Source organism: Amphiprion ocellaris, chromosome 20, assembly GCF_022539595.1.
Source record: "Amphiprion ocellaris isolate individual 3 ecotype Okinawa chromosome 20, ASM2253959v1, whole genome shotgun sequence".
Classification (NCBI taxonomy): domain Eukaryota; kingdom Metazoa; phylum Chordata; class Actinopteri; family Pomacentridae; genus Amphiprion; species Amphiprion ocellaris.
Window position 1 is genome coordinate 30,043,923 of NC_072785.1, and position 252,519 is coordinate 30,296,441.

Here is a 252,519-nt window from a genome sequence, read left to right on the forward strand (position 1 = left end):
GCAGGATCGTCGTCCTCCTCGCTGGGATTTTACTTTGCTGCTGTCATTACCGTTATTCTGCTGGAAATAAAGGCTCCGGAGTCTCGGTTCTGCTTTGTGAAGCCCAGAAACAGCTTTTTAGGGTTTTTTTCCTCCACCTGGATGAAGCTCGGCGGCTTTAGAGACGAGCAAAGTGCTGTTATTTTGTGCATTTTAAAGTTTTTCTTTATTATTCTGCTGCAGAGAAACACACGAGTCTTCTGTTGGCTTTTATTACTTTGTGTTTTATCAGTTTTCTCTCTATAAAAAAGCGTTTTAAATACCAAACAAGCAACAATCTGTAATCAGTAAGGTGAAAAATTCAACCATGCTTCTTGATTTAATTAATCTCTTCAGCAAAATCTGGAAGTAAACTGATTAAAACTGGTTTAGTTTATTTAAAAGTCTAAGTTACTCTTTGCTTTTATGCATTAAAACACCAAAAACTCAACTTTACATGCAAAATCAGTGGAATTCGCCTTTTAATTTAACTATAATACATTTTTTTTAAATGATCTTTGCTGCTAAAAATGCAACCAGAAGACTTTAAACTGGAACAGATTTAAACAAATACTGACTCTGGTGCAATCTGCAGAAAAAAACACTAAATCTGGACAAATTCGTCAAAAAATCAGCCTTTAAAGCCGTTTCCGCCGATGCATGCAGCTGTTTTCCTGATGTTTTAACTCAAACCAGTCTGCTAATTCAGTGTTTTTTTCATAATACTAAACATGTGCTGCAGTTTTAAGTTTAGAAACCAGAATTCTACTCGTGTGGGACATTTAGCTGTTTTAAATCAGCTTGTAAACATGCAGTAAAACGACATTTATATATTCTGTAAATGCAAACCACTGCTGAACATCTGCACTAAATTTTGCAGACAAGAAAATGTGTAAAGTTTGCAGAAATAGAAGGAACAAATTAGCTTTTTCCACATTTCCTCAAGAAGTTTTTGCATTTTTTGAAGTCGCCTTAGTACACAAGAATTAATCATAATGACTTGCATGTTAAAATAAAGGTTAAATACATAAAATAATACTAAAATGTTGAGTTTGCATCAACTGAGAAGGACTTTAGCATCCCGATTCCTGATCTCCTGAAGAAACTCTTGCTAGACAGCATCACATTTAGTCTTAATCATTGAATTTAAGGTTATTTTTAACATCGAGAAATAGAAAAAGACTGAATTAATACAGCTTAGATTCAGTTTTATTACTAAATGATAAACATTAATGAAGCAACTCTGGAGAAACTTGTTTTTTTTGTTGTTTTTTTTAGCAAAGCTAGAAATTTGTCTACAAAAAGTTGTCTAGTGGACTTCATGCTTCGTACAAAAAGCTGCTCGAACATCTTCATAATCCTAAAATCTACATTTATCTCGACCCACCTGCTGCTCGGCCAGCTTCCTCTGGATCTCGTCGCTGTGGCAGACGTTGTAAACCACCGGTTTGGCGAGTTCAGCCTCGATCCGAGACAGCCAGGTCCTCAGGTTGCTCATGTTCTTGTCCAGCTGCTGAACCGTCACCAGAGTCTCCTTCAGCTTCCTCACCCTGAAGACCAACAAACAGAACATCAGAAAAACTCAGCTATCATCTAAACATGTCGTTTTATTAATCCCTGCAGTCTTTTCTACATTTTTCTGGTTGGAAATGAATCCAAAACACCAAAACTTCAGTTATTCTGCAGACATAAACAGGAAGTCTCTGCAGGAAACTGTGCTTTCATTTGGGACTATTTTCAGCGGCGGATGAATCTCTATTTGGGTCTCTAGAGAATATTTGGTACATAGATTTGTTTTTAATAGTTTTTTGTGGCACAGAAGGATTCACATACAACAATCAATAAAAAATATTTAGAACTAAGATCTAAACCTGCATTAAAGCAGATGTTTGAATCAACAGTTGAGCTAAAAACTGGCTACAGCAGCTAATGCTAACATTGCAGCTGCTAATCATAGCAGTCAAACAAATACCTTAATTTTTCAGAACCAACGTGAAAATTGTTCAACAATAACATCTGTAAATAAAGCTTATTTGTGGTTCTCTACATTATTTTGTCTCATATTAAGAGTCTCAGCACCGATAAATAAACACTGAATTTGCTCAAAATCTCATAAAATTTGTCCAGTTTGCCCCAAATGTCTAATAAAAACTCCAGCATGAACACATCTGCATGTCAATATAGAATCACAGGACAGTGTTGATAAAGTGTTGATAGAAGAGAAAGAAATAGAAGGCTGAATTACAACAAATGCTTTTGCTCTACAGATAATTTAGTGTCAGATACGATTATTGCTACTTGCAGCTTTAATTATTGCTGCAAATTCAATATTTTTTGCTACTAAATGGCGAAAAGTTTCTCAACTCCTACAGATTCTGATTCCATTCTTCAAAATAAATCATTTGTTTTAATAATCTCATTTAGGGGGCGCGCTATGGAGTAGACGTGCGAACCACGAGGTCCCAACATTCTCGCTCAAAAATACTGATTAATCCGCATAACTTCTTTTAAGAACACTACACTCGACCTGCGAAGGGTAAGGGACAACATTACTCCTAATCAAAATGCCCCCAAAGGCTTCAAAAACAGCGCAACCTACTCTTCCTGAACTCGAGGCTAGCAGAGCTACAGCTGCCGCAGCTAACAAGGTAGCTATCGATGCTAGCACTTTGCAAACCTTCCGGGACATCGTCAGAGAAGTGATTAAGGAAGAGAATGACAATCTGAGAGACGAAATTAAACGATGTATTGATCCCATTTCAATGGGGCTGATTGAATGTCGGGAGAAGTTAGGTGAACATGAGAACGAACTTAACAACCAGGATGCTCGTTTGGTGACTATGGAGGCGAGCTACACGGAGCTACACAACAAATACGACAAACTACTGCTGAAAGTTGACGATCTGGAGAATAGCAGCAGACGATGTAACATGTATGAAAAACACTCCAGAAAGGTTTTCTGTGAAAAAAAAATCATCATGAATTTTGCCGCAAAAAAAACGCCTTACTATACTATGTCGAAAAAAAAATGCAATTTTTAAACATGTTGTAAAAACGTGCCATATGATAAAATAATGCAAAGGAAGCCGTGAAAAACACTCCAGAAAGGTTTTCTGTGAAAAAAAAATCATCATGAATTTTGCCGCAAAAAAAACGCCTTACTATACTATGTCGAAAAAAAAATGCGATTTTTCAACATGTTGTAAAAACGTGCCATATGATGAAATAAAACATCACAAAAACGTTATAGTTTACTATGCTGTCAACAAAGTGACAAAAAAGTAATAGCTTATTATGTTGTCCAAAATTTGAAAAAAAGTCAGTTTATTATGTCGTCCAAAATTTGAAAAAAGTCAGTTTAGTACGTCATTCGAAATTTGAAAAAAAAGTCATTTTTTAGCATGTCGTCCGAAATTTGACCAAAACATCATAGTTTAGCATTTCGTCCGAAATTTGCAAAAACATCATAGTTCAGTATGTCTTCAAAAATGGTCTAAAAAACATCGTATTGTCGTACAAATGGAGCCTTCCTTACTTTGAGCTTCCTGATGTTGACCTCGATGTCTCGGATGCTGGTGGATGGCGCGATCCTCTGCAGCCTCTCCAGCTCCGGCAGCACTCGGCCCAGCCAGGAAGTGACATCACATAGGTCTGAGTTCAACTTCTGCCACTGGTCCAGGTCCAGCTTCACGTCCGGCTGGTTGGAGAACTTCTGGGCTTGTAGCAGCTCCCAGCGCTCAATCACAGCTGAGGAAACATGATGGACATGAACACCACTGAATAAAGTCTCACTTGAAGTATATTAGTGGGTGAACTTACATTAGTTAACCAATATAGTTTCCAAGCATGTTGACCCTCTGAACCCAAAGAAGGCCAATAGGTTTGAAAAGCAAGTGATATTTGACAAAAACAATTGCCAAAATAGCACTGTTTCTAAGAGCCAGGAGCTCTAAAAACACAAAAACGTTTGGATTTTCAACTTTCTGACGGTCCTTGAACTACTCCTATGTGACGCACTTATGTCGGGAAAAATTTAATTGTGATATTTATTTAAAATTAGCAAATAAAGAAACCATTTGCATCAAATCCTGTGAAAACTGGAAAAAAAAATGTGGTCCTTGACCTACTTCCTGTTGGAAAAAATTAACCAAATCTAACCTTTAAATCAAAATCCCTTCATTTCATTCAAAAATTCACCAAAAATAAAGTGTTTGACTCAACTGGATCATGTAAAAAACAAAAAATTCTGCATTCTTTGGTGCAACTGTAAAGTCATGACTGATTCATCTGTGATCAATAGTGATGTTACTAAAATTCAGAGAGTTTCTAGGTTGAACTGCAGGCAGTGTTTCCACAGGTAGGGCACTATAGGTCTATAAATATTTTAAAAAGTTGAACTTTTCTCTCGTCTTCATGGTTGTTCTGTTTCCGTAGAGCTGCAGGACTTTATATTGCAATGAATTTAAAGGTGATCCTCGAGTGTTGTTCTGTTTCTACCTGTGCTGGTCTGTTTGTTGGCCGTGCTGCTGGTCAGACCTCCATCCTCCAACTCCTCATCATCGTTCAGGATCAGTTTGATTCTTTTAACGCTGTCGATGCTGCCGCTGCACTCCGACATCAGCTTCACCTGGAAACAGACACATTTACTGTTAACCTAAAGATATTTAACGTCCAAACTTCAGCGTTTTTCCAGTTATTAGCATTTTTAGCTGAGGTCTGATGAATTAATTCAAATTAAAAATTTGTTGTTTTTGACTCTGGTTCAGCGAGTGAACACTGAAGGATGAATGTTTCAAAGTTTTCTTCTATTTAACATGTAAAACAGAAACAAAGAAGGTGTTTTCATGTAGTTTTGTGTTGGTTGTGTTTTTCTCAGTTTTAATACCAACATTTTCATTTTTTCTACAAATATCCATTGATTCAAAGTGTTCTATCTTCATAACCAATCGTTTTTTATCGATATCCACCCTGAAAAACTACATTTTAACCTTTTAATTGGAGTATTTGTGTTTTTCTCAGTTTTTGCACCAACATTCTCCCTTTTTTTCTGCAGATATCCATTGATTCCAAGTGTTCTACCTTCATTTTCAGTTGTTTTTCATTGATATCCGCCCTGAAAAATTAAGTTTCGACCCTTTGAGTATTTATTTGTTCTTACGTAGCCCTGCTGGTTGAACGGAGTGCTAGTGTGTGCCGGGGATGAATTAAGGCCTCGGATGATTTCTCTCGGAACCCGTTTCCTCTCCAGAGAACCCGGTTGGTGCCAGTTGGGCGGGTCGGTGACCGACTTCACTGAGGAGACAGAAAATATAAAACAAATGTAAAAAATACAGGGAAATAACAAGCAAAGATCAAAAACTGAGCAAAAATGGACAGACAAGCTGAAGTGTCTTCTGGAAACCACTGGACTCATGCCAAAAAATAAAGAATTTGTCAATAACATGCAAAAACAACGTAAACCAAGGGTGTCAAACATGAGGCCCATGGGCCAAACCCGGCCCACCAGAGGGTCCAATCCAGCCCGACTTTGTAGAGAGTAAAATTTTCAGACAACAAACCGTAAATTTGTAAAACTATAAATGTAAAATAATTTCTAGACCATGACAAGTTGTTTTGATCATCAAGTAAAATATTAGATTGTCCATTGTTTTCTTTGTCATTTTGTTTCTCGTTTTTGTAAATTTATTTTTTTTGTTATTTTTTGTCATTTGTCTCATGTTTTTTTGTCATTTTGTTTCTCACTTTTGTCATTTTTTGTCTCATTTGTGTAAGTTTTGTCTCATATTTGTCCATTTTTTTGTCACTAACTATTTTGTCGATTTTTTTGTTTCTGTTTTGATTTGTTTTGTGTTGGTCTCATTTTTTGTCATTTTATTTTGTGGTTTTGGTTTTTTTTGTCTAACTTTTGTAATGTTATCTTGTTTTTTGTCTTTTTTTTGTCTGACTTTTGAAATTTGCCTCATGTTTTTGTTGTTTTGTTTCTTGCTTTTGTATTTTTTCTGTTTCCTTTTTGTCTTGTTTGTGTTTGTCTTATGTTTTGTCATTTTCCGTTTTGCTTTATTCATTGTTTTGTGTAGCATTTTTTTCGTTTTGGTTTTTTTTGTCACGCTTGTGTTGTTCGTCTACTTTTTTGTTGCTTTGTTTCTCACTTTTGTCATTTTTTGTCTTGTTTTTGTTGTTTGGGCATTTTTTTGTTGCTTTCTAACTTTTTTTGTTTTGTTTCCTGTCGTTTATCAAATTTTTTGTCGTTTTGTGTCTCTTTGTCATTTTTTCTCGTTTTTTTGTCTTTTTTGTCTGACTTTTGTCGTTTCGATCATAAAGTAAAATACTATATTATTCAGTTCCTTTGTAATGTGTAAATGATAAACTGAGGCATAATGTTGTTGAAACTGAATTTATTTTCTTTAAGAAATTTCAGGTTGTTCATAATTTTTTGTAAAAAGATAATTCATTAAATGTGAATTTTTTCAAAATGTATTCATCTATATATATCTATATATATATATAGTATATTAGTATAGTATATATATAATATATATATATATCATACATACTACCAATATCTACATATATCATAATATATATATATAAATATATATATAAATATATATTTTTTTTTAATTTATTTATTTACTTATTTTATTTATTTTTTTTTTAAAAACATTTATTTATTTTTTTTAAATAGGCTATTATGCTGTGAATTTACTGGTCCGGTCCACTTAAGATCAAATTGGGCTGAATGTGGAACCTGAATGAACCATGATGGTGCCACCATCACTGAATAACCAGCAGTGAACAGAGAGTCTAAGTTACCTGACAGAGCGCTGAAGAAGGTGGCGTCCTCATCGTCCTCATGCGATGAAGATCCTCCCACATCCACCGTATGATCCCACTCCAGAGGGATGGAGTCCACGCTGACCGGCGTCTCTCGGCCTGACCGCTCCAGGGGCGGAGCCAACAGGTGGCACATGACCTGCCGACTCGCCGAGACTCCGCCCACCGCCACCAGAGCTTCATCTTCCTCTTTCTTCCTCCTAGTCTCCGTCCAGGAAGCACCATTGGTCAGATCCGGAGAGTCGTCCAGGTCGGTGTCTCGGTCCGACATCTCCCGGTCCTCCTCCAGAACCTGAGGGAGGAAGATATTAGTAAGTATTTTAGGATTTTGTTAAGCTTAGTAAGTTTCTTGTCCCTGTTTACAGCTTCTTCTCAGCATGATTTGATTAATTAAACCCAACTAGCCTGCACCGTTTGAACCTGTACTGGTTCTACCTACCGGTTGCCTGTTGACCAGCCGGTGGTGGAATCGAGCCACCCGTCCAAACACCTCCTGGCAGTACGAGTGGAGCTCCTCCAGTTCATCCTCGATCAGGACGGCGTCCAGAGGAGAGCTCTTCTGGATCAGGTTCTCCCCGAACACGATCAGGGCGTCGATCTTGTTGGTGTTGAGGGTGATTTCCTGCTGGAAACCCTGCAGGACGAAGAGAAACCGGACGGATGTAAACAGGTGGGAACTTTAGAACTTTCTCTTTCAAGAAGGTTTAAAACTCACGTTGAGCTGCCTCATCTTGTCCTCGATGTCGCTCTCTGAGAAATGCTCCACGTTGGTGAGCTGAAGGTCCATCTCCGTTAACCAGACCAGGATCGCTTCACGAGTTCCCTCAAAGTCTTCTCTCTGGGAGGTGAAGTGCTGAAGAGGACAGAGAAAGAGCACGGTGAAACGTCTTTCTAGACTAGTGGGAAAACAGTGAGTTTGTAAAAATATAGTTAAATATTTATGGCAAGTGTATGTATCTACAGATATATAGATATATATATAGATAGATATAGATATATCAGAAAATTCCTCAAAATAAATGGTGTCAAACTTAAACCTGGTGTAATATTCTAACATTTAACAGTACAGCGATAAAAAATAAATAATTCAAAACTGCTGTAAAATAACTTTGTACAGAATTTAGATTTTTTAGTTTTTTGTGGATTTAGATACAATTAAATTTTCCATTTGTTGTGTAGTTTTTTTGACTCAATATTATCTATAAGTTAAGAAAATGAGGAAAATATCTAAAATAACAGTTGAAAAATTAGTATTTTTCAGTAAATTTTTTTTTATTTTTTAGTTAATATACATAATTTTTCTTTAAAATAATGGCAAAAATCTGCAAAATAATGTATATATATATATATTTTTTTTTTGCAAGTGTAAATACTAAAACTGTATAATTCTATCAAATGATGCAAAAGAAGAAAATATTGATTTTTTATGTTCACATTCTTATTATTTCTTGTGTTAACATGGATTTCATAGTATTTTTCCGTATGATTTTACAAGCTATGACCTGTAATTAACAAAATTGTGAAATTGGTAAAATGACAGGAAATCACAGTTGAATACAATAACAAAAAGGTTCCCTCATGTGAATTTCTGTTTTCCACTCGTAGGTTAAGCTGCTGCTCAGCTCTATTTACCCACATTGTGAGTTTGTTTTCTGGGAGGTCAACCAGCAGCCAGTTCTTTGATTACATTCCACCGCTACAGACCACCATTCTCCATCTGCTCGCCGCCACATGTCACAATAAAAACCTCCCTCTGAAAACGTGATGCTTCGTCACCGTCTGAGAGGCGACCTAAATCCTGACGGCTTAAAGTGGAGCTCAGAGCGGCGAGATAACGAACAGATCGGCTGAAAGATTCACTCTGATGTTTGATTTATGGTTTCTGTCTCCATGCATAAAAGAACATCACCGCCTCCATCATTTGCAGCTTTAAATGTCCTTATTTTATTCTACTGTCTTGAACAGTAGACCAAAAGTGTTCACCCACCTTGGAACTTTTCCCCTTTTATTGCTTTTCAAAAGTCAAAATAGTTTGGCTTTTCTGATGAGAATTTACAATAAAAAAGACTCGTTCATGTCAAAGTGAAAACTGGATTCTACAAAATAATGTCACTTAATTAACAATATAAAAGTTAAAATAAGAGACTGCATAAGTATCATAGTACATCATGATACTGCCACCACCATGCCTAACATACATCGTGATGCCGCCACCACCATGCTTCCCATCATGCTGCTGCCACCACCATGCTTCACGATGGTGTTGTTGCAATGATGTGCAGTGTTTGGTATCTAGTCTGAAGGACAAAAAGCTCCATTCTGGTCTCCTCAGACCAAAGAACTTTCTTCCAGTTGTCTTCAGAGTCTCCACATGTCTTCTGGTGAACTCTAGTCCAGATTTAATTTGAACTTTTTCCAACAGAATCTCTCTTTGTCTCCATAAAGCTTTGACTGATCAACTCAACCTTGTATTTCCTTCAGAGGAACCATAGCTGTCTTGTTGGTCCATGTTGGAAAACTTCCAATGGGTGTCTATACTTTCGACAGATAAACCTTCATTCTCACCTTGAGTCTCCGTAGAACCGCCGCCACCCTCCTCTGCAGACTGTCCCACCGCTGGTTCCCTTCGTGCACCATGACTTTCAGTTTGCTGGCAGTGTCGGTTCGGTTCTCTCGGGCCAGACGGCGGTACTGTTTGTTGACCAGCTCCAGCTGAGTGAGACGTTCATGGACCTGCCGCTGGAACGCCTGAGAGGAGATGAATGGAAGAGTTACTCAAAATGATTCAAGAAAGACCAGTGTCTTTACGTAAGGTGTTGAATTATACGCAGGAAAGACATTAAGAGAACAAACAAGAATAAATGAACACAGCAGTCCTACACTGATGCATTGAAAGAGGCTTAAAACTGGGCATGTTCAGCAGAAGACAGTACGTTTTTTACACATTTTTACATCTTCTACGGTTATGTTCTTTGTTTGTTTGAGGTTATTCAACATCTTTTTGTGGTCATACTTTGTCTTTTTATGTATTTATGGTCATTTTACATCTCTCTACTTTCATTTAGTATCTGTTTGTGGTCATTTTGTATCTCTTTAAAGTCACTTTTTTCTCCTTGTGATTATTTTGCAACTCTTTAATGTTGTTTTGTGTCTCTTTGACGTAATTTTTTTTGTCTCTTTCATGTAATTTTGTGTCGACTTGGGGTCATTTTGTCTCTTTGTGCCTGTTCTGTCTTGAATTTTGTTTTGTGTCTCTTTAATGTCATTTTTTTTGTCCGTTTAAGGTTATTCCGTGTCTTTTTGTGGTCTAGTTGTATTGAGGGAACCTTGGACAGTTACAATGATCCTGTCTAACATTCATAAACTGTCTTTAACCTCCAGTCCAACATGTTGGATTTGCCCTCAACACACAACAAACCTCCACTAGTGCTTCTCAGGGAGGATTAACAGTCATTTCCAGTCTCTTTATGAATCTTTCCAATGATTCCTCTCCCACAGCTTCCATTACAGCCAGTATAAAACACCACATATAGGTCACTGCTATCTAAAGGGCAGCACTATTTACTCCCTGTTGCTGTATGGATGAAGGCAGAGTCCAGATTAACCAACACTAATCTGGGTTTCTAATCCACGGTGACACATCAAAGGTTGCTGCTGAGTCCTAACACAAGACACCTGGACCTGCACCTGTAGCAGCACTCAGAGATGTTTCTGTTGAGAGTCTGACGGGTTAAAAACATCTCAGGAGGCTGATATTTGAAGCAGAACCAAGTAAAAGACAACCAAGAAGCAAAAAGAAGAACTCAAACCTCGACTTCATCGTTGGTTCCAGATGTTCATATTGATCTTTAGAGCAATTTTCAATGACTTTCTTTGCATTTGCAGCAGATATTAATGCTCCTCACAGTCAGAATTAGTTCTACGGAGCTTCAGAAACATGGTTGCACCTTCAGTTGGCATGTGAAATTTAAATACAACTTTAAAAATGGACATTTTTAAGGACTACTTAGTAAATTTAGGTTTTTCTTCTTTATAAGTCAGTTTAAAGGAGAAAATTGCAGATTTTTAGATATTTAAGGCAAACTGCTTCATAAATTTACATTTTTCACCTTTACGCTGGCTTGGAAAGGAGGAAAATGTAAATTTATTGAGCAGTTTCCTTTAAAAATGGCAATTTTTAAGGAAAACTGCTTAGTAAATCTAGTTTTTTTCTTTTTTATAAGTCAGTGTAGGGGAGAAAAATGTAGCTTTTTTAGATATTTAAGGCAAATTTACATTTTTCCTCCTTTACACTGACTTGGAAAGGAGAAAAATGTAAATTTAATGAGTGGTTTACTTTGAAAATTGCATGTTTTTAAAAAACAACTTGGTAAAATTTGTTTTTTCTTTTTTATAAGTCAGTGAAAAGGACAAAAATTCAATATTACTACGCAGTTCGCCTGAAACAGCGTTTACACTCCACAGAGAATCAACTTGTTACCAGTTTGGATGCTTAGTTTTCCTCTAAATATCAACTTTAGTAAAAACCTGCAGAGCACACACCTAAAAACTCCTGATCTGGTCTTGCCTGCAGCACTTTGATTCGAATAAACCTCATATTTTAAGATAAGACACTAAACAGACTCGGACTAAGTTTCCAACCTCAAACTTCTTGAGTTCCTCCTTGGCGCAGGTGTACAGGACATCGGCCGAGACGGGATTAGCAGCAGTGAGTTCAGCCGACTTCAGCCAGTCTTCAAACCGAGAGTAGTCGTCCAGGAACTTACACCAGAGACGCCACGTTTCCTCGATCCTGACAAGACAGGAAATGGCACTTTTTATCAATTTGTCATGATTAAAGTTGACTGAGAAACCTGGAAAACCTTTCTCTAGATGAAAAACGCTCCAGGGAATGAGGGTTTTTAGGTAGATTTTTGTTAAAATGAAGCCGTCCTGCGCTCACCTCATCCTCCTCTCCATGGACATGGCGCAGATGTTTCTCCAGCGTCGGTCCAGACTTCTGGTCGTCTGTTGGATCGAGTCGTCCTCCGAGTCGCTGCCGCAGGCGTCGGCATCGTGAAGCAGGACGTCGCACAACGTCAACACCGATGCTACGCTCTGAGTGTGCTGCTCAATGTCCCGCTGAAGGTCCTGAAACGGCAAAGAAACACTTTAATCACATCTAGAGTTGGTTGGTTTTACCCCGATTACTCCCCCCATGTATTAATGAGCACAGAGAGCAGGAGAGAAGCTAACATCAGCTGAATTTACCTTGAACTGAAGCAAAACAAGCAACATGAAAACACAGTAATCCACCCAGTCCTTGGTTTATGGGTTTAAATTAAAGTTTCCACAGGGATCGGACCATCAGAGCTGATGTTAGCCACATTAGCAGCACAACATGCTAACACTAGTATTTTTCTGCTGATGTGGTGAATTTAACATCAATAATAAAAGTAATCTACTGGGCGTTCAGTTCCTCAAATGCTGCCAGTGCATGAAAACTCTTGTGTTCAGTCTTGCGGCTGCTTGTAGAGTCATTCTGGACAAATTTTCTACAAAGCTTTGGACAACTTGGAGTAGTTTTTTTTTGTCATTTTGGACACATTTTGAATAACTTTCGACAAATCTGAAATATTTTGGACAAATTTTTAGTCATTTTTGACATCTTTCAATTAATTTTGAACTAGTTTTAACTCATTTTAGACATTTTTAAGTTATTTTGAACAGATTTAAGTGCATGAAGACTCTTGTGTTCAGTCTCGCAGCCAACAGCAGAACATTTAGTGAGTTTTGTTCATGGTTCAGACAATTTAGACTTTTCAAGTCAATCTGGACAAATTCTGGGTCCTATTGGACAAATTTTCAACTAATTTTAGATGGATTTTCATCATTTTAGACATGTTTTGAGTCATAGTTGACAAGTTTCAAGTCATTTTGGACACATTTTGAGCAATTTTAGACTAATTTACAAGGTTTTGTCATCTTTTAATAATTTCCAGTCAATCTGGGCAAGTTTCAAATATTTTGGATTTTTTAATTAATTGCTGACAATTTTAAGCTCATTTTGGACTTGCTTTTCTCATTATGGATCAAATCTGAATCCTTTTTAAACACATTTTAATTAATGTTGTTCTAGTTTTGAGTCATTCTGGACAATTTTCAAGACTACACAAAAAGTCAGAATTCATGCAAAAACAATATAAACTTTTAGTGTGACTTTGAGAAGAAGAATTAAAGTCAGACCTACAGAATGATATTGGATTTATTTTGCGTTTTTTCTTTTTTTTTTAAATAAAACACGTAGGATGAAGTGATTTGGTGAAATATCACCATTTAAAGCTCAAACTGATGGTGAAAAAATTCAGATTTGTGTTTCTTAAACTCTACAAATTACTTGTAGACAAGGATTTCTTTTCTTTCAGACAAAGAAAGTGCTAAAATTACACAAAAAGTTGGAATTCATGGAAAAACTGTGTTAAATTTTGTTGCTTTTTTACTTGATTTAGTTCAAGTTGCAAATAAGTAAAGTTACAGCTACAGATCAACCTTGGAAAAGAGTCAAATTAAGGATTAAATTTTAATAAAAACATGTCTCTCTAAAAAGTTTGAGCATCAATAATAATATAATACATCAATGTGACATTTCTTGGTCATATATGTTGATTTATTTCATATTGTGCAAAAATATCCAGTGCAAAGGCTGAGATTCTATTAGTTTTATGCGTTAGATGTCTGTTTTAGGAGCTTTTATTTTGGAAACAGAAGAACTTTGAGCTGCAGTTACTAAATAAAAACCAAACATCTCAATAATCGACTCTGTTTTTTTTCCTGTCTCTAAGCGTTCACAGCTCTGGTTTTTTTTTTCTTTTCGTCGCCTCTCGTCTCGTTCGAAGTCGCCCCTCTCCGTGGGGTTGCCATGGCGACTGGTGAAAGCTTATAAAGAGCCCATCCAGCGGGAGTCATTTGGTCCTCTAATGGAGGAACAGGAGAAGTCCCGACTCTTTCAGCCCAGAAACTCTCCACATCTATCTGTCATCTGTCTCTATTTCCTCCTTTGTGCCTGGAAGCATTTCTCTCATCACGCCGAAGCTTTTTTCCCTTCAAACGGCGTCGCGTCCAAAACCAGACAGCAGCTCACCGACAATTTGGTTTGCACATTTAAAGCCTAGTTTTCCTGCCACTGTGAAATTTGTCAGAGTCTGAATAGAGGAAAATTATTAGAAAGAAATATTTAACATTTTCACAAACGAAAAACCTCCTCAAGAGCTGAAAGATGAGGAAAGCATGGGAAGAACAGCAACAATTTGCTGGAATCTAAGACTTTTTTCTTTAAAAGAAAACAACTAATTATTTAAAAAATTCAGCAAATTATTTAAAATTTTACAATTTTTAAATTATTTTATGTCCTCAGACTCGATGCAACGTTCATTTTAAAATCACGTTCAGGATCACCTAAAAAAAAATGTAAAATAAAGTTCAACCAACAAACTACAGTTGAGGAAAAGCTATTAACCCACTATGAAAATGTAACTTTGTTTACAAATATTTCCCAAATGCTGGAAGGAATGTTTATATTTAAAACAATATATTTTTTAACTTTTAGAACATTTAAATTTATTTAGAAAATTTTACATGTATTTAATTTTCAAAAATGCAAAACTATTCTATTGTTACAATTATTATTATTATTATTATTACAAGCATTATTATTATTATTATTATTGTTATTTAAAACTAAATAAATAATAATCTAATACTAAATAAATAAGAATAAATAACCTATTATTTGTTGTAAAATAATAACACTTAATATTTTTATTAAATGCATAAACAAGAAAAAAATAACAAAATAAATCAATAACAACAGTAATAATAATGCAATATTATTAAATAGCAATGTAATCTTAAATAAACAAAAGTGAATAATAAAATGAATCAAATATTATTAGCAATAATAATAATAACAATAATAATAATGTTGTATTATTGCTATTATTATTATTATTATTATTATTATTATTATTATTATTATTATTATTATTATTATTATTATTATTAATTGATTGATTGATTATTCAAAAAAAAGAAAATAATAATAATATTTTTTTATCTTTATTTATTTAAGAACACACTTTTGTTGATCCACAGCAGAAACTATTGTTGTCCTTTAACTTAACAAAGCTCTAAACTTGTGAAATTTATTTAAAACTGAATTATTTTTGTTCAACAAAAAGTTCAGTTCTTGAATAAATAAGTTGAATTCAACACAACTCATCAAAAATAATGTTTGTAACACTAAAGGTTTAATATAAATCAGTAAATTTGAAGTTTTCGCTTGCAAACATGCATTTAATTAACTTGTTCATTGGTTTACTGGATTTGAGTGCCGTTTATTCACTCCAAAGCAGCAAATTTCTGATTTGAGTTCAAAAGTTTGCTTTAAATTTGAAGGTATAAAGTTTCAAATCAACATAATAAATATTTTAGTTTTTAGCCGTAAACGCTGGACTCAGATTTCTGCTAAAAGCCGAGACAGAAAACATCAAACTGAGTCTGAACCGGCTTCATGTTCTGGTGAATATTTTCCTCCAAACCAGGACGTTTTTCTCTAAATGGACGACAGGCTGGAGCCTCTCTGGACCTCCTCATGAGTTCTGCTTCTCAGTACATTTAGCTTCCTTAAACCCAGCAGGATCGTCGTCCTCCTCGCTGGGATTTTACTTTGCTGCTGTCATTACCGTTATTCTGCTGGAAATAAAGGCTCCGGAGTCTCGGTTCTGCTTTGTGAAGCCCAGAAACAGCTTTTTAGGGTTTTTTTCCTCCACCTGGATGAAGCTCGGCGGCTTTAGAGACGAGCAAAGTGCTGTTATTTTGTGCATTTTAAAGTTTTTCTTTATTATTCTGCTGCAGAGAAACACACGAGTCTTCTGTTGGCTTTTATTACTTTGTGTTTTATCAGTTTTCTCTCTATAAAAAAGCGTTTTAAATACCAAACAAGCAACAATCTGTAATCAGTAAGGTGAAAAATTCAACCATGCTTCTTGATTTAATTAATCTCTTCAGCAAAATCTGGAAGTAAACTGATTAAAACTGGTTTAGTTTATTTAAAAGTCTAAGTTACTCTTTGCTTTTATGCATTAAAACACCAAAAACTCAACTTTACATGCAAAATCAGTGGAATTCGCCTTTTAATTTAACTATAATACATTTTTTTTAAATGATCTTTGCTGCTAAAAATGCAACCAGAAGACTTTAAACTGGAACAGATTTAAACAAATACTGACTCTGGTGCAATCTGCAGAAAAAAACACTAAATCTGGACAAATTCGTCAAAAAATCAGCCTTTAAAGCCGTTTCCGCCGATGCATGCAGCTGTTTTCCTGATGTTTTAACTCAAACCAGTCTGCTAATTCAGTGTTTTTTTCATAATACTAAACATGTGCTGCAGTTTTAAGTTTAGAAACCAGAATTCTACTCGTGTGGGACATTTAGCTGTTTTAAATCAGCTTGTAAACATGCAGTAAAACGACATTTATATATTCTGTAAATGCAAACCACTGCTGAACATCTGCACTAAATTTTGCAGACAAGAAAATGTGTAAAGTTTGCAGAAATAGAAGGAACAAATTAGCTTTTTCCACATTTCCTCAAGAAGTTTTTGCATTTTTTGAAGTCGCCTTAGTACACAAGAATTAATCATAATGACTTGCATGTTAAAATAAAGGTTAAATACATAAAATAATACTAAAATGTTGAGTTTGCATCAACTGAGAAGGACTTTAGCATCCCGATTCCTGATCTCCTGAAGAAACTCTTGCTAGACAGCATCACATTTAGTCTTAATCATTGAATTTAAGGTTATTTTTAACATCGAGAAATAGAAAAAGACTGAATTAATACAGCTTAGATTCAGTTTTATTACTAAATGATAAACATTAATGAAGCAACTCTGGAGAAACTTGTTTTTTTTGTTGTTTTTTTTAGCAAAGCTAGAAATTTGTCTACAAAAAGTTGTCTAGTGGACTTCATGCTTCGTACAAAAAGCTGCTCGAACATCTTCATAATCCTAAAATCTACATTTATCTCGACCCACCTGCTGCTCGGCCAGCTTCCTCTGGATCTCGTCGCTGTGGCAGATGTTGTAAACCACCGGTTTGGCGAGTTCAGCCTCGATCCGAGACAGCCAGGTCCTCAGGTTGCTCATGTTCTTGTCCAGCTGCTGAACCGTCACCAGAGTCTCCTTCAGCTTCCTCACCCTGAAGACCAACAAGCAGAACATCAGAAAAACTCAGCTATCATCTAAACATGTCGTTTTATTAATCCCTGCAGTCTTTTCTACATTTTTCTGGTTGGAAATGAATCCAAAACACCAAAACTTCAGTTATTCTGCAGACATAAACAGGAAGTCTCTGCAGGAAACTGTGCTTTCATTTGGGACTATTTTCAGCGGCGGATGAATCTCTATTTGGGTCTCTAGAGAATATTTGGTACATAGATTTGTTTTTAATAGTTTTTTGTGGCACAGAAGGATTCACATACAACAATCAATAAAAAATATTTAGAACTAAGATCTAAACCTGCATTAAAGCAGATGTTTGAATCAACAGTTGAGCTAAAAACTGGCTACAGCAGCTAATGCTAACATTGCAGCTGCTAATCATAGCAGTCAAACAAATACCTTAATTTTTCAGAACCAACGTGAAAATTGTTCAACAATAACATCTGTAAATAAAGCTTATTTGTGGTTCTCTACATTATTTTGTCTCATATTAAGAGTCTCAGCACCGATAAATAAACACTGAATTTGCTCAAAATCTCATAAAATTTGTCCAGTTTGCCCCAAATGTCGAATAAAAACTCCAGCATGAACACATCTGCATGTCAATATAGAATCACAGGACAGTGTTGATAAAGTGTTGATAGAAGAGAAAGAAATAGAAGGCTGAATTACAACAAATGCTTTTGCTCTACAGATAATTTAGTGTCAGATACGATTATTGCTACTTGCAGCTTTAATTATTGCTGCAAATTCAATATTTTTTGCTACTAAATGGCGAAAAGTTTCTCAACTCCTACAGATTCTGATTCCATTCTTCAAAATAAATCATTTGTTTTAATAATCTCATTTAGGGGGCGCGCTATGGAGTAGACGTGCGAACCACGAGGTCCCAACATTCTCGCTCAAAAATACTGATTAATCCGCATAACTTCTTTTAAGAACACTACACTCGACCTGCGAAGGGTAAGGGACAACATTACTCCTAATCAAAATGCCCCCAAAGGCTTCAAAAACAGCGCAACCTACTCTTCCTGAACTCGAGGCTAGCAGAGCTACAGCTGCCGCAGCTAACAAGGTAGCTATCGATGCTAGCACTTTGCAAACCTTCCGGGACATCGTCAGAGAAGTGATTAAGGAAGAGAATGACAATCTGAGAGACGAAATTAAACGATGTATTGATCCCATTTCAATGGGGCTGATTGAATGTCGGGAGAAGTTAGGTGAACATGAGAACGAACTTAACAACCAGGATGCTCGTTTGGTGACTATGGAGGCGAGCTACACGGAGCTACACAACAAATACGACAAACTACTGCTGAAAGTTGACGATCTGGAGAATAGCAGCAGACGATGTAACCTCCGCTTACTGGGGATACCGGAGGGCTTGGAGCGGGGGAACCCGACGAGATTTATTGCTGAGCTACTACATGAAGTCCTCGGCGGTCCCAATGGCCTTGAAAAACCCCCACTCCTTGACAGAGCGCATCGGATGGCTGGCGCCGCTCCGACCGCAGCGGAGGGGAGACGGCCGCGGCCGTTCATCGTATGCGTTCATTACTTCCATGAGAAGGAGCTTATACAGCGGCTTGCCAGAGAGAAGGGCCGTTTGGAGTTTCGAGGAAAGCGGATTTTCATTTTCCCGGACTACAGCGCTGACCTGAGTAGACGTCGTGCAGCCTTTAACGAGGTGAAGAAGGCGCTCCGGGAAAAGGGGATCCGCTACAGGCTGCTCTATCCGGCTCGGCTCCAGGTGACCATCAACGGAGAAAAGAAGGTTTTTGACTCCCCCTCAGATGCAAGGGCCTTCACTATCTCCAATTTTGGGGATGACTAGTAATATTACACCAGGCATGTGGACTTTTTTTGCTTGTTTGGTCTCCCCTGACCTCAGGTGAAAGGAAATAAGGACAATTGGACAATATTTTGTTTCTTTCTTTTCTCCTATTTTTTATTTCTCTTTGCACTATATTGGTGAGTATATATAGAACAGTCAGTGTAAATTACAAACTGTTCGAGTTTACAGTGTTCCTACATGTTCATAATTCATGGGACAGTTTTGTTTCAGAATTCTTCCTTCCACAACGAAAACATAACAGGAAGTTGGTTTGGTTTTATTTATCCCTTCCCTGGGATCTTTTGTTAATTGAATATGTATGTGTTCTTATATAATATTTCTTATTAATATTATGCAGGTTAGAGATGCGGATTATTACTACCTTCAGTATTACCTTCATAGTTATGGGCCTCCGTAAAGGTGAATGGTACTCCTTGAGGAAGTAGAGAAGCTTACTTGGGGACAACACAAGGGTTGTTTTTTTTTTTTTTTTTTTTTTTGGGGGGGGGGGGGTATCTATGTGTCTATTGTGTCTTTTTTTTGTTTTGTTTTTTTTGGTTTTTTTTGTGTTTGTTTTTTTTTGTTTTTGAGTTTTTTCTTTTTTTTTTTTGCTATTCCTTTACCTATATTTTTGCACAAAGCAGTTACTTTTTATATTGTTTACATTATGACTTTACCAGGGATGAGAATGACAAATGGAAAAAAAAAACTCGGAAAATGTCTGCCGAACCCCCCCCCCCAAAATGCGCGTTGCAAAGCGCGTTGCAGAAAGATGTCGGCGGCGGCGCTTGTGATGGCCATCACAAGCCTCAGCTCGCGACGCGTCGGCCGGCCAGCCGCTTGCCTACCCCCCCACAATTTTCTCAACGGATTTACACAATTCACAAAAACTATACTTTCGGCGGAAAAAAACTCGGAATTCCGCGGATCCGCGGAAAATTCTCATCCCTGCTTTACTGTGGCCTGTAATACTTGTTTTTGAATCTCATAATGGTGACTGCTGCATCCAATAATTTTTCATCTTTTGTAAATAATGGTTGCCAGGTTAATCTCATCAGCTGGAATGTAAGAGGAATGAATCATCCGATAAAATGCAATAAGATACTTTCTCATCTCCATCATCTTAAGGGAAATGTAGTGTTTCTACAAGAAACACACCTTAAAAATTCAGATCAACAGCGTTTGAAGAGAAGCTGGGTTGGACAAATTTTTCATTCTAAATTTAATTCAAGGGCTCGAGGCACAGCAATTCTCATTGATAAAAATACTCCTTTCATTGTCTCTAACACAATCGCTGATTCTAATGGCCGATATATAATTGTGACTGGCTCTCTTTATAATACTCCACTTATTCTGGCAAATATATATGCCCCCAGTTGGGACAATCATAAATTTTATTCTGACTTACTTAATTTACTACCCCAGGTTGATAGTCACTATTTAATACTTGGAGGGGATATGAATATGGTTATGAACCCTGTGCTGGATCGATCTTCCAATAAGCCTGTTTCAATTTCAAGATCTGCACAAGTCTTACATTCTTATCTAAAGACTTATGGGGCTGTTGATATTTGGCAATTTTTAAATCCCTCAACTAAACAATATTCCTTCTTCTTAAGTGTACACCTAACTTACTCTCGCATCGATTACTTCTTTGTTGTTCAAAAAATTCTTCAAAAAGTTAAAACATGTAATTACAGTAGCATTGTTATATCTGATCATAGTCCACTTATTTTAGAACTTGTGTTACCAGAAGAACCCCGTGTATACACTTGGCGACTTAACCCTCTCCTCTTATCTGAAAATTCATTTGTTGAGTACATTTCCAAACAAATTGATGTCTTTCTGGAAACTAATATGACCCCTGATGTGACTCGTAGTACTATTTGGGAAAGTTTGAAAGCTTTCTTACGAGGTCATATTATATCATATTGTTCCCACAGCAAGAGACAGAAACAAAAACGCTTAACTGAATTGACTGCTTTAATTAAACAGTTAGATGATCAGCACTCCATTAATCCATCCCCAGATCTATTTAAACAAAGAATGGTTCTACAAACTGAATTTAATCTGATTTCTACACAGCACGTGGAGCGGATGATTTTCAAGTCCAGAAGGTTGTGGTATGAGCATGGGGAAAGGGCATCTAAGATTTTGGCACACCAATTGCGTAAATCAGAAGCTACACAATTTATATTAAAAATTAGAACTCAAGGTGATGTTACTACTGATTCTAAAAAAATTAATGAGACCTTTCAGGCATTCTATTCAAAACTTTACCAATCTGAATCTTTACATTCATCCCAGTTATTTGATCATTTTTTTGACTATTTATCTCTACCAACTTTAAATCAAGCTTTTAGGGACCAGTTGGATGAGAGCATCTCTATTGAAGAAATCAAGTCAGTAATTACCTCGATGCAGGGAGGGAAGTCGCCAGGACCCGATGGATTCCCGGTAGAATTTTTTAAGACTTTTAAGGATAGCCTTGCTCCCTTACCAAGAGACATGTTTACAGAATCTCTTAATGCTGGATGCCTTCCCCCCACGCTACGACATGCAAATATAGCGGTTATACTAAAACCAAACAAGGATCCATTAGATTGCTCTTCGTATCGTCCTATATCATTGTTAAATGTAGATTTTAAAATTTTGGCAAAAACTCTTGCTCTACGACTTGAAAGGCATTTACCTTCCTTGATTGCTTCTGATCAAACTGGGTTCATTAAGGGCAGGCATGGTTTATTTAACTTGCGCCGCTTTTTTAACCTACTATACACACAATCAACCCCGGTTCCAGAAATAGCTTTATCACTTGACGCTGAAAAGGCGTTTGATCGGGTGGAGTGGGACTACTTGTTCTATAGTCTCAATAGATTCGGTTTTGGACCCAAATTCATTTCTTGGGTGCAACTACTCTATTCTTCTCCCTTAGCTCGAATTAGGACAAATTCTCTTTATTCTCCTTATTTCCCACTCCACCGTGGTACAAGACAGGGATGCCCCCTTTCCCCCCTTCTTTTTGCTTTATCTATAGAGCCTCTAGCTATTAAGTTAAGGACAGATAAAAATGTTAAAGGCATAATTAGAGCGGGCTTTGAGCATAAACTCACTGTATGCCGATGACCTCTTGATGTATGTGTCTGATCCACTTGCCTCTCTTCCTCATGCCCTTGCCACTTTTGATAACTTTGGAAGGATATTGGGTTATAAGATAAACATGCCTAAGAGTGAGTTGCTTAAGATAAACACCAAGGCAAAGAGTATTTCATTTACTAACTTTCAATTTAAAGTCAAATCCGATAATTTAACCTACTTGGGTATCAAAGTAACTAGTCGATATAAATTACTCTATGAGGAAAACTTTGCACCTCTTTTTGAAAAAACAAAAACAGATTTGGACAGATGGAATAATCTCCCACTGTCGCTGATTGGCTGAATCAATTCTGTAAAAATGAATATATTACCAAAGTACTTATATTTGTTCCAATGTATTCCACTGTACTTACCAAAAAGGTTCTTTACTGCTGTGGATAAACTTATTTCAACATTCATTTGGAATGGTAAATCTCCCCATATACGTAAAGGTTTTATGCAAAGACTTAGACCAGTAGGCGGATTAGCTTTACCAAGCTTTCAACTTTATTATTGGGCAGCCAACATTCGCAATATGCTCTACTGGACCGGTGGTTTAACATTCGAGGCTCCCTCTTGGGTACATATAGAATCATCTAATTGTGGAAGGTCATCTTTGCCCGCATTGTTGTGCTCAGCGCTTCCTTTAGACTTGAACCCTTATAAATGTAACCTGGTTCTTTGTAATTCTTTAAAAATCTGGGTGCAATGTAGAAAGAAATTTGGTTTACAAACCATATCTAGAAAAGCTCCTTTGTGCTCAAATCACATGTTTCCACCCTCTTTAACTGATTCATCATTTAGGATTTGGAGTAACAATGGATTACGCACTTTAAAATACTTATTTATTGATGGTGTTTTTGCTTCATTCTCCCAATTAACTGAACAGTTTAATATACCCCGTACACATTTCTTCCGTTATGTGCAAATACATCATCTTATAAATAGTAGATTTAATACCTTTCCCAACTTACCAGAAACAACAACTTTGGATAATATTTTGGATATTGATGTAAACAAGAAAGGGGTGATTAGGGATATATATAGTTTATTGTTAGATTCTCAATCTCCTTCAATGTCCATATTAAAATCACACTGGGAGGAAGATTTAGAAATCATTATATCAGATGACCTCTGGACTTCGATGCTGCACAGAGTACATTCATCCTCCATTTGTACTAGACATGGACTCATCCAATTTAAGGTTCTCCATCGCTTACACAATTCCAAGGAAAAATTATCCAAATTTTACTCAAATGTTGACCCAACGTGTAATCGCTGCAAATCAGATATAGGTTCACTTCTGCACACCTTCTGGACATGTTCAAGTCTCAACAATTACTGGACATCTATCTTTAATACTTTATCCATTGTATTTAAAATTACTCTTCCTCGATCCACCCTGACTGCACTTTTTGGAGTCATACCCCCTGACATCTCTATGTCTAAAGTCCACTCAAGTGCAATTGCCTTCACTTCTTTACTTGCGCGACGCCTTATACTCTTGAGGTGGAAACAGGAAAGTCCTCCAACCCATGACCAGTGGATTAGTGATGTTATGAGGTTTTTACATCTAGAGAAAATGAGATGCACGCTGAGTGGTTCATTAACCAAGTTTAACAAAACATGGCAACCTTTTTTCAACTACATTGATACTTATAAAATGTACACCATTCCATAGTACTTTCATCCAACCACAGCTCTAAGTGTCATTACTTAACTGCTGAAAAACAAACCGACTTAAGTTTTTTTTTTGTTTTTTTTGTATGCGTGTTTCTGTTTGTACCATGTTCTTTAAGATGTTATATTTTTACATATTTGTTCGTGTACCTGTCTTAAATGTTGGGGACTGAAAATGTGCAGCTGTAAACATTTTGCATTTTGTATTGATCTAATTTCACATGCTGTCAAAATTCATAAATAAAGTTCTAAAGGGAAAAAAAAATCTCATTTAGGATGGTGTTAATAAAAGTGTCTCCGCAGTTTTTTTTGCATCAAATCTCATCTAATTGTAACTCCATTGTGATATCTAGCCTGCTAACTGCTACTTGCAGCTTACTTTTAATTCGCAATTATCATTGCAAATTAGAAGTTTTTTAATATAAAATGGCAAAAAAAAGTTTCTCAAGTCTCAAATATTCTGATTTCAATGTTCAAAATAAATCATTTCCAAGAAGATCACATCTCAGAAGTGTCTCAGTGCAGCTGTTTGCATCAAATCTCATCTAACTGGACTCTGTTGTGACTGCCAGCCTGCTAATTGCTACTTGCAGCTTTAATTATCGTTGTAAATGTTTTGGCTATAAAATGGCAAAAACGTTTCTCAAGTCTCACATATTTTGATTTTAGTGCTTAGATAAATAATTTCTCAGAACGTCACGTCTCAGCAGTGTTGACTAAAGCGTCTCAGTGCAGTTTTTTTTTTTTTTGCTGCTTTTCATCTGATTACTATTCAGAAACGTCCAGCTTCAGCCTCCTCCCTGCCATCATTAACTCTCAGCTCCTCCCCTGAGATTAAATCTGCAGCAGGTTTGCTCTTCTGTCTGGGAATCTGCCTTCGTTCTCACGTGTGAGCCTCGGCCGACCTACATCTGACCGTCATCCACATTCCAGTTCAGCTCTCTGACCTACATCAGCTCATTCCTCTGCACACAACAACACAATGCAGCAGCAGAGGCGTGACACGACACGTGTGACTGAAACACTTCACACCGGCTCAAGGTTTTGTACAGTTTGTGCTCTGAAAAAAGGTTGTGTCATTCAGATTATGGTCTAAACTTGTCATATTACTTAATAGCTCAGTGTAATCACCAGCATTACTGTTTTTTGCTCTGTTATTTTAGCTACTTCTTTTATTTATTTTTATTATTATCCCTTATTAATCCCACGAGGGGAAATTCTGATTTGGGGGAGTCAGAGCGACAGATCAGCCACAGTACAGCGCCCCCTGGAGCAGGAAGGGTTAAGGGTCTTGCTCAAGGGCCCAACAGTGGCTGCATCGGGGCTTGAACCTCTGACCTTCTGATCAGTAGTCCAGAGACTTAACCGTTGCGCCACCACTGCCCCTTATTTATGTCCTTATATCTTATTAGTTGTAATGCATGTTTTTTTTCCTTATACTTTCTTTAAATTTGCACACACATCAGGATCAGCAAAAAATATGATATTTTTAGGGGGATACACACATATGAGGCAAAACGTCTCATTAGCGCCCCCTGCAATATTCTGAAAATTCAGTCCCGAACCACGTTTCACCTACAGCTACAAAATTAGGCACACATCTGTAACACATCAGGACGCACAAGAAAGCCTCCTGCACACATACCCAAAACCCAACAGGAAGTCGGCCATTTTGAATTATGTGTCATATTTTGGACGATTTTGGACCAATTTTTGGGTCATTTTTGGACATTTTCAAAAGCTATAAACTCAAACAGAGTAACCCCAACAGAGTTCAAATTTGTCCGGGATGTACAACAGGCATGGGTGAATAAAAGTTACATGCTCCACAAACTTCTGAGGGTGTGGCCATGGTGACCAATGAAATTTCAGCATTTCGCCATAAAACAGAAAGTGATGTGTAACTGGCCTGAACATGCTCCAGTCTGACTGAAACTTTACATGTATGATCAGACTCCAGCCCTGATGAATGTTTGATGAGAAAAGAGGCACCTGGAAATAATAATATAACATTTTGTGATCTGACAGGCTGCAGAATTCACAGATTTTAGATCTATTTTGCTGCTGAATCCTTCATTAACTGGACACATTACCTGAAAAATCTAATATTCACCAGAGAATCCTCAAACAGTCAATATTTTTAACTATAGTTTGCTGAATTTATGGTGAATTTGTTCATCATTTCATTCACAGACTCCCTTTTTACACCCAAAACATTTAATTTTTAGATTTCATTGTCCTCACATTCATTATTTATAAAGACGTTTTGTAACCGACTGTCAATAGGAATAAAAATGCAGATAAATATTTTGCTCTTTGTCCATCAAGATGACCTTCTGCAGTTTCTAAATTAGAAGCAGTGTTATAGTACAGTATAGAACATCAATGCTTTCTTTAATCCATGTTTCAGCTGCACGTTTTGCAAATAATGCACATTATTGGCTGTTTTATCTCCTGTGTGGTGCAGCGGAACCAGTGTTTCAGCAGACATTCATGCATTTTAAAGGTAAAAAGTGATCACATTCTTTATTTCTAAAGACATTTTGTAACCAACTGGAAACAGGAATAAAAATGCAGATAAATGTTTAGTTTTTTTCCATCAAGATGATCTCCTGCTGCTTCTTATTATAGGCAGTGTTGAAGTTCATAATTCCTGACTCTACAATGCTTGAGTTTGCTGCTGTTTGACGAAGCTACAACATGATCCTCTGTGGAAAACATGCAGAAAACACGCAACTATGACTTCTGTTGGTAAAATCTGCAGCTCTGAGGGGCAAAAAACACCAGATTTCAGATGTATCTTCATGCAAAGTCATGTTTTTCTCTGACATTCAACAGCTAACAGCTATAACAGTGTAGCGGCTCTAGGCTAGCTCCAACACTATCCGGTATCTCTGCTGTCCACGTCAGCCAACATGGCTTCATGATGAGATAAAAGCAGCAACAAGCTTCCTTCATTCCACCACTAACTTGCATGTTTTGCAGCAGCAGACATGCAGGAGGAGGCAGGATTACTGCATCTGTTTGTCTGCAGCTGAGAGCTAAAGGACGTTTCTGCAGAGTGGAAGTAAAATAATGTAGCTTAAAGAAGCACCAACAGAGAAGCAGCTGCAGCAGCAGCAGCAATAAGACACCAGAGCTGAAGGAAACCTGCAGAAAGAGGCGCTGTGTGCTGCCTGAAAGCTCCGACAGAAAGCCTGACCATCCCCCCCGTCTCCCCCTCCGTCCTCCTCCCTCCTCGTTACCACAACAAAAACAAGCAACCTGCCTCCCTCTTAGTCTGACGCCGGGCGGGATGGAGGCTCCGGTCGGGTCCGGCGGTACTTACAGGCTCCACGGTGACGGTTGCTACCGCTACAGCCAGATCCTCACCTCCATCCTCCCCTCCCTAACTCCCCTCCTACGCAGACCTCCCCCATCCATCCAGCCTCCACAAACAGCTGGATGGATGCACACACAGGTTCACTCCAGGATGCAGGATTTCTGAAATATTCAGCCTGATAAATCACCGAAACAGCTAAAATCAATGCTAACTCTCCACTGTGGCATTAAAATATAATAATATATGACATAAAACACTCTAAAATGAAACAAAATGCAAAATAGTCCACATAAAATACTATAAAAATAAAATTTATTGATAGTGGATCTAGAAAAATGTTGGATTTTTTTGTATATTTTTATTAAGTCTAAAATATATCTCTAAATTAGTGACAATAATCTCAATAATTAATGAAAATGTTAAGTCTTAATATTTATATTAGTTAGGTGAAGGTCTGGAATTCATAGCTATATAATTGCATTACTTATGTTTATCTCCATTATTAACAATAATGCCTTAATATGTATTAAAGCCAGGTTAATTATTAGTAAAATAATCATATTTTTAACTCATTCACACCCTAAATAACACTAGAGGCTCTTAAACTAAATATTTACTATTTACTAGAAACCTTTAGGAAATCATCTTGAATGCGTCAAAAAAATAAGTATTTATATTTTTTTTTCTTTTCTTGACTTCTTGTAGCTGTTTGTTTTGCTTATATTGCTTGTTTTGGCAAACAAGCAATAAAAGGGAAATTAAAAAAGGGAATAAATTAAAGGGAGAGTTAGGAATTATTATTATTATTATTATTATTATTATTATTATTATTATTATTATTATTATTATTATTATTATTATTATTATTATTATTATTATAAACTGGGAAAATCTGCCTTTGCATACTATAGCTATTTATCTGTTTACATTTTTCTCTGCTCATCATCTATAGACAGATGTTTCACCATGCTGAATGTATTTTCCAACAACTTGCTCCTCTGTTCACTGTTTCTCGGACGTGCTGTATTTATTTATTCATGCAGTAGCTTTGATTTTTAACTCTAGTCTAAAGTTTAAGCTAAAACTGTCCAAAATTACTTGAAGCTTGTCCACAGTGAATAAAAATTTGATCAAAATGACAACTTTTTGAGAGATTTTGGACAATTTTGAATCCAATTTTGATTGGAGATTCAAGAGTGTACTAAAAATTGTCCAAAATGATTCAAATTGTCCATTAGGGCTCAAAAATTGTCCTGTTGAAGCAGTTCTGGTGTAATTTTGACCAAGTTTCGAGTAATTTTCAATAGTTTCAGTAGTTTTTGACATTTTTGTGTTACTTTGGACCAATTTTGAGTCAATTTGGACAATTTTATGTTACTTTGGGAGAGACTGACAGGAAAATCCAACCTACTGGATCAACAAATAAATGCAGCATGGCTCAGAAACAGTGAACAGAGGAGCAAGTTGGAGATACATTCAGCATGGTGTTGGGCTTCAGAGGATTAAAAAAAAAAATACAAAATTGCACCCATTACATGTTTGAAACCCAGAAATCCAGACAAAGCAGAGACAGAATCCCAGTAAATTTAGTTCAGGAGCAGATTCCAGGTGCTGGTTTTAGATCCAAACCTCGAACATGAACCGCTGACTGGGCGACACAAACAAACCCAGCAGGAGATCAGACTGGAAAACCTCCATCTGCCGCCTCCTCAGGTCGTATTTTACAGGTCTGAATGATGACCAGAGGAGACGACAACAGCTGGAGACAGAAATGTAAATCCGCCAGCGTCTTCTGTTTGCTGAAACGATGGTTTTCTGGGTCTGTTATGTAAATGCTTAATCAGAAAAGAGGCACCTGGTGCACGAAAAGAAACATTTAAGACAAAGAATAAGCTAAGAAACAATAATATAAAGGAAGACAAGTGTTTTCTGATTCCACCGGTTGCAGAGCTCATGGATTTTGGATTTATTTTCCTGCAGAATCCTGAATTAATTGGACAAAAAAAAACTACGGTGACTTTGTGGTGAGTTTTAAACAAATTTCAAGTGATTTTCCAGTTTTTCATTCATTTTTGACATTTTTTGTTATATTGGACCAATGTTGTGTAAATTTGGGCAATTTTATGTTACTTTGGGAGACACTGAGAGGAAAACAAAACCTACTGGATAAATAAAATAAATGCAGCATGGCTCAGAAACAGTGAACAGAGGAGCAAGTTCTTGGAAGATACATTCAGCATGGTGAAACATCTTTCTACACATGATGAGCAGAGACTCACAATTGTCCAAAAAGACTTAAAACTTGCCTTCTTAAACAAAAATTAACTAACGGTAAACTACTTTATCTTAATTTACAACAGGTTTCAAGTTATTTTGGACAATTCTTCAGTCAGTTTGGACATTTTTTTGCTTAATTTGGAGAAATTTCAAGTTATTTTAGACAAATTTCAAGTTATTTTAGACTGATAAGACAATAAAAACCTACTTAATCAATAAAATAAATGCAGAAAAAGTTACTAAACTTTACTAAACTTTATTTGAGTTGCAGCTCATTTACTACTTCCTGTGTAATAAAAACCACTTTATCAGCAGCAGGCGGTGATTTCTGCAGGTGTAGAGGAGCAACACCCTCCTAAACGCATTAATCCTATTTGCTGGTTTATTAAGATACATTAACTCCCACACAAGTCCACCTTTGGTCTCCCAATCCCTTGTTCAAACTTGACAAATCGCCGCCGCATCACCATGGCGACCAGAAATACAACCTCTTGGAGTCAATGGGTCGTAAAATCTCTGTTTTCTTTCTTGTTTTCTAAACAAATGCAACAGTAAATAACACTGCACTCGTTATTAACAGCAGGATCTGTGCAGGTGTGAGGAGTTTTAAAGACGCCCATCCAGACAATGACGGGGCGGATGGTGGCCCTCCGGTGGCCCCCGAAGCCGAGGACTCGTCCCCACAAAGGCTCGTGTCAGCAGACGGCAGCTGCTGGGTGACGATGGAGCAGCCGGTTTGTTTTGGAGGACAAAGACGAGCAGCGAGCAGAGTCAACGCTTCTAATCCCTCCGCGAGGCCGACCTCAGCGGTCGTCTGCTGGAAGCTACCGAGGCGAGATGCAGACAAAAGCAGGGAGGAGGCATCATCATGCACTCGGAACCAGCTGCTGTAACAACAAGTGACTCAGTGCAGCAGCAGCAATCTGAGTCAGTGGAGCGCCGAGAAGCAAAATGATGAGCAACAGCAGAGTGCAGGGTGGATTTCTGTCCTTGAACTCTGGGTTTTTTCCTTCCTGTTATGTTTTTCACAACAATACAAAGTCCTGACCCTCCTAAATGTGTTTATTGTGCAGTGACACAGTTATAAAGCCATAAATCAGATAAAAAGTAAAATAAAAGTTGAATTTCTTTGATTGTTTATGTGACAAAAAATGCCAACAGGTGCATTCGTCTTGTTGTTTTGCCTCATTTGTCTTGTTTTCAGTCTCATTTTTAGGGCTTTGTGTCTTGCTTGTGTTTGGAGTCTTATTTCTGTTGTTTTGTTATTTCTCAGTTTGTTTTGTTGTCGTTTTACCTTCATTTTTAGTTGTTTGTGTCTCAGTTGTGTCTTTTCTTGTCATTTCGAGTCTCATCTTTGTGGTTTTTCATCTCGTTTGGGTCATTTTGTGTCTTGTTTTGTCTAGTTTTTTGCTCTTTGTTGTCTCAGTTTGGTCATTTTGCATCTCATTTTTGTGGTTTTGTGTCTCGTGTCATCTGGCTTGTTTTTTTTGTTGTTATTTGTCTCAGTTGTGTCTTTTTTTGTCATTTTGAGTCTCATTTTTGTTGCCTTCTCTCTACTCTTTACATCATCAGTAGAAAGATGTTTCACCATGCTGAATGCATCTTCCAACAACTTCCTCCTCTGTTCACTGTTTCTGAGCCATGCTGCATTTATTTATTGAACCAGTAGGTTTAATTTTTTTTTTTTTTTTTGCACAGGATCTTGTGCAAACAATTTTTTGGCGAATTTTTCCACGAAACCTGTGAAATAAAGTGATTTTGATGAAACGTCAAAATGTTCAGACAGAACAGTGGCTTGGCTTTGAGAAAGGTTGAATATTGTTCCTAGTTGGGTGGAAGTTTAAAATTCAAAGCTTATTTTGGTGTTTCATCCATTTCTCAGAAGGTTTAATTACTTTGCTTAAACATGACATTTTTTTGCACCTAGTGGCCATTAGTGGTACTGTAGCTTTAGATATGTCAGATTTAGATTTTAATAGTGATGCTTTGGTGGTACAAAGGTTTAATATTTACTTTAAATCAGACCTGTGTTTGTAAAATATGCAGCTTAATTCTAATAATTTGGTCACAGGAGTGTTGCCTGTCGGTGAACAGAGTGTAACTGGATTAGCAAACAGGAGGTTAAGTGAGGCTGAAGCCCACTGATCTACAAAGCTACTTTCAGCCCACCGACACAAGCTTCCTCTCACATACAGACACAGTTTCCTTTTTAAAATATTGCTAATAAATTAGTCATCATTACTAAACTTCCAGCTTGGAGTAAATCGGTGTTTCCACCTGTTTCCTGCTTCATAAACCTCTCTGTTATGGTTCAGGTATGAACAGGTGGCGTCATATTAAAGTTAAAGTGTCTCCTGATCATGTTAAGCTGCTTGAACTGACCAATGGAAAGACTTTTACCAGCTTAGAAGCTTTTTACCCCCAGTTCAGCCTGCAGGAGGCAACCTGAGCCTCAAATCCTACAAACATGATGAGTCTACACTTTCATATCAGACTCATTCCATGGTTTACTGTCAGTCTGTCACGTTTAATATAAAGACACTCCAACGGTGCAACGACTGGCTTTCAGAAAGTTGTGAATCCAGTGGTTCTTTGTGTTTTTATAAATAGTATAATTAGTTTGGTTCTTTAGGGTGCAGCAGAAGTGATATTGGAATAAACACATGACTGATTGTTAAAATGCTAGCTTCCATTAATTCTCACTTTTTCGGAAACATGAGCACAATAGAAGTAAAAACACAAAAGAAGCAGACTGTGTATTTACAAGAAAATGCTAAAATATCACCAAATGCCTCAGACAGAGGACTTTTTCTCCAGAACTTTAAGTCTCAAGATATGAATTATGAGCTCAAAAACAACCACAAAACATATTTAAATCTACATTCATCCCATTATATTCTAAACTGTCACCTGTCTTTTTCCCTTCACATAAACATGGACCATAAAATGACACAGAAAAGGAGCAAATTGATGCACAAAAACCAGGACCATCGTAAAAATATTCTATTCACAGTAAACCTTTGTCCATGTTGGGAAGTATAAGAACCTGCGAACCCAAAGCTTTAAGGAAAGTTCAGCTTAAGACTTCATCACAGAATCTCTCTAATGGACTCTGATGGTCTTTAATGTGTAATTAAAGCTTGAAACTGAGAGAATAAGTTGGTTTATTCCAATAAATTATCATATTTATTGTATGGTAGAGGGACTAAACTCCAAACTGGAGCATCTGAACCCACATGGGATCAACGTTGTGGTCGAGACTGAGGGTCTTTATCATGACTGGCAGCTTGTTACAATAGAAGAATCTGGATCTCCTCAGACAACAACAAGGATAATCTGTTAATGAGCTGCTGCTGAGGCACGAAGCTGTGAAGGAATCTGCTGCTGTCGCCCTCCAACATTAATATTACTAAACCACAGGAGCAGAAAATAAGTTTCTGATTGGTTTAAAGGCACACTGAGTCAAAAAGATCCTGTACAGATCAATTCTTCCACACCAAACTGGGAAAATCAACTTAAAATCGCCAAAATCGCATCATTTATCAGCCAGAAATTGTAAAAACAACAAAAAGAACCACTAAACTTCCAACTTCCTGACTGTCCTTGAACTCATCATGTGTGAAATCCACTTACGATGGAAAAAACAAAACTAATCAAGGCTTAAAATGCTAATATTTCCTCAAAATCACTTCATTCTACAGGTCTTCCTAATAAATTTGCTTTAAAAAACACATTTGTGCAAGATCTCATAAAGAACTGTTTTTAGATTGAACTGCAGGCAGTGGAGACGACAAAAGACTCAAAATTGTCCAAAATGCCAAAAAAAAAGTCCATTATGACTCAAAAATTGTCATTTTTAACAATTTTCGAGTCAATTTTAACAAGTTTTAGGTAATTTTGAACAATCTGAGTTATTTTAGACAAAGTTAGAGTCAGTTCAGATAAGATTTTATTACTTTAGACATGTTTTAAATAATTTTGGACAACGCAGCATGGTTCAGAAACAGTGAACAGAGGAGCAAGTTGTTGGAGATACATTCAGCATGGTGAAACATCTTTCGACAGCAGAGATTCAAAACTGTCCATAATGACTCGGATATTGCCATTTTGAACAAATTTTGGACCATTTTGAACACGTTTCAAGTCATTTCACAACAGTTTTCAGTCACTTTGGACTTTTGTTTGTTACTTTGGACCGATTTTGTGTTTGGTAAATTTTCTGTTACTTTGGGCAGGTTTCAAGCTAATTTTAGAGGAAAACAATATCTACAGGATCAATAAATAAATGCAGCATGGCTCAAAAACAGTGAACAGAGGAGCGAGTTGTTGGAGATACATTCAGCATGGTGAAACATCTTTCTACAGATGATGATTAGAGTAGAGGGAAAAAGTTGGTAGAGACTGGAAACATGAAAATAGTTAAATATCTGTAGTATAGTGTGGGCACTTTTTCAGTTTTTGTCAAATAAATAATCAAAGAAATTCAGCTTTTGTTTCTGTTTTATACAATTTATGACATTCTAACGGTGCCATATTCCATAAAATACATTTTCTGAGTTACTTTTGACTTCTATCCGTGGTTGTTCTGTTTCCATAGAGGTGCAGGATTTCAAATTGCAGTGAAAAATGAGACAGGAGCAAATAAAAAGGCCAAATTGGTTTGTAGTTCAGGGGGTTACATGTGAATTTTCTCTGAACAAACATCCTGGTGGCAACATGTGGTGAAGTTTAAACATCATTTGGGTCACAACATTGTCTACTTTCTCCACTCGACTACATCGAAATACTTCAAATTAAATAGAGAAAAAGCAGCTTTTCAAGAGCTTCCAAAGAAAAATGAAGCAACATCTATTATAGAAGCACTTCAGAATATATTGCTGTAGAGGCAAAATAAGAAAATATCTGTGTTGGTGAGCAGAGATAGGGCAGCTGGAGGTTAAATTATCGTTTATGTAATCAGAAATTCAGATATTTATGAAGAAGAAGTTAAAGTTAGACTCTGTGACAGACCGACAGATCAGTAACCGGCCACCATATGGCAGATCGAAGCCACCTCCCACGCTGCTTTAACCCATCTGTGTCCGGAAGAAAAGCCAGACTCGGGTCACCGAGGAGTTTACGAACCTGCCTGAGATTCCCACTGAACAGACGATTATCAGAAACAGAATTCAGACGTCGGTTTAAACTCTCCATCCTGTAATTACGATGCACTCTGCTGCAATAATTACTGCACTGTTTGACAATAGGAGAGCAAAGAGGACAAGAAGAAACCTCAACTAATGTACAACGCTTGCTCCTGAGATCAACCTTGTTAGCGGAAGAACACATAATTATCCAGAAAACCAAGTCAGAACCTTCAGACTGAAGCTGGAAGTCGCACTAATAGAAGGATTTAAAGTGAAAATCTACAACCTTTACGTCTGTTTTCTGTTACTTATACCATCAAAACAACTTTCTTCTTTGTAAAAACTCCAATGTGGTGGAAAACAATCACATTTTTGGTCAAATAATTTGCGTATGCAGAACGATAATGAAGATATAATGACTGATTATGTAATTCACACATTGGTCACTTTAACATTGTAACAAAAAAAACATTTATAGATCAATAAATAAATGCAGCATGGCTCAGAAACAGTGAACAGAGGAGCAAGTTGTTGGAGATACATTCAGCATGGAGAAACATCTTTCTACTGATGATGGGGAGAGATTTAAAATTGTCCATAATGACTTGAATATTGCTGTTTTGAACAAATATTGGGCATTTTGAAGAGTTTACTAATCATTTTGGTCAATTTTTAGCCCAGTTTTGAGTCTCTGCACTGAAAATCATCCAAAATGACTTAGAAAAAGTCTTAGAAAAATGACTTTAAAAAAGTAATTTTGAACAAAATATGAGTCATTTTAAATGACACAGTAATTTAAGACAGATTCCAACCTGTTTCGGACAATTCTACAGTCAATTTAGAATTTTTTTCCTGTTACTTTGGAGAAATTCGAAGTGATTTTAGACGATTTAGACTTTCAAGTTATCTTGGAAAACTTTAGACTGAAAGGACACTAAAAACTAGAGTACAATGAAAAACGTGTTTATAACACCCTTGTGACTCAAAATGGCAAAAATGTGTCCACGATGACTATAAAAATTGGCATTTTTAACTATTTTTGAGTCATTTTGAACAAGTTTAAAGTAATTTTGTACAGTTTTCAAGTTATTGTGGTCAATTCTTTACTTTTACTCCAAAGTTTGGAGTCAGCAGCTTCATTCAGACATGCGATATTTGTCATGGATTGAACAGTTAATTAACAAAAAGTAAAACACTAATAAATAGTTTAGACTATTAAACCAATAAATACTTTGTAAGTTTAAATTTCCATGAGTTTTTGAGCATGTTTAGGCCTCAAAAATACAATGCTTTTGAGCAAAAAATAATTCCTAGCTCAGTGCTGGGGCCCTAAATATCCCACCAGCTACGATGGAGTTCATGACATTGATGACGACCTCTACTTAACTAATAATTTACCTGTAGCTAATAAACTGCTGTTAGATCCTGACAAATCATATCTGCCTGGCAAGGATATTTTTATTAATAAATAATTAAATTGCTGCTGTTAGATGCTGCAGATGTTTAATAAACTCAAATAGTCCTAAACAACTGGAAGCAACGAACTAAGCTTCAGCTAGTGTTCATTAAAACCTGAATTGTTAGATATTGGTGAGTCTCATTAATCAGACGTCTCTTAATCATGGTAAAGTTTGATTTTTAGGGACATTTCAGTTTGTAATAGCTGCAAAGTTCACGAGAAAGGTGTTTTGTGACCTTCAAATTGTGTCTTCTGAGATGATTTTTAAAGAATATTGGTGCTTAAATGTGGATAAAGTCTTCAGGTTACTTCATGATGGTGCAGTTTAGATTTAAAGTGTCTCTGGAAAGCATTAAATACGAAGTAAAAATGGCAAAAAATGAATATAATAGTGACAAGTTTGCAATGAGTTAATGTTCATTGGAAGGAAGTTTTAAACAGAGCTGACATGATTGTGTGATTGTCGAGGAAAAACACAATTTAGATGCAACTCGACGAAAATCAATATTATTTCACGCAGCAGGAATATTACTTTTTCTAAAATCACCTCTCAGATTTATCGCGCCGTCACAGTTCAGTGATTGTTGTCGTGTTCAGAGGTGTGAAAGCTTCTTTTTTTCTTCTGTCATTCAACTACAGCATCATTTTTTGAGCATAAAAACGGCCTAAAAGCAAAAGTATTTTCAGCCTTGACGTTATAAATTGCAGAGATGGAAGCTTTCAGTGAGACATGGAGGCTGAGGAAGGTTTTAACTCAACCTTTAGGTGAATAAATAGATTTAACCTTCACATGAGGGTAAAATAACTGGTTTGTTTGATGTAAAGTCACCACTTTACTCCCTATTGAGTTGCACAATGCCGCTCTGCCGTGTATCAGCAGTAAAGTGGCGCTAAGCCTCAACGTTTCAGCGGCTCATCTCTCTGATGGATTTGCATTCACGGATTAATAATAATATCAGTCTATCCTCTGAGCTTTAATCTGCAGCTACAACAGATGAGCTCTGATCGGCTGCACATGTTTCAGAAAAGCAGAAAAAATAGACTGGTTCCAGCTCCGAGGCCTTACATTTGACAAACAGTTAAATAACAGCCACAAAAATTAACTTCCAGCAGCAGATTGACTGAAAAAAGGTTAGAAAAAGCATCAAAACGTGACGTCTTACCCAACATGCTGCACCAACTACACAATATAATCCAGAGCTGCTTTAACAGTGTTGGACCAAAGCAGAATAACATCAACATGCTGTAGAACTGAAAGAAGCAGTAAAAGTCCAAAGTACCCGACTAAAGATATCATCAGGTCACGTCTCAGAGGATTATTCTAGCAGTTATTGATCAACAGAGTAACATGAGCCACAGTTTAAACGGACGTCAAATAAGAGGACAGATAATGACTAAAAATTAGTAAAAAGGCAACAAAAAAAGATTTAGCCTCCGTTTAAGACATCTCAGTCTTGGACTCAGCTGTGCTTTTTGGGTAAAATGCTAATGTTTTAATGCTAAATGCTACCCAACCCTGTTAATAGCTTCAGTGATGCATGCTAACCACATCAGCTAACTGCTATAAATCAAATCATGTCTTCATGTTGAAAGATCATGAGGTTAATTTTATCACTGAGCACACAAAAACACACAAACATTCCATGTGTATCGTTACGCATACTAGCATGTTTACAAAACATACTGAATACTCGTCTGTGTAAGCAATTTAGCATGCTAATAATAGCTAACAAAAGCAGGGATGAAGTCAACAACAAAACAAAAGTCTGTCTGCTAAATACAAACTACGACATCTCAGTCACACTCAACTGTTTTTCATGTAAATGCTAATGTTGCTACCCAACTCTGTTAATAGCTTTAGTAATGCATGCTAATAACATCAGCTAACTGCTATTATTGTTGACAAAACATGTGGTTACTTTTATCCTTAAGTACATATTAACATTCAGATATTTAGCATGTATTGTTATGCATGTTAGCATGCTAGCAAAACCTATTGAATCCTTGTCTGTGTAAGCCATTCAGCATGCTAATATTAGCTGACAAAAGCAGCTATAGAGCCAACAACAAAGACTAAAGGCTGTCTGCTAAATACAACCTGTAGGACATCTCAGTCTTAGACTCGACTGTGGTTTCCAGGTAAATGCTAATGTTGTTATGCTAAATGCTACCATACCCTGTTAATAGCTGCAGTAATACATGCAAGCCACATTAGCCAACTGCTAAAGATTGCTGACAGAACATGAGGTTATTTTTATCCTTCTGATAAAAATTGAATCTTTGTCTGTGTAAGCAATTTAATATGCTAATATTAGCCAACAAAAGCAGGGACAAAGCCAACAACAAAGACTAAAATCTGTCCACCAAACACAACCAGGTAAATGCTAATGCTGTTTTGCTAAATGCTATTCAACCCTGTTAACAGCTGCAGTAATGCATGCTAACCACATCAGCTAGCAGCTAAAGATCAAATCATGTCTTCATGTTGAAAGAACATGAGGTTAACTTTATCACTGTGCGCACAATAACACACAAACATTTAGCATGTATTGTTGCACATGTTAGCATGCTAACAAAACCTACTGAATCCTTGTCTGTTTAAGCAATTTAGCATGCTAATATTAGCTAACAAAAGCAGCCAACACATCCTGGAGCGAAGGTCTTGAAAGGATCTTTACTCAGAAAACTGGAGTTTCAACCAGTAACTAATATTTTTGCAGAATGATTTCTCTACAACCGTTGTTCCACCACAAATGAAATCTAACAACAAAACTAACCCAATTAAATCTGACCAACCAGAAAATGTTCACATTATTGCCACAGAACACTGTATAGGCTGTGTAAGAAGCATCTGCTTTTCTAAGCAAATAAAGAATCAGTTTGTTTTTCTATGAGTAAAAGTGTGATTTAGCAGTGGATACAATGATGCCAGACTGAAGCAGAACCCCAGCATAACGTCTGTATCTTGTTTTATTTAGTCTTTCTTCCTACCTGGCCTCGATGTGGTCGAACAGATGCTGCCAGCGGTCGTTGACGTCCTTCAGCTTGTCGTTTATTTCCGTCTCCTTGGTCTTGTTGCTGGCTGTGATGAGCTGCTCTCCAAGCTGCTTCAGGTGAGTTTTATTCTCACTGAACAGGTTGATCTCCTCCATGCAGTCCTGATGAGGAACAAACACAAAGAATGGAAAAGGACTGAATTAAAGATAATAAAAAAGATTTAACATTTAGGAACAACTATGAAGCAAAACCAACTATGTTTTTATGTCACATGGAAAGTTTGTTATTCAAAACTTAAAATTCTGAGACAACTTACAACATCTGTACAACACAGGAAATATGTACTATATTATTTTCATACACAATATATCAATGTATTGTACAAAAAGATGACATTTTTCTGGTGTAATATCCAAATGTGTCAACTCAATGTGCAATATGTACATTTTTCCTGATGCAAAACTTAAATTTTATGAGTAAAATTTTAATAAATGTTCAATATTTCATTTATCTGGTACAAAAATGTATTATTCTGGTGCAAAAATTACAATTTCATGTGTAATATTGCTATTCAATACACAATATTGAATTTTTCTGGTGTAAAATTTAATTTTTTTGCTGAACATTCCAATTTTATGTGTAAAATTTCAGTTTAATGTGCAACATTTTTATTTTCATGGCACGCCATTCAAACTTTATGTGTAGTATTTTAATTTAAGGAGCAATATTACATTTTTTCTTGATGCAATATTTCAATTCCATGTGTAATATTCTAACTCAATATGTAATATTTTATTTTTCTGGTGCAATTTTCTAATTTCATGTAATATTTCAATTTAATCTGCAGTATTTAATTTTTCTGGCACAATATTCCTATTTTATGTTTGACATCTCAATGCAATATTCCAATATTTAATTTTTCTGGCATAAAATTTCATTTTTTTTGCTGCAACATTAGAATTTTACATGTAATATTTTAATTAGGGGCTGCACAGTGGCGTAGTGGTTAGCACTTTCACCTTGCAGCTAGAAGATCCCTGGTTCGCGTCCCGGCTTTCCCGGGATCTTTCTGCATGGAGTTTGCATGTTCTCCCTGTGCATGCGTGGGTTTTCTCCGGGTACTCCAGCTTCCTCCCACAGTCCAAAAATATGCTGAGGTTAATTGATCATTCTAAATTGCCCGTAGGTGTGAATGTGAGAGTGATTGTTTGTCTCTGTATGTAGCCCTGTGACAGACTGGTGACCTGTCCAGGGTGTCCCCTGCCTTCACCTGAGTCAGCTGGGATAGACTCCAGCCCCCCCATGACCCTAGTGAGGATTAAGCGGTGTATAGATAATGGATGGATGGATATTTTAATTAACTGTGTAATATTTTTGTATTTTTACGGCGTGCCATTCAAGATTCATGACTATTATTTAATTTAAGGTGCAATATTTCATTTTTCTGGAGCACTAAAGCATTTTTTTGCTCCAACGCTTCTTTATCATGTGTGATATTTTATTACCTCAGTATGTTTGTACAGCATTACTTGCTTTATCTTAATGTTTTCTACTAGTATTTCTGTGATTTTATTTTCTGAGCAACAGCTGGCAAACATATTTCCTTTGGGATTAATAAAGTTTTATCTCATTTCACCACAAAAAAAACTCTTAATCTTTACTTTAAATGTGATTTGCTCCCACGCACTGGTTTAAAATCTACTTTTAGGCTAAAAATCACAACAGCTTCTGCTTTTGGATGTTTGCCAGAGAAGGAAACAAGAGTCAGTGTGTTGGTCAGAGCACTAAATTTAAAGCTCAGGGGACTATAAAGGTTTAAAACCCCCCGCCGGGGCAATAAGTTTGGGTTTTCCTGCCCTCCAGCCTCCTCAGTCCCTCCCCTGGAGGCGGAACAAATGAAGGCCGAGAGTTCAGCACTAAACAAACCGCCGTCGTCCTGCTGGGAACAAACAGCTGTCGACTCGTTAACAATCACAGCTTTTAGAGACGACCAGACGTCTGACGCAGCAGGAAAACTAACTTTCACATTTCTCAGTCCTGAGGTTTGCAGCGGTCAAAGCTTCTGCTGCTTGTAGTGAACCTATGAGGAGTTCAACAGTTTGGATGGACATAAAGACAGAACTTCAGCTACTCCCACACAAGTAGATCTGCATTTTAAGAACACATAAATTCTCCAACGTTTACATCTGCCGTCTGGACTGATCTGGAGTTTTAGGACACCAAAAACCTCACACTGAGACTTCCAGGAACAATAAATTGGACTCCCATGTCCACTTCCTGATTGGATCTAAATCTGCAGCGTGTTGTTTCTTCATTCTCCGATCACGACTGTCTCGACTATTCAACACACATTAATAAACTACAGTTGTTTCTGACCTTGTCGTCTTTGCCAGCAGATGATCTTCATCCGTAGCATTTTCTACTAACAACTAACAAGCCATCTATCTGCCTCACGTTTACACCCTCAGGTCTAATATGCATGAATGGTCATGTGATATGTGCTGTTGGGTGTGTTAGTTTGCAGAGATTGTATCTAAGAGGGAGATAAAAGACTCGTCTGCATGGAAAATATAAAACATTTTAGTGTGGATGAAGCCTTAGACGGTACCTGGTACAACATCTTTGTGTTATTAACTACATAAAGTGAGTTTCAGTAAAACACATCCAATCAAAGTGATATTCAACTCCGCTAACAACGAACTAAAGGTTGAGATTTTGCCGTTGAGGAATCTCATTTTACAATAAAAAGTTTCAATAAATTAATAAACGGAAGAAATATGAAACATGAATAGATCTCAGTAAAAGAAGGAGACTAGTTAGGGAGGCCACCAAGACCCCCATGACTCCTCTAGAGGAGTTACAAATATGAAAGTAGTAAAAGAGGCCACCAAGACACCTATGAGTCCTCAGATGGAGCTACAAGAAAGAGACTAGCGAGGGAGGCCACCAAGACACTTATGACTCCTCTGAAGGAGGTTAAAAAAGAGACTATTGAGGGAGGTCAGCAAAACACCTGTGAGTCATCTAAAGGAGTTAGAAGAAGATGACTAGTGAGGAAGGCCACCAAGACACTCATGACTCCTTCTGAAGGAGTTACAAGAAAGAGACTACTTAGGGAGGCCACCAAGACACCTATGACTCCTCTGAAGAATCAGGATAAGCTAAAACTTTATTAATCCAGAAGGAAATTCTTGAGTAAATTTTTATCGTAGCTCCTTCAGGGGGGTCATAGGTGTCTTGGTGGCCTCCCTCCATCACAGTGAGCCATGTCATTACCTTTTTGAGCTTCTCCACCATCTCCTCGATGTTCAGGTCCGAGTTGTGGGCCACCTTGTTCTCCATCTGCGTCAGCCATTCACACAGCTCCTTGTTCTTCTCGTTGAAGATGATCCAGGCGTTGAGTCGGTCGGCGATCTCCTGTTTACGCAGAGACACCTGACGGGAAGAGGACGGACGGTAGATCAGATCCATGACTCTAAGGTGCTTAGAAACTTCTAATCTGTCTTATTGCTGTGGATGAACAGCAGCTGGTGCAGCAGTTTAATGTCCCTCTAATCTGATTGATGGTGAATAGATGGAGCATAATGGAGATAAATTTAAGTCAGACTGCTGCAGATTAGAACCACATCACACTCAACACGGACTGGACTGGCTATGAAACGTCAGCATCAACAGTTAGTTGGTTCAGAGTAGAACATTGTTTAGAGCTGCTTCCTCTTTAATAGAATAATATAAAACTTTTTTGAGTTTTTCCTCAATAGTCAATCAACGTATCAACTAATTAATAATAATTTCATGTATACAGCTCAAAAAAGCTCAAAATTGATCAAAAATTCCTCTAAAATGCCTTAAAAATAGTTTAAAGTGACTCAAAAACTGTTCGAAATGCTTCAAATTTGTCCAAACATAATACACAAATAAATAAATAACTAAATGTAATGTGTCAGCATCAACAAACTGAAATATCAATGATGAAACAATGAAATCTTACTAAGAAATAAAAAGTCTAAGAGGAAGAAAGAAGACAATACTGGGGGGAAAAACAAATCTACAACTTCAGGTTAATGGTTACTGTAATTTTCTTTTATTATTTATATATGACAAAAACATGTAAATGGTTTATTCAGTCATCTAATTTCCACGGCACTGTTGTGTTAATAACAATACAATGAAGACTCAGTAGAAGAAGAAGGAGGAGAAGGAAAAGAAGGAGAAGGACGAAGAGAAGATGATGATGATGATGATGATGATGATGAAGAAGGAGAAAAAGAAAAACGGAAAAGAAGAAGACTAAAAGAAGAAGGAGGAGAAGAGGAAGAAGACTAAAAGAAAGATGAAGAAGAAGGTGAAAAGGATGAGGAGAGGAAGAAGAAGAAAGAGAAGAGCAGAAGAAGATGACATATAAGGAGGAGGAAAACAAAGAGAAGAAGAAAAAGACTTAGACGAAGAAGAAGAGATCGAAGGAGAAGGAAGAGTAGAAGAAGAACATTTAGAAGAAGGAAAAGACTTTGAAGGAGAAGAAGAAGAAGAAGAGCCTATTTGTCAGAAGAACACTGGACGTTAAATCTAAAAACACAGAATAATTCACTGTATGTCATAAAACTGTTCCTCTGAACCACAGAATCTGGATTTAACTTCAACCTTTGATTGTTTCTTGAGTTCTCAGAAGTTATCAGGAGGATCATCACACATGGAGACATATCCTACTGACAATAAACTCAGCTGCTGCTGGTTTGGATTTAGTTTTTAGTTTATTGTTTTAGCGATGTCATGTATCTTTTGTCTGAAATTAGTTTATTTTGTTCTACATTTACAACAAAACACCCTGGAACTAAAACTCAGGAGAACATTTCCTCTCTATCTGCTCCTGAAAGCCTCTAACTCTGATGTAAAAACCCCCAAACCTCCTCTCAGACAGTAGAAAGTGAAAGTTATCACCTCCCCTCCCCCTCTAGAAAACTCATTTTCATACAAAAGCTCCTCTCAGCTCATTACTGCATTTCTATCCATCTGTCCCGTTTCCCACAATGCCCCTCTCCTCCCCCTCAGAGACCCTCTAAAGATTTACCGACTAACTCCTCGTTAATGGATTAGAATTTAACAGAGACACCCAGTCAGCTGACGTTAGATTCAATAAAGAAAATCAAGTTAGAGCTTCATTCTGGAGCATTTAAAGAGTCTTTCTGCAACAACAACAACAACAAAAACAGAGTGAGGAAGAGCTTGTCTTTAATCGTTAACAGAAAGATCATCTGGACTCGACAGGAAGTGTCTAAAAAAAACTACAAAAAGGTGTGATTTCTGTCTCTCTGTGGTGTTTACATCAAGTCTTTTAGATTTCAAGACATAATTATGAAGCCAGAATGTCTCATTGCAGCAGCGAAAGACTTCCTGTGTTGATTTTATTAGTTTTACACATTTTAAGCAAAAACTGGAGGTTATATTTAGCCGTAAAATTATGAAAAAGCAACTAGACATACGTTTACCATGAATTACATGATGAAGGAACCACTTCCTGTCATGTGTGAGCAGATTTTAGGTATCTGCCATCACTAAAAAGACCAAAATGAAGGATTAAACTGGTCAAGATGCACCAAAATGAACACATTACTGCAAAAAGGACATGCAGAATGAGGAGATTTTAATGGAACATCACAGGTTTAGGCCTAGATTTTGGGTATTTTTCCTAAGGTTATTTGTTCATAGATTGTCAGAAAGTACAAAATCTGATGATTTCTTCTGATTTTACAGTTTCTGGATCTGATAAATAGTGTTACTTTGAGGATTTTTTAAAAGACAACATGCCTTTAGGGTTCAGACACATTAAAAGTTCAGGTGTTCACAGCCCTGTTTATTACTGTGTTACATCGTCAAGAAAGCTGATACATTTTGGAGAAAAAAAATGTCCAGACCAGAACCAGAGCTGCTTAAGAGTCAAATATATTTTAGAAAAAATGGTAAAACCTTTTATAATTCATTTTACCGGCCTGAAAGTACACCAGAGGTAATGTGTTCATAGTCAAAGTTTATTTTATAAAGTTTATTTTGGGCAATTTTGATTGAAAATTACAGTTTTAAGCTCAAATTTGGTATTAAATTAATATATTTAAGAGAAAATAAATGTCCAAAACAAAGTCAGAGTCAGAAATAATCCTTCTAACTGGAATAAAACTCAAAGAACCAGTGATTAAAATACTGATTTTGGGGTTCAGAGGGTAAAAAAGTCCAGATATTCTCAGGTTTTTTCAGTATAAACACAGAATAATGTCAACAAGAACAGTTTTAAGTTTAAACGTGGTTATTTTTCCTAAATTAACTTTATGCCACAGATGATACATTCATGGACCGTTAGAAAGATAAAAATCCTAATTTTTTTTCAGTTTTTACAGTTTGTGGTTGTGATAAATGTCGTTATTTTGGTGATTTTTTTAAAATCCTGCCTGCCAGTGGTTAAAAAGTGCAGTTAATCTCAGTTTTTTCAATGATAAATGAGTAAATTCCTCAAGAGTTCCACGTCCTGTTAAAATGAATATATTTAAGTGGAAAAAAATGTCCAAAACAAAGTCAAAGTTGCTTCACAGGCAAAAACAATCATTTTAATTGGAGCAAAACTCAAAGAACCAGTGATTAAAACTCTGATTTTGGGCTTAAAAAAAGTCCAGATATTCTCAGTTTGTTTTCAGTACAAACACGGAATAATGTGAACAAGAACAGTTTTAAGTTTAAATTTGGTTATTTTTCCTAAATGAACTGTAGGTCACAGATGATATGTTCACAGACCGTCAGAAAGTAGAAAATCCTATATTATTTTCAGATTTTACAGTTTGTGGTTCTGATAAATGCTGTAATTTTGGTGATTTTTTTTTTTAACATTCCTGCCAACCAGTGGGTTAAAAAGTCCAGATGTTCTAAGCTTTTTTTTAAAATGAAAACTGATAAATTCCTCATGAATTCCCACATCCCATTAAAGCTAAGAGGAAAAAAAATATCCAAAATAAGTCAGTCAGAAATAATCCTTCTAACTGGAGTAAAACTCAAAGAACCAGTGATTAAAATCCTGATTTTGGGCTTCAGAGGGTAAAAAAGTCCAGATATTCTCAGGTTTTTTTCCAATGAAAACTGATAAATTCTTCATGAATTCCCACGTTCCATCAACGTTAATATATTTTACTGAACCAAAGTGTTCAAAACAAAGTCAGAGTTCCTTAGGAGGCAGAAATAATCCTTCTGACTGGAGTAAATCTCAAAGAATCAGTGATTAAATTAAATGAAGTGTAAAAGAGACGCTGGATGTAGGATGTAGCTCTAAATAATAAACAATAATAAGTGTGTTGTGTTTGTGGCCCACCTTCAGACACAGTTCCTCCCACTGACAGTGCAGATGCTCCACTTGCTCCTGCAGCAGCAGGACGTCATCAGCGATGATGTACTGACTCAGGTCCGTCTTCATGGCGCTCAGCTCCGTCAGGCTCTCAGCCCAGTCCTCCAGGACGTCCTCGTTCTCCTGCATACCACAACTCACCGTCAAACACTGAGTCCACCAGCTGCTTTCTCTTTCTGTCCCCGTCCCTCCCTCCCTCCGCCCAGCACAGGATTAGAGGCCCGAGGCAGCAGGACGGCTGGGGGAGGGGACAAGGCCTGGAGGGGGAGGGGACCAGGGGGGACGGGAGGGGACTAGAGGAGACAGGAGGGACTAGAGAGGACTACAGGGACTAGAGGGGATGGGAGGGGACACGGGGGATGGGAGGGACTAGAGGGACTAGAGGGGACCAGAAGGACTAGAGAGACCCGAGGGGACAAGACTTGGAGGGGTAGGGGTCAGCAGGGGACAGGAGGGGATGGGGGGGACTAGAGGGGACAGGAGGGGACTAGAGGGGGCCAAAGGGATCAGAGGGGACGGAAAAGATAGGAGGGGACAGGAGGAACCTGAGGGACCAGAGGGGGCAAGAGGGGACAGGAGGGGATGGGAGGGACTAGATGGACTAGAGGGGGCAAGAGGGACCACAGGGACTACTACATTATTACATTGATTATTACATTATATATTGTTCATATTATTCTCTTTTACCATTTATTTATTTCATTATTTTATTTACTTATTATCCATCCATTATCTATACACCTCTTAATCCTCACTAGGGTCATGGGGGGCTGGAGTCTATCCCAGCTGACTCAGGTGAAGGCAGGGGACACCCTAGACAGGTCACCAGTCTGTCACAGGGCTACATACAAAGACAAACAATCACTCTCACATTCACACCTACAGGCAATTTAGAATGATCAATTAACCTCAGCATATTTTTGGACTGTGGGAGGAAGCCGGAGTACCCGGAGAAAACCCACGCATGCACAGGGAGAACATGCAAACTCCATGCAGAAAGATCCCGGGAAAGCCGGGACGCGAACCAGGGACCTTCTTGCTGCAAGGAGAAAGTACTAACCACTACGCCACTGTGCAGCCCTTACTTATTATTATATTAGAATTATTTAAAAAATAATTACCAAAATTAATTAAAACACATTATTATTATTATTATTATTATTATTATATTAATAATATAAAATAATAAGAAAAATAAAAATAAATAATTATGCTGTGTTATTATTATTATTATTATTATTATTATTATTATTATTATTATTATTATTATTATTATTATTATTAATAATAATAATAATAATAATAATAATAACATAATATTTTATCTGTTGTATGATTTTGAAAACCTTTTTCTTCTTATCTTTAAAAATATATACTATCATCATTATTAGGATTACATTCATGCTTCTTTGCACAGCCAAGTTTACACAATACACAATAATTTTGCACAATCTCATCCAAATAATTTGCACATTTCTGTGAAGATTTTTATTATTATTCCTTTATTCATTCATTTATTTATTTTCTACAGATTTCTGTAGTTTATTTGTAATTTTTCCATCGTTTCCTCACATATGGAGCCAATTTTTCATTTAAAAGACCCATACATTTAGCCCTATTTAAGTGTTATTTATTGTATTTATTTTACTAGTATAATTATTTATAGTAATTATACATAAATATATTTTTTTATTTTTATTTTTCTACTTATGTCTCAGTCTTCAGGCAGTTTAATTCTTGCAATTTATTGTTTATTTGTTTCCTCATGTTTGGAGCTTTTGAAGATATTTGTGAAATTTTAGGTTGACGTATCAAATACTCAGAGGTAACTCAACCCACTTCCAACAGATGTTTTCACACATTGAAATCTGCCTGAGGAGCAGACTTTTAAAGACTTTGATGCAAAAAGTTTGTTTTCGGTAACTTTTAGACACGTAGAGTGAAGAGATTTTGATGAAAAATAAGTTTTGAGCTAAAATTTGATTATTTTTCCTGACTGAACCATACGTCACAGATGATCTTTTATATATATATATATATATATATATATATATATATATATATATATATATATATATATATTTTCTCTTACCCTTTATTAATTCAATTTAATCTAATTGAATTTAATTTGATTTTAGGCAACTTTTTAGACGCGTAAAGCGATTTTGATGAAAAATAACCACTTTAAGCTCAAATTTGATTATTATTCCTGACTGAACTGCACATTGCAGATGATACATTCAAAGACCATTAGAAAGTTGAAAATTTGATAATTTTTTTAGATTTTAAAGTTTCTTGTTCTGACAAATGGCATGATTTTGGTGATTTTTTTTTAATAACATGACTTCATGAAGGTCAGAAGGTCAAAAAGTTGAAGCATAATTCTTCATAATTTATTACTGATAAATTGATGAGTAAATTCATTAAAGTTCCTTTTTTAAAGATAAATAAATAAATAAACCAGAGTCAGAAGTGTTTAGGAGGCAGTAATAATCCTTCTAACTGGGGTTAATCTAAAAGCAGCACCTCTGAAGGATCCACGGTCAAAATGATTCAGCAGAAAATCAGTGTTTGACTCCACAGACTGACATTAGATCACTGAGGCCTCCAGAGAGGTTTAGTTTAACCCTCGTGTCGTCCTGCGGGTCAAAACTGACTTGTTTTCAAGTTTGAAAATGTGGGAAAAATAATATATTTTCACTGAAACTTCTGATGTCCACATTTTCAACATTTTTGGGAAATCTTTGAACATTTTTTGGTGGAAGAAAAGAAATGTTAAAAATATTTCTTAAGAACATTCACAAAAAAATCAACCAAAATCCAGCGAAATTCACTGGATTTTGGTTGATTTTTTTGTGAATGTTCTTACAGAAAATATTACAAGTTTTACTGATATATATGGAATCACTTTAGATATTTTTAGGATTTTTTTTGGAAGATTTTTACGCTTTACTTTTTGAAAATATTTACAAGAATTTTTTGTTTGTTTGTTTGTTTTAAATAAAACTTTTAAGGAATTATTGGAATTTTCTTCCTGAAGGTTTTGCAAATTTTCAGAAATTTGGGGAATTTTTTTGCTGAATTTTTGGCTTTTTTTCAGACAAGGAAATATTATTTTTTGGTGCCTGTAAATGAGGACAACAGGAGGGTTAACTCATTCATTCTGCTTTAATGCTCCGTACGTTAGGAACATCTCTGAGTGTTTTCAGACTCTTCACCTGGTTGAACTTCTCGGCGCTCTGCAGCTCGTCATCGCTCTCTGGCATCGACTGGTTCAGTCTGGTCTTCATGTCCTTCAGCTGCATCATGCTGTCGGCCAGGCCGGCCTCACAGCGCTCCCAGTTCTGGAACCAAACAAAACCCATCAGTCACTCAGATCAGAGAGACGGCAGCTTAGCCAGCTGATTGGCTTAGAGGGAGGCCAATCAGAGCCCTCCGTCCTCCACTTCCTGAACGTGTCATTAATTAGATGAGATTGGATTAACGAGGAGACAGATGGAGGATCCGAACTCAACCATCACATCCAGAAACACTGGAGAGAAGTCAGTCAAATCAGCTCTGGTTGATTTCATGCAAATATAGGATTTTTAAACTCATTTCTAGTTAAATGAGCTCAAAATGTCTTATTATTTTATTTTCAGACCATTTTACAACTTAAAAACACGAGTGAAAAAACAGCTTCGTTGCAATTGAAACTTGTTATTTTTTGCAGTTTCAGACAACAGAAATGATGAAAACTTTCTGTGTCTTTAAGTTAAACAATGATTGTTTGTTTTCCTAATAATCAAAACACCACTAAAGTTAAAGCTGAATTAAGTCTCTAAACCTGCAGATTTTACATTTATCTCAGTGTATTTGTACTGATTCTAGTCAAAAAATGGCTTTGAAATCTGAAGCTGTAACTTAAAGTTAATTCTTTTTTTTTTTAAAAGTTATTTTTTTGGCCTTTTTCAAAAGGTGCAGTGACAGAGAGACAGGAAACAGGGGAGAAGAGTCAGAAGAAGACATGCAGCAAAGGGCCGAGAGCAGGAATCGAACCCGGGCCGCTGCGTCGGAGACCAGCCTGCTTAACCTGTTGAGCTATACGGGTACCCCAGGCAAAGTTATTTTTTTAAATTTAGACGACAAATCAGTGAAACCAGTCAATTCAACTTAACAATAACTAATCATATCAGACGAAAACAGATCAAATCTAACATGCTGGTCACATTTTCTGGATTGTAACAGAACCTCAGAGTGAAATTTTCAGTTTTCAGTCCCGCAGGTTGTCAACTTCTTCAATCATTGTCTGACCCTGAGACGGAGAAGATAAAGTTCCTAAAATCATTGATTTTGTGCCTCCAGTGGAACCTGACCCTCTGGTTCCAGCGACCGAACCTCCAGCAGCTCAGCGACAACAATTCACAGGTCAAATCTATCCAAAACTTTATCTTCTACAACAGTTAAAGCCTGAAAATCACACCTGAGATAGAAAAAAATACAATAAATAACCAGAGCGTATGAAGGTCTTAGTCATTTTAACAGAATAATCTGCAAAAAAAGATGCTTCAGGTAAGTTAAAAATGGTGTCATAAGTTAGTTTTGTCAAACATTGCGGCGCTAACTCCTCTTTTTTTGATACTGGATGTATTTTACTGTTTTAAAGTCAATAAAAATTACTTCAACCCTTAGATATTACAATATAACTAAATTTGTTTGGGAATTTATATACAGAATATTAAAAAATACATAAATATCTAAAGTTCTTTAAAATTTATTTACTTATTTTATTTAATTGCAACAACACAAATATTTTTCTTACTAGTTTATTTGTAGTTTTTCCACTGTTTCCTCGTGTTTAAAAAGAACAAATATACATTTTTCTTCATTAATGTGTATTTATTTACTTATTATTTACTACTACTACAAATAATAATAATAATGACAATAATAATAAGTAAATAAAATAAGTAGATAATACATTAATAATAATGATAACAATAATAACTATTATCATTATTATTATTATTATTGAGTAAATAAAATAAGAAAATACATACATAATTAATAATATCTTTGCTATTATATTCATTTATTTTATTTACTTAATAACAAGAATAATAAGAATAAAACAAGTAAATAAATACATAGAAAAGACATTAATTATAATAACTATTATAATTATTATTCTAATTATTATTCTTATTAATAATAACCAAATAATACGAATTTCTATATTTTATTATTATTATTATTATTATTATTATTATTATTATTAGTGTTATTATTAAGAAGAATAGTATATAAATACATAAATATTTTATTTATTCTTTACTTTTTATCATTGATGTCTGAATTGAACTTGCTGAAGGCAGATTATTTATTTGTTTTTCCACTGATTCCTCTTGTTCGGAGCTATTTTAGGTTGACATATTAAATACTTTCAGAGGTACCTTAACTCAACATCAACAGATTTATTTCACACACTAAAATTTGATTGAGGAGCTGCACATTTTTAGATTTTATTTATTTAATTTAATTTAATTAATTAATTAATTTTTTTTTTTTTTTTGTTATCCCTTATTAATCCCACGAGGGGAAATTCTGATTTTCGCATATCTCCCCAATTGGTGGAGTCAGAGCAACGGGTTAGCTTTGGTACAGCGCCCCCTGGAGCAGAAAGGGTTAAGGGTCTTGCTCAAGGGCCAACAGTGGCCACATCAGGGCTTCTGATCAGTAGTCCAGAGACTTAACCGTTGCGCCACCACTGCCCCATTAATCCGTAGAGAACTCCCTTACGCTGATGTAGCAGAGGATGGTTTCGATCCATCGACCTCTGGGTTATGGGCCCAGCACGCTTCCGCTGCGCCACTCTGCTGTCAACAAACGTTCATTTGACTTTTTAGCCAATAAAAATCAGTTTCAGCCCCAAAAAGCCACGGTTCACACAACAATAAAATGCAGCTTTAATGCAGAACAGATCTTCAACACTGTGCTATTTCATATTTTATATGTTTTTATTGCGGTTTCTGGCTAAAATCAAACATAGGAAACCTTTATATTAGTTGTTTTTGCAGTGAAAAGATGGAATTTATAATGTTAAAAATGCCAAAGCTTAAAATTAATTAAATGAATAAAACAAAAATGCAGCAAAAATCCCCTGAATCTTCTCTGTAGGCTGCTATTAGGGCTGCAACTGCTAATTATTTTCATTACAGATTAACCTCTTAATTATCTCTCTGCTTAAACAATGAGTTTAACGTTTAGAGTTACAGTAAAACATCAGAAACTAGAGAGAAGTGCTCTTCACTGTCTCCCAAAACTCTCAGAAACTCTTTAAATTGTTCTTTTAATACCAACCAAAAGGCCAAAACAGGCAAGAAATATCAAATATGTTGAAGTTTCCATGGTATAAAACACAGAAAGGCTCAGTAAATATCTACAAAATGTTCCAGAAACATCATTTCAGCCGCTATAAACCCGTGTGCTTACCTTGATGATGGCCTCAGTCAGGTCCATCCTCCGACCCAGCAGACTGTGGAGGTTCTCCCACTCCTCCTGCAGGGTTCCCAGCTCCGTCTGCAGCTGGGTCTGGGTCTCCTCATCGCCCATGGAGAAGAGCTGCCGGCCGACCTCCAGGGTGTGGATGAAGCTGCTCTGATACCTCTGGAACAGCAGCTCGGTGTGCTGAGGACGGAATAAAGAAAACCGGCTGATTAGTTCTGCTGTTTTATAGTTTAACTGGAGGTGATCGATGGGTCTTCACACCTTCAGAGTAAATCTCTTCACTCTGCTTTGACGGGAATAAAAGGCTGAAGAGTGTCTGAGTGGAGGAAGTTTCTGACCTTTTGTTTGACATTAATACAATCAGCAGCACTTTAAACCATTTATCTGAGGAGTAAAGATGATCAGACCAAACTATTATTCTACTTTTAAAGTTTTCTCTACGTACACATTAAAATTATGATCATTTCTTGGTCTGTAAATGTCTAGAAATGTGTAGTTTTGACTTTAAAACACACAATTTGACTATTATTGTTGGTTTTTCATCTCAGAGACTCTCAGGTCTGTACTTTCAGTTTCACCAGTCAGACTAAAGTCCTTCATCAGATGCAGGAAGTGTTTGTGAAAATTTAAAAAGTGCTAAATGCCAGATTTTAAACATAAATACAACATTAGTGTAGCAGCAAACAACAACTGCATGTTGATGGATGTGGATTTTAGTGCATGTTGGTGCATTCTGATGGATGAAACTGTAGGTGTTATATGTTGGTGGATGTTGGTAGAGTTTGGTGGGTGTTGGTGGATGTTAGCATGTTAGTGGATGCTAACATGTTGGTGGATGTTAGCATGTTAGTGGATGCTAACATGTTGGTGGATGTTAGCATGTTAGTGGATGCTAACATGTTGGTGGATGTTAGCATGTTAGTGGATGCTAACATGTTGGTGGATGTTAGCATGTTAGTGGATGCTAACATGTTGGTGGATGTTAGCATGTTGGTGGATGTTAGCATGTTAGTGGATGTTGGTGGATGCTAGCATGTTGGTAGATGTTAGCATGTTAGTGGATGTTGGTGGATGCTAACATGTTGGTGGATGTTAGCATGTTAGTGGATGTTGGTGGATGTTAGCATGTTGGTGGACGTTAGCATGTTAGTGGATGTTGGTGGATGCTAGCATGTTGGTAGATGTTAGCATGTTAGTGGATGTTGGTGGATGCTAACATGTTGGTGGATGTTAGCATGTTAGTGGATGTTGGTGGATGTTAGCATGTTGGTGGACGTTAGCATGTTAGTGGATGTTGGTGGATGCTAACATGTTGGTGGATGTTAGCATGTTAGTGGATGTTGGTGGATGCTAACATGTTGGTGGATGTTAGCATGTTAGTGGATGTTGGTGGATGCTAACATGTTGGTGGATGTTAGCATGTTAGTGGATGTTGGTGGATGCTAGCATGTTGGTAGATGTTAGCATGTTAGTGGATGTTGGTGGATGCTAACATGTTGGTGGATGTTAGCATGTTAGTGGATGTTGGTGGATGCTAACATGTTGGTGGATGTTAGCGTGTTCATGATGGGTAAAATCTGCCCATTTGTTTCAGCTGAGATGCTACTGTTGTACCAACATGTGCTGGTTCTAAATGTTAGACAGAAATCCTTTAAGTCAGTGTCCTGTTCCTGTAAACTGCTGTCATTATAACCTCTCTGATCTTAGAAAACCTAAAGGTTCCATACGTCCACCCTGACAGTCCCAGTCCCACCTGGAGGTCCTGCAGCGACCGTCTCAGCTGCTGCAGGCTGCATCGGACCGGTCCGGCTGGAGGAAGGAGGTTCTGGGTGTCCGACAGGAACCTCTGCAGCTTCCTGAGGCTGCGGTTGTACAGATGCCAGTGTTTCACCAAACCCTCCACCAGCGAGTGCCGCTGGTCGGCCCGCTGCACCGCCCCCTGCCAGTGCTCCCGGAGCTGGGCCAGCTTCAGGATGAAGTCACTCCTGGATAGAACAGAACATTGGAACGGCATTAGATTACAACAGGAAGTACTGGACTTTTATAAAAATTTTAAACTAAATGACTAAAATATGTACCAACCACCAACAATCTACCAACAAGCACCAAAATCTACCAACAAGCACCAAAATCTACCAACATGGACCAAAGTCTACCAACAAGCACCAAAATCTACCAACAAGCACCAAAATCTACCAACAAGCACCAAAATCTACCAACATGCACTGAAATCTACCAACATGCACCAAAATCTACCAACATGGACCAAAATCTACCAACAAGCACCAAAATCTACCAACATGGACCAAAATCTACCAACATGGACCAAAATCTACTGTTGAGCTGAATCTCAGGACATGGGGCGTAAAAAACTACACTTCCCAGAATGCACTGGTAGCAGCAAGGAGGTACCTGACACCTGGTGCTTGACACCTGATCAGTGAGCACTGATATAGAGCACCTGGGAAGGACTGGGGGAAGCTCAGCCAGTCTGGCAAACAATCTTCAGAAGAGAGACACGAGGAAAGAACAAAGAAGATCCAAGTCCACTCATGGATTCAGTCCAAAGACGCCAATGGTTGGTGAAATGTTTATTTGCTTTCTTGGTGATTTGAAATGTTTCTTGATATGGCCAAGTTTATGTTAACTGCTCACTGTATGATTGGTTAATTTAAATGGTTAAATGACTAATATGTCAACTTTTTGGTTCTGTGTTTGATGGTATGAACGTTGTTTCTCTGCCTTTAAAGGTTTACAACCTATTGAAATACTTTGATCAACCAACTAGAAGGAAAATAAAAGTTTGAGTTGGAAATTTAAATTGAGTTGTCCTCGCGTCCTTTGGAGGGAAAGAGAGGTGGACTTGACATCTACCAACATGGACCAAAATCTACCAACAAGCACCAAAATCTACCAACAAGCACCAAAATCTGCCAACAAGCACCAAAATCTACCAACATGGACCAAAATCTACCAAAATGGACCAAAATCTACCAACACGGACCAAAATCTACCAACACGGACCAAAATCTACCAACACGCACCAAAATCTACCAACAAGCACCAAAATCTACCAACACGCACCAAAATCTACCAACAAGCACCAAAATCTACCAACAAGCACCAAAATCTGCCAACAAGCACCAAAATCTACCAACAAGCACTGAAATCTACCAACACGGACCAAAATCTACCAACACGCACCAAAATCTACCAACAAGCACCAAAATCTACCAACAAGCACCAAAATCTACCAAAATGGACCAAAATCTACCAACACGGACCAAAATCTACCAACACGGACCAAAATCTACCAACACGGACCAAAATCTACCAACAAGCACCAAAATCTGCCAACAAGCACCAAAATCTACCAACAAGCACCAAAATCTACCAACAAGCACCAAAATCTGCCAACAAGCACCAAAATCTGCCAACAAGCACCAAAATCTGCCAACAAGCACCAAAATCTACCAACATGGACCAAAATCTGCCAACAAGCACCAAAATCTGCCAACAAGCACCAAAATCTACCAACAAGCACCAAAATCTACCAAAATGGACCAAAATCTACCAACACGGACCAAAATCTACCAACAAGCACCAAAATCTACCAAAATGCACCAACTACCGCCATCTTTTACCATTTTTCCCCAATGTCCACTATCATCCACACACCACTTTTAAATTGACCATTTGTACTGAATAACTGGAGCTCTTAGGCAACAAAAATATTATTTTTTGTCTTTAAACTGGAGCTGCAAAAGTACAATGTCACCTTCATGTAACTAGAATCAAAATACAAATTAATTTTAATGGTGAAAAGAAAAAACTTTATTAAAAAAGGCTAAACACTAAAACCTACTGGCAGGTTTGGAAGGCTTGTTATCTTTAAAAAGCACTAATCAGAGACAGAAACCGTGAAATAATGTCAGAAAACACACCCAGAAAAAGTTTAGATTTAACCTGAATTCTACGGTTTCAGTGCATTTGGCAAGAAATTCAGTAAATTCTGTGCTGGAATCTGAAGAACTGTGAGATGATCACCAAAGTTTGTGAACCTCTTGGAAACAAGAACATCTGAACCAAATTTCACTATAATACTTTAAGATTTGACCAGGTGTTGAATGAAGTCTGTTTTATTAGAATCCTGATTGTTGCGTCTTCCTACCTGTCCTCCACTTCTCCTCTCTGCAGCAGATGAAGAGCTTCAGTGATGACTGAATGAAGGATCTGGTGTCCGATGGAGAGTTCGGCCTGGAACCTCTAGAAACCAGGAAACATCAGGGTTACATCGGTGTGTTTGGAGGGTTTGTCTCCAGTCAGGATGTTAATAACGTTTCCTACTTTATGAGTGCAGAGCTGCTGTCTGAGGCCGATATAAGATCCGGCTACGTCCACCGTCAGTCCGTCCTCCATCCTCTGGAGAAACGACATCCAGCTCTCACACTTCTGCTCGAAGCTCTGCAGCCTCAGCGCCTCCGTCTGCAGTTCACTGAGCACAAAGACAACAAATAAACAAACACAGCTCCTTCATTTTACATTTAATACAACAGAAAGCCTGTAATGTTCTGCTTTAAAGTGCAAGAGAGGCTCCTGGGAGCTGGTTTTGATGAATGATTCACTGCTAACAATGTGATCACATCCTGAATTCTGTGAATTATTTCACTAAAACCGGAGGTTTTCAACTCTTTAGTGTGTTTTTATTGGTTAATCTGAGTCAAATCAGGCAGAATCCAGGTAATATGTAGCTGCATCAGCTCAGATTCTGATTGTACTTTCTCAGTTTGGGACCATTTTGAGAATTTCATATTTTTTCCCACACCTGGGGAATTCTCTGTTTTAATTTTAAAAGGATATTTTAGCCAAGAAAGCATATTAAGAGTTCAATATCTGCAGTAATTTAACTCCAACATCCATGAAATTTCTTGAAGATAAAGACAGAATAGTTTCCAGTTGATCATAATCATTAAATGGATCCAACAGAGGACAAAATTTTAATTATTAGCCTTTGAAAATGGGGAAAAAGTCTTCAAATTTTCAATCAAAGGTGGTATTTTGTCCTCAGAAAGTTCCTGTAAGTGTAGATATCTGTGGATGGATCCATATTTCTACAGTCTTTGGTCGACATTTCACCAACTGCTGAGGAACATCAGTAGAATTTTACACGAGGTTCCAGTTTGTAGATATTTTGACTTAAAATTGGTCCAAAATCACTCAAATTATTCCAAAATGACAAAGTATTGACCCTTGAAAGTGGAATAAAATGCAAAATTTACAATCAAAAGTGGTATTTTCACCCCAGAAAGTTTACTACGTGTATATATCTGTGGATGTATCCATATTTCTCCTAAAATACATTCTTTGGTCGACATTTCACCAACTGTTGAGGCTCCAACATCAGTAGAATTTTACGTACGGCAAGTTTGTTACAGTTTTTAGGGATTTTGACTTGAAATTAGTTGGAAATCACCCAAACTTTGTCCAAAAACAAAGCTTTAACTGTCTTTTAATGCTCTTAGCGCTTGAGAATTTTCACATTTAAGAAGCTAAAATGAGAGAAACTAGACTGTTTTTTCATTAAAAAATTACTTAAATTGGCTAATTAATTTAAAAAAAATGGGAACTAATGTAATAGTTGACAATAAATCAATTAATTATTGCACTTAGTGAGGAATTGTCTGTAAAACTGCTGCAAAAATGAAGAATGTGAATAAAGATGTAAGTTTTTAAGTGATATGTAGCATTAAAACAACAGAAATTCAACCAGAAAACAGACCTTTCCATTAGATTTTCAGTGTTATCAGTTTACTTTTGATGCTTGTGCAGAGATACAGAGTGGGTAAACTTTATACGGTAATAAAAACCGAAGCTGCACATGAAATCAAGCAGAGCTCCAGATGAATTTCCCTGCGACTGACCGACCTGCAGGCCTCCTCGGCTCTGGCTGCAGCGTCGCTCCAGCTCCGGTCGGTTCTCTGCAGACGTCCAGCTGCAGCGTCGCCCAGCGTCAGGCAGCGACTCAGATCCTGGAGGACGTCCAGGTCAGCAGACAGACCGCTGAGCTGCAGGAGGCCACACTGCACATATGGAGGACACACACATGACTCCACGCTACACATGCTGCAGGCGTGTTCTACCACTTCCTGTCCTCATTCAGTCTGAAGCTCTTCTGGTTTGTTTAGAGAAACAATCAGCTGCACTTTAAACTGGAACGTTTAACCGTCTAGGACAAATAATTTAACTAAAATAAAACTAAATGTGCAACAAGTCTGCTGGTTCTGTGAAAACATATAAATATAAAATAACCAAAATAAATTAACTTTAAAGCTTTTAATGTGATTTTATTTTAGGGAATCTAAAGAACACTCTGGATTTATTGGATTTATCTATTTAAAATTTGCATGATAAAGTTTTGTTTTGTTTTGTTGTTTTTAAAAAAGAAGCAAATAAATAAATTAAATAATACATATAAATAAAACTAAATATTAAATGTTTAACATTTAAGTACACAACACAGATTTGTTAAAGTGGTTGAAAAGTGAAATTTTATCTACAATTTAACTAAAACTCTTCTTGCTAAACTGAGATCGTGAAGCTCCAATGACAAATTACATCTTGTGATGAAATAGTTTTGAAGAAATTAAGCTTTAGAACACAAATATGAGGTGAAATAAGACAGAAAATCTGCTTCAATCGTGAAAAAAAATGACATTTGTGTCTGGAAAAATCAAGACAAATTCTAAGAAAACACATCTAGCTTCAAATTAGATCTTGTGATGAAATTATTTTGGATAATTTTAAAGAAATTAAGCTTTAGAACATAGATATGAGACAAAATAGGAGATAGAAGCTGCTTAAATCGTGAAAAAGTGACAATTGTTTTGGGAAAAATCATAAATAATTTAAAGAAAACATTCCTATTTACAGATTGAGACCTTGTGATGAAATAATTGTGGCTAATTTTTCAAAAATTTAAATTTAGAATGTTGATACGCAACAAAATAAGAGATAAAAGCGGCTGAAATCAAGACTGTATGACACTATTTTTGGGAAAACCGTGAATAGTTTAAAGAAACCACTTCCAGCTACAGGTCAGACCTTATAATTAGATTGTTTCGGCTAATTTTAAAGAAATTAAGTTTTAGAGCACCAATATTCAGGCAAAAAAACGATACCAAAGCTGATTTAAAGCAAGAAAAAACGACATTTGTTTTGGGAAAAATTATAAATAGTGATGCTAGCTACAAATTACATCATGTGGTGAAATAATTGTGGCTAATTTTAAAGACATTAAGTTTCAGAACATTAATACGAGGCGAAATAAGACACATTAGCTGCTAAAATCACGAAAAAGTGACCCTTGTTTCAAGAACAGTTGAAAGAAAACACATCCACCTACAAATTACAGCTTCTAATTAAATTATTTTGGCTAATTTTGGAGAAATTAAGCTTCAGAACGTTAATATGAGTCAAATGTGTCGCAAAAGTTCATAAATCATGATAAAGTGACATTTTATTTGTCGAAAAATCATGAATAGTTTAAAGAAAACAATTCTCGCTACAAATTAGTCCTTGTAATGAAATAGTTTTGACTAATTTTAAAGAAATTAAGTTTCAGAACTTTAATACGAGGCAAAATAAGACAAAGTAGCTGCTAAAATCATGAAAAAGTTACACTAAATTCAGGAAAAATTATGACTAGTTTGAAGAAAACATTTCTAGCTACAAAATACATCTCGTAATTCAACTATTTTGGCTAATTTTAAAGGAATTCAGCCTTAGAATGTCAATATGAGACAAAGTAAGAGACAAAAGCTGCTTAAATTATGAAAAAATTACACTAAATTCAAGAAAAATCCTAAATACTTTAAAGCAAAAAAATCCAGCTACAAATTACAGCTTGTAATTAAACTGAAATTAAGCTTCAGAACATCAGTATGAGCCTAAATATGACATAAGAGCTGCTTAATTCAAGAAAAGTGACACTTGTTTCAAGAATAGTTTAAAGAAAACACTTCTACCTACAAATGAAGACTTTGAATTAAATTATTTTAGCCAGTTTTAAAGAAATTAAGTTTTAGAACATAAAAACGAGACAAAATAAGGTAACACTAGCTGCTTAAATCATGAAAAAGTGACACTTGTTTCAGGTAAAATCCTGAAAACACGTCCAGCTACAACACATTTAACACAAAGTTAAAGTTTCCTGTTTGGTGGATTTCTGAGCAGAAGAAGCAGCTCCTCATTGATCCACTGACTGATTGATAAACTGACTGATTGATCCAGTGACTGACTGATAAACTGACTGATTGATCCAGTGACTGACTGATAAACTGACTGATTGATCCACTGACTGATTGATAAACTGACTGATTGATCCAGTGACTGACTGATAAACTGACTGATTGATCCAGTGACTGACTGATAAACTGACTGATTGATCCAGTGACTGACTGATAAACTGACTGATTGATCCAGTGACTGACTGATAAACTGACTGATTGATCCAGTGACTGACTGATAAACTGACTGATTGATCCAGTGACTGACTGATAAACTGACTGATTGATCCACTGACCTGGTCGTCCGTCTGAGCTGCAGACTCCAGACGCTGCTGCCAAACCTCCAGACTTCCCTCCAGTGACTCCAGATCTTCCTCAAACTGCTGCAGCTTCTTAAGCTCCTCCTGCAGAAAACAAACAACCATCTGGGAGTTAATTTATAGGTCAGTGTGGCGCCACGCTGTCAGATTACACCATCACCAGCTCCAGAAATAGCCTCACTTCTAGGTTTCAATCAACACTTCCTGCTGTGGAGCAAGTTTAGCTCAAAGGACTGGAATCTAAATGTCAAATTTAGTCTTTTAATGTCTCAAATATTGAATTATTTCACTTTAAAAGTCCAGTTTAAACCCACAACCCCCTGGTTCATTCATGAAATCGTACCTGCAGCTGACCCAGCTTCCCTGTCAGCCTTGCACTGAGCTGCAGGACGCCACGTGACAACAAGCGGCTCTCTGATTGGACCAGAGCGGCAGCTGAGGGCTCCAGGTGGCCAATCAGGTTCTTGTTGGCTTCCAGCAGCTCCTCCAGGTCCGACTGCAGGGAGGAGGTTCTGTCCAGGAGGTTCTGCAGCAGAAACCAGCACAACGTTAAACAGGAGGACAGTTTCTGCACCTGGAAGGCCTCGATTTATTAATTTATTCAGTGTTTGTCAGCGGAAGTAGAAGAAATAGTGAGAAAAATTGAAATAATAGAAACAAAACTCTAAATGTAGGAACTGAATTTAAATCCTGAACTCTGTTAACCAACATACAAGGTTTTATCATCTCTAACAACAAGAAAATGAGCTAAATGTGTTAAAAAAAGTCATAAAATAAACATTAGTGCCAACACCATGTTTCACATCATGATGCTGCCAAAAATAAATAATATTAGTGCTGCAACTGACGATTATTTTCATTGTCCATTAGTTGTTTGGTCTCTAAAATATCATAAAGGAGGGAAGAAACAAGAAAATATTCACATTTAAGATGCTAAAATTAGAGAAACTAGATTTTTTGTCACTGAAACATGACTTTAATTGATTAATTCATTACCAAAAATAGTGATTAATTTATTAATTGACAATTAATTCATTAATTGCTGCAGTATTATCCAATAATTTGATAGAAAAAACTGAACTCAAGGTCGATTTACCAGCTTTAACTGTCTTTTAATGCTCTTAGCTAAATCTGTTCACTGAGGAAGTCCATGAAATGTGGTTGAGAGCCCTAAAAAATCCCAGTAAGAGACCTCTGAGTTAGAACATTTCTGTCAAACTGCTGCAAAAATGAAGAATGCACATGAAAATGTAAGTATTTAAGAGATATGTAAAGATAGTTAAGTGGAGATTCAGTATAAAAACAACTAAAATTGTAGCATAAACACCAAAATTGGACTCTTAATTTGTAATCTGATAATATAAAGTCGTCTTTTCATCGGTTTGGATTTTATTTTCAGTGTTATCAGCATTATTTTGTGTTTGTCAAGAGCAAAAAAGTTGGAAAAACATTATATTATAACAAAAACTGAATATGATCCATGTGTTTTATATCTGAGCTGCAGGACGTCTAACGGGACTCAGATTTTAAGGTGAGATTTACAGCAACGCTTTGACTTGAAAACACTAAAAAATGAGACATGAATGTGTCTGACAGCTGTAAAAGTCTTCAAAGAGAGAAGAATAGATGAGTCCCTGGAGGTAGATAAGGATTTTCACCTTCTCTGAATTTAAAATCCTGTTTTCCCACCTTCAACATAGAGACTCTTTTATATGAAAATAAAACCTCTACATGAATAAATGCTTCAAAAAAAGGTTGAGAAAGATCGATTTTGGTGCATTTTAAGACAGAAATCTGCACAAGCTTCAGCAAAAAATGACTAGTTTATTCTCTAAAACATAAAAATGCAGCTTGTATACAAATAGGTTTCATTAATGCCACTTAAATATACAGAACATGTGCAGCTTCTCTGCCTCTCTGAGGAGAATATAAAGAAATCTAAGGACTTTATTTTGAAAAATCACTATGTTTACTAACAATACACAAATATATGTCCTAAATGTGCAGAAGTTAGATATTAAAGTCCGAGATTTTCTAAATAAAATGTAAAACTTTATTAGCTTATTATTGAGAAGGTGCCATATGCACATTTAAGGAAGTTACTGCTTCAAAAAACAACACAAAACAAGTGAAAATAATTAAGATGCCACCACCGTGCTTCACATCATGATGCTGCCAAGTCGGCATAATAGATGTACAATGATGTGAATACATGAGTAAAGTTGATGTACAAGAAGTCAGTATTCCGAGAACCTTTCTGCATTATATTCTACAGTATTTTGAATTGTGGTTCCTGAATTTTGTGTTGTTTTTGTCGATATAAATAAAGACATATCCACTATAAATCCATAACTTGATGCAGAAATGTTCACCAGATTACAGATTTTGATGCTGTGACTGCTTCTCTTTGTTATTGTTGAGTTTTTTGCTTATTTCCTCACCTGAACGTTGTGTATCTTCACAGTAACCTGCTCCACGGTGTTGTCTTGTCCAGGTGAGTCGCTCAGCTCAGATTTAGCTTCGTTTTCCAACTTCTGTAGTCGTTCAGAGAAAAATCTGGCTTGTCGACCGTAAACCTCCCAAACTTGTAGGATCTGTTGACGCTTCTGTAGCTGCTGATTCAGAACTCCGAACACTTCAGTCCAACTGAAAAACAGAAAACAAATGTTTGAAAGTTTATATGAGGATTTACAGCAAGTATAGAAAGTATTCACCACCTTGGAAGTTGGTTTTACATATAATGATGCCACCACCGTGCTTCACATCATGATGCTGCCACCACCGTGCTTCACATCATGATGCTGCCACCACCATGCTTCACGTCATGATGCTGCCACCACCATGCTTCACGTCATGATGCTGCCACCACCATGCTTCACGTCATGATGCTGCCACCACCATGCTTCACATCATGATGCTGCCACCTCCATGCTTTAAATCATGATGCTGCAATGTCTCCATTAAAGCTTTGACTGGTGAAAAGTGTGAATACTTATAGGTATCCAGGTGTGTCTCACCTGTCCTTCTGTCTGTCCAGCCTCTCAGTGATGATAACAGCAGCAGCAGGACTGATGGTTTCCTTTAGTGAGACGACGGTTTGACTCAGTTCCTCCCATTCAACCTCTGAAGCTTTGGTCTCCTCATGAAGAAGCTGCAACAAACAGTCAGTGTAGGTGTAAATCCAAACAAGAATTCAACATTAGTACTGCTCTACATTATAATATCCAATAATAACACCTCTAACGACGTCAAAAGAAGCAGGTATGAGTGAAATACCTGCAGTTTTTCATGTTGACATCTATGAGCCTGCAGAGAAAATGAACAGCTTCTGTAATAATCCAAAGTCTGAGATGTTCTTGCTGTTTTCAGCATCAGATGATTCTGTTTCTTCTCCACATCGTCCCAAAGCTGCTGAGCCTCAGTCAGCTTCTGTTTAACTGATTCATTCTGTAGAAGACAAGAAGATGGAAGAACTACATCATGATCTGTAGTTGAGACTTCAGTTGTTAACTGAACCGTCATTGGTTTTAAAGATAAACAAATCTGCAACTTTGAGCAACTCTTAGCTCATTGATTTTCTTGATAATATTTTCTGAACCACATGCAGCTTCAGGTCACAATATTACCAAACTAAACACTCAGAACACTTTTAATATGAAATACTTGATAACAAAAATGAAAAAAGTCATTTTCGTTTAAAAATGAAATAGTGCTACTAGATATTATCTGCAATTTAACAAGTGGAATTTGTGAAATAACATAAAATTACTGACCACGTTTCAATATTTTTTATATTTTTTCTTTAAAATAACAGTAAATATCTGTAAAACTATACAAACTTTTAGTTGATTCAAACATAATAAAACTGTATTTTTTTACAGTCAAGCACTGTAAAAGAATAAATTATTATTTTTAAAAATAAATTATTATTTGCATTATTTTTTTATGCAGACATTATTTACAGCTTTTTAATTAATTCATTTATAAATTAAAATAAATTTAATTAATTAAAATGTAATTTTAAAAAAAGGGGAAATCTGTAAAATATCCAATAAAAGAATCATTTGCCATTTTTTAATCATTAATATACATAATTTTTCCTTCATGTAACGGTAAATATCTGTAAAATATTCTGCCAAACATTGTAAAAGAACTAACTGGTATTTGTTATGATGTGGACATCAACTTGTAAATTAATATTTTTTATCTGAAATTTTACAAAACAAAGAAAAATCTGGAAAAATAACAACCAATTGTTAAATAAAATTACAGTTAAAAACATTCCTTTCTCAAAGTATGAGTCTTATGATTGACTGTGAATAAAAATATGTGATGACCTGTTAAAAAAAATACATATATATGTGTGTGTGTGTGTGTGTGTGTGTGTAGATATTTACATAAAAGACTATTAAGAGCCAGAAGAAGATTAGAAAATTCCCATTTGTAGGAACAGAACAGTCCTACAACACATTAAACTTGTGTTTCTTACCTTCAGTGTGAGAGCTGAACAGGCCTGAGTGGATTTTTCTGTCCGAGAGATAAAATCACTGCTGCTGGTTTCTCTGTTTCCTCCACAAACTTTATCTTTTAACTCCTGAAGAGCTTCAGACTTCAGCCTGATCTTCTCCTCCAGCCCCTGACACAAAAACAAGATTTAAACCTACTTTTATGACCACTTCCAGACTCAAAAATGAATCATAATTTACTGTATTTATTAGGAAAAGCCTTCTAGACTGATACAGATGTTGTTCCAGATGTGATTACTGACCTGACAGCTGCTGATGCTCCTCTGTAGCTCCGTCCAGCTGCTGGTTCTCTGGTCCGAGTCCATCCAGATGTTCTGCTCTGTGATCCAGCTGTTGATGTGCTGCAGTATGGTGTCCTGCTCCGCTCTGCTCCTCAGCTCCTGCAGCAGCTGCTGGACCTGGACGCCACAAACACCAAATATTAACATTACAACTGCACAATCCAACTACTGCCTCAGTCATGCTACATTCATTTTATTGATCATGTAAGCTGTTTTCCCCCCTTTCGTTTCTAAAATCATCCAAAATTATTCGAAACTTATCCAAAATACATTCAGGTCTCAAAATGACTCATAAATTAAAAATATGCATAAAATGACAAAAATGTGTCACCTTTTATTCAAAATGGGTCCAAAATTGCTCAAATTCTGTCTAAATTTATACAAAATTTGTCAATATTTACTTAAAATCTGGTCAAAATGATTTAAAGTCTCTCCAGAATAACTTGGAAATTTCAAAACAAAATCTAAATTTGTTCAAAATGACAATTGTTGAATCTTATAGTAACTTTTCATGGTGCATAGCTGTTACCAACACTGGAAAATAATTGGACGCTCTACATAGATATTTAACTATTTCCATCCTCTACAAACTTTTCCTCTCTACTATGTTCATCATCCATAGGAAGATGTTTCACTATGCTGAATGTCTCTCCAACAACTTCCTCCTCTGTTCACTGTTTCTGAGCCGTGCTGCATTTATTTATTGATCCAGTAGCTTTGGTTTTGTGGAAACACTGCCTGCAGTTCAACCAGATAGTCTCAGAGCTTCACAGATGCAAAGACAAATACAGAATTCTTTGCTTTGTCTACGGAAATTTGACCTGATGCAGACTATCTGATGTGTCAGAAAGCTCTGGAAAAAAAAATTTACAAGCGGACATTGAGTTTTTTTTCCAATTTTTCTACCATTAAGGCTGAGTATTGACGCTTTATGTTCACCTGATAGTTGAGGCTTTCCTTCAGACTGAGCCACCGGTGGTTGAGTCGACCCTGCTCCTCTGAATACTGGTTGTGTTCATAGCGCCTCCTCTGGTCATCATCAGAACTGCAGGTCTGTAGCGGCTGATTCACAAAGTCCAGAGTGGTCTGATGAGCCGACAGCTCCGTCTGACACTCCTGAGGGAAATAAATATACAGATATACGAGTAAACAGACAAACTTACTGTTCTTTACTGCAGAACTGAAGTTAATATAATGAGTTGGGGGTTTTTTTGGTAACAAATTGGACACTGTGAAAATATGTCTTCAGGAACAAACACAAAACATCCTAAAATCATGTTTTTGCAGACACTATTGACATGAGGCGAGCTAAAGGTGGCTATGCTAGCTCGAAAAACACATTTAAGTGAAATTATACTTGATCTCATTGAGTAATTTGATTTCTTGTAAGTTGATTCTTTGTCATTTTCATACATAATCACATCCAGTTTCCAAAATAAACTGGAATGAAGTGATGAAATTGTCAGAACAGCTTCCTTTCCAGCTGTGTACAAGCACTTTTTTTAAAAGTTATTTTATGTTTCCTTTGAAAATTGCAAAGCTTAACTGTCCCAATATGTTGCATTTTAACCGTCTAAAAACGTCCCACTGAGGACATTTAATTAGCGTCCATCTTTAGGTCCATCTGTACCTTGCAGTATCTCAGCAGCTGCATCAGGTCGGTGCTGCTGCAGAGGTTCTGCTTGATTCTGCTCAGATGTTCCTCGGCAGCTCCAACATGAACCTGGAGCTCCGTCAGCGCCACCTGCTGGCTCAACGTCTGCATCCACCGCTAAGAAGGAGGAGGAAATCACATCAAACATTACAGATTTACTCAATCCTACAACTGTATTTCACTCAATTTAGAGTTTAATGAACCTGTCAATGCTGTTAATGTGAAATTTATTGATCTGAGGTGAGTTTTAATGATAAATTCTACCTGGAAAGGAGGGAAAAGACAAGATGAGAAACCTAAAAACCACACTAAACCTGAAGTGATGACACAAGAGAAGGGAAAAAACCAAAAGGTGCAGGAAGAAGATGAGAGGGAATGAAGAAGATGGAGGAGGAGCTGAGGGGATAAATGGTAGAAAGGCAGGAAGAGAGGAAGAAATAAGCGAATCGATGGACGGAGGTGAGAAGAGAAGAGTCCTCGAGCTGCTCTGTGCTGCACAGGGAGAAGTTTAACGCTAATTGGTGGCAGGAACACGATTGTAGAAACTGAAACTGAACACGAGGGCTGGATTTATGGAAAAAATCTGATATTTAGAAACCTTCACAGAAAAAAAGCGCTGGTGAAGTAGATAACATCGATAATTTGCAATGAAATCTCGTCACTGCAACAATAAAACTGCTTTGAAATGACTCGAGGAACAGGACCAAGAGCTCATGGTCATGAGCTCTTGGTGCTTTAAATTGCACCAGAACAAGTCTGGTTTTAAAGTTGTGGCTAATCTTTGTATTGTTTAAGTTATTTTAGTTCATGGAGATGAAGAAACCTGGAATATTTGTTTGTGAACTGGTTCAGATTTGACAATTTTGAGCGGCTCAAATACCGTCCATACTGTTTGTGCTGGTAATAAATGTGCATTTATCCATCTTTAATTGGTTATCTACAACTATTACACTGTATTTATATACTTAGTGTGTTCATACCTCAATCTTATTAAGTCCTCAAATGACAAAACATCCTTTATAAAATGTTCCTGTAATGTTCTGGGAATTAATTGGGGATTGCTATTCCAACAAAGTTCCATGGTGTTTTATGATAAAACATATTATTATGTTCTCAGCATAATATTCAGTTTTGAGAATATTTAGGGTTTAACGAAACCCTAAATATTTAGGGTTTAACGAAACTGAATCTTATGGTTCATATTTACTCTATGTAAATCTCAGTCTACCAGTTTAACCTCCTCACCTTCTGTAGATCTTGTTGGACGGCAGGAACCTCAGTCAGCAGAACGTTCCAGCTCTGTTCTATCAGTCTGAGCCGAGAATCAATGGACGTCTGAAGCTCTTTGTCCTCCAGATCTCCATCAGCCTCCATCAGCTGCACCAGCTGAGTAGCAGAACTGACCAGCGCCACCTTCAGGTCAGATTTAACCTCCAACTCTTTGGTCAGAGCCTGAAATATGAAGTTATATTCTGGTCACTGATTAACCACAACTAGATTAAACCTGACCTAGAACCAAAATATCTGGTGGTTTCTTAAGACTTTTCACCTTATAGAGACAAATTTTTGTAAATAACTGATTTATATTAACAGAAAAGTGGTCCAGAAGTATTTAAATGAGGGCATCCTGACTACTAGCATGAATATTAAATGTCCTAAATCTATTTAATTCAATATGGACAAACATCTTTAACCTGAATATAAAACTGTACAGCATTTATCATTGCATTGTGACACATGATTTGCTTGAAATTGCTGTCATTTTGTGCCAAACAACAAATAAAAACCTTGTGCAGGGACACATCTGGTACTTAATAATCTTTATTTGGAAGATTGTCAAATATATGAAATGTGTAGAAATCTGTGCTAGTTAAAAATGCTTTTTCCTTTTTTTGTTTTTATCTTCAACTCACCACAGACTGGAGGAAGTTGTCTCGCCTTTGTTCAACATCTGTTTCCTGATTGGCTGAAACAGTCACCTGACTCCATTTATCAATAAGGTCTCTGGCTTTGGACATCCAATCAGAAAGAACCGTGGAGTCACGAAGAAACCTGATTATTGGACAAAAATTGAATATTTTGAAAATTGGTTAAAGCATCTGCCAAAGTAAAACAGTTTTATTTTAAGAAAATTGAAAAAGACATATGTACGTAAGGATAACATTCAAGAATTAATTTCAGAAATTTCTTATTCTGTCTAGCACAAAGCATAAGGAGTCTTTACCGTCTAAACTTAGAACAAGCTCTTATTTTGAAAGGCTATGATCTTATTTTTTCTGTCTCTCACCTGTTCTTCAGTTTCCTTTTTCTCTCACAGCTGGTTTGTTCGTGTCCCAGCCTCCTATTTAAAGTTCTCCGTCGAGCCTCCAGTTTACAGGTAAACTCTTCGACTCCTCGACATCCTGAACTCTGCAGTCGCCAGCCGGCTTCCAGCATCCGATCAAACCGAGACTTGTTGGAATCCAGGATGTGATGAAGCTCCTGTTGGATGAACATGAACGTTATACCGCTGAAATAAATAAGCAGATCTGGAAAGTAGTTCTTGCAATGGGTCAAGTTCAATCAGAGCTGAGAACTAATAAGTCTTTGTAGATTCTTAGTCATCCAGGTCATGGCAATCGTAGGAACTTCAGTAGAAATCAACTGGACTACTCTGGTAGCTACCAGAGAAGTCCGTTCCCCTGGTGAAACCTGAAACGTCTTAATGAGAAGTCCATTTGAAATCAAGGATGTACTCCTGGACTTCTCTTGTAGGTTTTTGAAGATGTCTCACCTGGTGAAATGTCTTCAAGAACCTACCAGAGAAATCCAGTTGATTTCTACTGAAGTTCCTACGATCACAAACCTAGTAGAAAACTTGTGCTAGTTTAATGCTCAAAAAAGATACTAAAACCAGTCTGAGATGTTGGATCCTCAACTTCTAACTCCAAACTCAGAGGAGCAGAAGCTAGTTTATCAGCTCAACTCAACCTCATTAAACTAAACTTAATCTTTTGACCCCATCTATAACGGAGATGTTTTAAGAAGAAGAAAAACAAACTCAGAATCCTCTATAAAAATCTAGAACATGCGAAAAAATAGTCTGGTTTAAGATCGTCCAACCAGGAAACTTCAAGCAAACTGAATCTCCTTTCTTTTTCAACACTGTGGGAACATTTTCTAGAAGAACATCCCCAAAACATTCGTAGGACCTCGCAGCCAGAATGTTCCACCTTTCCTAATAAATCCCGTTACTTGAATTAAAAGATGTTCCGTCATCTAAGGCCTTGATAAAATGTGGAGAACTACTTTAGAAGTGTTGGTTTGATAATGTCTTCCTTTGTAATTATAAGAATGGTTTTATAGAAGACTGTTCTACAATATGTTCCCTCAACAACAACCCAACCCCAAAGCATCCTTAAAACATTGCAGGTAGAACGTTCCATTTTTGTTAATATATCACATTAAAGGAACTTTTTTATACAAAAACATCTGGAAAACCTTCTTTGACTGTTAGTTTGAGAAAATTCTTATCTGTGTTCCTGACATCTTCTAATGTTGACATCAAAACATTAGATTAACTTCACTATTTTCTACCTAGTAGAAAATGTAGGTAATGCTAGATAATGTTGTGGGAAAGTTCTCTAAAAGTCATGAGAGAAACAGTGAATTCTGGTTCTGGATTAACTTCAGTAACATTGGACCTAGTCTATGCTTCTGGAACACTCGATTTTATTTGAATATTTTCACCATATTTACACAAAACAGCTGTAAAAGCAGAAACAGTGTATTTTAAACAGCGTTTGATGATAACGTATTAACTTTAGCTTTAGAGTTTGACCAAACACTTTGGAAACCACTAGTTGAGCTAAAATATCTTCCATTTTAATCGAGCAGAACATGAGGAAACAAGAAGCTAAAATGAGATTTATCTGCAGGTCTCCTCTCGGCTCATGAAAGCAGAAGAACACCGTGTTCCTCTGCAGAAAAACAACCTGTTTGGCTGCAGCTAATTGAGCCAATTAGCGTCTGAGTGGAATAACCGCAGTGGAGAGAGTCCAAATGAGCCGAGTGGAGCGCCGCAGAATCTGCTTTACCCTCTAAATGAGCTGGTTAGAAAGAGCTCATTTATAAATAAAAACTTACCTCATAGACCGAGAGCTTCTCCGATACCTGCTGCTCAGAGTCGGACCACTGATGCATCCTGGGAAATGAAGTCTCAACATCTTTCAGCAGAGAATCGGACCAGGAACTATCCTCCTCCCACTGAGACCAAAGCTGAGGCAGAAGAGGAGGATATTATGGTCAATACAGATCATTTTAGAAGGTTTCTTGTCATTTTCGATGCTTTAAATGACCTCAACTTGTTGAATAATTAGGTTTCACGTCTGTGAATTTAAAAGTTATCTCATAAAGCTGCAGAAGAATTTGGAAAGTCTCTATTTTTAGGGTAATTTCACCATCTTCATAGCTATTGTCTTGACTATTATATGGTTTAGCCAAACATTCTGTATCTTGTTTTCTTCAGAATAGTCTAAACTACCCAGATCATCCATCATTTTATATAATAATACTTGCATTTTTTAATATTAGCCTGTATATCAAGGCAAAACAGTATTTTTTATTATGAAATTATTTTTACATGTATCTCACCATAAAGTAGCAGTAGAGATTTATTTTCATAAATGTGTAGTAGAGATTGTCTGGAATCTAGAAATATCAGAACCATGATGGTAGGAAACTGAATGACATAGAAACTGGGGAAAAATATGTGTTTAAACTGAAATAACTACATTATTAAATAACTAAATCATTATTTGTACAGGTGGGAAGACGGAAAGTTTCAATAAAAAAAGTCTTAAGCTGCTTTATAAAGGCATCAAATCACAGGTGGATATCGTCAGCATAGAAGCGGTTGGTAACAGCCATAAAGTTGTTTATAATGTGACTTAATTGGAGCAAAAATAAAGCAAATGAAACTTGGCCCAAGATGGAGCCCTGTGGAACACCACAGAACTCAGGATTTGGATTTAAATGTCTCATTTAAGCTTTTTCTGATGATCTCCTGAAATAAAACCTGAATCTAAAACTTGTTTTATTCATTTTTATTGCTTTTTTAAAAATTTTTACTTTACTAATAATCTGTATTTAATGCCCTACCTGTAGTGTTTCCTGCATCCTGACACCTTTATCCAATCCTCGTTGCTGCAGTCGGACCACCTCCTCCTCCAGGTTCTTCACTACTTCCTCCCACCTCTGGGAGACGACTTCTGGACCTCTGCTGGTCAGGAGCTGCAGGATGTGAAAATGATGGCCGAGGAACTGGAAGAACTTCTGAAAAAGGAAAAGTATATTGTTAATAACATGATAAAGTCTTTTTGTAAAGGCAAAATATGATGTTTTTAGATTCTTACACGGACCGTATGTCTGCTGAGCTGCTGTTGGAGATGATTCCTGCTCTGGAGCTCCATATCAGGCAGGTGTTGGAGGCGTTTGGAGCCCAGACAGACCAGCTCCTCCAGGTTGAGGACCAGACCTTCATAAAGCTGCTGTACATCCATTCTGCTCCTCAGATCCTCACAGCCAGAACCAACAGAACCGAGTGCCGAGTCCAGCTCACCCTTTACACAGGAATTAAACTAAAATTCAGTATTTACAATTATGTTATTATGTTTGACAAGCTTTAATATTTGACCTTATAGGGTGGGATTTCCATAAATACCTTCTGTTGTTTCGTCTTTAATTGAAATACCTCTAGGGGTGAGTAAGCAAGCCCCTCACGATACATATCACGATGTATAGCTATATCCCGATATTGCGATATTCACCATAGTTAACTTGAAAATTTAAAAGAGATGAAAACACATGTTGCTGTACATGTATATCAGATTATATTGATCAGTGTACAAATTGAGTCCAAACTGTTTGATTCAAAATATTAGCATTTTATGTATTTATGTACTCTTTTCCATGCCTCCTGCCAGCCCTTACCTTACCAGCTGCACCAACTGGGTAAAAATACGAGTATATGTTGGATGATTTGCAACACAATACATACATTTATAGGCAATAAAACTAAAATTTTATTTGGTGTTGTTGAACAGTAACTACAGCAAAATATACAGCACAAAGCAAGTTGTTTAAACTACATTGGACATGAAGTAAGCACAAATCTCTGTTTCTATAGAAGTAAGGCACATTTTAAAGACAAAAGTACCATTAGTTCTTATAAAAGCAACATCCGTCAATCATAGTTTTAAAATATGTTAAAAGTTCAAGTAAAATGAGGTCTAAGCTTTGAGCTCTGAATTGATAAAGAATTGTAACATGTTCAGCGTTAAAACACTATCACACTTTTTGTTTTGTGGTCTGAAACACTGACAATGTATATGCAGATGTTTTTTCAGCTTTGTGTAGAGCCCATTTCATGAGTCAATAAATACAGCAATATGTATAAACCATACTTTTCCGTATAAAAATATCTTAAAAAACAATGAGGATTGATACAGTGATAGATGATCACATTTAACCTCTCAGAAAACAAGACGTTCCTTCCACCAGTTCAGTGGATTGGATCCTTTGATAACTAGCATCGGAACAGTGTCCTTGAATCTTGCCATCTTCTCCTGTTCCTGGTTAGTGTCACTAAAATTAGCAACCTCTGAAAAAGCGTTGCTCTGCTTAGTGAGGCCCAAATATTCAACTGAACAGAAGTAAAACTAATTTGTGACATTTAAATTTCCTCCACTGACCTGAAGCATATGTTCAGCGACGTTTTCACCGCTTTCTTCACCTGGTCGTACATCTTGGCAACAGCTGTATCCACAATGTGGAGGCGCTGCGGGATCTTGGAGTATCCAGCATCCACCTGAAGCCGGTGTTTTCAACCCACTGTACGGCGCAAATCTTTACAAATAAAATGCACAACTGATTCTGTGATGCGCTGAGCCCGAGGTGTGGTAAATGGCAGAAAGTTATCCAGTCTGGTTTGGTTCCGGACTCTTCGGCAGCTGTTTCTGTGCCAGTTCCTCAGCATGGTTTCTTGCTAGGTGACTTCTCAAGTTCGTCGTGTTCCCAGTATTTCACGGCAGCGAGACAAAGCTTGCAAACGGCGTTTTCTTTGTCTAACTCGTTGTTTTCACTTCCATGTACAACTTTGAAGCCAAAGTGCTTCAAACGTCGGCTTTACACTGTGAGGGCGTCGTGATGTTGTTTGCCATATTTCCGTTTACTTTAGCCACTAAGCGCGCCTAAACTGCAGGATGCCGCTACGCCGCACAGACGTTCTGCAGCGCCACCTACCGGAGTGGAGATGCGGAAGTCTCACTGTATTTACAAGCCGTCGGAAACACATCATTATTTTCATTAAAAATCGATAATAGGAGCTGAAAAATCTATATGGCATGGTGTGACATAGTATCGCAATATATCGCCATATGGATATTTTTTGGCTCCCCTAAATACTGCACTTTTATTTACATTACTATAATTACCAGATTTAAATTCTTCAAATAAAACATACATTTCAACCAGAAATTATTTAGACTGAGTCCCAATTTTTGATCTGTAGTGACTTTTTATCATTCAGAAATCACCAAAATGACACAAAATAGGAGCCAGGAATTATAAAAAGAGAAGGGAATTTCAATAACTAAAGGCAGTTCTGTTGGTAAAATTAACCAAATCTAAAATTAAACATCTGATATCTATTGTATTCATGTCACTATATTTTACATGTCTCATTGAAAAATTGACCAAAAATAAACCATTTGCACCAGATTCTGTTGGAAGAAACATTCAGCAAGGTGAAACATCTTTCTACAGATGGTGAGCAGAGACTCAAAATTGTCCGAAATGATTCAAATTGTCTGTTAGAACTCAAATATTGTCATTTTGAACACATTTCGGGATAATTTCAATAATATTTCAGGTACTTTGCAACAATTTCTCAGTCATTTTTGACATTTTTTGTAACTTGGGACCGATTTTGAGTACATTTAGGCAAATTTCAAGTTATTTTTGTCAATTTTAGGCTGAAAGGAAACTCAAACCTACTGGATCAATAAATAAATCCAACATGGCTCATAAACGGTGAACAGAGGAACAAGTTGTTGGAAGATACATTCAGAATGGTGAAACATGATGTGTAGAGACTCACAATTGTCCAGAATTATTCAAATTGTCCATAATAATTCAAATATTATAAATTTGAACAAGTTTTGGAGTAATTTAAACACATTTTAAGTAATTTTGAACAGTTTTTCAGTCAATTTTGACATTTCTTTGTAACTTTGGACCGATTTTGTGCAAATCCGGGCAAGTTTCAAGTGTTTTTTTTGGACAATCTTATACTTGGAGGAAAATCAAACCCACTGGATCAATAAAACAAATGCAATAAATTCAATTTTTGTTTTTATTTTTCTATGATTTCTGTCATTCTACCTGTAATTTCTTCATTCTCTCTCTTTCATGGTTATTCTGTTTCCATAGAGGTTCATGACTTTATATTGCAGTGAAAAATGAGCCCACGCTGAGTAAAAATGTTAGAAAATGATTCAACCAGTGAACCTACCTGCAGCTGTGTTGCCTGCTGGATGACGGACGTCGGCAGGTTTTGTTTGTCGGCTTCTTCCAGCAGAGAATTGACCTGTTGGACCTGCTGCTGCAGAGATTCCTGCATCTGGACACCGACCTGGAACAATAAAAACATATAAATATAGAGAACTTTACGGTGTTGATCTTTGTTATTTTTGTGTTTCTGGATACTTCTAATGTTGTTTAGTCGCTTAGATCTGGTAAAAACCCATAAAATTGTACAGTTAGTACATTATATCCGACAGAGTAAGAAGACTTTCACAATTTTAAGAAGATTTTTATCATTATTAACTGAAGTCACACATCTCAGAATGTATAGAAACAACCAATTAAACACTTACATTAAAGCACAAGACGTAAAATACACAGAAAACACCAACAGTCAGTCAGTCCTGTTATTAATCCTCAGTGTTTACCCATTTTTACCAGTTCTACAGTGTAAGTGTTGGATATCTCCATGGAAACGGTACCTGCAGCTGCTCGTTTAGGCCCAGATCGCCTCTGAACTCGTTAGTGATTGGGTGAACAGTCGACTGGTTAGAGGTGAAGGCTGCATGCAACTCGTTTAGCTGTTTCTGTGGACAAAACACACTGTGATCTACAGTAAACAGAACTTTAACACAGTGAGGAGGTGAGATACAGACAGGAAACAGCATGCAGACATCAAAACCAACCACAGAAGCAGAAATATTTACTCATAAATCAGGTTTGGAGGTGAAATCCGACCTGTTTTTGTGCAGTTTGGTCCTGCAGGTTCCTGAGCTGCTTCTCCTTGTTGCTCAGCTGATCCTGGACCAGACGGATGATTCTGTTCAGATCATCCAAACATTTCTGGACCGACTCTGAACCCAGAACCAGACCGACCTTGGAGCCCTGAGAGACCAACTCAGAACCCAGAGAGCTCAGTTCAGCCGACAGACTCTGGAAGAAGCACAGGAAGTCCTGGTTAGAGGGAAACTGTGGAGGAACGTTTTAGATGATTGTGTGTCTCTGGAGAGATTTTCCTTCAAACTCTACCAAATTTGTCACTTGGTTAAGATTTAAGATCAGATAAGATAAGGTGAGATAAGCTAAGATATGGAATGATACGCTAAGCTAAGAGAAGCTAATCTAAGCTAAGCTTAATTTGCTAAGATAGGTTAGATTAAGATAAGCTAAGCTAAGCTAAATATGCTAAGCTAAGCTAGATATGCTAAAATAGGCTAGGTAAGCGAAGATAAGCTAAGTTTAGCTAAGCTTACCTAGGATAAGCTATAATACACTAAGCTAAGAAAAGCTAAGCTGTGGTAAGCTAAGCTAGATATGCTAAGATAAGCTAAATTAAGATAAGCTAAGTTAAGGTAAGCAAAGATAAGCTAGATGTGCTAAGATAAGTCAAATTAGGATGGCTAAGATAAAGTAGATATGCTAAGATAAGCTAAGTTAAGATAAGGTATGATACGTTAAACTATGCTAAGGTAAGCTACTTAAGCTAAAATCAGCTAAGGTAAGATAAGGTATGATACGCTAAGTTAAGAGAAACTAAACTAAGATAAGCTAAGTTTAGATAAGCTAAGACAAGCTATGTAATGTAAAGGGGAGAGAAGCTTAGCTAAGATAAGTGAAGCTACGCATGCTAAGGTAAGCTAGATATGCTAAGATAAGCTAAGTTAAGATAACTTAAGCTATGCTAAGTTAAGATAAGCTAAGAGAAGCTAAGCCAAGGTAACCTAAGCTATATATGTTAAGATAAGTTAAGATAAGTTAAGCTAGATATGCTAAGATAAGGTATGATAAGTTAAGCTATGCTTAAGCTAAGATAAGCTAAGTTAAGCTAAGATAAGCAATGATATGTTGAGCTAAAAGAAGCTAACCTAAAATAACCTTAGCTAAGCTAGATATGCTCAGATAAGCTAAGTTAAGATAAGTTATGCTCAGCTAAGCTAAGGTAGATAACTTAAGCTAAGCTAAGCTAAAATAAGCTAAGATCAGTTGAGGCTTGTATCTTGGACATGAAGTTGGGGCATGATCAATTTCTAAACCTATTTTTATAAATTTGCTTTTACGTGATGTCTGTTTCATTTGTCTGTTTGAATCATCTGTTTTTATTCTCTTAAAAAAGTTACTCTTGCTTTATTTTTAGACTTTCTTATATGTTTTTTACCTTCTGTATTATTTTGTTCTACTTGTTGTTTTTCTTTAATATGATGTGGCCTTTTTATTGTTGTTTTTTTAGCATTTCTTATTTAATTTGCATCCATCAGTGTTGTGTTGATTTATTTTGTAAATCTTTCGCCGTATTTAACTTTATTTTTTCCAATTTTCTGGTCTTTTTTTCTTACTGTTTAGCCAGAATTACTAAATTGAAATAAAAACGAGCGAGCTAAAATGAGAATTGAAATTCAAGAAGCAATTGTGGTGCTCATGCTGCAGTAGTGAAGGGATATTACACGTGAAATTGAAAGTTTGTTAGCAGAAATGTCAAATTTGGGTCGTAATCGTCTCTAAAATGTCAGAAATAACCGAACTATGATCTGGTTTCACTGATGAGGAATCAGTTTTAAACTTGGTTGAATTAAAGTTTAGTTTTAAACCAAATAAATTAATCCTCTCTTTGTTGTGGATTTTTAAAGTTTTTGGATCTTTTAAATTCACAAAAAAAGACGTAAAAACCAGATTCTGGACTCTTTAAGTGTCTTCATCCAACCTGCAGCTGCAGCAGCTCCAGCCGAGCTTCTTCTTCGTCTGTTTTGTCTGCAGATGTTTGCAGCTGGCTGAGGATGGAGGACAGCGACAGGGAGGCGCTGTGCAGCAAATCAAACAAACCCTCGTCCAGCGTCTGACGGGAATCCTGCAGATTAACGGACAGAAAAGTGAAAGACAAGCTGCAGGATTTCAGTCAGAAATGTTGTTTTTTAAATCAGAGTTTATTCATCCGGAGACGACGGGAATGAAGAGGATGAGGAGGAGGGATGGCACCTCTTCATCCTCCAGCATCGCTCCTCTTTCATGTTTGTTGTTTCTTTCCTTTCAGATGAAGTGTGATGTCGAGTTGTGTGTCCAGCGGAGCGACGAAGGATGAAAAAACAACATCTGAGCTTTGAAATCTGATCCACAAAGAGCAGAATGAGACGTGTCGCTTTGATGTTGGATGATTTTTATTTCCTCAACTTTTTGGACGATCACAGAAACATGTGAGGCTGAGTTTCTACTTTCAGCAAAGACCTTAAGGTTCCTTGAAGTGTGTCACAAAAAGAAATTAAACCACGAAGAATGACCCAATTAAGGATGTTTTTGCCCCCGAACCAATCAGAGTCTCCTTTCCCCTTCTATTGCTTCTCAACATTGAATCATGGTCACTTTAATTAAAAAACATGATGTTGCCACCACCGTGCTTCACAGTGGGGATGGTGTGTTTGTGATAATGTTGACCAAACAAAACGTCTAGTCTGATGGACAAAAAGCTCCATTCTGGTCTCCTCAGACCAAACAACCTTCTTCAGGTGTCTTCAGAGTCTCCACATGTGACTTCTTCTGGTGAACTCTAGTTCAGATTTAATGTGAACTTTTTCCATCAGAGTCTTTCTCTTTGTCTCCATAAAGCTTTGACTGGTGAAGAACAGACAACAGTTGTTGTATGAACAGTCTCTAACATCTCAGCTGCTGAAGCTGGAACTCCTTCAGAGGAGTCATAGGAGTCTTGGTGGCCTGCCTCTCTAGTCTCTTTCTTGTAGCTCCTTCAGAAGGTCTAACTGGAGCAGGACGTCCTCAAAAACCAAGGTGACCAGGCAAGAAAAAGACTAGTGAGGGAGGCCACCAAGACACATATGACTCATCTGAAGGAGTTACTAGGGAGAAACTAGTAAAATGTTGTAAATTGTTGTCAAAAAACCCAAATTCCATTGATGATGCTTCGCTATTTAAAGCGATAAAGAGGAAAACTTTTTGCTCATGAACATCTCATCTATCTATATATCTATATATACATATTTCTACATATAAAGGTAGCATAATATGTAATAACAGGCTGATGATGGAGTGGATTTAGGAGCATTAGTGAGTATTTTTCTGTCTCTCTCGTCCTCACCTGATTCAGGATCCTGGCTGCTGTGTGCCTCAGCTCTCTCAGGCGGCTGATGAAGCTCTGCAGCTCTGTGAGGTTCTTGGTGATAATCATGTGTCCCGCTGCTCCACTGCTTCTCCTCCCAGATGAGTCTGTCACCTTCACAATCACACAAACACGTCCTCTAATCAGACGCTGCAGGACGCCCAGCACCAGGAGGAGGTGATAATCACACGTCTCACAGCTCATAATCACCTGACAGGCAGCCAGCAGCCGGCTCTGGAGGACGGACCACCTCCTGACGACCTGGTCCTGGTCCACAGCAGGGTCAGGACCAGGACCAGGACCAGGACCTGGACCTGCTCCTGGTCCTGGTCCTGGTCCTGGTCCTGGTCCTGGTCCTGGTCCTGGTCCTGGTCCTGGTCCTGGCTCTTGGCTGTAGAGTCTAGCTCTACTTCCCTGCCTGGCGATGGCCTGAGTCAAACCTTTCTGCTCCGACAGCTGCTGCTCCAACTCCTGGACAGAAAATACACAAAAATACACACAAAAAAAACACAAAAAACAGCAAGAAGGAAGTTTATTTACAGGTTAAAGTTGTTGAGACTCAACAAACTTTGCAATTAAATATGAAAAGACACAATAAAAACAATTAGAGCATTTAAGTATTAAATTAGTTGAATGAGATAGAAAGTGGCTCTTTTGTTTTCTCATTGATGCATTTCTCTAAATTTTCTATAAAAACCAGAACAAAATAGAAGATAAAAGTGGAAACAGAAGCAAAAACTACAGATTTTTAATATTAAGAAAATCCTCCTGCATCATTCTGTTCTTATTTGTTACAGAAACAGAAAATTTAAAGATGATTTAAGACTTTATTTCAGAGTTTTTCTCAGTCTGAGATTTTAAAATAATTGAAAATGAAAGGATTTAACAGCGATATTCATCTAAATCTGTGTCTTTTACCTTCTGCTGCTGCAGGCTGCTCTGTCTGAGCAGTTTGTTTCTGGGGGAAGAGAAAATCTCCTGAACGCTGCTGCTGCGCTTCAGTCTGGACTCATGGTGGCGCTCTGACGGAACGACCGACTGCTGAGGACCAAGAGAGGAACAAACAAACAGAAAGACGAAGATCAGAAAGTTCATCATCATTAGTTAATGTTATAGAACATATTTAATCTGTGTGAGTCCTCAGCAGAAACAGATTCAATTAACCAGAGTCTGAAACTAATAAAGAAGAATTTATTGTACATTTAGCAGCATAAATCAATCAGATCCCAAAGACATAATGATCGTTTTACAATTTGATATTTATCTCTACCTTAAAACAGTTTCACAAACATCAAAAAAACCCTGCAATTTTTGGCAAACTTTGGGGAATTTTACTTCTAATTTTACTTAAACTTCTTTCAGTGCTTCAGCTGTTTCAAATAAATTAGATCTGAAGACAACTAAATCTTCAATTCCGAAGTTTTCAGCTGCTTTTCACCTCAGCATTTTTACTTTCACTTCAGCCAACACTTCAGTTCCTTTCAGTGCAGTTTAACTTTCAACAACATCCAAAAAAAATTGCAATTTGCTTAAAAGATTTACATGAAAGTTGTGTTCATTATTGTGGCATCTATAAGGCGTGACAGAATGTCTATAAGATGTCTATAAGGCATCTATATGTATCGATATGGCATCTGTAAGGGGTCGATACAGCATCTACATGCCGTCTATGGGGCGTCTATATAGCATCTATTATTATTATCTATTATTATATCAATATGCAGTATATATCATCTGTACCTGCTGCTGAGGTTCTCTCTGGTTCGTCTTCTCATCCTCCTGATGTTTCTCCTGCAGCAGCTTCTGGAAACAAACCAGGTTCTTCTTCAGAATTTCCAGTTTGGAGGCCAGAAGTTCAGCAGCTTCCTGCTGGGATCCCACAGCTCCCAGTTCATCCTGCTGCTGGTTGAAGGCTGACAGACTGGAAATATTCTGCTCAATCTCCAGAAACATCTCCTGTAGACAAACACTTCAGTTCACTTCATCTGTTAACAAGATCATAAAAACTGTCTTATATTTTATTGTCATTTCACTGTTTTACTTAGTGTTAATTTTAATTAGAATTTACCTTCTATTCAATAATCCATATTCTATTCTACTGACACTTCAGCTCCTTTCAATATTTGCACTTAATCTAACTTTAACTCCTTTGAGTTACATGTTTATTTTTACAGTATCTGGGTTACTTTCAGCAAGGAGACATGTAGAATACAATTATTTCAATGAAATGTCCCAATTTTAAGCTTTTATCCAACATTTATTTGTCTTTCTGTTATTTTGCCTTCTGGGTAAAATGTGTTGTAATTGGAGTGCCCGTATAGCTCAACGCGTTAAGCAGGCGTCCCATGTACAGAGTTGGTCCCTGAGGCAGCGGCCCGGGTTCGATTCCCGCTGGCGGCCCTTTGCTGCATGTCTTCCCCTAACTCTTCTCCCCTGTTTCCTGTCTCTCTCTCACTGTGCCTAAATAAAGCTGAAAAAAAGGCCAAAAAAATAGCTTTTAAAAAAAAAAAAAAATGTTGTAGTTTAGCTGTAGTACCGGGTTGTTCCACCAGGTGGAGCTTCTTACTGTAGAGACCAGAGGAGGCGTCACTCCAACAATTCTTGGTGTCAGTAACAAAAATATATTAAGTTATCTTGACAGTTAATGTTAGTAAGCACAGAGCATTGTGGGAGTTTAGCTGGTAAAGGGGCATCTTGACAAAGACTTTGTGGTGATTAATGACCTCCAACCAGAACTGGAAGTGACTAAAACAGTTCATTTCCTTCCTGTTATCATAAATAATTGTGTGATTTAGTTGCAGCTCAGAAGCTCACATGATGTTTTAATTACAGTTTTAATCAAATAAAAGTTGTTGTTCATTAATTTTCTGTTTTGTACAAAACATTCTTTGTATTATGATGATGCTCCACCTCTTAAACAGCCAGCAGCCAATCATAATTCAGGGTTCAGGCTTTAAATGTTAACTTTTTATCCACCTGTTGCTTCTAGTTTAGTTGTTTTCTATCATATATCTCCTCTACAGCCTCTCTGACCTCATTTCCTGTCTCCGTTGTACCAGAAGCAGCATTTAAAGCTGTGAAGGAAGCTAAACGAGGATCACGACTGAATGAGGCTCGTCAGGAACATTTGAATAAGAGACCAGATCTGATCTGAGCTGTTTGTTTTCCCACAGAGCTTCATTGAAACGTGACGTCTGACTGAGAGCAGTTTAAGCTCTGAAACTTTAATGGAGGTTCAAGTTTCACCGTCGGGTCAAAGAGAGAAAAAAACAGAGAGAAGTTTGAATAAAAACTAAACTGAAGCCTGTCGGGACTCGACTGGAGAGAATGAGAACTGTTGAACCAGAAACTGAACATACAGATCCATAAATAAGAACAAAAGCCAGGATGTCGCCCAGTTTCAGTAGAGGCAGAAATACTAAAGACTGGAAACTTTAAACAGAATTTTGAGACACTACACTGTAAAATACAAACAAACAAACAATAAAAACTCCAAAAAACAGTAAAAATAACAGCAAATGTCTGTAAGTTAATAGCACTTTTATCTAATTTAGAAATAGTAATTTTACAGTCACATGTTGTAAAAGAATAAATTACTTAATTAGTAAAAATACAGATTTTTTTTTTAATGTGGATGATATTTACAGTTCTGGCCAGCTTTTTGTTTTATTTTATTATTTTTTTTATTTTTATTTTTTTAATTCATATTTTTTCTGTGATTTTCAGAGATATTATTTGTAATTTAACATTTAATTATTCATTTATTACCATTTTTCAGTCCTTCATATACATTTTTTTCAGCAAATACAAGAATTTTTAAAAAATATTTTCAGCTGATTTAAATACCGTGACGTGGATGTTATCAACAAGTTAAACCTGTTTTCTTGCAGTTAACATGTTAATACTTTTTCTTCTTTAATTTTATTAGATATTATCTATAATCTAACACAACAGGAAAAATCTCCAAAATAACAGTTTAATAAACCACTTTAAAAACATTAATAAGCATATTTTTCTTTTAAATAATTAAAAATATGTGTAAAATGCTGATTTTCATGCTGATTTAAATACAAGAAAAGAGAATAACTCCACAGTCCAAGATTGATAAAGATCAAATAACTATTTATAAAAATATACATTTTGTGATGTGGACATTATTTATAAAGATATTATCTGGTGTTTAACAAAACAGGAACAATCTGCAAAATAACACCAATTTGATGAATAAACTACTGTAAAAAGAGAGTTTAAAAAAAACATCTGCAATTGTGTAATTTTAATTCCAAACTCAGCTGTAAAATGTTAAAACAGACGTCCTGATCTTTGTTAGTTTGATTTCCAGATATAATGTATTGTTTGTCCAACAGTGAACTTTGAACTCCTGAGTTTTCTATCATATTTTTATGGCTGTAATGAAACTAAATAAGCAGAATTAATGAATATCTGGTGTGTCAATAAGTCCTGTCTGATGTCTGACTATCAGACGTTTGGTTTAATGTTATCTGAGAATCCTTCTTTCATTTTCCTCTCAGAGCTGCTCTGATTGGACGATCACCAGGACACTGTACAGGTAATAAAACCAAAGTAGATGACAGTTAATGAACTCTGATCACAGAATGAAAACACTGAGCTGAAAATAAAGACGGAAACGAAGATAAACAGCAGAATAAAGCTTCTAACAAGAGCTGTTTATGTCACGTATGACATGTTTCAAAAGATATTTTAACCATGAACTTGACAGTAAGAACTTATAAAACGTAAATTTCAAGATATAAAAATACACCTACATTGTTTTGTTGTGGTAGAGAACATTGTGGGGGTTTAGCTAGCAAGTTTCAATGTGTTTTAGTGAGTTAAGATAATTTTGGACAATTTTTGAGTAATCTTGGAGAAGCTTCAATATATTTTGGTGAAGTTTTCTTTTCATTGTTGACATTTTTAAGAATATATGAACAAGTTTTCAGGATTTTGAGTCATTCTAAGCAAGTTTCAAGATGTTATAGTGAAGTTTGTGAGTTTAGCTGTAGTACCTGCTTGTTCCACCAGGTGGAGCCTGTTACTGTTTAGTACTGTAGAGACCAGAGGAGGCGTCACTCAGACTACAGGAAGTTCATGTTGGCAAGCAGAGAGCATTGCAAGTTTCAAGGTGTTTGGGACCATTGTTAAGTAATTTTTGGCAAGTTTTGCACAAAATTTGAGTAATTTTGGAGAAGTTTCAAGATGCTTTGGACAAGTTTTCTTATTTTCTGAGAAACAATGAACAAGTTTTGAGGATTTTTGACACATTTTTGAGTAATTCTGGAAAAGTTTCAAGATTTTTTGGACAAGTTTCAAATCATTTTGGACAGTTTTTTGGTAATCGTGGGCAAGTTTCTAGTCATTTTTACAAAATTTGTGTAATTTTGGAGAGGCTTCAAGATGCTTTGGCTAAGTTTCTTTTAATTTTTGACATTTCGGAGAAAATTTGAACAAGTTTAGTGAGTTTTAGTCAAATTTCGAGTCATTCCAGAGAAGTTTCAGGACGTTTAGGTGAAGTTTTTGAATTTAGTTGTAGTACCTGGTTGTTCCACCAGGTTGAGCCTCTCACTGTTTAATACCGTCTCTACAGAGGAGGCGTCACTCAGACTACACTCCAACAATTATTGTTGTCAATAACAAACTATATTAAGTTTTCTTGATAGTTCATGTTGGTAAGCAATAGCATTGTGTGAGTTTAGCTAGCAACGGGCACCATGACAAAGACTTCTGTGATGCTTAATGACCTTCGACTAGAACTCGTATGTTTCTGAAAAACCAAGAATTGACTTCATCAGTGCCTATTATTATTAAAAAGTGTGATTTAGATGCAGCCCAGCGGCCCATGTCATGTTTTTGATTACTATTTCAATGTGTTATTTAACAACGGGCACCATGACAAAGACTTCTGACACTTAATGACCTCTAACCAGAACTCATTTGTTTACGACAAATTGGGGTTGATTAGGACAGCGTTACTATATGTCAGGGACATACTGCACATACCAGAGACCAAGTTACAGGTCTAAAACTGCAGTAAAATATCAAATAATTGATTACTAATTGATAACAGCTAAATTAGCATCCTTCCTAGAATTGTTTCTCCCTTTATGGTGCCTGTGTGACGGCAGATGTGAAAAAAGAATCAGACTTCTGTGGCGGTTACTGATCTCAAACCAGAGTTTAAGTGTCTAAAACAAACTACAGTGCTTATAGATCTCAATCTATGAAAGAAAAGACATATTTAAAGCCTAAATCATGTGTCTGTTGAGTACGAGCACTGGACAAATGATCGCTGTGGTCAAATCGTTGATTGATTTGCATCCCTGGAGTCACAGTTCCTCTTTACAACACCTGAGTGATGCAGACCCAAACATAAGATAAAGTTGATACCAATCAGTTAAACAGTGGTTTTATCAGATCTAGCTGACATGTAAAGCTCGTTTCAACCCCTGGTAGCTACCTGCATTGGTGGGCGGGGCTTACGGTACCTGGCAGGTGAGTAGCTGCTGCTCCACACTCTCCTGCATGTCGGGTCCAGCGGCTGTCAGGATCTTCTGGGCTTCCTGAAGCCACGACTCCAGCCGGGCGACTCTGTCCAGGCAGACATGGAAGACGTCTCCTGGTCCCTGAAACACAACAAACCCGGCTGAGCCTCGGAGCTCCAGGGCTGCAGGTCCACGGAGGCTCCAGCTCTGGTCTACACTGACATTTCTAAGTGTGCTTCCTCCGTCTGTGTTTCTTTACCTCCTGGCTCCACCCACCTGCAGCTCAAACTACTTCCTGGTTCTCCAGTGACAGAAAGAAAGAAAGAAACTCGGCCTCGGGCTGTAGGGAGGAGCTGAGCGGCAGTAAACACAACACCTTCCTACGCCCTGCTGCCAAATATAAGACAATCCCACCTGACAACACATGATAGATCACTATTTTTGAATTTTACCAGTAGATTCTGGTGTCCTGCTCCTTTAACTCTGTTTTCATCTTTTCTTAATGCATTGAGTGCCTGATCTCTGCAAACAGCTGCAGAAGGATTCACAGAGTCAACAAACCTGCTCTGAATGTCAGAATTAATCCCACGGCTTCACTCTTCACAAAGAATCTTTTGTTAAAGGTTCCCTCAAATTATCAGTTACACTTGTTTTCATGAAGTTGCTGAAAGTATCGCCCTCTTTACAGAATTTTACTCCTGTGTCCGTTTTGCAGGAAGTCCAGGTGTCTGCACTAAAAATATATCAATTTATCTTGTAAACAGAACGAGGGCACAGGTAAATCATTCTACAGGACAATTTTAGCATATTACTGGATTCAAATACTAATTAAAGAGTACAAATGACTCCATTTCTGCATCAAATCACTCATTTATGCAATCTATGCTTTTATTTTTGGACTTTTTGTGAATATAAATTCACAAACATTCTATTTCTATTTCAATTCTAATCTAGTTTAACGTGTAAGACAGCGATTTGGGGGGCATGAATTAAACTGCTTTAAGGGACATTTTTTAGTAATTCACGAGACTAAAATATTGAGTACAAATGACTCAATTTATCAGTTATTTTCACAATCCGTGCGCCTTCTTTTCTACTTTTTTTTTGTGAATATAAATCCCCAAATGCAAACAAAAAATCCATTCAAGATAAATGCATTCAGTGCAATCAATGGAGCAAATTTCACTTCAAACCACAAAGTCATGACATAAAAATCAGTTGACGGTTATTTTCTCAGTTGGTCAAACCTCTGAGGGTCAGAGTTAGCAGGAGGATGGTGCTTTTGGTTTGAATCATGCGGGAAATTCGGTGGTAAATGTGATTTTGTATGTTTTTATGGCTGATTTACTGCTTCTAGAGGACTTTTGGTGGATTTTAGTCCAGATTTTTGCAGAAGTGAGCGTCGAGATGCCTCAGAAAAACAACCAGGTTCCTCACAGCTCCTCTCTGAAAGTTTTAAGTGTATATTTTATGTTTTATGCAGGTATAAATGCAGTATTTATGTGTACTCTGTGTTTAGAAACATCCCCCCTCTGTCCATTCATGAGCTCCTGACACAGAAAAAGAGAGACGGAGGAATGGATCACTGTTGTGGGTTTATTTGTATTTGTGTTTGGTTTCTTTGCAGACAGAATAGAAAGGCAACAAGTGGAACAGTTACATGCCAAGTAATGTAAGACATCAGCGCTGCTTCCAGGAGAAACCTCAAACCTCCCAGAGTGGTAGCTTTTTAGATGCTTCTACTTATTTTAAGTAATCGGTGAATTGTCTGGGCTTTAAAATGTCTTAAAAACGAAAATCGATTGTCTTGTTTGTCCACAATGCAAAGATTTTCACGTTACTGACATAGACGGAAGAAACCAGAAAATATTCATAATATTTGGCAATTAATTCAATATCTGGCAGCTAATGTTACAGGAAATAAAGTTACCACTAAATTGGGAGTTGCATGGTTTCCACCTGTTAACAGCGGCGTGTTAATCAGTGATCAGTCAAAGCAGTGCATTTTCATGGCTCTTAAAAAGGTACTTAAATATAAAACTTGTACTGCGGAAGTGAAAAATGATCGTTCCAAAGCAGGAATCTTTGTCCAGGCAGCGTAGTAATAATTAAAACAACAAACCCCACTTTATTTATATTATTTATAGATATATTTATGTTCAGATTATTGAGAATACAAACAGCAGATGCACAGAAGCGAGCAAACAGGTGTTTATTTCAACAGATGTGCTCTGGATCCAATGACTTTAAACCACCATCCCCTATATGATACATTATTATAAAACATGGCTCACATTAAAGCCTATTCATACACTTTTATAAAAACATCAGAGAAAAAGGTCCATGCAAAAAGCTTAATACAGACTGTTACCAAACGTCCACCCCACATGCTAAATTCCACCAGTCTGCCTTCATTTCCTGGTGAATCAACACTTCTCACTACAAGGTCATCTCCAAAACTCTAAATGACTCTCAGTGAGCTCGGTAATCTTCAATGTAAACACAAACTTGGAAAATCTTTGGCACAAATCTGCTTTGATTTCGTTCTTTCGCTGCATTTTAGTTTTTTTATCGCAGTTAATCGAGAAATGCTGAGATTTCAAATGTAAACAAAAAGCTTTTCGATCCTCCGCCATGTAAATGCACTGAGTGTTTAAAGTGACACGTTTCTAGAGGACGTCTGGAGCTACAATGAATCAGGAGCTCTGGACTTGATTTTCTAGAAGAAAGGAAGGTTCTACAAGAAAGATACCAGTTTGGTCGTATGGAAAAGTGACTCTAGAGAAGTCAGAAGCAATTTCCAGAGGTTGAATTCAGGGCTTGATTCTAGAGGAGGTTGGAGGTTCTAGAAGAAACGGGTGTTCTAGGTTGGTTTCTTAAAAATGGAAGGTTTGGTTTTAGAGATGAGTCTACGGCTAGCTCTAGAAAGTCTAGAAGAATCCCAAGTTTAAGAAGTAGAAGTTCCACGATCTGTTCTAGAAGACTCTTCTTCAAGATTTGTTTAGAAGACTTTTCTAGAAGCCTGGGTTGTAGAGTTAGATCGGATTCTAGATGACAATGAGAGCTTAAAGGATGGATCTAGAAAAAGTTGGATTTCTCATCTAGGCTGTAGAAGACGCAGGTTTCAAGATTTGGTTCTACAAGTTAGGAGGTTTGTTGTAGTAAAACTCTTGGTTCTAGAGTCCAACTAAAAAAAGAACCACAGAGTTTGTGGATTTGTTTGAAGAAGGTAGAACTGAAGATTGACTAGAAACAATTGGAGCTCCAGGATTCAATCTGAAAGATTCCATTTAAATCTCAACTGGAATCTAGAAAAGTTGAATGCCTGATGTAGAAGAAGTTGGAGAAATCGTTGGCAGGTTTGCCTTTAATTCTAGAACCATTGTGAGCCCAAACGTGGTTTCTAGAGCAGGTCGGAAGTTTTAGGACTGATTTCAGACAAGAAATGAGAAGTCTAAGGTTTGTTCTACAGGAAGCAGTTGAATCTAGGCTTCCTTTGGAAGGCATTTGAAGATTTTTGACACAGATCTAGAAGGTTCTAGGTTGAGAGGAAGTGAGAAGCTCTAGATCTAGGAGACTACACATTTCTGCTGGGAGCCAGAGTCGGCTTTGGAGGCCTTTACGGTGGAGGCAGTGTTTACCATACTCTCGGGCAGTGACTGAGTTCTGACTGTGCCCAGGGGTTTTGATAAAGCTTCAGATGAACTTGCTTCAGTGGTGTCAGTGGAGACCTCAACATCCTGAAGAAACATGAGCAGGTTAGAAGATCAGTCAGGTCAGTCCGTTACATACTTCACACAGTTACTCAGCCACACTGTTAAAGAATTACATCACATCATGTTAAACATTTCTGAGTTCTGTTATTCTGAACAAACTGCGATTATTTATCGATTATTTACTATTTTTAACACTGATTTTCTGATGAGTCAATAAAATCTTGTGTTAATGATGTAAAAATAACCAAAACCTACATTTTCCATTACTATTATTGCTACTAGATCACTATTTCGGAGAGTAAGTTAACATGCAGCTCACATTTATAAACCAATCTATACCATAAGTAGCTTATAACGATAAACAAAAGGTCTATGAAACACATAACCAAGGTTAATTAAAAGATAAGTCTGGAAATCTTCTGTATTTAACTTTTTGTGAACAAATGTCATAAAAGATTCAAAACACATATTTTCTACCCAATACATAAACATAGATTTAAGAAAACACGAAGGCCCTTCCTGGTTCAAAGCAGCAGTCATAAGAATCAAAATTTGTCAAACAGCAATGAAATTTAGTCCAACTAATTTATGAAAATTGTAAACGGCAGCTGCATTTGTGATTTTTTTTGTATTTTAAACTGTCTGGCAACCTTCAATTAGTTTGTCTTTCATCTGTTTTAATTAGTGTTAAATATTGTCTTATTGTAATAACTAAAAGCTGTAAATAAAACCTTAATATTTTTTGAAGATCTAAAATGTGGCCGTGCCTTCAAATATGCACAACTTCAAGCCATCATATAATTTAAATGGAAAGTTATACAAAAATTTTGCCACAGTACAATTGTTAGTAATGTGGAAACTAGTTATAGAGATCAAACTTATTTTTTATTCCAGGCTGTAAAATTGTGTATTTGTGCTGTAAAGTTGGACATTTTAACATTGAAATTTATGGGGATTGACTCACTTTTGTAGTTAGCCTCTAGTGGCCATTTAAAGAAGTGCAGCTTTAAAAAAAATGTTTTTGTATAATGAAAAACTGTAAATAAAACTTCAAGAAAAGCAGATATTTTGAAGATCTGAAACACCTCAAGTGTTCATCTGTAACTTCAAAGCAGCCACACCTTTAAATTGCACGACTTCAAGCCTTAATAATATTCACACAAGTGAGTTTAATAAAAATTTACCCCTCATAAAGTTGTCATGACTGTGGAAAATAACTGTAGAGACCAAAACTATTTTTTTGTTCCAGACTGTAAACTTGTTTATTTCTGCTGTAAAGTTGGACATTTTAATGGAGGTCTATGGGGATCGACTCGCTTTTGGAGGCAGCCTCAAGTGGACAGTTGAGGAACTACAGTTTTAAAAAATATGCTAGATTATGAAAAAATGTAAATTAAACTTTAAGAAAAGCGTATATTTTGAAGATCTGAAACAACTGCTGTTCATCTGCAACTTTAAAGCAGCTTCACCTTTAATTTTGCACAACTTTAAGCATTAATAAAATTTAAACGAGTGAATTTAATAAAAAAATCACCTTTTATACAGTTGTCATAAATGTGGAAATTAACTGTAGAAACCAAAAATGTTTTCTTTCCAGGCTGTAAATGTGTTTATTTTTGCTGTGAAGTTGGACATTTTAACATGGATGTCTATGGGGACTCCATTTTTGGGGGCAGCCTCTACTGGACATTTGAGGAATTGCAGTTTTTAAAAATATGTTGTGTAATGAAGAATAGAATCTTAAGAAAATCATATATTTTGAAGATCTGAAACATCTCGTTCTCACCTCTCATTTTAAGCAAACACACCTTTAATCTTGCAAAACTTTAAGCCTTAATAAAATTTAAAGAAATGAATTTAAGAAAAATTTACCCTTTACATAGTTGACATGAATGCGGAAATAAACTGTAGAGACCCAAACTATTTCTTTGTTCCAGACTGTAAACTTGTTTATTTCTGCTGTAAAGTTGGACATTTTAACATGGAGCTGACTTGTTTTTGGAGTCAGCCTCTAGTGGACATTTGAGGAACTGCAGCTTAATTTTTCAGCTTTTGGATACCCAAACAATACTCGTTAGTAGTATCAATTTATTCTCGTCTTTTTGTGAGGAATATTACCAGACTTATCCTAATAAAACAACTCACAAAAGTTCAGTTACCTTGTTTTCTGATGCACTCAGTTCAGTTTTTTGTCCAGCAGCAGCTTCAGCCTCTTCTGAGGCGACAACGGCAGGTTCCTGAAGCCAACAACGACACAAGTTATAGAAAACAACCAAACTAAAATGCTGTAAGCCTAAAAAACACAGCTGGTGAACTAGTGTGAGTTAATGCTACTGCCTCATAGATTCTAAACATAATACTGCCCTCGAGAGGAAGAACAACAAGCAGACACAGGAAAGAGGGAAGTGCAGTGATTGAAGAGATGCATAGAGGTTCAGGAAGGGGTTTAATACGACGAGTAGGGAGGTGGTAGTAGAGGTGAGGAAGGTGATGGGGAGCAGAGTGACCCAGGTCAGAGATTAGTCATTCAATAAATGCTTTAATCGTAACCGGATCAGTAATCGGGTCTCAGGTGTTTCATCGGATGTTCACATAATTTCCTAAAATTTATTATAATTAATCGTGGAAAACGTCCTCCCTGACCTTGGGTTGCAAATTAGGGAAAAGGAGCTGAACGAAAGCAGTGTATGAACAGAGGAAGAAAACGGCTGAAAATGGATTTTCCACGATCTTCTTTACCTCCGGCATAGTGCCCAGGAAAGCATCCCAGAGCCACCAGAAAACACCTCCTCCAAACTCTTCCACTCTCTGCTCGCCTTCAGCAGCTGGATGCTCATGCTGCTGACATGAAAACACGCTCATGTGCAGAGTCAGACAACATCTGGGAGCAAACATCTGGCTCGCTAACTCTGGCCTTGTTTCCATATTGTGTTTTTAACGCACATTTTTGAGGTTTTGCATTAACTTTCTCAGTTAATGGAAATGGCATTAGTAGGTTAGAAGGTGCTTGTAAAGCGTTTACCTCCACCTTTAGCGACACTAAATAACTAAATTCCAATGATTAATCGATTAGTATGTCAGCTGTCAATTACTAAACTGGTACTAATTATGGATTAAACGGTTTTAGCAATTTTATTTTAAGGAAATAGGAAAAATTTTAGGATTCGAGCTTCTTAAAAGTCAATATATGACAGTAAACTGAATATTTTGGGGACTTTGCAAAACACTGTTCAATATTTTTCACCATTTTCTGACATTGTATAGGACAAAGCAACAAACCGGTTAATTGAGAAAATAAAAGACAGGGTCATCGGCAAAGAAAATCATCATTAGTTGCAGCTGCCCCAAAGCAATTAATAAAAATGAGACAAGTCCACATTTTATTTTTAGCATTTTTTTTTTTGTGAAATTCGCGTGACAGTTATTTGGAATCACAGTTCTCTTTTTGAAGCTTCATTAACCTCGACAAGGAGGTTGTTTTTTCGGATGTCAAGGTATTTGTTTCATCAAATGTGGTGTGTTTTTTAGTGAGTTATTTTCACTTATTTCTCTCTCCTGAACTCCCCTAAATTATTCTACTTCATTTAGAGGCAGGAAATCAAAGCTGCAATGCCTCTACTAAATAAAATACTTAAACCTGAGATGTCATATGGCAGCAATATTACATCAAATGGAAATACTTCTAAATATCTTGCAAAAAAATGTTATACAAACCTCCCTCTAAATTCAGATGGAAATACCTGGTACTTTTTGAAAAAGGTTGGGATCTTCTACAGGTTTAAATGAAGCTTGTCGACTGAAAATGTTTTTCTGTTAATTAGTGCAAAGCAAAACTTTAACAGGATTCATGACAAAAACATTTCCAGTAGAGAAATTAGTAGCATTTAGCATGCAGAGGGAAAAAAAAGAAAGTAAAATCACCATCATTTCAAATGCTTTGTTAACGACAAATGGAAGATCGGTCATATGTGCAACACAAAAGACCAAACTGCATTTTTCAGAGCTAGATTCAGGTTTTTTGATCAACTGATGCTTACGTCATGCTTATAAAAGAGGCGAAGGATGAGATTTTCTTACCTGAGTGCTTTCAGGTGTCCAGGACTGTCTTTGTTCAGGTGAGGTTCGTTCTACAGTCAGCAGTGTGGCTCCGGTTCTCCTCAGAACATCTTCTTCAACATGGACGATCCTGATTTGACCCTGTTCCTCCTTCTGAGAGGAAAAAAAAAATGTAGTTCTTGTTAAACTGATTATTTCTTGGTTTGTACACATAATAACTTTGGGGTGGCACATAATGGACGGACGAGGTGCAATCAAAAAGTTGTGGGACTGTTTGTGCACGATCATCGATCATTAAGACTTGTGTTCCAGATGTTTTTGTAATGTTTGTTTGTGCATGTTTGTGATTTCACTGTGGAATTTAAACTTTTTCAGAAAGCAAACCCCACATTTAGTGTCAGATGACGGCTGGATGATCCAACCTTCATGTCAAAGATCATCATGGTGACCAGATAAGGGTTGGCAGCTACCATCAGGAGAAGAAACCGCAGCTTAACAGTGGAAGAGCTGCAATCTCCAAGACCAAGAAAGGAGAGTCGAGTGACGTTTGCTGTTTTCTTCAACATTTATGTGGATGTACATCATGGTTTGCACTAACAATAACGTCCCGAAGTGTCTGAGGAAGAACTTTTGAAGCAACTGACCTCAACTATGACACAACCCACAATAAAATAACACAAATTTCACTCCTTACCTGTTCTACTCTCTAGATTTGTCACTTTGCGACGTCATACTCCCGCAAAAAATGAAATTCTAGTAGAAAGTTTACGGTTCCCGCTATCAAATAACATATTTGTTGCTTCCTACCTGTTCTACCCACTAGATTTTGCATAAATTTCACTCCTTACCTGTTCTACTCTGTAGATTTGCCACAAATGACCTCAACTGTGGCACAATCCACAATAAAATAACACAAATTTCCCTCCTTACCTGGTCTACTCTCTACATTTTGGCTCTTTGCGACTTCGTATTCTTGCAAAAAAATGGAATTCTAGTTGAAGGTTTGAGGTTTGTACTATCAAATAACACAAGTGTCACTTCCAACCCATTCTACTGGCTAGATCAGACTCCTTGCATTTTCTTACATTTGGAAAAAACAACACTCTAGTTGAAGGTTTGCCGTTTTGAGACAGTTTAGGAGATTCAGCGCTCATAACTGGACTTCCAGGGAGCATTGCAAGTGTTACAGGAGCACTGGGAGAAGAGTATCACTGACACTGGCTCAAAACTTGATCACACCTCGTAGAATTCATTGTAAGTCACTGTGGGACACGTTTTCCGACATTTAACAAGTCTTAACTTTCTCCTTTTAAAAATTTTAACAACATTTTAAACATTTCAAACTTCCTTTAATTTGGACCAAACTCACCTCGGCCTCCCCAGAAGTAGATTTCTGCAGCTGAGGCTGAGACGTTGTCTGTTTAGTCGACTGAGCTTTGGCTTGGATCGGAGTCGGAGGCTGTGCGATGAACAGAGCAGGAACCTTCTGCAGAAACATTGAAGGAAAAGGTTCAATAAACTCCACTTCAATTCAATTTTATTTATATAGCGCAAATTACAGGTCACATTGTCTCAAGACGCATTACAGAACTCATATGCCTGGGACTATTCTAGTTAAATTATCTGATTAACTGGTTTAAAGAACTGATTAACTAACCTTCTCCAGTTCCAGCAGCAGAGTCTGGAGCTGATCCACAACACTGAACACAGTCAGAGTCTCTTCAGCCTTTTCTGGAAGACAAAGTCCTGGTTTGCACTTCTGGATCTCAGCTACTGTCCTCCTCATTGACTGGATCCTCTGTTCAACCATCTGTGGAAAAAACATCAAGAAAACCAGAAAACGATGGTTAGTAGTACTTTATTTTGTATTTCTGGCTTGCAACAATAAACAACTTAAAGACAAACTCACCTTGAGGCTGTCCTCTCTGGGGCTCGGTAAAGATTCTGGAGAAGATAGTAAAGTCTTGATCTCACCCACGTCGCTCTCCATCTTCCTGACTTCACTCTCGATGGCCTCCACCTCCTAGAAATCAATCAGTATATTCAAGAAGTTAAAAAAACAGTAAAATAGGTGAGCACATGGCGAACTAGAATGCAAAGACTCACGGCAGCAGCGTGTTCCAGCTGAGACAGAGGAGCTGTGAAACTGTCCTGAACGTCGGCCACCTGGCGGTCGGCTTCCACCAGCTGCTCCTGTAAAGTCGTGACGTCGCAAACCTGCGACATTTCCTTCAGGACGGAGCTGAAGTTCTGCAGAGTGGTTCGGATCTGGGCCGAGTCGTCCAGCACCATCTGTACATCAAGACGAAGAGGAAGCTAGTTTAAAAATGTAAAAAAGCAGTGTGGAAATGTGATGTGGTGCAGTGTACCGACCTGCAGAGCGTGGACGTGGCTGCTCAGACATTTAGCAGTGGTGTAGGTGCAGGGAGCAGCGAGCCACGACTGAGCTTCAGACATCCAACTTTTAGAGCTGTTGATCATCTCCTGATGCTCCTGAAGCCACGTGTGGATCTGAAGAAAAAGATGTACTTTTAATAAAAGCTCCATAAATTTTGATCTCTGCTGTTAAGCTACCAGTTATTAGAAGCACCAAAGCAATTTCTGGTTTTGTTCTCACCGTAGTTCATTTTTTATAAAATCCTGCACCTCTATGGAAACAGAACAACCACGAAGAAGGAATGAGAGCGGTTTTATTTTCCTTAGTCTAAAATTGACCAAAATAACTCGAAAACCATCCAGCATTACTTGAAACTCATCCACACTGACTCAAACTGTGATCAAAATCACAATTTTTTTTGTGAATTTTTGGAAAGATGTTTCACCATGCTGAATGTATCTTCCAATAACTTATTCCTCTGTTCACTGTTTCTGAGCCATGCTGCATTTATTTTATTGATCCGACAGCTCTGATTTTCCTCACAGCCTCTCTGTGGAAACACTGCCTGCAGTTCTTTCTGTTTCTACAGTTTCTGACTTCAACAAATTTTGATTCTTGGTGATTTTTAAAAAGATAACACGCCTTTTAAATCTGACAGAGTTATGCGATTTAGAGGGTTAAAATAAAATAGATCTCAGGCACGTTTCAAGCTGATGTATTTGTCATAAATGTGAGCATTATGACTGTAAATGTGATGCTAACTTTGCACTATTTGCCTTCATTGAAGAGGTTTACAGAAATCATTTGTTTTCAAGTCCGATTGAAAAGAAACTAGCAGCTGGTGAAGGGCATTTTGCAAACTTTTAGCTTTTACTGAACATACTTAGAACTGAATTTGGGAGGTAGAACGATGATTGAATGATGGAAATGCAGTTACAAAAATTACCCTTCTAAGTGGGTAAATTCTGTGTTTCCTTTGGGTTAGATTTAAAAAGCAAATGTTTAAAGTGCTAAACGCTATTCACAAGATGTTCAGTACAGCTAATCATTTCCCTGAATCTCTACAACAAAAGGCATAGAGTGTGAAGTTAGCATGACCGATAGAGTCATATTAGTCACATTAACGGGGAAAATTCTAGATTATAATAAACAAAAATGTCCTTTAAACTCTGGGTAGTAAAAGTATGATGGATAAGAGAGAAAACAGAATATTAACTGTGAAAAGAAATTACAAATCACAACACATACGACCCAAGAAAGTTCTTTTGTGTTGAAAAAATAACTTTTACACTCCTTTATTGAGCTGTGATGTTTCTGAGGAGGTCACTAAATGAATAAACATTAATTAAAAGCACAGAAACAGTCGTTACGTCTTTGTTGTTTGACACCAAACAAACTCAACTTTTCATTATGGCTGAGAAAACCATAAATAAGCAGCATATTAAAGAGAAACAAACATTTAGATATAGAAACTCACCTTGCTGAGTAACGTCGTCCTCTGTTCCGCCTGTTTGGCCAGTAAAGAGTGAAGCTGCTGAACCTCCACCAGCCTCTCCGTCAGGATTAAAGCCCCCTCAGGCTTCTCCAAGTCCTGCAGGTCGACTTCCAGAGCAGCCAGACGGGAATGCCAGATGTCCAGCTCGTCCCAGACACGCTGAGTAGAAATAAAATACACAAGCCAAGATTTATTAGTGATTATTTCATTTATTCAACAACAGAAATGTACTTTGCAGAGACAGGATGGCAGAAAACACTTAAAATATATCACTTTTAACTTTATAAACCGCTGTATACCTTCTGAGTGACCTTTGCTTCGATCACCGTTGGACTTCTCTGTTCCAGTCGGTTCTGAACTGATCTCAGACCAGCCTGGATCTCCGACAGCTTCGCTCCCAGTTTGTGGACCGGACCGCTCCTGGCCACCGCCTCGCCCATCTGACCAACCAATCAGAGACAAGAACAGCTATTCCACTAGGAAACGGTCTTTTTCAATCCTGTCTACATTAAACGTCAATAAATTCTCCTTGTCTGAGAATTAAAGTCTTGTGTACCTTTACTTCGACTTCCTGCAGTGAGTTTGTGACTTCCTGTAGTTGGCTTTCGACCTCTACCGGTACCAGAGTGTACATGTCCGAGTATTTCATATTCAGACTCTCCATGATGCGCTGCAGCAAAGACTTCTGGGTACAGAGCTGGCTGTAGAGGTCCTGAAACCACAGACAAAAAAGATCTTGAAAATGAAAGACACAACCTGAACGTCTCCAACCTGTGGTAGTAACTGTTTCGAGTCAGGAGAGTGTGAGACGCCATATCGTCAACATCAGGACCTTTATTTGACTAGTTTTTGTGACCATTTTCTCCATGGAGTTCAAACTTTTAAAGAGAGAAAACATCACTTTCTACAGCTGGATGATCCAACATGATCATGTGGAGAATCTTCATGGTGACCACATTAGGGTCAGCAGCTACCATCAGGAGAAGAAACAGCAGTTTAACAATGGAAGATCTCCAAACTCCAGGTTTGGATCTAGACGTAACTAGAGACAGATGTCAGTTCAGGAGTATCAGGAGCACGCTGGTTGTTTTTTTTTTTTCAACATTTACAAGGTTGTGCACCTATAATTTGTCCCCCAGAGTTGGACTGTCAACATCCCAAGGCGTCTGAACTAGAACATCCGGAGCAAAAGACATAAAATGTGGTGGTTTGTGGATTTTCTAAAGACTATATTTTTTTAGCCACAACAGCACAGTCGTCGCTCGCTACATGCCAGACGTACCAAATTTCTCTCCCTGCAACTTTTTCCATCTTCCAAAAAACTATGCCAAGTCCAAGGGCTGCGTTTAGTTTTAGGAGATTCAGTTCATCACACATGTTCAGATAACAGGAGTGCCAGAAAGTGTTGCAAGTGTTGCAGGAGCACTGGGAGCAGAGCAGCACTGCACAAGATGACTACTTTGACAATGACGGCAGCCACATTTAAATCAGGTATAGTTTCTGATTTTTATATGCACGGTCTCTGAACTTTTTGATCTTCTCTCATATATTTTGGCCTAAAGTCATTAAGCCTCACAGAAGTCTTTTTCACGGTGCCCATTGGCTAGCTAAAAAAAAACACAATACTCTTTTCTTGCCAACACAGAAGTCACTACTTCCTCTGGTCTCTACAATATATAACAGTAAGATCACCATCTGGTGGAACAACCAGGTACTGCAGCTGATCTACAATACTTAACCCTCAGGAGCCTAGTGACACACCGGTGCGTCAATAGTAATTGAACAAAGCAGGAAGATGAAGCATTGACGAGTCTCCCTTTTAACTTGTGTCGAAAGTGCGGATTTTGAACTTTCTACCAGTTTTTGAATCGTGTTGATCGGCCAAGTAAAACCAGAGTTATGATCAATAATATACGCTACATTTTTTACCGAACTTTACCCGAGCGTATTTCGAGCATCTTTTATGCACGACTAAACATTGAACTTTGGACTCAGTGGAGAGTCCTCTCCCGCCGAAAGTGCTGGCTAGAAAAACAGAAACACAGGGCTGCCAGCTCTCACACTTTGGCCATGAGACAAACACAGTACCTTAGCGTGAGATTTGGTGTAGGACGGTGGAATATTTTAGAAATACACAGAGGAGAGACGGCCAAAGTGTGGATGTGGAACTTTCTATCATTGTTTTAGTCAGGGGACAGTTATAACTCTATGAGAGAGCAGCTCTCAGCTCCACTCAGACAGCAGCACGTCCTTCACTGGCTTTGGACACAGATCACTCTGTCTGCCAGACACAGAGAAGACACAGGATGCACAGAAAATGAAGACTTTGCTTCAGATTAAATAAATAAATAAAATAATAATAATAATAATAATAATAATAATAATAATAATAATAATAATAATAATAATAATAATAATATAATAATATAATAAAATATTCTAGCAATGGAGAACACCAGGACTCCAGATTCTCCTCATGGTCCTAAAGCCCGTTTCCTAGAGACTGTGGTGGACAGAAAAAGTTTTTTGGAGTGGCACAAACTCATTTATGTAAAATTTTATTGTGACTCCTGATGAGTTTGTAAATAGTTGTGCAAAAGCGCCTAAAAATTTCCTACATTTTAGTGCAAATAGTGGTATGTAACTGTGTTGACTGCTAAATTTGCACATTATTTTATGACAAACAATTTATATTTGCTTTCTAAGTTCTGAAAAGGATTCTTTACACGTGTTTATGGTGTCCAAAGTAAAAAGAATCTAACTTTTTCCTACTCGGACTTTGTATTTTTTCTGCATTTTTATGTCAGGTGTGTTCATACATTATATCAAAATGTATAAATAATTGTAGAATCACACAGGTGAGGTTGTGCTGAAAAAAGACACCAAGCAAAGCAAGATCAACAGTTTTTAAGGTGAAATATAAAAGGTAAAATCAGAATTAGTCAAAAACGGACCTCAGTCAAATTGTCCCCTCAGGCCCCTAAGAGTTAAAGTGCATATTATCTAAGGATTGTGTAGAGGCAGATGCTAAATATTACATGATTGATCGGATCGGGAGCAAAAAATAAGTTGATCAGGACATCTTTTGCAACAACAATATTTATATTTATACACTGATTTTCTTGCTAACTTTTCATAGCCAATCGTTTGTTTCATTTAACTCAACATTCCTTTCACCAACATCAGCAAGACTATTTTCAAGAAAAATGTTGAATTCAGTTTTTTAAACAGCAGAAACCTTATTTTCTGGAACAAAACATTAATCTTATCTACACTTTTTACCAAAGAAACTGCTTCTAAACTCTCAGTCCTTTGTTCAGCAGTGAACTCTCCCTCTAGAACCTTCAACTTCAAGCCCCTCATTTACACAATACTTAAAGAGTAAACTCTATTCACCTCATTGAACTCCTACTTTACAATAACAACCTACATCATTTTAAAAAGAAAGACAGAAAATGATGTAAAAAGTGAGAGTTAACACAGACCTGGTTCTGACGGCGTCCGATGCTTTGCTGTACAGGGAGGAGCATCCTGTTATCACCGTGAAACTGAGCTTGTACAAAGGACGGAGGACGACGAGGTTTGTTTGAGAGCTGAGAGCAACTGGTGTGGTCTATTTGTAGCTATATTTGTGAGGACTGGTTCACGGAGAAGCCTTATTAAGCAAATCTGTAATATTTCAGACAGCAAAGATAATGTAGAGTATCCAGACATTGTGCAAAAGATAAGATATAGTTGGAAAATCTGTAGGTTTTTGTAGAGTGAGGATGTTTTTGAAAATCCATGTTAGAATGTTGTTGGGAAGGTCTGTAAGTTTTAGAAAAGTCGGCATATTTACATTTTTGCAGTATAAACTTTCTATGGTCTTCACTTCACTGTGTAAAGTGCTTTGAGACGACACCTGCTGTTTACTGGTGCTACATAAATACAACTAAATTGAACTGAATTTGTCAATTTAATGGTCAACATCCATCTAACCCAGTTCTCATTGGTTGGACAGTGGTGTTATTTCAAAAGAAGAAAAGCTCATCATCAGGATTGATCCACTATTTTTTGGCAGCAAAGGAATGTGTTTTCACAACTTTGAACCAGTCCAACGTCATGGAAACTGTTATGTCTAATTTATTTAATGAACATTTATTGGGAGTCGACTCCAAACTAACTAGAAATATGTCAAAGAAGTCATCGTTTTGGCTGCGCTTTGATAAAATGCATGGTCAAAAGTCAAGTCTAAACTTTCCAAACAGCAGCTAACTTGTCTGTATTATATTATTCACTAGTTCTTGTGCTGAACCACCAGTTGATATAGTTTCAGAAATCAGATGAAAATGTGCAGCTGTTCTGCTTCCAGTGATTTTAGCAGAAAACAACCATTTTACAGTGACTTAAAATGCTGCAGACTTTGGCTTTTTATGTTGATTTAGAATTAATTTAGACTAAAAAGGCTGCAGGTAGAGTGAACTTGGTGCTCTGTGGAACATTTAGTTCATCTACAGATAAACTGAGAAAGTTTTTTTCTCTCAATATGGCCACTCAGTTGGTTTAAGAGTAGGAACAATTTTAGTCTACTGAGTTTTTTTAAGTTGTAGAAAACTGGTGAACAGTACTTAGAAAAACAGAACTTAAAATCAGCATCTTATTGAAGGAAAGATGACTTGGATGGAAATTTATCAGTGTGACCAATGGACTGGTTGAAGAGGAGGATTTCAGTGGTTCACTACAGCTCTAATACACATCATTTAAGAAGAGTTTAATTTGGAGAAAAGTGCTGCATCTCTAAGACAGAAGATGAGACACAAAGTTAATAAAAGTTGTGTATTCATTGCTGATTAAATGCATCTTTTTGCTCAAACAGTTTTTCTTTATTTTTATCATTGTCATGATGTGGATTAAATGCTTGGCGAAATCACGAATGTTGGATGAAAAATAGTTATATTAAAGTGAGATTCAGAAAAGTCTACTTATTGTAACATGGAACTGATTTAATGCCTTTTGTTGCTGAAAATTATGTTCTATATCATCCTTTATATTGTAAACTTTACCATCTTAAAAAAAAAAAAACACGTAAAAGATGTTATTTGAATGGAACAATGACTTAGGATTGTTCCTCGAAAAACGGCATGTTATACAAGAAATGATGATGGAAATTTATTTAAGCCATCCTCACGACCACCTCGTCTGGTTGAAGAGTTTGTATTATTTCAGCCGACCGAGTTCTTCTATATTTGACGACAGCACTGTAACAAGTCTGGAAAGGTCTGGGCATTTATCTTATTTGAAGGTTGAAATGTGGTTTTACAGTAAACGGTTCTGTTAAACACTTCAGTTAGAGCCAAATGGAAGATATATTGTCAACGAGTGTCCTCACAAGTGCAGAAGCAGGAGTGTGTTTGTGTTCGCCCATGAAACTCAGCTACAAAGGCCACCTGAAGATCCACTTACAGACCAGAACAAAAGGTGTCTGGTACCAGTGGAGGGCTGAGTAATGGGGGAGTGATGGGGGGATGTTTGGGGTCTTTCAGGGGAGGTAAAGTCTGGATGAGACGTTGGCTTCTGCTCAGGTTTCAGGACAAAGCGATTCTTGTGGGTCGGTGGGTTCACGAAGGTGAAACCAAACAGTCTCTGGGCCCGAAGCCAAGCAGACGGTTAAATTCAGACCTTTTCATATTTACTGGACACAATTAAACAACAACTGCCTCCGTCTACGTTAACAGAGAAGCTGAAGTTTTGGAACAAGATGAACACAACGAGATCAAGTCTAAAATGGCAAAATGTTTGAACATTTAAAGCTGAGATTGACAGTTTGGAATGAACACCACGGATATCAACAACATTTTAGTTATTCCAGATATCTAGGACATCATTCTGATAAGTCAAAAACAGGAAAATATCTGTAACTCATTATGAATTTGTCAAAATAACAGCTGCAGATATCTCAAATTAGGGCTGGTTGATTATTGGGGCTGATAAAATTCAGTCCATGCGCAAAGATAGTCTAGACGCCCTTTTCTTTTTTTTTTTTAACTTCCTGTACAACCATGTAAAAGTCCTCCAAATCTGTAGTTATATCAGAAACTACAGCGGGTGGGAGCCAGCTTGCTTTTAAAACATACTATTGTCGTGTTAGATCATCTTGAGAAGGAAGTTCTAGTAGGTTTCCACCACAATTCTGTGATGAATGAAGCTCTCCTTTTAGACAAACTCTTCCAGATGAGCTTACATTTTGACCAGCTGTGATTCCAGTTTGAGATTTCTAAAACATGATCTTGACTGGGTCAAACTTAAAAATCTAGAGGACAAGGTACATGTTAGATTGAGGGGAATTCAATTATGAAATAACAAATAATCAGAATTAAGATTCATTTGTGCATATTTGCAGCAGCTAAACTGTAGATATCTGTAATTAGAAACTTCATACACGTGAGAAATGACGATGTGGATCTGAAATGAGCTTTTCAACTAGAAAAAATTCAACTGCAGACAGCAGTTAACCGTTTTAACGTCTGGACCAAACCAAAGCCAAGTATCTTTACAGTGTTTATAAGCTGAAGGCTGAGAACGTCTCTATAAACATAGCAGCAGCGATGACGTTACACCAAGTACAAACACATCATTGTGTTTTCAGCTCAGATAATGAAACTGTCTCGTCTCATTAGAGGCTCATTATTTCAACTCCAACGGTCAGGAGAGACAGAAACTCAAACTGTGAGCTCAATGATGTGGGTTTGGATCCCAGAGTGGAACCTGGAGACACCCAGTGGGGAAATACTTTGATTTAACTAATGCTTCCTGTCCGCTAAGATGACTGGATGTTCATGAGTGGCTGGTTTTATAATACAAGTCTTATTTTCAATCACAAAGAAACGAAAGAAAATAGGTTTCAAGTACATTTCGTGGTACAAAAAGGGACTCAGAATGACCAAACATTAATTTAAAATAACCATAAAGACACTCAAAATAACCAAGCAGCCAATAAGGGATTCAAAATGATCAAGAAGCGAGTCAAAGTGACCAGAAATAGACTCAAAATAAAGAAAAATGAATTCAAAATGACCTAAGAGTGATTTAGAATAACAAAAAAGTGATTCAAAATGACCTGAAAGGCACTCAAAATGGCAAAAAAGGGATTCAAAATAATGACCAAAAATGTATCCAAACTCATCACAAAGGGATTCAAAAGGGCAAAATATGGACTGAAAACAACAAAAAATTGATTAAGAATGACCAATAATGGATTCAAAAACACCAAAAAGCAACTCAAAATAACCTAAAATAGTTTAGACTAACAAAACAGGGTTTCAAAATGACCAGAAAGGGATGCAAAATGGCCAAAATGGAATTAAAATAACCAAAATGGATTCAAATGGCAAAAAAGGGACACAAAATTACCAAAAACTGACTCAAAAACATCAAAATGCAATCTAAAATGATCAAAAAGAGAATAAAAATTACAAAAAGTCTTTAAATTGGCCAAAAATCTTATATAATCTCACTAAAATTGACCTTTTCTGGGAGGAAATGCACCTCTGTTTAGCTGTAAACTTACTATTAAGCCTTAATATTTCCTGTTCAAACTTCAGTAAACCAGCTGCAGGTGTGAGGAGCATTAATCTATAGAAACCCACCTGTAGCTGCTGAGTGCTGCTGCTCTTCTCCATCTCCACCAGAAGACCTTCTGCAGCCTCCGTCCAAACCCGGACGCCCTGAAGCTCCTCTCGGACCTTTTCTCTTTCCTCCAGCTCCATCCTGGTGGCCATTAAACCCTCCATACTCCTCTGCTTCACTCTAATGAACATACAAACACACATTTAAACAGGAACTCCATGACTGAGTTAAACCTGTGGAGTATTTAAACTCTAAACACAACCTACTTTAACTGATTGCTTATCCAGGAGTACCAGGGATTATGGATAGTTGACTTCTTTGTGTCAACAGACTACTTTAATTAGGAGAAGAGTTTATTAATACACTAAAAACAGTAAAAGTTTGCTGAAAAAGTAGCTTTCTTGAATTTCATAATAATGCCTCAAAACTTCAAGTTTTTAAGAATAAAGACTTCAAGAAATGGAAATTTTGGACAAAAATCAAAGTAGATATCCTGAATTAATCACAGTTTGCCTTATTCACTTTTGCTCTTTGGCTTTTGAGAGTTACATACAAAAATCCCAAAAAATCTCAACTGTGTCTGTATCTCTAGAACTACCACAGAAACGAGTACAGGTACAAACACCTGATAACTATAGTAAAAATGTATTCTGATGGGTGACTCTTTATATAATAATAATAATAATAATAATAATAATAATAATCATAATAATCATGTTTATTTCGTTGCCAAGTACACCAATGAAACTATGATCTTGCTTCCAAACTTCTGGCTCGTAGTGTACATTACTGCTAATGTTGTACCAATCCATCACCAATCAGAAGAATGTTCCAAGATATTTAAATTCCTTTGCATGGTGATACAACTCACCTGAACCCAGAGGAAGTGATGTAAATGAACCCTGATGTAACTGTGAGGTGATCAGTTAGAGTTTCAACCAGTCCCAGGTGTTACTTACCTGCCGTATCGTCCCTGCATCTTCTGCAGCTGCTGACACAGTAGGATGGGCGGAGCCTGTTCCAGGTGGGAGGGGACTCCCAGCAGCCGTGCAGCTCGCAGCTCCAGCGCAGACAGAGCTCGGTGTTCACAGTCCAGCCGGTCCTGGTACTGTTCCCAGGACTGCAGCAGGTCCTGCAGCTCCTCAGTGGACGGCTTTGCCGTGGAGGCCTCGGGAAGCTCCGCCTCCACCTGCTCCAGGACAGCAGACGCCTTCTCCACCTGACAGGAAGGAGCCCACACATTTGTTATTTTATAGGAGTAACATTTCCTGGGCTGTAATGGAACAATGAGGCTGTCCCATTTCATTAAGACATGAAGGCTCGACTTTGAAGGATGCATTTGGTGGATCCTTCACAACCCAACAAATCCCAAGTTTCACTGGTGACAGTTCACTCCAATAGCTAACGATACAAATGTTAAAGATGCAGATGCAGCCGTTGCATCCTTCAAAGGATCCATACTATGAAGGACAAGAAAGATCCATACTATAAAGGATGCAAAGGATTCATGCTATGAAAGATGAGAAGGACCCATACTAAGAAGGACCCATACTGCAAAGGATGCAGCCTCTGAATTAGGACATGTCTAATGTCTATTGCCAATGTTATTTATATTTTATAAATACTTTTATTTTATTTTCAATAGTGTATTGTACTTTTATGTTGTTGCTTTTCCACTTTTCAGACACTTCATTTCTTATGTCATTTTGTTTTTACTGAGCAACATCTGGCAAAAGAATTTCCTCCAGGATTATTACAGTTTCATCTTATCTTATCCACATATTTATATATAAAGAGGCTTCAGTAAAAGGAAAAAATACCTTAGATCCCAGACAGGTAAAGCTTGTTTTTATGAATTTACACCTGTTTAACTTACGCTGTTTGTGATATCTTCACATTCTGTGATTCTGTGTTTGCTTCGTATCTTTAACTCCTTAGTGCAGCATCGCAGCCTTGATAATCTCCTCCAGAGGGCGCTAACGACGGCTTCCCGGCCTCCTCTACAGCTCTGCTCCGGACAAAACTCCTTCAGCTCCTGCAGACGCCTCAGCAGAGACTCCATCTCCTCACACAGAGCCTGGACAACAAACATCACATTAACTGTGTAAGTGAAGATGAAAAATATGACTCTCCAGAGCTTTAATATCGTAAACAAGCAGATTTCTACATACTGTGTACTTGGTCTCCTGGTCAGTGCAGTCGGCCAGACAGGTGACCTTCTGAGAAATGAACTGTAGGAGTCGGTTCTCTGCAGTTTTCACATTCAGGATGAGTTCATCTTGGGATTTAATGTAGTTTCTGTGCTGTTCTGCACACCTGAAAGATGAAAAATGTTGATATTTTTAAGAATTTTGTCTTTGGTAAGGTGTATATGCGACAGGTTTCATTAATTTATCATTTTCAGTAATGACTAATAACTGAACTACTGCTGTTAATAGTAACTGTTAATCTGCAGTGCAATTAATAAAGTTTTTTTTTATTAGTGCAACTCTTACTGCATTTTTTAAATTATTTTATTTTTTCAGTGTGTATACAGCAGAAATATGTTTTATTTTTTGTCTTTTTTTTAGCAGAACAGTAAAAATGCAGTTTGGATTTGAACTAATCCGAAGCACGACGCACCGATCACTTTTTGTTTTTTATTTGCACTTGTAAACTCAAACTCACATGTAAAATACTTCTATATAGTGAAGCATGATATTCGATTTTTGCCTAAATCCAATATTTTCTAACTCATTCTGGCCAACGCTGCTTACAACTGTGGACGAATCAGTATAACTGGTGTTGTATTGATTCAATTCTAGTCTTTGTCCTTCTGTTGGGACTGACTGGCCTTTCCTGATTCATTTAAAGCCTGTATAGACTGATATAAATAAAGTGTAGGAGTTTTCATTCATCTCTAACAATATAAAAACAGGAACCAGATTGTGATCCTGGTACCTGCTGAGTCTCTCCAGTCTAACGTGGCCCTTCGCCTGCAGAGTCGACATCCGGACCAGCAGCTGGCTGAGGACGTTCTCCTGCAGCTGCTCCACCTTCTGTGGGGACAGGTAGGGATGCAGAGCCGCCTGGTTCTGGAGCTTCTCCACGTGGGTCTGGAAGTGCTGCTGCAGTGAAGCTAAAGCCTGCTGGGTTCCCTGGAGACTCTGAGAGCAGAATCCAGCAGAACCGTGGGGAGGCAGCAGCTGGACCTCCAGGTCCCTCAGAAACTCCACCGCTTCTCTAACAGTGCTGGTGTAGCTCCTCAGAGACTCTCTGGCCTGAAGGATGCTCTCCTGAAATACAATAAAACACATTTTCCACAGATGATTGAACTCCCACTATTTTTAATTTTACAACTGGAACATTTTCTGTACTGTTTTCAGTACATTTTACTCTATAATCCATTTTTATTATAATTTCACTGCTTCGTTTAGGAAAGTGTGCGCTATGTTTGGCATAATTGTTCAAATTAAACCAGTAAAACATTTTGCAAGTTGCAAGTTTTTGTGTTATGATAAACATGAATGGTGTAATTAACCCCCTGAACCCCAAAACACATTGCAGGTTTGAAAGGCATGTTTTCTTTTAAAAAATATATATATATATAAAGCCAAAATGACACAATTTATCAGAACAAGAAACTGAAAAAACCCTCAAATTTTCAATTTCTTAAACTACTCATCTATGACAAGTTGTTTCATGAAGAAAATGATAAAAACTGCAATATTTTAACAAATTTGCTCTATTCTGCGTCTCATTTAAAACTTCTCTAAATTTAACTGTTTCCACCAAATTCTGTACCAAAAAAGAAAAAAAAAAAATTCTGCTTTGCTCAGCACAACCCTGAAGCCTTTAGTGACTCAGCTGTGACCAACAGTGACGTGACAAAAATTTAACGAGTTTTCGGTGAACAGAGGACCAAGTTGTTGGAAGATACATTCAGCATGGTGAAGCATCTTTCTACAGATGATTAGCAGAGTAAAGGTCTGGACAGGCTGGAAATATCTATAAGTGGAATTCTCCATTTTTTAGAATTGGTAACACCTGTGGGCACCTGGGGACTTGAAATTAGACTTAAATGTGTCCAAAAATACTAAAACTGTGTCTTGAAAATAGTAATTTTTGACAAACTGAGTTATTTCAGGCAAGTTTAAAGTCATTTTGGTCCATTATTAAGGTATGTGGATTGTTCCTGAGTCAAACTGGATTTATGTAACTATAGGTAAGTGTCAAGTCATTGTGGACAAATCTGGAGTCATTTAGAGAAAAAAGTCCATTCTTGTACTGTTAACACAACTGCGACAAAAATAAGATCCAAAATGTTTAGAAAAATAATCAGAATTTATGTCAGGATCTTAGTTTGGTGAAGGACTGAATGTGTTCTTGCTCAGGTTCTGAACTGGTGTCAAACGATTTGAACCTGATCTTTGCAGAAGTTTTCTGGGACCTGGTCTGATCACACTAATAATCCAACATCTAGAAGTTGTCAGAAAGATTTCTTTAGTAAATTAACCTTCAAAAGCTTCTCTGTCATAGCTTAAACTTTTCTTAAAACTTACCATTTGTGAGTCACATTCACCAAGGACTACATTCTTGAACTCCATCAGATGACGAGAGCTTTGTTTCTTTCCCTTCTTCTTCTCTAGAACCTCCACCGTTCTCATCCTGGACTCCACAGCCTTTTTCACAGACAGGATTCTTCGGTATTCTTTGTTAATCGCTGCTTCGTTCGGCTCCATCGTCGGGAAGTTCTTCAGCTCCTGCTGGGACCACCAGAAGAACGTCTGGACGGCTTTCCTCTCCGAGTCCAGGTCCAGGTCCTTCAGCAGGTTCCACTCGATGATGCTGAGGTTGTTGCGGAGCGTCATCTCCCAGGTGTCCAGACTCTCCTCGTTCTGCTTCAGCCTCTGGCGCTCCACAGTCAGCTGTGACGGGTAAAGATCGGCAGAGATCGACTGGAGTTTGGAACTAGCTTCTTCACACAACATCTTCATCAGAGGAAACTGGACCAGGAGGGTCTCACAGGTTTTGTATTTTTTTTCTACATCTCTGCTGTCGTCTTTGGTTTGGAGAACCTGTTCCTGGACGTTCTCCCTTAGATCCTCCACACACTGCCTCAGGTTCAGGTACGTCTCGTGGTCTTTAGCTTTGGTCTGCAGGAGAACCATCTTACTGTGAAGCTCAGAAATAACCGAGTTCAGTTCTCTTGTCTTTTCCTGAGGGATCCAGGGCAGCAGATGGTCGACCTGGGACTTGTGTTCCAGGATCAGGTGTTTGAACGGTTCCAGAGCTTGCAGAGACTCTCTGGTGATGGGGAACCTGTACCTGTTCAGATCCACCAACATCTGCCTCAGGCTTGTCTCCACCGCGACCAGGTTTTTCTTGCTGGAATCTACATTCTGGAGGAGGTCATCCAGCTCCTTCTTGTTGGCCTTCTCGTAGCCGCTGATGGCAGTGATGTCCTCCTGGAGGTTGATCAGCTTGTCAAAGAGTTTGCAGTTTTCTGCAACGCTGAGCTCTGAAGCGATGTCTTTGCTCTTCATTAAAAGAGCCTCGCAGACGGCTGCTTGCTTCTCAGCCTCGTTAAGGGTTTCTTGGATCTGCCGAACTCTGCGATCGAATTCAGCAGGACTCCCGAGTTCGCTGTCGGCGCTTCTGGAAGCTTCTCTCTGGAGATGAGCCACGATCCAGGAGTCTAAATCAGCGATCTGCTCTGACAGCTTCTCCCTGGTCTGAAGTCCTGACTCCATCTCTTTCTCCGCCTTGGACAGCTTATCGGTGGTGGAATGTGAGAGTTTTACCAAACACTCCAGAGACGCATGGATCATGGGAACCTCCTCAGCCTGGTCCAGCTGTGGCAGGAGCTCCGTCACCTCCTCCACCAGAACCTCCAGCTGGCCCTGTTTGGCCATCACCTCAGACTGCAGCTTCTTCAGGTCTCTGAGCTGCCGGTGGACCTCCTCAGGGAGGAGAGCGACCCTCTTCCTCCGTCCCTCGATGTCGCTCTCGGTCTGCTTGGCCCAGGCGAAGCCGTCCCTCATCACCACGATGATCTGCTCCATGATGGGGCTGCTGCTGTTCAGGGTTTGGGAGGAAACCAGCTCCTCTGTGCTGCTCAGTTTGTCTTTGACCTTCTGGAGCTCCTGTTGCATCTCCTTAGCTTCTGTTTCCCACCTTGAAGTGGGGACCAATGCCTCCAAGAGCTGCTCTAAATGGAGGACCTGCTGCTGGGCTGCTTTCACCTCAGCGTTCGCCTCCATCAGCTGCTGAACCTTCTGGCAGTTCCATTCAGAAGGCGACTTCAGGTCTTTGTCGAGTGTTTCCAAATGTTCCCGCAGACTTCTTAACTCCGCCAGAACACCGCTGCTGATCTGAGAATGAGCATTTACCCGATGGAGGTTGTTCTCCACGGTTCTCTCCAGGGTTCTCCACTTGTCTTGCAGGTTCTTGAGCTCAGTTTGTGCCGTTGTTCGTTCAGACCGGCTGAGGAGGGGGATCAGTTTACTGTGGGTCACCAGAAGTTCTCCGAGTAGCGTTCCGTTCTCCTCCATGTTCCTCTGTAAGCAACACAGTCGCTCTGCCTCCTTGGAGCTGCTCTGATCTGGAGACCTGGAAGAAAAACAGTGAAGAAACATCAAATTCAAAGGAGCATTTACTAAACACTGACTTGATAGAGGTGAATATTTATGCAATTACTTATTTAGCATTCCTACTTAATTGCAATTACTTGGTAGAAATCTGTTTTTACTTTGACACGAGTCTTTCTTCAGTTAATTTTAGTGTCTTTGTGTATCTTTCAAGATTTATGTTACGACCAGTAACTTCAAAAAGCTTTAAAACTCTTGTTCTTCTGGTCTTGACTTTCAATCTTTCCCCTAACGTGTGTCAGGCTTGGCTTGATTTTGACCTACAATGCTTCAAATATAACATTATGTTTTAAATGCTATATTCTAGAGATGCTTGGAGCTTCAATAGAAAGCAACTGGACTTCTCTTTTAGGTTCCAAGCCCTAATATTAACCTAAAAGAGAAGTCCAGTTTCTTCCTACTGAGGCTCCTAGGATTACTATGACTTGGACAACTGAGAATCTACAGACATATATTTTAGAGTAAGAAAAATGAAAGTTAATTTTACAGAAACAAGACGAAGAAAAATGAGCAAAGTGACTCTGACTTTTGGACCGACTGGAGCAGGAAAAATCATCATGATAAAATGTTTCATTTCAGTCATTATCGATAATTACTGATAATTTTAAATGACCTATTTTCAATAAAGAGCAGCAGATTAAAGGTTAAATGGAATGCAAGAACTGCAGCTACATGGCTAATAATGTAAATGTTAATCCAACAATGGAAAACACATACAAACAAACATGTTTACAGAGATAAATAAAAATAAATATGGATAAAAAAATGACTACACCTTGATAAACACTAAATAAAGGAGCAAGTAAAATCCAGATGTGGAACTTCTGTTAAAACTAGTCAGGTTAATGTCAATAATTATTAATTCTTTCGAGCCATAGCCTTATATTTAAATTAGTTACATTAATCTCCATAATTTAATAACACTGCACTCAACTTCTTTTATGTGCTACAAGCTGGGAAAGTAGTATTTGGTGGAGTTTTTGTAAGGTTTGAACCAAATTACTCCGGATTAATACTCCAGAACTCTGGATTAATTTGTAGAACCAATTATATTCTTTCTTTTTTATTTTTACTGGAAAACACTTCAGTGCAACAGCATTGCAGTTTGCATCCAGTGGATTTTCGTGAAACTATCAAACACAATTAATCTTGTTTTTGCCCTTAATTAAGCATTTATCACCATTTTATTGTATCACCCCGTCTTACCTTACAGTTCCTTCAAATCTATCTTTAAGTGATGAAAATTAAAAGAAAACTCTGATGGGAACACTTACATTCTCACAGCTTCCAGTTCTGCCATCTGTTTCTCCAACAAGGTCTTCGCTGCCTGGATCTGGTTGCAGTAATCAGTCACCAGTTGAAGCTGAGCCTCTTTATTCTGGATGACAGCAGCAGCATCCTGAGCAGCGGTGGTCCACTGGTCCTCCAGATACTCCAGAGCATCGCTGTTCTCAGAATCAGCTGATCTCACCTGAGACAGCGACAACACCTGAGCCTGGGCTGCTTCTCTGCACTCCTGCGTTCAAAAAACAGCAGAGTGACTCAGAGCTGCTGTTTTTAACGCAAATGTCGTGTTTATTCTGTTTATCTGATTGCTGCGGAGCATTTCTGAGTGCTGTGTTCACATAACTGCAATTACAGGCTTGTTGTATAATTATTTTTGGCAAATGTGGTTGCCACGTTACCACTTTGAGAACAGGCTGGTACACGAATCCACTCACGATGCCCAGCACTGGAGGCACTTGGGCGTTTCTACCGATGTTAAGCCAACCTGCTGCACCTCATCACTGGTATCTACAAATCCAGCTGCTGCTATAAATCACTGATGTTTCTCTGGTGAGTCACGCAGCCTCACCTGAACCTCCTCCAGCTGCCGGGCCATGGCAGCTGGGCTCAGCTCTGCCGGGCAGCTCTTAAAGCTCAGGACTCTGGATACCAGCCGGCTTACATGAACATCTAGATCACTGGTGGGAGAAATCAGAGCCTCCGGAGCGTCTTCCACTGGTTTATTCTGCAGACAAAGAGACACATAACAGACTGAAGATCAAACTGCAGTCAGAAAACCATAACAGAATTCAATATCATCCAAGTTTTAGTACTTTTTGCCCACTGTAGAATATAAATATGTGTGTATTTGTTATTAGATAGAGCAACAGGAAGGAGTTTTTCCTTACTACTGTTGAGATACTGGAGCAATTGTTGGGTTTCTTTGCAACTGTTGGGTAAATAAAAGGATTTTTCTCTATTATAAATGAAATTGGATTGAATTTAGTTTGCGCACAAGAGAGAAAAGCAGACGACAATCATGAAGTAGCTGCTGATCACAGCATTATTTTCAAATCGTTTTTTTTTGTATTTAAACCCTCAGAACCCCCAAACTTTTAGACAAGTCTAAAGTCATTTTGGTTCATTTTTAAGGTATTTGGACTGTTTCTGAGCCACATTGGACACCTTTGTGTTACTTTAGGTTAATTTCACGTTATTGTGGACAAATTCTGAGTCATTTAGAGAAAAAGAGTCTGGAGAGGCTGACAATTTCCCATGTTGCCCTACCAGACCTGTTCTTGTACTGTTGACACATTTCCGACAAAAATAAGATGCAAAACACATTAAAAAATAATCAGAATTTATGTCAGGATCTAGGTTTTGGTCAAGGATTTAATGTGTTACAGCTCCTGTCAAATGATTTGAACCTGATCTTTGCAGAACTTTTCCAAAATTGTGATTTGATAATAGTCATTTTTGATAAATTTTGAGTTATTTTAGACAAGTTTAAAGTCATTTTAGTCAGTTCTTTCAGGTATTTGAACTACTCCTGAGTCAAATTGGACACTTTTACGCGGATAAATTTTGAGTAATTTGGGACAATTTTACACTAAGAGAAAAAATACAACATACTGGATGAATAAAATAAATGCAGCATGGCTCAAAAACAGTGAACAGAGGAGCAAGTTGTTGGAAGATACATCCAGCATGGTGAAACATCTTTACATAGCTGATGTACAGAGTCGAGAGAAAAACACATACTTTGTCAATGTTGTAAAAATATACCAAATAGCAGTAAAATAACTATATTATGCAGAGTCCTCATTTTTCCAGTGTTGGTATCACCTGTGGATACAGATTTTAATTTTTGTAATCAAAGAACTCCCTTTTTTTGTTTGTTTTTAGGATTTATAGAATTAAATCTACACAAAAGACATTTGTGAGTTCTCTCTACTTCTAGCAATGGTTGTTCTGTTTCCATAAAGGTGTAGAACTTTCTATTGTCATCTATATTGTAGAAATGTGACAGAAACTGCTTGGGGTTTAAAGGGTTAGTTTCTACATGTAGGTGTTTCTAACTTGGGTGACTTCTCGTGGCAGCATTAAAAACAAACATTAACGGTGATACCTCTATGAGTTGACTGTTGGGTCCAGTTTCTGCCAGTTGCTGGATCTCTGTGAAGACGTTTCTCATGGCGGATCCGTCCCGCGGCTCTAGAACTATTTTCTCAGACTTTACGACATCTGCTTTCTGTTCCTGAGGTGCCGATCCTTCCACATGGCTTACTTCACCGGGGGTACAGTGAATTGGTGATTTCCGAAGCGCCTGAAGCGACGCTGGCGACGTCCTGTCAGAACCGAACACCTGCTCCTTTTGTGGACAACAAACACCGACATCAACGGCAAAAAAATCTGACAGCTCAAATGTATACAGTTTCAGTTGAGTGAAGAAAAGAACCGCCTGTCTCCGTCTGAAACAGGTTTATCTCATTTGAACTGTAAGCCTGCAGGTGTTACTACCAATGAATTGCCAGATAAAGCTATGATGTATGAGGTCACTCATATTCCTGCCCTGAGGCTCTGAAACCTTCGGAAGCAAAGCTGTAACTGTCTTCACATGTAATCGTCATAAAACATAGAAATGTTTAACACCAACTACTGAGGGTATATCTTCTGAGAACTGTAGGACTTTACATAAAATCTAATGGTAATTTGACAAGTCACCCCTTAGTTTCTAAAGAATGTTTCGCAACGTGTTCCAACAAGTACGTGCAGGAGATCATGCATAATAACGGATGCACATGTGTGATTTCCCTGGAGCAAGAAAAAGGATCTCATTCTGTCTACTGAACATGTGTCTGAATGTGTAACAGCAGCTTCTGCAGGCATTAAGGCATAGTTAGTAATAGAACAAGAACAAAAAAGTTGTCATATTTATGTAGAAACATACTGTAAAACATTGGTCTTCACTTTTGGGACATCGGTTCGTCAAGACTGGATGTGTAAAGCCAAAATTTTGCTTGAAATTATGTTTTGCAGTTGTTTTCTCTGGGACCATGCTTCAGTTACACCAAAAACCAACTAGAAATTTGTCTCGAGATGAGTTTAAAGTTCACTGTTAGGACTTACCTGTGGCACATTCACACTCTGAAGCCTCACATCACTGGTGGTTGTTGTCTTCACCTGCAGTGGTAATTCTACACTGATAGTTTCTCTTTCCTCTTCCTGAATCTTCTCCTTTGGTTGTTGTTCTTTCTCTTTTGTTGCATCTGTGGTCTCTTTGTCTGTTTGGACTTTAAAGCTTCTTTGCACGTCTACTTCAGTTGCACATTTCTCCGGTTGAACATCAGTGAAAATCAGACCTTTACTTTCCTTAACTGTCTCAAACTGAACACTTGATGCAACTTGTGGTTTCTTCTCTGTTGTGACAGTTTTGTATTCTTGTGCACTTGTATCGATTTCTGTCTTTTCGACAGACTTTTCACCCAAGCTCTTAGGTACATCTTGTACGTCAACCGTCAACACTTGTTTTTCTTGAACTTGAGGATCTTTGGTCTCTTTGGGTCTTTCCAGTGCAGTTTTAGATGGGTCTACTGGAGTATCCCTTTGGCTTGGTTCAACCATACCCTGTTGAGATATGATATTCTCTGTCTTTCCTGGCTGAACATTAATAGAAATCAACGTTTCTGTCACTTTTTCTTCTTTGTCAGTCTCTGGTGCCTTTGCTACAGCAACAGATGAGATTTCTTGCTCCTTTGCCGGTTTATCTGATTGCAAAATGGGTACTTCAGCCCCTTTGGGGATTTTCTCCACTGTAACAGACTTTTCTTCTAGACCTTGTGGTGCATCATGGACATCTTTTGTGGAAACTTTAGCATCTTCATCCACGCTGTGATCCTTGGTGTCTTTGGGTTTATCTTCTGTGGTTTTTAGGACATCTGCCTTATTCACAATCTCTGGTTTTACAGCATCTGGCTCAGATGTGCCAAATTCTACAAATGCTTGGTGAACATGTCCCTTGACTTTCTCAGTCTTTTCTGGCTGAACACTACCAGAAGTCAGGTATTGCTGGACGCTTGTTTGATATTTTTCAATCTCTGGTGCCTTCACTATAGCAACAGATGAGATTTCTTGCTCCTTTGCTGGTTTATCTGATTGCAAAATGGGTACTTCAGCTCCTTTGACAATTTTCTCCACTGTAACAGACTTTTCAACCAGGCTTTGAGGTTCATCATGCACATCTTTTGCATCTTCTTCCAGGCTTTGAGCCTTGGCATCTTTGGGTTCATCCTCTGTGGTTTTTGGGACGTCCTGCTTACTCACAGTTTCTGGTTTTGCAGCATCGGTTTGAGCTTTATCAATCTTTGATTTCTTTCTTACAGGAACAGATGGGATTACTTTCTCCTTCACTGGTTTATCTGGTTGCAAAACAGGCACTTCAGCCCCTTTGTGGATTTTCTCCATAGTGACAGACTTTTTATCCAGGTTTTGTGGTGCATCATCCTTGGCCTCCTTTGGTCTATCCTGGGTGGTTTTTAAGACGTCCACCTTCTTCACAGTTTCTGATTTTGCAGCATCTTGCTTAGATTTGCTGATTTCAACTAATTCTTTGTGACCGTGTTCCTCGACATTCTCAGTTTTTTCTGGCTCAGTACTAGCAGAAATCAGTTCTTGGTTTTCTGTCACCTTTCCAGTCTGGATACTTGTTTGATTTTTGTCAAATTTTGGCACTTTTAGTAATGCAATAGATATGATTTCATACTTCTGTACAGTGGCCAGTCTCTGTGGTTCTAAAACAGGAACTTCAGCTCTTTCTTTCACTGTAACAGATTTTTCTTCCTGACTTTTTGGTGCATCATGAACATCTTTTTTAGAGACTGTAACATCTTCTTCCATGCTGCGATCCTTGGTCTCTATAGGTCTATCCTCTGCGGCTTTCAAGACGTCCACTTTCTTCACAGTTTCTGGTTTAACAGCATCTTGCTCAGACAGGCTTATTTCTGCAAACATTTTCTCTGATTTACTTGGCTGCACTGATGCAATAACAGCGGATGCAGCTTGAGCAGAATCACTGAGAGACACTCTTTGTGGCTTTTCGGTGCTGATTTGTTGCACTTCCACTCTTTCTGTCTTCTTGGGGTGAACATCAGCTGTAGTTTTATCTTTGTTTTCTGGTGTGCTCGGTATATCTAGTTGTAAATAAAGCACTTTGGGCTCACTCTCCTCCTGAACAGATTTTACATCCAGGCTCATGGGTACATCATCTACTCCCAGTGCTGGTTTCTCCTCTTGGACCCCTTGTTCCTTGACCCCTGTGGTTTTCAACACCTCCATTTTAGTTTCAGTTTGGCTTGGTCTTACTACATCTTGTCCAGGCAAACTTATTTCTATAACCTTTGTCTCATGTGGTTGCAGTGATTCAGAAACAAGCGAGGTGGGCTGAGCAGAGTCTTTCTGACATTCAGTGATGCTTTCTTGAATAATTATCTTAGTCACCTCAGCCACAGCTTTCTCTAACATGATATCAGTAGTCTTCTTATCTTTTTCTCTTCCAGTCTGGACATTTCCTTCAACAACATCTATCTGTGGCTGTTTTTCTCCTGTGACAGAAGTGTTTCCTTGTTCTTCAGGACTGGTTTGTATATCCAGTTGTAGAATGCATACTTTAGGCTCCATGTGGGGTTCTTCCATGGTAACAGATTTTTCATCTAAGCCTTTAGGTGCACCGTCCATGTCAGGATGCTGTTCTTGGACCACCTTGGGTTTGGCTCCTTGACTCTGAGTTTGGCTCGGCTTTTGCTCATATAAGCTGATTTCTATAAATTCTATTCCAGCCTGAGGTTGAGTTGTTGAAGCAGGAGGGGTGGGTTGAGCAGAGTCTGGTTGAGTCACATTGTCTTGAACTTCAGGTCTACTTTCGCACACACTCTGGACACTTGGTTCGACAATATCTACCGTTGGTTCCTTCGGTACCGTCACATTCTCCTCTATATCTAGTTGCAGAATGCGTATTTCAGGCCCTGTTATTATTTTCTGAACAGTCCATTGGCCCTGGCTCTCTGGGAAATCTTGGATGCCTTGTGTTGACACTTTAGTTTGCTCTTTCTGGACACCATGATCTTTAACCTCTTCAAGTGTTTTCTGTGGTGCTTCCTGTGGAGACAGACTCAGCCGACTCATAATTTCGCTTAGTTTCTTAATTTCTTTATCAGATGGACTTTCTTGTCCCTCATGAGGAGGTTGCGGCGCTGAGGAAACAGCAGAGATAGGCTGAGTAGAATCAATTACAGACAAAATCTTTGCCTCTGGTTGATCTGACTTCATCTCCCATGTCCTGGTGACTCCTACGTCTGGCAGATCGAGGACCAGATATCTCTTCTCAGTCTCATCTGTGTTTTTCCACAATTTGTCGATATAATCCAGTCCATACAGTGTGTCTGTAGTGTCTGAAGAGAGAGGTGCTTGTGTTTGAGGGACTGTGACTAAATGTCTTTCTGTAGACAGTGAAATGGTTTGTTCTGGGGCCTTTTCGGATCTGTCTTTAGGTTCCTCTAATTTGGAAGACGTCACTGAAATAGGCTGAATGACAGACTCAAGACTGACAATGACCACTTTCTTTCCCTGGAGGTCCTGAATGGCATCAGTGCTGTCAACCTGAACAGCAAACTTCGCTAGTTCTTGCTTCTGTTCTGGACACTCAGACTCTTTCTTAGTTTGGTCAGGGTCCATGTGAGCAGTTGTACTTGCAACATCAACCGTCTGTGGAGTTTCAGGAAGCTCTGGACTCTTTGACTTTCTCCTTGTTGGGACTGGTTCAGTTTTCTCCACGGCTGCGGGTTTCACACTGTCAGGTTGTGTTCTGGTGTATTCAGTCTCCACATCTGGAAGCTTCCCAAGGGTAGAGATTGACTCTGGAACTGTAGAAAGTTCAACATCATTTGACTTTCTTCCGGTTTGTACAAGCTTTGTTTCTTCCAAAACAGAAACACTGGTTCGCTCTGAGGAAGGAGACGAGGACCTCTCCTTGTCAAAATCCTTCTTGGTTGGAATCTCATCCTTTTTCACAGGTTCTAGGGAAACTTTTGACCTTTTAGTTGGTGAAAGCTTACCTGATTCTTCAACATCAGTTTTGGTTGGTCCTGTGGCCACTGTTGCACTTACAACCGGCTTTCCAGCTTGAGTTTCTTTCTCAGCTTCTTTAGAGTCCAGAAGAGTCTTTGACTTCCTCCTTGTAAGTGCAAATTCAGGCTTTTCTGAAGTAGTAACTCCAGTTTGCTCTCTGCCATTCATAGATTCACTTTCTTTCTTGTTCTCTGACAAATCTATGCCAGGAAGTTCTGGAGAAGGTTCAAGTCCCTTTGACTTTCTCTTGGTGGGTGACAGTTTCCCTTGTTCCACATCGGTAATCTCAGTTGTCGTTGTGACCACCTTCGGAGTTGAAGATGGCTTCTGACTGTCTGGCTCATCTTTGGTTTTTGCCAACTCCTTTGTAGAAAGTTCTGGGGAAAGTTTAAGATCCTTTGACTTCCTTTTAGTTGGTGACAGCTTTCCTTGTTCCACAGCAGGAATCTCAGTTGTTGCTGTGACCACCTCTGGATGTGAAGGTGACGTCTGAGCATCTGGCTCTTGCTCAGTCTTTGTCATCTCTTTGTTAGTAAGTTCTACGGACAGTTTAAGATCCTTTGACTTTCTCTTGGTTGGTGAAAGCTTTCCCTTTTCAACAACAGTGGTTTCAGTCGTTACTCTGATCACCTCTGGAGTTGAAGGTGGCGTATGAAAGTCCTGCTCATCCTTGATCTTTGTCTGCTCCTTGGCAGTAAGTTCTGGTGAAGGCTTAAGACCCTTTGATTTTCTCTTGGTTGGTGAAAGCTTTCCCGTTTCAGCAACAGCAGCATCAGTCATTGCTCTGATCACCTCTGGAGTTGAAGGTGGCGTATGAAAGTCCTGCTCATCTTTGGTGTTTGTCAGCTCCTTGGTAGTAAGTTCTGGTGAAAGTTCAAGACCTTTTGGCTTTCTCTTGGTTGGTGAAAGCTTTCCTTTTCCTACTGCAGGAGTTTCTGTTGATCCTGTGACCACCTCAGTAGTTGAAGGCACTTTCTGACTTCCAGGGCCTTCTTTTGACTTCCTCCTGGTTGCTACAACCTTAGTCCCTTCTATAACAGCAGCTTCAGGTATCTGATTGTCAGGCTTTTCCTCCATGCAAGAGAGTTCCAGACCCTTTGACTTTGCTTTGGTTGGTGACATTTTACCTTTTTCCACAACAGTACTTTCAGATGTCTGACCAACAGGTTCTTTCTTGTTTTGTTCAGGCTCCACATCTGGTGCTCCAACGTGGGTAACAACTGTCTCAGAAGTTGTAGAAAGGTCACCATTCTTTGACTTTCTTCTGGTGGGTACAAGCTTTGTTTCTTGAGTAACAACAGTTACAGAAGATTTTTGACCTTCTCGATTGTCCTTTATCTGAGGTCCCTCAGGAACTTCTGTACTCTTTGACTTCCTCTTGGGCGGTAGGAAAGGACTTTTTTCAACAACGGTAGTTGCAGCTGGTCCTTTAACAAATTCTGGGGTTACTGAATACGTCTCAGGTTCTTGTTGGGTTTCCTTAGGCTCCCCATCAGGAGCTCTACCAACAGGAGACACTGGCTCTGGGCCTGTGAAAACATCAAGACTCTTGGACTTTGTCCTGGTTAGTACAACTTTAGTTTCTTGTACAAGAATTCTAGTTTCAGTTTCTGTTGGTTTTCTTTCCACTTGTGGAGTTGAAGAAGACTTTAGAGTGTCAGGTTCTTTCTTCTTACCTTCAGGTTCCACATCGGTAGCTTTACTTTGGATAACAACAGGCTGGGATGCGGTAGGCTCACCATTCTTTGACTTTCTTCGTGTTGGTATGAGTTTAATTTCTTCCGTAATGGTACTCTCGGTTTTCTCCTTCAAACTCAAAGTAGACGTTTGACTTCCAGGTTCTTGCTTCATCAGCGCTGCCTGCTGGTCGGGATGTTTCTGAGGAAGTTTTGGGCTCTTTGACTTGCGTCTGGGTGGTAAAACCTCACTTTGTTCCAAAGCAGCAGTTTCTGTTTGCCCTGGTACTAACTCAGGTTCTTTCACCACACTTTTGGTTCCGTCAACAGGTGACTCAGGTTTTGGAGTTGGGAGAGACATGAGATTCTCAGAGTCATCCTTGGTCTGTGCAGTTTTTGCATCAATATCTTTGGTCTCATCTTGCTCAAAAACTGACTTTGCTACAGAGGCTTTCACCGTCTCGTGCACTTTGCTGGTGGGTTCACCTGCAGCAGTGGTTGTTCCTGGGACACCTAGAATAGAAGCTGCTATTTGTGTTGCTTCTTCCACCCCTGTTCCTGATGTTTGAGCAGTAATAGATTCCCCCATTTCAGACTGCACCCTGGTCTGGGGAGGTTCTGTTTTAGTGGCTGAAGTCTTGGACTTTCTCCTGGATGGTACAGGTGTAGTTTCAGTACTAGGAACAGGTGCAGACTGGTCAGCTGGGGCCCCTAGCTTAATGCTTCTGATCTGTGCTTCTTGAGAAGTGCTATAAATTGGTTCTGTAACAGTTTCTGAAGTATACGTTGCACTCTGAGATGTTCTTGTTGCTGGGACAATTGTGGTTTGTTCCACAACAGTACTTGGTTTGTCTTTCATGACTGCTGTCACAACAGGTTTAGCCTCACCTTGCACGGCCTCAATTAAAACCGACAATTCTTCGTCGGTAGAGTCAGACTTTTCTGTGAGGGAAATATTTGGTTGAGATTTTTTCTCGGGTGAGCGTTTGTTCTTTCGTGGTGGTGCCACTACAGAGGTCTTTGTCTTTTCTAGATTTTCTTGAAGGACATCAGAGGACTGAATGTCAGGCAGCTTTTGTTTACTGCGCTGATCAAGTTCCTGGAATTGAAGGAAGAATAAAGTTTAATTTGTTGAAATGTGCTATATAAATAAAGTAACTTTAACTTTAATTACAACAAAGACAAAATAACTGTTCACTAAAGATAAGATAAACTGCAGTTTTTTTAACAAAACAAACTAAATCAAGATAAATACCTTTAAGTTCTGATTTAGAGAAGCTTTCTGTGCATCTGCTTCTTTTAGTGTCTCTGAACCTTCCTTCTCTAATTTCTCAAACATGTCTGGTGTCAGACAGGCTTTCAGAAATTGCTGGTGAGAAAGCGCCTCCTGGAGGCCACTCTGCAGCTTTGCACCTTCTTCTAACTTCACCTAAAACAAGGAGGAAAAACTGTTAAATTTTAATGTAAACTAAAATCTTTCTTGCGTCTGCATTAGGTATAACGTCTGAGCAACCACACATCAAGAAGAAAGGTGTTAATAAATCCGGATATGGAATAAATTAATATCTCTTATTCAGAAATAAAACATTTACTGCAATTTAATAGCAGAAAACGTGATATAGGAGACAACATGTGTGAAGAAGGGTGACAATGAAAAAGTATATTTGCCAGAAAAGAATTAAAAGAAATTAAAACCTGCACAGAAGTAATGGACTCTGATGGTTTTTTGTGGTTCCACTGCTGCAGAGCTCGAAGACAGTCGGTGAGACAGCGAGATGTGTTTGTCGAGCAGCTGTTCTGGTGATCAGTTAGTCTGGATTTTAAGCTGTAGAGAGAATAAAGTCACATTTATTGTAAACACAACAGATTTTCCACCGTGCAACATGTCAAGAACAACATAAAACACATTAAAAACAGTTAATATTACAATAACATGACGTAAAGATTTGTGTTGCGTAGTTCAAGAGACGAAGCGAATCTCTGGACATCTCAAACAGGCTATAAATAAAAGAGAACTCTGTGTTTTTAATGCAGAAGATCAAGAGCAGAGTGACCCTCTGAGGCATGTTGCTGCCACGTAGGAATAATTGAAAAGTAAATTGAAATACAGGCTTGCCAGCTGAGAATTAGCCACAAAACATCTGCTCCAGGAGGCTTACAGTTAAAGATGCATAAGAGTTTGTCGGGTTTCTGCTGAAAAAAAAAACTTTAAACCTCAAATAAAACAATCAATGTGATAAAAACAAAGAGCGGGATACCTGGAGTGCTGCTGGGATAAAGATTCCACTGAGCTGATGATTTCTGCTGGCAGCTCGTTGGACGACGACTTTACTTCCTGGTGAAGATCCTGAACTTTCACTCCCAGATCTTCTAGCGACTTCTCACAGTTCTAATAGAAAAGAACAACATTACAAGAGTTAATTCATCTTCTATCATCAGGTTCCTTCTGCTCGACATTTTTTATCATAAATTATAGATATTCAAAATGGTGTCTGTGTAATTTTTACATTTATTGGCTTTAGTCAACATGATATATGTGAATATTTCATCTCAAATCTCCAATTTTTTTGAATAATTTCGGCTTGACCATCTCTGATTTACCTGGATTTTTAAAATAGAATATAGATACTAATTGGGAAATTAGGGAAATTTAGCTTGACAAATGAAATATTTTCCAAGATAAATGTTTCTTTAAATTTCCCGCCGACCCATTTTTAGCAGGTTTTTTCTCACATTGAAATTTGAAGCTGTTTGAACGACAATACCTCAGAAAATATTAAAGATAAAAACCTGAAATTTTAATGTTTCTCGTCATGTCATTGATTCAAAATCTGCAATATTGTAGATTTTTAAGTTTTCTTTCCAAGTTACTGAGATACTGTTGTTCAAACATAACCAAAAATTCAATGTGCGAAAAAATAGATGGAAAGTGAGTCGGCAAGCAATATTTTAAAAGAATTATCCAGTTAAAATATCACAAATAACTTCATAAATAACCAGATTATAAATAAAAAAATGCAGCTGAATCAGAGACGTTGTAGCAGAAATTGTTCGAAAAAATGTATGATTTGAGAGGTGATAATTGCATGTCTGACGAGGACCGAAGCCAAAAAATTTGCTTTTATTTGGCTATTTTTTTAAAGAAAATTAATTTTCATATCAATGTAACATTTCACAAAAATATCTTCAGAAATATTCATGTTTTATTCTGTAGCAAAAATTTAAGGCAAATCTGAAATGTTTTAGCAGAAATTGCTCTAAAAGTTGGATGATTTGAGATATAATAATTGCATATCTGATGCAAACTGAAGCCCAAAAAATTGCTTACATTTGGTTATTTTTTTTAAAAGAAAATTATATCAATATCAATGTATATATTCATAATTTATTCTATGGAAATTTCAGGCAAATCAGAGTTTGAATGTTCTAAAAATTTGGTGATCTGAGAAAGGAAAATTGCATGTCTGACGTGGACTGAGGCTAAAAATTTTGCTTTTATTTGGCTATTTTTAAAAAAAAAACAAATTCAATTAAACATAAATCTAAAATTTCACATATCTTTCTAAATAACCATATTTTATTCTATAAAAAAAATCTGGCAAATCGGAGAAGTTTTAGAAGAAATTTGATAATTTGGGAGGTGAACTGAAGCCCAAAAAACTTGCATGCATTTGGGTATTTTTTAAAAGAAATTTATTTTGGCTCTAATATTTCACAGATATCTCTATAAATATTTTTTATTTACTCTATATAAATTTCTAACAAATCAGAGATGTTTTTAGCAAAAATTGTTCTAAAAGTTTGATGATTTGAGAGGCGATGATTGCATGTCTGACGTGGATCGAAGCCAAAAAATTGCTTTAATTTGGTTATTATTTTAAGAAAATTCAATTAAACATCAATCTAAAATTTACAGATATGTTCGGAAATAACCACATTTTATTTTACAAAAAAATTCAGGCAAATCAGAGATTTTTTAGGAGAAATTGTTTCAAAAATGTTATGATTTGAGAGGTGATATTTGCATGTCTGCTGTGGACTTAAGTAAATAAAAATTGCTTACATTTGAGTATTTTTTCAAGACAACTGAATTGGAAACAATAATAATAACAATCATAAATAAATAAATAAATAAATAAATCAGGGATGAATAAATCCTGAATTAGTTTCTTTCAGACCAGTCAAGGTGACTACGATTTAGGGCAGCAGAGTTGATTCGAGTTGGGAAGTGCAAATAATCTTTTCTTAAAGTTTATCCTTTAAATCATCCAGAATGAATGAATAACAATTTAAATAATCCTGATATTGTTGACATTTCTTGAATAAACAGTGTAAACTCCACCAGAAACATTCTTGTATAAAAAGTGTGACTGACCTGGAGGCTGTTCCAGCGCTGCTGCAGCTGAGCGATGTTATTTAGCGGCTCGCTGTAGCTCAGCGCCTGGTCCAGAGACCGGAGCTCCCACTGCAGGGCTGCAGCTCGGTCCTTCAGGCCCTGAGCCCTCCTGGCCAGCTGGGCGTCCAGGTCCTCCAGCTGAGCCTCGCAGGCCTCCAGACGGCGCCTCACCTCCTGCTCTGAGCCGGAGCAGAGGTCGTGGAGGTGGCCGACCTCCAGCGTCAGAGCGTCCCGACCTCCAGGAGTGCAGAGACCCAGCAGGACGTCTCTGGCCGAGTCCAGCTCCTTCATCTCCCTCTGCTCCCGGTCCACCGTCTGCAGCAGGGCCTGGAGGACACAAAAACGCTGATTAAAACCCTGACACAGTGCTTTTGATATTTAGGATTAAAAATATGCAAAGTGTTATGACAAAAACGGTGATTAAAACCCTGAGACAGTGTTTTTGATATTTAGGATTAAAAATATGCAAAGTGTTATGACAGAAACTGTGAAATGAGTCATCATTTTAATGGAAATTATAATTTTTGCACTTTGTTTTCACCCAGAGGAGCATAAAAATGACGAAAATGTACCAAAAACGTATGTTTTTTTGTTTTTGTTTTATTACAGATTTCCACAAACTATAAACCAAAATCATCAAAATTAAACCAAAAAAAGGCACGAAATATTTTACTTTTAAAATATAAAATATACAACAGCTTTTGAATTAAACTGACAAAAACCTAAGAAACATGTTAGCTGCATTTTTATTATTTTTAAAAAATACATACAGAATATGTGCAAGTTCACTTTTTGGAATTAAATTAGAAAAAATAACCTTTTACCACAATATTCTATTTTTTTTATCTGCATCTTCATTATGTTTTAATATAAAATATGTGAAAGTTTAACTTTTTAAATTAAATTATAGAAAAAGTTACCCTTTTCATATATTCTTCTTTTTTAACCACACCTTTTTATTCTTTTTAATAAATACAGAAAACATTAAAGTTTCTTTTTTGAATAAAATTATGAAAAAAAAAATTTTTTCATGTTTTTTTTTTTTTGAATTGCACCTTTATTACTTTTAGAATAAATATAGAAAATACTAAAGTTTCCCTTTTTGAATTAAATTACAGAAAAATATATTTTCACGACAATATTCTAAAGCTACACCTTTATTATTTTCAAAAATAAATACAGACTACAGGAAAGTTTACCTTTTGAAATTAAACTAGGAAAAAAATGATTTTTTTTACATATTCAAAAATGCTTTTTTAGCCTTTTATCTTTTTAAAAAAAGTTTACCTTTTTAAATTAAATTACAGAAAAATTTCAGAATTTTTTTTTCATATATTCAAATTATTTAACCTTTTCTCACTTTTTAATACATATACAATATATTAAAAGTTCACATTTTTAAATTAAATTACAGAAAAAAATACCTTTGTCATGATATTCTCATCTCTTGTGCTGCACCTTTATGTTTTATCAAATGTAGAATATACGAAAGTTTCCATTATGGAATTAAATGAGGAAAAAATGAACTTTTTCCCATATTCAAATCATTATTACTATTATTTTTAATTCCCTTTTTTTACTTTTTAATATATATAGAAAATAAAAAAAGTTTTTCATATATTGTAATTTTTTGAGCTGCACTTTTATTATTTTTAAGACAAATATGGAATTTATGAAAGTTTTGTTTTTTGTGTTAAATTACAGAAAAAAGTAACTTTTCTCAAGGTATTCTAATTTTTTGAGCTGCATCTTTATTATGTTTTAATAAATATAGAATATATGAAAGTTTCCATGTTTTTGGTGTGTTTATGTTGTATTTTCTATCCATTTCTGTATATTTATGTTGTCATTCTAACCTTCAGCGTGTTGTGTTTATATCTATCTATTGTGTGTTGTCATTCTAACCTTCAGCGTGTTGACGGCGCTGTACAGACTCCTCCTGTCTGCTGGAGGAGCTTCCAGACCTTTAACTTGTTCCCTCAACCAGTCCTGAGCTGCTTCATGCTGCTCCACCAGCTGGATGCATTGACGCTCCGTCAGGACGCTCTGATCCAGGCTGGTTACTGCATCCTGGAAGTAACCAAAACAGCAGCAGACGGAAGAACTTAGTCCAGTTATTATCACTGTAATACCTGATAAAACACACACATAAAGCAGAGTTCTGCTTTTAAAAGGGAAACTAAAGGATGTCAGAGTGGACAGGAAGAGATGATCTTTGTGTCTGAGGCTGCAAAATGTTTACTAAAGTTCAGTAAAACAGTTAAATAGAGGAAATAAGAGACCAAACTCAGTCTAATAATATAAATTATACTGTTATAAATATATAACTGTCCATAAATAAGGAGTTTGGCAGTAAAATTAAATCATGTTGGGAGAATTTTGCCGTTTTTTTCAACAGAAATCAAAGTTTTAAACAGCGGATCACAAAACCTGTGCAATCGTGTTTAATTATCTTATTAAAGAAAGAAAATATTAATAATAGAAATATTTCTAAAATAGTTTATTTAACCTTTAAAAGACACCAAGACCATTTTACACACTTTAATGTCTTCATATTTTACATGATCATTATTATATTCTTATAATTTTCCTCTCATTGTTATTCTGTATTTAGACTTTTTAATACTGATTTTTAGCACGATTTTGCAGCTTATTTCTTCTGCCAGCATGATTTGCATGTTTATTTGCACATTATTTTTTGTTTATTTGTCCTTTTTTCCCATTTTTTCATGTAAATCTATCATCAACAGTAAAAAGTCATTAATCAACTTCAAATTATTTTCATTTATTTTATGTATTTTATCCCTTTTGCTGCTGTAACACTGAAAATTTCTGCATCGTATCGTATGAAAATGTGTAAAAACGTTACAGACCATTTAATCTTATTTTCTGTTTCTCCGTGAGTGCTGTACATGTTGTTTCTACAGATTTGTAAACTTACAGTCAGCTTTTTAAGCAGAACAGGAATGCATTCTTCTTTAGTTTTCCAGGACGGATCCGACCAGCTTTGGTCCTGAGTGATTTCAAATAGCTCTGCGGCCTTGAAGAAGACGGTAAAACACAGAGAAGACGCTTTAATTCGTACGATATTGGTTTTTAAGAACTGATCAGGAGCAAACACAGGTAGATGTTGACCTGTGTGCGGACGTGTGACAGGACCGGAGCTAGAGCCGTGGTCTGGTCCAGCAGGGTTCTGGCCTGCTCCACCGCCTGCCGTCGCTCTCCTAGACCCGGCCAGGGGAAGACGCTCGGCAGGTAGGACGTCTGCTTCTGGAGCTCAGCCAGACGAGTTTCAGCTTGACTTCGCTGAAACTGACAAGAATCCAGACGACCGACGAGACCCTGCAGCTGTCTGAGGGGAGAAAGACAGGAAGTAAGAAAGCATGAGGATTAACTCAGCAGCAGGAGAAAGAAACGGGTTGATCTGGTTGTAAAAACTGTGATGAAACATCTCTAATGTTGTTAATTATTGCCCTGTTCATGCATTCATTGGGATATAAATAAAGGTTGAATGAATAAACGAACTCTGCTGCGCTCAGTTTGTAATGAACATTATAGTGTTTTACTACACCTTAGCTCGTTTTTTTAGCTTGTTAGTCTTATAAAAGTTCTTCTAGGAGCTGCTGCTCAAGTTAGAACTTGTTATGATATTAATAATCTCTAACAGGAAGTTACAAACAATAATATATTAAACCATCTTTCTGTACCTCTGCGTCTCCTCAGCAGTCTTCAGGACTTTCCTCCACTGGTTCTCAGCGTCTCTGACTGTCTGCTGGACCTCCATCTTCTTGTCCTCCTCCAAGTCCTTCTGGTTACAGAGACTCTGAACTCGTTTCTTCAGCTCCATCACCTGAGTCTCACCGTTGGACCTGGAGCTCAAAATGGCCTGAAAACAAAGATTATTATTGGATACGAATCCAAAGGAAGATATTCACAGTTTGGAAAATAGTTAATTTTTTTTTTTGCTGAAGTTAATAAACCTGATAAGCACATACAGTGTCTATAAAAAGTATTTACATCCTTTCTAAGGTTTTCCTTACAGTTTCAATTTAATTTGTTGCTTTTAACAAAACAAGCTACCTTCTACTTTTACAACCCTTCCAGGACCTGCTGCTGAGAAACATTTTGATGCTGCCACCACCATGCTTCACATCATGATGCTGCCACCTCCATGCTTCACATCATGATGCTGCCACCTCCATGCTTCACATCATGATGCTGCCACCTCCATGCTTCACATCATGATGCTGCCACCTCCATGCTTCACATCATGATGCTGCCACCACCATGCTTCACATCATGATGCTGCCACCACCATGCTTCACATCATGATGCTGCCACCACCATGCTTCACATCATGATGCTGCCACCTCCATGCTTCACATCATGATGCTGCCACCTCCATGCTTCACATCATGATGCTGCCACCACCGTGCTTCACATCATGATGCTGCCACCACCGTGCTTCACATCATGATGCTGCCACCACCGTGCTTCACATCATGATGCTGCCACCACCGTGCTTCACATCATGATGCTGCCACCACCGTGCTTCACATCATGATGCTGCCACCACCGTGCTTCACGTCATGATGCTGCCACCACCGTGCTTCACGTCATGATGCTGCCACCACCGTGCTTCACGTCATGATGCCGCCACTTCCATGCTTCGCATCATGATGCTGCCACCACCATGCTACACATCATGCCACCACCACCATGCTTCACATCATGATGCCGCCACCACCATGCTTCACGTCATGATGCCGCCACTTCCATGCTTCGCGTCATGATGCCACCACCACCATGCTTCACATCATGATGCCGCCACCACCATGCTTCACATCATGATGCCGCCACCACCATGCTACACATCATGATGCTGCCACCACCACGCTTCACGGATGGGGATGGTGTGTTTGCATCTAGTCTGATAACCAAAAAGCTCCATCCTGGTCTCTTCAGACCAAATAACCTTCTTCCAGTTGACTTCAGAGTCTCCATACGTCTTCTGGTGAACTAGCGATTTAATACAAACTTTTTTCAACAGTAGCTTCCTCTTTACCATGAAGTGGTGAATACTTTTTATAGGCACTGTAAGTAGACTAAATGTACTTGCCTAACATTTTGGTATACAACACTTTGTACATGTTTATATACTCTATGTTTTACCTGTGCTGTGTTCAGTCTCCCCTCTATCTGAGCCTTGCTGCCTCGATTTCCACTGCCCTTGGAATCGGCCTGCTTCTGCAGACCTTCCACCCAGGTTTTGGTGCTTCCTGCCTGGGCTCTGAAGGCCTCCAGCTCTCTGGACAGCGAGTACTGGACCTCGGCCTTCTGCAGAGTGTTCTCAGCTGTCTGCAGAACCGTCTTCCACTGTTCCTCCGAGTCTTTCACTGTCTGCTGAGCCTCCCGTCTGGTGTTCTCCTCAAGGTCCTCCTGGTCGGACAGACTCTGGCTTTGCTTCTTCAGCTCTGTTAGCTTGGAGTCTCCCTCGGGTTTACAGCTCAGGACGGTCTGAAAGTAAAATATAAATCTCAGTTATGATGGCAGACACGGTAAATAAAACACGACATTTTCTTACTTTTTCTAAAATATTCATATGAAAAAGACTCACAAAAAACTAATTTATGTAGCTTAACATTCAGGAAAGTATGCAAGTGAGGAGATGCAACATTAAAAACAAAGCAAAAATGACCAAAGCCTGCATATTTAATGTTAATGATGGCTAAATCTTGCAATTTAAATAGCTTTAATGTTATACAGGTGCATCTCACCTAATTAGAATAAGGTAGTATCACAATGTGGAGCATGGTGGTGGCAGCATCATGAGGTAAAGCATGGTGGCAAAAGTAAAAGTTTTCCATCAGACATTGCTCAAAGTGAAAACTGCATATTTTGCAGACTCATTATGCAAAAACTGAAATATTTCAAGCCTTTGTTTGTTCTAACTTTGACGGCTTACAGTTGATGAAACCAATCTCAAATATTAGAATTTTTTATTCAAGGACCTCTAGATACTCCCTCGTAGCCCTGAAAAGAGCAGAGTTTGGATATTTTTGCATTATAAATCTTAATTTTAATGAATCCACTGAAATATTCTAAGATATATTTTGATGGAGTTTGTGAGCTGTATGCTGTTATAGTCAAAGTTAAAACAAAAAAGGCTTGAAATATGTCAGTTCTTTTTTGTCTTTTTCATATTTATATTTTATAAACATTAAGCAAAGTCTGTCGTGTTTTATTTTCCTTACATAGAATAGCTAATTTTGAAAAAATATTGAATTTTTCCCACTATATTCAAATTACATGAGATGCACCTGTAGTAATAAACTTTATTTTTTAACGTTAGACAAGACACATATATATCAGACATATTTGTACATGTCTTTCCTTCCTTTTTCTTCTTCAGACTGACCTGTGCAGTGTTTATTGTCTGTTCTGGGTCCGTCTGACTGTCCAGAGAGTCGAGGCTCTGCTGCTTCTCCTGCAGCCAGGTTCTGGTGTTTTCTTTCAGGACTTCGAAGTCCTTCAGCTGACCGTGCAGAGCGCACTGACGCTCAGCCTGACCCACGGCTTGTTTAGCTTCCTGCAGGATTTTAGCCCACTGCTCCTCGGCGTTCCTCACTTTCTGCTGAAGCTCTTGTCTTTTGTGTTCGTCGAGGTCCTGAGCAGACAAACTCTGGTTTTGTCTCGTGAGCTTCTGGAGTTTGGAGTCTCCTTCAGGCTTGGAGCTCATAATGTTCTAGGGGTGAGATGAAGAAAGTCATCACTTCTGGTAATACTTGGCTGATTGCAGCACAATAAATGCTCCAGAAAGCAGAATTAATTAACTTAATTTTGGCCACCGTGTGACAGAAAAAAAAAATCCACAACAACAGGTTATATCCCACAGATGAACATCTGAGCTGCAATTATTAATGGAGTAGTCGTCAACCAATAAATTATTCAACTATTTTGGTAATTAATTAATCAGTTTGAGTCACTTTTTGGTTAAAAGGGAAATTCTGTGATTGCAGCTTCCTAAATGTGAATAGTTTCTGTTTTCATTCCTTCCCGTGACAGTAAACTGAATATCTTTGCAAAAAACAAGACATTTATCATCTTCAGGGAACACGGATGAACATTTTTTTTGACCATTTTCTTGCTCCTGAAGGAAAAATCTGCTCTTTAGCTGCTAAATGTTCCACTTTCATTGCCATAACGTTGACACCGTTTCTCCTTCACTCTCACTGCTGGCAGTGTCTCAGCTCACCTGTGCAGCTCGTAGTTTGTCTTCAGGTTTGGTTTGGTTTCTCAGAGAGTCCAGTTGTTGTCGGAGGTCCTGAAGCCAACGATCAGTTTCCTGCTGATGGGTATCAAATTCTTTCAGCTGAAAAAACCCCAGGAAAACCACGTCATGAGGTGTTTCAAAGTACAAAATGACAACTATCAGAGAACAGAGTCACAAAGCCATTTTACAGGCACAGCTGACCACTTAGAGGTCACTATACTTGCTGCCTTTATTACATGACCATGACCTTAACTTATAAATGCTAAGATCTAAACACGTTCTCTCACCTCCAACTTCCTCTTCTCGGCCTTCTGGGTGATCTGAGTTCCTGCAGCAGCTTCGATCTGTTTGGCTGTTTGCAGAATCGACCTCCACGTCTCCTCGGTGTCCTTCACCGTCTGCTGAACCTGGACTTTCCTTCCTTCATCAACATCCGGATGGTTGCACAGACTCTGTCCTCGTCTCCTCAGGTTGTTCACCTGACAGTCGCCCTCAGGTCTGGAGGTCAGGACGGTCTTCAAAAACAACAACGTTCATCAGATGAAACAGCTACTGCTGGTTATATACTCAGACTTTTAATTAACCCTCAAGCGACCAAGCTATTTTAGCGACTAAAATGCCCAAGTGGGGTCATTTATGACCCCAGTAAATCTTAATCATCACCCCTGATCTACAGTATTTGTGTTGAAACACACCTGAGCTGTGCTGCTTCTCTCTTCAGGAGTCGCGTTGCCGCCGACAGACTGCAGCTTCTGCTGTCGCTCTCTGATCCAGGATTCGGTGTTTTTGCTCTGAGCGTCGAAGTCGTCCGACAGACTCCGTAGTTCCGCCTGTCTGGCCGCCTGCAGAGCCGCCGTCCACTGAAGCTCGGCGTTTCTCAGCTGCTGCTCCACCTCCGGTTTCCTGATTTCATCCAGCCGATCCATCAGACTCTCAGATCGTCTCTTCAGGTCGAGAAGCTTCGACTCGGCTTTAGGTTTGGAATTTAAAACGGCCTGAAGGCAAAGACGCAGAAAAAGTTGATGATGTGGAAAGTTAGCGCCAACAGCTGCTCTTTACTTTGATTACAAACTTGGGACTGATCCATACTGCAGGATATTTATGGTAAAAAATAAATACATTTTGACGGTTTTTAACTCTCATTTTTGACTGCAATTTTACAGATTTTCTCTGTTTTGGTAAATCACAGATAATTAAGTATTAATTTGCACATTAAATGTAAAAAAAAAAACAGTCACCAAAAATGGAAATGATCACAAAAACATCCAAACTAGTTTGTTCTTTTACAACGTTGAAAAAGGGGGAATAATTTTTAAACCGTTATTTGACAAATTTTTCATTTTCTTAAATTACAGATATTGAGTAAAACCACAGAAAAAAGTATTAATTTACATGTTGATTGTAAAAAAAAAAAAAAAAAAAGGTCAAAACTACAATTAATGTTCACAACTAGATAGTTTGTTTTTATACATTTGACTGTAAAATTATATTATTTCTATTGTGTTTAAATCTGTGAAAATATCTTTATTTTAAGGGCATTTGAAAGAAATTATTACACTGAAAATAGTAAATAATTTTTTAGTGTTACTTTACAGATATTTCCTGTTTTGCTAAATTACAAATCATATTTTGTGAAATCACATCAAAATATTAATTTGAATGTTAAATGAAAAAAAAAATGGCCAAAACGGAAAATAATCAAAAGTTGGCGTTTTTACAAATAGCACATAGGTTTTTGTCGCCCCATTTTTCAGTGTTTAAATCAACAAAAGTATCATTAATTTACAGATATTTGCAGTTATTGGAAAGGAAAGTTGTTTATATAAGGGATTAAAAGATTGTTAAGATTTCTTTTAACAGTCATTTTGCAGATTTTTCCTGTTTTCTTACAAAATACAAATAGTATCCAGTAAAATCACAGAAAAAGACATACATTTAGATTGACTGTAGAAAAACAAGCCAAAACTACAAATATGATATTTTTTTACATGTGGTAATTATATAGTAGTAATTTATTAGTTTTACACTTTAGTTAAAACACAAAAAACTCATTTGTTGGGGATTTGAAAGAAAAAATTATATTAAGCATTCAAAATGGGATAAATATTTTATTTGTTTGGTCGTGACCATAAAATTACTCTATTTTGCTTTATTTAAATCAGTAAAAATAGAATTAATTTACAGATATTTGCAGTTATTGAAAAGAAAATTATTATAACTGTTTTTTAAAATGCTACATTACAAATAATATCCAGTAAAATCACAGAAAAATTGAGAAATTTAGAAAAAACTTCAAAAACTACAAACGTGGATATTATTTACATATGGTCATTATATAGTAGTAATTTATCTGTTGCTTACTGTCGTTAAAACACAAAAAACATCATTTTTCAGCTATTTAAAAGAAAAAAATGTACGTTACAATAAAATGACACTATTTTAATGTATTTAACTTCACTAAAAATACTATTTTGCAGATATTTGCTGTTATTTTCACAGTTTTTATGCAGAGAGCAAAAGAAAAAGATTCATTTTCTAATTTTATTTAACTGCTCAAAGCAAAACTGCAAGGCCATCATTAAATGAATAACCAGAATAAAGAAACGTGATCTCACCTGTGCCGCCTGAAGTCTTTCTTCAAACTGCATGTGACTCCCGAGTCCCAGCAGTTTCTGTTTCTGGTCTCTGATCCACGACTGGACGCTTTCACTTTCTCTTTTAAAAGTGTCAAAGTCTCTCTCGGCTGCAGCTTCGCTCTCCGCCTGCCTCAGGTTCTGCTCGGCCGCCTGCAGGACGTTCCTCCACTGATCTTCTGTGTTCCTGACGGAGTCCTGAAGCTGCTGCCTCCTGGTCTCCTCCAGGTTCTGGTTCTCACACAGGGTCTTAGTTTGCTGCTTCAGGTTCTGGAGCTTCGACTCTGCATCGGGTCTGGAGCTCAGAACCGACTGAAAAGACGAAGATGTGGCTTTAAGATACAGATTTATACTAAAAAAAACAACTTATCGAGCTTCATTAAACTCACCTGAGCAACCTGCAGCTTCTCTTCTACCTGCATGTGGCCTCCAAGAAACCTGAGGTTCTGGTCCTGGTCTCTGATCCAGGACTGGAGGTCCTCGTTCCGGGTTTGGAACTCGTCCAGGTCTTTGTCCACCAGAGCTCGTTTCTCGGCCGTGTTCAGAGTTTCCTCAGCAGCCTGCAGAGTTTCCCTCCACTGGTTCACAGCTTCTCTGACCATCTGCTGGACCTTCAGCTTCCTGGTTTCCTCCAGATCCTCCTGATTGGTCAAACGTTCACTCCGTCTCCTCAGGTCACTCAGTCTGGAGTCTCCATCGGGTTTGGAGCTCAGGACGGCCTGAAGACAAAGAAAAACAGGAGAAAGGGTCTTTTTAATGCAAAATTAAGTCCAAAATCCACATTTAGAGGTTTATTTTATTGTTCTTTTTCTACTCTGAGCCATAAATCTGAAATTCAGCATCACTTTCAAACTTCCCAGTCTTATTTCTGTCAATATTCTGAAGGTCAGAAGCTCAAGACGGCCTGGTGGACAGAAATGTACGAATTTTGAGAGAAAAAAAGGCAAAAGCGTAGTTTATAATGCAACATTAAGTCCAAAATTCACATTTAGATGCTTATTTCATTGAAGTTTAAGCATTTGCATCAGTAAATCTGAGGTTTTTTAAATTTCTTTTCCTACTCTGAGCCAGAAATCTGCACTTCAGCATCACTTCTAAATGTTCCAGTCTTATTCCTGTTTATATGCTTAAGGCTGGAAGCTCAAGACGGCCTGAAGACAAAGAAAAACAGACAAAAGCGCTGTTTTTATTGCAAAATTAAGTCCAAAATTCACATTTAGATGTTTATTTTATTACACTTTGAGTATTTGCATCTGTAAATCAGTTTATTTTCCTGCTCTGAGCCAGAAATCTGCACTTCAGCATCACTTTTAAACTTTCTAGTCTTATTTCTGTCTGCATTCTGAAAGTCAGAAGCTCAGGACAGCCTGAAGACGAGAAAATATTTTTTTGTTGTTGTTGCAGTATTTTCTGACTCATGCTTTGAATAAAATAATAAAAAACAGTAATAGAATAATTTTAAAAAATGGAATAAAACAGCAAAAAAAAATGTAACTTTTTATTCCTAAAAAAATGTAGTTTATTTTTTCTGGCTGTTGACAGTATTTTCTGACTAATGCAATGAATAAAATAATAAAAATAGTAATAAAATAATTTTTAAAAATAGAAATAGAACAGCAATAAAACAAAACATTTTAAATATTCCTTTAAAAAAGGCATTTTTTCCTGGCTGTTGGAAGAATTTCCTGACTAATTCACTGAATAAAATAATAAAATATTTTTAAAAATAATGGAATAAAACAGCAATAAAATAATTTTATTCCTAAAAAAGGTGAAAATAGTTTATTTTTTCTGGCTGTTGACAGCATTTTCTGACTAATGCAGTGAATAAAACACAATTTTTAGACTAATAGAGTGTTAAAAACTGACATCCTCAGTAAAAAACATTTTAGTTTAAAATGTGTACAAAAAAAGAAGATGGTTTTTATCAAATATTCAGGTTTCTGTTTGGGAACTAATGCAAATTGGGGCATTTTTAGGTATAAATGATGTCTATTTTGCATATTTAAATAAAAACAGGGAAAAACGCTGGTTTGTTTTTGGTCATGGTTGGTTAAATTCAGGATTAAAGGTTAATTATTTTTTCCACAAGTTAATATCGACCAGACGAGGTCTAAACTCCGTCCACTAACCACAGCTTTGTCCTTCATGTCCTCCACTCTTCCTGGAGTCTTCAGGGGTTTCATCAGGTCACTGATCCAGGTTCTGGTGCTCTCAGTCTGGACGTTAAACTGATCAAACTCTCCCTCCAGGACGTCCTGAGCTTCGGCTTGTTTCTGCAGTCGAGCCTCCAGGTTTCTGCAGCGCTGGATTAAATTATCTCCGTCCTTCAGGAGAGTTTCTCCTCGGACTCCTTGTTTTCGTACCGAAGCTAGAAGTTCACTGAGGGTTTCAGATCTGCTGCTGTAAAAACAGACAGAAGGTTTAGAAGATAAACACTGAGTTTAGTGAATCAGTGAAGCTCTGAGAATCAACAGTTTGAGGTTTTATTCTGTCCCATTGGAAAGTTTGTTCAACTTGGTTTTGACCAAATACCTCAGCTTTAATCACCTGTACAAACAGGTATTTGCATAATATTTTCTAATAATTCTAATAATTTTTTTACACATTTTGAGTCATTCTGAAGCAATTATAAATCAACTGGACAAATATTAAGTGATTTTAACAAAGTTTGAGCTGTTTGGAAGATTTTTTGCATCATTTTGAAGATTAAACAAAAAAGTCTGGAGTCGTTTTCATTAGATTTTGCATCATTTTGAACAAATTTTGAGCAATTCTGGAGATATTTTTGTCATTTTAAACTAACTTTGAGTCATTCTGTGCAAAATTTTGGATCATTCTGGTCAAGTTTTGAGTCAATCTGAAGATTTTTTTGTCACTAAACACATTTTGAAGATTTGTTTGCTATTTTAAATAAATTCGGAAGATTTTTTAGTCATTATAAACAATTTTGACTGATTTTGAGCAAATTTTGCATCATTCTGGTCAAGTTTTGAGTCAATTTAAAGATTTTTTTGTCATTTTAAACAAATTTTGAGTCATTTCAAGCAAATTTTGCATCATCCTGGTCAAGTTTTGAGTCAATTTTAAGATTTTGTTTTTGTCATTTTCCATTAATTTTGAGTCATTTTGAGTAAATTTTCAATCATTGTGTCAGTCTGTGTGTGAATGCTGAAGATCACCTCTCGTCCTGAAGGTCTTTAAGCAGAGCTTTGATTTTCTCCGACACCAGAGATTGTTTCTCTTTGTTCTGAAGCCATTCGCGAAAGCTGTCGTGCTGCTTCTGCAGACTAAACAACAAAATACAAAAGTCAGAAAACACTTTTTGTGGTTAAAATTACAAGACAAAGGAACTCTTTGCACATTGATTTCATGAGCAAACAGTGTAGGAAAAAGACAAGCTTAAAAAGTTTCAAACAGACGTGCAGTTCTGTCAAGAGAATTACCCAAATTTAAAACAATAAATTTCATTAAAATCATTTTATCCTACATGTCTCATATAAAAATGTGTCTGAACTAAGGGTTTACTGTGAACAGATTCTGTAAAATAACTAAAATTCTGTTCAACTGAGAAGCCGGGATTAACTCAGCTGTGACCAACAGTGTTTTCACATAAAGATTGGAAGGAAAATCAAAGCTACTGGATCAATAAATAAATGCAGCATGGCTCAGAAACAGTGAACAGAGGAGAAGGTTGTTGGAGATACATTCAGCATGGTGAAACATCTTTCTACAGATGATGAGCAGAGTAGAGAGAAAAAGCTTCCAGCCTCTGAAAACAGAAATATTTCTATTCAAAGCCACTTAAAATTTGACAAAAACCTGAATAAAATCATTTTTTAAAAGTGTCAAAATGACTGAATTCATCCAAATTGACATAAACCTACCGAAAATGATTAAAACAATTTCAAAATTACACAAAACCTTTTCAAAATAACATAAATTCCTTCAAAATGTCAAAGTGTCCAAGATCACTCAAAATTGGTCCTAAATAAAATTAAAACTTCTCCAAAATTACAAAAATGTGTCCAGGGTCACCGAAAAATTGTCCTAAATGAAAAAAACTTTTCCAAAATGACAAAAACTTGTGTCAAAAATGTCCAAAATGCAAACAAAACGTGCCTAAAAATGACCCAAAAAAATTAAAATAATTGAGTGAAAATTCATCCAAAATGACAAAAACATGTCTAAGATGAGTCAAAAATGTCCAAAATGTAAAGAAAATTAGCCTAAAATTACTCAATATTTGTCCAAAATGACAGACGCATGTCCAACATGAGTCAAAAATGTCCAAAAATGATAAAAAATAAATGCAGCATGGCTCAGAAACAGTGAACAGAGGAGCAAGTTGTTGAAGATACATTCAGCATGGTGAAACATCTTTCTACAGATGATGATTACCTGTTCAGGTCGTTCAGCAGCGCCTCCATCTGTTCCTGCCGGTTCTGACAGTGGGTTCTGAACGTGGCCACCTCCTCCTGCTGCTCCTTCAGCCAATCACTGAGCTCCGACAGCTGCTGAGCAGGAAGCTGCTGGTTTCCTCTCTGCAGTTGATCCTTCAGCTGATCCAGACGTCGCTCCACATCTTTAGACTTCAGGAAAGCCTGAAGGACACCAAAGGAAAACGTGAAGTTAGATCCATCACAAAACAAGCTACAGCGTCTTTATCCACCTGTCGACTCACTATCAGTCTTTGGACGTATGTTTCCACATCGGCTTTGCTCTCAGGGTTCTCGAAACACTCGTTGACGGCCAGCTGTAAGTCCTGGACCCATCCCTCGAAGGACTGTCTTTCATCTGAGGAAACAACAAGAAACGATTCAAAAATACAACATTACTAAGGTTTTAGCCTCTACAGTGCAACGGTGGATAAATGTGTCTGACATACTACATGTACAACTGTGAACAAAAGTTTACATCCACCTGTAAAGACCATGTAAGTCATGACAGCTTCTACAGATGTTCTGGAGCTATGACAAAATCTGTTGGGTCAAAAATATCCATAAAGAAATGTTAATATTTGGTTAAATTGGTCCATGTTCTCCTCAGTTCAGTTCTTTTGGTTTCCGTGTACAATCTTCTGGTTTATCTTTGACTCTTCTGGACAGAATTGGTTCAGTTCAACTAAATTTGTTGTCTTTCTGACTCAGACTTCTTTCTTCATCAGTCCACAGCTTCTTGATGGGTTTAAGTCAGGACTTTGGGGAGACCAGTCTAGAACCTTCATTCCAGCCTGATTGAACCATTTCTTTACCACGTCTGATGTGTGTTTGGACTCATTGTCTTGTTGAAACATCCAACTGTGTCCAAGATCAACCTTCTGCTGATGGTTTTAGGTTTTTATGATGAATGTGAAGGGAATCCTCCTTCTTCATTATTCCATTTACTTCATGTAAAGCTCCACTTTCACACAGCATGATACTGCCACCACCATGCTTGATGATAGGTTTGGTGTTCTTGTGGTTAAAGGCCTCACCTTCAGCTTTTCTTCCATCTGACCACAGAATTTTCCTCCAGTAAACCTTTTCTTGTCCATGTGATCAGTAGAGCTTTAAGGTTCTGCTTCTAGAGGAAGAACTTCCTTCTTCATGGATCCTCTCAGCTCATGTTGATGTAAAACCCTGTGGACACTGACAGCTGTTTTCCAGCAGCTTCTCATTCATTCAGACCTGCTTTCTGATGATTCTTGGTTGACTCTTGACCATCCTGGCCAATCATCTCTCAGCAGCAGGTGATTGTTTGTGTTTTCTTCCTGATGGTGGCAGTAACACAACTGGACCATGAACTTTAGATGGACAAACAGATGATTTTGGATCTGAAGTTGCTTTGAAACAGCTCCAAGTGACTTTCTGATTCAACTTTCCAACTGTAGTGTTTGAGTCTAATGAGTGGATCTAATGGGTTCTATTCAAATTGGCTCAGAGGAGTCATCAGCTGTCATCAAACGTTATCACTCACAAGAACTTAAGAGGCCATGAAACTAGGAAACTTTGATTAACACAATGGGACCATGAACTTTATACTGACAGATGATTCTGCATATTCATCCAAGAAATGGCATTAAAGTAATGCTGTTTCATCTGCCAAAACGTATATTAGGGTTATGTTTCTGAAAACTCAAAAGTCACTGTTTGGTTTTTTTTTTTTTTAATTTCAACCTTTTTAAAGATCTCTGTGATTGCTTCAGAGACTATTTAGTTTTGAGTTTATATGTTTGATGAAAATTTTATCACAGTCTTAATTTGTTATACCATAATAAAGTCTCTCTTGAAGAAACCTGTTGAGAAAAAGACTGAAAAACATGGTTGTGAAGCAACATTTTTTGGGACGTCCTTATGCACCTTGACTTTTGGTATTTATTTCCCCAAAGCAGACAGATGTAGGAAAACATATGAATAAAACCACTGCATGTTAACATCATAACCTCATTTTGTATCACATCTTCCCACAATATTGGCTTTTTCCAAAGTGTATCATCTTCTGAAACAGGAGATTCAAACGAACCTTTGAGGACCTTGAGTAGACCTTTGTCTCGTTCCTCCCTCTTCAGGTGGATCATGTCTTTGGTTCTGTTGATGGCTTCCCTCAGCCGGCTGCAGTCCACCGACAGAACCTCCAGAACCTGAGGACTGGCCACGCTGGAAACCATCCCCACTTCCTTCAGCACAGCCTCGGCCTGCTCCTCCTGAGACTCCAGATCGTCGCTCAGCTCCTGGACAGTAAATCCGCTACGGTTACCATCATGTCAGTCGGTGGAAGCATCATCACTAAAGGTGAAAGAAGAACCAGCTTCGTACCTGAATCTGGGCTTCAACCTTCGGTCCTGCAGCGTCGATCTTACTGAGGCAGCCCTGGATGTTCTCCACGGCGGACTGGCACTGCTCGATCTTCTCCAACAGATGTTTCTTCACGGCGACGAGCTCCTCGAAGACGTCGGTGCAGTCGGTGAACAGCTCCTTCACCTGCTCCATCCTCTTCCTCAGCTGGGTTTCCATCACCTAGAAGGTCCACAGAGAGGAGAAGAGTCCAGTATTGAAAAAACAGACAAAAATGCTGTAGAATAAAATCTATAAATGTTTTTACTCACCTGCAGTTCCAGTGGAGCCTCCTGACTCTGCAGCATCTCCTGGATCTCTGCAGACTTCTTGTGGAAGTGAGCAATGTTCTCCTCGTTGGCATTGATCTCATCCTACAGAACAACATTTATACCGTAAATATTTAAACTCTCGTGTTCGATACAGATCAAAAAGTGTCACTGGAAAGATTTCTAATTAAATAACACTTAAAATTAGGTTTAAGATGTGAATCTGCCTGTAAATTCTCCAAAAACCCAGTTTGTTTCTTTAAAAGAAGAGAAGAGTATAAGAAAAATGAAAGAGAATAAAGTATATATAAATCCTAAAGAACATCAGCTCTATAAACTGTAAAAACTGGAAACATCACTGCATTTATCATGTGTAACGTGCAGTTCAGTCTGAAAAATTAACCAAGTCTAAGCTTAAAATCAGGACATTTCATCAAAATCATTTTATTCTACTAAAAATGTGCCTAAAATTAACCTTTAACTTTAACCAGTTTCTGTAAAAAAATAAAAAAAAAAAAAAAAAAACCATGATTGACTCAGCTGTGATCAACAGTCAGGTCACAAAAATTCAAAGAGTTTTTGGTTGAATTGCAGGTTGTGTTTTGAGGAAAATCAAAGCTACTGGATCAATAAATAAATGCAGCATGGCTCAGAAACAGTGAACAGAGGAGCAAGTTGTTGGAGATACATTCAGCATGGTGAAACATCTTTCTACAGATGATGAGTAGGGAGTCTCAAAATTGTCCATAATCACTCAAATATTGTCACTTTAAACAAGTTTTGGACCATTCTGAACACATTTCAGGTAATTTTGAACAGTTTACTCATCATTTTAGTGTCATTTTGGTCAAGTTTCTGTTATTTTGGGCAGGTTTCAAGTTATTTTTAGACGAAAACAAAACATATTGGATCAGTAAATAAATGCAGCATGGCTCAGAAGCAGTGAACAGAGAAACAAGTTGTTGGAGATACATTCAGCATGGTGAAACATCTTTCTAGTAGTGAAGCTGTAAAAAGTACCGCAAAAGTAGTAAAATATCTCTTACATGTAAAGTAATCAAAGAAATTACACTTTCAATTTGTCTTTTTTTTATGATTTATTGCATTCTAACTGTGTCATGCTGCAGAGAAGACATTTTACTAGTTCTCTCTACCTCTGGTTAAAGCTGTTGTAGTTGTTTCCACAGAGGTGCAGGACTTTATACTGCAGTGAAAATTGAATCCTACTTCATCGTTTTGTTCTTACCCTCATGGCCAGCACTTGTTGCTCATTGTTGAAGGGGTGACTCTCAGCAAACGTGGCCAGTTTAGCTCGAGCCCAGCTGTCCACCTCCCCACCCAGCATCAGCTGCTTCTCCCACAGCTCCAGACCCACTCTGAGGTTGTCCATGTAGGAGTCCGTCTTCTCCGTTACCTGCAAAAACACCACGAACCAGAAATACTAAGTCAAATTCAGCTAAAACAGTGTTTCAACAAGGGTTTTAAATTAGATTTCAGTGCAAATTTGAGTTTTAATTCCACTATTTTCCACAAACAGAGCTGTAATGTCAGACTGACACAGCACCGAGAACTTTAGCAAGCTTTTGAAGATGTAACTCTTTCAGTCAGAAGCTAAAACTCATTTTTTAAATATGTCCATAAATATATTAACAATGTATTTGGCATGAACATTTATTTAAAATGCAAGATTATGTATTTAGGATATATTGTAAAAAAAAAACATTATGAGAAAATGGTTAGAAGTAGAACTTGTCCCTAAAAGAGCAAAAAGATTAGTGTAAAAAGAGAGTAGAGTGCATAAAACCCAGAAGGTCTGATTTCACTTGAATCTATCTGTAATTAGATACATTCAGCTCTCTTAATCTGCTTTTCTTTTCATTTATTTTTGATTAATTTTACTGAAAATTTGCAGTGAAATTAAGAAATTCTCTTTGTTTTTTGCAGGATGTGAAGATCAGAACAAAAACTAAGCTCCCCAGTTCTGCTGTTCTCATGTAATAATGTAAAAGGTATTTTAGAAAAGCAGCAGTAATAAGGACGTTTTTTATTAAGGTAAACAAAATATGCAATGGAAACCGTAATAACTTGCCTTTTCCAATCTAATAAAAATGAAATAAAACTTTAAAAAAAAGAGTCCAACTGAAAGCTTTTGGAACCATGTGGTATCAGCTTTAATTTAGATGATTTTATTATTATTTATTAGATTTTTTTTTAATTTTCTTTGGGCTCATTTTAACTACATGATCTGATTTTATTTTTGTTCTTATTTCATTTTATTTCAAACTAATTTTCCTCCTTTATTGATATTTTCATGACTTGTAGCTGCTTTTATTGATCTAACATTTCATAAATATTTTGTACTTTATAAACTGATCGTACAATATTTTGCCTTCTTTAATATTTTAAACAATTTAATTTAGTTTTACTATTTGTCCTGAAGTTTGCACATAGTGTTTAGCTTTTTTGCTGCCTGTCTGATAACGTGCAGCAGTTTGGTTTTCAGATTATTTGTCGTAAAGTACTTTCAAACACTATTTAAAAAAGGTGCAACATAAATAAAGTTTATTATTATTTCAACATTATTAGCTTCTTCCTTGGACCTGCTAAACCAATACGTTCAGCTGAATTTTTCGGTTTTTGTGTAATAAACATGAAATAAATAAAAAGCTGCATACGTCCAGCCAGTTGTCCATCAGAGTCTCGGCTTCGGCTTCAAACGGCGTCTCGCTGATGTCTGGAATCTTCTTCAGTTCAGTCTGTAGCTGTTTACAAACTCCTCTAATCTCCTCCATCTGCTCCCCCAGACCTGCCAGCTCTTCTTTGATATCCCCAACCTGAAATAAACACACACAAGTTAACATCCTCTACTCTCAAAGGTACATTTATCTCATGTTTAGATTGATTCTGCTGCTGTGTACTGCACTGGTGAGTTTTTGTATTGAGAATCTGAGAGAAAACGTGACCATTTTTGTGTTTCTGCACCTTTGCGATGCTCCTCTGCAGGTTGTCTTTGCCCATGTACGACGCCTGGTCGCTGATGGTCTGCTCGGCCTTCTGGATGCTGTTGCTCAGGTGACTTCGGCAGGTCTGGAACTTCTTCAGCAGCTCCAACAGAGAGCTGCACTGCTTCTTCCTGCAACAACGACACATCTCCAGTCTCCAGTCCAGGTGAGGACAGTGTTTCTGCTTTCCAGTTGGTATTCTTTTATTTATTTAAGGTCAAAGTGGTTCTTGAACCAACCCTACCTGTCAGAAAAAGCTCTGTGAGTGTCCCTCCACTGAGTTTCCAGCTCCTGCAGGACAGTTTCTCCTCCTCCTTGCTTCTCCTGAAGTTCTCTGAGGTTCTGTAGCTCCGAGTGTTGAGCCTGAATCTGACCTTCTCGATCTGTCAGAGCACGAAGTCTGGAAAACACATTATCGAGACATCATTCTATAAATTTAAGGTGTAATCCTTCAGAAGATACAGTACGAGGTGCGATCAAAAAGTCCTGGGACTGTTCATGGAGAATAGATTGTATTTAAACGTCAGGATTTATGTTGCAGATGTTTTTGCGGGTACACATTTGTGATTTCACCGTGGATCTCCTTCAACCTTCAAGCTACCATCAGGAGAAGAAACAACAATTTTCAGAGGAACAGCTTCAACATTCATGTGGTTTTGCATCATGAATTCCACCTCCGGAGTCAGACTAACAACGCAAAATTCAACTTTAGGCATCTTACGTAGAACATTCAGTGCAAAAATCATGAATTGTCGTACGATTTTTTTGGTCACAGCGACACAATCCTTATTTTCCTTCGGCCCTATTTGCTGGATTAGTCTCTTTGCAACTTCTTCTTGTCCAAAATGAAAATTAAAGTTGAATCAGACAAAATGTTTGACATATTTACATAGTGGGACATACAGGAAGAGTTAAAAGTGCTGCAGGAGCACTGGGAGCAGAGTATCGCTGCACAAGACGACTATTTCTGGCAGTATTTGGTGTTTCTAATCTTTCCAGTCAAAATTTTGATTGATTTGATGGATTTTATTTATTTATTACTCTTCTTGAAAGTAATTTTATTTAGGATTTTGCCATTTTTTCACCTATTCACATATTTTAGCTGATAAAATGTATCAGTTATTTCTTAATTTTTCAGTATTTCCTTTGTTTGTTTTCATGAATTTTGACTTTTATGTTGCCCTTCACATATCTATCTATATCTGTCTTTCAATAATAGATATTTTATTTTATTTATTAATATTTTATGTAATCATAGGTTATTTAATTTAATTTCATCTGGTGTTTCCTCATTGCTTGCATTATTTTGGACAGCGTTTGCTCAAATCTGTGTTTCTGAGTACTTAATTTATATCATGATGTTGGCGGTTGTTTCTATTGTTTTATTCCATTTTTATCCCTTTTAAACTGTAAAGCACTTTGTGTTGCATTTAATTTGTATGAAAAGTGTTTAAATGAATCAAGTTTGCTTGATTAATTGACTGATACTTGGTCAAGAATGGTGACTACTTTAAATCAGGAACGGTTTTGGATTTTATTAGAGCGCATGAAGGTTAGAAAAAAGCACTTTGTGTCACGTTTTAGTTACAGGAAAAGTCTGATTATGTAATTGATTGACTGGTACTTTGGCAGTAATGGCAACTAATTTAAATCAGATACAATTTTTGACTTTTATAGGCAAAATTTCAGAATTTTTGTGCATGAAGTACAGAAAGACTAGATTGTAGTAGAATCTTACAATACATTTTAAAGTGAAGGTTCAATTGAAAACAAAAACAGAGAAGAAAAGAGTGGAGCTATTAGCAGGTTAAGAAAGAATCATAAAAAATCATTTTCTCAATTAAAAAAAAACGTAATTAAAACAGAATCACTAAAATACCAACATAAACTCTCACCTGTGTTGTAGCGCCGGCATGGTGGGCTCCTTCAGTCCTTGACTCTCGATGGTCTCCTGCAGCTTCCTCATCTCCCCCAGCATCGTCCTCATCCTCAGGCCCAGAGATCTGCTCTGCGTCTCCTTCTGGAGGTCTTTCTGCTGGTTGGCCAGTCCACCATCGGCCTCCTCCAGCCTCCTCAGCAGCGCCATCACCATGTCCAGGCAGGAGGCCGGGACTCCCTCCCTGGTCACCGTGAGCCGGGCCCCCTGGAGGAGCAGGTCCAGCTGAGGGGCCTTCTCCTTCAGGCTGTCGATGCTCTGCCGGATCAGAGCCAGCTTGGAGCGGCAGTCCTGCAGCACCACGGCGTCGCTGCAGGGGGCGCCCTGGACCCCCGAGATGTCCTCGTCCACCGTCCGCAGCGACATGAGGAAGCGGTCCAGGGCTCGGGCGGCGGCTTCGCTCTTCCGGACCTGCTGACGGAGCTGGTCCAGGCTGGTTCTGTGGGTCTCCACCTCCCGGCTCAGAGGGAAACACTCTCTGGGGTCCAGGTCACTGGATTCTGGGTCCAGGCGGGACAACTGGTCCAGCTCGCTCTGGATGTTCTCGTCCAGCTCCTTCAGAAAAATCAGATAAAGAGTTCTGGTGTGGTTCCAAGTCCAGCGTGCATTCAGACTGTTTTTATTTACTGCTGTAGAATTTTAGTCTTCATCTATGTAATAAGATCAATTAAATCCACTATTTATACTGTTTATGCCACTATTTATCTCGACCTGTATGTTTAGATTAGACTGTTTATTCTGTTTATACTGTAAATAAAGCACTTTACTGCTGCTTTTGTACTTCTGGTTGGAGGCTAAACTCCATTTTGTTGTGTTAGTAAAATGTTGCGACTATAAAGTTCAATCTAATCTAATCATGTCCAGCAAATTTCTTCAGTTTTCTATCAGGTTTTCTCCCATTTCCTCTACAGTTTTGTGGTTTAACACCAATTTTTTCCTCATTTTTTCATATCTTCTTAAATTGACACACAAATCACTGGCACAAAGAGCAAACTTTTAAGTATAAGTTGATGATTTAGCGAAAAGGTTTTGCATCTTGGCTTTCAAAAAGTGTTTTATCTATGTGATCTGAAGTTTGAAGGGTGAAAACGAAGGAGGTTATATTGCTGTGATTAATTGTTATTGATGTAATTATTAGTTTTTTAACTGTTTGAGCAACAAACTTTAAAATAACCAAACAGAAGCAGCGTTTTCTTTTAACTATGAAGCAAATTTGATGTGGAGTTTTGAAATGTGGCGAGAAAATTTGGAGGGGTTAAAGATAAGAGACAAAACCAGTCTTTTGACATGTACTAAAAAACTTCAATACAAACTAAACTTTCTCTAGTTAGAAGAGAAAATTGGATTGTTTTCAACTGGAAAAGTAGCCACTATTCTTTGTTTTTTTTGAGACAAAAACAACAAAACAAACAAACAACTCATCAGTCATGTGAATTAAATGTTCGTTTTGTCAGAACTTATGCAAAAAAAGGATGTTTTTCCGAATTTTATCATTTCCATGAACTTTTTCCTGATTTTATACTTCAAAAATGAGTATAAAAGTACATTATGGATACAGATGGTGATATTTAGGAGGTAAAAGTTTGTAAAAGTTATCTTATTTTCTATAAACTATTTTCGGACATTTTTTTTCTACTTCTATTTACATTTTCAGGACATATTTTTCTACTTATGTTTATATTTTTAGGACATGTTTTTATATTTATGTTCATATTTTCAAGTCAAATTTTTCTACTTATGTTTACACTTTCACATTGTCAAATACATGAATCTGAAATAAATATAATATAGGATCTAAGCTGCATCAATACCTTATTTATTTGAGTATTTACAGCTTTTGTTGTTGGTTATTTTTATACATCATGTTGTTTTATCTGCATTTGACTTCTAGTAAATCTGAGCCTCAGAACACCTGCACAGGTAACATCTGGGGTAAAAATGAAACTAAATAAATATAAATATGGCCGATAACAGACCTTGATGTCTCTGAGGATGTTGCTGTTGGCCAGACTGAACGCCGTGACGTCTTTGGGCTGCCTCAGGTATCGGTCCAGCCAGTCGGTGAAGTCCACCATGTGGTTCTCGGTGGAGTCGATCTGTCTCAGAGCAGCACCTAGAGAACTTCCTCTCCGCTGGAGGCTGGACTGCTGGAGGCGCCACTGGTCCTGCAGCTCGGCCTTCTCCTGGTCCAGAGACGAGCCTCCACCCAACTGGGAACACTGGTTGGTGTAGTCGGACCACAGACACTCAGTCTCCTGCCTCAAGAACTGCAAAAAAGAAGTTTAACTCAAGATTACTGGCTTGTTGTTCAATTCCAGAGGCCTAACAGTTAATTCATATTCATGTTGTTGTCATAAATGAGAATTTAATTGGAAAACCTGCAGGTGAACAGAGTCAACATGAAACTTTCCCAGTTGATTATTAGCAATAATGTATTAATTTTCCATGTTAAAATGCACTAATTTGCATTAATTTTCAGAAAGCAAATCAAAAAATTCTAAAAGTTCAAGTATTTTAATCTAATTTTGTACACATATTTAACTCTGGGATATTTGTTTTCATCACTCCATTAGTTGTAAAATCATTTTTCATCATGTTTTTAAGAATAAAACATGTCCATACAGTATGTGTAGTGAAATGCAAAGTGACTTTTGTAGGGTGTGCAATAACAATCAGACAATAAAACAGAAAATATTTTTAAAAAACAATAAACAATTAGGTCACAAAACAGTCATAGAAAGTCCTAAATAATAAGGAGGTAGAGATATTAATCCTAAAGTGCAGTTGTATATTGAGTAAAACCTTAATAATATGCTCATAAATAAACTTATATGCAAAAGCTGCTGAAATAAGAGATTTTTAGCTCTGAGTAGAAGAAGAAACTTTAAATAAACGGATCTACAGCTACAAATACACAAAGTTCAGTAGAATAAACTCTTTAATGTGGACAGCGCATGAAAAAACAATACTTCTGCCTTAATATACAAACCTATAAATATATTTTACCTGTATTTCCTGGAGTCTTGTGTGGAGACCTTTCAGAGAAACCGAGTCGGACGGGACCTCCTTGATGCTCTGCTCATTTTTAAGCAGCTGGGTTTGCAGAGTCCTTTTAGAATTCTCATATCTGGAGATTTAAAACAAAAAATGCTGAAATTAGCCACTAAAACAGACAGCTTTTGGTGAATATCTTCTAATAACAAGCCTATTAAAGTCACTCTACCGATCTAAAGCCTCCTTTTTAGCGAGTTCTTCTTCTACAGACGCCTGTTTTTCAACCTCCTTCATCTCTACAGTTACTGTCTTCATCGTCACCTGAAAAACAATAACAGCATATTATAGATAATTATTATTGTTATCAATTTTGTCTTGCTAAAAAGTGTGTTTTATAGGAGTTTAAATGTAGAAAGAGTTTGATTTTAACAGTCGTACCTCAGCAGAGACTTGAGGTTTGTCACTTGGTTTTGTAGCTTCCTTTGGTGCAGCCAGATCCTCTATGAAAGTAACAGGAATCCTAGAAAACCAAAAAAAATATCATCAAAACAGAAAAAAAAACACACACATTTATCAATATCAAACCTCTACATAAACAAGAATTAGTGCAATATCAGTAATTTATCTATACTAGATACACTAGATGAAGAGAAAATCTGTGCAATATCAATAAAAATCTGTGCAAAATAGATAAAAATATGTATATAGATGAAAAAATTTGCAATTTAGATGAAAATTGTGCAATATAGATACAAATTTGCAATATTGCTAAAAATCAGTGTAATCTAGATAAACACCTGTGCAATATAGATAAAAATCTCTGAAATATAGATAAAAATCAGTGCAATTTTGATAAAAATCGTTGCAATATAGATAAAATCTGAGCAATATTAATACTTGTCTCTCAGTATTTCTACTCATAAAAGAATCTATGCAGTACCATTGATATGTGTAATATTTTTATTTCCATATCTAGAAGAATTTTGACAATCTGAACTAGTGCTCATGGATATATTTGTTTATTTTTATTTATTTAGTTTACTATGTTGTGTACTGTATTGTTTATTAACAATGCAATCCTCCCATTGTGAGAACAATAAAAGCTCACTGTATCTGATTTCTTTACACAACAAAAAGACGACTTTGTTTGAATCATGAAGTGCGATGGACCCAAATCTTAAACGACAAACTGCTTCACTAGATAATCAGCAATACGGCAAAAACGACCATTTTCATTCTTGAAATATCTTTTTTTTCTAATGCATTATTAAACCTGACATTCACACTTATTAGTTACTAAAAGAGAACTGGAGTTGCAGTTTAGCTTTATTTCTTCCTTGTGATGTTTAGGACACTATACTCTATTAGAGTAAAATCAGACTCTTTCAGCTGACCTGTCCACTGTTCTTATGTCCTGTACATTTACATTCTTACCTGGAGTCTGCTAGCGGTGCTTCCTGGTCTCCGCTGAACTGCCGGTGGATGGCGGCCAGCCTCTTCTCACACTCCCTGAGCTGAGTCTGGGCCAGGCGGTGGGCGTCCTCGGGGCTCAGGGTGTCACAGAGCTCCTTAAGGGCCTCCAGATGCTGCCCGGCCTCGGCGTAATCCGCAGAGAAACAGGCCTGGTGGAGGTCGACACACGGAGAACAGTCAGAATACAGAATATAGACGATTAATTACCCCAAACTACTTTAACCCAGAATCTTTCTGTGGTTACCCATGAACTCAAGAGTAGAATTTTAACCTTCCTGATCTTCTTATTAGCATCTAACATTTAAAAAATTGCATATTTGTACTTTTTTTGTAAAGATAGCTTGATGAACATAGTGCAACACATAAGTCAACCCCTAGATGGCAGCAGAGAACAGATGTACTGCACCAAAAACAAAAAATCAATAAATTCTTAAAACAGTTTCTATTCGACCATCTCTAATTTGCCTGAAATTTTCAAAGCACAAAATATGGAGATTTTAAAAGATATTTCTTTTTCTTCTCAAGATAAAGAATTTTTTAAACTGCCTGTCGACCCACTTTCAACACGGTTTTTTGCACTTTGAAATTTAAGGCTGTTTTAATGTCAATATCTTATGAAGTATTAAAGATAAAAAACTTAAACTTTTACTGTTATTTTTCATCATATCATTGATTTAGACTCTGTAATATTAGACAAGTAGATAAAATAATCCGTAAATACGGATGAGGTAAACTATCAAAAAAATGAAGTCATCATGCAAAGTCTCATCTTTGACCACATATTAAATTGATAATGTAACAGTCAACTAGCGATATTTTCTGAACCATATTTAGCTGCAAATGACAATAATACAAAATAAAACATGTAAAAACTTGTTAATATACAATAATTAGTTACAAAAACAAACAACAAAAGGAATTTTCATTGCTAATCGAGGAAGTATGACAACTTGTCCCACAAAAACAAAAATACTGGAACAAAATCTGATCCATGTAAACCTGAGATCTGAGTTTCTGAAAAACTTGTTTTTCGTCACTTCGGCCATCACACAAAAGTGGGTCGACCCATTTTTTTAAAAGGATATTTATCTCAGAAAGTATTTGACAAATAAAGCTCAACTTTCACACATAAAACTTTAAATATCCATAGATGATGACAAAAAACTTTCAGGCAAATCAGAGTTGGTCAGGCAGAATTCCCCTGAGATGGAATAACCACAAAGAATGCTGTTTTTATCTTTGAACTGAACATGTGGTGTTGTTCATGTCGTTTAATTGCTGAAGTATGCTTTATTAATGACACAGATAATGATTTTTTTGTCTTTTCCCACATCCGAACAAAAACAGCAGTCTCTCATAAAAGGAAGCCCGAAACCAAAAATCAAAGTTACCGAGTCCCACCAACCGTCTCCTCGAAGGCATTTAAAGAAGAAGAAGGAGGAAGAAGAAGTTAAAGAAGTAGAGCAGATAAACTGGCCCATCCTTTGAAGTGCACCTGCCAAGAGTTTAGCTTGGGTAATTTAGCTACCTGGGTTTGGTTTTCTAAGCCGGAGCTTAAGTGCATCTCACACCGCAGGGCTGCTGCGTTAAAGTCTTTCCTTGTTACTTCAAACCTTATTTGTGGCAAAAAGCCTGAGATCTCGTCTCTCACAGCCTGGGAGATAACATGAAATTAATTTAAAGGACAAAAAACATGATAGAACATAAAAGGATTGTATTATAAATGCTTCATATGTGTGTCAACTCGCAGACATTTAGATCTTTGAAAGGGCTGACGAAGACAGAATGAGTCCATTTGTGGTTTAAAGACATGCACAAGCAATTATTGTAATAATCTGAACCTCAAAGAAATAACAAGTGTGCATGCCTGTCAACAGCAATTATAATCCCACACATTAACACAAACCTCCCACTGTGTCCTGACAGACTGAGTGAAGAACTCCATGTCTCTGAGTTGTGAGGGAGTACAAAAGGCCTCCATACCCTTCGCTGCTCTCAAGAACTCCTCCAGTAACTCCGGGTCAAGGGTCCTCAGAGTCTCCTGAAGAGAGAGGCGAAGATGTAAATACAGGATGCTTGTATGTCTTCCAGTTCATGATGATTCTAAGATCGCCAACAGAAGATAACTTGACCTCTTTTTGGTTCTTGAAATGTTTCACTTCAAATTTCAAAAGGTTTCCTCAGTTGTAACTGAATTCTAGGTATGTATACTCATCCCACGTCTCAAGGTGTTTATGGTGTGGAGGTATCTCAGGACTGAATTATAAGTACCACATAAGTGGTGTGCTTAGACCACATCCTCTATTTAGAGATGCCTTATCTAGTTTGACTAAAAGACTTAAGGATGTCATCTATGAGCAGTTTTATACTACAAGAACTTTGGGGTTATTTTAGGTCAGCCCGAACTTTTGTGCATATCCGACAACAAGAACCGCCCCTTCAGAACCTTTATCAAGCCCATTTTTGAGGGGGAAAAAGCACCTATTCCAAGGTAGATACCTCTGAGCAACCCTGAAGACTGCTGTGAAAGTGTCGACCACGCTTGTTTAGATTGAAGCGACCGTCTCTCAATCGCAGTTGTGTACAATGAAGGGGATTACCAAAGTTGAAATTTATGTTATTGAAAGATGTCTCTGTCTTGCTCTACAGCATTTTTGTCAGGAAACTATGGCAAAAACTAGCAAAGGGCTCAGAGAGTATGAATGACATATTTCTGCCCTCTTGAAGAACAGTAGTGTTCTCTCTAACATCATCTTCATCGCAAAATTCACCATACACGGTAATATCGTAAACCTCCACTGTTGGACTCTACGTGCTCATAGAAGTGTATGGTGCCGGCCGCCACGGTAGCTCAACTGGTTGAGCGAGTGACCCATAAACAGGGGCTATAGTCCCCAACATAGTGGCCATGGGTTCGCATCCGACGTACGGCCATTTGCTGCAAGTGATTCCCCTACTCTTCTCCCCACGTTTCCTGTCTCTCTCCACTGTCCTATATAATAAAGCCTAAAAAAAGCCAAAAAATTACTTAAAAAAAGAACTGTATGGTGCCACTATGGTTTGGGATTTTACATTAAATAGAAACAGAAAAGTTAAAAGAGATGATTCCGGTGACACAAACAGGCCTATAGTCCCCAATGCAGAAAGCCCAATGTTAACCTGGAACAGCCATACCAAAACAGGGGTAGAGGCACCACCTATCAGGTACTTACAATGCAGTCCTGAGATTCCTTTCCAGACAGTTATCACCATTAACACTTTACGTCATGTGAGTACCCGCTTGCTAACAAGATTTGAACCATGCATAGAAACCTCAGACTCTCCACCAGTCACAAAGAATGGATGTAGCTTCTTGGATGAGAGATAAAGCATCTTCAAGAACCAAAAAGAAGCCGAGCTGCCCTCTATTGAAGCACTAAGGAGTGCAGGATGGTTTCTTACAAATCTGTGTACTTCAATGGTGTAATAGTTGAAGAGAAGAGCAAGCTTGTTCATTATGGGACACTTTAGATGAACTAAGACAACTAGCCATGAAATGTTGTCAAACAGACCTCTAATTTCATTAGCAATATTAAATTTAAAATTATTGATTCAGGTTATTCTTTTAATATCACGTGAAAGCACAGAAGGCATTACCAATGATTGCACTTACCTCTTTAACTGACGCTTGCTCAGTTGATAGGCGTTTGTCTTTGAAGACATTGACGGCTTCCAGGATGTGAGCCTGCAGGCAGTCCTTGGCCTCCTCAAAGCCGTTCCTGGCCAAAGCCTGGGCCTTAATGTAGGCCTCTGTGTAGGCCTGGGGAGGTGCTTGGGCCAGAACAGGAGGAACGATGCAGAGGTCTGGTGACTCAGCCTGGGTTTGAGGCAACACACTGACCTGAGAGAGGGCAATGGTCTGGGGCTGTTGAGGTTTGGGTTGGAGAGGAGACTGAGTTTGAGTTTTTGCTTGAGGAACTGGCGGAGTCTGGAGTCTGGCCTGTGGAGGTGACTGAGCCTGGGACTGTGATGTTGTATGGGCTTTGGGTAGTAGTGGTGACTGAGCCTGAAGTTGGGGTTCAGGTTTGGGTTGCGACACTAATTGGGCCTTGGCTTGGGTTGGTGACTGAACTTTGGGTTGAGTTGGTGTTTGAGCCGCAGACTGTGAGGCAGCTTGGGCCTGCACATTGGGTTGTGGTGGTGACTCGACTTTGGTTTGGGCTGGTGACTGAACTTTGGGCTGAATTGGAAGTTGAGCCGCAGGTTGTGATGTAGCTTGAGCCTGTATCTTACGTTGTTGTGGTGATTCAACCTTCGGTATGTTCGGTGATGAAGCCATAGGTTGTGGTGACAACTGGGCTCCTGGGAATGGTTGGGGCAGTTGTTCAGGCTTGGTTTGGGTTGGTGAGCAAACCTGAGGTTGAGGTGGCGATTTAATTTCTGCTTGTGGTGATAATTGGGGCACAGGTTTTGGCTGTGGAGTTGATTCGCCTTTTAGCTGAGCAGGCAATGAAGCCATCGGTTGTGCCTGGAGGTGGGACTGTTGTTTGGATTGTGGAGTGGGTTTCTGGAACTGGAGGCCAGACTGAGGCGGTTGAGTCTTGGCATGGAGTTTTGCTTGGGCCATTGGCTGTGTCTGAGGTTGGGACTGTGAAGGAGACTGAGGATGAGCTTGGTGTAATGGTTGTGACTGCAGAGGCATCTGAGGTTGCACCTGAGGCTGATGCTGAACTTGCATGTATTGCTGGTGATATTGCTGGGACTGTAGTTGTGGGGGTCCCTGAACCCAAGTCTGTTGCTGAACTTGGCCTTGTTGTGTCTGAACTATATTGTAAGCACCCATCTGGGGTAGTTGTTGTTGCATGGGACTCTGGGGCCTCATTTGGGGTTGTGTTTGAGTCCAGGGTTGGGTTTGTGCTTGAGGCGGCATTTGAGGCTGGCCATATGAAGGCCCCATGTGGGAATAGCCATGGGGCCCAATCTGAAAAGCTTGTTGGGCCCATTGTGGCACAGCCTGAACTGCTGGATATGCCTGAGGTGGAGTTTGGCCTTGTTGCTGCGGGTATGGTTGGGGAATGGGTTGTCTGTGCTGGGGACTGCCTTGATTTGGTGGCTCTTGTTTGTCAGTCCACTGCTGGGATGGAGACTGACCCTGGGGGTAACCTTGCTGGTAAAGCTGAGGTTGTGCTGTACCCTGTGGATGCTGGATAGGCATTGGGGATGATGCTCTAACTTGAGACCAAGCCTGCAACTGGCCCTGGGAGATGGGGCCTTGTTGCTGGACTGGTGGTTGAGCATGTATGGGATACTGAGTCATAGGCTGACCTTGTAGCTGGACTATGGTTTGAGCCTGAGTCATAGACTGGGGATGGGATTGAGGGTGGACCATGGACTGAGGGTGGGCTTGAGGGTGGACCATGGACTGAGGGTGGGCTTGAGGGTGGACCATGGACTGAGGTTGGGCTTGAGGGTGGACCATGGACTGGGGATGGGCTTGAGGGTGGACCATGGACTGAGGGTGGGTTTGACCCAGCCCCACTGACTGGGCATGGATTTGAGCGTGTGTCTTTGGCTGAGGCTGGGTTTGAGGTTGAACCATAGGTTTAGCTTGAGTTTGAGCCATGTTAACCGACTGGGCCTGTGTTGGTGGCTTAGGTGAAGGGGGCCTGACAGGGGCCCATGACTGTGGATGACTACGAAGCTGTACATGGGTTGGTGCAGGAGCTTGGATTTGGCCTTGCGGTGGAGGATGCATTGGGGAAGAGGGTCTGACCTGAGCCCATGTCTGAACTTGAGCTACAGATGGGCTATAGGCAGGACCGTGTGGCTTCCCAGATTGCTGAGGTCCAGCTGGGACATATGTTTGGGACTGGGGCTGCAGTTGTGCCTGTGGTTGGGTTGGTGACTGTATCTTCACAGGGCTATGAGACTGTGGAAGAATTTGTGGCTGTTGGCTATCTGAAGCAGTGTGAGTCACAATTGACTGCATTTGCACTTGGATCACCGACTGAACCATAGCGTCGGGTTGTGACTGGTTCTGTGTCTTTGTCTGTGAGTGGGACTGACTCACAATTACTTTCTGGGATTTAGTTTTGACATCTGAAATTGGTTGTGCTTGTCTAACACTTGGCTGTTGTTTTTGAAGTGCAAGTTGCTTTTGCTGTTCCTCTTGTTGTTGCCGCTGCTCATCCAGATTTTTAGGTTGCTGTGTTTGTTTTTGTTGCGGCTTCTTGGTAGTTTTTACATGTGCCTCTGGCTGCGGTCTTGCAGTTGTGGTCTGTTGTGAAACCACCTGAACTGATGCCACTGTTTCTCTGTTTGACTGCATCTGTCTAATCTGAGTTGGATCCTGAGGGGAGTCCTGGTCTGGATGTTGAGGTGGAGCTTTCTGTTCACCCTGGGCTGGTTTCTGAAGCCAGGGCCGGTTCTTCGCAGCCTGAGCCTTTCTGCTTTGAAGCTCCTGGGAACTCAGAGCTGCTTTCTTCACAGCTGGTTGTAGAGGCGAACTCGGGTCGTGGGACTCCGGTGTTTGTTTAACTTGTGTTTCGACTTGTATGTTAGTTACCATGCTCTGCTGGACTTCATATTGCCCTATGTCTACCTGCTGCTGCTCCAGCCATCGTTGTTCCTGCTTGAGCTCCCTGTATTCTTGCTGGTCAAGCTGACTTTCTGTCTGTCTGCTAAGTCCTTGTTGCAGTAGCTGTTGTTGTGGTAGCACTTCTTTTTCCTGCCTGAGTTGGCATGGTTGCGGTTGTGTTGGCACAAACTCCTGTTGTACTTGTACCTGCACTTGTACTTGTGGTAGGTCATGCTTAAGTTCCTGCTGTTCTGGCTGTGTTTCTATCTGTCTGCTAAGTCCTTGTTGCTGTAGCTGTTGTTGTGGTGACACTCTTTGTTCCTGAGTCTCTGGTGGTTTTTGTGCAGCGGTCTCTGGCCAAGCCTGACTCGGGCCTTCTGGTGGTGACTTTGTCCTGGTCCCTGTCACAGCTTGTGCGTAGCTGTATGGCATCGGAGGAGACGGCATCTTTTCTTCTCGGTATTCCTGCACCACTATCTTCGGCACAAAGGTTTCATGACTGTGATGAGAAACTAACTTTGCCTCGGGTTGGTGAGTTTGCTGCTCGGTGTCTGACTGTCGCAGATGTTGAGGCTTTGCTTTGGCCTGAATAAAGACTTTAGACGGAGGTGCTGCTTCTGGAGGGCTCCTGCTTCGGTCTCTTCTGGCACCCAGGCTGCTTAGCATACCAACGGCTTCCTGGAATAGAAATTACACACATAAGAAACCCATGCTGTGTTTTTCTGGCTGTATCCTAGCAGTCAGTTTGCAAAAAGATTACTAACCTGCGCCTGAGCAACGGCAGCTCGCACTCGGTCCTGCATGGCGGTGGCATGGAGGTACTGGATGGGAGAGTTCTTCTGACTTGTCGATATCATCACCTGCAGGTCCTGCTCCTCTGTGACCACCTGACCCTCCAGCTGTAGACCCCGAGAGATGAGGGCCTGCAGAAATACATGGTGTTAGTGAAGGTTTCTTTATGAAAGGATGTAAAGCCAGACGACCTAATCGTACCCGGGCTCTTGGGTCCTGGCTCTGCTGTTTTTTCTGTCGGTCCACGGCCCTCAGCAGCTGGTAGAGCTCCCTGGCCTCAGTTTCCCAGAGCAGGAGTTCGGCTAGTCGACTGTTCAGTCCGGATACACTGTGCTGCAGCTCAGCACACACTTGTTCGGCCTCGAACATGGTCTGCATCACCTGGTTACCATAAATGAATGTTTGGAAATCAACTGATGAACTCAACAATGGGAGGTACAAGTGGTTATTTTGTTGAGAAAAACGTCCCAGAAGGTCTTTTCTACCATCTAACTGTATAACCTCCCTCCCCCCTTTCTTGCAGGTATGAGCAGCTAAAACATCAAAAACTAAATCTGAACAATAACATCAATGACATATGTAAATTGTAAATTACATCTGCATTTTTTCAGTTCAATGAGCAATATGCTGTCAGTAATTTCTTTTAAATCACTTCTGAAAACCCCCTTTTATAGACCTGCTGTTATGTGAAGTTTACTTTTAGCTTTACTTATAGTCTTTTATTCTGTATTATGTCCTGTTTATTTTAGATGTCCTGCTAATCGAGCTAATAATTAATAAAACTTATTACCATTTTTACTACTTATTGTATTTGACTGCTCTGCCTCATCTCCTTATGTCTTGCCTGATTGCCTGCGTTGCATGTTTTGACTGTCAAAGCACCTTGCCAATGCTGTTCTTAAAGGTGCTTATTTTTATATAATATTTAATTTCATGTGCAATATTTCAACTTAATGTGAAATAATTCAATGCTTTTGTGCAGTATTTCATTACCATGTGCAATATTCTGATTTCATGTGTGATAACTGTCATGTGCAATATCTCAATTTCTTGTGTAATATTAAAATTTTGTGTGCAATATTTAATTTCCATATGAAATATTTCAATTTCACGTACAAAATTTCTATTTCCTGTGTAATGTTTAATATTCAAGTGCTGTATTACCTAACTACTTCAGCACCACTGCCAGCAATACTTTTTACTTTTCCAATCTAGTCTTATTTTAGCAACTTATTTCTATTTTTAGTGACGTGTCGTCCTACATCTTATTACGTTTCTACTATTAGACACTGCATTTATACTCGTGTTGTGTAATTTTCTTTCCAAGCAATACCTGGTAAAAGAATTTCCTTCTAGTTTAATAAAGTTCGATCTTTTCTCATCCTAAATCACACCAACTTGAATTCTCATGAATGCAGCTGAGCATTAAAAAGAAGATCAAACATTCATACTTCAGGTATCACCAGCTTCAGTTTCTGTAACTGATCCGCTGTGCATTCAGGGGAAGGATTCAGAGCCTCCAGATCCACTTCTTTTATCTTCCTCATTATGAACTGAGGAGCAGAAACCAAACAGTCAGGTCAAACTTTGTCATTTAGAGTAAACTGACCAACAGAGAAGCGTCTGGCTCATGGTTGTGCTTGTTCTACCTGTAATCGTTTCCTGTAGGTGCGTAGAGGTGCTGCCATCGCCTCTAGAGGCTCTTTGAGAATCAGAGTAGCTTCTCTGATCAGACCTTGGAGGTCCTGCGGCTGCGTCTGGACGTCTGCAACGGCCTCAGCCATGCCTTCCTGCAAAAGAAAAAAAAAAAAAACAAAAACACAAGGAGCTAAGTTTTATTCAATAATGAGGCCTAGCAGCATTTTAATGACTGTCTGCAAACACAACAGTCTGACTTCATCTTTCTCAGATGATTCATTGACATATTTATAACTCTAATGTGAAACTTGAGACACCAATGAACGATAATCATTGTCTCATAATCACCTGCAGACAAAAAGTGAAGGTGGAGCACTAATTTAAAACCTGAAGCCGCTCCTTGGCTTTAATGTGTGGGAGTCATTTTCATAAACGGGACAATTACAGCTTTGATGCTAAAGGCCTGAGACATTAACCCTTAGAGGACTGGGCTACTATCAGTGTAATTTTACCATCTCTACACTTAAGCTCTTTGTCATTATAGCAGCATGTGGTACCTTGTTTTTCTTTTTCAGAACAGTCTTGGCTATCCAGATCTTCCATCATATGATCTGATAATACATGCAGATTTTTCATATTAGCCTTTATATCAAGAAAAAAGTATATTTTGTGTTTGTAAAGCAGGTCCTCGGTTTCCCACGTCCTCAACCTATGACGTTCCGTGGTTATCTCAAGATCTCCCATAAATTTATTAGGAAGGTCTTGTTCCATCATTCCGACATACGGCCTTTGCGACATTAAAACAAACTTCACGTTGAAACTAGCCGGCAGGCGGAGCGGACGAATACGTCGTCACGCTGTACGAGGAAGACGGTTTTGTTTACATTCGTCAGTTGTACGCCACATTGGATTGTGCTACATTCACTTTCTTTCATTTGTGTCGTTTTTTGGAAACTTTTTGCCCTTCATTATGGCTCCTAAGCATAAGTCACACTTCTGATGTTGAAAGAGTCCTAGATTATGATTTTGTCACTGTGCTAGTGTAGGTGAGTGACATAGGTACTTATGTACATATGACAGTTCCGACTTATGGCGAAAATCGCGTTACGTCACGTCGTAGGAATGGAATTCCAACGCAAGTCGAGACCCCCCAGGTAGTTGTGTTTTTACATGTACCTCACCATAAATTGCTGCTGTTATCTTTTCAAATGTGTAGAAAAGATTGAAATCTGGCAAATTTAGAACCATGGTGAAAGAAAAATATGTGGTTAGTGCTGAAATAAATGTCATTATTGACCTAATCACAGCATTTGCATACTGTAGATGACTAGCAGAGGTGGAAATGAGGTACAAAAGAGCTCAAAAGTAGTGAAGTTAACTTGAAATTATCAACTTATCAGCTCTGAGTTGTACTCATCTAGATGTTAACAGATCTATAAAACAACAAAGTTATAAGTAATTTGAAGAAGAATCCCAGGTGTGGAGATGGAAACGCAGCTATGTGCAAGATGTAATTTCAATTAAATTGGTTGTAAATTCAAGATCACTTCTGTCCACCAAGGCGATGAAAATCAGAGGACACCAAAGTAAACCAATCTCAGTTGTCATGGGTGTTGCTTAGCCTGGGATGTAGTGGTGGTGCCCCAACAAAACAAAAGAGGGAATTGTTTTGCATGTATGGAGGCGAGTGCTGATATTAAAATGGCTATTTTTCTGAAACAACCAAGCAGGACTGCTTTACTGCAAGATTCACGTCAAAACTTGGCATTGTTTAGCATGTAGGTTGCTGCTCTTGGGTTTTTTTCCCCCGAAGAGAAGAGAATGTTAAAAATAGTAACAGGGAAATCGCATCAAAACGTCCCATTTTCTGCATGTGCATCTTAAAGACAAGCCATTATTGTACGGAAGGTGAAGCTGTGCTCCAGAAAAATACTCCTTGTCAGAAGTATCTCAAGAGACACGATGTGAATTTGGATACAAGAGTTTAAGGGTTACCGAAATCTTGTCCAACTTAACAGGACAACAAAGTCACTAGCTGATAAAAAAAAAAAACAACCTGGTAGAGTTTTAATCACCGCCTATATAGTGTGATATTGATAATTTTTTATCAAATATTTCATCTGCAGCACTTTTTGTTGGAGAAATGCACTGAATCCACAGGAAATCTGACAGAAGATGCCGTTTCTTCACCCGTGAATCTTGAATTAAAATGCCAGCAGCTTCACACCTTCAACGTTTACAGAACAAATGTCATCGCTCAAACGGCGTCAGGTTTCTCTGGTTTTTCTCGTTCTCCAACTCACAAACGTGTTCCTCTTGACGAACTCGGCCCAGTTCATGTTGAGTCTTCGCAGCTCCTCGGCGAGGCTCCGGCTGGTCTGAGGATCCGTCGACTCGATCAGGTAGTTTCCGACCTCGTTCAGGTGGGCCTGCCGGGAGCCCCACTCGTCCTCCGACTCGGACGTCACCTGAACGAAAACACGAATACAGAGATCTTAAATTTCAGAGATGGGGAACAATGAAGTGTATCTGGAGTCATGAAAAAGGTCCAAGAGGCAAAATCTGGTGAACTTCTACTGATTTTAAAACACAAACTAAGCCTTTTGGAACATTTTGAGATTAGTAGCTAATATGAAAAGAACACAGATTACAGATTTTTGGGAGAATTTTGATTATTTCACCCATAACGTCCACAATGTGGAGGTTGATTGAAACATCAGCTTGGAATTTTAACACATTTGAGGTTCAGCTCACTCTAAAAATGATCGGATTTTAACTCTATAGTCGCATAATTTTCTCATTTTTGAGTTATTTCCAGGAAAAACAAACAAAAATGTGTCTTCCGAGATTAAAGATTCAAGAGTTAGAAATGCAGATGGCTGTTCTTTAAGGCTGTGCAACAAAAACTAGACATTATAAAAGCACACATAAAGAGTCACAACATTAGAGATAAATTTTCTGTCTGTGTCCATAATGATCCACGTTAATGTCACAGTAAGTGTAGAGCAGTAGTTCTATAAACAGTGTGTCTTTAATTAGTCTAAACTATGATCATTTACAGTTAGAATCATATGTATTGACTGGAAATACTTGTTTTCATAACTTTTAATTAATAGTAATTTGGGTGAACAGCCATTTAAATAATCCAGGAGGAACTATATCATTTTTTAAGTGCTTTATGCATGATCAGGATGAGAGATGCATATATCTAGGTCATTTTTAACATTTTTTCTTACTTTTTAGACAAAAAACACACAAAGAAACACAGAAAATTGATCCAGGGATTCTTGAAAACATATATTTACAATTACAAAACATTCAGTGCTTCAGCTTTGGATCCCCAAACCAAACACGACCACAGACTTTCACCACAAATAATGATGTTATTTACCTTTTGTACATTATTCTGAACTAATAAAGAGCTGCATTTTGGCCTCCAAACATGACGAACAACGAACACAAAAGCTTAATGTTTGCTGCATTTTCCCCCTTTCTATTCTCTTAAATAACCTGGTTGATACTTAAATTTTTTCCCCACCTAGTTTGCAGGTAGGAGATACAGTATATCTCAGTAAAATGTGGGAGATTTTTAAATGTTTGCAGAAATATCTTTCCAAATTCAGAGCTGCTCCAGTGAAGATTTATCTTTCTGTCAATGTTGAGTCTTAGCAGGTTAAGCAAAGCCACTATAATTATAATATTCTAAGAGATGAAAGACGAGTGAAACCAGCCACGTGATGAAATGTGTTTGTCGTGCCACAAACAGAGCAGGAAATATTTTTATTTAAATGTCATTTATACCTCTGGCCTGTGTCCATGCCGGTGTGTTGCAGATCCCTGTTCCAGCCAGGCCTGCAGGGAGCTCAGACAGTCGCTGTACGAGTCCCAGGCCGACAGAACTCGACCCATCAAGGTTTTAGACAAGGTCACTTCCCGCAAAACAGCAGCGGTTTCCTCCTCCAATTGGTTCGCCTGCTGGCTGACCTGATGGTAATCTGCAGCTGAGGAGAAAACGCCAGCATCAGTACCTCAAAGTCCACACAAAAGACCTTTTAATCAAGTTAGTATACTTGAATTTAAACTTACCGAGGGCAGATTTGCTAGAATATTTCTCAGAAATCTGCTTCAGCTTTCGAAGAGCCGCTTCCAACAAAGAAGGAAGCTCCTGTGTGTTCACCAGCTCCTGTAGTTAAAAGATTTTAAGTCAACGTTGCATCTCATCACACAGTGCAAACAACATTTTAAATGAACAGCTGCAAGATTAACTTTGTTAATGTGGTGAGAAACATTTATTTTGTTCCATATTTTTCCATAAAGTGACCCCAAATGGAAAATATAAGACATCCAGAGTATGTAACTATGAGATGTTTTGATTACTATAAAAACATGGTACACTTGTACATTTCGGGGTCCTAAACATCTTCAAAAATGATAAATAGTAGCTTTTCTAACCTCTACAATAACCAAATTATGTATATTGCATAATTTTTCTCAAACCAAACATGATAAGACAGAGAAAGTGACGTTTGTCCAGATGTTTAGTGTTTAAAGACTACAATTTCACCATATACAACATCATAAACTCTCCAGCTGAATAGTTAAAGATGAATTCAGACATGGAAATTACAGTATCTTCGAACCTTTACATTATTTGTTTTAAACCTTCCATCACGAACACTGATAAGAGTAGAGCCACAAACAATACAACCTTATTAGCTTAAATTGAATATGTCAAAAATAAAGATTTACTTCAACAGCATGATTTCAGGCAAGCTTTTATTGTTATGTTGCTTTTGAATCTGTCCTCCACTGCCTCCTTCATATCTCACCCATACTGACAAACAACTATGTTCTTTAAGGAGGCTTTTTTGCAGTTGCAGGGACAATAACAATCATCCTGAGCAGCACTTAGCCCAGGATGCAGTGATGGTGCCCCAACACAATAGTGACGGCGAATTACTCCGCACATGGGGACGTTAATATTGATATTAAAATGGCTAATTCACTGGAAAAACCAAGTGGGACTGCCTTACTGCACGATTCATGCCAAAACTTGCCATTTTTTAGCATGTAGGTTGCTACTTGGAGGTTGTTTTTTCAGGTAAATAGTTGAAGGAGAAAAGAAAACATGGTGGAAATGGTAGATTTATACCCAAAGTCTGTGTCCAGAGTGACAAATGATCTTTATAGTAGCATTTGATGAAACTGAAGAGACCACCAAAGCAAACCAATCTCGATTGTCTTGGGCATTGCTTCCCCCAGGAGGTAGTGATGGTGCCCTAACAAAATAGCGACAAGGGAATTGTTTTGCAACTGTGGAGATGAATAATGATATTAAAATGGCTAATTTGCTCAAAGAACCAAGCAGGGCTGCCTTACTGTAAGATTCATGTCAAAACTTGCCATTTTTTAGAATGTAGGTTGCTGCCCGGAGGTTCTTTCTTCAGGTAAATAGTGGAAACACGGTGGAAATGGTAGATTTATACCCAAAGACTGCAACCAATGAGTCTGATAAGCTTTTTAGCTCCACTTGAAGTTTAAATTCACCCTCTGGGATCATGAATTTCTGCATCAAATATCAAGGCAATCCTCCCAGCAGCCCCACGCCAACAAAAAAACGCTATCAAACTATCAAAGACTTTTTTCCAAAATCAAACCATGTCTGAAGCATGAATAAACTACTTCGTTCTGACTGCTCCCAGTTATTAAGGTGTGCTCTGAAGATGCCAAACCTAAACAAGGATTACTCACATGCCATTCCTGTAGCAACACCCTGACAGCCTCTGGGGAGATGTAAGGTCTTTTCCAGACTCGGAGTTTGGTCCTGATCTGCCCCAACAGATCCAGAACTGTGTGCCGGTGCTCACGGTATTCCAGCTTGATGCCGTGGTACTTTGCAGTCACTCTAACACTGGTGAACCTGGTCCACAGAGGGTTAAACGTCAGTATTTAGGCTCATACAGTGCCAAAAAACAAAACTTTATTGGAGAGCATCAATCTCAATCTTATGCACTTTTAAGTGGTGAGTGTGTTGCAGTTAAAGATGCTTTTCTGTGCTTGAGGAATTGTTTAAATTATGAGCAGCTCCAGGTCAGATAAGAAATTAATTCACACCCTGTGGTGCAGTAAATATAATTTTAAAATCCTGCACCTCGTTGGGAAAAGCACAATCATGGCTGGAAGTCAAGTAATTGAAAAAAGTCTTCTGAACAGTGTTACACACTTTGAATTAAAGAAATCAGGAGAATGAAAAAACAACAGTTTGATTTCTTTGTAATACAAAATTGAAAACAAACTCAATCAACATGTCCAACATTTTCAGTGTTATTTTAGGTGTTATTAAAACTGGGGAAAAAAACGGGGGTTCCACTTGGTGTAAGCTGTAGAAAGATGTTTCACCATGCTGAATGTATCTTCCAACAACTTCCTCCTCTGTTCACTGTTTTTGAGCCATGCTGCATTTATTTTATTGGCCCAGTAGCTTTCATTTTCCTCAGTCTCTCTTGTCGTCTCCTCTCTGCTTTGTGGAAACACTGCTTGCAGTTCAGCCGAATATTTGCTGAATATTTGCCAGGTGATTGTTGATCATTGGTAAGTCTGTCATGGTACCTCAGTTGTGCTGATTTTTAGCAAATTTTTTAATTAAACGTGCAGAAAAAAGTGATTTTAATGAAATACTACATCTTTGAGCTTAGATTTGGTGAATTTTCCCGACGAATCCACATAAATGGTTCAAGGAGCGTAAGAAATTTGATTTATGAAGCATGATTCTTTCTGTTTTTATAGCTTCTGGTGGAAAAATGACATTATTATTTTTTTTTTTTTTTTAAACCGGTAACATGTCGCTTAAAGCCAACAAATGACTTGGACAAGTTGTCTACACAGGTCTAAAAGCAGGGCAAGACTTAAGCAAAGTATGTGGTGCAGTAAATACAAAGAGAATGAGAAGAAAAACCGACCTCCTCTTTAGTTCGTCCATCTTGTCTGTAGGAACCATCATGTTTCTTTCTTCATCAGTGTTCTGGAAGGACTGGAAGGTCTTCACCTGCTGAGCCATCTCCTCCAAACAAACCTGCAGAAACATCAGCACAAAAATCTATATTTCAAGCATTTTGTTCAACTTTTTCTCTGAACACATGCATAAGCTGAGGTTATTTTTATCCTAAATGTGGTAAATCTGTTTGAGGAACCCGTTTTTCCTGAAGAATATCATACTTTTAATAGATAAAGGTGGTGAATGTTTACTTTGAGCAGCTCTTGCTTCTCCTTGGCTTCGTCGGCAGCTTGGCCGTGGTCCTGAGGATCTCCTTCATCTTCACCCAAAACTCCTTCTGTTCTCAGCAGCCAGCGAGCCACAGAGTCCAGAGGGGCTGGAAGACTAATATCCAACTCAATCTTATATTCACGGATCTGAATGGAAACACACAGAGAGGAAGTCATTACAAGTAAACTCGTTCAAATCAACATGCAGACAGAAAAAAACCCTGTGGAGAAAAAAATTTATTTTATTACATCTGGAAAAGTCCCAACCTGACCTCCTCAGAATCAGCTGATTTTATTTACACAACAACTTTAGTATATTCAGTGAAGCCATGAAACATTTCACTGTCATACTCTGAATATTACAGGACCAAGAAGTATGTAGAGGTGAAATTTATCACTTTTTATGGCCTCAGAATCTTCATCAGTACAACAGACACATGATGTTTTAGGAGGAAAAACATCTGTCTTCTGGTGAAAACTGACACCAGATCAGTTTTACATCCATCCATGTGCCACAGTCTGAACACTAAATCTGGTTTCTGTTGATTTTTTCTAACTTTGAGCATCAATATTATGGGATGTATCATAGTTTCATATCACAAAAAGACAAAAGACACAGAAGACAACCAAAATGCAACACCAAACAAAAAACATTGAGCAAAAAAGACAAAATTTCCAACTAAATCAGTTTTACATCCATCCAGCTGTCACAATCTAAAAACTAATTCTGTTTCTTTCTTAAACTGTGAGCATCAGTATTATGGGATATATTATAGTTTCATGTCACAAAGAGATGAAACTGTCCCAAAGAAGACATAAAACCATCAAAACATCACACTAAACAACAAATAGAAGACACAAAATGTCATGAAACAAGGGAAATGAAACACAAAATGACAAAAATGACAAAAAAAAGATGTCCACAATGTGAAAAAACTGTCCCAAAGACTCACAAAACAACCCAACATTGACGCAAAATGACCAACTATATCAGTTTTACATCCATCCAGGTGTCACAATCTAAACACTAAATCTGTTTGTTGTTTATTTTCTCTGTAAACAACTTGGAGCATCAGTGTTATGGGATATATCATAGTTACACATCACAAAGAGACAAAACTGTCCCAAAGATATGTAAAACCATCAAACCATCACAATAAATGACAAATACGAGACACAAAGCAAGAAAAACAAGACACAAAATGGCAAAAACGACAAAAAAGATGTCCACAATGAGAAAAAACTGTCCCAAAGACGCGTAAAACAATCAAAACAACACAGTAAACGACAGAAACGAGACCCAAAATGTCACAAAACAAGAGAAATTAAACACAAAATGACAAAAAAAGATGCCCACAACAACAACAAAGAACTGTCCCAAAGACTCACAAAACTTATGCAAAAATAAAGAAAAGAAACCAAAAAAATGACAAATATGAGCACAACACAAGAAAAACGAGACATAAAATCACCAACTACATCAGTTTTACATCCATCCAGGTGTCACAATCTAAAAACTAAATCTGGTTTCTGTTCATTTGCTCTGTAACTAACTTTGAGCACCAACCCATCTGACCCTATTATAGGATGTATAACAGTTTCAACAGTTTAATGTCTATGACAAAGAGTCACAGAAACAATCACTGGTATCCTGGATGTGTTTCTGTTTTCTGATAATTCACCAGAGAAAATTTTAAGAAGTGCATTCTGGGTAAACTTTCAAGACTCTTATCAGCATGTGTGATAGGTGGTTGGTCAGAACAATTATAGACAATGGAAGAAGATACCAGGATCATCTAATAGACATCATAAAAAACAGATTTACCATTTACACTGTGACACCTGGATGGATGTAAAATTGATCTGGTGTCAGTTTTTACCAGAACTCAGACGTGTTTCTCCTCCTAAATGTCATGGTTCTATCTGCTGAACTGATGAAGTTCTAAGGCTCAGAAATGATGGAAAAAGTCCATTAAAAAGTGATAAATCTGGACCCACCTCTATGGACTTCAAGGACCTGGAACTCTGGAAATATTCACAGTATGAAGGCAGAACTCCGATCATTTATAAAGTTACTGTAGATGAAGAACCAGCTGATTCTGAGGAGGTCTGGTTAGAAGGAATGATTGATTTTATTGGAACGTTGGCCGAAGGGACAATTACCATTTTACAGCGTGTCCCAACTTTTTTGACAACAGCATTGTTTCTCGCCTAATTAAAAACTACAACCAAACAAAACCACATCTGTTTGAAACCTATAGCGACATCTAGTATACAGAGTTTAAGTGTACATATGTAAAACTGCACACGAACCACCGTTGTACTAAGGGTAAAGGGATCCAACCTTTTCGGTGAGGGTGTCCCAGGCCTCCCTCAGCACTCGCTGCTCTTCGCTCAGTTTTGGAGTTCGTCTCATGGCTGTTAACAGAGGCATGATGGGTCGTCGCTGTTCATTAAAGGACACCAGGAAGGTCTGAAACACCTGAAGGAAAGACAATATACAGCTCAGGTTGAGTTAAAAAGCAAATAAAGACATTATGACCAGTTCTTTCCAACATACATGGTATCTCTCTGAGTAACTTTCTCCCTCGGTGGAGTCCCATCCCTCCAGCAGCTCGTCGTAGGCCTGAACCAGCCAGCAGGTCACCTCTTGAGCTTTACGATCAGGAGTCACCTGGATATGAGAAAAATTTATTTAAAAAACAGTTACTTACAAATACTGGAAAAAATGGAGGCTCCACGTGTAGATTTTGTATTTATGTGTCTCCAGCATCTCCGGACTTTTTCTCTCTACTCTGCTCATCATCTGTAGAAAGGTGTTTCACTATGCTGAATGGATCTTCGAACAACTTGCTCCTCTGGTCACTCTTTCTGAGCCATGCTGCATTTATTTTATTGATCCAGTAGCTTCTATTTTTCACTAAAAATGTCCCAAATAATTTGAAATTTGTCCATAACAACATAATGATTTCCAAAATGACTCAAAACCCATTGAAAGCAACTCGAATATTGTCCAAAATCTCCAAAAAATTGTAGAAGTTAGTAATTCTTGGTCAATTTTAAGTCTATTTGAGTCCCATCAGTTTAACCAATTTCAGAATAAATGGTGATATATGATGGATATTTAAGTATTTCCATGTTTCCAGCCTCTACAGACTTTTCCTCTCTACTCTGCTCATCATCTGTAGAAAGATGTTTCACCATGCTGAATGTATCTTCCAACAACTTGCTCATCTGTTTACTGTTTCTGAGCCATGCTGCATTTATTTTATTGATCTAGGATGTTTTTTTGTCAAAAAGACAAAAACTTGAACAAAGTAAAATAAAATTGACCAAACTGACACAAAATTGGTCCAAAGTAACAAAAGAAAGTCCAAAATGTTGAGTAAACTGTTTGAAAGGACCTGAAACTTGTTCAAAATGGCTCAAAATTTGTTCAAAATTTGAATCATTATGGACAAAATTGAGCCTCTGCTCAACCTCGGTAGCTTTGATTTTCGTCTCAGTCTCTTTGTGGAAACACCTAAGTTGTGCTGAGGAACCCAGAATTCTAAATTTTTGACAAATGTTTGATAGAATAAAGTGATTTAGATCAAATATCATAGTTATTTAAGCTTAAACTTGGTTAATATTCCTCATGGAAACAACTGATTAGTTCAGGAAACATACGGAAGTTGAGGTGCGACTTCCGATTCTTTGTTTTTATTGTTTCTAGCTGATAAATGATGTCATTTTGCCATTTTTTTTAAAAGAATGCATGTCTCTTAAAGCTCTTAAGCTAAAAAAAAAAGACAAGCATCACAAGTGTACATAGAAAAGATAAAGGCAAAGCAAGGGCAGCAGAAGAGAAGCTGGTTTACTCTTTCCAAGACTGTATTTGCTGCTGAAATACATGTAAACAAGTCTGAATGTCTTGTCTAAAAACACCGTCAACAAAAGGCACCAGTCCAAAAAAGCTGAGCAGAAAGTTTTCCTATGTAAAGAGCTCTTTGTGTTGCAATATTAAGGCTTATTTGTTGCAGTTTTGTTCAATATGTGGAGCGAGAGCCTCTATTTTTAAACATATTTACTCTTGCAGGGCTCCTCAGACCGGATTAAAAAGTGCAGCTCAAACACGGCGATACGTTGTCGGAAACCTGAGCCAACAGCTGCTTTGTTTCTGTCCGATCCGTCACGAGGAGATATTACTTCACCCCATGAGAACTCCGCTGAGAGGAACACGCCCTGGCCGTGGCTTTGGATCTTTTCCCAGAAAACATGGCAAACTAGTTGGTCGCTGCGTGATCGGTCCTGCTTCAAACCACCACGTGATCCGGCCGTAATCTCTGGCTCTGAGCGACTGATAAACAACCTGCCCAACATGTCTTTACCAGACATAAAACGTTGGCGGTGAAAATGCAAAGTTACTCGTGGACGCTGATTTACGCCGTGAGACATGACAGTAATGAGGCGGTGAAGCCAGAGGGGGTTTCAAACGTGCAGAACGAAGGCAGGAAAACATGAGATGCTGTAAATCCATAAAGCAGCGATAGAGGCGTGGGAGTTTTAATGGGAAATTCTTGTTTCTAAAGCATTTCTACCTTAAGTTTTTGCTTCTGTGGCATCACATTTAGGACAAAAAGGCTGCAGCACATTCCAAATACAACCTCTTAAGACTCTTCTTTTTTATTGTTAATACCAGCAATGTTGCACTTTATTTCTTCAACCAGCATGATTTGCACATTAATTGCACAGTTTTTTGTGCATTGGTGTCCTTATTTTTTCTTAAATGTGAGCTACTGGATACTGCTCACCATCTGTAGAAAGACGTTTCACCCTGCTGAATATATCTTCCAACAATCTGCTCCTCTGTTCACTGTTTCTGTTGCTTTTTAAACTGGACAATTCTGAATCCAATTCCAAGTCTCACAAGTGAAGGAAAAGAGGAAGGAGGCTCCACATGCAACAGATTTTTAACAATTTTTCTTTCTTCTTGTTTCCAGCCTCTCTTTCTACTCTGCTCATCAGCTGTAGAAAGATGTTTCATCATGCTGAATGTATCATCCAACAACTTCTGTTCACCGTTTCTAAGCCATGCTGACTTTATTTTGTGGATCAAATTGGTTCTTTTATTCAAGCTCCAAACTGAAATTGTCCAAAATAACTCAAAAAGTGTCCAAAGTTTCATGAAACTTGTCCGCAACAATGCAAAATTCATTTAAAACGACCATCTTTGAAAGATTTTGGACAAGTTTTTAGTTACTTTGCACAATTTTGAATCCAATTTCATGTCACACAAGTAAAGGAAAAGAAGAAGGATGTTCCTCATTATAGATACATCTCCAGACTGTTTCTCTCTACTCTGCTCATCATCTGTAGAAAGATGTTTCTCCATGCTGAATGTTTCTTCCAACAACTTGCTTCTCTGCTCACTTTCTGAGCCATGCTGCATTTATTTTATTGATCTAGGATGTTTTTTTTAAATCTCTAGCTGTCCAAAATGATTTAAAACATGTCCAAAGTAACATCAAATTACCTAAATTGACTCAAGAATTGTCCAAAATTACTTGAAACTGACGCAAAATTTATTCAAAATGACATTTTTTGAGTGACTTTGGACGGTTTTTGTTATTTGGGACCATTTGGAATTCATGTTTGAGTCTCACAAGTACAGGAATCTATCCATCTACCTATTATCTAATTTCACAGGGAGGTTTGTGTTCATGTAAACAATTTTTTCGTCCAACATGTCACTGATTTCTTCACAATTAGTAGGAGGGAGAAAGGTGAAGATTAAAACAGGTGTAGGTTGCAACAGTTTCGTCTACCTGTCGAAGAGGTGAAGCAGAAATAGCAGGAGTGTAGTGAACAGGTAGGTTGATGGGAGAAGGACTCTTAGGAGGAGTCAGGTATTGTGTCTGGGAGGAAAATAGGGAAGAAGAATAGAAGAAAAGCAAAAAGGAAGCGAAGAAGCAAAGAAATGAAGCAAAGATCAAAATGTTGAAGTGAAATCACACGTAGATAGTGCAGAAATACTGGATGACTAAACAATATTGGCGAAAACCGACTTAAATAACTGTATTTTGTCAGAATTAATCATTCTAGAAAGATTGTAATGGAGGATATCTGCATCCGAAATCAAATAAAATTGAAAAAACATGTGGTGCAACTCTGACAAAAGCATTTACAATAGTTTATTAGCCTTTAAACTGGACTGACTTGAATTGTTAAATGATTTATTTCCCCATGTGCTGTCAGAAATTACAAGATGCTGCCAACAGAGAACCTGTTTTTGGTCAACATTATCCTTTTTGTAGGTGAAATATTTCCAATTTTTCCATATAACTGGTTTCTTTATGCAGCCAGATTTTTCTTTTCAATGTTTCCATGCTCCCTTGTGTGCGTTTGTTGATGTCAAGAAACTGTGTTTTTTAAAATAAAGTTATAAACAAAAACTCTGTGGATTAAAGAAGCCTTTTATCACAATAAATGATGCTTTTTCAGACTTTTCTTGCAGATTTGTCACAGAACATGAGAATAGAGTGAAGTTTCATTTGGCAATAAGCCACAAAAAACCCGTAGCGTGACGTTTGAGTTAATTTACTTCACAATTTTGATGCTAAAATGACGTATTGTGCAGCCTTTTATTGACTAAAATTGCATAAAACGTCAATATTTGAACCAAACGGCTTCAAAAATCGCTTAATCTGAGAATTAATCTAAATTCTGCATAGATTTATCTGCATGTGCATGTAGAAAAACAGAAAATAATTACATAATAAACATTTATATAGCAGCCTTCAGTGTTTACATGACAGTTTGCAGCAAAAGGTTTAGAACAATCCCTTAATTGTCTGACTGTAGAACACGCTGCCGCTGGTTTTTATGGTTAGAAACAAGCCGCTGATGACCAGATTTAAAGGATTCCTGCCTGAACACTAGGGTGATTATGTACACAAGGCTCATAAAAACACTGATTCTGGCAACAGTTTAGAATAATAAGTGGAGCAATTCAGAGGAAAAGAACCCACAAAGCTTTGAAGAACATTTAGATATGCATCTTTGTTGAGATACAGAGTTTTTTTTTTATTTCTAGTGTAGATTTGGTCCTTTAAATGACGTCATGTTGCAATATATGTAAACAAAGCATCACATTTTTGATTGTGGGCGACAGCAGAAGTAGTTTTTAAATTCATACTGACCTGCATTTCCTCCTCCGGTACCGGCAGGTCTCTGGAGTACTGCAGGAACTGGGCCACGTAGGTCATGATGGACTTCTCATCCGGGTCTCGAACGTCCACATCTGCATCAACATCACAGTCCTCCATGATCACAAACAGGTTCGAGACTAAGACACGAGCGACAGGCAGGTGGAGTTTTGATAAAGAGGAATCTGAAGAATGGAGGTGTAACTTTGGTGCCTTTAAAACCAAACAGGCAGGGCGGAAAAGGGAAAACAAATGAGGGTTTTATGTGCCGACACCAAGTCAGCAGACCGGGTCGCTTCGTCATTGCTCTCGCCCTCAGGCTCATCGCACAAAGATTCACATTTAGTCCGACTCTAAACACATAAAAGGATCAATAACCACCAAACAGAAGTGTGTTTTACAGCCGCTGACGAAAGGAGGAAGCTATTCAAACATCCTCGTACTCTGAAGGGAATGTTTTTGTTCTCCAAATTCTTCTTCTTACTCCCCTGGAGGACTGAATCAAGAGACCAAAACAAAAATGGTGCGCAATGGTGGTCACCATTTAAAAACCAATGAAGGTGGGACGTTGTGTAAATAAAAACAGAATGTGATGATTTGCAAATCTTTATCAGCCTAAATTCAATCGAATACTCTCCAGAGACAAGATATCTAATGTTCAAAATGAAGCGAAACAGGCTAAAAACTAGATTAAGGCTGCATAATGTTGGAAAAACCAATTTTGCTCTTGAGCAATATGAAAAAATAGAACAATTTTCAACAAATTACTTGAATGACACGATTTGGAAAGAACTACTCATTGTAGGAGTATTTGGAGCAGTGTATATATGCACTGAAAGCAAAAAAAAATATTTTAAAAAAAAGCTGAAAAATCCCTTATAATATGGTCTCAAAGTCATCTTAAATAGTTTTCTTTCCAGATCTGGTTCAATAGTTAAATTGTTTTTGGCTGATATCAATATTTCTGTTGCTGAAGATGAAGTTTTTATGCAAAAGGAAAAAAAGCTCAGAACCTTAATTAGGCAAAATGTACTTATTTTTGGAGTCTGATGTTGTTTTCGTCTAAAAATAAACTAAAACCTGCCCGAAGTAACAGAAAATCAACCGAACTGACACAAAATTGGTCCAAAGTAGCAAAAGAAAACCCAAAATGACTGGAAACCTGTTTGAAATTACCTGCAACGTGTTAAAAATGGCCCAAAATTTGGTAAAAACGGGTTGTTTTGAGTCATTATGGACAATTTTGAGTCTCTGCTCATCAGCTCTACAAAGATGTTTCACCATACTGAATGTATCTCCAACAACTTACTCCTCTGTTCACCATTTCTGAGCCATGCATTTATGCTATTGATCCAGGAGGTTGTGATTATTTCTCTAGTCTACAGTTTAACCTAAAATTGTCCAAAACATTATTTGAAACATGTCCAAATTAACATAAAATTACTTGAGTTGACCGAAGATTGTGCAAAATAACTTGAAATTTGTCCACAAGGACTCAAAACGACCATTATAAGTGATTTTTGACGCCTTTTTTTGTTATGTTGGACAATTTTTAACCCAATTTTGAGTCTCGAAAATAAAAGAAAGTGTCTTTAGTCCAAAGTTTCATCTAAAATTGCCCAAAAAAGTATTTGAAACATGTCGAAAGTAACATAAAATTACCTAAATTGACTGAAGAATTGTCCAAAATAACTGGAAAAATTACTTGAAACTTGTCCAAAGTGACTGAAAACCGTGGTTGCCATGATTTAAAAAAAAAAAAATCCAAGTGGGATTAAAATGCTGTCAAAAAATAAGTAATCTATGCTTTTGAAGCTTGATAAAATATTAAAACTTACTCGACCTCCAAAGACGTCACTTTGGACAAACACCTTAAGGTGAAATTCAGCATATTACATTTATTAGTTATTTTATAGACAGTGTCATCTGCATAGAAGATGATAAATTAGTGGCATGTTTAACCGTAATTACGACAGTTTTCACATGAAATACCAATGAGTTTAAATGTAAAATTAGTTCTTAAACTTCATACTTTCTTGTCTTGAAAGGAGTAAATAGTGTTGACGAGGAAACTCTGCTGCAAACTTGCTTTTCAGTGTTGTGTGTTTTTTTGAGTTTTTATATGTATATTTTGCAGGAAAAACAAATATAAACGCTTAGAAAAGTGATGAGTTTTGCAGCCTTTAAACTGGGCTGTGAAGGGCTGTTTTTTGTTGATGTATAAAGAGCTGCAGGTCGGTTCAACGTCGAGGCGTGGCCCTACTAAACGTACAGCAGACGGGATGGAGCTCTGTTCAGCTGCAGGGTTTTAAAGGAGGTGTGGTTGTGTTTTTATTTGCACTTTAGAAAGTCACCACCGTGAAACAATCGGGAAAGAAAAAAGATTTTATTTCCCTGATTCACTGCTTTGTTCTGCCGCTCCCTCCAGCCATTCACTCTGCTGCAGTCTCATAATTAATGCAATGAGGAGGAGTTGAGTCTGAATGTTGTGTTTACAAACAACAGCCAACTAATCCTGAATGGTGCAGCTTTAAAAGTGCTCTAATTACACACAAACAATAAGCTTTTCCTGATCTGAATTTTTGTTTACGTCATGCTGGTGTTGGAAATTAAAAAAGGCAATTTGTTGCAGGATATGAGGGGTGAAAAGTTTAACGAGCTTTCTAAATCAATAATTAGCAGCGTTATGATCAATAATGGATTAATTCATGACATAAACTGAGCACCAATGGACATCTGTCTTGTGTTTAAATTCCTGTTTTCATCAACAGGCACATGATTTGGGTCACAAACAGTTCAGCGGCATGTTTCACAACTTTACATATATTTCGACAAATATATTTTATTTACCTCTCAACCTGCATTTACCCTTTAATACTACATCTACCTTCTAACACTACATTTACCCTCTACTGCTACATTTACCCTCTAATAATACATTTACCCTCTGATGCTATATTTACCCTCTAATACTACATTTACCCTCTGATGCTACATTTACCTTCTAATACTATATTTACCCTCTAATACTACATTTACCCTCTGATGCTACATTTACCCTCTAATACTACATTTACCCTCTAATACTACATTTACCCTCTGATGCTACATTTACCCTCTGATGCTACATTTACCCTCTAATACTACATTTACCCTCTAATGCTACATTTACCCTCTAATACTACATTTACCCTCTGATGCTACATTTACCCTCTCATGCTACATTTACCCTCTCATACTACATTTACCCTCTGATGCTACATTTACCTTCTAATACTACATTTACCCTCTAATGCTACATTTGCCCTCTAATACTACATTTACCCTCTAATACTACATTTACCCTCTAATACTACATTTACCCTCTGATGCTACATTTACCCTCCAACACTACATTAACCTCTTATGCTACTCAGTCGTCAAGTAAAGTTCATTTCCTCACCATCAGGTTCCAGCAGTTTGGGGATCCTCAGCTCCTTCTCTGCAATATGGAACGCTTCCTCCAGGTTCTGCTTGTTGCTTCTGGTTCTGGCTTTGGACAAATCCACCAGGTCGGGTCGCAGAGAATAAAGGATCGCCAGGAAAATCACTCCGCTCCTCCAGCTCGCCTTGAAGTCTTTGACGTTGATCGTACAGCCGGCTCTGAGGAAAACAAATAATTTTCTTACTGTTGTAATAAATTGAATTCATACTGGTCTGATTGATCTACTGTAGTCTATGATACAAGCGCTGATCAACAAAATTAAGACACTTAGATGCCTTCAGATCAAGAACAGGGAACATGAAACAGTAAAAGTTTAAAAATATAAATGCAACCATAATCAAAAAAAAAAAAAAACAATTAACAGACAACACAACAAATTTTTAGCTAAGTATAAGCTGATTACAGTATTTTCATGAAGTGGAAATTTTATTTAAAACATGTTTTTGTGCAAAAAATGTCACAGCATTTTCTTTAAAGGGAAACTGTAGTGTACCAGCAACAATTTTTTTCGAAGAACTGATCAATATCATGATGCACATAACGGCGTTGTTCACATTTTTGACGGAGTTCCAACCTATGGTGAAAATTGACAGTAGGAATGAAACGCCGACGTAAGTATGGACCTCACGTACCGGTTAATCTTTAAATAACATGAGTGTAGATATTTACAGTAGTGCTACTAGTCTCCCGCTTTGCTTTTAGGTTTATACTCCTTACAGGATTTTGAGACATTTATTCTGGGTCAAAGAGATTGATGAAAAAAAAAATTATGAACAGGGAGTTTTAAGGGAAACTGCAGTGTTGTAGCAACAATTTTATACAAAAAAATACACATAATTTACACTGAGCTGACATGAGGTAGGTAGGAAAAACACCATTTAGAAAAAAAAATATATATGCATAATAACTACTGCGCTAGATTTAAAAAAAAAAAAGTAAGATAAAAGCTGCATACAATATGATAAATACACCAACGTTCAAAAGTTTGGGGTCACTTAGAAATGTCTTTATTTTTCAAAAAAAGCTGCTTTTTTCAATGATGATAACATTAAATGAATGATAAATCCAGTCTAGACATTGTTAATGTGGTAAATGACTATTCAAGCTGGAAATAACTGATTTTTAATGGAATATCTCCATAGGGCTACAGAGGAACATTTCCAGCAACCATCACTCCTGTGTTCTAATGCTACATTGTGTTAGCTAATGGTGTTGAAAGGCTAATTGATGATTATAAAACCCTTGTACAGTTATGTTGGCACATGGAGAAAAGTGGGAGTTTTCATGGAAAACATGGAATTGTCTAGGTGACCCCAAACTTTTGAATGGTAGTTTATGTTGGTCAATGTTTTTATGTAATCTTTATGATGATCTATGGATATTGTTGCTTAAAAAAACTAAACAGGAGAGAATAAATATAGAAATGCAGTAAAATCCTGATCTGGAAATGATTAAAGGCTCTCTTTGTGAGGAAACATCAACTCCTGACGTCATACTAGACGTTTGTCAGTGTTTTGGCAGAAATGTTTAGCTCTAACATTCAGAAATGACCCAACCCAACACATCTAAAGCTCTTACTTGTGGCACTGCTCTCGGACCCAGAGCAGCAGGGCTTTCTTGGCCGACACCCTGAAGCGACTATGAAGCGGTGAGCCTCTGGGAGGAACCGGGCTGCTGCTGGCCGACCGACTGGACAGCGTGGACCGAGTGTCCAGACTGGCCAAAGACTCCATGGAGGACTGACGGGAGTCGAAGGAGAGGCAGCTGGCCAACTCCTCGATCTGAAAAAACCAGACACATGGTTCTGTTTCACATTTCAGGCATTTATACTTAGAAATAATAAGCAAACAGGTAGGGTAAACTGGACAAAGAATAAGGACAAACTGGGAATCCATGAAGCAAGAAGCTGAATTGCACAAATTACATTAGAAACCTGTAGAACAGGAGTGTCAAACATGCGGCCTGTGGGCCAAAATCGGTCCTCCAGAGGGTCCAATCTGGCCCTCAAAGTGTAAAAATTACAGAGAACACATTAACTGCAGATTGTAAATTTGTAAAACTAGAAATCTAAAATAATTTCTAGACCATGACAAGTTTTGATCATAAAGTAAAATACTAGACTGCGCATTGTTCTTTTGTCGTTTTGTGTCTAATTTTTGTAATATTTGTCTTGTTTTTGTTGTATTTTTTCTGACTTTTGTCACTATGCTTCACATCATGATGCTGCCACCACCATGTTTCACATCATGATGCTGCCACCACCATGCTTCGCATAATAATGCTGCCACCACCATGGTTCACGTCATGATGCTGCCACCACCATGCTTCACATCATGATGCTGCCACCACCATGGTTCACATCATGATGCTGCCACCACCATGCTTCACATCATGATGCTGCCACCACCATGCTTCACATCATGATGCTGCCACCACCATGGTTCACGTCATGATGCTGCCACCACCATGCTTCACATCATGATGCTGCCACCACCATGCTTCACATCATGATGCTGCCACCACCATGGTTCACGTCATGATGCTGCCACCATGCTTCACACCATGATGCTGCCACCACCATGCTTCACAGTGAAGAGGGTGTGTTTGTTGTCAAGTGCATCCAGTCTGATGGACAAAAACCTCTATTTTGGTCTCATCAAACTAAAAAACCTTCTTCCAGTTGACTTCGAGTCTCCACATGTCTTCTGATGAACCCTAGTCAAGGTTTTATTCAACAGTGATTCTCATTTTCCATGAAAGAGCCATATTCTAGTAAATTCTTGTCCAAAAGGCTAAGCTTTATTGACCATGATTCAATGTTGATAAGCAGTAAAAGGACAAAAATTTGTGTGTTTTTTAAAGACTCCTCTTTAAAAAAAAAAACACTTCTTCGCGTTTTTTTAAAGACTTTCTAACTTGCTTAAAATCCCCAGATGCAGGAAGCATATGACTTGTAAAATGTCAGATGATTCGTGTCTGAATAATGAGCGCTTTGCATCTGTGAAACCAATTTGTAACTCGTAAATCACAATTTGCAGTGGAAATCAGGGTGTGAATCTCCTCTGATGTTTGTGGATAGTTTTGAAACTGCTCTAAATGTTTTGAAAATTTTCTTTAGATTAAAGGCGTTAATGGTCGCAATTAGTGAAATCACAAACTGTAAACTCACCTGCAACAAATCAGAGTTAGCAAGCTAATCACTAGCATAGCAGCAGCTATTGTCTTGTTTTTTTGTTGTGTTTTTTGTTTTTAAGGAAAGTAAGCTCACGTGATACTGAAGAATGATCGTCCATATGAGGCCCAGGATGATGGACGGTTTTCCATCAATGATGTCAGGAATGTTTATGTTGACTAGTTTGATCTGGAGAGAAAACAGGAAAACAGTTTAGACTTACAAAACCCCTACTGAGACACTATAAAGAAAAGGAACCCTTAAAGAAATTTAATCCTTTGACATTCAAGCAGTCTGGGTGCAGGTTCCACATGCTATAAACAAGCTTTTTGCCCATTTCCATTTTTTCCAGCCTCTACAAACCTTTCCTCTCTACTCTGATCATCTGTACAAAGATGTTTCACCATGCTGAATGTATCTTCCAACAACTTGCTCCTCTGTTCACTGCTTCTGAGCCATGCTACATTTATTTTATTGATCCAGTATTTTTTTTTTTGTTCTTTCAGTCTAAAGTTGTCTAAAATAATTTGAAACTTGTTTGAAATCACTTGAAATTTCTCCAGAGTAACAAAAAAATGTCCATACTACCACAAGAATTGTCCAAAATAACTCGAAAACTGTCCTAAATTTCTCTAAACTAGTTTAAAATAAGTTTAAAAATTGTTTAAAAACGCAATTTTTTTTGTCATTTAGGACAATTTTTAGTCCAGCTTTGAGTCTCTGCTCATCTGTAGAAAGATGTTTCTGTTTTTAAAGTTGCTAGGGTTAATAAAGTCATTATTCTATCTAAAAATTCAACACAACTGCTAAACTCACGTCAAAATCATCTGGTGCAGCAATCACGGTAATTTTGATCCTCAGAAATATCAGTGTTTGTGTAATCTTTTTACTCAGTTAATAATTTCCCAGACTTTTTTCTGGCCTTTCAATGTGCCATTTACCGATTTCTTCTTCAGAAATGACAGCGCTTTCTCGATGTTGCTCCTGTGTTGAAACATTCCTCGGCCTCTTTCCCGACTCTGAAAAACAAAACCGGTCAGTTGGATCAGAGCAACTTCCTGGTTTTTGGTTGGAAAACATGTTATTAAATTGTAAAAAATGAAGTTCAGACTCACGATCCGTTGGCCGCTCATCACCTCCAGCAGGTCCAACAGTTTGGCGCCATCACGAAAATCATTGAACAGATCCACGATCATACATGGCGGCCTCCTCTGTAGCAACACATTTTATTTATTAGACCTTAATGTGTTACTATAATGGAGGAAGCAGCTGAAACCATTTCTGATGTCAGACTTAGGGCTTTAAAAGAATTTGGTGAGAATTTTATGCAAGACGCTACTCAGAAAACGTGATAAAATGTTGTATGAAATCTGTGAGTTTCATATCTTTTGAATCTGCTGATCATTTAACTTGGGCTGGCACTTGGTCCTTGTGATCTAAATCGGTTAATCCAACCTTGATGTGTGATAATGAAGATAAAAGCATGACTGTTGGTTCCTGAGAAGATGACATTTAGAAGAAGGGAAATCTTGTTCACACAGTGATGATTATTGTTGTTTATTTCAGATGACAGACCATAAGTTAAGGAAATGACACCACAAATAACAAACTGAAGACTGCAGAGAATAAAATTAGTTCAATATATACTGTTTAGATTACTGTTGACAGCATGTTTAGTAACACATTTAGCAGCATTGGCAGAGTTTTTGAGTCATTCCTGTAATCTTATGATGATGTAAACCTATTCTGATTCCTATTTAAGTACGAGCACTTAATTTAAAGGATGCACTTTATTTTATTTTAATATGTCAATATTTTTTCACTCATTTTGTCTGGAGAAAATGAGGTTTTTCCTTCAGTGGAATTGACATTGTTATTTTTATGTATAATTTTTTAACTGTAAACTTTTAACTCGACAGGTGTGTTTTTCATGCCTGTAAATGTCCATTTTTGTGAGAATATTTCATTTTAAATCCTAGACGACGATGCCGATATCATCCTGGATCAAAAAGACAACTATAGGCTCTTTACTGAAGTGTTTCTTCACTGCTATGTTTTGCCACTAAACGAATTATTTGCCAATTTGTGCAAGTATTATTACATAATTATAGCTTATGAGTAAAACGCTGTCAGAATACATTTATTAGAACAAAACGTATTCTCACGTGTGTCAAATAATGTCAAATGCTTTGAAAGACAGAGAAAAAGTGTCCTCAGTAGATCAGAAATGAACTAATGACATATATATATATATATATATATATATATATATATATATATATATATATATATATATATATATATATATATATATATATATATATATAACATGTTTGTTATGGATGTTTTGGGTTTATTTTAAAAAAGAATAGTAACTGACAGAGTATTATCTGTTTTTTTGAATCATTTATTTACTTATTTAATCATTAAAGATGCCATAAAAAACTCATTTTCAGTTCTTGTGTTCCATCTAAACTTGACTTAATAGGAAAGTTTAAGATCCTTAAATGACTTAAAAACAATGCACTAAGCAGCTCAATAAATGGTTTTGGAATGACTAGTCATAATATTAGACTATAACTAGAAGATAAATAGCCGACTTGTCTCTTGTCTATATTTTCTACTTAAAAATCAGCAATTTTGTTTGTTAAATGGAGTCAGTTTGAAAATTTAATGCTTAAATTTTAATTTATGGGCTTTTATTAGATGTAAAAACCCCTCAAAATAAACATTATAGACTAATCCTAAAGGCTTTTTCTTGTTATTTACTGCAACAAAATGCCTAAATGGAAGCAGATTTTTGTATTTCAGAGGCCTCCAAAAAAAAACTGTTTAGATGTGACACGAGGTTCTGTCGTTATGTGAGCTCTAATGTGAGAAACCACTTGAAGGATCATCAATTATCTCCATTATTCGGCTCTCTGGTTGGACGTCTGGTGGGTGTATTGGTGGGTGTACTGGTGGGTGTACTGGTGGGTGTTATTGGTGGTTGGATTGGTGGTTGGATTGGTGGTTGGATTGGTGGGTGTATTGGTGGGTGTACTGGGGGGTGTACTGGTGGGTGTACTGGTGGGTGTACTGGTGGGTGTACTGGTGGGTGTTATTGGTGGTTGGATTGGTGGGTGTACTGGTGGGTGTTATTAGTGGTTGGATTGGTGGTTGGATTGGTGGGTGTATTGGTGGTTGGATTGGTGGTTGGATTGGTGGTTGGATTGGTGGGTGTACTGGTGGGTGTACTGGGGGGTGTACTGGGGGGTGTACTGGTGGGTGTTATTGGTGGTTGGATTGGTGGTTGTACTGGTGGTTGGATTGGTGGTTGTACTGGGGGTGTGTTGGTGGGTGTACTGGTGGTTGGATTGGTGGTTGTACTGGGGGTGTGTTGGTGGGTGTACTGGTGGTTGGATTGGTGCGATTGGCGTTCAGGCCTTCTGTTGCAGTCTGTCAGCTGTGAACTCTGTTCCTCAGTTCTGTATTTACGGTTACAAACACCTCCAACGTCACATTCACAGCTGACCTCTCGGCTGCTCACTCATGTTAGAGGATAAAATCGGAAACCTCGTCTCATCTGATAAATTTTCTTTAAACACAAGCTACTGGCAGGATAAAAGTCGTCTCTGGGGCTCCAGATTTACTTCTTCAGTGGTAGAACTGGACCAGAACATGATTTTGATGCACCTCTCCACCTCTTTTTTTGGTAAAACGTGGTATTAACATTAAATTGCATGTTTATGAATATTTGTCTTCGTATACACTAATTTTGCATTGATGTGAAGATTTATAGTGGCTTCAGATTTGATGTTTGCATCAAAAACTATACAATGTTGTCCTTTTTTCTGATATCACTGCTATAAACTGGCCAACACATAACTGGGGTGCATTGCAAAAGTTTTATTACGGCTTTTAAGTCTTATGTCTTCAGTCAGTACCCTCACAAATTGGTAATTTGATTAACACAGTAAATAACTGATGCAGATAAACGTTTTATTCTTTTTAGATAATGGTGATTTGGGACTTAGTTGGTCAAAGGCAGCTCTTCTTTGGTGACATTATATGTAGCATTAAATGTTAGAATCATTTCCACCTCCTCAGGGAAAGTTTCTTTCAGACAATGTCCTTATTTAACATTTCAACTTATTATGTTTGTGTTTAGACAGCAGCAGCTCTGTTTCCATCCGTGCTTTGGTTCTAACCTTTTCAATGAATCAGTGGGTTCATCTGTTTATCTGAAGTGGGAGTTTTTTTGTTTTCTGAAGCTACATCAGTACAAACTGCAGTTTACATGATGCTCATTAAATGCCTCACATGCATTGGTAAAAACTAGTCGTCTGTGCAGAGAAGCTTCTAGTCTCCATTCAGTTACTGCAGCTCAAACAGATACGAGACCTAACATTAGTTTAAAAAGGGTGAAATAAGCCATTCTAATGTCAGATTAAAGTTATTTTATCTACCTGTGCAGTCTGACCAGAGGCAAACCAAAAAAAAAGATTTTAAAAAATCTGAATAATAAATATAATAAACTAGAATAATTTTTTTTTTATCAGATGTCCAAACACACCTAATAAACATTTTAGATTCATTTAGTCCTAAAGGTTTTTTCTTGTTATTTACTGCAACAAAAAGCCTAAATGGACGCAGATTTTTATATTTCAGAGACCTCCAAAGAAAACGGTTTACATGTGACATGAGGTTCTGTTGTAATGTGAAGAAACTCTAGAGAAGCTTTTAGTCTCCACTTAGTTACTGCAGATATGAGACCAAAAATTTGTTTAAAAAGAGTGAAATAAGTCGCTCTAATGTCAGATTTAAGTTATTTTACCTACCTGTGCAGTCATGTAAAGTACAAAAAAAAACCCCAAAAAAAAAACAGCTGTGCGCTGTAAAAAGCATAAATATTAGCAGGCTTTAACATGCTAATTTCAACATCAAAAAGACATATGCTAAGGATACTGAGAGCTTATGATGCATTTTTATTTCTCAGTTTTTCTTTGGTTTCTCATTTATAACGTGGCCAAGCTAATAAAGTGGGTTGCTTATCAGTAGATTCACTGCTAAGTTGCTAACACATGCTAATACAGTTTTAAAACCAGTATACTAATCAGATATAGCAACCTTTTTGTTTTCAACCTAATCAGAATCACAATTTTGGCTTCCCAAAATGTTCAAATGACCACGACTGACTGCAGTACTGACGTTTGAAATGAGCTTTAAACGTTCCTTGTTGGGTAAGTCTGACATTAGAACATTTCACTCTTTTCAAGGTATTTTTTTGGTCTTGGGTCTGTCAGAGTGAACTCTAATCTGCATGTGAGACGTTCAGGAAACATCGGTAAATTGTAGTGTCCATCGATAAGCAGCTGTGACCAGTTTATAGGAGTAAAATTAGACCTAAGATTGTCGAGAAACTCCATATATTTTCTGATATACAGCAAGTTTGACGTTACTATCAATGTTTACATCATAGCAAAACTAGAATATGCAATGGAAACTAATTATCAGCGTGCAAAATAAATTAATTAACATCACGCTGTAGCAAAAAATACATGAGGAGATGCAACCAAATCATGTTAACTGGTGGATTTAACTAAAATGAAAGCTATGGAAGGCTGGAAGTGCTTGTTTTTTATTTTACATGTATTTTTTTTATTACTAGCACTATTTCCTCAAGTGTATTCTTTTAACCAGGCATCCTTTACCGTGTTAATAGATAATTGTTAGTCGTGGCATTGTTGGGTATGGAATGGTTGGGATATATTTTGATTTTTGTGATATTTTTGATCAGTTAAAGCAGTTTTATCTGCTTTGGAATTTTTAAAAAAGAATCTGAGGACATTTATATGGATATATTTCCAAAGTTTGTTGGGGGAATTCATGGTTTTATAGATCATCAACTGGGATGTTTGTCTGAAACCCTGCTAATGTGACAAATTCTTCAACACACTGCAGGTCCATAGAGGTTTTTGTAATGTGTTTATCATTAATAAAACAGATTAAACGCCTCACGAATCACAAACACTGTCAAGTTTTTCAGTCTCACTTTTGCCAGCTGAGCGTTGACCCAGTTAGTGAAGGTCCTCTTCTGAATCTGTTCTTGTTCCACTGTAGAAGAAGAAGAAGAAAAAACACTCAATAGTCAGCTTTTTAAATTATGTTACGGCACATTCTGACATTAATCACACAGACATTAAACCCTCCAGGTCTCCATGCTGCACATGAATTATTTATACAGTTGGCTCCACTCCCAGACTTTAACGTTACCATCAGCGACACTTGTGCTGTTTGTCGACACGTTTTAAACACCAGACAAATTACAGAAAAAACTGTTTGCTAAGAAATTACTACATCCAGAGTGTGTCTCACATCTGTTTGAATCAATATGTGATTACAATCTCTCGATAACCAAACTATTTCCAGGTTCAGATTACACCTTTAGATACAACTAAACAGGACAGTAAGCATAATCAGATCAGGTAAAGATAAGGAGACGTATATGCATTTTCTTGTTATTTTGACCATTTAAGAAACAAAAAAAGTTTATTCTGCATGCATAACTAAAGAATTAAAGAAGTGGTTGTGTTATAGAGACTTGGTTTCTCTCACTTTTCTTACAGAATCATTTTTGGTTTCTTTTACCCCCATTAGGTCTTTCAAATTCCTTACAAACTAGTAGTAACCTCAACAATTCCATTTATTATAAAACCTAACCCAACCCATGAAGATAACACTTTTACATACAATTTTACACACTATATAACATAATTATGATATTATGTTTGCATAACAACAACCTAAATCAACAAATTTGATTGAAAAAATATGTTTTTTTCCAGTCCTTATCATTGTGCCATTGGTATTTCTTCATTAATGCTGGATAGAAACTCACCAAAAAGTCTTCTATGCAGGAAAAACACTCTGTAACATTAAAACCATCGTCTAAAATGTTAGAAAGTAGGTTTATTTATGCCATTTTTATATCTGTATGGCAAATAAGTGTTGAAAGCAAGAAAATGTTTCAAAAAGCAGCTCTAGGTTTCACCATTATAGTGTATTACTCATTGAAACAGTAAAACTTTGACAGCAAACGGTAAACGTTTTGTAAACCTACTTTAAAACAAGTGAAACATTCATAACTATCACAGCGTTGGGGTTTAGAAGCAGATTCTTATTTTTAGGTAACACCCAAAGGTTTGGCTGATCAGTTTGGGCAGGAACCTTAACAGATGCATTCGGTTTTGCCTGAACAAGCCTCAGTGAAATAAAACCACAGAAAGTCACTGAACACAAACAGAGCTGCAAACATGAAGGAATTCGTAAAAGAAAATACACAAACAAGCATCTCACATGGTTTATTTTTACATTAATCTGCATGTTTTTCATTTAGGAAACTACTTTTTAAGCTTCAAAGTATTTTTAAATACAAGTGAAAGAAAAATTACAAGCTGGTAGTTGATAAATAGTTAATAGATCATGATTAATTAGTAGGTATTTATTAAGATTTAATGAGAGAATATGTTTTTGCACATTCGAATAAAGCACTGCTTTTTGTCTTTCATATTGAGCTACATTACTGTTTATGTACACATATCGGTGTTGTATTCCACTGGTCTTTACTCACAGTCCATCACTTTGAAGCAAAACTAAATAAAACTCTACCAAAACTTGTTACCCGATGAGTTAAACTAGCAGAGATGTTTTCATTTTCACATTGTATGATGTCTTTGTGCAATAACGCTATCAACATTAGCCTTCATATGTACATTTTACTGCAGTTTATGGGTTTTTCAGCTTATTGAACATGTTAGTTGTGTTGTTTTGCGGCTCAGACAAAAGTCTCAAGAGCTCATTGAATAAGATTTGTTCTTGCTGAACATCTGTTAATGTAAATTCATTCATCATCTCAATGTACTTCACACAGTAAAGTCAAGAAGAAAAAAACCCCAATAAATCCAACGTTTCTCTTGGATTCGTGTTGAGCAAACACTAAATCCCATGTCCCTTTTATAACATTTTCTAGTCTAAACTGCAGCTGCAACATCCAGGAAATTTGTGCACAGGATGCAGCTCCCAAAAACCGAAGCCAAAACTTCAGAATCGCTCCTTGGTGATGGTTGTTAGTTAAGGAAGTGACTGATTTGATACGCAGCAGAGTTTTCTATCTTTTAAACGTCAATATCACAGTTGATCATGTTCATTTAAATGCAGAAAGTCAAAAGTGCAGCCCTATCTGAAAGTCTGCTATTCATTCCTGTCGTGGATTATGCACCTGCTAAACAGTTTGAATGCCGTCGCCCGCAAAAGATTTGAACTATAATTGGAATGTAGTTTGACAAAGATGAACTCAGCTCCCCTAAAACCGCATGGTGAAGCGATGAAGTTGAAAAATGCTTCATGGCAAACACATGTGCAAGCAGAAGCTGCCACGAGTCAGGAGATCGTGTGATGTTGCGTTATCAACATCAGGATTCGTGTTTTTGTGACCACTGGTTGGTGCAATTTCACCTTGGAGCTCTAACTTCTAAACTATGTGTGAGTCAGCAGCTGGATGATCCAACCTTCATCATCATGGTGACCAGAGGAGGGTCTGTAGCTACCATCAGGAGGAGAAACAGCAGTTTTACCAACTGAAGAAGGCGCATCAGGTGAATAGCACCTCCTGCTGGTGGCTCCTGGTATCACAACTGAGCCGAGTAATGCTAAAATATAAGGCAGACACCAGCAGATGCTCCTACACCTGATTTAACTGCTGGTCATAAAATAGCAATTTCATGACTTTAAATATGTCAGCTTACGTGTAATAATTTTAGAATATACTCACATTTCACTTTCTTAAATACATTGCTTCACATTTTTCTAATTTTTTGAGATGGATTGTGCTGCTGTAATGTGGCAGATCATGTAATTTCATGGATGTAAATAAGAGCAATGGTCAGTTATTTTCCATTTAAGACTGAACTAGCTGATTAACTATCAGAGAAACTGAAATATGCAGTATTTGCATTGAGAGAAGCTGTATTACCATTACCTGAAATGGGCTACAGACAAAATACTGCAGTTAAAAAGAAGTTTAGTCAGTAACGTGATCAAAACTTACCATTATAAAGTTCAATGAAGTCATTCAGGTCAGTGACAGAGTGAAGAGTCTCACATATAATCCAGTCCTCATTCTCCATTAGCCTTATCGCTAACTGACTCAATGAAGAGCCAAGAGTATGGAAATAAAAATAAATATCACTGCTGTCAGATTTATATCTCCAGAAACTATCCTTAAGCAGCATCTTCAAACTTTCAATTTAATTGCTGCAAGGTGCAAAAACTGTCACAAAGCTTCATAAAAACTCCATTTACAAGCTAAAAACATTAAAATAATCAAATTATTACTATCATAAATCATTTCGTAGCTGCTTCATTGCTCAGATTTTAAAGATAATCACTAAATTCCAGCTGAACTTTGACCAAACAATCTCCCAGTCCTCCTCTTTCAAGCCATCTGGTCCTCTAAGATGCGTTAACGAACCTTTTAGAGACTATTTTCTGCCTTGATATCTTTCACAGCAGGCCACCTCCAGCTTCAGTCCCTCTGCTGTCTATTCTTAATCATAGGAAGCCCCGACGACCACTCAGATTTCTGATTATAACTAATCTGCTTTGATCGAACAGAGCTGAGAGAGAAGAGGCGGAGATTAGGTTTCATTTAACAGCTCTCAGAGTTGTTTAACGTCGCCGCTGATCACTAATCTTCAAATCAAACAGAAACTACGAGCGACTTGAAATTACCAAGGGTTCTTAGCTGGCAAGTCAAGAGGAAGAAGAAACTGGAGAGCTGTGACACACTTGAGCGTTTGCCAGGAGAATTATTTTAAACTGCGGCATGTGAATAGCCAAATGAGATGCAAAAAAGGTGCTTTAGAAGGTGTCAAATTAACATATAGTTGTTTTAATAGCTGCTATAAACACTGAAAATCAATCCGATTTACCTTAATAAGATGTTTAATGATGGAAAATACCAATACTGACAATTTACAAAACCACCAAGCTTTGTAAGTTGAGTTGTTTTCATGATTTTCATGTGCCTTGGTAAATAGCACCTCCTGCTGACAACTCCTGATCACTGATAGGTAATTGATTAACTACTGGTATATATATATTAACCGATAAGGAAGAAGACAGGGAAATATATTGTATATTAGCTGTAGTACATGGATGTTCCACCAGGTGGAGCCTTTTGCTGTTTATTCAGATGGAGTTACAGGTGTGTTTGCTGCACCTCCCTGCTGTCTGACTGTTAACTGTGGCTGTCGTGTTCATGAATTCTGCAGTGTACGGTTAGTTAGCTACCTCCTCTAATCCTCTGCAAAATTTGAAATTTCCAGCGTGTCTGTTGGAGCCTGGAGGTGGTTTTTGTTGTTGTTGATTCCCGCAGTGAAAGGCAAGGAGAAAGGCTGATACCCGAAGTCTAGTACTGGTGAGTCAGACTAAAATCTGGGTCGATGCTCCATCATTCATGTCATGATAATCCTAAGAGTTCAGTAGAAGAAAAATGAAATCTGTGCTATTGTATTTATTACTAGACTGATAAAGTGGGTGTTTAAATATTTACATCTAATCCAATCCAAAATGCAACCCTGCCCTAAGAGCAAACTTTCATTCAAAAGAAGGAGAAGCCTGTGTTTGATTTTAGATTTGCTTACTGATAAAAACACATAAACATGTTTTTCACTTGCTTAGTACAAACGTAATACAGCTGATGACGGTATTAAAATGAGATATTGTACATTTAAGTGACGTTAAAGAGATGTTAAAGACTTTCACTGCTTTGTTTGCGTCTGGACATCTACTATTGAACTTCAGCAACTCAGTTAGGATTAAGATTTCCATACGTTTAGAAGAATACCTAAGATACTGCTGTGCTTTTACACTAAATCCTAACTTCTACTTTGATTCTAAGGCAATGAAAGTCACAATGAGAGAAGCAAAACAAACACAAAACTCACCCATGATGAGATACCTGCTGCTGATTCAGGTACCAGCTCAGTAAACTCTGATAAACATCACTTTAAACCAAACTTCTCTCTCCAGCGAACACATGGTTTGGAATCAAAACGCTGCAGATCCACAGTTGCAGAAAGTGCCGATATGAAATCAGTTTGAGAATAATTCTCGTCTAACCAGCCGACAGTCTCGCATTTCTAGCCTGCAGGGAAGCAGGTGAGTTCAGGTGGGCTCCGCCTCCTTTCACTTCAGACCTGCCTGAACTCGACCTGCAACCAGCTCGTCCTCCTGCAGCATCACGAGCACTTCATGCTAAATAAGCTGGAAAATCAGCAATTAGATGATTGAAAGTGAAGATTTGGATCTTTTCCTCGACCTCATATAACTTCTCTGCATGAAGGAGCCTCTAAAGTGGGAGATAAGAATGGAAATAACTGGAAGAAACAGTGTGATGCTTTACACTGTACAAAATCGCTGCACTGATGTTAAGATTTGTTTAAATAATGTGTCTAAATCTGCAGTATTCTGTTGCTCTGGGTTCTGCAAAATCAGAATGCACATTAAATATGATTCTCAAGTTACAAATCAAGTTTTGCAGGAAGAAGTTACGCCACATTACACACAGAATTTAAGAAAACACCAATTAAAGTCAGGAAGATATTGAGATATGAAACAATACTGCTTGATTTATGTAAAACTATTATGGATTTTTGCATTTACATGAAAAAAATGGAAATAAAATGTCACATATTGCAGTTTGACTTACTCATTTTAAGGTATTCCTGCAATTCATTTTTTTAAAAATGTAACTGAAGACCAAAATTTAAAGCTTTCTCATCTTCTTTTTAACTGAATAATGATGCAGTTTTATTTGATTCTCCATAAAGGGAGTTGATTATTTAATATTACTGATAATAATCCACTAAAAAAGTCTACTTTACAAGTTTTCTCCAAGAGTCAAAATGATCCTAACGATTTTGTTTTTAAATCAATATTCAATATTCATTGATTTTAGGGACAGAATTTTGTTGTTGCACCTTTACATTTATCAAAATCAAAATAATAATTAGAAATATTCTATTGATCTGCGAGGGGAAATTACTTGCATTACAGTTCCTCCCATTCAAATTGAAGGAGTAGAATAAACATAAGTAGAAAATTATGCACTGAAAATATAAATATAAGTTAAAAAATATCAGCATATTATGTAAAAATGCACTTTATACAAAGAAAATAAAAATATAAGTATATAGTGTGGAGTTATAATTGCTTTGTTGCACAGAGAAGTAGTTACTGCACATTACTGAGTGCCAAATAATTACATGATAATATTAATTTTAGGCGCAAAATGTATTTATTGCATTAAAATTAACAGAGTGCCGCTAAATCTGCATCAAAATAAGACTCAAAATATTCTTAAACTCAACTAAAAACATCTCCAAAAGGCAAAAATATGCATCAAATTTTGTCTAAAACTCCTCAAAAATCACCAGACTCTACAATTTACTGATGCTCCTTAAACGTCTCACATGCATGCTAACGTAGATGCTAGGTAGGCTAATCGTGCACAGAGAAGCTTCTAGCCTCCGTCGGTTACTGGTACTTCGAAAGGAACAAAATGAGACGTTCTAATGTGAGATTTACTCAAGTTTTAACCAATTATTTCATCTAAATGGGTGGTTTTTCTAAGAGAGGAGCATTTAAAACGTCAATATCGCAGTAAATCACGTTCGTTTAATTGTGGGAAGCCAAAATAGCGACTGTGTTTTGATTTATTATGCAGCATATTTGATTTTTAGTGCTGTTATGCACCGACTTTGAACCTGTTTCACAGTAAATCAAGCTGAAGGTATCATGTAATAAAAGCAGATTACGTGCAGCAGGAAATATCCTTCCTATCCAGTTAAAGCAAACATTACGTACAGCCCATAATCACACATTATGCAGCTCATAGCGGGTTATTTTTAGAGGCATTCTTTCATTATTACCACTTCAAATATGAGTGCAGAGGGAAAAAAATGACTTTCCAGCTCTTACTTAACAAGCCGAGCTGTCACAGCGTACCAGCTGGAAATTACATCGCCGGAAAAACATTTACAAGATTTTAATTAAAAAAACGCTGCTAAAAATAGTCCAGTGGAGAATCTGCTAGAACAAACTCAAAAACTGAGGAGGATGGAGAGAAAAGTGCCGAATGGGTAGCTTAAGAAAACATGGAGAAACAAGTGGAAAGAGCTACTTAGAACCTAAAACATATTTATATTTAAGTATTCAACACGTCTACCTCTACCCTGTAATGACTGAAAAATCATTTTAACTGAGTTTTAAGACAATAGGTTGATTTACAAATGTTCTATAAATCTCTCCTCTGTATAAATCTTTTTTCTAAGATCCTAAATCAGTGTCCTTTATTATGTTTTTTTTTTATGTTGTAAAGCACTGAGTTGAATTTCTGCTCATAAGATGTGAGTGTGGATAAGTTCAGTGGTGCTTCGGAGCAGAGAGAGACGATAAAAAGAAGTGGAATACAGACAGATCCTTTCTATATACTTATTCTTGTTATTTTTATTGTTGAACCGTATTTAGACTCTGTAATATTCTTTTTTATTATAAAATACCAACACACTTTTGTACCCTTTTCTTTTATCAGCATGATTTACACTTTATTTTCATAATTCTCTTAAATGTAACGTGAACTTCCCCAAGGAGATGAAGAAAGTATCTACCTACCTATTTACCCAACGACTTCCCTCGCTACCCAACTACCTACCTACCAACTTACCCACCCAACTACTTCCTTCCTTCCTTCCCTACCTACCCAACTACTTCCTTCCCTACCTACCTAGCTACCTACCTTCCTTTCCTACCTACCTACCCATCCAACTACTTCCTTCCCTACCTACCTAGCTACCTACCTTCCTTTCCTACCTACCTACCCATCCAACTACTTCCTTCCCTACCTACCTAGCTACCTACCTTCCTTTCCTACCTACCTACCCATCCAACTACTTCCTTCCCTACCTACCTAGCTACCTACCTTCCTTTCCTACCTACCTACCCAACTACTGTATTCTGAATCTGTCACAGTCCTGAAAAAAGCACATCAGCTGAACCCTAATTTACCTCAACAATAGTTAAAGCTGAACTGAGTGTTTCTGAGTGTTCACCGTTTCTGGTCTCTTCTTGCTCTGGGAAAAGTCTGAGGTAATGCGAGTGTTGAAAGGAAAAAATGTCTTTATTTCAGTTACCATGGCGACGTAACTGTTGAGCTTCAGTTGTGTTTCTGACTCCGGGGAGCAGTTTGATGACCTCGGCCCATTGTTGGCTCCATCTTGTTTCACTTTTATCGCAGTATTTTTTTTATGTTTTTGAGGTTGCGCTCGGTTTAATCTGCTGAAACCGAATCTGTGAGTCATTTTGCAAAAAACCTTCCGGAGAGAGGAAGCAGGAGGGTGGAGGGAGATAATAAACGCTGCTCGCTCATCATCTCGCCGTCTCTCAGGGCAATTCTCCACGTCTGAAGCCAAACTTTGATGCATCGCTGCCGTCATCTGATTGTGCTCTCAATATTACAAGTTATCTCAAGATTTTGCAACTTATCTCCTTATAAGTTTATCTTTATAAGTTTTTTTTTAACTCTCAACGTGAGTCATACACTGTGGTTTGTTATTATTAAATTATCAGAGTTTTTGATGCACACAAAGTTTTGAAACTAGATCTATTATTTAAAACATCCTCCAGTTCCAGTGAATCACATGTGACATTTTGCTGCACATACACTAAATAATTTTTGATTTTTGTAATATTAATGAGACATTCTAGTCTATTTTTGTAGTTTTGATGCACAAGCCTAAATAGTTTGCTAATTAGTGTAAATATTCTCTAGTTTTGGAACAAAAGCACTTACTGATTGAGGATTTTTGTAGCCCTGCGATGCTAGAAGGTTTTTTAGTGAAACATCTCCTTGTATTGTCTTCCAAAACATGTTTGTTATATAATATGTAATGTTATACATCTGGGTTTAGTCACTGAAAGGAAAAACAGTGACTCGGGGCTGTATGTTAACTTTTTTCCACATACCACTGGTGTTACAGATGTTCAGACTCACAACTGTAGCATTAAATCTGTCAACATCCTTAAAAATGCCCACAAGCTGCACAGTTTATCACTCCAAGAACATTAATATTGCACACAAAGAGTTTCAGACTAACTTTTTCACAGGGGTCACCAACTTTCTCAGTTTTCAGCACATGGTTTGGTCACTTCTCGTCACTTTTTTTTAGTGTAGGATTTGGTATTAATCTACCTTGAATGCTGACTGATAGCCTTAGGACTTGATATTTTCTCTATTGTTGGTGTATTTTCAATCAAAAACTCAAACACCCGTGGAATATTCTCACCAGGGTAAGTAGTGAGGTGGGTAGGTAGTTGGGTAAATAGTGTGGTTGGTAGGCGGGTGGGTAGGTAGTGAGGTAGTGAGGTAGGTGGGTAAGTTGTGGCGTAGGTAGATAGGTGGATAGGTGAGTAGGGAGGTAATTGGGCAGGTAGGTGGGTAGGTAGAGAAGTAGTTGGATAGGTAGGTAGCTATAGGAGTAGGTTGTAATGTGCCTTCTATATCCTTTATAATTCATGTGAAAGTCAAGTGGAAAGAGACTCATTTTCTCTTAGACTTCCAGGCTTGTTTTTTTTTTTTGCAGTCGCCTCCTGCTGGATGTTAGACAAAATGCAGGTTTAAGGCTTTTATATAAAGTCTGTTGCTGCTTATCATCTTACACACAACAGATAATCAGCATTGTATGGGAACAAAATAATAGTTTTTGTAACTGAATAGGACTTATGCTGCTGAGTAGAGACACTGGCAACGACTTTGCACTTTCTGACGAATAAATGCCTGCCCTTCTCTCATGATATACTGATGTTAATGTTACCGCATGCTAAGTCAGAAACTCTGTATTTCAGTGTTTAAAGTAGTGAAGTGGGACTGACCCTGCAGCAGCATGTGGACGTTGTCGATGTCAAGGGGGATGGACCCCCGGTCCACCACATCATCTCTGTAGTAGCAGTCTGACGACATATTTTCTCATCCACAGACTCCCGGCAGCATTTCACCGCTCTGGAAGGAATAACAAAGTTAGAGGATTCCAGTGAAGCTGCAGAGACTAAAACATCACATGAGACTCGTCTGATGAGAGTCCTGCTAATTAAAAGTCGGCAAACGTTTCTCCAAACAAAAACTACCTCAACAAACGTGGTGTTAAAAAAGAGGCGGCTAATAACTGTTCACCGTTTATATAAAAATGTTAATTATGGAAGATTAAACAGCAGTTTACACAGAAACAACATCTACAGCCTTTTCATTAGTCATACTAAAATGTGATTGCAAATTTGAAGTGAATCTTTGAAATTTCACAAGAAATTACAAAAACAGAAAAGAATTAGTCTTATTTCCATTAACTGCTATGGAGTGATTAAACTAAGTTGCATTGTGTTGTCAGAAGGTGGTGCTACAGGCTACATGACTATAAGAAACAGAGTAGAAGAAGAGGCAAAGCTAAAAGAAAGCAGAAGCAGAAAACTTTGTCCATCTACAATATAAAAATGGAGACAAATATTCGTGGACAAAAACAACAAAAAAAAGGCAGTCAGTCTTGTGAGATAGATCTCTGCAATATCAAATATTATTCAGAAAAAAATGTATCTCCCATGAAGGTTCTTGACTCCTTTAGAATAAGTCAAAAAATCACCTCAAGCAAGACTAGAAACTTTATTTTTTGCAAAATTGCCAAGGTTTTGGGAATTCTTTGAACTTTTTTCAATTTAGTATCTCAAAGTGTGCATGAAAATACACTATAGAAATACGGCTGTTGTCAGGAATAACAGCTTTTAATGTTCTGCACCCTAAAATAAGAGGACAACATTTATTTTTCAGATTGGTACCAGGTATCTGAGAAGTGTTTTTGTGGAAACCCCTCATAAAGTGCAAGAGAAAAATGGTTTTCAACTGGGAAATGAGTAAATATTCGCTATTGTCAGCTGTTATCGGCCATGTTTTTCTAATGTTCATAGACAAAAACAACAAGAAAGGGAAGCAGTAGATGAGTCATGTTTGTTAAATGTTCAATGCATCAAAACCTAATCAGAAAGTTTATCATCTCCTTTAGTATCAGTCAAAAACCACCTCAAGCTGAGTGTTCAAATTTTCTTTTTTTGCAAAAGTGCAAAGGTTTTTAAAAATGTTGGAACACTTTCTGATGCAATATATCAACATTTGCAAAATATTCAAGAAACATGGCTGTTGTGTAGAAAATCAAGAAACCTCTCAGAAAATAACAGCTTTTCCTCTTCTGCGCTCTCAATGAAGATGACAAAATTAACTTTTCAAACTTTTTATCAGGCAGACATGTAGACGAGTGGCAGATATTTATTTAAAACCCTCATAGAGTGCTGAAATACCCGAAGCTCAAAACTCAAGGCATGTTTTCTTCCCAGAAACTGTCACAACTGCACCAGTTAAGAAAGCAAAAACTTCCAAAACAAAGTCTGTGAATGCATCATGCATGGCTGACGAGAAAAAAAGGAAAAAATAAGCTTTAAATTGTGGTATTTAACTAAAATCACAAAAAATGCCCAAAATTTGCATCATATCCTGAAAAAAATAAAAAAATTCTGCAACTTTTCAGGGCAACTAAGAAACCATGGCTGACCCAACTGTGAAAACATTTGTTGAAAAATAAAGTGATTAACCCTTCAAACCCCAAAACCCAAGGCATGATTCCTTACAAAAGCTGTCAAAATTTCACCATTTATGAAAGCAAAAAGCTGCAAAAATACAGCTTAAAATTAGAACTTCTGCATTTGCCATTGGTCCGTGAATGCATCATGTGTCCCTATCAAGAAAAACATCCAAAAATAAACTTAAAGATGTGGTATTTAATCATAATCGCCAAAAAAAAGCATGCCACAAACAAACCATTTGCACCAGATCCTGTAAAAAACTAAACATTCTGCAACTTCGCAGGGCAACTAAGAAACCATGACTAAGCTGTGCTGAAAAACCTCATAAAATGCTTTAATCTATGAACCCTAAAACCCAAAGAATGTTTTCTTTCAGAAACTGTCCAAATGGCACCATTTACGAACTCAAAAAACTGCAAAAACTGAGAGTAGTGTCAGACTTTTTAACTTTCCAGTGGTCTGTGAATGCATCATCTGTGTCTCTGTCAAGAAAAACAGACAAAAATAAGCTTAAAGTTGCAGTATTTCATCAAAATCACAAAAAAAAAAATCCGGCATAAATAAATGATTTGCAGCAGATCCTGTAAAAAAAAAAAAACCTAAAAATTCTGCAGCTTTTCAGTGCAAGTAAGAAACCCCCACTGACTCAGTGATCTCCAAATTGCAGCATTTAAGAGAGCAAAATACTGCCAAAACAGAAAGTAACATACGACTTTTTAACTTTCCAATGGTCTGTGAATGCATCATGTGTGGCTCTGTCAAGAAAAACAGCTAAAAATAATGTTAACATTGTGAAATTACAACAAAATCCTGCAAAAAAATAAAAATAAAAAATTCTCCAACTTCTTAGTGTAATTAAGAAACCAACACCACTCAGCTGTGACCACATTTGTTGAAAAACCTCATGAGGTGTTTAATAAAGCAACAAAACCATAATAATAATGAAAAAACACAAATATAGAGAGCAAAATTAAATCCAAAAAAGTCAAAAAAGACTCAGATTTTGTAACTTGCATCACTCAAAGACACAGGAAGTCACCAACACCTCAACACAAAAGGCAGAAAACGCTTCCAGGTGCAAGTCCAGAGGGAGTTTATCGAGTTTTATAGAGCAATGAGCCACTGTCAGAGTGCTACATGAAGAGCTGCTGCTGGACCGTGCTGCGTCTTGTTCAGTCTCGCTCTGGGATATGAAGAAGTGAACCGAGAAATATGTGTGACATTTAGATTTCTCTCCAAACACGTCCCCGCTTACACAAATCACAGCGTGGAGGAAAAAAGGGAAAAAAAACAGTAACGTAGACGTCTTTTATTTGACCAGCGACCGACGTGACAGTTTAGGAGGACGGACAGGTGAGAGGGCCCAAAATAAAACGGTGTGAAAGAGCAGAGCAGCAATATGTCAGAGCAAATGTCAGATCAGGTCAAATACAAGCCGTTTGGGTGTTTTAACTCGTCTGTACAGCCACAAAGATGAGATATTATGGATAAATTAAACAGTAACACATCTCAGTAGCTACCTAATGCTTCCTTTATGTTGCAGCATTAGCAGGTTAGCGTTAGCTTCGGGTTCAGACATGAGGGTATTAAATGTCAGCGCCATATATACTGTTAAAACAAAGCCACCAGCAGGTTATGACTCATGTTCTTGTCATAAAAACTGTCAAAATTATACAATTTAATAGAGCAAAAAAACTGACAAAACAGAGCGTAGCATCAGAACGTTAGCTTTCCAATGGTCTGTGAAAGTATCATGCGTGGCTCCGTCAAGAAAAACAGCCAAAAATAAGCTTAAAATTGTGGTTACTTATTAAAATTGTAGTATTTCTAATGCTCTCTTTATGTTGGAGCATTAGCATGTTGGCATTAGCTTTAGGCCAACAGATATGACTGTGTGGTCTTGTCACAAAAACTGTCAAAATTACACAATTTCAGAGTGCAGAAATTGCAAAAACAGAGTAGCCTAACTTTGAACTCTCCAATGGTCTGTGAATGCATCATGCGTGACAGCCAAAAATAAACTGAAAATCGTGATTTTTCATCAAAATCAGTATTATTATTGATCAACCATCTAATGCTTCCTTTATCGTGTAGCATTAGCATGTTAGCATTAGCTTGGAGCTAACAGATATGACTGCATTAAAGGTCAAAGTCAGATATCTTATTAAAACATATACGACATATTGTTATAAAAACGCCACCAGCAGGTTTGAAAGACATGTTCTTGTCACAAAAACTGAAAAGATGAAGAAGAGCGTAAGATTTTTAACTCTCCAATGGTCTGTGAATGCATCATAAATGGCTCTGTCCAGAAAAACTGCCAAAAATAAGCTGAAAATCGAGGTATTTTATCAAAATCTGTATTATTACTGATCAACCTTCTAATACTTCCTTTATGTTTCCTGTATATTTATTTAGCATTAGCATGTTAGCATTAGCTTTGGGCTCACAGATATGACTACATTAAATATATATATATATATTGCACTAGTCTTAACAGTAGCTACAAGTGGTTTCAATGCACTTTTGAGTATTTTTCCTGATGGCACAAGTTCATATTTAGAGCTGTGTAAATGCTAAAAATGATTTTGGTTGCTCGTTTCTTCACTGTCTGCTCAAACAGGCTCTCTATGGGCTCACATTCTTTCTTTTCTATCATTTTCTGTGCATGCTGTCGAGCTTATTTTGCATTTGCTGCGTGACAAATCCAGTTTTAGTTTAGTATTAATCAGCAAATTCTTCAACTACACCTGGAGTCAGATACAGTTTTTGCATACACTCTTTCAGTTTGAAAGAGTGTATGCAAATTGTTACTGGGCAAATCAAGACAAAAACATGATTTCAGATACTAGAACAGTAAAAAAAAGGCATGTCTGCACTTATTTAAGACGCTACAGGTGCTGTTTGAGACATTTCTGACTCTCATTAAGCTGCTGCAGAGCCTGGAGGCCACAACAGAACAGCTACTCTTACATTATCTGAAAGGTCAAAACTCACGACTGTCAGTCCAGAATTATTACAGGTTAATCAAACAGACCGTTGTTGTTGTATTCGCTTCAGGAGGCGACTCTGTGCTGGCCGGACTTCCGTCTCGTCAGTGATTTTATGTGTGGTGGGCAGCAGCAGTGTAATAGTATCGCTTCATCATCACAAGTCAACTTTCTCCTCTTACAGAATTATTAGATGTCAGACGGAGTCGTTTGCTGCTGGTCCAAATGATGATATCATATTAATCACACCACAACAGATATATTTAACTCTCTGAACACCAAAACCCACCAGCAGGTTTGAAAAAGCAGGTTTTTTCTTATAATAACTATCAAAATTATACCATTTATGAGAGCAAAAAGCTGCAAAAACAGAAGATATTGTCAGATTTTCTGCTTTCAACAGTCCGAAATGCAACAAAATAGCCAAAAATAAGCTTTAAAAAATGGTATTTCATCAAAATCACAAAAAAATATGCACCAGATTCTGTAAAAAAAAAGTTAATAATAATCTGCATTCTTTAATGCAACCTACAAATCACAACTGACTCAGATCGAATTATCAGTGCAAAAACAAAAAAATATGTTTGTAAATCAAGTTTTTAGCCAAATCTCAGCTTAAAAATGTCACATTTCATCAAAGTAACTTCATTCTACATGTCTCATTTCAATTTTCACCAAAAATCAACCGTTTGCACTAGATTCTACTGAAAAATAAACTGTCACAGAACAAAACTTCTGATAGTTTTCGGTGTTTGTGATTCCACAGGGCATAGATTAGACAACAAAAGAGGTTTAAATGAAAATCAAACAAACAGTAAACAGAGGAGCAAGTTAGTTTTCACTTTTCGAAAACTAAGCTACAAAGTGCTTTTATCATAAAACAATGTCAAATGGGACAAATAATTAAACTAATTCTAACAAATAAGTGTAAAAAACCGGTGTTAAGATTTTAACTGTTATTTATGGTGTGACTTTACTCGAGTAATTTACATATTAGGGATGAAAACCCTCTAAAATTCTATGAAATGCTACTTTAGCTGCCGATAATACGAGTTAAGGCTGAGATCAGACAGTGTTTGTAATTGTAGGGAATATAGACGATAATTGTGGCTTTTTAAATTTGTATAACTGGTTCTTGAACTACTCATGCCATTCCATCATGAAGGTTAACCAAAACTAAGCTAGAAAGTGCGGTGTTGCATCGAAATCTCACATAAAACAAAAAAATTTGAGCTGTTTGGTGTAACCAAAAAACATAAGTGACACAGCTGTGACCAACAGTGACGTGGCAAAAATTCAGAGGTTTTTTAGCTGAACTGCAAGCAGCGTTTCCACAGAGCAGAGAGGAAATAAAATCCACTGGATCAATTAAAATAAAAGCAGCATGGCTTCAAAAGCACTAAACAGAGGAGAAAATTGTCAGAAAGTTATTGGAAGATAGTAAAAATAGCTGTATTTGTACATCAGTTCTCAAATTAGACAAAAAAGGAAAACAAATTCAAACAAATAACTGTAAAATTTGGGGTAAAGACCCTATACCGCCTCATATGTCATTTTATCCGAGTAGTTTACATATTAGGGATGAAAACCCTGTTAAAATTCTATAAAATGCTACTTTAGATGCCTTAAATCCTTATTACGGCTGAGACCCGACAGTGTTTTAACTGTGAAGCTACATGGTGATGATGGAAAAACAGGAAGTTTGTTTAGGTTGTAAAAATGTACATACATCCATTAAAACAGCCAATCTACACCATGTTTGATCTTCTGCTGATTCTTCTTCATGGTTGTTCTACATCTATAGAAGTACAGGACATTATATTACAGTAAAAAAAAAATGAGCCACAGTGAAGAAAAATGTTAAACAACCAGAAACTGGCCGGAGTTCAGAGTTTAAATCCACCAACACTGACGTGTAATCAGATAATTTGATAAGCCAGCTGGTCTGTTTGGCCTCTAAACTTTTCTAAATATGTGATTCCAAGGTTACCGTCATGGTGCGGTTCAACCTCTACAGCACTGAGCACGTGCAGCTTCTAAAAACTCCACCACTGAAGCGCTGCCCTGCGATGTTAAAGCGACACGCTCTAATAAAGCAACGCCGACACGAGTATGAGTGCCTGGATGTGGGTGGGGGTGGATGGAACCACTATAGTAAGGAATCCCAGCCATCCGAGGCTTCATGTCAGCTGCACAGCGACGGATCAGGGGGAGCTGACGCATACAGGGAAAGTGTTGGAAATAAAAAACACTACATTCAGTTCCAACACTGCAGGGAAAAGACAACACCTTTTACTTCTCTGTTCTTCACGTCTACAGCTAATAAATACAAACTCTATAAAGTTGTGGGTATTTTTTTTTTTTTTTTAAACAGTTTGCTACCATTAATTGATTACTTGTCAGCCATCAAAATGACAAATAATTATTTGATTTGAGTACGTTTTAAAGAAAAAACATCTAAATTATCAGTTTCAAGCTTCTTAAATGTGAATATTTTCTGGTTTCTTTCCACCTCTATGACAATAAACTGAATGTAATTTTGGACAAAACAAGACACTTATCCTCATGAGCTTTGAGAAGCACTGATTGACATTTTTTACCATTTTCTGACATTTTATAGACCAAACAACCAACTGAGAAAATAATCAACACATTAATCTACAATAAAAATAATTGTTAGTTCCAGTTCTTAAGGTCAGAGGCCACCTTGTTTAGACAATTAATGCAAAATAATTGTTCACCTGAGTGTCAGATTGTACTAGGGGTTTCATTTCCTCAACTATAACCGACATTTTTCTTTATCGGATGGTCAGAAATAACAGGAAAATGCAAACATTTCTGTCAAACAAGGCAACACAGCCTGAACGCTTTTATTGTTGTGACTCATCATGCTAACTGTCACGTTTATCACAAACATGGCTGAATCCATCCCTACTTTTCTCCACATCATCGGCTGTTGTTGCTGTTTTTAAGTATAGTTTTCTACTGTAATACCTGAGGAAGACCAGTAAGACACGACAGATAAGAGGAAAAAAGTTCAACAAGGACAACTGCAACTGGGTTTTTCCTGCATAGAGTAAAGTTTCTAAACAGGTTTTATCCAGCGCTAAAAGGAAATCAGCTGCCCCAAAGTGAAAAGAATTAAGAACAAAAAGAGCAAGTTTTTTAACCAATTTTTTTTGACAGAGGTTTCATTTACTGAAACGTGGCAGACAATTTTATTCATCAAATGGTGAGGAATAACAGGAAAACGCAAAGATTTCTGTAAAACTGCATTTACTGTCATGCATAATGCTCCCAGAAGAGCCATTATAGGTTGGAAATTAGCTTTAAAAAGGTGAAATAAAGAGAGTACTATGGGAATGAAGGAGCAGCAGGAAGACCAAAGAGACCACGAGTCAAAGTCACAAGTCGGCCCAGTCAGCTCTAATAGTAGAAACAAGGCAGAGGGCAGCGAAACGCAGCAGCAGGGTGGAAAAACCTCCGGGAGGGGCAACATCAGGAGACACAACAGCTTCACGTGCTCCACAGATGAATTTATCCAGGTAACTGTTTACAGATCATTATTTACAACTGCAGTCCACAGTCAACTGCTCAAGACAGACAACATAAGAACTCTACAGGGTGTATTCCAGTATCACTACGATACGCCAGAAAAAGATTTAGTTCATCCCAGTTTGTATGTTAAATGTGGTGTGGATTTGCCGGAAGATGCGTCACATATGTCTCTATTAGTAACCCGTCTTGCAAGTTATTAACAAGCTTAAGCTGCCGAAAGCAAACAGACAGATGACAACTCATTTCACACCACAGACGGTCAAAGCTTAAGTCGCAATAACACCACGAATTAGCATTTCCCACCTGTACAAATACTGCAGGAAACAGGGTCAATCTGGGAAAATCAGACACAATTTAGACTTTTATTTGTTATTTGGGACCCAAAACTAAGTTCTGTAAAAGTATTTTGGCTCAATTTCTAGTTTTTAGATATTTTGACTTATCCAAAATCAACCAAATTTTGCCCAAAAATCAAACAAAATTTCTTCCATAATGACACAAATTTGATCAAAATCACAAAAATTACTAAGCCTTGATCCTTGAAACGCAGTTCTCTAAAGTCACCCAAAATATTTTACAGAACTGAAGTTTTGGGTTTCAAATAGTGAATAGACTTCAAACAAAATACATAACATGAACTGACTCAACAGTACATCCAGTGCAGTACATTGCAATGACAGCTGCTGCACATAGTGAAAGTAAAAAGAGAAAGTATGCCATTTGGAAAGTAGCCAAAGGTTTAAATATTTCTTTAGTAGGTATGAAAACACATTAACAACTGTTGGCAACTGCTAGCATAGCCTAAAGTCAACTAAAACTATGACTACAGTGGGACAGATAAAACATGTGCTAATGACTAGTTGGCATAAAACAAAAGAGAATAGGAGTCCTCCCAACATAAAGTTGTCTAATATGAACTGAGCATCAGGAAAAGTTTATAAAAAATGCAACAACAGTAGCATAAACATTGTAATTTACATTTCTGGCTTCTCTAAGTTGACTTTCCCTTTCAAAATAAAGCCCTGTCACTGTCAGTATGACAAATTAAAGCATTAAAAGCAACCGAGCACATACTGAACTGAAGAACTGGAATGCTGTTGGGCAAAAACGCAACGAATCAATCATAAAGAACGAATAAATCAGCGTTTATGTCAACCTGCACTATGCAAGAACATACAGTAACAGCCACAGATTAATTAAAGCACTTCAGTTTTTTGTAAAATACGTCTCATGGCACGATAGCAAGACATCTGCTTTACTTAATGCGGGAGTCTGCCGCCGCTGCAGGAAAAAATCCTAGAGGAAACACTGCTAAAGCCAAGTTTTGCTCCAAAAATCTAACATTTCTCTGCATTTTTCAGCAAAAAATCTAAAGATAGTTCACTAAAATAACAGAAACAGACCAAGCTAACTGATTCCAACAAGCTGGAGCTGAATTATACTGATGTACATATGTCCTCCAGCAGAGGACAAATGTTTAAATAGTGGCCCTTAAAAACGGAAGATTTTTGGAATAGTTTCTGACAAGGGTGGTTTTGTGTCCCCACAAAGTTCCACTAAGTGTATATATATCTATGGAAGTATCCATATTTCCTACTAAAAAGACAGTCTTTGGTCGACATTTCACCAATTTTTGATGCTCTAACATCAGTAGAATTGTACGTGTGGTGAGAAGTACAAGACAAGGTTCCAGTTTTGAGACATTCTGACTTAGAACTGGTTAAAAACGACTAAAAATTTGTCCAAATATCACAAATATTTGACCGAAAAAATCACAAACACTTGTCCAAAATTACTCAAAATTGTTCAAAATAACAATAATGACTATATATTGGCCCTTGAAAATGAAAAAAAGTGCAAAATTTACAAACAAATGTGGTATTTTATACTCAAAACTTCCTGTAAGTATATATATATATATATGGATGGACCCATATTTCTAGTAAAAATACAGACTTTGGTCGACATTTCACCGACTTTTGATGCTCTAACATCAGTAGAATTTGATGTGCTGCAAGTATTTGAAGCCAGTTTTAAATTTTTTTTCCCAATTTTGATAAAATTAAGATGTGAACTCTTTCATAGGACCACAAAAACTGGTGTTCACAGGGGTCTATATGTTGGTATTTTACGCTCAAAGTTACAAGCAGCTTCAGTGTTGTCTTCAGGTTGAAATTTACAGAATTTTGCTCCAAAATCTAACATTTCTGTGCATTTTTGAGCAAAAAAATCATACGGGAGTCAACTAAAATAACATAAATAGGTCAAACTTACCAATTCCAACAAGCTGGGGCTGAATTATACTGGCATAAGGCGCTGAAACAAACCCTCTAACATCCAGTTTGTGCAGCAGATTTGTAACCAACACCTTCCACATTCCCATACAGACTGAGGCGTGACCTGATGCTACCTCTTTATTGTACATATCTGTGCAACAACACCTTGATTAAATGATTTCAGCAGCCTTTTGTGCTCTTTGTTTGTGCGATAAATCAACAGAGTCGGTGTTGTTGAACCCGTCACGCCGAGTTTTAAAAGGCACGCCCTTAAAGACATGATAATAGCAGGTGGGAGCAGCAAATCTCTGCTTTCATTTAGCTGAACAAACACGGCGGAGAGGAGAATATGGGGCAAATATCCTGCAGGGAGGCTGTCATAATGGATTTTAATATCTGTGTATAATCATGTGGTTCAGATCAACAGTAAGGAATGAACACTAGAAATCAGAACAACCACTAGAAATCAAGAAAAATGCATCTAAAACAGGGGTATCAAGCTCATTTTAGTTCAGGGGCCACATTCAGCCCAAATCACAACATAATAACCTAGAAATAGCCACTCCAAATTTTTCCTTTGTTTTAGTGCAAAAAAATACATTCTGAAATGTTCACATTTAAAGTCAGACAAGAAAAGATTAAAAAACACAACCAAAACAAGACAAAGTATTACAAAAATGAGACACAAAACAAAAACTGAAAAAAATGACACGAAACATAAGGAGAAAAAAATTACACAAATGACACAAACAAGACCAAAAATTACAAAAGTGAGAAACAAACTGACAAAAAAGTAGACAAACAACACAAGTGAGACAAAAAAACCCACAAAACAACACACAAAACAATAAATGACTAAAACACAAAATGAAAAAAATAAGACAAAAAACACAAGCAAGACAAAAAGGAAACAAAACTAAAAAAAATCAGAAACAAAATGACAAAAAACATGAGAAAATGACAAAAGAACAATGAACAATCTAGTATTTTACTTTATGATCAAAACAACTTGTCATGGTCTAGAAATTATTTTAAATTTATAGTTTTACAAATTCATAATCTGCAGTTAATGTCTTCTGTCATTTTTACGCTTTGAGGGCCGGATTGGACCCTCTGGAGGGCCACTTTTGGCCCGCGGGCTGCATGTTGGACCCCCCTGATCTAAAAGATCCACAGGAAACAGATTCTACTCTTATTTATCTTTGATTCTTTAATTACTTCTTAATATCTCAGGTGGGTGTGACGGCAGGTGCAACGAAGCGCAACAGGAACTGGCAGCTGAAGTGAGATTAATGTGTGAGCAGGTATGCTGAGCCTACAGTCAGAGTTTTTGAATGTCACACGGGTGAATCTTCTCCTAACCTCGGGATGTTTTGGACTTAAATCGGCTGTAAGAAGCGTCTCTTTGTGAGATTCTCGGCTGAGGTTTTATCGACAAAATCTGCTAAGCTGTGCATTAGTAATCCTGTTAAACTAATCTATGCAATTACAGCAGGAGAACCGTGCATTAAGCTGCCAGGAGATAAGCTTCAATGATTCCTCACCAGGGTCATTTACACGTTACAGCAGCTACATACAGATGAGGCCTACAGGAAGCAATTACAAAAGTACAAGAAGGATAAAATTAAAGATATAATAAAGACAATCTACACCTTTCACATGTCACTGGGAATCTATATGCATTCAAAAAAGAAGCTTTTATGTTTCACCCCAATTTTGCACTGCTAATTTTGCAGTTAATAGGTATTATTATCGGTATATTACAAAACTAACAGATTAGATTAGAAAACTGATCAGTGTGGTATTTATCACAGAGAAGATTCAATCACGAGCATTATTTCACTTTGATTTGGCCAAAAACTAAAGCGATTTCCACACATATCCTTCGTTATAGACCAGAGTCAGACTTAAATGGACTTGTTACTTGTAACCTTCCTATGCTGGTGCTATAAGATGACATATGCTGTGAACTGGAGTGATATAGATAAACTTTCACTGAACTGAATCCTGCTTGAATGAACAACTTTTTAAAATTTAGATCTGTGTAGCTGACACTTAATTTTCTACCAGAATTCCACTCTTGAATCAACGGCAGTAAAAGCAGCTTTAAGCTATAAAACTTTTTTAAATTCTCCATCAGGGCTGAAACAATTCGAGTTATTCGATTACTGAAATTTCTCCAGGTCAAATCCTCTGAATGGAGGCTCCGTTTAATCCACTACAGACTAGATCCCAGGTCACTAACTGGACCCAGACTTCATCCTATACGGACCTATAAAAAATAAATTATGAGGAGATTTTAAATTTGAAGCTTCTGTTCTAACTGGAGCAGCTTCTCTAGTGTTTACACGGACAAGTTAACAGTCAGACTTTCTTTGTGTGAGTCTAAAACCTAAACCCTCAGTCAGAGGAAACGGGTATGAAGGTGATTTTCAACTTTCTCTGTAAACTCAGATTTTCTGCTTCAAACTCGTCACACACACAGGAGCATTTAACGATCATCTGACTGGTTTTCTGCAATAAATGAGTGAAATAAGACGCCACTTCTTTAGTAAGGTGGTTAAAACAGGAGTCAGTGAGTTTATCTGCAGCTTTTCCTGGATGTTCCTGTGACTTTTAACCTTTGGGATGTTCCTCAGTGTGACACCAGTCAAACCAGGTCACATTATTCTACGTACCAGTGTGTATTTCTCATCCAGTGGACATAGCAAAACTATTCTCTGTATCAGGGATGTCAAACTCATTTTAGTTCAGGGGAAACATTCAGCCCAATTTGATCTCCAATGACCAGTAAAATCACAGCATAATAACCGATAAATAACCACAACTCCACACGTTTCCTTTGTTTTAGTGTAAAAATGTTCACATTTAAGGAATTATCTTTTCACAAAACATTATGAACAACCTGACATTTCTAAAGAAAAATAAAGTCAATTTCAACAACACTATGCCTCAGTTTATCATTTCCACATTACAACTTCTAGATCACAGAGTGTCTACAAAGGAACACAACATTTAGTCATCTGGAACTGAACCATAGAGGATTTTACTTCATGATCAAAACGACAAAATTCAGACCAAAAAAAAAAGACAAAACATTACAAAACTGAGATGCAAAATGACAAAAATGTTAAACAAAATTACCAAAAATTAGACAAACAACACGAAACCAAACAAAAAATAGACAAAAATACAGACAAAAAAGTTATAAAGCACCAAAAAAATGGACAAGCGTGAAAAATGAGACAAAAAATGACAAAAGCGAGAAACAGAATGACTAAACATGGACACATCACAAGCAAGACAAAAAAACTGTGCACAAAACAATGAATAAAGCAAAGCACAAAATGACGAAATAAGAAAAAACATAAATGAGACAAAAAAGAAACACAAAACGAGACAAAAGACAAAAGGTAGACCAAAAACAACAAAAACGAGACAAAACACAACAAAAACTAAACACAAAATAACAAAAGAACAATGAACAATCTATTTTTTTTACTTTATGATCTAAACAACTTGTCATGCTCTTGAAATTATTCTATAGTTATAGTTTTACTAATTTACAATCTGCAGTTAATGTCTTCCCTGGAATTTTTACTCTTTACAAAGTCGTCCCACGGGCCGGACTGGACCCTCTGGAAGGCCGATTTTGGCCCGCAGGCCTCATGTTTGACACCCTTGTTCTACATAGATTAAGTCAGTTTTGTTGTATCTGCATTTAGAGCTGCTAAATGTGGGTGTACATATCAGAAATATTGTATTAGTCTCTCAGGAAAAAACACAAACTCCAGCTTTGAATCCCCACCGACAGAAGGACATTTGGCATGAAAGAAAATCTCATTAGAGGCAGAAAAAACAATGATTTTCAGTGGGTTTTTTTTTAAACCACAAACACCATCTGCAGCCGCTAAAAATCTGAAAAAATAATCACCACGAGGTACAAACAAGATTCTGTGCATTAAAAGCGACATCAGGGAGAACCATGAAGTCTGAAACAAGCAGACAACTACTGCAGAAACTCACACAAGCTGTTACCGTCTCTGGAGAGCTCAGCTGAAATCCTCTAATGAGACGGAGATTAAAAAAGCCTCTAAAACACAACTAGTGAGGGAAAAGATAAATCACCCCTTAGTAAACACTAAAATATACGCTAGTCATACACTCACAGAAGCATTATTATGTTTACTTTTAGGGAATACACTGTAAATCTAAGAGCAAGTGTATGAAGATATTAAAAAAGAAATGCAAACATTACTATTGTACAATACTTCCAGGTACAATATTGTCATTCTAACATGCAAAATTTCAATACAATACAATATTTCACTTTTAGGTGTAAAATTCCTCAGAATCATTGTCAGTATTACTTGTTGCTTTTGCATTCTAGTCTTATTGCATCTACTTATTTAGTTTTCATGAATGTATCATATCTATATCTTATTGTTTTTCTACTTGTTTTATTTTACAGAGCAATATCTGGTACAATAATTCCTTTCAAGAATGTTAAAGTTTCATATTTATCTTATTCTCGGCAACCTCCTGTTGCAATATCTGTCAAAACAATGACAGAATGACTTCTTTTTTTGGGTTTCTTTCACTACATTTCTGTTAAAACTGTCCTCATAACACAGATAAAGCGACTGATTTTGTGTTAAATAAAGGGAAATGCACAAAAATTTCCAACTAATGAGACTAAAAATAGCTTTAAATAGCTTTAAAATGGTTAAACACCCTTTTTAGACAAAGTATGTTAAGATTTGCAAGTTTTCATAAAATTTGTAAAGTCAGCCCAGTGCATTGCAAAAAAAATACATTATGTTCATTCTAAACCCATTTTTATTGCATTTCACCAGTTTTTGTGTACTCATACTGCAATATCTGTCAAAATAATTGCAATATAACATATTTTTTGTTTCCCTTCACTACACTGCTACCATCACCACAGCCTAAAGCAGGGGGAGATGCAAAAAAATCCCCAAGAATGAGACTGAAAATGGCATTAAAATGGATAAACTCCCTTTTTAGATAAGACATGCTAAGTTTTACACGTTTGCATGATCTAAAACTTGCAAAGTTAGTTCTGTGCATTGCAAAAAATACACAATGTAGCCAATACAAGTTATTTTTTTACTGCATTGAACCAGTTGTTGTGTTCCTTTTTACTGGCATAAAATGGATAAATTACATTTTTAGACAATTTTAGGATTTACATGTTTAAAAATTTGCATAGCTAGATCTCTGCCTTGCAAAAAAATACACTATGGAGCCAATACAAGCCAATTTTACTACATTTAATCAGTTGGTGTGTTACTTTTTACCGGCATAAACTCCCTTTTTAGACATGATATTTCAGGATTTGCTTGTTTGCATGACCTAAAACTTGCAAAGTTAGTTCTGTGCATTGCAAAAAATACACTCAGCCAGTGCAAGCCTTTTTCACTGCATTTAACCAGTTGTGTTGCTGCTGTACGTTTGAAGAGCTACTAAGTGCTCTCACTTTGATTGCAGAAATGTCAGATTGTGTCTTGGCCCAAAAATAGCAGCAGGGAACACGTGTGTGCTGCTGCTGCTTTCAGATCAGCTCAGCCGAGACGTATGATGAGTCCTTGAGGATGACCAGAGGACTTTTTAATAAGGCGGACAACAGGCGGCTGCACTGCGGGTTTATGGAGGCTGTAATGAGGGGAGACACCGGGGATGACAGCGGTAACATTACCGGTGATACCTGGGATCAATTACAGCCGGATTATGTAAACCTCCACACCGCAGCCTGCAGCCGGTGCCCTCCTCACACACGCTGCTCGTTTATTCTGCACTTTAAAGCGAATAAAAAGTCTGAAAAAGTGACTTACGTGCAGCAGAAGAGGTGCGTTTGTCCGGGTGACGATGGAGCAGGTCCTGCTGTGTTCGGTGAAACCTGAAGCCGACTCTGACAGATCTGGAGACCGCAGGACGGGCAGGACGGACCTGACTGTCACCGGAGAAGCCTGAGCCATACCGGGGGCCGAGCAGGAAACCCAGTGCGGCTCTAAATATAGAAACCAGTCAGGGTTCAAGTCACAGAAACACTCCCACACCTCCTGTTCCAGTTTGGCACTGGTGGCCGTCACCTGGGCTGAAGGAAGCCGCAACAAGTGCACCGGAGTTAGCTTAAATAAAATGATAGCAGACGGTGGAAAAACATCCAAACCTGGCAGCGTGACATCTCCTCTGTAAAACTGGAAAAGCACTACAAGATATAAATATTAAAGAGCAGTTTTAAGACGCAATAACGGCGTCTTTAAGAGAATCTGTTATGCTAGTCGGCGATAGCTAGCTAGCTAGCCAGTTAGCCACTAGCTAACGTAGCAAACAATTCACCCTTTCGTCAAGCTTTTCAAAAAATGAAAGGCTTCCCAAACATTAAATACGAGTACAGACAATTAATATATCACATATTAACAGGCTTACAATGAAAACAAGACAGAAAAAAACTCACATTATGTCATGTTTGTTGAGGGAAAGGTTTTTGCGACTTTGTTTGCCCACTTGTTGACCACAGTATGGATGCCGCCTGGTGCCATTTTATAAGTTTATTCTATTTTTGAAAATTTAAGTATTTAGTTTAGGGTCAAACAAAATAGATTATACAATAAATGTCTGTACGTATACATGACATTTAGATATAAATATAAAAATGCAATACTACCGCAGCAGCTTTTAGAGAACTTGCTATGCTAGTACAAAAAGCTAGCAAGCTAATTAGCCACTAGCTAAAGTAGCAAACTATTGGCCGTTGGTCGAACTTTACAAAAAAATAAAGGCTTCCCAGACACTGGAAAGAGGTCACGTTATAAAGTAGTTATGTTCTGTATCACATACTGACAACCTCACACAGGAAAACAAAGATTAAAATCCGCTTTACCGTGTTTGCTGAAAGAAAAGTTTCTCAGATTTTGTTTGGTCACCTCTGGACCACAAGATCGCCGTCACCTGCAGCCATTTTGAAAATGAATTTTAATTCATTTTCAAAATGGCTGCCAGTGGCGTATATTAGTGATGGGATGATGATGCCTCAAGGAGTGTATTGACACACTACCCAAACTGTGTTGGCACTGTATTGACACTGTGTTGGTCACTCAATAGTGACCTCTGCAGTAGATCTAAAATCATTGCAGGTAAAAAAAATAAATAAAATAAGATGGAAAAGCTTACATGCTGCAAACCCAACATCAGCCTGTGAAATAATATTTAATCTTTATTTAATTGCTAGTCTTTTACTGAAAATATGATCTCATCATTGTTTAATTTCATTTGCTCAATTTGTTTGCTGAGTTGAAGTTGTCTATGAGAAGAGTTTTAAATTTGCTTTGTTTGTGTAAATGCTAAAATGAGTTGGTATGTAAAATATAGCAAATTTGTCTACAATAAAATTCAGAGTTCCAATTTTTAACTTATGTATGGAATTTTTTTAACTTAAGTGTTCAATCATACGAAATAACAGACTAAAAATGGATTCATTCATACACTTTTATTGAGGAACAAAAGTTTTTGTAGTGTCTTTGCTCCAAGGCGATTTCTCTTCTTGGACATCAGTTCCCCTGCCTTAGAAAAAACTCTCTCACAGGGTACAGATGAGGATGGTGTGCATAAAAATTTAAGTGCAAGTTGATACAGGTGTGGATATGTTTTCTGGTTATTTTTCCAATATTGTAACGGATCTTGTGCTCTGGGTGTGTTGGTTTCAGCCAGGTAGCGTTGGACTTCAACTGTGGAACCAGCTGTAGTATTCGAGGTCGAGTTGTTCTCCTCAACCTCCATATCCAGAGGTTTCCAGAGATTGTGCCCTAACAAATATTTTAGAAATAATTCTTTGTTAGTTGTTAGTTTATTATCACATGACAAACTGCAACAGAAATATACAAACACAAAAAATATGTGTTTTCAGTCTTTGATGATCATGTTGACCACAGCCTCATCCACTGCTTGCTTGTTAGGAACTGCAAGCAAAACGGAAATATTTTGTTTAAAGCGTCTTAAAGTACTGTAATTTTTACCAACAATATTACAGAGTCACACAAAGCCTTTTGAGTGTAATAAACTATTTTTGGAAATTCAAATTTTTGAGAATTTCAACATACCTGGGGTACTCACACGAGTATCTGCCAATTCTTCATTGCCATGCTGAGCTCTATAATGCCTCAGCATTGATGAAGTGCTCTTATTGATGTAAGATAGCTCTGTGGAGCAGAGCCGACACTTCACCTACAATAAAATAGGAAGTTAATCCATCTGAAAACAATCAAACCTCTTACAGAAAAGAGTAGAAACATATTTAATTAAAAAAACAGTAAACAATGCCCAAAGGAGAAACAGATTTACCTTATTTGCCGTCAAAAGATCAAAATGATTCCAGACTGGGGAAAACTTCTTCTTATTGGAACGATCCATGAAGTCAGAAGTTGAACAAGGTGAGGTCAAACAGACACAGCAACAATACATGTCAATACAGTTTGTTTCCTTTTAAACACAATTTGGCGCAGCACATCCAATCGACACACTTTCTGTATCGGTCACATGATTTTTTCTTAAAGCGATACACGCACCAATACGGGGTTTCACTCTTGTGTGCTCGGCACAGTGCTGACGCACCAGTGTTGTTCGTCCCATCACTAGCGTATATGTTTATATATATTTAGTTAAGGGAGAAATAGAAGAGCTCATACAATAAAAACATGTTAGTGTGAATAAAATGTAAATATAAATACAATTCAACAGCAGCATCTTTTAGAGAACCTGCTATGCTAGTACAAAAAGCTAGCAAGCTAATTAGCCACTAGCTAATGTAGCAAACTATTAGCTGTTGGTCGAACTTTACTAAATTTAAAGGCTTCCCAGACACTGAAAATAGGTCACGTTAAAAATAAATATACTGCATATACTCTGAACTAAATCCAACCATGCAAATGAATTTCCCCTGGCGTGGGGAGAAATAAAGGACTTATCTTAACCAGTTCAGCTGATCAGACATCTGATAGTTTGCTAGTGGATTCAATGCAAACTGGCAGGAACTAGTAAATATGATATTATTTCCTGTTTCCTTGTTTCTGACTGTGCGTTGTCTTTGTTCTTTTCTATTTTATTCAATTTAAAACCAACTTTTTTCTGGTTTCCAGGTAAAAAAAAAATGTTAAAAAATGACAAAAGCAACTCCATCAAATGTCTAATCATGGATTTTGCAGATTCCTTGTTTCATTTCTCGTTTGGTATCAGCAGTAGAGCTGAGGACAGACAGGCAGCAGAAACTACTATTACAAAAAACTATATTTTTGGTGCCCGTAAATGAAGACAGCAGGAGAGTTAAATCATTAATTTTGCTGGGCCATTTCTGATTTACCTGAGCATAAAATATTCATATTTACAAAGATATGAGTGAATTTTTCACTTGATATGTCAACTACTTTAGAATATTTGTCGACCTTATATTAGCATGTTTTTTCATTTCAATAGATTAACTGCTATGGCGATGGTTTTCTTTAATTTATGCATTATTGGTAGTAAAGATTAGAGGATCTAGGATTCACATTGAAGGATGTGTTCATGCTGGTATAATTCTGTGCTGGTAAAATTAAAATATGTGATGATTTCTTTGAAGCAGCTGCGCTATCTTGGAGCTACGTGTTTAACGGGACGCCTTCGAGGTCAGATGTCACAGCAACCAACTCAGCAGTTCAGAAACACACTGAAGCTCTGGTGTCCTGACAGATTAGAGCTGCTAAATACTGGACTAGATCTCCTCTCTTCACACACTGATATACAGCTAATTAGTTACAGCTAATTAAAGATAATGCACACACTTGTAAGGTTATTTAGAGTACAAGTATGATGATCAACATGAGCATCTACACAATGAAACCAATACTGCATGATTTCAAGGCTTTACATATAAGTGGTAAATGTCAAAAACAGCTGCAAAACCTAATATGTTATATAAGAAGTTATATCTGAGTGTAACAGTCAATAGTTTGCTCCCAGATTATTATTATTTTATTATCAGCAGTGAGCAGCAGAGGTCAGCACAGCATCACTTTACTGTCAGATGTCTTCAGGCAAAATCCAGCAGCTCAGCAGGTCAGAGCAGAGAAACCTGTCATGTTCAACTTTCACTGCTAAAATGATTTCATTAGAAGCTTCCATACAAACTGAACTCCACAAACTGAAAGAAACCTTCATTAGCAGCAACATAACACACCTGAGAATTCTTTCATTTAGAAAATATCAGCAGTGTGATTAAAAAAGCCCTAAAGTTTTGCTGATTTTTCCAACTAAATTTTCTTCATCTTCTCTTATTAATCTTGTTTTATTCTATTCTTTATACACTATATAAATTTGAATTAGTGTTATTTTATTTATCTGTTTTGGGATATATAATCACTGCCGCAGCACTGTACTGAGCGTTTTTTTTTTTTTTTTAAACTCTTTTTAACCCTATTTTTTTTTACCTGTTGCTTTTTTAATCAGATTTTCTCTGTTTTGTTAAATTATACGCTTGCAAATATGTATATTTAAAAAACGGTGGAATACTGTAGCACTGTAACTGTAAAAAGTAGTGAAAGTAATGACATATCTGTTAAATATTGATATTTTGATTTAAATACAGGAAAACTGTGTAATTATATACTCATACACTGTAAAATAAATTACTATTTGTAAAAACACATTTTTTTATGTGGACATTATCTACAGTTTTGTCCATTTTTTGTTATTATTATTATTATTAGTAGTAGTAGTAGTAGTAGTATACAGTCAACATGTAAATTACTATTTTTCACTTGGTGTTATTAAACAAAAAATATCTGGAAAATGACAGTTTTTAAAGTTGTTTACCATTTTTCAGTCCTTAAAGATGCACAATGTTTTGTTTTGTTTGTTGAAATAATGGCAAATATCTCTAAAATAAATTGATTTAACTGCAGTAAAAAAAATTGTCTAATTTTTATAGTGAAACATTGGAAGAAAAAATACAATTTGTAAAGATAGTGATTTTTGATTAGGACAATTTATACAGTTTGGGGTTACTTTATTACAGTTAATGTAAATTAATTAGTTTTTCTGTGATTTTACTGCTTATTATCTGTAATTTAACAAAACAGGCAAAATCTGTAAAGTTAAAAACATTGTTTTTTTTACAGTGAATGTAATAAGTGTCTAAAAATATAATTATTTACTTTATTTATCATCCACTTAAGCTGTAAATTAATGTATTTTTCTGTAATTTTACTAGTTATTATTTGTAATTTAACAAAATCTGTAAAATAACAGTGAATTGTTCATAAAATTAAAGGTAAAAACATTTTTTGATGGCGTATGTAATACATGTCATCTGAAAAAAATATAGAATTATTTACTTTATTCATTTCATATTATCTGTAATTTAACAAAAATCTGCAATATAACCCAGAATTGTTCAAGAAAATAGCAGTAAAAAAATGCTGAAAAAACAACTTTCATTTTATTTACTGATGTCTTCTAGAATATAAAAAATGGAAATATTAACAGGTTAAAAGCCAGATTTTTCCTTTTCTATTTCCCCACTGTGGTCTTTATGTTAAACTCCAGCCTCAGAAGTCAACCTGGCTCCTGTTTTTTTTCAGTTCTTTAACCTTCCTGTCTTCATTTACGGGAGCCAAAAAATATTGTTTCCTTATCTGAAAAAAATCCAAAAATTCAGCAAAAATAATTCCCCAAATTTCTGAAAATTTGCAAAACCTTCAGGAAGAAAATTTGAATAATTCCTTAGAAGTTTCCCTTAAAAGTTTTGTTTAAAAAAATCCCCCAAATTTGGCAAGAAAATTCTTGTAAATATTTTCAAAAATTTAGTAAAAATCGTCCAAAAAAATCCTAAAAATATCTAAAGTGATTCCATATATATCAGTAAAACTTCTAATATTTTCTTGAAGAACATTCACATAAAAATCAACCAAAATCCAGCAAAATTGAAAGATTTCCCAAAAATGTTGAAAATGTGGACATCAGAAGTGTCACTGTGAAAATAAATTTTTTCCCACATTTTCAAACTTTAAAACAAGTTAATTTGACCCGCAGGACGACACAAGGGTTAAGTCAGCATGGATTAAATGAAGACGAGTTTCCTCACAGGAAAGAAAAAAAGGACTCTTTCATTAACACTCCACGAGTAATTGCAGAAAAGCCGGATTGTGTAAATCCCGGCTTTGCTCCTTTTGTACCGGATTACAATTAACCTCATTGTAATCACCAGAGTAATCCAATTATAGCGCTGTGTTGCTCCACACCCCGTTCATTGTTCGCTAATTCTCTGTCTGGAAGCAGGGTGAACTCATCCCTGACTCATCTTCCTCAACGTTTTCTCTAATCTAACTTTAATTGCTTGGCCTCAACTTTCGACTTTACTTTCAAAGACTCATTTCGCTGAGAGCCGTTCTGCTCCAGCGGTTCAATACGCTGCCTTCAGGGCCTCTCATGGAGGAAGTTTCTATATGATGTGTTTATTCAACCAAATCAGTTCATCTACCTCCTTTGTACCTCCACATCTTCGTTCTCCATCTTTTGTCAACTGTCATGACTAAGATGCATCTGAAGATGTGAAGATACATTGTGAATGTTACTGGAAAGGCAGAATAAAGAGAATGAGAAAAGGTGGCAGAAGAACTCTCTTTAAAATGACTCTTTTAAAGATGATCTGAGGTCAGTGAATGTTTCTCAGTGATTGTAGTATACAAACTCCTGTATCTGAAAGGTCCTGTCTCTGGTGGATCAGTATCCTCGATATAACGATACCATGAAGACTAAAGAACACTCCAAGAAACTTTAAGAAAAGGTTGTTGAAAAGCATCAATCAGGAGATGATATGAGATAATGTCCAAGTTCCTGACGATCTCTTGGAGTCCAGTTAAATCTATTTTTAAGAAATGGAAGAAAGATGGAACATGAATAAATCTGACTAGAGCAGGACGTCCTCAAAAACTGAGAGATGAGAAGAAAGAGACTAGTGAGGGAGGCCACCAAGACACCTATGACTCCTCTGAAGGAGTTCCAGCTTCAGCAGCTGAGATGTTAGAGACTGTTCATACAACAACTGTTGTCTGTTCTTCACCAGTCAAAGCTTTATGGAGACACAGAGAAAGACTCTGATGGAAAAAGTTTAAATTAAATGTGGACTAGAGTTCACCAGAAGACATGTGGAGACTCTGAAGACACCTGGAAGAAGGTTCTTTGGTCTGAGGAGAACAGAATGGAGCTTTTGGGCAATTAAACTAGACACTGTGTTTGGCAGACATCATTACAAACACACTAAGCCTAATGTGAAGCACGGTGGTGGCAGCATCATGATGTGAAGCATGGTGGTGGCAGCATCATGATGTGAAGCACGGTGGTGGCAGCATCATGATGTGAAGCATGGTGGTGGCAGCATCATGATGTGAAGCACGGTGGTGGCAGCATCATGATGTGAAGCATGGTGGTGGCAGCATCATGATGTGAAGCATGGTGGTGGCAGCATCATGACGTGAAGCATGGTGGTGGCAGCATCATGATGTGAAGCATGGTGGTGGCAGCATCATGATATGAAGCACGGTGGTGGCAGCATCATGATGTTCCTCAGCAGCAGGTCCTAGAAGGATTGCAAAGGTAGAGGGTAAATGAATGCAGCAAAGTCTAGAGAAATCCTGGAGGACAACCTGATGCAGTCTGAAGAGAACTGAGACTTGGAGGAGATCAGTTTTCCATCCAGACGATGAGTCCAAGCAAACAGACAAAGATCCTCAGAAATAGTTTAAAGACAACAAGGTGAAAGTTCTGGAGGCAGGGTCAGAGTCCAGACCTCAATCCAACTGAGAATTAGAAAAAGTTGTGTTCACTCCATGATCCCTGTGGAAACTTACATAGTTTGATCAGTTTTATAAAGAAGAATGAGGTAAAACTGCAGCGTCCAGACATTTAGACTGATGGAGACCAACAGGATCAATGATGGAACTGAAGCTAAAGATTCATCTACAAAATACTGAGTTGAAGGAAGTGAATACTAATGCATGAACTGACATACTTTAACATGAAAAAGTCTTTTTTTCTTTAAATTGCCCATAAATCAATGTTGAGAAGCAATAAACCTGGATAACTTCTTCTCTATACTTTTTATGTGCATCATGGGAACCTTCGTCTGTTTTGGAAACCAGCTAAAGACGCCCACAGACCTCCAACCTCTCTGCTGTAAAAGAGATTACATTTTCCTTCTTTCTGTTCTGACTGGATGGCAGATGTTGCTTTAAACCTGCAGAAAGCCTCGACTTTGCTGAACAGACCCCACCACCAGCTCGGGGGTGAAATCGCTACAGTGAGCATGTGCGAACAGGAACTAATTGACTCAGGTAGGAGCTCCGTTTGACGGCGTTGTTCCCCCTTTTTCCATTCGAACAACTGTGAACAAAAGGCCAGAGTCTTTCCCTAATCAAGCTAATGGAGGCTGGTGGCTGGATGTGATGGGCAGCGACAGGTAGAGGAGCCCCGGGGGGATTCAGGGCGTCGGAGAGATGAGGACTTGAGGACCTGATTGGATGATGGAACCGGATGATAAAGAGCCTCGACGTGTCCTGTCAGATCCATTAGCAGAGTCAGAGCAGCGACAAGGACCGAGGTTCTAGTTGTCAGAGTGTTAAAAAGTAAACGTGGCTGCTCAGAAGACGGCAAAAAAAGCTGCTTCAACTTTAGTTTTATTCTTAGATTCAACTGAGAATCGCAGCTGAGATGAAACTTCAGAGGAAAATGACACAACGGTGAGTGAATACAGAAAAAGAAAAAAATATACTGCTGATGTTTACTGATTATAGACTAAAAAAACCTGTAAATGACGTTCACATAAATGTTTATAAGTTCTTTTACAACCATAAAATTATACCTTTTTTCTCAACTATATTTACATTAGCAAAAATATAATTAAATATTTGTCATAATTTGAATGAATTTGAAGGATTAAAAATGACAAATATTTGTTCTAACTCAGAATGTACACATTTTCCATCTTGTCTTATCTAATTTAGGTGTAAATTTCCTCAAAGAAGAATATTTTTTGTTAGATGACATGAACTACATACACTGTAAAAAAAAAATCTTTTACTGTAATTTCTTGAGCAGTTTACTCACACATCACACAGATTTTGACCGTTTTGTTCAATTTTGTTTCATAATTAAATCACAGAAAAAATGTTTTAATTCATGAATTAATCATAAAATAGCAGGGCAAAACTGAAAAACTTAAAAATCTGTTTTTAAAAAACAGGTAATTTGTTCTTTTACAGTGTTTGATGATGAAATGAGACAGTTTTACTGTATTTAAAACTAGAAAAAATATTCCTATTTTACAGATATTTACTGTTACCAAAGAGGAAAAATAGTGTATATTAAAGAATGGTTTAAATTTTTTTTTTTTTTAAAAAAGAAGTAAAAAAAATATATATAAAATAAAAAATTATATTATTATTATTATTATTATTATTATTATTATTATTATTATTATTATTATTATTATTATTATTATTATTAATGATAACTTCAAAAATCTGTATTTTTATACATAATAATTTATTTAATAATTGATTTTTTCTTTTAATACTTTTCTGTCATTTTCAAAGTTTATACAGTTTATTAAAGTTATAGTATCCCACCATTTCCCACAATTTGGGGGAAAAAAACAATTATTATTACATTATTTAATCTTTTTTTTGACAGTGTAGAAAATCGTGATACTGTGTTTAAGAAACTTATTCCTCCTATAAAATGTCTTTTTTTATTTGCAGCTGGTGGAGATTCCCCCTCCTCCTTGTTTAAATCAGTGAATTAAAGGCTCCCAGCTGCTTCTTTTACCTTCACCTCTCACCTGAAGTCCTTTAAACCTCCTTCCTCCTCTTCAGCTCTGATAAAACTCCCCTCTGACCTCCAGGATCTCCGTTCTGCTGCTGAGCTGCTTCCTGCTCTGGTTCTGTCTCCAGACCAGCAGCAGCGTTTCAGCCGTGAACCTTCGGCGGTTCGTCGGCTGTGCGGTCCGAGAGTTCACCTTCCTGGCCAGGAAACCGGGCTGTGGAGGGCTGCACGTCACCACCGACGCCTGCTGGGGGCGCTGCGAGACCTGGGAGGTGAGGAGGAAGAGAAGATCAGATTAGATCTCACAAGTTTATTCTAAATAAAATTATCCTGCTGCTGGTAGAAGAAGATTCAGCAGGAAGGCAGACAGACAGACAGTTTATCAGACAGACAGTTAGTTTATCAGACAGACAGACAGACAGACAGACAGACAGACAGACAGACAGACAGACAGACAGACAGACATTGAGGTAAATCCTGCAGATTCTCCAGTAAAGAAAATGTTTTCTGTGTTCAGGTCGGTCTGAGAGCAGCAGAGTTGAGATCCAGCAGATAAACGTGGAGGTAAAACAGGAACAGATAGATGCAGATAGACACGTAATCTGTTATAAAAATGGTCAAATCAATCTGCAAGGGTGCAAGAAAAAATATGTTATGAAAAAATGGAGCACTGTCCTGTAGAAATAACAGCAAATAAATGTAAATTAGTGATATTTTAGCTGATTTAAATACAGTAAAATTGTATAATGTTACAGTCACACATTGCAAAATGACAAATTACTGTTTGTAAAAACAAAGAATATTGATGTGAATGTTATTTAAATTTTTCCCCCATTTGTTAGTTTTTTTTTTTTTTTAAACAGTTAAAACATAAATTAATAGTTTTAAATGATTTTTTTTCCATTTTTCAATGGTAAAACACTAATATTTTAGATTGTTGGATATTTATGGGAATATTAAAAATCCTTAATATGGACAGTTGTTCTCTCAAATCATGGCAAATATCTGTAAAATAATAATTTATAATTTATTTTTTAATTATTCAAATCGAATAATTTTAAGGTAAAACACTATTAAAAAATAATAATAATATTGCCCCCAAAAAGACTCTTTCATGTCAAAGTGAAAACTGATTTCTCCAAAATTATGTTAATTAATTAAAAATACTAGCTTCTAAATAAGTGATAAGTGAAATATTTTATGATATTTTTTATTGTATATGTATATAACTTATTTTATAAATTCTAAAGAAGTGATTGGATATTTTTAATTATTTGACATTACTTTGGATAGAAGTCAGTTTTCATTTTGACATGAAAGACTTTTATAATAAATTATTATAAAAACAAAAAAAAAGAAAGACAAATTATATAATATAAAGCAATAAATGGGTAAAACTTCCAGGAAAGAAAAACTCTTATGAAGTGAAAACACATTTCTACAAAGTAATGTCAATTAATCAGAAATATAAAATAAATACTTTGCAATTGCTTATTCACAATTTTATATAATTTTTTATTAATTAACATGATTTTGTAGAAATCCGTCTTTTTTGTACGCATTTGTCAAAAAAAAAGCCAAACGCTATTGAAAACTTTGAAGGGATGTGAATCTTTATTTCTATAAAATTACAGCTAATTTGTTAACATACAGGGGTTTTTCTTTTTCAAATTTCTAGTTAACTAAACTTTATTCAGACCAGTTAGAACTTGAAAACATGATTTCTTACAACTTGAAAAGAGGAGATTTCAACCAACAAAAACACCAGAAAGTCGAGTTAAAAACCAGAGTAATATTACTATCAGGTGTTTGGTGAGAAGGTTCCATCTGTAGAGGAAATAATCACTAAAGTGTGAAGATGTTTTTGTGTTGTTTTGGCCTCCAGAAGCCGGTCCTGGAGCCTCCGTTCATCGAGTCCCATCAGAGGGTTTGTACTTACAATAAATCCCGTGTGGCTACGGTGAAACTCCCAAACTGCCAGCCCAACGTGGACCCGACCTTCAGCTACCCGGTGGCCCTCAGGTGTGACTGTGGAGTCTGTCTGACCAGCACCACCGAGTGCATCACCTCCATATGAACAGCAAACACAAACAACTACGACATGTGTTTAACTGGGATTCAGTTGATGCTGCTGTCTGGATTCTTTGTTTTGGTACCAGATGTAATTAATACTCATAATAAGCTTTTTAATAAACAAAATTATAAAATATATAAAATATTGGTCTTTTTTAATGGTGGATCCAATGTATGATTTGTTATAAAGAGATGATTTTACTGCCGTATTCTTAATTATAGCACATAATGAGATAAGATTAAACTTTATTCATCTGGGTTAGAGATATTATGTATTATAAACTGTGGAATTTAACAATAAAATTATTAATATGAAAATAAAATACATTTAAATGAATTAAGATAAAAAAAAAATTTAATCATGGAACTTAACAGTATAATACAGTTATTAATAGGAACACATTATAAATAAAAATAAATTAACAAATAATTAAAACATTTCCTTAAGGATTAATAAAGATTTATCTAATTTAGATAATAGAATAACTTAGAAAAATTTAAATGAAAGAAAATAAATTATGATTATTATGAATTATTGATGTATTATTGTTTAATACATTTAAAAATGTAAATGTATTATTAAACTAACTCATTAGAATGAATAAAGATTTATCTTATTTAGATTATAAATTATGGAACTTAATAACATTTCTAATGTAATAAAAAATAAAGTCAATTATAAAATTATTTGAAAAAATCTAATCATTAATTTATTAGATTTTTTCAAATAATTTCATAATTGACTTTAACTTTTTATTACATTAAGAATGTTACCGCAAAGTTCCTTACTTTATAGTCTGAAGAAGACAAATCTTTATTATTCTTGAATAAAATGCTTTAATTATTTAATAATTAATTTAATTAAATTTTCAATTTTTTTAATATTCATATTAATTATTCTATTGTTCCATGATTTATGATACATTATAAAACAACTTTTTTCAGTCCTTATGGAAATGATTTAATATTTTATTCATTATTTTTGACTTCATATTTATAATTTTACTGGTACATTCCATAATGGTTTTCTGCCACGTGTTCTGTGGAAACGCCTGCAGTTCATCCAAGAACTATCAAAAAAAAATAGTGCAAAAGGTTTATTTTGCACAAATTTTAAATGATAAGTGCAGAATAAAGTGATTTTGATGAAACAGTAAGATTTTAAGTTCAGATTCTGGTCATTTTTAAGTAGATTTTGGTTCATTTTGATTAGAATAACCACTGAATAGTTAAAAATCCAACATTTCTTTATATTTTTACAGGTTCCGACACTGATAAATGGTGTTTATGGTTTTCAGACCCTTTGGCTGGTTTTTAAGGGTTCAGATGGTTAAACTATTAAAATATGTCCCCAGCTCCCCTCGGCAACTTTTCTTCATAAACAAAGCGACGGCCGTAATCGACATGATAACAAGTCTGAGGGGATAATCAGTCTTTGATGGAGCCTAATGATGCAACCACTCGTTAACTGCTAATTAAGGGCCCTGAGCACAACTTCCCACTGGTTAGAGAAGAAAGAAAAGCGCTAAGTGGCGTTATTCGCATGATTACAGAGGTTTCATATAATATCTGAGAGCTTACATGTTCCTGAGGCTTTATCAAAGGTGTGAAAAATGCCAACTGGTGTTGGTATAGTTGTCGAACTGAGTTATCCGAGTCAAAGATGTAAAAAATACCGACCAGAGTTGGTATAGTTGTCGAACTCAGTTATCCGAGTCAAAGATGTAAAAAACACCGACCAGAGTTGGTATAGTTGTCAAACTCAGTTATTAGAGTCAAAGATGTGGAAAAACGCCGACCAGAGTTGGTATAGTCATCAAACTCAGTTATTAGAGTCAAAGATGTAAAAAACACTGACCAGAGTTGGTATAGTCGTTGAACTTGGATAATGGAGTCAAAGATGTAAAAAACACTGACCAGAGTTGGTATAGTTGTCAAACTCAGTTATTAGAGTCAAAGATGTAAAAAACACTGACCAGAGTTGGTATAGTCGTTGAACTTGGATAATGGAGTCAAAGATGTAAAAAACACTGAGCAGAGTTGGTATAGTCGTTGAACTTGGATAATGGAGTCAAAGATGTAAAAAACACTGAGCAGAGTTGGTATAGTTGTCGAACTCAGATAATGGAGTCAAAGATGTGAAAAATGCCGACCAGAGTTGGTATAGTTGTCGAACTGAGTTATCCGAGTCAAAGATGTAAAAAACACCGACCAGAGTTGGTATAGTTGTCGAACTCAGTTATCCGAGTCAAAGATGTAAAAAACACCGACCAGAGTTGGTATAGTTGTCAAACTCAGTTATTAGAGTCAAAGATGTGGAAAAACGCCGACCAGAGTTGGTATAGTCATCAAACTCAGTTATTAGAGTCAAAGATGTAAAAAACACTGACCAGAGTTGGTATAGTCGTTGAACTTGGATAATGGAGTCAAAGATGTAAAAAACACTGACCAGAGTTGGTATAGTTGTCAAACTCAGTTATTAGAGTCAAAGATGTAAAAAACACTGACCAGAGTTGGTATAGTCGTTGAACTTGGATAATGGAGTCAAAGATGTAAAAAACACTGAGCAGAGTTGGTATAGTTGTCGAACTCAGATAATGGAGTCAAAGATGTGAAAAATGCCGACCAGAGTTGGTATAGTTGTCGAACTCAGTTATCCGAGTCAAAGATGTAAAAAACACCGACCAGAGTTGGTATAGTCATCAAACTCAGTTATTAGAGTCAAAGATGTAAAAAACACTGACCAGAGTTGGTATAGTTGTCAAACTCAGTTATTAGAGTCAAAGATGTAAAAAACACTGACCAGAGTTGGTATAGTTGTCGAACTCAGTTATCCGAGTCAAAGATGTAAAAAACACCGACCAGAGTTGGTATAGTTGTCAAACTCAGTTATTAGAGTCAAAGATGTGAAAAACGCCGACCAGAGTTGGTATAGTCATCAAACTCAGTTATTAGAGTCAAAGATGTAAAAAACACTGACCAGAGTTGGTATAGTCGTTGAACTCAGTTATCCGATTTAAAGATGTAAAAAACACCGACCAGAGTTGGTATAGTTGTCAAACTCAGTTATTAGAGTCAAAGATGTAAAAAACACTGACCAGAGTTGGTATAGTCGTTGAACTTGGATAATGGAGTCAAAGATGTAAAAAACACTGACCAGAGTTGGTATAGTTGTCAAACTCAGTTATTAGAGTCAAAGATGTAAAAAACACTGACCAGAGTTGGTATAGTCGTTGAACTTGGATAATGGAGTCAAAGATGTAAAAAACACTGAGCAGAGTTGGTATAGTTGTCGAACTCAGATAATGGAGTCAAAGATGTGAAAAACGCCGACCAGAGTTGGTATAGTTGTCGAACTCAGTTATCCGAGTCAAAGATGTAAAAAACACCGACCAGAGTTGGTATAGTTGTCAAACTCAGTTATTAGAGTCAAAGATGTGAAAAACGCCGACCAGAGTTGGTATAGTCATCAAACTCAGTTATTAGAGTCAAAGATGTAAAAAAAAACACCGACCAGAGTTGGTATAGTTGTAGAACTCAGTTATCCGAGTCAAAGATGTAAAAAACACCGACCAGAGTTGGTCATGATGCTGCCACCACCATGCTGCACAGTGGGGATGTTGTGTTTGTGAGGATGTTTTGAGTCTGTCGAACCCAGCATCTTGTCTAATAGACAAAAAAGGTCAATTTTGGTCTCATCAGACCAAATAACCTTCTTCTGTTTTCTGATAATTCACCAGAAATCACTGTGCATTTGCAGAATCTGTCCACGTTTTACTTCAGTGGCGGCTAGTTTAGACGTTTTACGAACCAACAGACGGCGCTTCCTATGCTGCATTTGTATAAAGTAGAAACGAAGCTATTTGTGCAAATGAGCTGCAGGCAGTCCTGAGGCACCGCGCCGCAACTCAACCAGCATGCAATGTGGTGTGTTTCACATAGACAATGAATAGGATGAGAGAAATTGATGGATCCTGTGGACACATACCTTCAATCAGTTCCAGTTTGGCTTAAACACATGAACTCTGGTTGGGGGTCATTAATGACCACAGTAGTCTTTGTCATGGTGCCCATCGCTAACTAAATTCCCACAATGAGGTGTCTGTAGTCTGAGGGATGCTTCTTCTAGTCTCTACAGTATTAAACAATGAGAGGCTCCACCTGGAGGAACAACCAGGTACTACAGATGATCTACAACACATTTACTGACATTGTGTAGAAAATACAGGTTTTCTACATCTGAGCTTGTGGAACCTCAGTACATCCTACCTACTGACACTACATTTACCTCCTAACACTACATTTACCCTCTAACACCACATTTGCCCTCTAACACCACATTTGCCCTCTAACACCACATTTGCCCTCTAACACCACATTTGCCCTCTAACACCACATTTGCCCTCTAACACCACATTTGCCCTCTAACACTACATTTGCCCTCTAACACTACATTTACCTTCTAACACTAGAAGGTAAATCCAGAACTAGAAGAGGCTATAAAAGCAAGCTGAGGAGTCTTCTGAAGGTGACGATAGAATAAGGAGGCTGGAGGAGAATCATGGAGGAGGTTATCTATCTGAGACCTCGGTTATCTTCCTGACAGATGAGACCCCTGCCGTCCTAATCATTCCTGACATTACAGCTTCCTGTTGGGCTGTAGCCGGAGGGCGGAGGGGCTGCCGGCAGGAGGAGGCTCGATGTGAAGCCACAAAGCCACCAAGGATCTAACCGGAGAAACATTTCCTCCTCCGGGAGACACGATGAGTCACATCGTTCAGGAAGAAGTGAGCCTCCCGCCTGAAGCATCTTTAACTGGTCTGAGAGCTGAGAAATAATAAAATCTGTGGAAAAATGGTGAAAATGTGGCTGCAAGTGGAACAAAAATACATAAAAATAAAATAATAAAATATACAAAAAAAAAAGAAAAATATATAATTAATATTAATAATATTAGATTTTTATAATAACATCATTTAGAAATATTTTTATCATTATTTAGAAATTTTTAAAGATAATCTACGATTTTTTGGGATGATTTAAATACAACAAGGTAATTTTCAAATAATAGTAAATATCTGTAAAGTTCAGATTTTTTATTATATTATATATTTTTATTATATATATTATATTTTTTATTTTATTTTTTATCTGGTTTAAATATAACACAGGTCATTATATAACATTTTTGTAGAGAGTCATTTTTAACTACCTTTTTTGTTATTATTTTTTAAAGTAATGTTACAAGATAAGCTATGATTTTTATTTCTTTATTTTTTACATTATTTAAATACAATAAAATTGTGTAATTTTATGGTCACACACCATAAAATAACAAATTACTGTTTGCAAAATTACAGATTTGTGTTGTGGACATTATTTACAGTTTTGGTAAATTATTATTTAATTTAATTTAATTTAATTTAATTTAATTTAATTTAATTTAATTTAATTTAATTTAACCTAGTAATGTTATGAAATAATTTATGATATTTTTTAAGTCGATTTAAATAGAATAAAATTGTAATTGTAAAAATGCAGTTTTATGGTCACACATCACATAATATAAATAAACAAATTGTTATCCGTAAAAATACAGAGTGCTTGGGTTTTTTATTTGGTTTTTTTTGTTAGTAACTTTGTTAGACATTATCTGTAATTTGGCAAAACGGGGAAAATCTGTAAAATGACAGTTAAAGAATTATTTACCGTGTTTCAACACTTAATATATGATTACATTTTTCTTTCAAATAACAGTAAATATTTGTGAAATAATATTTTTTTAAATTAAACTGCATAATTTCACTGTCAGACATTGTAAAAGAATAAAGTGTCACCACTAAATCTAGTGTAATTTGCCAAAACAGGGAACATTTGGTAAATAGTAACAAATTATTCTGTTTATCATTAGTAATAATAATAATAATAATAATAACAATAATAATAATAACAATAATAATAATAATAATAATAAAATCTCAGAAAAAAATTATAAACAGCAATTCATTCTTTCATAGTGTGAAACTAAAACTCCACTGATTGACGGCCTTTTTAAAAAAATTTTTTAAATTTTATTTATTAATTTTATTTAGTCTTTACTTATTTACATATTTATTTTATGCATTCATTTATTTATAATGTTAATTTTTAATTCATTTAATTGTTTTTTAAATGTTTTATTTCTTTTATTGCTGATTTTATACTTGTTTACCTTTTTAAATGTATTTATTTATTTTACTTATTGACTGTTACTACTAATATTACTATATAGTCATCTATTTTTATTGTCTAATTGTCTTAACATTTTTACTTGTACATTTTATTCTCTTTTACTATTTATTTGCTAATTCCTATATTTATTTTATTTACTATTACCACTACTATTATTAATTTTATAGGCTAATTGATTTTTATTTGTATTTATTTATTTTGTTTATTCTTTACTTATTTACATATTTATTTTATTTATTAATTTAGTTAGAATATTAATTTAATTATTAATTAATTTTTTTTTTCATTTCATTTTATTGCTGATTTTATACCCGTTTACCTTTTTAAATCTATTTATTTATTTACTATTATTATTATGTTTATTATCTATTTTTATGTAATAAATTAAAAGTGCAGTGATGAGGCTGGCTGGAGAAAAGACTGTTTTAAATCCACTACAGGTCTTTTTCCTCCCCATCCCCCTTCGCTGCTCGAGAACCGATGGCCTCCAGGATCCGCTCCGTCAGTTTATCGGCCTTAAACTCCTCTGACGTTTAAATCGCTGCTGCAGGGATGTTTAAGGGTCGCAGCAGAACCTCGTACTCTGCAGGAGGTACAACTAAACCTGGACCACCGGCTTTCTGTTACGGAATCGGCAGCTTCTATCCACACCCAGAATCACTTTCACAAATGCACCAAATATTTAAAAAAGTGGAGACTTTCAGGAACAGATGGAAGCGTCTGGAGACCAGCAGGGGTCTGAGGTCGACATGTGAAGATAAAAAACATCCACGACCTTCAGTTCTCCAGGAAAACACCCATCAGGACGTTCTTTAAGCACATTTTAGCTTTGTTTCAACAAGTACAACGTTAAACTCGACTGCTTTACTCTGCTGACTTTCCTCTAAAACAATCAAACATCAAAATACAACAAGAAGCAAACGGATTTATTTTAATTTCATGTACAATCGTACAAGGTTTAACATTTTTAGCTATTTTTATCATTTATTTTTATCTTTGAGTTGATTTTTTTAATTTTATTTGTTAATTTTATTCTTTTATCCATTTATTTACTTGAGTATGTATTTATTTTATGTATTTACTGTTTCTACCATTATTATTATTTCTATCATCTGTTTTTATAGTCAAATTGTCTTTATTGATTTTATTTACCCTTAACTTAATTTAATTATTAATTTATTTTATTGACTTTTTTTTATTTATCTTACTTGTGCATTTGATTCGGTTTTAGTCTTTAATTATTTATGTGGTTATTTTATTTGTTTACTATTACTAGAATAATTTTTATCATCTATTTTCAAATTTGATTTTCAAATTTTCAAACTACTTCTTCAAATTAATTGTTTACTTTTATTTGTTAATTTTATCCTCTTTAATCCCTCATTTTTTTAAACTTAAATATGTATTTATTTTATTTATTTACTAAAACTATCATTATTATTTTGATCATTTATTTTTATCTTCAAATTGCTTTTTTACATTTTATGTGGTCATTTTATTCTCTTTTATCCTTCATTTATTTAATTAAATATGCATTTATGTTATTTATTTACTGTTACTACTATTATTATATTTTCATCTATTTTTACAGTCTAATTAGTTTTTAATTGCATATAGTTATTAATTTGATTTACCCTTTACTTATCTAGGTATTTAATGTATTCATTAATTAATTTATGATATTGATTTAATTATAAATTTATTTAATTGTTTTCTAATTTCTTTTTTATGTTACTCGTCATTTTATACTATTTTACTATTTGAAATGTATTTATACACTTTATTCATTTACTATAACTACGATTATTTTTTTTTTTCATCTATTTTTAATCATTCCTTTGATTTTTTAAAATTTTACTTGTGCATTTTATGCTGTTTTAGCCTTTATTTATGTCATTATTTTATTTGTTTACTACCACTAGTATCAGTTTTATTCTATTTTTTATCATCTAATTAATTATTTTACACAATTAATTACAAATCAATAATTAACAAACAAACTGAAATTAAATATTTTATCGTGACAAAATTTCGAAATTTCAATAATTTTTTAAAAAAGAAAAACCATCTAAATTCAACAATTTTAGCATCTTAAATGTGAATATTTTGTGGCTTATTTCCTCCTCTGTGACAGTAAACTGGATATCTTTGCTTTGTGGACAAAACAAGACACTGATCGACATTTTTCACCATTTTCCACCATTTTCTAACACTTCAGAAACCAAACAAGTCGTCAATTAGATCCAGAAACTAATCATGAGAGGACATAAATATAAATACTTGAACAGCAACATGATTTCACAGTAAATCTCCACCTAGAGTGAAGCCATGATATAAAACTGACCTAATTACACCAGCAATTAGTGTATTCTTATGAGACATGTTGAACCTGAGCCTGATTCAGTGATTAAACTGTAAATTAAAGGCGGCTGCTTTGTGCTGATCAACTCTAATTTAATTCTGTAACAAACTTCCAGCTGCTCCATCGCTGTGAGTCAAGTGTTCAGATTTTGGGCTGTTTTTGCTTCTATAACATGTTTTCTATGAGACTAGTGGATAAAGAACATCCATAATACATATTTACGTGTTTATTTTATTGCACTTTACATCTGTAGATCAAATATAAGATGCCTCTTTAAAGGCTGTTTTCTCAAAATGAGTTTTTCTCTCTGACTCTGAGCCAAAAATCTCCACTTCAGCAGCTCGTACAGACTTTTCACTCTTATTCCTGTTTATATTCTGAAGGCTTTTTAGAGCAGGGATCGCCAACACGGTGCCCGCGACACATTCTAAAAATAACACTAGTCACCATGAAATTCCTTATAAAAAATTAGAGTTGCTGTTCTTTTTAAATCAAAAATATTTACATTAATGCAGATTTCAAATTACAATACTTATTATAATTTTTTTTTATATCATAATTTTTTAAAAACAAAAATGTCTTCGGTGTAAATGAACTTTGACGTTGTCCGAGTCAAAGTTCACTGCGCATGTCAAACCATCACGTCACTCTGCTGAAGCGTCCGAGCGCAGACACTTTGGGAAGCTGGATGTGGTTTTTACCCCCAAAACATGACAGAGAAGTGAAAGAGAAAACACTGTTTATTCACGATGACTGGGAGGAAGAGTTGTTTTTCACGACAGTGAAAGATAAATGTGTACTATTTGTGGGGCGAATACTGCGTCGGCAAAGCGGCACAATGTGGAGAGACGCTACTTTAGCCGCTACAAAGCTTCCATGCTAACTAGCCACCTGCTAGCGCACATAGACTGTATGCGCACTACGGACAGGAAAAGCCTGGGACTTAAAGGCAGCTTTGACATCTACTACGCGGCGAAAAGTTTCTTCGTGGAGAAAAATGTACCATTAGAAAAGCTTGTTTTAGTGACGACAGATGGGGCTCCTCCATGACGGGTCGGCATGCAGGCTTCATTGTACGATGCAGAGGTGATCCAGACTTCCCAACATTCTTACATTATCACTGCATCATTCACCAGCAGGACATATGTATGTACAAAAGTGGCCGGATTTGATCATGTGATGACTCGTGTCGTGAAGATCATAAATGGCTCCAAAGCCAAACAACCAGGACATTGAAGGTGCTGCTGGAGGAGCTGTCAGCTGAACATGGTGACCTGTTACTACACACAGAAACCCCATGGATCAGCAGGGGAACAGTTTTGCAGCGTTTTTTGTCACTGTCACCTTCATACTACTCAGTATCCTTGCAGTTGCTCTCAGGTTTAAAAAGGTTGGTGACCCCTGTTTTAGAGGGATTTGTTCATAAATCACTTAGAGCCTGATTTATGGGACATTTTATCCCTAAAAACATGGCAAAAATATGGCTGTTGACAATATTTTCAGAGTTATGGAGTCATAAAAACAGATATTCAAGACGTTTAGCTCCAACACTGTATGTCAACAAAACTAAATGAGAATTTGAAGCCGTTTGTTGAATGTGCACATATGAGATGCCAATTTAAGGATTCAGTATCTCCAGAAATAAAACTCCCACAGCTATGAAATTTGGTGAGGACTTGGACTGAATAGTTTCCTGAAGATCAGGATGATTGAATGGTTGCAACAAAAGACAAATATTGGATAATTGCTCCTTGAAAATGGAAGAAAATTCAAAATTATCAGTCAAAAGTGATATTGTGGCTCCAGAAAGTTCCTGTAAGTGTATATATCTATGGACGGATCCATATTTCTACAGTCTTTGGTCGACATTTCATCGACTTTTGAGGCTCTAACATCAGTAGAATCTGATGTGTTGGTCATATGACAACACAAAGTTAAAGTTTTTTCCTCTTTTGACATTTTATAATAGTGATATGAGTCCAATTGGACAATTTGTGAGTCATTTTGAACTAGTCTGTGTTTTTGTTCCTAAATGAACTCCATATAGACAGCTGTCAGAAATAACATGGACTGATTCATAAACCCAAAATGGGTGACAAATTAAAGGAAAACCCAAACCCCTGACTTCTACATTTATGGGATCTGGTGGTTGTTTTATGCTGTTGGTGGCATTTTCCAAGCATGTTTTGGATCCTTTTGTCTTCTTTAGAGGGACGAACAACTGCATATCAATACAAAGTTGTTCTGGAAAATCATCTTTGTCCTGCGATAGAACATTTTTATGCTCATGGAAGTGGTCTCGTCCAACTGAACAGCTATGGGCATCGATATCAACCATAATTAAAACACAAAATGAAGAAACATCTTCAAGAAGGGTTTTCCTTCAGTACAGTTCCTAAAACATGGAGAATCAATGCCTAGGAGCTGTTCTGGTGGCACATGGTGGCCCAATACCTTATTGAGACTTGTTATGTTGGGTTTTCCTTTAATTTGTCACCCATTTGAACATGTTTACTTACTTTTTTATGCTGCAGTGTTCCAGTGAAGCTCACGGGGTGCATCTGGGGTGATGAAGGCCCAGTGGGGCTCCAAATAATGGATACCACCATCAGACTGCATCGCCTCCACCTCCCCTCCATGATGTAACCCTCTGAAATGACAAAAAAACAGTCCGTACATGTGTGCAACAGAACCAGAACACGTGCAGACAACACACATATCTATTATTTCTGTCGTATTCCTATTCCTGTCTCCCGGTTGGATCATTTGTGATCAGTGTCACTGTCGAACAAAAGCCTTTTGAAGTTTAATCAAAGGGCTGAAACATGCCGTCATGCAAAGGAAGAAAAAAAAAAACCCTCATCACTGTAATTAAAGCCACCACTTGAATTAGCGGAAAGTCGATTCTAATTTCAAAAATACGAGACTGCAATAACACTATTTTACATTTAATTTATCCTTTAAAGAGACTTTTTCTTTTCTGTCTACATCTAAATAACCCGACCGCCCCGAGGATCAGGAGTCTTTTGGTGTTACATCCAATTATACAAGTATAAGAGAAGAAAATGTGAAGGTTACAGAACTAATACAGCTATAATACCAGTAAAAAACACAATGTTCTGCAGGTTGGAGCTGTGAGGCTGCTCAAACAGTCCCAGGATCCAATGTAAAATCATGCAGAGCAACAAAAAAGTGGAAATTTAATACACCTTACTTTAACTACATCTGTCTTTCTCTTTATCCCACTGTTCCCAACATTATGGCCCCTTTTAAAGTCTCAAACACGGTATTTTCCATTGAAAAGAGCTCAGCTATGTTGAATTACTGTTTAAATATCATCTACTTTTTATACACTTCACTGCTTCTTTTAATTCTGATTCATAAACTTTCATCTCCCACTTTAAAAAGACACCTGTAGACCTTGTAGACGTGTTTCTGATGATGACTGTGATTCCTTTTTCTAGTTTTGTAGAATAAATTGTAGTAAAAAATGCAAAATGCACTAAAAATACAGAACAAAACTGTTGTATAGAATTTTATGAACATCCCATCCCATATTTCCCAGCAGTTAATAAAAGTATTGGAGCTTTGAGCCTCCTGCAGAACAATTCTTGAACATCACATTAACATTTCCAAATTAAAAATAGAAGCACTTCACATTAAATTAATGTTGTAGAAACGGGTTCTTGACATTTATATGATCATATTCTACCTGCTGCTGGTCTGAATCCAGCTCTGCCTCCATCTGCTCGTCCTCTCTGTTTAAGTCTCCTTTATTTAGAAGTTACTGTCTGCTGAAAACACCAAAAAATAACATTACATTAAAAAATAGGCATGGAATTGAACATTACAAGTTGTCAAAACAAATAATAAAGCGACTTCTCTCACCTACACCTGCTTTTTCATTAGAAATCTGTCATAAACTGAATGAAAAACTGTAACTTTCTTGAACTCAACTTCCTTTAAGATAACAGAATCCTAAGAATGAAACTACTTTACAGGAAGCAGTATTTTAAGTGGAATAAACTTGTAACCCTAACCATGCATTCTTGAGCCTTAAATTCCTTTAACTTCACTTCTTTTAAACTAATGTTAGCATCCAAAACAAGCTAATATGGATGTTAATTCTTTGCAACCAAATTTAGCTTCACAGAGATGCTAAATGACTAACTTTCTTTAACTTACCTTCTTTTAACTTACCTTCTTTTAAGCTTGCGTTAGCTTCAGAAACAAACAGCATGCACATTGACTTCTTCTAAGCTAATGTTAGCTTCAAAAACAAGCACACAAGGACGTTGACTACTTTTAGGCTAGCATTAGTGACAAAAAGAGCCTGGCAGGTGTGCTAACATCCTTTAAGCTAATGTTTGCTTAAGACAGAAGTTAGCATTGGTGTTAACTTCTTTTTAACTTACATTAGCTTCAAAAAAAAGCAAACAAGAATGTTGACTTCTTTTAAGCTTATATATTAGCTCCAGAAACAAGCTAACATAGACACCAGTCTCTTCTAAACTAAGCTAAAATGAACTTTAACTTCCTTTACTTTGCTTATTTTAAGCTAACACTGGTTTCAGAAACAAGCTAACATGGGCACCACGCTCTTCTAAACTAACTTTAGCTTCACGAAGAAACTAAAATTAACCTTAACTTTCTCAAACCTAACTTCTTTTAAGCTAAGATTAGCTTCAGAAACAAGCTAACATGGACATTAACTTTTTTTAACCCGACATTAGCTTTTATAGGAAGCGAACAAGGTTTCTTTTAAGTAAATGTTAACTTCAAATAAAAGCTAGCAGTGACGTTGACTTCTTTGAAGCTAATACCAGCTTCCGAAACAAGCTGACATGAATGTCTTTAAACTAACTTTAGCTTTATAAAGAAGCTAAAATGGACCTTAACTTACTTTACCTAGCTTATTTTAAGCTAACATTGGTTTCAGAAAAAAGGAATTAACTTTTTTAACCCAACATTATCTTTAATAGGAAGCAAACATGGCTTCTTTTAAGTAAATGTTAGCTTCAAATTAAAGCTAACAGTGGCGTTAACTTCTTTGAAGCTAATATTAGCTTCTGAAATAAGCTGACATGGACATCAGTCATTAAACTAACTTTAGCTTTATAAAGAAGCTAAAATGAACCTTAACTTCCTTTACGTAACTCCTTTCAAGCTAACATTGGTTTCAGAAACAAGCTAACATGGGCATTAACTTTTTTTAAAGCCAACATTAGCTTTAATTAAAAGCTAACATGGGCATCAAACTCTTCCAAACTAACTTTAGCTTCGCAAAGAAGCTAAAATGAATCTCTGGATAGCTTCTTGGTTTAACTGTATCTTCATTTTGCCTAGCTTTTGTTTGACTTTACCGTCTGCCTTCGTGCAGTTATATTTTATATTGTAAACAGAGGTTTACAGATAGGTGTAAGTTTAATCTTGTTTTGAAATTTGGTTCAACATCATTTATCCATCCATTATCTATACACCGCTTAATCCTCACTAGGGTCGCGGGGGGGGCTGGAGTCTATCCCAGCTGACTCAGGTGAAGGCAGGGGACACCCTAGACAGGTCACCAGTCTGTCACAGGGCTACATACAAAGACAATCAACATCATTTAATTGGATTCAAAAAGTTATTCCTTGTTGCTGTCTAAGGTAAAAATATATTTTACTTAACTGAAGAATGAACTTTCATGTACTCTAAAATGGCAAAATGTGACTATATTTGACGAGAAAACACTGAAGTACGTTAGTTGTAGATCCAGTAGATGACATGACACTAATCTGTACGAAAAATTCTAAAGGCCTCGTATAATTTCAGGGTCGACATTCTTACATTTCCTTTTATGTGGAAAACACATTTTCCCACATGGAAGCTGAAACTTTCCTCTCTGTTATATTAGACATCATTTTTTATTCAGTGGCTCTTTGTCTCCATGAAGAGCAAACAGGGTCATTGTTAGTGACATTTTGCTATGATTCAGTCCAGGATTAACATTCAGTTCCACTTCATCCACCGTGTCCTTTATCTGCAGATGTGCTGAAAATCCTCCACTTTTCAGCTCCATTTCCAGGCTTTTCAAATTAAACTGGAGCATTTCATTTTAAATCTTAATATCACCTCCGAGATCTGCCTGAATTATAGTATCGCACTCGACATTTCCAATATTTTGCTAAGTTCAGTGAATGTAAAATCATCTAACAGCTTTATTCGCTGATGAGTCATGAGGCTGAATCTGCTCCGACAACAATAAAAGGCTGATCTGATTCACACATGAGTAATAAATCATTCTGGATGCGGCCTCTTCATCAGGCTGCTCATGGAAAAGGTTTCTGCATTTAAAAAGTGGCCGAAAAAAAAGCGGCTGTGCACAAAATCCATTCCTCTGACATTAATTTCACCACACCACTAAATAAAAACACAAATTTTACGCCAGCAATTTCTACTACCAAATATGTCACATACTTTGTATTTTGGAGAGGAGCAGTGTTGTGGTTTTGAAACAAGCTTTAAAAATGATTACCATTTGTTTGCAACAGAGGAGGTGGCAGTTTCAGGTTTTTCATTATCTGTTTTTTTTTTTTGGGACCAGAATACATGATAATAACTTGTTCAATCCAAAGACAAGCCAACCCTTCAAACCCACACACACTGACCAAAACAACCCTTTAAATCTATTTAAGCATCATTCTGGGTGAAATAAACTCCTTTAGCCGTAACTTTTTCAATAGAAAACACTAATCGAGTGGAATAAACATTTCAAACTATACATACATGTGGGTGGAACTATCAGTCTTTAAAACTATAAGTAGCATTTTAGATAGAATAAATTTTTAAAACTATAAGTTCTTGGACAGAAAGTAGTACATTGGGTTGAAAAATATATCTTTAAAACCAAAGCTTTTTCTTAGAAAGTATTAATTGAGTGGAATAAAGCTTTCAAACTGGAAGTATTTCAACAGAAAGTGGTATTTTATATGTAATAAAACTTTGAAATTCTAATTCATTAGTTAGAAAATATTAATTGGGCAAAGCAAACCTTAAACTATACGCACTTGGACAGAAAGTAGTATTTTGGATGGAACAAGCATTTAAATCTATCAGTTGAATTTCAGATTGAAAAAAACAAGTTCTTGGACATAAAGTACCATCGTATTTTGGTAGAATACACCAATAAAACTGTATGTATTTGGACAGAAAGTAATATTTCCACTAGAAGAAACTAAAATGTTGAATACTTGGGCAGAAACTAGCATTTTGTATAGTATAAATTTGTAAAACTATAAGTACTTTGACAGAAAACATTTTGGACAGAACTAGCATTCAAAACTGTGAGTACTTATTTGACAACAAATCTATAAAACCATAACTCAAAAACCTTAAAACTTTAGATACTAGGACAGAAAGTAGTATTTTGGGTGGGGTAAACTTGTAAAGCCATACATTTGTGGACAGAAAATAGTATTTTGGATGGAACAAACATTTAAATCTATAAGTTGTATTTCAGATTGAACAGAACAGTAAGATTTTAGTAAAATAAGCCAATAACATTGTAAGTATTTGGACAGAAAGCGAGAGTTTTGTGGTAGAATGAATCCTACAAAACTAGAAATACTTGGGCAGAAAGTAATATTTTGGGTGGAACAACCCTATAAAACCATAACTTGTTCATTAGAAAGCATTAATTAAGTGGAACAAACCTTTAAAACTACATGTACTTAGTGAGAAAATAGTATTTTAGATGAAATACACTTGTAAAACTATACATTCTTAGACAGACAGTAGTATTCTGGATGGGACTATCCCTACAAAACTATAAATACTTGGAAAGAAAGTAATATTTTGTGTTGTATAAACTTTCAAAACTACAAGTACTTTGAGAGAAAATAGCATTTTGGTTGGAACAAACATTTAAAAGTATGACTACTTAGAAACCATGAGTACGCGGTTAGGTGGAGCAAACCTGTAAAACCACAACTCAAAAACCTTAAAAACTATAGGACAGAAAGTAGTGTTTGGGGTAGAACAAACCTGTAAAACTAGAAGTGACAGTTTGGATGGTACAGACCTTTAACACTATAAGTAGTGAACATTAGCAACCTACCAGTTTGACAGGTGGCGCTATCACAACAAACAAAGGTCCTAGTAGTGTGGTGCTTGAACTACAGCCTCCTCTGCTGCAGACACATAATATCATTAAAAATTCTGAGTGGAAATCCCTCCAAAGCTGCTGCTTCACACAAAGATACAGTAAAAAGACATCAACATTTCATGAGTGACACTAAAAAAAACACAATTCTGGAGTAAATGAGCTTCAAAAGTAGCTTCAAACCGCAGCAGCTGAAGAGGCGTAAACAGTGTAAGGAAGCTTCTCACGTTTCCACTAGCAGCAATTAGGTGTTTCTGAGCTGATGGCTGTCAGTTTGAGTAAAAGAGTTTCTATTTTCAGCAGCGGTGAGGAGATGAAAATGGGAATCAGCATGAGTTCCAACTTGGCAGCTAAAAAAGGAACTTCTTACAGTTTTGAGCGGAAGAAAACCTTTTAAACTATAAGCACCTGGACACAAAGTAGTATTTTGGGTGAAATTAATCTATAAAACCATGCCTTGTTTGTTAAAAAGTACTAATTGGGTGTAAGAAACCTTTGAAACTTTACTTAAAGTACTTAGACAAAAGCAGTGTTTTAGTTTGAACTTACTTTTGAAAATAAAAGTGACATTTTGGGTGGAATAAACCCTTAAATAAACCCTTAAACCAAGTACTTGAATAGATGGCAATATTTCAGACAGAACAAATATGTGAAGCAAAAGTACTTGCACAGAAAGTAGTATTTTAGGTGGAACTAACATTTAAAACAACACATTCTTGGACAGGAAGAAGCATTTTGAGTAAGACAAACTTTTAAAAGCATGAGTTCTTGGACAGGAAGTAGATTTTTAGGTATAATAAACCTTTAAAGCTATACAATCTCGGACAGAAAGTAGTTTTTTTTTCTAGGCCAAACAAACGTTTAAAACTATATCTAATTTGCCAGAAAGTAGTATTTTGGGTGGAACCAACCTTGAAAACTACACATTCTTGGACAGGAAGTAGTATTTTGGGTGGAACTAACCTTCAAAACGATATATGCTTAGACAGAAAGTAGTGTTTTGGGTAAGACAAACCTTTAAAATCATAACTTGTTAGTTGGAAAACATTAATTGGGTGGAAGAAATATTTAACCTTAAACCTTTAAAATGTTTTGTATTTCGACAGAAAGTTAATTTAAACACAAGACACTTGTGCTCCAAACAAAGAGGATGTGCACTCAATGAAGGACCTAGCATCCCTGACCATCACTATACACACCAGTGAGCAGTGATTCCTAACATCTCTGGGGGTCATCAGGTGGAAACCTCCCTTCAATGGTGTTTCGCCTGTTTAGTCTCACAACTCCTCCAGGAGGCTAGGAGGTGAACTCTGGAGTCTCAGATTCAGATTCACGCTCCCCCCCCCCCCCCCCCCCCCCCCCCAGTGCCATTTCACACTGCTGCTACCAATCCAAACAGCACTGCTACGTTCAACTGACCCAGGCCCATTTAGGAGATGCTCCAGGTAGCGACCAGTGCTGATGCTAGCAGTTAGCTAGTGCAAGATGCTCAATACCTAGTGCCAACTGCTTAAAAAGTAACAAAGAAACTATCCTTATAAACTATCCAAACCCTCTAAATGCTAATGCTAGTTGCAAGGCTACAACCATGTCCAAAGCAAACTTATCACTGACAAAGAAACTATACAAGCCAGCCAAACCTGCTAGTGCTACATGCTAATGCCAATTGCTAATTGCAAAGATACATCATTACTTCACCCAAGCTCACCACAGACAGAGACTATACAAGTAGACTTCATCGAGGATGCAAGTACCAATTGCTAACTGCTCATTGCTAACTGCTACCTAACAAGAAAACCAACAAACAAATGAAAAAGACACAGCCACTACCTTACGTCACAGCCTTACCTGAGATTAGTGATGTTACGCTCGAGCCAGTTTACTCGACACAGTGCCGAGCTTTTGAAGCAAAAGTGTCCCGAGACAGTGTTTCGATCCCTGTTTCAGCACGCCCACAATCACGTGACTACCGAGAGCGAGGCCTCGTTACGTCACAGCGTGTGTCGCGGTGCTTCGCGGGAACTTTGAAGGGGTTGGACATTTCAGTCTGTCCAGGTCTTAAAAGGGGTCTTATTCACTCCTCAACGGTTTTTGAGAAGAGATTACGCTAGCGCATTTGTCATTTGTCATTTTGAAAGAGGTTAAGGAGAGTACACATTTAGGTAGAATTTAGTTTAGATATATTTAGTTGCATTTCATACATTAAATAACACAGATAGATACATACACAGAGATTCTCACACACACACACACACACACACACACACACACACACATGTTATCACATTATTTAGATAGATAGATAGATAGATAGATAGATAGATAGATAGATAGATAGATAGATAGATAGATAGATAGATATAGATATATATAGAGATATGTAGATATAGATATAGATATATATAGATAGTTTGTGTGTGTATATACATACACACAAACAGACATATATACCGTTTTAAAATATTTATTGCAAGTACAAAGCAGTGTCAGACAGGCAGTCCTGAGGCTTTTTCAGTTTTCTCCACTTAGGTGCAGTTCTGACACAGAGCCAGCAGATGTCACTCTTCTGGTTGTGTCAAATGCTTCGAAGCAGCGTGTCATTCTTGATGCAATTGTGTCAAAGTGGTTCATTGCTTCATGAAGCTTCGATTTCACCATCACTACCTGAGATGGCCGCATGGTCCCAGAGAGACTCTAACAGGCCACTCCCCCACCTGATCTACACTTCCTCTTCCTGGATCTCTGCCCATTGGTGGAGGGAAAAGAAGGCGGGGAGAGCAGAGTGAAGGACAGGGCTTGTTCTCTACCTCCCCCTACTTCCTCACCACCTCTGTTTCACCCCCAACTATTATTATTTCTCCTCATCCATATCCACTGACTAGATCTAGTAGCCACATCTGCCATGTCCCTCACAGTCTTCCTCAGATTCTGCCCCTGCACTCCCAGCTCCCTCAAAAGGGAAATAGCTGACCCTGCAACAAAGCCTCTACACCCCACTTCAACTGGACCAACTCTGGTTTTCCATCCCTTCTGCTCAGCCTCTGTCTTTCAGTCTGCATATCCAGCCTTCTTCCTCTCATGAGCTGCTTCCACTGAATTTTCCCAGGGGACTGTTAACTCAATGAAATTCACAGTCTTTTCCTTCACAGACCACAAAACAATGTCTGGCGTCAGATTAGTACAAACTATTTCTTGGGGAACAACAAGCTTTCCTCCTAAATCTACCTGTATTTCCAAATCACCAGCTCCTACCAGGCGGCTCCTGCATCCTTTCTGACTTAAGGCCTTCATCCTTTTCTCCCTCTCCAACTAATTTCACCACTAACCTCTCCTTACTAGAACATCCAGAATTCTCCTGCTTTCTCCTCTCTTCAATTCCTGCCTCTAAGCTTCTCAGCATCTAATTATGCCGCCATGTATACTGGCCTTGTCATAGGCTAATTGTGCAACCAGACAGAATATGCTGTAAGCTTCCTGCACTGCTGCTCTCGGGTTTCATTTTGTCCCCCTTGTAGGATTCGGAAGCACGTTGCTAACTAAACTGTCCTTACTCCCAGATAATAAGAGCTCTGTCCTAACCTCGGTGAATTTAAACTCCTCTGTTAGATGAGATACTGGCAGCTGAAGTATCCCTTTCCCATACAAAGCTACACTGCTTAAGCACCTGGGAACACCCAACCATTTCCTAATAGAAGAACTGACTAGCCTTTCCATTCTCTCTGCAGTGGATAATGGAACTTCATAAATGGATATTGGCCACATTAATCTAGAATACAAGCGCGTATTTGCGCGTATAAATTCGTAATCTTCTCTGTTCCAATTGTTCCAATTTCCTCTTGTACTCCCGGGCACCCTCTCCTCTCTCATGGTGCTGAGTGCGACACGCTTACTGCTGTTTCCGCTCGGCCAATCACATCGCTCGCTCGTTCCAATCTCTGCTGTCCAGTTTTTGGCGCCCAACCGGCTCGCCCGGTTGTTCCAATTAGGTCACGTGACCGCGGGACTTCCCAAGCACCATTGCGGCAGTTCAAATCGGCCCGCTGACGCCGCTGTATGTGTTTAAACGCATTTTTTCTCTCATTTTAGGGAAATAACTGCGCGGAATTATAGTTTCTGACAGACAACAGTCAGGCTGACTTTACTGTTGTGTGTTTTTAATCCGCTGTGGTGAATTAGTTGTGTAAGGATGTAAAATAATGTCGAGAATAACCGTGGAGTTATTAAATTAATATTAATTACAGTTTTATTCATGTACCAACGTATAATAATGTACATACACACTGTGTTGTTTAAACCAGATGGATTAAAGCTGTTAAACGCTTTAATTTAGCTTCTATTTACATGTTAATGCACCACATGACACTAATATTATTATTAATATTAATAATTGGAGACTTTCTGATCAGGATCAGTTCATGTGCCGTTAAAAACCTGATCACTGATCAATACATCTGCCTTCTTCTGCTTTAATTGACCTGCCGGTGTAAAAAATATGCTGCACTTTATTATTGTGACTGATTTTATGTGTATTTATTATGAAGCACTTAAAGCAGATGTTCTGCTGGGTTCCCAAACCGTCAGAACATCCAGAAATCACTGATGCATCCAAAAGAAAACTGCATCTTCAGTGTTCCTGTTGGTTTATCTGCATCACTCTGAGGACGTCTGAACCTCAGCAGCTCAGTAAAACACATTAACACAGAGGTCAGAGGTCAACCTGATCATCAGGATCTATCAGCTGGAACATGAGGTCTGAAGGTTGGTGTAGAACATGATGGACAGGTCCTAGTTGTGGTTCCAGCAGGAATAAGTCTAAAACACAGCATGAAATACACCAATAGAAGAAAGAAATGAATCAAATCACAATCACAATCAGCTTTATTGGCCCACTTTTTACACATAAATAAGAAATGTGACTCTGGTGAGTCTCTGCTCTGAGTGCAGTGATCAGGGAAAGAAACTAAGAAAAAAACAGGAACAATAAAAATAACACCAATATAAGAACACATAAACAGCAGCATTTACAGGGTGTGTGTAAAGTGGCTTACTGAGGGATGAGTGGTACATTTAAAGTAGTATTATTAGTACTGGTAGTAGTATTAGTTGTAGTGATTAATAGTACTGGTAGCAGTACTATAGGTCGTGAAAGCAAATGATAAATAAGTATTATAACTGAGGAGAAGATGATGACATCAGTCAGACTGTATAAATGCAAAAGTTAAATTCCTGACATGGAATAAGAGTTCTATTAGAAGCTGATGTTCACTGAGATGCAGATGGAATCTAGAGGTTCTGGTTCTGGTTCTGATGCTGCACAGCCTCCTGGAGGGAAACAGTCTGTTAGTAGACTTATGGAAATAAATCAGAGTACATGTATCCTAGTACACACACACAGAGTGTACATTACTACACAGAGTGTACAAGTATATTACTACACACATAGAGTGTACATTACTACACACAGAGTGCACAAAGAGTACATGTATATCAGTAAATACAGAATACGTGTATAATTTATGTGTAATTTTAACAGTGTGTGTGTGTGTGTGTGTGTGTGTGTGTGTATTTATACTGCAGTATAACGGTGCAGTATTTTCCACGCTTATACTGTGCGCGTACCGGTACCGCCACGCGCACGCGACGGCACCGTACCCGTTAACGTGCTTCGTTTTGGCCGTTTCGAACCGTCGCCGAGGCCGGGGATCGATCCGGCGACCTCCCGCTCCGCGGGCGGTCGCCGCTCGCCGCTCCCCCCCGCCGCTTTTCCTTCCTCCCCCCACCGAGAAGATTGACGACCTGCCTTTGCGCAACTTGCTCCTTAATCATTGAGGTCCACATTATACCACCTTCCTAAGCTCTTGACTGATTTCTCCCTAATGGTAGGAATTTCCTCACCATCTATGGAAAACTTCTTATCACTTACTTTCCCTCTGTATAACGAAATACTCCTTGATTTACTAGGCTTGATCCTCATACTAGCCCCTTTGAGATTCCTATTTATCCTATCTAACAACCTCTTTGTACATGGCACTGTTGTAGTTATCAGTTTCATATCATCCATATAAGCTGTAACTGGTGGAAGATGCATTCTATTCTGCCGTCTCTCTCCACCTACGACCCACTTTGAAGCCCTGATAATTAACTCCATAGCCATTGTGAAAGCTGACGGTGATACTGTACATCCTGCCACAAGACCAACCTACAATCTTTGCCAGCCTGTTGTAAAATCTCCTGTACTCACACATAATCTGATGTCCTGGAAATATGCTTTCACCACGTTACCAACCATTTCTGGCACCTTAAAGTAGTGAAAGGAACTCTAAATAAGGCTATGTGGCACTGATCCAAATGCATTAGCCAGATCTAAAAACACAACATTCAAGTCTCTCTTCTCCCTCTTAGCTGTCTGAATCTGTTGCCAAATCATGCTATTCTGCTCCATGCATCCACAAAATTCCAATATCCCTGCCTTCTGCACTGTAGAATCCATCAGACCATTCCTCACTAAGTAACTAGCCAACCTCTGCACTACAATACTGAAGAAAATCTTTCCCTCTACATTTAGGAGAGAAATCATCCATAACTGGCTGAGGTCTGATGCCTCCTTCTCCTTAGGGATGAAAACACCTCCTGTCCTATGTGATGCTCTTGGGATACTTTGTTTCTCTCAGACTATTCCCAGATGTCTCCACAGTATCCTTTAGATGCCAGGTGAACTCTTGTAGACCCTGTAGGGGACTCCATTAGGCCCTGGGCCTGACGAAGCCTTCTGACCACCTCCACAACTTCTCTCCATCTCAGTAGGCTAACATCCATCTCCTGACCCACTTCCCCCAATGGTAGCATGTCGGGTGGAAGAGCTATGTTCCTATTCTCCTCTGAATCTGAATACGTCAACCTCAAATACTCTTCAACCTCTAACTTTGCTGCTTTAAGTTGCCCTCCGTTTTCCTGATTAAACATGTCCTTCTCAAATTTAAAAGGGTTCCTAAAAAATGTTAACCTTGCATGTTCTTTCTCTTCTCCCTAAGGTGTTCTGCCTTTCTGACTACCGCTAACCTGCTTCTCAGTATGGAGGACTAAAAAGTGCCAAAATTAAATAAATAAATACATCATTAAATAATTAATTAAATATGTCATTAATTAATTAAAATTGAAATCAAATGTCATTAATTAATTAAAATTGGAATTAAATACATAAATGTGTTATTAAATATGTTATTAATTAATTAAAATACCAATTCATTTTAAGTAAAAAACATATTTCATTATTTCACTATTTAATTAATTATTTCATGGTCCTTGTGTTGCAGTGGATCATGAATTTATTTTATCTGTCAACCTCGCCCGTCAAAGTCGGTGGGCGGATCCTAACACCTGATTGGTTACCCTGCACATCAAGTCAAGGCAAATCGATTCCAGAT

The 252,519-nt window shown here is 37.3% G+C and overlaps 2 protein-coding genes, 1 long non-coding RNA gene and 1 other non-coding gene across 17 annotated transcripts; 1 reads left to right on the forward strand and 3 right to left on the reverse strand.

Annotated features, from left to right (window-relative positions):
- Window positions 1-3,496: 3,496 nt before the first annotated feature.
- On the reverse strand, window positions 3,497-216,421 carry syne2b (spectrin repeat containing, nuclear envelope 2b). Of its 14 annotated transcripts, XM_055005575.1 has the most exons (123): window positions 216,266-216,420; window positions 199,838-199,964; window positions 189,900-189,961; window positions 184,981-185,076; window positions 184,807-184,884; window positions 183,962-184,054; window positions 182,272-182,474; window positions 180,652-180,851; window positions 177,204-177,304; window positions 175,830-175,919; window positions 172,583-172,696; window positions 172,367-172,504; window positions 170,005-170,169; window positions 169,719-169,831; window positions 168,511-168,679; window positions 166,846-166,942; window positions 166,561-166,760; window positions 165,063-165,227; window positions 162,771-162,911; window positions 162,573-162,674; window positions 161,323-161,502; window positions 161,094-161,252; window positions 157,426-161,007; window positions 155,680-155,814; window positions 155,302-155,427; window positions 153,735-153,922; window positions 152,739-152,820; window positions 152,530-152,621; window positions 152,313-152,433; window positions 151,283-151,573; window positions 149,266-149,861; window positions 147,615-147,770; window positions 147,351-147,501; window positions 147,044-147,202; window positions 145,615-145,782; window positions 144,372-144,473; window positions 144,082-144,282; window positions 143,789-143,996; window positions 141,969-142,081; window positions 141,686-141,888; window positions 140,467-140,574; window positions 139,417-139,687; window positions 137,674-138,003; window positions 137,267-137,596; window positions 135,347-135,646; window positions 134,939-135,166; window positions 134,634-134,750; window positions 133,797-134,123; window positions 132,551-132,895; window positions 131,086-131,264; window positions 130,514-130,730; window positions 130,320-130,418; window positions 129,284-129,448; window positions 127,358-127,705; window positions 125,241-125,371; window positions 124,678-124,807; window positions 124,238-124,411; window positions 117,314-124,081; window positions 116,313-116,555; window positions 114,774-114,929; window positions 114,193-114,434; window positions 110,831-112,880; window positions 109,230-109,564; window positions 108,461-108,605; window positions 108,166-108,366; window positions 107,249-107,508; window positions 106,310-106,469; window positions 99,241-99,396; window positions 98,984-99,124; window positions 98,667-98,843; window positions 97,186-97,323; window positions 96,919-97,104; window positions 96,722-96,835; window positions 96,470-96,622; window positions 96,182-96,298; window positions 94,834-94,965; window positions 93,496-93,597; window positions 92,916-92,993; window positions 90,682-90,780; window positions 87,044-87,181; window positions 82,278-82,493; window positions 81,456-81,578; window positions 80,917-81,008; window positions 80,748-80,826; window positions 80,517-80,651; window positions 79,137-79,280; window positions 77,177-77,371; window positions 76,921-77,025; window positions 76,428-76,547; window positions 73,276-73,476; window positions 73,016-73,189; window positions 72,002-72,133; window positions 70,164-70,357; window positions 69,790-69,928; window positions 69,122-69,328; window positions 67,853-67,993; window positions 67,162-67,338; window positions 66,184-66,339; window positions 65,905-66,051; window positions 64,692-64,862; window positions 64,433-64,566; window positions 63,857-64,061; window positions 61,759-61,941; window positions 61,392-61,499; window positions 58,736-58,890; window positions 57,158-57,305; window positions 56,982-57,076; window positions 54,564-54,795; window positions 52,796-52,990; window positions 49,543-49,668; window positions 46,292-46,447; window positions 42,220-42,378; window positions 38,938-39,104; window positions 16,928-17,090; window positions 11,795-11,982; window positions 11,494-11,644; window positions 9,418-9,600; window positions 7,568-7,705; window positions 7,292-7,486; window positions 6,832-7,144; window positions 5,177-5,310; window positions 4,516-4,645; window positions 3,497-3,765 (listed from the first exon to the last, which is right to left on the reverse strand). In XM_055005575.1, exons 2-123 carry the CDS (start codon window positions 199,923-199,925, stop codon window positions 3,512-3,514), a joined length of 32,478 nt encoding a protein of 10,825 aa, XP_054861550.1. In that variant the 5' UTR covers window positions 199,926-199,964; window positions 216,266-216,420; the 3' UTR covers window positions 3,497-3,511. The 14 variants fall into 14 exon arrangements, with proteins under 14 accessions (XP_054861550.1, XP_054861547.1, XP_054861546.1 ...); XM_055005572.1 differs by having other exon boundaries at window positions 80,748-81,008; window positions 139,417-139,684; window positions 216,266-216,421; XM_055005571.1 differs by having other exon boundaries at window positions 80,748-81,008; window positions 81,456-81,575; window positions 216,266-216,421.
- trnam-cau (transfer RNA methionine (anticodon CAU)) lies at window positions 52,110-52,181 on the reverse strand. Its single transcript has one exon. It is a non-coding gene; the product is annotated as a tRNA-Met (tRNA).
- A 1,039-nt stretch (window positions 216,422-217,460) lies between the features above and the next one.
- On the reverse strand, window positions 217,461-219,185 carry LOC111582114 (uncharacterized). The gene is made up of 3 exons (XR_002747309.3): window positions 218,775-219,185; window positions 218,534-218,657; window positions 217,461-218,392 (listed from the first exon to the last, which is right to left on the reverse strand). It is a non-coding gene; the product is annotated as an uncharacterized LOC111582114 (long non-coding RNA).
- A 5,515-nt stretch (window positions 219,186-224,700) lies between these two features.
- Window positions 224,701-228,502, forward strand: gphb5 (glycoprotein hormone subunit beta 5). Its single transcript, XM_023290618.3, has 3 exons — window positions 224,701-225,202; window positions 226,366-226,558; window positions 228,172-228,502. The coding sequence occupies exons 1-3, from the start codon at window positions 225,174-225,176 to the stop codon at window positions 228,361-228,363; spliced, it is 414 nt and encodes a 137-aa protein (XP_023146386.1). The 5' UTR covers window positions 224,701-225,173; the 3' UTR covers window positions 228,364-228,502.
- Window positions 228,503-252,519: the final 24,017 nt, after the last annotated feature.

Coding starts and splice junctions, on each gene's coding strand:
- syne2b (XM_055005569.1), bottom strand. CDS start 199,925: ATGTCGTCAGACTGCTACTACAGAGATGATGTGGTGGACCGGGGGTCC. Junction 81,579..82,277: donor AGAGAGAACCTCAGCAGCAG/GTACAGATGATA, acceptor CTTGGTCCTCAG/CAGTCGGTCGTTCCGTCAGA. Junction 5,311..6,831: donor CTTCTTCAGCGCTCTGTCAG/GTAACTTAGACT, acceptor CTGTCTCCTCAG/TGAAGTCGGTCACCGACCCG.
- gphb5 (XM_023290618.3), top strand. CDS start 225,174: ATGAAACTTCAGAGGAAAATGACACAACG. Junction 225,203..226,365: donor CAGAGGAAAATGACACAACG/GTGAGTGAATAC, acceptor TCTGACCTCCAG/GATCTCCGTTCTGCTGCTGA. Junction 226,559..228,171: donor GGCGCTGCGAGACCTGGGAG/GTGAGGAGGAAG, acceptor TTTGGCCTCCAG/AAGCCGGTCCTGGAGCCTCC.